General features: G+C 35.7%; 2 protein-coding genes across 2 annotated transcripts; both read left to right on the forward strand.

Moving 5' to 3' along the window:
* The first annotated feature begins 9,446 nt into the window (after positions 1-9,446).
* LAYN (layilin) lies at positions 9,447-33,307 on the forward strand. The gene is given in 8 exon segments (XM_051986958.1): positions 9,447-9,638; positions 17,280-17,580; positions 19,567-19,724; positions 22,384-22,434; positions 23,998-24,081; positions 30,515-30,617; positions 31,545-31,699; positions 31,702-33,307. Coding segments are annotated over 8 exon segments (1,149 nt in total). The 5' UTR covers positions 9,447-9,541; the 3' UTR covers positions 31,902-33,307.
* A 58,371-nt stretch (positions 33,308-91,678) lies between these two features.
* On the forward strand, positions 91,679-234,598 carry SIK2 (salt inducible kinase 2). The gene is made up of 15 exons (XM_051986959.1): positions 91,679-91,946; positions 118,322-118,438; positions 121,412-121,475; positions 189,369-189,530; positions 206,563-206,687; positions 210,459-210,582; positions 211,813-212,033; positions 213,785-213,937; positions 218,583-218,747; positions 225,077-225,305; positions 225,691-225,975; positions 226,144-226,307; positions 227,020-227,130; positions 227,683-227,774; positions 228,530-234,598. The coding sequence occupies exons 1-15, from the start codon at positions 91,812-91,814 to the stop codon at positions 229,143-229,145; spliced, it is 2,763 nt and encodes a 920-aa protein (XP_051842919.1). The 5' UTR covers positions 91,679-91,811; the 3' UTR covers positions 229,146-234,598.
* Positions 234,599-246,594: the final 11,996 nt, after the last annotated feature.

The raw sequence follows: 246,594 nt of genomic DNA on the forward strand, positions 1-246,594 counted from the left end.
TGTAAAATGAGCTGGAGAAGAAAATGGCAAACCACTTTACTATCTTTGCCAAGAAAACCCCAAATAGGGTCACAAAGAGTTGAATACAACTGAACAAGTTTATTTCTAAATGTCCTATACATTATAAATGCTTTCATATTGTAGCCCTTCATATATCCCCATAATGCATGTGAGCTTCTCAGAAAAACTACCCCAGATTTAAGATTTAAGATGAGTCTACATCCACTCAAAACTATAGTTCACAGGACACCATCAATATATTAAATTTTACTATCAAAGGATATAGTTCAAAGCACAAACATTTAGTGAAATAAGTAGCAACAGCCCAAAATCTAAGGTGCTTTTTTTCACAGAGAATGCCTTAAGGGAGCATTCCCTTTCAGGTAAGGCAATAAGGATTTGAAGATGGATAATCGGCAGTAGGAATTAAAAGATGTTTTACAGAGACTTTACTTTCCTATGACAAGATTAGGCATAATTCACTGGTAGTTTTAGTGGTTAGGAATACCCTACCAACTGAGTTGTTTGCTGTATTAGCTAGAAGCTGATGAAAGTAGGAGGGAAGAAAGAACAACCTTGGCCACGTTGTCACTGAAGGCCTATAACCATCTGCTTTTAGATTTTTCCACAAAAGAACACTTGGGGATTTGTGGCCTTTCCATGTTTCACTTCAAATATTTGAGCTAAATCCTCAGATAAAAAGTGCTCAGGAATACAAATAAGGAAAAATATAGTTCTTGCCCTCAAAAATCATATATTCTACAAAGGAAGAAGAATCGGTAAGATGCTCTGATTATTAGATTTTAGGGGTGGGAGAAAGGGGGAAAGAAAAGATTTCCAGATTTGGAGCCTGAATGACTAAAATAAGTATAGTATCTGACAAGTCATTTTACCTAAGTGAGCCTCAGTTTCCTCTTCTGCAATGAGGGGATGATTCATCCAATGAACATTTAAGTGCCTGCAATTAAGCTTCCAAGAAGAGGCAGTTCTTTAGTTCAGTGCATAAACCCCTTGGCCTGCAGTCAGAAAGACCTGAGTTCAAATTTAGCCTCAAATACTTAACTATGTGATCGATCCTGGGCAAGTCAGTTAACCTCCATCCACTGAAGATGAAAATAGTAAATCTTTACTAAGAAAACCCCATGGACAGTTTTGTGGTATTTGGTCCACAGGGTCACAGAGCTGCACATGACTGAACAACTATAGCCATGTAGCAAGAACTTTGATGAGCATTAAGGAACACACACACACTGAGTATTTTTTCCCATGGAAGAAGAGGGACATTTAATGAAATAGAGGAATTCCATCTATTTCTAAGGAAAAAACCAGACTTAAACAAAAAATTTGATCAACAGGAATCAAGAGAAGTAGAAAAAGGTAAAAGGAACTCTTGAGAACTGTATTTCTGTTGTGGATATACATAAAAACCATATGTATAATTTGATTTTACCAATATAACATAAAGGGAAGTAGAAATGGAAAGGGGATAGTGTCAGAAAAAGGGAAGAGGGGAGATAAAAAGAGGGAAACTACATGCGACAATGAGGCAAAGGAAACCTATCTATGAGGGAACTTAGAGAGGGGGAGAATCATTGTGTGAATCCTACTCTCATCAGAGTTGGCTCAAAGAGGAAACAATTGACATATTTTAAAGAAATTCTTCTCTCCATTAAAAAGTGGAAGAGGAAAAGGAAGAAGGAAAAAGTAATAAGGGAAGGGTACAAAAAAGGGGAAGGGATTCAAAGGGAGGAGGGAAGGATACTAAAGAGGGAGAGCTATGTGACACAAATGGGACCAATAAGTTAAATACTTAGGGAAGAAGGGAAGGAGGGCAAGAAAAAAGTATAACCTGGGGATATTAGGATGGCAGGAAATACAGAATAAGTAATTTTAACCATAAATGTGAATGGGATGAACTCTCCCATAAAGCTGAGGCAGATAGCAGACTGGATCAAAAGTCAGAACCCTACAATATGTTGTTTACAGGAAATACATTTAAAACAAGGAGATACATACAGAGTAAAGGTAAAAGGCTGGAGCGGAATCTATTATGCTTCAGGGGAAGTCAAAAAAGCAGGAATAGCCATCCTGATCTCAGATCAAGCAAAAGCAAAAATTGATCTAATTAAAAGAGATAAGGAAGGAAACTATATCTTGCCAATGGGTACTATAGACAATGAAACAATATCAGTATTAAACATGTATGCACTAAGTGGTATAGCATCTAACTTCCTAAAGGAGAAGTTAAGAAAGTTGCAAGAAGTAGTAGACAGCAAAACAATAATAGTGGGAGATCTCAGTCTTGCACTCTCAGATTTAGATAAATCACAAAACAAATAAATAAAAGAGGTAAATAGAATATTAGAAAAATTAGGTATGATAGATCTCTGGAGAAAACTGAATGGTGATAGAAAGGAATATACTTTCTTCTCAGCAGTTCATGGAACCTACACAAAAATTGACCATATATTAGGACATAAAAACCTCAAAATTAAATGCAGGAAGGCAGAAATAGTAAATGCTTTCTTTTCAGATCACAATGCAATAAAAACCACATTCAACAAAAAGTTAGGTGTAAATAGACCAAAAAGTAATTGGAAACTAAATAATCTCATCTTAAAGAATGATTGGGTGAAACAGCAAATTATAGACACAATAATTTCACTCAAGATAATGACAACAGTGAGACATCATATCAAAATTTATGGGGTGCAGCCAAAGCAGTAATAAGGGGAAATCCTTAGAGGCTTACTTGAATAAAATAGAAAAAGAGAAGATCAATGAATTGGTCCTGCAACTTAAAAAGCTAGAAAAATACCAAATTAAAAGCCTTCAATCAATTACTAAACTTGAAATTCTAAAATTAAAAGGAGAAATAATAATAAAGTAAAAAAATTATTGAACTAATAAATAAAACTAAGAGTTGGTTTTATGAAAAAAACAATAAAATTGATAAACTTTTGGTAAATCTGATTAGAAAAAGGAGAGAGGGAAATCAAATTAGCAGTCTTAAAAATGAAAAGGGAAAACTTTCCACTGATGAAGAAGAAATTAAAGAAATAATAAGGGGTTACTTTGCACAACTTTATGCCAATAAATTTGATAACCTAAGCGAAATGGATGACTACCTCCAAAAATATAGGCTTCCCAGATTATCAGAGGAGGAAGTAAATTGCTTAAATTGTCCCATTTCAGAAAAAGAAATAGAACAAGCTATTAATGAAGTCCCTAAGAAAAAATCCCCAGGACCAGATGGATTTACATGTGAATTCTACCAAACATTCAAAGAACAATTAGCCCCAATGCTTTATAAACTATTTAAAAAATAGGGAATGAAGGAGTCCTACCAAATTCTTTTTATGACACAGACATGGTACTGATACCTAAACCAGGTAGGTTGAAAACAGAGAAAGAAAATTATAGATCAATCTCCCTAATGAATATTGATGCTAAAATCTTAAATAAGATATTAGCAAAAAGACTACAGAAAATCATCCCCAGGATAATACACCATGATCAAGTAGGATTTATACCAGGAATGCAGGGCTGGTTCAGTTTTAGGAAAACTATCAGTATAATTTGGCCATATTAATAATCAAATTAACAAAAACCATATGATTATCTCAATAGATACAGAAAAAGCATTTGATAAAATCCAACATCCATTCCTATTAAAAACTCTTGAGAGTATAGAAATAAATGGATTTTTCCTTAAAATAATCAGTAGCATCTATTTAAAACCAGCAGTAAGCATCATATGTAACGGGGACAAACTGCAACCATTCCCAATAAGATCAGGAGTAAAACAAGGTTGCCCACTATCACCGTTACTATTTAATATTGCATTAGAAATGCTAGCTTTGGCAATAAGAGTTGAGAAAGAGATTAAAGGAATAAGAATAGGCAATGAGGAAACCAAATTATCACTCTTTGCTGATGATATGATGGTATACTTAGAGAACCCCAGAGACTCTACTAAAAAGTTATTAGAAACAATCCACACCTTCAGCAAAGTTGCAGGATACAAAATAAACCCACATAAGTCATCAGCATTCTTATATATCACTAACAAAACCCAACAGTTAGAGTTACAAAAAGAAATTCCATTTAAAGTAACTACTGATTGTATAAAATACTTAGGAATCTATCTGCCAAGGGAAAATCAGAAACTTTATGAGCAAAACTACAAAACACTTTCTACACAAATTAAGTCTGATCTAAACAACTGGAAAAATATTAAATGCTCTTGGATTGGGCGAGCAAATATAATAAAGATGACAAGACTACCTAAATTAATCTATTTATTTAGCACTATACCAATCAGACTCCCAAAAAACTACTTTGATGAACTAGAAAAAATAACAACAAAGTTCATATGGAAAAACAAAAGGTCAAGAATTTCAAGGGAATTAATGGGAAAAAAAATCAAATGAAGGTGGCCTAGCTGTACCAGATCTAAAATTATATTATAAAGCAGCAGTTACTAAAACCATCTGGTATTGGCTAAGAAATAGATTAGTTCATCAATGAAATAGATTAGGTTCAAAGGACAAAACAGACAATAACTTTAATAATCTAGTGTTTGACAAACCCAAAGACTCCAGTTTATGGGATAAGAACACAGTATTTGACAAAAATTGCTGGGAAAATTGGAAATTAGTATGGCAGAAACTAGGCATTGACCCACACTTAACATCGTACACCAAGATAAGGTCAAAATGGGTTCATGACCTAGGCATAAAGAATGAGATTATAAATAAATTGGAAGAGCATAGGATAGTTTACCTCTCAGACCTGTGGAAGAGGGAGGAATTTATGACCAAAGAAGAACTAGAGATCACTATTGACCACAAAATAGAAAATTTTGATTATATCAAATTGAAAAGTTTTTGTACAAATAAAACAAATGCAGACAAGATTAGAAGGGAAACAATAAACTGAGAAAACATTTTTACAGTCAAAGGTTCTGATAAAGGCCTCATTTCCAAACTATATAGAGAATTGATGCTAATTTGTAAGAAATCAAACCATTCTCCAATTGATAAATGGTCAAAGGATATGAACAGATAATTCTCAGATGAAGAAATTGAAACTATTTATAGACATATGAAAATATGCTCCAAATCATTATTAATCAGAGAAATGCAAATTAAGACAACTCTGAGATACCACTATACACCTGTCAGATTGGCTAGAGTGACAGGGAAAGATAATGGGGAATGTTGGAGGGGATGTGGGAAAACAGGGACACTGATACATTGTTGGTGGAATTGTGAACACATCCAGCCATTCTGGAGAGCAATTTGGAACTATGCTCAAAAAGTTATCAAACTGTGCATACCCTTTGATCCAGCAGTGTTTCTACTGGGCTTATACCCCAAAGAGATACTAAAGAAGGGAAAGGGACCTGCATGTGCCAAAATGTTTGTGGCAGCCCTGTTTGTAGTGGGGCTAGAAACTGGAAAATGAATGGATGCCCATCAATTGGAGAATGGTTGGGTAAATTGTGGTATATGAATGTTATGGAATATTATTGTTCTGTAAGGAGTGACCAGCGGGATGAATACAGAGAGGACTGGCGAGACTTACATGAACCGATGCTAAGTGAAATGAACAGAACCAGGAGATCATTATATACCTCAACAACGATACTGTTTGAGGATGTATTCTGATGGAAGTGAATCTCTTCGATAAAGAGAGCTAATTCAGTTTCAATTGATCAAGGATGGGCAGAAGCAGCTACACCCAAAGAAAGAACACTGGGAAATGAATATAAACTGCTTGCATTTTTGTTTTTTACACACGTTATTTATACCTTCTGAATCCAATTCTCCCTTTGCAACAAGAGAACTATTTGGTTCTGCACACATATATTGTATCTAGAATATACTGTAACCTATTCAATATGTAAAGGACTGCTTGCCATCTGGGGGAGGGGTTGAAGGGAAGGAGGGGAAAAGTCGGAACAAAAGTGAGTGCAAGGGATAATGCTGTAAAAAATTACCCTGGCATGAGTTCTATCAATAAAAAGTTATTTAAAAAAAAAAAAAAAGGAACACACACACACACACACACACACACACACACACACACACTTGCCCTCAAGGAGCTTACAATCTAATGGAGAGAGAGAAATCCAAAGGATTGCAGCCAAGTGGAAGTGATTAGATCCTTGAGAAACCAGTTCTGTGACAACTAGTGGCAAAAATAATAGAATGTGGAAAATGAGCAGGTTTGGGTGGGGAGTTCCACAGCTAAGTGAGGAGGGAATATAGGGGGGCCACTCCAATAAATTATATTTGAGCAGCCTGACTAAACTTAGTCTGGCAGTTCAGGCACAAGATTGTAACAAAATGAGATATGAAGAGTTAATTTAACCACACTGCCTGGCACATAGTAGGTACTTAATGCTTATTTATTAATAGAAAAGGCACTGGTCCAGGGAAAAACTTCCCTTTGACCTGTTTTACTTTGCAAACTTTAAAATTATTTTATTTATACTTTTCTTTTGTATTTTTATATTTACTGATAACATCTCCTACCCCTCATGTGAGCCATCTCTTATAACCAATAGTTATGTCAGCAAAACAGAGCAACAATTGTGTCTGAGAACATGCCATATTCTGCACCTTTGTCCATCTTTCTGCCAAGAAGTAGAAGGCACATTAGATCATCTATTTTCTGAAGTCATAATTGGCCAATGGGTTGATCAGAATTCTGTAGTCTTTCAAAATTGTTTTCATTATTGTGGTCATGATGTGAATTGTTATGGTTTTACTCATTTTATTGCATCAATTCATACCAATTCCCTACTTTTTAAAAATCTTTTTATATTCATAATTTTTTACATCACCAATTATTCAGCATTCCCAGTTGACAGGAATCTGCTTCACTTTGCTTCAATAAAAAGTATTAGTAAAAATATTTTCTACATGTGAATCTTTTCTGTCTTTGATCTGTTGGGAGTATATACCTAATATGTTATCAGTAGTTCAAAAATATGAATAATCACTTTGAGGATATAATTACAGATTATTTTCCAGAATTATTAAGGCAATTCACAGTACATTTGTGTGCTTGCCTGCCCATAGCCTTCCTGTCCTCAGTTTTTTTTTTTAAATCGATCTGATAGATATGAAATGGAATGTCAGAGTTTTAATTTGTATTCCTTTTCCTCAGAAGATAATCAAAGAATATGAATTGGCCATTTTTCAAAAGATGAAATGAACACTATGAACAACCATATGAAAAAAATGTTCTAAGTCACTATAAGAGAACTGACAGTTAAAACAACTGTAAAGCTCATCTCCACCAGATTAACAAAGATGAGGAAAAAGCGGGAAATGGCAGTTGTTACTAAAAATCTAAGAGCTAACATTGGCTATGTCCCAACAAAGAGCCTTCCTCTAATGAAAGAAATCAGAAGCCTATTCTCCTAAATCCTTAGTTTCTTTTGGTTCAGTCACCAATCCCTTTAGTAAACCTCCCTCCCCCATGCCCTTTCAACATCTCTCTCCATAGGAGCCTAAGGATCAAATAAGAGGCTTATTAAAAAGTCAGAATGTGTATGTATAAATGTATATATAAAATATAAGAAATATGTGACACATATTTATACATATTTACTTTATATTCTATGTAATATTATATATGTGTGGAGATATATATATATAAAACATATATAATATATATTTTTTTCTCCTTCACTTAGCCAAAACACATATACCCAGCACCATAGAAAGTACTTTAATCCAAAGTTTCTTAAGCTGTGGATTGCAACTCCATATGGAGTTGAGTGACAATGTGGGAGTCATTAAAAATTTGGCAACAATAAAAGGTATCAAATATTCCACTAAGATTTAATATTTTATATAAACAAAAGATCTACCTTATTAGTATTCAAATTTGCTTTCATCCTTAATAAATGGTAAAATTATATGTATACCAAAAATTGTTTTAAAATAAATGTCTTTATGATTATCAGTAATTGATTTGTATACCTATTTTACATATACATACCTGGGGTCTGGTAAAAATTTCTTAGGTGAAAAGAGATTGAAGTGGAAAAAGTTTACCAAGCCCTGCTCTAGTCCAACTTCTAAACTTTGTATATATCTTGTCCTTCATTATGTACCTATATATTGTTAGAATGAAGCTACTTGAGAATAAAGACTGTTTTGGGTTTTGTCTACACACACTGACGGGGCACAAAGAGAATATTTTAATAATTTTTTTTGAATTGAATTTTTAGGTGATTTTCATTTCTAAGCATGGTAAGAAACATCTATTTCTTTTAGCTCGCTAGTGGAGAGCAGTACCTTTTCAGACAGCTCTATTATTGAAATAAGTGGCTTTGTCATTTTCTAGGACTTATCCAGCAAATGTGTAAACCTGGGTCACAAATTTTATTAGCTTCTGTTTTCTCATCTGTAAAATGTAGTTACTATTACTTGAGCTACCTACTCACAAGGTTGTGGCAAGGGAAAGAACGATTTATATACCTAGAAGTGATTTTAGACACATTTATGTGAGCTATTCTAATTTAAACATCTTGAGCAAACTTTTTAATTTCAGGGCAAGTTCTACCAATTATATAGTAGGGTTAAAAAACACTTTATAAAACTGAAAGTGCTTTAGAACAACATACATGTATATATTATTCTAATTGATGGATCTTGAGAAAACTTTTTGATTTCGGAGTAAAACTACACCATTAGAAGCCACATCAGTCTTAACTTTTCCTGCATAATTTCTGGGCCCACCCTACTGGGCTCAGCTTTTCCAGTTGTTTTTTAATCTTTAACGATCATCCTTTTCTCAGCTAAGCTAGGTGCCCTTGAAATCCCGTTCATCAAATGAGATATTTGTAAAAAGCTTACTTAGCACAGTGCCTGACACATAGTAGAAGCTTAACACTTGTTTCCTTCCTTTTCCTTAACCCTTCCTCTTCCCGTCCAAAGCATGCCCTGGGTCAGCTTATGCCCCCTTTGTCTGAACTTGCCAGGATTTAGTTATCTCCTCTGAAAGCTCTCCGCCGCAGCGCTCACTAGACAGAAGGAAGGAGCTTGCTTTATTTAGTTCTTTGGGCGGGGGGAAGGGGATGAGGGGAGAGGAGGAAACTAGCGGCAACTGTTTCAGACTGGATTATGGAGAGCAAAGGAAGTTCAGAGAAAAGAAATTGCCTGGCCGGGATGCTGCTACAGTTTTCACAAAGTGACTGGATTCTAACTAAACCGGTTCTCTCTCCGGCCAGGAGATTGCGCCGGCCGAGCCTTGAGCCGTTGGCTGGGAAGGGCCGCATCTTGTGTCTGTCCGCTTAAAGGCGTCCCCGGGCGCGGTGCCCACGGGAGGAGGGCGGCTATGTGGGGGGCGGGACAGCCGGAGGGGCTGCCCTCCCTTGCCGTGACGTTCCCGGCAGGGGCTCTGCCCCTTCCAGGGCGCCCTCGCAGTGGTCGGCTGTGGGTCCCGGGAGATGCTGCTGTTGCTGCTGCAGCTCTGTTGCACTCCGCACAGCTGTTAAGGGCGCCGGGATCCTGGGGCCATGCAGCCCAGGTCTGTGCAGCCCCGAGCGGCGCTCACTGCGCTCCTCACCGCAGTCCTGGCTTGGCCGCGGGAAGGAGGGAGCCGTCTGCTGAGTGGTGAGATCCCGGCTTCTCCTCGTCCCTGGGGTGCACAGCGGCCTGTCCCCGCTAATCCTCCGTCCTGTACAAGCAGCCGAGCTAGGATGGGGCGGTTAGAGGGAAATTGGGGTGTTCCTTGAGGGAACAATCTTAATTCCACGAGATTCCCTTTGGGGTCTACAGAAAGCGGACCTGAGCCCTTGAGTTCCTGTCAAATCCGCTATTTGAGCCGTCAAGCCTACTCAAGCAAGCTCCTGAAAGGCGGGGTGCCTTCTTTAGCATCGCTTAGATCCCCTGCCTGTGTTCCCTAGAATTTTCTTAACTCTTGGGAGGTGTATAAATTAGAGTGGGTGGGCGTAGGATAGGCAGATTGCTTCCACTAAAATATTTGTGCCTTAGAAATCGGAAAAGCTATAGTTACTGGGAACCAAGCCCGCCTGATTCCCAGGGTTTAACTGGCTTTCTTTGCTTCCTTCCTTCTGTCGCTTCATTTTAGCTTCGGACTTGGACCTCAGAGGAGGTACAGAGCTCTGGCTTCTTGCCTTTTCCAATATAATTTTGCATGCCTGCGGAATGAGGGATGGGGGGGGGGGAGGAGGAACATAATTTATTTTATACAGATCTCGTCTAAGGAAGCTGTATCCTCTCTATAAGGCTAAAACGTAACAGCAGAAGAAAAATAGATAGCAATTGCTTTGACTTTCTGTTATTCCCTAGCCAAATAGACTGACCTTTACTCAACTACCCAAATTCAAAATATGTCATAAGTAACCCCAAATCATTTATGTGCTTGGATCCCTATTGCCTTCATGTTTTCAGGAGGGGAAATAGCTAGATGGTTTAGATCTTTTTGTAGTGGTCAATATTACCGGCTGTCCTCTTAGGAGGAAGAGGAAACTAAAGTCAGGAAGCTAGATGATTAAGGTCCAGCTCTGATTCAGATGAATAATTTTTATTCCCAAAATCCACATCAGCAGGCAGCCAAGAAATGTGTCCCAAGGAAATAAAACTGAATTAGAATTTAGAATTTCCATGGATAATTCACAGACGATTGAAAGCTGACTATGACTGTTAAATTTCTGAATTAGACTAAGCTATTTCTGACACTTCTTTCCCCTGATCCACCTGTCCACTTTTGAGAATTGCTGTGTCCAGACTCCCACCCCCTGTATAAACCTGCTCCATAACAACTGGAAGATGTTGTTATCCAGCTTCTAGCTGAACCTCATTTCTTGGCAAAGCATCTCATTTCTTGACGCAGCATGATGTGTTGAAAAGAACATTGGACTGGTAGTCAGACCAACTGGATTCTAGTTTCATCTCTGCTATGCAAGTCACTTACATTCCTGCATGCATCTTTTCATCTTTAAAAACAAGTGTTATTTTAGAAAACCCCTAAACTCTAATATTTAAGATTTAATCTAACTCATTATTACAAAGATCTATTCAGTAATAATGTAGTATCTGAAGGGAATTTGGAAATAAGCAGAACAAAAAGGGACTGGGAGGTGGGGAGGAAGATGGGGAAGATCATGGGAGAGAACTGCACTTAGAAACAGAAAACCTATTTTAAAACTTGGTTTTATTATTTATCACATATGGGATCTTGCTCAAGCTTCTTCATTTCGCTGAGCCTCAGTTTCTTCTCCAGTAAACTAAAGGAATTGGACTAGATTAGAAGTTCTTAACCTTTTATATAATGTGATCCTTTGGAATTCTGGTAAAACCTAAGGACCCCTTCACAGAATAATGTTTTTGTTGTCTATACTTATAATTGACAGCCACTGCGACAAGAATTAGTGGTCTCGACCCCAGATCCAAGTCAAAAAGATCTGACTTTAAATTCTGCTTCAAGCACTTTTTAGCTGGGCACACTTTCTAACAAGTTTTAACATCCTCTGCCTCAGTTTCCCCAACTGTAAAGTGACGATAATAATAGCACTAACTTCCCAGGAATGTTGTAAGGATCAAATAAGGTGATATTTGTAAAGTATCTTGCAAATTTTAAAGTGTTATTCAAGTGTTAGTTATTATAATAGAAGAAAATCTTAAAACTTAGTTCAAGATTAGTGAAAATAAAGATGTAATTTTTCTTCAATTTCATCAACTCCTTGAAATCTATTCATAGATCCAGGATAAGAATCCCTAGAAGACTGAAAGATCTATACTGTCCTTTCCAACACTTGATCTGATGTGACACCTAAATCAGTTATTTGTTTAAAGTGTTTAGTGAGATGTTGGAGGAGAGGAGAGAGTTAGGGAAGAAAAGTTTGAGGTTGCTGGATTACTTCCTGATTTCATCTTTCAATCCTATAAAGATTTACCTATCCTTAGTACAGATCTGGATTTGGCTGCATGTAAACAGCCAAGACAACCAAACCTTGTCCTGGTTTTCTGGTAAAGTAGGTTAATATGACTGAGATAGTACTGTCCCATGCCTGAAGCAGATTAGGGCACCCTCATCTATAAACGACAAATTTCCTAGAGATGAAAAAAAAAAAAAGAAGAAGTTGTGAAACCAAATTTTTTTTCTTCTCTCAGTGGTTACAATTTATGCTCTCACCTTATAAGAGCCTTAGCTCTTTTATTACATGGCCTTGATCTCTTTTAAAAGACTTGTTTTTTCTTCTTTGCATGCTGTTGGAATAAAAATATCAGATACTTTTGTGCTCCATGATGTGGATTTCAAATATGACATTTCAGTGAGGCAGTATGAGACTGAGTGCTCTATTCGAAGTCACATGACTTGAGTTCTAAAGATTCAGTTCCCTCATCTATAAAATGAAAAGGTTGACCCAGGTGGCCTCTAGGGTTGAAATGAATGATCATATTGTTCTTTGATATATATCAGTGAAAGATTAAGCATAATCTTCAGGAGAAGAATCTCTAACACTTAATTTAAAATTTTTTATCATTATCTTTTTATCATTATTTTCATTAAAAAAATTTCCTTCATTGCCAAATACATCTTTTTTTAATTCCCTTACCCATCCTTTATAACATAGAATAAAGAGGAAAGGAAGGGGAGTCGGGGAGGAAGCAGTTTGGAAAACTAATCTATACCTTAACCAAGTCTGATGCAAGCATAACCAAGTATATGCAATATTTCAAACCCATAGCCACCTCACCTCTGCAAAGAGTGCTTTTTGGTCATTATAACTGCACAATATTCAGTCATAAAACCATAGGATCAGAGATTTAGAGCTAAAAGTAACCTTAGAAGTACTAGATCCAACCTTTTCATTTTACATATGAGGAAATTTAGTTGGAACAGCTAAATTACTTTTCCAGGGTCATATGAATAGCAAATGTCCAAGGCAGAATTTGATCTGAATCTTCCTGACTTGTAAGTCCATATTTTATCTCTATCCTCGCTGTCTCTCAGATTTTTTCTTGTTCTTTCTAATTGTATTGCTATACTTATTTTTATATTCAAGCAATAAAGCTATCAAGAAGCACTTATTAAGCACTTACTGTGTGCTAGGCAGGCATTGAGGAATACAAAGAAAGCCAAAACAACAATTCCTCCCTCATTCTGCTTACTTCATGTGTTTCAATATAATAAATAAAATAATATATAATTATAATATATTAATATGTGTAATATATAATACATATATGATATATAAAAATATATATGATAAATAAGCTTCTCTGGATTATCATATTCATTATTTCTAACCGTGCATTAATTTCCATTGCATTCATGTACCACAGTTTATATAGCCATTCCCTAGTTGATAGGCATCTATTTGATTTCCAATTCTTTACAACCACAAATAGTGGTGACATAAATATTTTGATACATATAGGACTGTTGTGTCGTTGACTTCTTAGGTTATGTGCCTTGCACCACCACCTATTTTGGGGAGATGATTTTAGTCATCTCAGGATGTAGTCAGGTGGGATGCATCACATTAGCTCTGGAGCAAATCTGTTTTGTTAGGCCATGTCAGGGGATCAGCCCTCTGTAGCAAAGAACTTTACTAGCTCCTTTCCTTTAACTTCTCCCCTAGAGGGAAGACTCTCTTAATAATAGATTACCAAAAATCGGAACAGAAGCAAGTGCAAGGGATAATGTTGTAAAAAAAATTACCCTGGCATGGATTCTGTCAATATAAAGTTATTATAAAATTAAATTAAATTAAAAATAATAATAATAGATTACCAATCAATAAATATTTATTTATGCAAATCATGTATTTGGTGCAAAAAGAGAGTGGGGAAGGTAAGCTATAAGAACAATGAAATAATCCTTACTTACAAATCTAATGATGACAACAAGAACGTGTATAAATTTAAAATCTACCAATACATGAACTTCCAATCCTGTTTGTAAAATGGAGGACATTGTGTTTGATTTCTCATTGAGCCTCCTGACTCAAGGAATCATCAAGCAGATTCATTAATTTTGATTGTCAGAATCTCCTGAGACTCCATCGTGTCACTAAAGAGAAAATTGCCTCCCTTTGGGTGAGATTGGGAATCTCCTCTGTGCACATTTCGAGGAATAGCCATTCTGCTTTTCAGGAATCTCTAATGGAATGAGGTAATGTTTCAAAAACCAGAGGTAGGGTCCTTACGTAATGGAGCAGGGGACTTTCAGTCACTGCATCCTTAGCCTAGCTATGTAGGCTCAATATATGAGTCAGCAGTGTGATGAGGCTGCCAAAAAAGCTAATGAGATCTGAATCTGTATTCAGCAGATCCAATTCAGCAAGCAATTACTCAGTGCTTACCATGTTCAGGGCACTATGCAAATGTTGAGAATATGGGAAAGAAAAGTGATGTAGTCCCTGAGTGCCATGGACCATCTTACAGCCTAGTTGGAAAATAAAATGTGCACACAAATAACAAGATAAAGATGAATATGTAGCATGTGCACAGTGGAGTGGACAGGTATAATGATGAACATAGCATTTACACTTTGTTATTGTTTGCTTGCATTTTTGTTTTTCTTCAAGGTTATTTTTACCTTCTTTCTAAATCCGATTTTTCTTGTGTAGCAAGACAACTGTATAAATAGGTATACATATATTGTATTTAACATATACTTTAACATATTTAGCATGTATGGGACTACCTGCCATCTAGGAGAGGGGATGGGGGGAAGGAGGGGAAAAGTTGGAACAGAAGTTTTTGCAAGGGTCAATGTTGAAAAATTACCCATGCATATGTTTTGTGAATAAAAAACCTATAATAATCATTTTAAAATAAAAAAAACAGGGGGAGGGGGGAAGAGAGAGATAATGATGAGAAGCAAAAATGCCCAGAAGGGAAGAATAAAGAGTTCTGCATTCTGCTCTCATCAGAGCATCTCCATAAGATTAACTCCTGATACTGTATGCCATATTTTAAAAGATACAGGAGAGTTTGCCCAGATGAACTCCCCAGGATAGTGGGGGAAGGGGAACAGGAAACTATGTCAGGAGAACCAAAGGAACTAGATATGTTTAAACTGAAGAAAAGAAGACTTGGGGAGACATGTTAACTGTTTTTATTTGAAGGGCTATCATACAGAATAGCAATTTAATTTCTGCCAGCTTCAAAAGGCAAAAATATGATCAATAGGTAAACTTCACAAGGAAGAAGAGTTCAGCTCAGGATAAGTAAGACTATCTATCTATCTATCTATCTATATAAATATACACACACACACACACACACATATACATATGTGTTTGTGTGTGCGTATGTGTGTAAGACAATATAAGTAAGACAAGTAAAAGTCATCCAGAATAAGCTATTTCAAGTAGTCTTGAGGTTCTTATTCATTAAGGTTTTTAAGTAGAAGTTCTACCCTTTCTTGATTAGCTCAAGGGTACCCTTGTTTATACATTCTTGTTTATATGTTGTCTTCCCCATTAGACTGAGTGAGAAAGGATCGTCTTTTGCTCTTCTTTGTATTCTCTATTATGTATCTTTTCCTGACACATAGTAGGTACTTAATAAATGCTTGTGTACTGACTAAATGACATCATAAAAATAATAACAGCATTTATAAAATGCTTTAAACATTATCTCAACTAAACCTCAAAACAATCTTGTAAACATTCTAGATGATGTTATTCTAATTTTTTTTTACAGAGAAGAAAACTGAGGCTCTAAGATGTTAATTGATACAGCTGATGTCAAAAGAAGGATTTAAAGCTAGATCTTGACTGACTTCAAGTCTGACACTTTATCTAGGAGGCAGCTAGATGGTGTGGTAGGTAGAGCACTAAGTCTAGAGTCAGGAAGCCCTGAGTGCAAATCCAGCCCCAAAAGCTAGCTGTATCACCTTAGACAAATCATTTAACCTCATTCTGCCTCAGTCTTCTCATCCATAAAATAGGGATAATAATAGCACTTACTTCCCAAGGTTGTTCTGAATTTCAAATGAGATAATAATTGCAAAGTACCTAGCATATAGCAAGTGCTATGAAACTGTAGTTTTTATTATTATTATCCATTAAGTCACATCAAGTAAATAAACATGAAATTATCAAGCAACACAAGAAACTGAATCAGATATTTTGCTATATGCTACTGATAAGAAGAAAGGCAAAAACAGTCTCTGTCCACAACATATAGTTGTTGAATTGTTTCCCTCATATCCAATTTTTCATGACCTATTTGGGGTTTTCTTGTCAAAAATACTGGAGTAGTTCGCCATTTCTTTCAAATACATAAGTTTATATATTTGTACACATGTATATATAGACAGCACATATACAAATACTATGTGTATACATATAATATGTGTGTACATAACATAATATACCTATATGTTTATATATGTGTACATATGTACATAAAGAGACCACATATACATGTAGTGTGTGTGTATGACAAATTGAAGATAATCTTAAAGGGAAGGCAGTAATATTAAGAGGGATTGGAAAAGGCTTCTTATAGAAGATGGTATGTTAGCTGGGACTTGAAGGAAGCCAGAGGACAGAAGTGAGGAGGAAAATTGTCGGTGAAAATGTATGGAGTTAAAAGATATAAGCTAATATAAAAGGAACAGCAATGAGGCTGGAGTCACAAGTTCAGAGAGTAGGTGGGAGGGTTATAAGAGGTAAGAAATCAGATTGTAGGCAAGGGCCAGTTGTGAAAGGCTTTAAAAGCCACTGGAGTTTTTGCAAGGGCCGGGAGGATAATGTGGTCAAACCCACACTTTAGGAAGATCACTTTGACAGCTGAGCGGAGGATGGATTGGGGTGTAGAGAGACTTGAAGTTGGGAGGTCAACCAGAAGACTATTACAGTAGGCCAGATATGGGGCAACAAAGGTCTGTATAAGAGTAGGAGCTGTGTCAAAAGAGAGAACATGATTAATAAAAAGAGGTTGTAAAGGGCAGGAATAGGAACAGATTCCTGCTATCAAAGGAGCAATACCCAGACCAGAAGTGAATGTAGTGGGGACTTTAGGAAGGAAGAAAAATAATCCATGGAGGGAAGAGGGAGAGAGTGGGAGAAAAAGGGTAGATATTAATTCTGAGAAGGCTGCCTAACATTATTACTTGTTTTTCTGCTTTTCATTTAGAATTCCTTGCAAACTCTTTGAGCACCATCTCACCTTCTTCTCCCTGGAGCTACTGAAGTCAGTAGTTTCTAAACTTTTCTTCCCAGGCATATACTTTGAAATGCTGAAACCGGCTGACTTATTTTTCTCTAGGACAGCCAATCTGCAGAGGAGGGACTCAGAGGCCATGCTATAAAGTTGTGTACTTCCATGATGCTTCCAGGAGGGTCAGCTTTGATGAAGCCAGCATGGCCTGCCGCAGGGATGGAGGTCAGCTAGTCAGTGTCGAGTCTGAAGATGAACAGAGGTTGATAGAAAAATTCATTGAAAACCTCCTGGCTTCTGATGGGGACTTCTGGATTGGGCTTCGAAGGCGTGAGGAGAACCAGGGCAACAACAGCACAGCCTGCTCAGATCTGTATATGTGGACAGATGGCAGCACATCGACATTTCGGTAGGAGTCTGGTCTGGGACAAAATATAAACTTCTCCGTGTCCCAGCCCAGGCAACTAATTATTAGCTTCAAAGAAGATGTCAATCTTCCTTAGCTGAGGAAATGAAATTATAGGTCTGGTCAAATTTAATTAGCAGACATACTACTCAATGGCAAAATGTATTATACATCAATAATTATTTTTTTTGAAACCTACTTAGTACTAAAAAATAGGAAAAGAAGATCAATGAAATAGGATAAAGAATTCAAAAAGAGAGATCAGTGATTTGGGCTTTAAAAGCACCGAAGAATAGAATCATTGTTCAATTTTAAAAACTGAGAAATGATAGATTAAAAAAAATTTTTTTGAAGTCATACTTCATACCATTTACCAGAATCAAGCCAAGCTGGATTAGTGATCTAAATACTAAATAACAAATTATGTAAAAGTAAAACAAGCATATTATGACTAACTCAACTTATAGAAGTGAAATAGTTTCATTAATCAGAAGAAAAAGAATTAGAAACAAAAATTAGTGGGTTCAATTATATAAAGTTTTTGCACAACAAAAATAACATCTCAAACTAAAAGAAAAAATTTTAGAGAAAAATATTTGTAGTAAATATATTAAAGATGGTAAATGCATAAAATAGCCAATGACATCAAGAATCTATAAAAAAAAACTGGTACTTATTTATTATACTTACTTTCCACTGAGACAATAATCAAAAGACATAACCAGATACCTCAGAAAGAAGGAAATAGAAAGAGTTAAAAATCCCCTGAATTACTCAAATTTCCTATTTATCAGAGACATACATACCAAGATAGCCTTAAGATTTCATCTTATACCTACTAACATGGAAAAAATAGTACCCTCTCCCAATGAGGATAAAACCCATTGTTTATGAGACTAGGATGGAATATTATATATAAATAACAATATATCAATTAATATTTGTTAATCATCAATTAAAATAATTGTGCATATATTATATATAATATTGTATTATTATATTTCCATATATTATATTTATATAATCATATATATTCTACATAAATATAATAATCACTGTTGATTAATATACTAATATTAATATATTAATGCTATATCCCACTTATTTATTGTTAGTAGAACTGAATATTATTGAAAACTTTGGAAAACAATATGACAATATGCCATTAGTCACAAATATATTCATACCTACAGATCCATCAGCTTTATTGGTAGAACTTTTATCAAAAGAACAAAATAAAAGTTAAAAAAATAATATATTTGTGCAAAAATATTCATAGGTTCTCTCTCTACAATAGCAAAAAAAAAAAAAAATGGAAACAATCTTATTCCAGCAATTGGAGAATGATGAATATAAAATACTTTATATTAATGTGATTAATAGATTATCATGATACAACAAAATGATATGAAATATACCAAGAAATTTAAAAGGATTAGTATAAAGTGAATAAAAACATGAGGAAAAACAAGATCCAGAATTCAGGGAAAGCTTAGAAAGTTTGTTTGTTTTTTTGCTTCTTATTGTTTATTAATTCTTTTGGTTTTACCTTTGTAAAGGCTAAGGGCTTGAGAGTATGATTTTGCCCTTTGTTTGGCCTGTCTATTTGACTGCTTATTTTTGTTGACATTTATTAAATTTACAATTTTAAAAGGCCTTTTCAATTAAAAAAACTAATTAGCAAAAAAGAAAAAAAAACAGGAAATTTTTTAAATCTCTTATTACTCCCAAAGTAAGTAGCCTTGCAGATGGTCTATGATGATGTCAACCTCCTTGAAAAGAGGTTGTGGCAAATGTTCAGTGATTGACTGTGACACATTGAATCTAAAGCCTGTCCATATCATTTATCTCAGCTTATCCCTCATCCTATGGCATGATCTGGAACTGTCTTAATTTTACAGTTCCCTAGAGCTTGATGAGAAAGCACAGGCTGGAGCTTTTGCAGCAGCATCTCCTGTGTGTCTTTATAGTTTATCTTCTTTCCTATAGGAATTGGTATGTGGATGAGCCTTCCTGTGGGAGCGAAGTCTGTGTTGTTATGTACCACCAGCCATCAGCTCCAGTGGGCATTGGAGGCCCCTACATGTCTCAGTGGAATGATGACAGATGTAACATGAAGAACAATTTCATCTGCAAATATTCTGAGGGTAATGATTCACTACATAAGCCATGCTTTAAAGTTTCCAACATCTCCTTGTATTTCAGAGATAATAGGTCTTTGTTAATCAGAATGCTTGTTCCAAAATTTTTCAGTGCTTTGGAATATGAGAGAAAGAAAGACAGAGCCAGAGACAAAAAGTCACAGAGACAGGGAGACACAGGGAGACACAGGGAGATAAGAGACACAGAAAGACAGATAGAGACAGAGGGACAGAGAGAGAGACAGAAAGAAAGTAGCTATTCATCTCAATTGAAAGGCAGATTCAAGAAATGCTAGCATTTAACCAAGAAGGAAGAGGAGGGAAAAAAGGGTGGGGGAAGGACAAAGTGGTCTAGATGGTGATGAAATGCAGTGATGATCTAACATTGAATGATATATGAAGAAGCATAACAATCATGCATATATTGGATTTAATATATATTTTGACATGTTTAACATATATTGAATTACTTGCCATCTAAGGGAGAGGGCAGGGGGAAGAATGGGGAAAATTAGAGCACAAGGTTTTGCAAGGGTTAATGTTGAAAAATTATCCATGCATGTTTTGAAAATTAAAAAGCTTTAATTAAAAAAAACTGAAAGACAAGTTAAAAAAAAAAAAGTATAACAATCATTACATCAATAAGCATTTATTTTAAATGCCAGACATTGAGCCAAAAGGTAGATGGCCACAAACTCCAGCTTGTTTCAGAGGTTAAGTTTTAGGAAAAGATGAATTGTAAGAGGTATATATTCTTCTCTCCTGCAAAGCTTCAAATCAGATATAATAAGAATAGATTGTTTCTTATGTCTATTTTTGGATCCTTTTTTTTTTTTTTTTTTTTTAGAAAATAGGAAAACAAAGCAGGAAGGAAGGAATTGAGACAATCAATGGGTTTATCTCAATTATGTTGGACAGAGATAACAGGCATTTCTACTCTTTAATAAGTATTTTGAATTAGATAGGCATATTGCTTCTAGTTCTGTTTTAGAATTTTACTTCTGAATTAGCTTAAGCTACTTAAGCTCCTCAAACACTCCTATCGTTGCTTACTTAGTACCAAACTGGAGGTGACTTTCAGTCAATCTTTTCCTTGTCTCCAAAGCTGACTGCTTAGCCTCTATTTCACATTATTTCCAGACAGGGCTAGAATCAGTTTTACTGGTTGGATCTAATTTGAGATAAAAATAATACCTTTATTTGAAGTTAATTAGAATTTATCTGCCTTTTGGAGTAAAATTTTGCTGTCAAGTTGTTTTTCTCTTTTTTCTAAATTGCATTTGTCTCTCAAGATGGAGATGACTGTCTAGTAGTCCTTACACTCTACACATCCAATTTGATCCTGTCCTTCATTGCCAGAGAAAAGAGAAGAGCATCTAAATAATACTCATAAGTCCAAATAGGCTTTTCTTGTTTAAAATTTGGTCTGGTTTAAACTTTTGGGGCGAGAGCTCATGTTATTTAGATTTAGATTTAGATTGTTATTTAGATTAGGTTTTTTTGTACTTTGGAATTTGCCTTTTTTTCCTAAATTTTCTCTTTTTTCTTTATTCCATGAGCATGTTTTCATTGCCAGTTTTTCTAAAAAGTATGTTTTCTTTTTTACTCTTGCCTTTAAAATTTTACTTACTTTCCACAAAATCTCTACCTGCTCTTTTTTTTTTCCTCTTCTCTCCTACTTACTTCATAATTTCCAGCTCACTCAAATACAGATTTTTTTCCTGACTTTCTGGGTGAGCTTTAACTTTAAGATGACGAATTTTAGAAAACCTCTTATTCTTTGCAAGCATTGTCTTAAAACTAGGTCTGGAGTCACTTCTTCAGTATTATGATATTGGGTCAATCACTTATCTCAGCCTCCCTTTCATTCTCTGTAAATTGAAACTAATAATACTTTTACTATGTCTTTTTTTTGGGGGGGGGGAAGGGAGAGAGGATTATCTTATGGAAAGTATTCCATCAACCTTAAAGTGCTGTTTAAGTGTGGGTTTACTCTATTATTATTGGGACTTTTCTGGCTAATCTGTACACCCCATCTTCAAGGAAATGGCATGTAATGGTTTCCATCTCCCATTGAGAAAAGATATGTCAGATCTGTATGTCTGTTAATATTCATATATGTTAAGATAGATATAAAAGTCATTTTTGGTTTCCTACCATTTCTCAATAGTATATGAATCTGTGCATAATTATTTTCCTGGTCTTATGGTCTAGTCAAAAGTACGCTGAACTCTTAAATTCAATGTTTGTTATTATTTAAAATGATATCAGATAATAGGATTTAAAGCAGAAAAGTACCATCAGTCCAAACCCTTTGCAGGTGGGGAAAGTGAGTGATGAAATGACCAAAGTCATACAAAGAAGCCCAGTATGGTGGATAGAGAGCTGGATTTCATATCACAAAGAGCTGAGTTCAAATCTCATCTCAGGGACTGCCCAGTTATGTGGCCCTTAGCAAGGGACTTGAATGTCTCTGTTTTCTCATTTGTAAAATGAGGGAGTTTAAGGTTCCTTCTACATCTGTGGTCCTATGATAGCAGAACTAGGACTCTTTCTGCTATCCTGTAAGTAATAAGCAGGAAGAAAATCTTTTTTTGTTTTGTTTTGCTCTGACTTCACCTAAATGATATAGAAAGTGAATCTTGTTCTGCTTTATTTTCTTCAGAGAAACCAATACTGGCAGCTACTTCTATGATATGGAGTCATTTACCTGGAGGTGAGTTAGCAGCCTCATATTTACGATCTGAATTATTGATAGCTAGCATGTATATAGCCCTTTAAGTGTTGCAAAACATTTCTATAAATATAACCTTATGTGATTTTTATAACAAATCCATAAAAAGAGGCATTATGATTATCCCCATTTTACAGGTGAGGACACTGAAGGCAAATGAAGTTAAATAATTTGCCCCAGATTACCCAGATCCTGAGAATCTAGGGCAGGATTTGAATTCAGGTCTTCCTGACTTCAGGATTAGTTGCTCTTGTTCTGTACAGAGCTATGAGCCTTCTTTTATGGGATTCTTTTATGGGATTTTGAGAAAAAGGAAATATGACTGCTATTAACATTTTCATTCTGAAAAAGAATCATGCTACCTGTTGAGGAGGCATTATAATCCTGAGTCCCAGGTTCAAGTTCTGGCTCTTTTACATTCTAGCTGTGTGACTTTGAGAACATCATTCCTCTGGGTTTCTTTATCAATCAAACTTAGCAGTTGATCAAGATCAGAGGTGTCAAGCATAAGACTCACAACACTCCTTATTAAAACCCAAATAGATTGAAATGTAACTGGGAAATGTTTAACAAAATAAGTAGAAAATATAATAAAACATAAATCATATTATATTTTAAAACCAAATCAATATACAACCCAAAGAGATCCTTATATATGGTTCAGAAACCCCTATTTCTATCTGAGTTGGACACCATTGGTATAGATAATCTCTGAGGTCCCTTCCAGCTATAAATCTATGGTACAAAACCAAGCAAACATTAACTTATCTCCTGCTGTTCTTTGAATACTTCTGAAAGTGCTAACAAACCGCTGAAAATATAATTTATGTTGTTCTCAGAAATTTGTGCATAAACTTTGTGAATGGCTCCCTTTAATCCACAAGATAGGAACCAAAATGCCAATTCCAAACCCTCAAAATTATCACTAACCAATGTTAGAATTTTCAGTGTGCGTGCCCACTTACTTCATATGCTATGGTCCAACACATAACACACTCCATAGGTGCTTGATAAATACTTATTGACTTGTTGAGTTTCAAACCTGATCTTGAAAACTCATGAACTCAGGAGCTGCCCATAAAAACCCAGGTATCATGAAGCCTCTGCAGCAGCCTCCAACTTTCCTAAAAACATTTTCTGGAAATGCAAAGGTGAAGGAAAAGCAAGAAAAAGCAAGGAAAAGCAAAAATTGCTAGTGTTCTTTGTATTGACTTTCTCTAGCACTTAGCACACTGCCTTGCTGGTGATCAATAAAGATAATTATGATCATTGTGGAAAAGGGCATCGACTTTGGAGCCAGAGACCTGTATTTGAACACTGGCTACATCCTATAATATGTGATCTTAGACAAGTCCCTTCACTTTTCTAGCTCTAAGCCAGGGCTCCTTTCCAAGTCCCTCATCTATAAATGAAGTTGTTGGACCAGGCAATCACTTCTAGGTTTTGTCCATTTTTAAAATTAAATTTTAAAATTTAAATTTAATTTAATTTTAATTATGATTGATCACTGACATTTTTCATGCTCTTGATTCTATGTCTACTTAGGTGATAAAAGAGAACCGGTAACTCCAACGCTTCCAGAAAGATTCCTGAAAGAAGATGCTAATGGTACAGTTAAAGAAACCAAAGGTACACATAGGACTTTCCTGAAGAAAAACTAATGTCAGGCTTTCCTCTGGTCACAGATCAGAGACAGCTGCATTTTCCCATATTTGCTTCAAAATGAGACAGTAATTTTCTAAAGCCACAAAGTGGCTTGAGAGCTAGGGATTTATTCAAGCAGAGATGTCCTAAGGAAAATCAGACAGACTGGCCTGAAGAGGAAAAGCCAAGATGGCAAATGTATCTTCTGGGAATATGTACATAAAGGAGGTGGATAAAAGTACAGATGCAGAGAAATAAGAATTAGAGGACCCAAGAATGAGGACTTCTCTGGACTTATTTCCTTATCAGTCACATTAAATTATTGGTTCAGAGCAGAGAATGTACCCCACAACACTCTCAAGTAAGGTCCAACCAGCTTAAAAGGTAACTGGGAAAATTTTAACAAAATAAGTAAAAATACAATAAAACATAAATAATTTAAAGAAATGGAGAAGAACTTTTCCTGACATGCTAGGGCACAATTAGTAAGCCTTGGCAACCCCAATATTATTTCTGATAATGCTTCATTTCTTAGCTGCATTATCCATAATTGATCTTCCAGATTCTAATCTTTCTCTGTTTACTGTCTCCCTCAACTTCTTCCACATGCATGACTTCCATCTTCATTTCACTTTGGCAACTTATGGGAGTAGTTACACTTCATACCTCTCCATCATTTACAGCCCCTCCACTTCCAAGATTCTGACCTCTGAAATTCCCCACTGATCACAACTTCATGTCCTCTCATTTCTCCCATAGTTTCATTTTTCCTGTTCCCATCATTGGGACTTCACTGGAATTTGGTCACCACCACCCCCCCTTCCTGTCCAAGGTAGACCTCTAGCTGTTCCCCAGTCTGTTTTTGTCTCTTGCTTCTTTATAATGTGCAAATTACCTCACATTACTGGAGGCATTTCCATTTTTTAAGTTTTTCTTTTACTTTCAGAACCAGTTTAATTGCCATTTCATTACAAAACCCTCTCTGATTCCCTGTATCTCCAACCTTTTATCCCTTTTTGACTAACAGAAGCTTTCCCTTTAATTTCATACAGAACATATCCTAAATTGTACTGTGATATATCTATAAATATGTTATCCCTGTACAATTGTCAACCCCTATACCACACTGTCAATTCCACAAATGTTTATTAATTAGGAAAAAAAAATCAGGAAAGATTTCTCAAATGAGGTGACTCTTGAGCTGATACTTGCAGAAAGACAACAATTCTTAAACATAGAAAAAAGAGGGGGTGCATTGCAGGTACATAGATAGCCTATGTACTGAGGCAGAAGATGAAATATTAAATTTGGAAAACAGGAGTCCACATGCCTAGCATGTGAAGTAGTATGGAATATGATTGCAAAGGTTTTTTGGAACATACTCCACAGCATCTGAAATATCTGGCTAAGGAGTTTGTATTTTAGCTCAGAATCAATAAGAAACAAATGAAGATTTTTAATCCAGAAGCATGGGCTTTAGGGAGATGATTTTGGCGTCTGTGGAGAGGAGAGCTAGGAGAAGAGAGAGATTAGAATCGGGGAGACTAATTAGGAGCCCAATGTAGCAGCCCAACTGAGAGGTAATGAGCTCCTGACCTAGGGAAGTGGCTGTCTGGTGAGGTGGAGAGAAATGGACACAAATGAGAAATGTTATAAAGTCAGATTCAACAAGACTTTGGCAACTGTTCAAATTTAGCCTCTGATCTTTTCAAAAGATTAGGTCTTGGATATGTTACCCCATATAATTCATTTAACTTCTCATTATCCCCAGGCAATTTCCAAAGAATAAAAGCAGTTGTAATATTTTTCCTCATTAGGAATTCCCTATACTAATGAAATGATAGATCTGGTTCACAAATATGCAGACTTGGCAACTAATTAGTTATAAGGAACTGAAGGAGAAGAGCTAATGAAGTTCTCAGTTTACAAACATGGGTGGCTAGGATAATAGTGATACCCTTAATAGAAATAGAAAAAGGTGATACTTTAATAGAAAAATAGAAATAGAAAAGAAAGAAAACTGGAAATAAAAACTAAATATTTAGAGGAGGGATGGGGGAAAGGTATAATCCTTTCCATCTTAAGCATATTGGGACTGAGATATCCAGATAGGGATTTTTTTTTAAACAATCAACAATCATTTTATTATGAAATGCTTGTGTATCATTTTTTTCCTTTTTTATGATAATAGCTTTTTATTTTTTAAAATACATGCAAAGATAGTTTTCAACATTTATACCCTGTTGGGAATTTTTAAGCAGGTATTTGGCAATATGGGAGTAGAGTTGAGGAGAGAGATTAAGACTAGAGATTTAGGAATCATCTGAGTAGCAATGATACTTGAAGTCATGGGCACAGATGAGATAACCAAAGGAGAAAGTTTATAGAGAAAAAAAAAGATTGAGAACTGTAAGAACCACTTGGTATCATTAACTTCCATAATTATCACCCCTAATTCTAATGCCAAACTCTTTGTCTTAGAAATACATAGAAAGGACAAGAATTTAGTTTATGTATCACAGGTTCTCTTCTTTCCAAGTAATAACATCAACATTTCCAGTTTTCTAAAATTTGAGACTTCCTTACAGATGGTTCCCATTTGTATACTTATGAATATCAGCTGATCCTCTCCTCCCCAGAAAACAATTTATTGTGAAACTAACAAAATAGAAAGAAAACTGGAATGCTGTCATTTTGAACAATCCATATAAGTAAAAATGGCATGCAGATAACCCAAAGTCAGCAGAATCAGCTAACATTCTCGATTAGTACAGTACAGACCTAGAAAGGTCTTGATGGAAGACAACATTGGGCAGAATTCAACAAGATAAAAAGTACCAAATATGGCAGCAAAAATAACAGACCGATAAATGTGCCTAAAATCAGAAGACCTGGACTTACATCCAGCACATATTAACTATAGATCTTAGGCAAGTGATTCATACTGTCATTCTCCCAGACTAATTTTCTAAAATTCTAAGTTGCAAAACAGTTGCTTTTCTGCATTAATAGACTAAGTTTCCTCACCAAGACCACTTCCCCCCATCATCAATGGTATCACAGATGTGAAAAAGAAAATATAATTTTCCTCTTTGTAAGGTTGTTATTGTTATTCAATCACATTTGGGGGTTTCTTCTCAAAGATATTGGAGTGGTTTGCCATTTCCTTCTCTAACTCATTTTTCAGATAAGGCAAATGGAGTTAAGTGACTTGCCCAGGATTATACATATAGTAAATGTCTGAGACCACATTTGAACTCAGGAAGATGAATGTCCCTTACTCCTTGCAGTCCTCTCTGCACTATGGCACCATCTAGCTGCCCTTTCCTAAGATCAAACATTCCCAATTCCTTCAGTTTTTATATGACTTATGGTGTCAATCTCAAATAGAAATGCAACCCACTAATCCTATGAGCTGCATATTAATTTAGTTTTAAAATGTCATATTATCTGTAGGTTTTTTGTGTGTTTTTATTTATTTTGTTAAATATTTCCCAATGACATTTTCATCTGGTTCAGGACCTTGTGTTTGACATTCCTGCTCTAGACTATTCACCATGCTGATTGCCACCCTCTCGGTAAGTTCTTCCTCCCATCAAGCCTCAGTTTCTCCCTTTGCTCCTGGTTGTATCACTAGGGCCAAGCAGACTAAATCTAATCCCTATTCTAAACACAACAGCCCCCAAATACCTAAAGAAAGTTCTTAAAGTGTGCTTTCAGGGCTACAGTTTAGTGAAGGACATTTATCAGTTGGAAAAGTTTTTCCAGAGAAGAACAATCAGGGTAATCAAGTAAATAAGCTTTTGTTAAGTACTTACTATATGGCAAGCAGTGAAGAAACAGGGGAAAGTAAAAATATCTTCTATCCTCAAGAAACTCCCATTCTAATAGGGGAGACAATATATAAATAATTATGCACAGATAAGACATATGCAAGGTAAATTGAAATTAAACTCAAGAGAAAGGTACTAGAAGTGCAGGATGGAAAAGAAGGGTATAGTAAAGACCAAGAATTTCAGCTGAATGTTGAAGGAAGCTTGGGGAAAAGCAGACATAAAGAGGGAGATCGTTCATTCTAGGAATGAGAGACAGGGATTTAAAAAAACACTACTTTGAGAAAAAGTATCAGGAGCAGCAAGGGCAATTAGAATCACTGGATTAGAGAATATATGGACAGGAGAATTAATATGTAAGAAAGTTGGAAAGTTAAGAAGGGTGAGGCTGTGAAGGGCTTTAGCAGACAAAGAATTTTTTTTTTATTAGATCTGGAAGCTATAGGGAGCCACTGGAATTTATGGGGGAGGGGAGTAATATAATTAGACATGTTTTTGAAAGATCACCTTGATAACTAAATAAAGGATGGATTGGAGTAGGATTAAAACAGGATTTGAGATAGACCAAGCAGAAGACTATAATAGTCTAGATATGAAGGGATAAGGTTCTTCACTAGGGTATTGTCTATATGATATTTTGGGATAGGTGTAACAGATAAAAATTAAAGAACTGGGCAACAGATTGAATAGGGGGGTGGGGTAAGTGAGAGAGAGACATAAAGAATGAGATCAAAGTTGCAAGACTAGATAGCTGGAAGGATAGAGGTAATAAATAAATAAGGTTTGGGAGAAAGGTAAATGAAATTTAATATTACTTCTAAAAATTCAATTCAGGATGAAAACTGTACATCAGGAGAAGATAAACCTATCTAAGAATCATCTACATAAAGATAATCTTGACTCTATAAAAGTGGATGAGTTCATTAAGTAAAATAGTCTAGGAGAAGAAGAGAAAAAAGGCTCCAAAATGTCCAAAGACATTTGGAGAATGTCTATGGTTAGTAAGTGTGGTCTGGATAAAAATCCAGTAAATTAAACTAAAGGGGCAGCTAGAGGATAGAGAACCAGCCCTAGAGTCAGGAAAACTTGAGTTCAAATGCAATCTCAGACACTCACTAGCTTACTCTGAACAAGTCATTTAACCCCAATTGCCTCTCAAAAATAAATAAATTAAAGGAATGGTCAGCCAATTAAGAGAGAAACTAAAAGAAAGTAGTTTTACTAAAACTCATAGAGGAGAGAGTATTCAGAAGAGGGTGATTAACATCATCAAAGGTTATAGAGAGAAGGTAAAGAAGGATGAGCCTTGAGAAAAAAGGTCTGACTTGGCAATTAAGAGATCACTGATAACTTTTAAAACAGCAGTACTGGCTAAGTAATGAGGTTGGCAGCTAGAGAACTTAGAAAAGAATAAAAGGAGAGAAAACAGGCACACAAATTACAGATAGCCTTCTAGATATCTGTATGATCGCTATTGGGGATGGTCAGATCAAGTGAGAGGGTTTTTTGTTTTTTGTTTTTTTCTTAATGAGAAAGACATGAGCTTGTTTGCAGTCCATAGAGAAGCAACTAGCGAACAGGGAGAAATTAAGGTTGGTAAAAGAGGGATGGTAGAGGGATCAATCTGGGGGAAAAGATGGAATAGAATGTAGTTTTTTGTGCATGTAGAGGGTTTCACATCAACAAAGGTAAGGGACACTTCTCATGTGAGGCAGAGATGAAGGAGATGAAATGAAGAGGAAAGGGGAGAGCAAAGGAGAAAGGAACAAGCATTTATTAAGTGTTTACAATGTGCCAAGCACTGTACTAAATGTTTTACACATATTATACCCCTTTGAAGAAGGAGTTCTTGTGGAATGGTCTTAATTTTTTCTGTGAAGTATGAAGCAAGGTTCTCAACTGAGAGTTTGGTTGGGATGGAGTGCCATGGGAGATTTGAAAGGGGATGGAGAGGTTTGGAACAAGTGACAAGTGAAAGAGTGAACTGAAATGAAGCCCATGTTAGATATAAATAGAATGAAGGGGCCAAGGATTTTAACCTGAAGAAGAGAGGACTTCGGGTATTTGGATGACCTTCATGTAAGACTCAAATAACATGAGTTGTTATGTTTGAGCCCAGAGGGTAGAACAAAGAGGAATAAATAGAAATTGCAAAGAGGCTAATTTAGGCTTGATGGAAAGAAAAACTTCCTAATATATGTGTTTGGATATATATGTGTGGATATATATGTGTGTATAGTTTAATATTTATGGAATTACTGTATATACTGCATATTATGCATGCAATATGTACATATTATGTATACCTATGTACACACGTATGTATACTGTGTATATGTGTGCACACATGTACATATTTATATGGAATTGGCTCCCTCGGGAAGTGGTGGACCCCATTCTTATTGGAAGTCTTCAGGCTGGATGAAATGTCAGGTATGTTTTAGAGAGGATTCTTTTTCAGACATGATTTAAAGTAAATGGCAACTAAGACCCTTCCAACTCTGAAATTTTGTAAAAGACCTTTGTTTTCCCTTAAAGAACATACAAAATTTACAAATAGTGTTAATGTGTATTTATCTCTCTAGGAGGTGATTTGAATCTTGCCTACATCCTTATTCCCAGCATTCCCCTCTTCCTGCTTCTGGTGGTCACTACCGTCATATGTTGGTTATGGATCTGTGGAAGGAGGCAAGTTAAATCATCATTCTTTTTTTTTTAATAACTTTTTATTGATAGAACTCATGCCAGGGTAATTTTTTACAACATTATCCCTTGCATTCACTTCTGTTCCGATTTTTCCCCTCTCTCCCTCCACCCCCTCCCCCAGATGGCAAGCAGTCCTATATATGTTGAATAGGTTACAGTATCCTGGATACAATATACGTGTGCAGAACCAAACAGTTTTCTTGTTGCACAGGGAGAATTGAATTCAGAAGGTATAAATAATCCGGGAAGAAAAACAAAAATGCAAGCAGTTTATATTCATCTCCCAGTGTTCTTTCTTTGGGTGTAGCTGCTTCTGCCCATCTTTTAAATCATCATTCTTGATGGAAGTGTGTATGTGTATGTGTGTATGTGTGTATCACTGTTTATTTAATAAAAAACTAGGGAAGAATAACTCCAGAAGACACATTTGAAATTCGAAAGTAAATCCCTAAGTGTACACCAAGAAGTCAAATGAGCTAAGAATTGTTTTCATTAACTGGTATCATACCACTTCTCTCTTTTTTCCTCCTTGTATTAAGTTTTATCTCCCTAATGAGATTATATGTTCCTTAAAAGCAATTACGGGGGCAGCTCGGTGGCACAGTGGGTAGAGCATCAGCCCAGAAGTCAGGAGGACCTGAGTTCAAATCTGGTCTCAGACACTTAACACTTCCCAGCTGTGTGACCCTGGGCAAGTCACTTAACCCCAATTGCCTGGGGGGGAGAGGAGGGGAAGCAATTACAGAGGAATAAACTTTCTTATATTTAAATCTTGGGTTCATCTTCAAAATCACAATTCTGCTCCCATATACCCCCATACCACTCTTCTGCCCAAGCGACCTTTGGTAGAAGAATACAGCAGCATCTCCTAAAAGGCTGGAAATAATACGCTGTTTACTTTATTTACAGGAAACGAGAGCAGACAGAAAGCACAAAGGAACCAAACATTTGGCCACCTCCCCATAGAAGAAATAGTCCTGATCTGGAAGTTTATAATGTCATAAGAAAACAAAGTGAAGCAGACTTAACCGAACCTCGGCCAGACCTGAAGAACATTTCATTCCGGCCCGGTCTGGAGGAGTCACTCCCAATGACTTGTCTTGTGACTATGATAACATAGTAGTGAACGCCTCTGAGAGTGGTTTTGTGACTTTGGCAAGCATGGAAAGTGGATTTGTGGCCAATGATATCTATGAACTATCCCCTGAGAGGATGGGCAGGAATAAGGAGTCTGGCTGGGTAGAAAATGAAATCTACGGTTATTAGATAATGTGGGAAAGTTTGAACTGACAACAAAGTAGAAAAGAAAGAGAAAAAAACATTTCTACTTTGAATAAAACTGGCAGGACTGGAATAAGGCTGCCTGAACATTTGGATGGACCTGTGGTCTCATCAGTATGGAGATTCCCTCCAGCCCTGAAGATCTCAACTTGGCTGTGCTTGCCCATCCTGTGCAGTATTACTTATGTCCCCACTTAAATCTGCTAGAGGGGATCCACTCCACTCTCTGGTTCTGTTGGTTTTATAATGATAGCAGCAGAGCATGCAAACCGTGCATCAGTTACATAGCTCTTACTATGTGACTGGCCCATTTTTTCCCAGTCATACATTTTTGTTTTAACATCTTTTGCACTGTTTCTCCAGCACAATTGCCTATGTCCTATGTTGCAGCCTGCTCATGCCCACACTATGTACTTCACTACCCTTTTGGGTGATCTGCAATTTCAGTTTTTTGAAGCTACAGCATTTCATAACTCACACTATACAATACCACCAGAAGAATGTTGATGTTAAAAAGATGGGCCTTTGTGTCAGGGAAAAGCTCGGGGTCATTAAAAAAAAATAGTATAATTTTCCAAAGGCAATCCAACCTAGTCACCATCCCTCTTGGACCTAGCTTATTTTCCAGTTGCATTGTCTGTCTAAGATACATCGACTTATGGCTGTCTTCTACAGATTGTCCATCTAACAACTCACCATAATTCCAACAAAAGGCATTTTTATCTACTAGATTTTCTTGTATGGGTGGTTAAGTCAAAGACTTAACATTCCAGACCTTGATGAAATCAGCAGAATGGCCCCCATAAATACAAGCATTTGGATACCTTCTAAAAGAAAGCTCTTTTTTGACATGTATTCTATACTAAACATCCTCCATATTGGTGGCAAATACTTTTGGCAAGCATAAACTTCCTGGTTCATGCTTTGCTTGATAAAAATTAGAATCAACGAACAAAGTTATTTCTCTTATTAAAAAATTTCAAGGAATCTTGTAGGAATTTGACAAATGCATGGTGCCTGGCATGAGAAAAATAAGTTCAGATATGGAAACAATGAAGAGATTTTTTTTTTCCTGGTTGTCAAAATTTTGTTAGTTCCTTTTATTCCAGTATCCTCTACCAGGGTAGGTCCCAACCTTGTCTTAATCAAAGGGCAACAATGGTGGTGCTGGATAGTGAAGGTTGGGCAATTTCCTTCTGGGTTCTAATTTTGTGGCCCTTGGCCATGGCACAAAAATTAATTGCACGTATACAATCATGAAAATACATTAGCTTGCTGTCTTCTGTTTCCCAGGGCACATGTGGGAGAACCTGACTGTATGAAAGAATATTCTCTTATCTGTATGTCCCACAGAACAAGAATGAAATAAAAGGTGAAAGGATAACAAATCAGCCATTTTTTCTCTCTAGGTTTTTCTCAATCTTTGTCCTTAAAGGTTTTCTTTTTTTTAATAGTATTTTATTTTTCCGAATACAGGCAAAAATAGTTTTCATCAACATTCACATTTGTAAAACTTTATGTTCCAAATTTTTCTCCCTCTCTCACCCCTTCCACCTCCCTAAGACAGCAAGCAATCTTTTATAGGTTAAACAAGTGCAGTTTTTCTAAAAATATGTTCATATTCATCATGCTATACAAGAAAAATCAGATTAAAAGGGTAAAAAACAAGAAGAAAGAAACAAGCAAACAAAGATGACTATGCTTTGAGCGACATTCAGTGTCCATAGTTCTCTCTCTAGATGTGTTGGAATTGCCCTCAAATATTTTCTTTTTCCCTCTTACTATATTAGAAATGTTCCAGTATTCTGGAAACTAAAAGAAATCTAATCCATGGTTCAAGGCCTTTCAGTTCTTCTGCTAAGCCCGGTTCTTTTTTCAATATGAGCACTTATATAGAAGTTAAAAACTTTTATCTTAGAATTTTTGTTTGGCCTAAGATCCAGAGGATAAACCCTTGGTCTATTATAAATCCATCTCCAATTCATAAACTTAAAAAACATCAAGTTGTCCTAAAACCTGCAGGTAGGTGGTAAAATGGAGAGAACACTGGACACAGAGTTAGAAAGACTGAGGTCAAATAAAACTTCAGACATTTAGTAGCTGTGTGATCCTGGGCAAATCCCTTAACCTCTGCTTTTGCCAGTTCCCTTATCTATAAAATGGCAATGATAATAATAGTATCCATATTACAGGGTTATTATAAGGATCAAATGAGAAAATATTTGTAAAGGCCTTTGCAAACCTTAAAACAACTCATAAATACTATCTATCATTCTAGTCGGGTGTTTAGCTTTAAAACTTTTATGGGCCTATAGAAGTATGGAAACATAGGTGAATGTTTTAACAAATCACTTTTATAACCCATATTAATGAATTAAATCAATAAGATTTAATAGCATTCTTTCTCCCTACGCCTTGCAGAGATGATGGCAAAATTCAAAGTTTATTCCTATAGTCCTACCCCTTCCACAGGCAATTTATTAAATACAATAACTCCTAGATCTCTTTCTGATACATTTGCATATTTCTGTCTTATAGGTTTACAATTTCCTTTACCTCTTCAGAGGAACTACCATTAAATAATTCTAATTAAGCACCATTCTCTCTTTAATCCACTTTAGTCAAATTAAATTTGGATTTTATTTTCCAAATCACTTTCTATCTCTTTTCCCTATCCACACTGTAATTGGAAAGTTTTAAGTCTTTTCTCTTTTTATTTATTTAAGTCATAGTTATAGAATTTTAGAATAGGCAGTAGCTAAAATAAAAATATAAAGGGCTCTAATCCTACATTTTCATTATTCCATTATAAGCATCTTATGAGTGGGCCCCTCCAGCCAATAGGCCATACATACACCATACATATATCTTATTCCTTCTTCTTATTTCCCTCCAAAAGTTGCATAATCTAAATCAGTCTTCTTAAATGAAAACTACACATCTGTCTTAAGTTCATAAAGCTAGGCTATTCACATGTCTACAAAAATATATTTAGTTTGTTAGATAAGTCTGAGCAAAAAGACACCAAGTAACATTCAATCCATTGTGGGCTGTGGGGTTGAGAATCCTGATTTATGTTGTTCTGTATCCTAAGACATTTTCCCCTAATTTGTTGATAAGTGCTTCTAGTAAGTCTAGTAAGTCCATAGTCTTATTAAAGTGAAGGTAGATTCTATCTATGATAAATATAACTTGAAGACATAAAAATGTTTTTCCATAATGAAAAGCAAAAAAAAAAAAAAAAAGCATCATTAATAAGATTTTAAAAGCCACTCTGTTATAGTTCCATTTTTACTCATTCAGAGCAGTAATGCTAATTAATTACTCATTTTAAATTATGATTGCATCCTGATCATTAATTATATAGCAGAATTATAACTAAAATTGATTATCAGGATTAAATGAATACAAACAGGACAGAATCAATTAGTGAAATGAATTTACTGACTCAAATCGACTGACTCAAATATCTACATAGACATATATAGACATACATATACTATGCTTATATGTTTAAATTTTGTACATACACACACACAACATGTATACACACCAAAAATTTAATTTTCAAAAAGAAATTCAGAGATCATCAAATCCTATCTGTGACTGAGTAAGGTCTCCCCCCCACAAGATCAATAATTAATCAATAATACAACTACGAAGAATGAAAATAATTCCTTCTTTCAAATTATTTCATTCTTTATAGTTGTATTTTTGTATGAGTTTACATTCTAATGGAGAAGATGAGTATTTAAATATATGTAGTATAAACTTGATAAATACATATATATATGTATATATATATATATACATATATATATGCAGAATATTTTAAAAGTTAGTCTACTTCTAAGCCATTAAAGCTTGGGACACCCTGTATACATGCATGTACATGTACATGTGTGTGATTTCAGATGTATTTATATATGATATATGTATAATATAAATACAAAGAGATTATCTACAAAGTAATTTGGGAGGGAGGGCATTCACATTTGGGGAGCAGGAATCAGGAAAAGCAGGAGATAATGACTGAGCTATATCTTAAAAGAAGAGAGGGAGAATCAAGAAGGGAGAAAAATCCATCTAGGCTCTGATTTAAGATCTTTCATAAGATATGATAGTTTCCAGTTCTCTCTAATCATCGTGGTTCTAATCTTCTGTATACATTCCAGCCTCTCAATGTCCTTCCTAAAATGCAACACTCAGAAACGAACACAATAGCCCAGATGTGAGCTAATGAGGACAAAGTGCACCGGAACTATGAACTCCCTTAGTCTGGATGCCGTGTCTCTATTAATGCTTGTCATGTCACACTGTTGACTCATGTTGAGATTAAAGTCCACAAAAACATTCCGTTCTTTCTCATGTTATCTAGTCATGTTTCTCCCATCCTGTATTTGTAAAGCTGATTTTTTAACCCTAGTGTAATTCATATTGATCCCTAATGTGTTTCATCTTAATAGATTCAGCATATAATTCTATTTTGTCAAGAACTTCTGGAATTCCAGTTTTGTCTTAGAAAGTATCATTCATCCCTCCCAGCTTTGTGTCATTCATAAATTTGATAATCTGTCACCTAGGCCACCATCTAAAGCAATGATAAAATTGCAGAACAGAAAAGAGTCAGAAAATTCTTATTCTCTACTAGAAACTTCCTTCCAGGTTAACATCAAATCTATTAATCAGTATTCTCGGGATCCTGCCATTCAACAAACTCAAATCGGTTTTGTAGTGTTATGATACAGTGTACATCTCTCCATCTTATCAAGCAATCAACAAGAATTTATTAAGTACCTGGAAGTGCTGGGAATGCAAAGACAAAAGCAAAATAGACCCTGGCTTCAAGGGGCTTATATTCTACCAGGGAAGACAAACATATACATATGTAATGCTACCTTCTTCTTGCAAAATATAGAGGTATAAAAATACCCATGAGGCAATTTTTGAGGTGGAATGCACTAACTAACAGTTGAGCTTCATATAGAAGCTTAAGTAGCTGAGACCAGGAAGCACTGGAGGTGGAGGTAAGAAGAAAGTACATTCTAGACTATTGAAAATGTCAATACAAAGTGTGGAGATGGGGAAGAGTGTGGGAGATGTTTCATGTATAAGAAATAGTAAGAAGGCTAAAATAACTAAGTCATAGACATGAAAGACAACAATGTGTAAATAGTATATGGAAAGGTAAATTGGAGGCAGATTGTAAAGAAGTTTTAATTCCCAATAGAAGTGATTATAGGTGAGCTTAGAGGGTAACAAACTGGCACAGTTAAGAGCACTTGAGTTCAAGTCCAGCCTCAGGCATTTATGAGCTGTGTGACCCTGGGCAAATCACTTAACCCTTTTTGCCTCAATTCCTAATCTGTAAAATGAGCTGGTAAAGGAAATGGCAAATCCCTCCAGTATCTCTGCCAAGAAAACCCCCAGTGGGATCACAAAGAATCTGAAATAAGTGAACAATAAAAAGAGGTGATAGGAAGTTATTGGAGTTTTTTTGAGTAAGACACTAATTCCCTAACCAAGATTGTTATCTTAAATCTAGTAATATTTTATCTATGAGTGTACCAATTCTACTTTTTTTTAAAAAAATAAAAATGACGTTAGTCTGGAATGATCTCTTAGAATGGATTGATTTCTTAATAATCAAAATTTCACTAAGTATTCACAGATGATTTAATGAGTTATTCTAGAATTTATGAAGCAATATCAAATCCTCCATTCTATTTTTAAAATCCTTCTCTTTTAACTTTTTGAAAATTGGAACCACCTTTACCCATCTCTCATTCTGGGGCATCATTCCTATTGTCAACGATTTTTAAAAAGTCATTAGACTGAGCAATGGCATTTTCAGGTTCCTTCAGTGTCCTAGGATACATTTCATACACTCCTGATAATATCAAAGTTAGCTAGGCAATATATTACTTATCTTGGGTTTCAATCCCCTCTCATTTATTTTTGTGCTAAACTTTGCACCTGATAATCATTTTCCTTGGTAAAGAAAACTATCCTCAATTATTATTATCCTATCCTGGCCAAACTTGAATCCTGACATTATTCTTATGGGATTACCACTTGTGCAAAGGTAGAAGTGAAAAATGTGATATCCTGTTCCGAAGACAGGTACCAAAAAATTTGATCAGAATGGAGATTATAGGAAAGGGAAATTAATAAGAGTGAAAAGGTAAGTGGGACATAACTGGTAAAGGTCTTTAACTGCCCATTTAAAATTTAGAATTTGTTTTTCTAAAGGCAAAAGGGAAACACTGAAAATTTTTGAATAAGAGTGTGACATGGACATTCAACATAGAATATCAATGTAGTAGCTAAATGGAGAAAGAATTGGAAAGGGAAGAGTCTGAATGATGGAGAAGTTGTTGCACTAATTCATGTAGAGATTGAGTGTTGAATACTCTGGCTATTCTATCCATCATCTCTTATTATTGCTACGAGAACAATACATCCTCTCTTCATGTCATACATTCCTTGAGAATGTTCTTTACTCATTTTTATACTCTTCCTCAGTCATTCAGTTGCCTTCTGCCCTCTCTCTTCCTTCCTCCATTTGGGAAGTGGCTTTACTCCTTAACAATACTTTCTCTTCTACTTATTCAAGTGATCCCATTCCATCCCAACTCCTCCAACACACTCCCTTCTGACATTCCCACTCTGTCACTGATTTTTCAGCCTTTCCTTCTCTATTGATTCATTTCCTATAATCTACAAACATGCTATTTCCCTTGAAAAAATCCTTACTTGAGCCTTTCTTCCTTGCTAAATTTTTTTTTGCTCTTTGTAGCTAAACTCCTTGCAAAGCTACAAGAGGTGCCTCCACTTTCTCTCTCTCAATCTGTCCTTAATCCCTTATAATCCAGTTTCTGATTTTATCCTTCCACTGAAACTACTCTCTCTGAAATTACTAATGACTTCTTCTTAGTTGCCAAATCCCATGGCCTTTTCTCAACCTTCATTCTCCTTGACTTCTCTGCAGCCTTTGAAAGTATGGATCACTCTCCCCTCTCTGATACTCTCTTCTCCCTAGGTTTTCAGAACACCACTCTCTCCTAGCTCTCCTGTCAATGTGACTGTGCCTTTTCAGTTTCCTTGGTTGGATTCTCCTCCAGACTACGTCCTTTAACTTTAAGTGCCCCTCAGGATTCTATTCTAGCTCCTCTTCCCTTCTTCTATACCACTTTACTTGATGATCTCATCAGCTTCCATGGGTTTAATTACCATCTTTATGCTGATTCTCAACTCTACCTCCTGGTTCAATCTCCTGTCTCCAAATGTCTTTCAAACACATCATACTGAATGTCCAGTAGATACAAAACAGAACTCATTATCTTTCCTTATTCCCTCCTCCTTTCCCTATTACTCTACAGGATAGCATTATCCTCTTGATCCCCTACACTCCTCACTTTCAGATATCCTCTCCATATACACACCTTATAACCAATATGTTGCCAATTTCACCTTGCCACATCTCTTGTATTCTTTCCCTTCTGTCCTCTGAACCTTCTTTTATAGATCCTTATCATCTCACCTTGGACTATTACAATAGCCTGCTGAGGGTCTTCCCACCTCAAGTCTTTCTACATTTCTCCTATTTCCCTATTCTCCACTGAGGCCATTAAAAAAATTTTCTTAAAATGCAAGTCTGATCATATCACCCGCCCATGCTCTATTCAACAAACTCCAGAAGGTTTCTATTGCCTTCAGGATCAAATACAAAATTCTCTTTTGGGGCATCCAAATCCCTGTTTTAACTTGGCTCCCTCCTACTTTTCCAATCTTCTTACACCTTACTCCCTGTCATGTAATCTTTGATTTAGTAACAATGGCCTTTTGGCTTTTAAACAAATATTACACTTCATCTCTCAGCTCCAAGCATTTTCTGAGTCGCATGCTCAGGATATTCTCTCTCCACTCAGACTACTGCTTCGATAACTTCCTTTAAATTTCAATTAAAATCCTGCATTCTAAAGGAAGCCTTTCCCAATCCATCTTAATTCTAGTATCCATTAATTATTTCCTATTTATCTTCTATATAATTTATACATTTATATATATGAACTCCTGGAGGACAAATATCATCTTTTCTCTCTTTTTGTATCCATGGTATTTAGCATAGTGCCTAGTACACAGTAAAAAAAAAATTTAATAAATGTTTCTAAATTTATAGATACCTGTATATATCCACACACATATGTATTTCTACAATAGGAATATACCCTTATCAGGTGTGTCTTTTCTTTAGAAAATCCTTGTTGTTATTGTTGCTATTGTTACTCAATCATTTCAATTGTGTCCAACTTTTCATGACTTCATTTGGGTTTTTCTTGGCAAAAATACTAGAGTGGTTTGCCATTTCATTCTCCAGGTCATTTTACAAAGGAAGAAAATGAGGCAAATAGAGTGAAGTGACTTGCCCAGAGTCACACTAGATAGGTTTAAAGGGTTAAAATATATTCTTTGGGATGGAGTCACAAGCAAGATCAAGCAGGGCTGTTGGAACTACGATCATTATATTGGAGGAAATTTTGTCTTCACCAACAGGTGGCAATGTTAAGACACAAAATTAATCTCACCACTTGTTTTCATTAACACTTCTTTCACTAGAGTACAGAAGCAAATAGCTAATTGGCCAGAGTATTGTGCCTGAAAATAGAGAAATCTTTAAGATATAAAGCCTTTATTGTCCTGAGCCCTTGGGAAGTTGTCATTCTATTTGGAGAGATGAAACATAATACACAAAACAGCTTTGTTGAATTGTAAGTAGAAGTATATGTTCTACTCGCACAGAGTCATGGAACTGCAAATATCATCTTGAAGGCTCTCTGACCTTAGAATATTCTGTTTGTTTTCAGCAAGTATAACCCAGGCCAATAAGTGGAGGCCAATTTCAGATCAATCTAAGCTTCTTTAAAACAAATCTATTTAAAATGGAATTGACCACTTGCTGAGGTCATGTGTCCAGAGTCTTTAACAGGGGATGGATGTCCATTTACCTATCAAGTACCTATCAAGTTGAAGAGAGGATTATTGTATTAGACGGTAGCTGAGACTAGATAAGAGGTGTCAAGCCCCCAGCCCCCAGGACACATGCCCTTGTAACACTCCTAAAAGTAAGCCAGATTAAAATGTCATGGGTAAATATTTCACAATTTTTTTAAATAATGCAAGAGAACATAGATAATTTTACCAATGATTTTCTTAGTTAATATGTGGCCTGTAGGGATACTTATGAATTATTTTTAGTGACCCCTTTTCCTATCTGAATTTGACACCATTGACCTGGATGACTTTAAAAATCCTTCCAATTCTTCTCAATGGAAGTCAAATCAATAAACATCTATTATTCATTTACTATGTGTCAGATGAACTCTGGGGATGCTAAAATTCTGTTATTCTATAATAGCTAATCTCATATTAAGAACAATGAGTATAAGTTAGTTTCCTTTTGAGGAACTTTTGAGAGTATGAAGGAAAATCAGAAAGTGAAGAGAAAAGAGAAACTAATTGTAGGGTTGTCATTGCTAGATGAATAACTGGGTAATTAGTTACCACTGGTCAGCCAAGATCATCCAGATAGGATTAAAATTGAATAAACTTGCATTTTAAGACCAAAGACTGGAAAAGATTTCAGAAGCTGTATAGTTCAATGCTTTCATTTTACAGAGGAAGAAACTGAGACTCACAGAGTTTAAATAACTGGTCTGTGAATATACAGAGAGTAAGTAACAAGTCTGTGATTTTAAAAGTTCCACATAAATGAACTGAAAATGGTTTAGCCATAAAGGGCAATACTTGTATAAGCAATTCTCCTCAAACCCTCCAATCTCCACAGACACAGAAAACACCATGCCAGAGAAAGTGGGAAGACAAAAAGGAGCCAGCAGGAAGCTGGGGTAGTATGTAAGATTGCTTAGCTGTGTATATAAAAATAAAGGTCACCTACAAAGTGGAGTGACCCAGTGACAGCTACTGCTGGAAGCCAAGGCAAATATTAGCCTCAGATTGGATTAGAATCAGAGATAAGAAGGTACAGATAATCTAATTCTGTCCAGGTAGAAAATTTCCTTGTGACCTGGTGATTAGAAAAGACAGACAGCAGTTTATACCCTTATGTTCTCTTCTTGAAGAAAAATTATGAAAATTTAGGATTATAAGACAATTCCAAAAGACTCAGGATGGAAAATGTCATCTGTATCCAGTGAAAAAATTATAGAGACTGGATGTGGATCAAAGTATAGTATTTTCACCTTTTTTTGTTATTGTTTGAATCTTTGCTTTTTCTTTCTCATGGTTTTCGTTCCCTTTTTGGTCTGATTTTTTTTTTTGCACAACATAACTAATATGGAAAATGTTTAAAAGGATTGCACATATTTAACCTATATCAGATTACTTGCTGTGTTGGAGAGGAAGGAGGTAAGGGAGAGAGGGAGAGAGAAAAATTGGAACACAAAATCTTACAAAAATGAATGTTGAAAACTTTTTTTACATATATTTGAAAAAATAAAATACTATTGAGAAAATTAAAGGGTATTTGCTGTTTTTAGACAAATATATCTCATTTGTTTGCTTTTTCCATTTTAAAAATGGAATATCTGTCCTATTTTTTCCTATATAAAATGAGGCTTAAATGATTTAATATTAAAAAACATAAAATATAAGTACCATTATAAATTATTCTATATACATAAGGACACCGGGCAAATGAAAAATAAATATCAAAACATATCAAGTCTAAAACTCCTCATTCTAATATTAAGGCACCACAATAACTATCTCTATGACTGGTGCGCTGAGGGCCCCTTTTCTAAAAATGGTTCCTGCTCTGAACTTCCACTGAGCACAAATTTATCTTGATGGCAGTCTGACCCTAAAGCAAGAGGATCACACTTTTCCAGCTCTGTGTTTATTATACCTCCACCCCAGAAAAGAATTCCAAAGAAAATAACATTAATATATGCTCCATGTTTAGAATTTCCTCAAAAAAGATGAACAGGGTAGCTTTTAGAAAAGGTTATCTAATATATCAATCAATCAATCAAAAAACACATATTAGTTGTCTATATGCCTGGCCTGGTACTAAATACTAAAAGGACAAAAATAGGCAACAAATAGCCTATTAGAATAAATAAAAATAAAAAAATAAAAATAGCCATTTAGAAGCTAACAATCTAAAAGAGTAAATAACAAACCTTACATATAAACTTCCCCCCGCCCCACACACACACACACAGAGTTGCTGACCTTCATTCTTGAAGAAGACCAAAATGACATTACTGTTAGAGCCAAGGAAGCTGATCAAACTAATATGAGTTCAAATTGCTCTGCCACAGGTCAGATAAAAATAGTCCACATGAACATTTGGGATAGACTCTCCACTTTTGTGCATCTCACATTTCTTCTGAGCTAATTCAATTGTCCTTTGCTCAGAGAGTACACAGCACCTTCTCTGATGAGTGTACCCTATGCCGGGCAGTCCTGTGCCAGTGTCTCCCATGTCATACAATCAATTCTAAAGTTCTTAAGAGAGACCTTGAGAGTGTCTTTATATCACTTTTTCTGACTACCTTGCGAGACTATATACATATACATGCACATATACACATATATACATACATACATATACATATATATTTATGTACACACACACATAAGTTGCATATAGGGTAAATAGAAAATAATTAACAGAAAGAAGGAAAGCACTAGAATTAAGACAAGTTGGGAAAGGCTTCCTAGAGAAAATTAGATTTTAGTTGGAACTTGAAGGAAGTCAGGAAAGTCAATAGGCAGAAATGAAGAGAAAAAGCCTTCTAGGCATGGGGAACAGGCACAGAAAATGCCTGGAGCCAAGAAATAGAGTGATGGAGTGTTTTATTCATCAAACAGTCAGGAGGTCAGTGACCCTGGATCAGGAGAACATGGCAGGGACTGAGATTCTAAAAGACTGGAAAAATAAGAGGGGAGTTAGGTTGTAAAAGGGCTTTGAATGCCCCAAAGAATATTTTGTATTTTACCCAAAGGCAAGAAGCTACTAAAAGTTGACATGAATGGACCTGTGCTTTAGGAAAATGACTGGTGGCGAAATGGAAAATCGATTATAGGGGAGACTTGAGAAAGGCAGACCCACTAACAACCCATTGCAATAATGCAGCCATGAGGTGATAAAGACTAGCCACTGAGGGATGGCAGTGCCAGAAGAGAGAAAGGAGTGAATACAAGAGATGGTGCAAGATGAAACTGATAGGTTTTGGCCACAGACTGTTTTTGGGGGTTTTTTTGGTGGGGGAAGGGAAGAGTAAGAGTGATCAACAAAGGATAACATCTAAATTTCCAGCCTAAAGAACTAGGAGATGATGTTGCCTTCTATAGTAATAGGAAAAATAGGAGGTAAAGATTTGGGGCAGGGGGGAAATAATGAATTCTGTTTTGTACCTACTGAGTTTAAGATGTCTACTAGACATCTTAATTTAATTTTGAGATATTTGAAAGGCAGCTAGAGATGGGAGTTTGGAGAGCAGGAGAGAGGTTGAAATCAAAGTAAATTGATTTGTGAATCACCAGCCTAGAGGTGGTAATTAAATCATGGCATCACCAAGTGAAGTAACATAGAAGGAGAAGAGCAGAGAAATGAGGGCAGGACCCTGAGAGATACTTATGGTTAGAGGGCATGATCTAGGGGAAAATCCAGAAAAGGAAACTGAAGTGCCCTGACAGCTCTGGTCAAATAAATAAGAAGAGAACCAGGAAAGAGTACTGTCCCTAAAACCTAGAGAAAACAGAATACCAAAGAAGAGACAGTATTCATCACTGCCAAAGGCTGCAATGGGGTCAAGAAGAATGAGAATTGAGAAAAGGTCATGGATTTGGCAATTAAAATATCATTGGTAATTTTGGAGAGAGCAGTTTTCTCAGAATGATAAGGTCAGACAATGGTTTGCAAGGGTTAAGAAAAGAGTCAGAGAAGAGAAAATGGAGGCACTGATTATGAATGACTTTTTCAAGTAATTTAGTTACAAATGGCAGAAGATATATAGGACACTAATTAGTGAAGAATCAAGTGAGTATTTTGGGATTGTTGGGTTTTTTCCAGAATGGGGAAGTTATGGACACATATCTGTTGGAAGTATGGGATGAACCAATAGGCAAGGATAGATTGAAAATAAAAGATAAAGTAGGAATAACAAAGGGGTCAATCTGCTGGAGGAGACAGGGATGGAGTAGGATCCTTTGAGCAGACAGAGTAGTTAATCTTGGTAAGAAGTAAGATCATTTCATCATATGGTAAAATGGTGAAAAAGAAATTGTGGCTGAAGGCATGAATGGTACAAAATGAGTAATAGGGGAGAAGAGAATGTTCCCAGTAAATTAACTCAATTTTTTTTCTGTAAAATATGAAGTAAGGTTCTCTCTCAGCTGAGAAGATAAGGGGGAGAAAAAGTAATGGAAGGTTTGAGAAGGGATGAAAAGATCTGGAACAGCCGTTGTAGAGAGTGGGATAATGAGTTGATTAGGGAGATAAAATAGGATTGCCTAACAATAGTACAGGCCCAGTTGAGATTGTATAGCACAAATTTGTAATAGGCCCAGTGACTTTCTGCATCTTTGTTGAACAGTACGTATATAAGAGAAAAGTAGGCAAATGGTGAGAATGAGCAAAGGTTTGGCGTTGGCAGGGTGTAAAGGAGAAATGAAGTTGTTGTTTGCCCTTCATTCTCAAAGACCAATCACATCAGGAAGGTAATGTCATGACTAGCAAATAAATTGGATTTAAGTGAGGTAGGGATCTTCAACGCCAGAAGCCTTACTTTCTCTTCCTGATAGGTGGGCTAAGTAACCAAGAGAGGAAAACAGCATAGAATTGGATTTGTTCACCAAAAGGTCAAGATAAGAAAAAAAGGAAAGATTAATTAGTGTAGGAGAGATATCCTAGTATAGGAGAAAAATGAGGGGTTCAAAAATTGGAAGTTATGATTCATATGAAGAGTAGGGCTTTATAAGAGAAAGAAAAGGAAGCAGAGAAAAACCAACACATTATAATCAGATAAGGGGATATGAGAATTTTTGAATGTGGATGTGGTATATTTGTGAGTAATGTCATGATCAAGGGTATGAGGGTCTTTCTGTGTGATTTAGGTAGAGTGGAGGAATAGGTCATAGGAAGTGAATAGGTTGAGGAGCTGAGAGATTAGGGTATTTGAAGGAGAATTAATAAGTATATTGAGTTCCTCTTGCATAGGAGTTTAAGAGGAGAGAAAAATTGAAAGCCATCTACTGAACTCATTGAGGAAGAAGAGTGCCTTAGAGGCTTGTAGACCACAACCTCCAGGATTTTGATTGGATGGTAGATATAATTAACATGAATTTCAAAGGGGAAAATACTGAATGATGGTGGTAGAAAGAGAAATTAGAAGCAGTAGTGGGGAACAATTCTTTCTCTCAACCAGTGGACCAAAAGGAAAGTAGGGAGGATGAGCTACAGCTGGTATTAGAAAAGATGGTTGGGAAATAACTTTCAGCTACAGGTTAGTGATTTATTTTCTCCACCAAAAATAAATGCTTAAAATACAAAAGATTCATGAGCATCCATGTAAATAAGTAAGTTTTGAGGGAATGGTCAACAAGGACATACTTTTTTAGAGCCAGTGTAGATATATCCCTTTTCTAATGAGTTATGCAAAATATAAACATTCTCATTTTGCTGCTAATGCAAGACAAAAAATAAGGGGAGCTGGTTTCTGGCTATTTGTGACCGAGTCACCATGAATTACTACGGGGAAAGTCTTTTGGTTGACCGAGAAAGTAAAAGTTAATGACTCAGAAGTTGAGCTGCAGATAAGTGTGCATATGAAAGGTTAGATCACAAGATCTCTTACTCTCTTTTGGGCTGCTTCCTAATGAAGATGACCTCTTCTGTGAGCTGCTCAAACCACCTAGCTGCATATAACTGGAATTTTTTGGTCTATTGTGTTTATTCTTTCCTGATTTTAGATAAGTGAATATTGGAGATGGCAAAATTCAGTTTACAACTTTATGAGCTTTGAAAGGAACTGAAATTAACAATAGCAGCAGCTGAATGGTGAGAAACCAGCCTATACAGTAACCTGTTTGACCCACCCTTGAAGTTAACTCAGATGTTTAGTTCAATAAATCAATAAGAAAGTATTAAGTGACTATATGTGTCAGACACTGTGCTACACTAGGGATACAAAGGCAAACATAGACTCTTACCTCAAGAAATTCATATTCCAAATCAATATATGAGCAACAGTGTACTTAAAAGATACTAAGTATTTTGAGGTAATCTCAGAGGGCAGGCACTAGTATGAGAGGGACTAGAAAAGACTTTCCAGAAGATGGAATTTGAGGTAAAATTTAAAGGAAGTCAGAAAGCAGAAATGAGGAGGAAGGACATTCTAGTTATTGGGGGATAAAAAGTAAAAAGTCCTGGAGCCAAGGAATGAAAAGTCTACCTAGCACAGTGTCTGGCATATAACAGGCATTTAATGTTTGCTGAATTGAATTATTTAATTTAGCACTTTATTACGGACTCTTTTGTGTTATTCTTTGTTTCCCATGTGTAGGTCTTATCTTAACATCAATGTAAGATTTTTGGAGGAGAGAATCAGGTCTTTAGAATTTTTTTTTTTTTGGTCTGGATCCGATGGCCCCTAGCACAATGCTTGATACATAGTACATGTGTAACTGGATATCAGACTTTACTAGGAAGCATGGAATGACTTTGGAGTCCAACTGTGTAAATTCTGGGAATTAGCGTCCTAGACAGACGATGTTTTTTCCTTTGCTCTTGGAAAGAGATTCTTATGGAAATTTGTACATGGTCACACAGGACTGGGAGCAGTCAGAGCCAAAGTGGCTACATGTGAAGTTCAGCTGGAGTTTGGGTTTGGAAAGGAACAAGCACAATGGAAGGGATGAAATGGTGGTTGGAGAGAAAAAGAACCTCTTATTTTGTAGGACGCGCTCAAAGACTAGAGTTGGGTATCGCAGGCTTGGCTCTAGAAACCAAAGCTTTGGTTCATTAGGAGAAAAAAACAAAACAAAACAGAAAGTTAGAATGGACTGGGCTATTAGCTATGTTAGTTTTTGTCATTATGGTAAAAACAGTAAAGATTTAACCAGCTTATGCATCTTGTCCTATGCCTGCAATTGGCAAGCATTTTCTATGTAATTTTCTCTGTAATTTTAAAGTATTTCTAATTTCTGGTTTCATTTCCTAGAAACTCTTGAGTGCTCTACAACTATGTATATTAATTAAATGTATATAAGGTGGGGATGTTGGCAGGGAATGTTGCACTGGAGGATGACAGTGAATTGCTTGGAATGTGAAAAACTAAATAGGATAGAGATTAGAACTTTAATCCAAAATACTAGAGGGTTGAGTCAGTGAAAGAGAATAGTGTGGCTCTGGCTATATAAAAATATTCTAATTTTTAAAAATAAATTTTTTTAAAATTCTTTTTTAAAAAATCTTCTAAATCTCACAGGTAAACCACATAACTTGGTTTTAATCCTAGGATGTTGACTAATAGATAAACAAAATTCAGAGAACCTAGAATGGCTGATGTTTCTGTGAAGATTCTGATCTCTGGATGAGAGGCAAAGTAGAGGTATAGAACAAGGAAAGACTACAGGAATCCCAATCCTTTCCCCTAGAGCTATCAGGAGGAAGATATGATCTAAGAAAAGTGACAATCCTAGGGCAACCCCCCAAAAAAATTTCAAAGCGGCATAGGTGGCACAACAAATAGAGTGCTAGATGGGGAATCAGGAAAGTTTGAGTTCAAATCTTCAAAAACTTTCTAGCTCTTTGACCCTTGGCAAATCTGTTTTCCCATCTGAAAAATAATAATAGCACTTACCTTCCAGGGTTGTTGTGAGAATAAAATGAATCTTCACAATCCTTAAAATACTATATAAAATTCTTAAAGTATGATACAAATATTAGTATCCAAAGAATAGGGGTTACTCCCTCACCCATATACAGCAACATCTGCTAATTAGCTAGCAAGCTAGATATACTTAATAAGTATTAAATTTTGTTTTTTTTCTCCTGAATTTACATCTTATATTAAATTCTTTTTTAATTAAAGCTTTTTATTTTCAATATATATATGGATAATTTTCAATATTTATTAAATTTGAATGGACATTTCAATATTAATCTTTCAACTTTACTTTCAACTTTGTGTTAGATACAGGATTTATTTTATATGTAGTAACATTCTTTAGGTATTGAATGCACTGTTCTTCAAAGATAACAAAGATGGCTCATGCCAGAGAACTACAAATTTTTAGGAAACTTTTTGAGGTCTGAACCAAGGCACACAGTCTTATTCCTGCTTTCATAGGCTTTTGAGATTGCAGAACCTGGTTTGAATCTAGACAAAAAAGCTACAAAATTTCTCCAAGTGAAGTTCCAATAGCCAGCCACTATCTCAATTTCTGTCAGCTAGTTTACCATATTACCTCTGTTCGGAGCCAGGTTGAATCTAAGATTCTTTTTTAGGGTCAGGGTTACAAGCTACTAGCCGAGCCCAATGCCAAGGCCATGGGTCTGCAGATCTTCCTTTGGGTTTACCACAATAGCCCTAAAGCCTAATTTTAAACCCAAGGGTTGAGTCCACAATCCCAATTCAACCTTGTTTCATAGGTCCTACTCTGCTCACTTGCCTGTAGATTTTTTTTCCCCTAAACTTCTCCATTACTACTTAGTTTGTTGTTTTCCTTAGATATTTTAAGGAGCAGCTGTGGGAGAAACTTGATTGTATTGCTACCTCCAATTCCAGAATCTTTCCTGGTTTCAGTGTTTGTCATTCTTTTCTGAGAATTCCCATGCCTAGGACCTATTTTAGCTCTTTTGCTAATCAGCTATATCCAGTTGGCACAGTATAAAGTTTTTCAAATCAATTGTCTTTCTTTTTGATAATCTTGAATTCCCCCTATGGAAAAGACCACAGAATGACTTAATATTTGGATTGAGATGAGTAAATTCCTTTCAGTTTCCATCATGCCCCTGGCAACTAGCACCCAGGGTCATTCAAATTTTCTTGGAACTGCAGCTGGCAACATTGGAAGGGAGTACAAAGGATGTGTCCTATATTTGTAGGATCATAGATTTAGAATGTTCAGAGATCTTAGATTCCAGCCTTGTAATTTTACAGATGAATAAACTGAGATCCATGGAAGTTATATAACGTGTCACTAGTATCCTGGGACTGCTACAGCAACAATCAGACCACTGCCTTCTTTGTATCTGCTTTTTTGAAAGACTAGCTAACTTTCATTCTAGAAAGAAAATGTCTTTATTAAAAGGAAACGCCCTTTTAACAGGTACTTAATACATTTTAGCTACACTGAATTGGGTTGAACTGAACTTTTTTCTTTTATTTCTACAAAGAAAGTTGCTTAGATTTGTTGATTCAAGATAATTTGAAATTTAGCAACTAACTCTTAAGATATGTTACACCAAGTCCTTTTCTCATGGGTGAAAGAGGATATTCTTTCTGTGGAAGAGCTCTTTTTGTCTCCTTGTTTTCACCATACAATAGGTGTCCAATATCTATCAACCCTCAATTCTTTATTATGAAAAATTGTTCTTATATTTTTGTTCATAGAAGTGCTTTCATTCTGTCTTTGGCTTTTGGGGGATATGTGTCAAGTAGTTGTATCACTGGGTCGAAGGTTATGCACAGTTTAATGACACTTTGGGGTATAGTTCCAAATTGCTTTCCAGTATTTGAAGATACTTCATTTCATCCATACTAGATGTCAAAAAAAAAAAAAAAAAGTGTTTGCATACAAAAGGTCAAGATGAGATTTCAGTTATTTGGATTAACTGGCAGGAAATTATAGGAGAGTAAAATAAAATCTAGGAGTGTTAGCTACTGCTCTTCATCTCTTATGAAGAACTGACTGAATAAGAACAAATCATGCATATAGCACAGCATAAATATTTAGATTAGACTTTCAGAAGAACTTTCTGACATTGACAATTGTTAGATCTTGGACTAGAAAATCCAAGGAATCTATGGAAATCTTCTCTGGAAAAATTACAAAAAGGGCAAGGGATAGGACTAGAGTCTAATCTAAATGTAAATAATAAAGTGGAATGAGCAAAAAGACCTTTCATTGACCTTTCTAATGCTGTTACTTTCAAATAAACAAAATAAAACAGAAAGCGCAGGAAAATTTTGCTTTCTGGAATGGTTGTACCAAGTGTATTAGTGTGTCTGTCCTCCCACAGACATTCCAATAATCTCCATTTTCAACTTTTGTTATTTCTTAATTTATGGGTGTGTAGTAGAACTTCAGAGTTTTGAATCAATTTCTGTTGTTAGTTATTTGAAGCTTCTAAAAAAAATGGATGTTGATAGCTTGCATTTATTCATTTGAAATTTGACTTTCTATTCTTTGACCATTTCTCTACTAGTAAATAGCTCTTGTTCTTACATATCTTTACCAATTCCCTACAAAATTAAGATAACAGAGAGTTCTGTCACATAGATTTTTCCCAAGGACTACACGTGCAAAAATGTTTGTGGCAGTCCTTTTTTGTAGTAGCAAGGAACTGGAAACTGAGTAGATGCCCCATCAGTTGGGGAATGAATGAATAAGTTATAGTATATGAATGTTACAGAATATTATTTTTCTATCAGAAGCAATCAGCAAGATGATTTCGGAAAGGCCTGGAGAGACTTACACGAACTGATGAAGTGAAATGAGTAGAACCAAGAATCTTGTTACCAACAACAAGAAACTCTGATGGACATAATTTTTTTCAACAATGAGATAATTGAGGATAGTTCCAGTAGACTTATGATATAGAGAGCCATCTGCATCCAAAAAGAGTACTGGGAACTGAATATGGATCACAACATAGTATTTTCACCTTTTTTGTTGTTTGTTTGCTTTTTTTCTTTTTCATTTTTTCCCTTCTTAATATAATTTTTCTTGGGTGACATAGTAAATGTGGAAATATGTATAGAAAAATTGTACATGAACAAGAGAACTGTATGGTTCTGCACATATATATTGCATCTAGGATATACTATAACATATTTAACATGTATAAGACTGCCTTCCAGCTAAGGGAGGGGAGGGAGGGAGGGAAGGGAAAGTCGGAACAGAAGTGAGTGCAAGGGATAATGTTGTAAAAAATTATCTATGCATATGTTCTGTCAATAAAAAAGTTATAATAAAAAAAAAAGAAAAATTGCACATTTATAACATATATTGGATTAGTTGCTGTCTAGGGAAGGGGGATGAGAGGAAGAAAGGGAAAAAATTTGGAACACAAGGTTTTGCAAGGGTGAATGTTGAAAACTATCTTTGCATGTATTTTCAAAACAAAAGGCTATTTTAAAAAATCTTTTTTGGTTTGATTCTTTCCCTTCTGATTCTAACTACATTAATTTTGCTTGTGCAAAAGCTTTTCAATTTTATATAATCAAAATTGAACATTTTTTCTTTTGTGGTCATTTCTGTTTGATTAGTTAAAAATTCTTCCTTCCACTCAACATAGTTGTGAAAAGTATCTTCCTCCCTTCTCCCATTAATTTTTATGGTATGATATTTAATACAATCATGTATATATTGGAAACTCATTGTAATGTATGGTGCAAACCATTGATCTAACATTTAATTTTTGTCAAATAGTGGAATGAATTAGACTCTTCTTATTAAATTGCTGTAATTTAAATCCCCACATCTAGAACAGGGAGTAGATAGAAGCAGGGCTAATCTTAGAGTATATGGACAACTGGGCAATTTTGCAGGGTAGAGAGTGGGGATTGTCTACATAAATAATTTGGTTAGAAAAGTAATGAGTTTATGTGAGATAAACTCATTTATCAATAAAGATTAAAAATAATAATCTTATGATATTCATCTTTTCACAAGATGTATTGAGATTTAAAATGCTAAAGTATATAGAGACAAAATGATTATCTAAATTTAGATTTCTATTGTAGTTCAGTAGATCAAATGCATTACAATATCATGCAGCTTACTTTAAATCCACCCCACCCAATCTCCTAGCTATTTGAAATAGGAATGGTTCCAGGAAAAGTTTACACCCATAACAACTCCCCTCACTATTAAGCTACTACAATTAGCTTTAACATGTCACAAATATCTACATACCACCATTTCAATATTCTACAAATATCCTTATCAACATAAAGTGTTTATAATACCATTTGCAATTGATTCCTCAAAGTTATATTACCTTGAATAGCTCGTATCACTCCCCAATAATGTACATTCCAAGAAAAACTGAAAATATTACCCTACTTGCATGTATCAAAGAATAAAACGCATTGAATAAAAACATTTTTGTACATCAGAACTCTGTTTTGGTGCGTTTCAAATGAAAAAATAAATAAAAGGCTTTATAGAAGAACCTAAAAGTAATATTCATTTTTAGGAAATAGATAACTCAAAAGAATTTTTTTTGTTATTGTACCTCACACTAAAGTTTACATTGTTATTTTAAAATATTATTTGTTCTGTTATCAGTAGAAACAAACTAGATAGAGAATAAAATGCTGACCTTGTCTTTATATTTCATAGCGCCCTGTTTTTTAATTATTAGCTATAATGCTATATTTCTTGAAATTAAAATAATAATCACTTTGTATTAAGCGTGCAATATTAAAATAATAACTTGAGAAAATTAAATCCAGTGGAACTTAAGTTTTAATTGTTGATACAAGCTTATAACACTATTTTCATATTTAAAATAGTATTATACCTTGTTTTGTTTGTGTTAAATACACATGCAAATATGAAAAGTATAAAATTAAAATATTCTTTTTGTTGTTCAGTCTTTTCAGTCCTGTCACTTTGCATAGCCCTCCCTCAATTAAATCCAATTTATTTGCAAGTTATGGCATTGCCTTTATGGTTCTCTTCCAGAATGAAGGACAAACCCATTTTAGAAAAAGAAATTGAACAAGCTATTAATCAACAACCTAAGAAAAAATCTTCAGGGCCAGATGTATTTGCATGTGAATTCTACCAAACATTTAAAGAACAATTGATTCCAATACTATGCAGAATGAAGGATAAACAACAATAATATTCTGATTCTTCATGACCTCATTTGGAGTTTTCTTGATAAAGATGCTGGAGTGATTTGCTATTTCCTTTTCTAACTCACTTCACAGATGAGGAAACTGAGGCAAACAGGGGTAAGTGACTTACTTGCTCAGGGTCAGACAGCCAATAAGTTCTGAAACCAGATTTGAATTCAGGAAGATAAATCTTCCTGCCTTTAGATTCTGTACAAACTCTCCAAAATGCTACTTCTGTTACAAAATCAACATCCTATCCAATATGATGAACTAGCTCATATGCATGTTTTGTTGGCATCCATCAATCTGCCCCTTCTTTAAATAGGAAAAATTTAAAATTTAAATTTATTGCAGTTATATTCATAATATTAATGATTATAATATATTTTAAAGCAAATTGAATAGTAATAGTTTTTTTAGTGAATTACTAAGCATTTAGGTAAAGCATTCAAAATTCTGAAGCAGCCCATGTGGGATGCATTAGAAATTCTAGGAAGCAAATATAGTTAAGGGAACAGGGACTTTCAAAGGATATGAACAGACAATTTTCAGATGATGAAATTGAAACTATTTCCATTCATATGAAAGTGTTCCAAATCACTACTGATCAGAGAAATGCAAATTAAGATAACTCTGAGATACCACTATACACCTGTCAGATTGGCTAAGATAACAGGAAAAAAATAATGATGAATGTTGGAGGGGATGCGGGAAAACTGGGACACTGATGCATTGTTGGTGGAGTTGTGAAAGAATCCAACCATTCTGGAGAGCAATCTGGAATTATGCCCAAAAAGTTATCAAACTGTGCATACCCTTTGATACAGCAGTGTTTCTACTGGGCTTTATACCCCAAAGAGAAATTAAAGAAGGGAAAGGGCCTACATGTGTCAAAATGTTTGTGGCAGCTCTCTTTATAGTGGTTAGAAACTGGAAAATGAATGGATGCCCATCAATTGGAGAATGGTTGGGTAAATTGTGGTATATGAATGTCATGGAATTATTGTTCTGCAAGAAATGACCAGCAGGATGAATACAGAGAGGCTTGGAGAGACTTACATGAACTGATGCTGAGTGAAATGAGCAGAACCAGGAGGTCATTATATACTTCAACAACGATACTGTATGAGGATGTATTCTGATGTAAGTGGATTTCTTTGACAAAGAGAAGATCTAACTCCGTTTCAATTGATCAATGATGGACAGAAGCAGCTATACCCAAAGAAAGAACACTGGGAAATGAATGTAAACTGTTTGCATTTTTATTTTTCTTCCTGGGTTACTTTTACCTTCTGAATCCAATTCTTCCTGTGCAACAAGAGAACTGTTCAGTTCTGCACACATATATTGTATCTAGGATATACTGTGACATATTTAACATGTATAAGACTGCTTGCCATCTGGGGGAGAGGGTAGAGAGAGGGAGAGGAAAAGTCAGAATAGAAGTAAGTGCAAGGGATAATGTTGTAAAAAATTACCCAGGCATGGGTTCTGTCAATAAAAAGTTATAATTATTAAAATTTTTTTTAAAAGGGAGGGGGGGAATAGGGACCTTATGATATATTTTGCTAGATTTTCTGCATGTCTCACTGTGCTAAACAATTGGTAATCAAATGTGAAGACTGAGTTAGCACCCTGGATACCTTAGAATCAGCCAGAATCAGGATAAGCATAAGTCCTTGGTCTTTATTCTTGATCTCTAGGGGTAGAAGTGAACAGGATGGACGCGAGATCTCCACGACCTTCCTTCTCTTCTTCTACTGCCGAAGTGACTCTAGCTTGTCTTTCTCCACCCCCTAATCCTTTTCACAATTCTCTGTATACTCTAAAAGATTGAACCAGCACAGAATAGTGAGACGGGCCATTTTCCAAGCATATCCTAATAGAGTATTGTCCAATTGGTAATTAGCCTTAAGTGTTTGGTTGTCCAACCTCAGCGTATCAACTCAAAGTTTACACCCAGTAAATCTCTCCCATTTAATAAATTATTAAATACTCTCTAATCTCTATCTTGCCTCAATTTCTCCAGCATTACAAAGAATCCTTTCCTAAATCTCCCAGTGGTTAGCAAAAATTCCAAATCACTGAGTATTTACTCTGTATATAACATGTATTTACTTATCTGTGATTTTATTGCCTTCCCCTAATAAAATGTCATCTGCTCCTTGAGGATAAGGATTGTTCATTTTTGTATTAATATGTCCAGAACCTAGCACAATATGTGACACATAGAAAGCCTCAAAGATCAAGATACAATCCCTGTCCTCATGGAGTATACAAGTATGACATATAATGGATGAGTTAGAGCAATTTCCAATGGCCGTGAGAGATAATCACTAAAATTTTAGTATGAATATTCCTCAGAAATCATCAAACAGCTGTATCTACACATTTCTTTATCGGTTCCCAGAATGAATTACAAAGGGGGACTCAAATCAGAATAAAATGTAATTGGAAAATGTTTAGCAAAATAAAAATACAATAAAACATAATTTTAATTTGTGGTTTTCTAAATTAATATGCAACCCAGAGGGATCAGTTTCTATTTGAGTCTGATACCATTGATCTGGAAAGTGATGGAGAAAACATCAATACTGCAGATTGAACTTGGTTGTTAAACATTTACCAGCACAGCCTTGCAAGTACAGAGATAACTATAATGTAGGGTAGGTTTAGACAAATGCAAAATGGAAATACAAAGAGCTCAATAAAAACTTAGATGGGAAAGAATGTATAGCTCTGAGGATCAGGGAAGAGGTGGCTCCTAAGCTACACTTTGGGGGAATAGGAAGTTTCTGATGGGCTTGAGATGAAGAGGAAGTGAATGCATTATAGACTAGAGGACAGTCTACACAAATGCCCAGAGACAGGAAATATCTCTTAGCATAGCTAACCAGTCCAATCTGGTTAGAATATAATAATTGTATAAAACTAGCTATGTAAACAAAATGTAATAAAATACAATTTCAAATAAAATATGGAATGAAACAGCAACATCAAAGAAATTATATAAAAAGTTGCAAAAATTAGGAGGCAGTTGTGGCAAAATAAATACAAGATTGACTTCTACCCAGGATAAGTCTTTGGGAACATCAGAATTTGGTTCAGGTCTCTCAAAAGTTCTGTTCAGCTTCAAGCTCTGAAGCTAAGAAAACATTAGACCCAGAACAGATTAAAAACAGTAAAAACACAAAAAAGCACAGTTAAAAAAAAAATGTCCTTTTCTAGTAAGTTCCTTTCCTTTCTGAAGTAGTGTTTTGCCTCCTGCCTGTTTAGGTCTATCCCATCCCCTTTCACTGCAGTTCTACAGTTCTATCAGTTCTTGGCTGATCATTCTAGCTGCAGTCTCTCAGCCTGGCCCCTACCAGTAGACTTGCCTCTTTGTTTTTAAGAGGTCCTGATTCCATTGAAGCTTCTTCCCTACTTGGTAGCATGGACACTTTCCCTACTTGACCAGGTTGCATGAATCCTTGCCGACTTAGCTGTCAGTCTGACTCCTTCAGGCTACTTCCTGTACATATCTTCACGAGGCCCATTTGCGCCTTACATTGTCAATCCTTCCACTACAAACAAATAGTCTGGAGTGTTTCAAGATATATTAGACTGGCCATTGAAATTTGTAAGAAGCAATTTTCATTAAACTTGGAAATGGAAAGACTAGGTTCAAATTCAACCTTAGACATTTAGTAGTTGTATGAGCCTAGGTAACTCATTCTTTTTCAACCTCAAATGTAAAATAGGACTAACAATAATGTCTACAGCCCATGGTTTTTGTGAGAATCAAATATACTTTATATATATATTGGCTGAGGCAATTGGGGTTAAGTGACTTGCTCAGAGTCACACACTAGGAAGCTTTAAGTTTCTGAGGTCAGATTTGAACTCAGATCCTCCTGATTTCAGGGCCTATGTTCCATCCACTGCCCCTTATAGTATTTTGCAAGTATTCTACACACATCAGTTAGTGACATTAATATTATTAAAGATGAATACTGGTCATTGTTCACTCCCCAGTTCTGGTGAGTCCTTCAAATATTTGCCCCACCAGTTCACACTCACTGTCCTTTGCTGGCTTATCTAAATTGTGATCATTTTCTGTATACATGGGTGGGCATATGTGCCAGAAATAAGTACAAACCGAGCAGCTTGGATTTTAGGCAATTTGGACTCTATCCGAAGAAGATCTAGTAGCAAAAGGTAGAAGTAGTAGTAATATAAATGTTCTTTTTTTTTTCTTTATGCCTTTCCAGGGAAACTATAATAAATAATCATGATATCCAAGCCAAACACATCCAAAAGAACCACCAGGAATCCCAAATGTGCAAATGGGCCAATGTTCTTTTGCAGAACATGTCCATATGGGAGGAAGAAAACAACAGAAGTGGTTACAGGACTTTCCTATGAATGGGAGCCGCCAATTTAGGCTCTGGAGAAGTCATCCCAAGAGCCAAATATCATCATTTGTTTTCCACACATTGATTAAAACAAATATTTTTTTAGTTACCATAGCTTTTTGATCTATTTTTGCATGGCTTTTTCATGCCTGCTGGCATTCAGAATTCTACCTTCTCTGCCTGGTACTAAGGGAAAATTATCATAAGACTCTTTCTTGATCTGAGATTTATGGGCTGATGAAGAATAATTGAGTCTCTGGAGCAACCCCATCCCAAAGAGCCCCTCCAAGAGTAGTCATTATTTATAATGCTATTTGAAAAGTAAAATGGAATGTATGTTGGGTCCTCTCTTAGTCACCAAAGGACAACTGTCCCTTTTTCACTTATCCTCTGTATATGACCCAACATCTGCTCAGCTTTGGGATTTGTTGAATTATTTTTTTTTTAACTTTGACCAATGTCACATACTTATATACTTAATGCATCTTTAAAATAACCTTCAGGTTTTAAAAGATTAAGTAAGCCAGAAATCCAACATGCCAGAAATATTAGACATGATTCCCAAATATAGCCAACCAAGTTAAAATATAGATGGAAGATATTTAACAAAAACAAATAAAAAACAATAGAACATGGGTAATGTTAAGATGTGATTTTCTAAGTAATAAGCAGTCCATAGGGATCCTTATGTATGACCCTTTTTAAATTTGAGTTTGATATCACTGGCCAGTTTAGCCCTAGAAAGAGGAAGGATGATTTAGGAGACTGAGCACTTTGATTTGAATTTCAACTGGGCTGATAGATACCCATTGGATTTAGGACAAATCATTTACCCTTTCTGCACTTTCAACTGTTAAATGAGAAGATTGCATAGCCTTTAATGTCCTATCCAACTTTAAAACTATGATTTGGGTCTCAATTTTCTCATCTTGAAAAATGTGGTTAAACTAGATAACTTCTAATGTCCCTTCTAGCATTTGAGTCTCTGATTTTATATTTATGAGATTACCCTACATCAAGGTTGTTGGTAACCAAATTATGACTTAAAAAAAAAAATTCTAGGGAATTATGTGAAGTTCTTATTTACCCAAAGTGATTGAGCTGGTAAATAATCCTTGTAGGATTTGAACTTTTGTCTTCCTGGCTTGAAGTCCAACTGTGTACTATGCCTGAAACAGGTTGGGGTCCCTTTAAGAAACTGTATTTCCTATTAATCTGTGATTCCTTTCAGATTCCCAGCCCCTCCTGGCTGAGGCATATGCTCCCCAGACAAGTTGTCTTTTCCAGAATGCCAGAGCCTTTGATTCAATTACAAATCCTGGCCAAAAACCATCCCTTTGAATTCAAATAGGAGATCCGGGATTGTCCCAGCCCTCAATCTGACTTGCTTGGGTTGCCCAGCCCCCACTGGTTCTGATCTGCTCAGGCTTCCCCACTAAGATACCCAATATAATGAGCTTCCATCAATTAAAGTCTTTGCAGATGGACTTCGGTAGCTTATTCAGTTGCCAGGACTTTCTGTCCACTGAGAACTGCATTTTCAGTGTAAAACTCCATTTTCCCATAGATCTGCCACTATAGAAGTCAGTCTCTTGGTAAACTGATTTCTATCTAATAATAAACTTTCATTTTGCAACTAACATTCGGGAATGAGTGAATTCTTTCACTCGTAGAACCTGCGGCTGATTTAATGGGGATTCTTGATAACTCTCTTATAGCCACTAACCTCTAGACCATCAGGAATCTAGACCACTCTAAACCTCATCATGCCCCCATTGCTTCTTGTAAGGCAGGATAATAATGTTTTACATAATTTCTTTCTCTAGAGGGATTCAATTGCCCTTTTATTAATTTTAACCTAATCTATGAGAGTTAATTAGCAAGTATTTGTTAAATATTTGTTTATAGAACACACTTCAAAGACTTCAAAAATCTCTTTTTATCTTCTAATAATGTAGGTTACAATCCCTTTTAAAGCTTAGTAGGTATTTTATAAGTTGTTGTGACCAAAAATATTTATCACCTGTTGGCCCACCCTCCAGACTTTAATAGGCATTCTTGAATGTTGTTGTTTTTCCTTCATTCTAGAAAAGGATCAATAACATCCCAAGGGGGAGATTTGGATTTATGAAATGGATTTGAATAATAGCAGGGCTGAACAAAATGTTAGCCTCACTTTCTCCTTCAGAGTCTTCAGAGTCCAATCGCAAGACAAAAATCAAGATAACTGGTGACTATCAAAGAAACAATGGACAAAAGATCCACTGCTGTGCCCACATTGAAAATCTGACAGAACTTTCCATAGTTTGTACTTCCCCAAAATAATCTTCGAGATCCCAGAATTACCACCATGGTATAATAAGGCATTGAAGGACATTTTTTTAAACAAGAAATTAACTAATGAGAGACACAAAGGAAAGAGAAAAATTAATGGGAAAGTATAAAGAAACCATAGAAAGTTAGAGCTGGAAAGGGCCTCAGGTCACAATCCAATTCTTTCATTTTGCAGAAGAATAAACAAAGAACTAAGGATTAATTTCATTCAAGATCACTCAGAACTAATTAATAAAGTCAAAACTATAATTCTGATTCCTGGACTCCCAGAAAAATGCATGGATTCAGTGCTTTCCAGAAAGGCTTCTTCTAGGGTCCAAACTGTTATGTATCCAGGTGACCAGGAAACTGTATCAATGGTCCATGCCTTAGTCCAGGGGTTCTCAAACTTTTTAAATAGGGGGCCAGTTCACTGTCCCTCAGACTGTTAGAGGGCCGGACTACAGTAAAAACAAAAACTATGAACAAATTCCTATGCACACCACATATATCTTATTTTGACGTGAAGAAACAAAACGGGAATAAATACGATATTTAAAATGAAGTAAAGTTAAATCAACAAACTTACCAGTATTTCAATGGGAACTATGGGCCTGCTTTTGGCTAATGAGATGGTCAATGTCTGGTTCCATATTTGTCACTGCTAGACGTAACAAGTGATGCAAGTGTGCCTCCGTTAGTCTTGATCTGGTTGGAGATTTCAAATGTTTCATTCTAGAAAAAGTCTCTTCACAGGCATAAGTGCTGCCAAACATGGTTGCCATTTTGAGTGCATGGTTCCTGAGATGAGGATATGTCTCAGAGAGGAGAGATGCATGGAAATTATGAAGGCTGCTTGACTTCTTTCAGAAAGTCACAATTCTGCAGTTCAGTCAGTTCCATTTGATAAATTGTGTCCACATTTTCAATGTCAATAGAAAATGGGTTACAGAAAAGCTTTATGTTCTGTTCATGGAGAGGAAGCTCTTTAAATCTAAATTGGAACTCCTTTTGCAATTTTTCCAGTGAATCCACACATGTTTTGTTTCGGAATGCAATCAGCGGTTTTTCCGCTAACAGATTTTGAGTTGTGGGAAGATGGCAGAAGTTTTCCTCCTTCACTTGTTTGATGAGGAGGCTGAATTTTACTTCAAATGCTTTGACATGTGATTGCATATAACAGATGAGCTTCCCCTTTCCTTGAAGTTGCATATTGAAATTGTTGAGTAGCTCGGTTACATCTGTCAGAAAGGCAAGGTGCCATTTCCATTCCATTGAGCTCTGGTACTTCTTTGTTTTTTGAAAGCAGAAAAGTTGTAATCTGTGGAAGTGAGTCATAGAAACATTTCAAAACTCTCTCTCGACTCAGCCAATGGACTTCTGTGTGATATAGAACATCTTCATACTCAACATTTAGCTCAGACAGAAATTCCTGAAATTGTCTGTGATTTAGCTCTAATGAAGTTAACACAAGATTTTCATAACAGAGTCCCACTTCAGTGATTTACTACACAGCGCTTGTTGGTGGATGAGGCAGTGTATGGCTATTGGATGAGAATGGTTATGTTTGTCCATCTCTTGGTTAATGCGAGCAATTAGTCCTTTCTTAGACCCCATCATGCTAGGAGCACCATCAGTTGTCACGCTGGCTAGTTTAACCCAGTCCAGCTCCAAACCATTCATAGTTTGGCAAACCTTTTCATAGATATCCTCTCCTGTAGTTGTTCCTTTGATGCTTTGCAGTGCAGCAAGCTCTTCTATGACTTCAAAATAATCATTCATCTCACGAATAAAAATTAGAAGTTGTGCAGAATCACAAACATCATTGCTTTCGTAGAGTGCCAAGGAAAAATATGAAATTTTTTAAATGGAATTTTGCAAATGCTGATGCAGATTGTCTCCCATTTCTTCAATCCTCCGTGTAATTGTAGGTCCTGAAAGACTCACTGTACTAAATAAATCGGCCTTCTCTGGACACATATCTTTGGCAATAGAAAGAAGGCATTCTTTAACAAATTCCCCCTCCACAAATGGTCTGCCAGTGCGTGCTATTAGCTTGGCAACTTGAAAACTTGCTTGCAGTGATGAAATATTTAGCTGCTTCTGCTTCACAAAAGTATTTTGCTGAGTTGTCAATGTATTTTTCAGTTTTAATATTTTATCTTTTCTCATTTCTCCAACCAAACAATCATATTTATCTTTATGTTGCGTTTCATAGTGTCCTTGCAAATTATATTCTTTGAACACAGAATATAGTGTCTGGCATATCAGACATACAGCTCTTTCCTTGTACTGCTTGGAAAAGTAATCATAAGTCCACTGTTCTTTGAATATCCTACACTCTGAGTCCATTTTTCTTTTTCTTGACATCATTATTTCCTAGGGATTCCAAATTGCTATTAGTAAAATACCAATATATATACACAGCACTACAAAAACAATATACCAGCAGTAACTTTGCCCACACAGAGACATACCAATGCCCAGCTTCCTCCAAGCTGCCTCTGCGCTGTGATGCCTCCGTTTCCCGCACTCTCTCTCCCGCTCTTCACGCTCCCGCTTCCGCCCTTCACTGCTGCAGTGCATTCCCTCTGCAGTGGCCATGACATGCAGAGCACACACTGTACATCCCCGGCGCCTGTGGCTGCCGTTACTGCACAAGGCCACGGGCCATCAATTCTCCGTCTTCTACATCTCTCTCCCTTCCCCACAACACACACCCCGGCCTGGGAACTCACCTCACCTTGGTGCCGCCTCACACTGTGTCCGATGCCTCAGCCCAGGGCTGGAAGTGTGTGTTCCTAACGGGAGTTTAGTTCCAACGTCACTTCCGGTCTGGTTTTGCATAGTCCAGCAAGCCGCATAAACATCCTCAGCGGGAACATCTGGGCCGCAGGTCGTAGTTTGAGGACCCCTGCCTTAGTGCCTTGAGTTAATCAAATGTCAATCAGTCTGTCAAAAAGCATGCATGAACAGCTCACTTTGTTGCAGGCTCTATGCTAAGTGCTGAGGATATAAGAAAAAGCAAAAAACAGTTCCAAGTAAAGAAGGACTGTTCCCTCTAATGTAGCATTTAAATAACTAAGTACATATAAGAAATATTCAGAGTTGCTGAAAATAATATGAAAGAAGAAGGGATTAGCTGCCGGGGGGCGGGGGGGGGGTCAGAAAGGGCCTCCTTCAGAAGCTAGAATTTGAGCTGAGTCTTAGGGGTAGCCAGGGAAACTGAGAGACAGAGGTGAGGAGACAGAAAATTCCATGCATAGGAGACAATCAGTTCAAAGGCATGGAGAGAGGAGGGGTGGTGTTATGTTGCAGGAACACCACAGGTTAGTGTGACTGGATCACAGTGAATGGAGAAAAAGCAAGATGTAAGAGGTCAGAGGAGGTAGGAGGAAGTCAGTTATGGAGAGCTTTAAAGGTCAAACAGGATATTTATTTGATGCTGGAAGTAAAGAGAGTCGCTAGAGCTCACTGAAGAGTTACAAGGTCAGATGTTTGCCTTAGAAAAATAACTTTGGCAGCTTAATGGAGAGTGGTTTGTAGTGGAGAGAGATTGGGGCAAGGATATCAGTGAGGAATCTACTGCAGTATTGTAGGTGAGAGGTGATAGCATCTGAACTAGAGTAGAAAGAAGGGGTTGTGTGACAGGAGATGTGAAGGTAGAAATTATAAGATTTAGTTGTGAATTGGATATGTGGCTAAGAGGGAGGAATCAAGGATGACAATGAGATTGGGAGTCTTGGGTGATGGGGAGGAGAGTGGAGCCCTCAAAAATAATAGGGAAATTCAGACATGGAATGGATTTGGGATGGATAATGAGCTCTGTTTTGGACAGATTTGTGACAAATTGTGACAGGTTGAGATGCCTAAAGGACATCCGTCTGCAGGCAGGTGGAGATACATGGCCAGAACTCAGCACAGGGACAAGTGCTAGATATCTACATAAGGGAATTGTTTGTATAGAGATGATAACCGAACCCATATGAGCTGATGAGATCACCAATTTGGTATAGAGTAAGAAAAAATTTAGTATAGTATGTTTACAAAACTGGTGGGCCAAACAAACAATTTTCAGAGGGTAACATTAAAGCCATCTATAGTCATATGAAAAAATGCTCTAATTCATTATTGATTAGAGAAATGCAAATTAAAACAACTCTGGGGTACTACTTCATACCTCTCAGATTGGCTAAGATGACAGGAAAAGATAATGATAAATGTTGGAGGGAATAGGGGAAAACTGGGAGACAAATGCATTGGAGTTGTGAAATGTTCCAACCATTCCAGAGAGCAATTTGGAACTATGCCCAAAGGGCTATAAAATTGTGCATACCTTTGACTCAGCAGTGCCGCCCCTGAGTCCATATCCCAAGGAAATCATAAAGGAGAGAAAAGGAACCACATGTGCAAAACTGTTTGCAGCAGCTCTTTTTGTGGTGGCAAAGAATTGACAAATGAGTAAATGCCCCATCAGTTGAATAATGGCCGAATAAGCTGTGGTATATGAAGGTAATGGAATATTATTGTTACATAAAAAATGATGAACTAGTTGATTTTAGAAAGACCTAGAAAGATTTACACAAACTGATGCTGAGTAAAACAAGCAGAATAGGAATACTTTGTACACAATAACAGGAAGAATGTGTGACGATCAACTCTGAAAGACTTGGTTCTTCTCAGTGGTTCAGTGATTCAAAGCAATCCCAATAGGTTTTGGACAGAAAATGCCATCTGCATCCAGAAAAAAAAACTAAGGAGATAGAATGTAAATCAAAAATGCTATGTTCACTTCTTTTTTCTGTTTTTTCCTCTCCCATGGTTTTTCCAAAAAAAAACTGTCCCATAAAGAGCACCAATTATGAAAGAAAAAAGGACTCAAGATCAATAATACTGATTTTAGTCTGGGCTGCTGGAAGTTGAGGAGGAGGAAAAGTGAAATAAATAAAAGAACAAATACTTAGTTCTGCCAAAAAAAAAAAATTATGAAATGATATACTTTCAAATTTTTCATTTAAATGTAATAAATTGGGGTGGGACAATATTAAAGTTTAAATATGTTAAAAACAAAGACAAAAACTTGTGGGCCTGACATAAATGAAGACCCAACAAAAGAGATTAACAAGGGACAGTTTGAGAGATAAGAGAAAAACCAGGAGATGACAGTGTTATGAAAATTTATTAAGGAGAAAGTATTCCCAAGAAGTGAGTAATAGTGCCACATGTTGCAGACATTAAAGATTAGAACTGAGAAAAGGCCAAGAGTTTTGGCAATGGAGATCATTGGTAACTTTGCAGAGAGCAATTTCAGTTGAATGATGAGGTTGGAAGCCAAATTTCAGAGGGTTTGGAAGAGAATTTAGAAGAAGTGAAAACATAGATTGTGGATAGCTTTCTCAAGGAGTTTAGCCACACAAGGATGGAAAGATATATAGTACAACAGCAACAACTATATATACCTCAGAGGAGATAGGTCTAGAAAGTGACAATGTAGAGAAAAGAATATTCTGACTGCTCTACTGAAACTATTAAAGAAGTTTGAGGATATGAAAGAAAACATACCCAGACATAGAAAAGAATGAGGGAAATAGTATCATTGGGAGGAAGCCAAGTTTCAATGAAGACCAGAAAAATGGAGTGATAAAGATATTTAAAGAGAGGTATATTAGTAATGGACTAGACATTTCAGAGAAGTCCTTCAGTGGAAGAGGCAAATAAATCTGGAGCTGGACATTGTAAGGAGACAGAGAATAACAAGTTGAGGCTTTAGAATCAGTTATACCAATTTCTTAAACTATGGATCATGATCCCTTATGAAGTCACCTAACTGAATGTGGGGGTTGAGAAAAATTTGGCAAAAGTAAAAAGTATCAAATAATCCAAGATTTAATTATGTAAAAATAAACATCTGATTAGTATGCAAATTTGTTTTATCTTTAATAAATGCCAAAATTAATATATATATGTAGGTATGTAGATATGCCCAAGAATTGTTTCCAAAAAAATTTGAGTTATCGGTAAATATTTGATTTGTATAAGTATTTTATATACCTACTTACTTGGGGTAGAATAAAAATTTCAAGGGCAAAAAAGGATCAGGAGTAGAAAAAGTTTAAGAAGCTTGGATTATACAATGTCAGTCAGGGATTCAGTCACTAGGAAGGAGGGGATGGGGTAGGGGTAAGTATAGGGGAAGAATGCTAATGATTAAGCAGATAATATCAGTAGTTGGGGAGACATGCAATGAGTGAAGGCCTAAATTAAATGTTCAAGATCAACCCTTGAGGTTCAGTACCTTAACAGCTGAAGATATTATTTCCTAGGTCCAAAAAACACCCAGGAAGCATAAGCAGAGTTTTAGTAATTCTATCAGGATTTGTCTCTACAAGCAGGAAATAGACCTTTTCTCAAAGACAGCCAGGAGATGTTACTGTGGAGGAGGTCCTCTGAAAAAGAAGTACCCTGCTCCCACCCTATGCACATATACAAGGCCCAGGAAAGAAAAAGGGATACAGGAGTTTCTCCCTTTCTTCCCAATTCTCTGTGGAAAATGAGCGGCCTCCAGGTCTGGCATTCTATCCATTGAACTATTTAGCTGCCTTCTAATAAGGAAAGCTAAGAATAAAAAGTTCTTTGGGATGTAGTTTTCTTTTTTGGCTAAATAGGAAAAAAGAGGATGAGGAAAAAAGAATCAAAGACTGCCAAAAATTTCAAATTGAAAGGAATCTTACCTATTTAGTTCCATACCAGATGCAAAAAAAAAAAAAAAAATTCCCTTTGCTTGAAAATATCTACTGAAAGGGAGAAAACTACCACCAAAGGCAGCCTATTCCACTCTGATGTCACTCTAATTGTTGAGAAATTTTCTTTAATTCAAGCCATATTTGGAAAGAAAATATGACCAATACAATATCTTTCATGGCTTTGTGTCATACTCCTGGTGCTAATTTAATTATCTCTCAGAACTACTCCCAATTTCCCTGCAAGATTTATAAAGATAAATAGTAACTGAATCAAAAATGGAAGTATAATCTAGGATTCAAAATCATTTGCATAAAGCTGTCTTTTTTAGTGGAAACTGATTACTCGATGTTCCATGTCTTGATGAAAGCTGAAGTTGAGAATTTGGAGATAGATATGGCTTCTAGCTTCAAGAAGAAAGGCATGAAGCTCTAGTTCTCTTCAGGCCTAGTGGATTGAAAGACTCTAGAAAGAAGTTTCTATATAGAGGGGTAGGCATCTCAATCATGTCCTTATTCTTGGCTTGCTACAGTAGACACTTGAAAGAATTTACCTTTAAATATAAAGTGGGATAGTCTCTCTTCGCTGAGTTAAGATATCACTCTCATGGGAAAGGCTCATTGACTCTATGTATTGCTTTTTATATCTCATCTGTATAACTTCTCTAATTATTATTAGCCTGGATAAATGGATTTATTTCTTATTTACTATATGTATTCTTTGTGAAACAGGCATTTGATAGGAAGGGGTTCACGCCTTGGATATACAGCTTGGAGTACTTCTTCCCCCCATAACAATCAGGACCCCAGTCTGGGCCAACAAATTGTTTCCTCCATGCTAATTATATTTATGAGGGCAGATAGCTACAATTCTAGCCTTGTACTAAAGAGAACTTTGGCTCCCATTTCCTGTTCTCTAAAAGGCAAAAATCAAAATCTTCTTTGAAGAAAAGCAGCTCACTCTGAGACACTACTTCACATCTTTCAGATTGGCTAAAATGACAGGAAAGATGATAATATTGCAGAGAATGTGGGAAAACTGGAACATTAATGCTTTGTTGGTGTTGTGGTGAAATGATCCAACCATTCTGAAGAGCAGTTTGGAACTATGCCCAAAAGGCTATATATAAACTGTGCATACCCTTTGATGTAGCAGTGTCTCTATTAGATCTGTATCCTAGAGAGATCATAAAAGAGGGAAAAGGACCTGTATGTGCATAAATGTTTGCAGTAGCCCTTTTTATAGTGGCAAGGAACTAGAAATTGAGTGGATGCCCATCAGTCAGAGAATGGCTGAATTAAGTTATGATATATGAATATAATGGAATATTATTGTTCTATAAGAAACAATCAGTAGGATATTTCAGAAAAGCCTGGAAAGATTTACATGAACTGATGCTAGGTGAAATGAACAGAAGCAAGAGAACACTGTACACATTAACAATAAGATTATATGATGATCAACTGTGATGGACTTTGTTCTTTTCAACAATGAAGTGAATCAAGACAATTCCAATAGACTTATGATGGAAAGTGCCATCTGCATGCAGAAAGAGAGCGCTATGGAAACTGAATATAGATCAAAGTATATTATTTTCACCTTTTTATTGTTGTGGTTTGCTAATTTTAATTTGCATTTTTCCCTTTTTGATCTGATTTTTGTTGTGTATCATGAGGAATATGGAAATATGTTTAGAAGAATCGCACATATTTAACCTATATCAGATTGCTTGCTGTTTTGGGGAGAAGGATAGTGGGAAGAGAAGGAGAAAGTTTTGGAACACAAGGTTATGCAAAGATGAATGTTTAAAACTCTTTGTATGTATTTGGGAAAATAAAATACTATTTTTTAAAATATTTTATTTTATTTTATAATAACTTTATATTGACAGAATCCACGCCAGGGTAATTTTTTTACAGCATTATCCCTTGCACTCGCTTCTGTTCCGATTTTTCCCCTCCCTCCCTCCACCCCCTCCCCTAGATGGCAAGCAGTCCTATATATGTTAAATATGTTGCAGTATATCCTAGATACAACATATGTTTGCAGAACCGAGCAGTTCTCTTATTACACAGGGAGAATTGGATTCAGAAGGTAAAAACAACTTGGAAAGAAAAACAAAAATGCAAATAGTTCACATTCGTTTCCCAGTGTTCTTTCTTTGGGTGTAGCTGCTTCTGTCCATCATTTATCAATTGAAATTGAGTCTTTGTCAAAGAAATCTACTTCCATCAGAATATATAAAATACTATTTTTTAAAAAAGAAAGAAAAATGTCCCTAGAGATATCTATTCATACCTCTGTGAATCACATCTGGACAGATGTAACTTATATAGGCCATATAACTCACACTATGCTCTTAAATAGAAAAATAAGTATTAATAGTTATTCTATGCACGAGGGTTAGGGATTGGTAATATCATGGCAGAAAGAAAGGGTTTTGCTATCCCATTATAATTCTGTGACAATGTTTCCTATATCTAATTATCAAATTCTTCAAAAACATGGAATCAACTTGATCTAATTTTTCCCTCTGTAGAAAATATTTCTGTGAGAGCTGTGAGAGCCTCAAAAACCTTGAATATAGTTCTCTAGTAGTGATATTGATACTTGCTTTGGATTCCTTTGGGCTACTGGGTGGTAATATTTCTGTTTCCAAGTAGCTGATTGAGATGGTTGACTAAATAGTATAATTAGTATTTACTATTTGTTGTGTACTACCATTTGGGCAATTGGGGCTTTATGCATCAAAGTTAGATGTAATCTCCAGTCTCTAGACTCATAATTTAACTTTGATAGATTAGTGAGATACCTAAATACAGATTAAGGGAGGGAACAGCTTCAGGTTTTAAGGATACAATGCCTAGCTGGAAAATATATGCTTAATAGGTACTATGTAATGATGGTTGGAACTGATTTTGTGGATTTATATTCTATCTCTGGAGTTGAAACCCTCTAAATTTTTCCCCCGAAAAGTTCAGCTATATGGCACCTAATGCTCAGTCACAAGTGGTAGACATACTTAAATTTCAGAATCTTGACAACTCCAAGTTAAACACAGATTTGACCATATCACTCTCTATCTAAAAGTATTAATGACTTCTAAAATAAAATATAAAGTTGCCAGCTTAGCATTTAAATATAAGCTCCTACTTACCTTTCCTGTTTTATTACTCCATTTAATATACCTGCTAATACAGTCAAAATAACTAGCCAGATGTTCTCGATACATGATATTACATCTCCTTCTCCCAGGCTTCTGCACAGATGTCAGTAACATCCTCCATCACCCCCACTTCTTAGAATTTATGATTCCCTCTAATTCTAAGTATAGTGATATCTCTGACAAAAGCCCTTATGTTGATTCTTCTAGTTCTCTCTCTCCCTCTACAAATTATTTTGCAATACTTTGTACATTTTTTTATATTTTCTTTATCTGTATACTAGACCTTTACCTAAAACAAATGTAAACTCGAGGGTAAGGACAGCTTGATTTTTGACAAAGGCACAATATTTTTTTAAAGTAGATATTTAATAAATATTTGTTGAATTATATTGCACTGTGTTGTTTTCATTCTTTGTCTTTCCAAGATGTTTATACAGAGAGACCTTTAGATCATTCAGAGGCTTGAACATCAAAATCAAGGCATCTTCATTTCCAAATTGATAAATGGTCAAAGGATATGAACAGACAATTTTCAGATGATGAAATTGAAACTATTTCCTCTCATATGAAAGAGTGTTTCAAATCACTATTGATCAGAGAAATGCAAATTAAGACAACTCTGAGATACCACTACCCACCTGTCAGATTGGCTAAGATGACAGGAAAAAATAATGAATGTTGGAGGGGATGCAGGAAAACTGGGACACTGATGCATTGTTGGTGAAGTTGTGAACGAATCCAACCATTCTGGAATCATGCCCAAAAAGTTATCAAACTGTGCATACCCTTTGATCCAGCAGTGTTACTTCTGGGCTTATATCCCAAAGAGATACTAAAGAAGGGAAAGGGACCTGTATGTGCCAAAATGTTTGTGCAGCCCTTTTTGTAGTGGCAAGAAACTGGAAAATGAATGGATGCCCATCAATTGGAGAATGGCTGGGTAAATCGTGGTATATGAATGTTATGGAATATTATTATTCTGTAAGAAATGACCAACAGGAAGAATACAGAGAGGCTTGGAAAGACTTACATGAACTGATGCTAAGTGAAATGAGCAGAACCAGGAGATTATATACTTCAACAACAATATTGTATGAGGATGTATTCTGATGGAAGTGGATAGCTTCAACAAAGAAAAGATCTAATTCAGTTCCAATTGATCAATGATGTACAGAATCAGCTACACCCAGAGAAGGAACACTGAGAAATTAGTGTAAACTGTTTTCGTTTTTGTTTTTCTTCCTAGGTTATTTCTACCTTCTGAATCCAATTCTTCCTATGCAACAAGAGAACTGTTCGGTTCTGCACACATATATTGTATCCAGGATATACTATAACATGTTTAACGTAAGACTGCCTGCCATCTAGGGGAGGAGGTGGAGAGAGAGAAGGGAAAAGTTAGAACAGAAGTGAGTACTAGGGATAATGTTGTAAAAAATTACCCAGGCATATGTTCTGTTAATAAAAAGTTATTTTAAAAAATCAAGGCATCTTGACTTATTGCAACATTAAAAATCTCATCCTCTGCCATTCTGGCTTTAAGAATATATCTATAGTAGAAGTGTCCTTGACCAGTAGAGGGAGCATTAGTCTTATAATCAGAAATAAAAATGGCTTTAAATGGAGGCTGAAAATTTAGGAACAAAATAATATATAATAAATTAAGCATTTGGTAAAAATACTTTTAAAATGAAAATTTTATGTTGTGTAATAAGGATTATACTCATATATATAATGTGAGGTGCCACTGTATGGCTTAAAGGGAAGCAGAATAGATAGACATCTAGCCTCTTCTTCCCTTCCATCCCATTTTTTTTCCCCCTGGAGACTTTATTTTCTGCTAACAGAGGAAACAGGAGATTTGAGTCAGAAATTTCATCACTTTACTCTCTCCAGATAGAGGGAGTACTGAAATAGAATTATGTTTATCTTCTTTAAATATTATTAGTCTAGAATATGGCTTTTAGGTTCAAACTAACTTCTAATCATTTCTCAATTAATTGGTGGGAGCAAGACCCCAAAGTTCATATTTAAGGCTTGACTCCCCACCAAATATCACTTCCACAAGGACAGACACAGAAAATAGTAAAGAAACTCATGTATTCAAATCATATCAAAACAGAAATCAAAGAATGGATATGCAAGAGATTATGTACCAGACAACACAAAGTGAAGAAGCTCTTCCATTAAGAGGGAGGTAACTTGGCTCAAAAGAGTGTCCTGGCAAGTGTGAATAGGGACCTGATAGAGAATACTAGTTCCGACTACCAGCTCCTCTCATCTCAGCTTCTGCCCAGTGTTTTCCTTCAGCAATCTAAAGTAGGGTTGATGTCTTCCATCTTCTTTCTTGAAGGGAATAAGGGATATAACTACAGAAAAGAAAACCCAAACAAGACTAAAGAGACTAACTCTCCCTCCAGTAAACTCTGTCCTGCTCTTCATGTAGACACAGGACACTGATCTCTACCAAGTAAGAGTCCCATACTAGTGAGCTTTAGGACTGGAATTACAATGTTTCTTTTTTTCTTCCTCATAGCTATATGCACTTGAATGTTTACATTTAATATAGACCATGGTGCTAAGGAAGAATCTCACATTCTCAATTTTAAACTATTAGAGAACTCTTAAAGCTACTTATATCAAAATTCCATACAAATATATTAATAATAATCTTTGGTAAAAACTGACATTTATATAATACTTTGAATAGTTTATCTCATTTGATCTTCTTTAAGCACCTTCTGTGAGTTAGGTACTTAAGTTATTATCTTATTTTCTCTAGATAAGAAAACCTAAGTTTCCTTAGAGGTGGTAAATGACTTTCCCAAGATCATCTAGCTACTAAGTATTAGCTATATGTTTTAAACTCAGATCCCTTTTAATCCAGATGAGGCAATCTTTCTAAATAAACTTGGGTTCTAAGTAAACTCAGACAGCCCATTTAAATTTCCTTCAGATAAGGACATTGAAGTTTAGAGCTAAGTAACTTGCTCAAAGTCACACAATTATTAAATTTTAGAGGCAGGAGTTAATTAAAATCAGGTTTTATTACACTGCCTCTTGGAGGTTGGGTACACAAACTTTACCGGTACCACTATGCAAAGTCTTCCATTCGCAAAGAGATCTCTATACCTCTATACCTCTGTACCCACAACTTGACAATTTAAATATATGAGCTTTCATTCAGGGATCCATCTGACCTCATCAAAGTCACTCTTTTTTTGTTGTTCAACTTCTCACAGTATAAAATAAGGCTCCTAAACTGCCCTAGTTCAAACTCTACTACAGAGAACACAACCCCCTTGGACTGGCCACATTGTTCAGATGCCAAATATATGCTTGCCCAATAAAAGACGATTTTATGGAAAATTCAAATAAGGAAGCACTCATGTGGTAGTCAGAAAAAGCAATACAAGGACACTCTCAAGGTCTCTCAATTTTAGAATTGATAGCATGACATGGGAAATGGTTGCAAAGGACTACTCAGCCCACATCAGAGTTAAGTTCTGTGTTCTATGAGCAAAGCAGAATTAAAGTAGCACAGAAAAAATGTGAGATGCACAAAGTTAGATCATCGACCCAAAATGTTCATATGGATTATTTGTGCCTGACATGTGGCAGAACATGCTGAGCTCCTATTAGTTTGATCAGCCATAGTTGGACACACAGAAACTTGACTAGCATAGTGATGTCACTTTGGTCCTCTGTGAGAACAAAGGATAACAACCAACCAATTATAAAATGAGAACAAAGATGCCTACTTACAGTTAGTGAAAAATAATAAAAGTAAAATCATTTTGCAAATAAAGTGCTTATGAAATTAGCCTTCCTATACTTAACATGTCATTTCTTACATGAATCTCCCCACCACTTCTCAGCCACATGGGCTTTCTTTCCCACCCTAATTCATAATTAATTGTAACTTCATGCTTTTCTTTTTGAATCATTTTCACATTCTACCTTAAATAAGAGGTATATGTGCTTGTGTAGCTCATTTTCCATACTACATTGTAAGTTACATGTAGGTCAAGACTGTCTTATTCGTTCTATCTTCCCTAGTGTCTTCCTGGTAATTAGCAAATAACTGTAATGCAGTGAATTGTTATTGCTAACATATGAAAAACCATATCACTCACTGAGATAATACTTGGCTTCACTTGGATGTTTCTCAAGTTTTAAATGATTCAGGTCATTTGATAAATCTACATTTTATTTGTTTTGTTTTGTTTTGTTTTTTTCAGAACAAGTTCCCCTAAATCCTGGAATAAATAGTACTAATATTACAGTTATTAATATTATTATTATTTAAAACAATTACAATAAGCTCAAGTCCTTAAGAAGTTAGGGTGGCATAAATACATATTGAGAAGTTTTCCATTGGTTAATGTGGAGATAAGGAGAGAATAAATAGTTTAGAAAAAGAGGTACAAAACTCACCTAAGAAAATAACTCCCTGAAAATTAGAATTGACCAAATAAAAGTTAATGACTCTATGAGATATCAAGAAAAATTAAAATAAATTCAAAAGACTGAAAAGTAGAAGAAAATGTGAGGCATCTCAGCGAAAACAACTGATTTGGAAAACAGGTCCAGAAGAAATAATTAGAGAATCAATGGACTACCTAATAATCATGATATAAGAGAGAGAAAGAGCATCTAAATATCATATTTCAAGAAATCATAAGATAAAACTGCTCAGATTTCTTAAAATTAGAGGGCAATTTTTGTTTTTCTCACCAGGTTATTTTTACCTTCTGAATCCAATTCTTCCTGTGCAACAAGAGAACTGTTTGATTCTGCACACATATATTGTATCTAGGATATATTATGACATATTTAACATGTATAGCACTGCTTGCTATCTGGGGGAGGGGGTTGAAGGAGGGAGGGGAAAAATCGGAACAGAAGTGAGCTCAAGGGATAATGTTGTAAAAAAATTATCCAGGCATGAGTTCTGTGAATAAAAAGTTACAGTAAAAATAAAAATAAAAATAAAAGAACTAAATCTATAATGGTTGATCATCAAAAAAAAAAAAAAAATAGAGGGCAAAGTAGAAATTGAAAGAATTTTATTGGTCACCTCCTGAAAGAAACCCTAAATGAAACTTAAGAATATTATATCCAAAAACCAGAGTTCCCAGAGTAAATTTAAAAGTAGTACAAAAAGCTAAAAAGAAAAAATTCAACTACCAAGAATCCACTAGATGAGGGCTAGGAATATAATATTTTACAAGGCAAAAGATCTAAGTATACAAACAAAAATAATTTACAACTACTACCCAGAAAACCCAACTACATGTAATCCTACAAGGGAAGATGAATCTTTTATGAAGCCTTTCAAGTATTCCTAATGATAATAACAAAGCTAAGTAGAATATTTGACATATAAATATGGAAATCAAGAGAAGCATAATCTCTTCTCGGGACAAAAAAATTGGAAATTGAGGGGATGCCCATCAATTGGGAAATGGCTGAATAAATTGTGGTATGTGATTATGATGGAATGTTATTGTTCTTTGGGAAATGATGAGCAGGATGCTCTCAGAAAAAAACCTGGAAATGCCTCAAGCAAAGTGAATTGTACTGTGTACTAAGTAATAACGATGTTCCAGAATGATCAGCTGTAAATGACTGCTATTTTCAGCAGTACCCTGATCCACAAATCCTCTGAAGGATTTACAGTGAAAAATTCTATCCATACCCAGAGAAGGAACTGGTTGTGTCTGAATGCAGATTGAAGTATTCTCTCTTGTTCTCTCTTTATTTTTACTTTATTTTTTTTGAGAGTTTTTCTTTCAGAAGGAGATTTATGTTTTCTTTTACAACATGACTTTTATAGAAATGTGTTGCATAACTTCACATGTAGTTTCTTATTGGAGACTAAGGGTGGAGATAAGGGAAAGAATCTGAAATTCAAAAGTTTTAATTTAAAAACAAATGTGAAAATTGTTTTAAATGTACCTGGGGGGAAAATAATTTTTAAAAGAAGAAAAAAGAGAAGTATAAAAAAGTAAAGATAAACAAGTAATCATAAGGGACTAAACAAAGTTAAATTGTTTACATTACATCTGCATCAGAAATCAGAATTCAAAAAATTGTTATTTATAAGAAACACCCAGAAATAAAAAGATACTCTCAAGCGAGTTTAAAAAAAAAAAAGAGGGGAGGAGGTTTGAAATAAAATCTATTATGCTTCAGCTGAAGAAGAAAAGGCAGGAGTAGCAATCATGATCACAGACAAATTATAAGTATAAATAGACCTAATTAAAAGAGATAAACAGTGAAACTACATTTTGCTAAAAGGTATTATGAATAATGAAGTAATATCAATATTAATATGTATATATACCAAACAGCATAACATCTAAATTTTTTAAAGTTAAATGAATTTTAAAGAGAAATAGAGAATAAAACTATAAGAATGAGGAATTCAATCTGACCCTCAAGTTAAAAAAAAGATCAAGTTAAATATAACCAAAAATAAACCAAAAAATTAAAAAGCTGAATAAAATTTTACAAAAGTTACATAAGATAGACCTCTGAAGTTAAAAAAGGAATATGCCTATTCTCAGTTATGTATGGGTCCTCCACAGAATTGATTTTATATTAGAGCATTAAAAACTTTACCAACAAATACAGAAAAACAAGTATTAAATGCCTTTTTACAAATCACAATGCAATAAACTTATATTCAATAAAAGGTCTATGAAGCAAAGATTAAAAATTAATTGGAAACTAAATAATTTAATCCTAAAGAATGAGTAAAAGAACCTGAAGAAAGAACAAATCATAAAAACAACAATTTCATTAAAAATAATAACATTGAGACATGACAAATTTGGCAGAATACAGACATGAAAACAATTTATATTTCATAACACTTTCATCAATAAAAGAGAAAAAGAGCAGAACAATAAATTTGCATCCAACTGTTTGGAAAAAAAAGTAGTTTTCTGCCACAAACTAGGTATAGATTAATATCTCATATTAAATACCAAGATAAGTTCCAAAAAGGTACAAGATTTAGACATAAAGGAAAATATTATAAACAGATTAGAGAAACGTGGAAGGAATTACTTTTCATGTCTTTCGATAGGGGAAGAATTCATAACCAAATAAGAGGTTAAAAAGGCAAAATAGACAATTTTGATTATGTAAAATTTTTAAACAAAACTAATGAAAAATTATAAGAGAAACAGAAAATTGAGGGGGGGGAGGGGGCCTGGTTGCCACAAATTTTTGATTGTGAGAAATAATTCCTTTGACTCCCTACTCTGTTTCAATCAGAAATAAATTTGACAGAACCATATCAAAGTTTTGTATATTAGGCCTAGGGCATGAGCTGAAGATCTAACTTCACTTGCTTAATTATATGAAGTTAACTAAAGGTCTTCCACCCTTGCATTCCTTGTTTTAGTGACCAAGCCCAGTGTAGGAGAGGTGACCCAACTACATGGAAATTCCCTTCATTTATTTTTGTACCTCTGGACCATTTTGTCATCCAACAGGAGCAGGTGACCATCTTATGACCATCTATTGATTACCTAGTCAATGGAGATATTCCTTGCTTCATCCAACTCATGGCTCTGGAATTTTAGATTGTGAGGAAAATCTGAGACCACTTCATTAGAGGGAACCATGGACCATTTAATAAAGTGCCATTGGTTTAGATTTTTGCCTCAGTCTCTTTTATTGTGAATGGGATAAATTTAATTTCCAAATGATAAATATTTCATTTGAAAGATATATAGGATCTTAGTCAGAAATATAAGAAGAGTCTTTTTCCAAGTGATAAATGATCAAAGGATAAAGTTGTTTTTAGAGGAAGCAATCCGAGCTATCAATAGCCATATACAAAATGCTCAAAATCACTAATAATTAGGGAAATACAAGTTAAAACAATTATGAAAAATTTTGGGACTTCCGGTTAAGATGGCGGAGAGGAGGCTCACAGTTGCATAAGCTCCGCGCTTTCTCTCACTATCCACTTCATTACAAGCCTCTGAATCAATGCTTGACTGAAAAAAACCCACATATAGTTACCAAGAGAAGCCATCCTTGAGATCCGCCAAGAAAGGTCTGTCTTTACTGGAGGGCTGGGGCGGTTTTAGATCGGGCGCAGGCTGAGGGCAGCGGCAGTGAGAGCACGGGAGCAGACTGGAGAGGGGGTGGGGAGTGATCGTAGCCGTCTCTGCGGGGAGAGCTTCGCTACAGGTTTGGAACCTGCAGCAAGTCAACAGCCCAGCAGAGAAGCTAAAAACACCGGGGCTGAAGAATACAACTGCAAACAGCTGGAGTCTCTCAGGACCTGGCCGCTCCCCCTTTCCCCCCCCTCAGTGACTCAGCACGCTTTGGGATCTCAGAGCGCAGGCGCAGCACAGTCCTGCTAGTGCCTCACTGCTGCCCCCTGCAGTCTGTAGAGGAAGCTCGATAACACACCCAGCCCCCCCCCCCAAAGAAAGACTCCAGTTTTTTCTGTTTTTCTTTGGTAGTTTGTCTCTGATTAATAGACAGAATGAGCAAGAAGCTGAAGAGGACTTTAACCCTTGACAGCTTCTATACAGATAGAGAGCAGACTCTAAATCCTGAGGAGACTAAAAACAGGCAGTCCCCAGGTGATTCCCCAAAGGAGGAGATCGTCTGTTCCTCAGCACAGATGAACCTCATAGAAGTGATTAAAAAGGCTCTCACAAGGGAGCTAGAAGAAAAATGGGGAAAGCAGAGTGAGGCTTGGCAAAAGGAGAGGGAGGCTTGGGAAAAGGAGAGGGAGGCTTGGCAAAAGAGCCTGGAGAAAGTTAAAGAGAGAGTGGATAAAGAAGTAAAATCCTTGAAAAATAGGATTAGTGAACTGGAAACAGAAAACAGCTCTCTAAAAAACAAAATTGGCGAAATGGAAAAAAATTCCACAGAACAAAAGAACTCAATTGGACAATTAGAAAAAGATTTTTAAAAAGTGAGTGAAGAGAATACTTCACTGAAAATCAGAATTGAACAAGTGGAATTGAATGACTCGAGGAGACAAGAAGAATCAGTCAAGCAAATCCAAAAAAATCAAACAATGGAGAAAAATGTGAAATACCTTCTGGGAAGACAACAGACCTGGAAAACAGATCCAGGAGAGACAATCTGAGAATCATTGGACTCCCAGAAAAACATGATGAAAAAAAGAGCCTGGACACTGTCTTCCAGGAAATTATCAAAGAGAACTGCCCAGAAGTCATAGGAACAGAGGAAAAAATAAACATTGAAAGGATTCATCGATCACCCACTGAAAGGGATCCTAAAATCAAAACACCAAGGAATATAGTGGCCAAATGCCAGAACCCTCAGGTGAAAGAAAAAATATTGCAAGCGGCTAGAAAAACCCAATTCAAGTATCAAGGAGCCACAATAAGGATCACCCAGGATCTGGCAGCATCCACATTAAAAGATCGAAGGGCCTGGAATATGATATTCCGAAAGGCTAAGGAACTTGGTATGCAACCAAAAATAACTTACCCAGCGAGAATGAGCATCTTTTTCCAGGGAAGAAGATGGACATTCAACGAAGTAAGCGAATTTCATCTATTTCTGATGAAAAAACCAGAACTTAACAAAAAGTTTGATCTACAAATATAGAACTCAAGAGAAATCTAAAAAGGTAAAGATTAATCTTGGGAACTATATTTTGACTATATAGATGTATAAAGAATACATGTATACCTTGTTCTAGAAATTGATGTGGAAAGGACATTGTACCAGAAAAAGGGTAAAGTGGGGGTAGTACATCTCATGAAGAGGCATAGGAAACCTATTATATCTGAGAGAAAGAATGGAGGGGGATGAATATAGTGGGTATCTTACTGCCTTCAGAATTGGCTTTAAGTGAAAAATCTTAAGACATATTCAATCTATGGTGAAACTTCTCCCATCTCATTGAAAAGTGAGAAGGGAAAAGTGGAAAGGGAAGGAATAAGCTAAGCGGAAGGGAATACGGGAACTGGGAGGGAAAGGGGTAAGATAGGGGGAGGAACTCTAAGGCGGGGGGAGGGACACTAAAAAGGGAGGGCTGTGAGAAGCAAGGGGTGCTCACAAGCTTAATACTTGGAAGGGGGGGAAAGGGGAAAGAAGGGAGGAAAGCATAAACCGGGGTTAACAAGATGGCAAGTAATACAGAATTGGTCATTCTAACCATAAACGTGAACGGGGTAAACTCCCCCATAAAGAGGAAGCGGTTAGCAGAATGGATTAAAAGCCAGAATCCTACAATATGTTGTTTACAGGAAACACACCTGAAGCGGGGAGATACATGCAGGTTAAAGGTAAAAGGTTGGAGCAAAATCTACTATGCTTCAGGTGAAGTCAAAAAAGCAGGGGTAGCCATCCTGATCTCAGATCAAGCTAAAGCAAAAATTGACCTAATTAAAAGAGATAAGGAAGGACACTATATCTTGCTAAAGGGTAGCATGGATAATGAAGCACTATCTATATTAAACATATATGCACCAAGTGGGGTAGCATCTAAATTCTTAAAAGAGAAACTAAGAGAGCTGCAAGAAGAAATAGACAGTAAAACTATAATAGTGGGAGATCTTAACCTTGCACTCTCAGAATTAGATAAATCAAACCAGAAAATAAATAAGAAAGAAGTCAAAGAGGTAAACAGAATACTAGAAAAGCTAGATATGATAGATCTCTGGAGAAAATGTAATGGAGACAGAAAGGAATACACTTTCTTTTCAGCAGTTCATGGAACCTATACAAAAATTGACCATATATTAGGACATAAAAACCTCAAACTCAAATGTAGTAAGGCAGAAATAGTAAATGCATCCTTTTCAGACACGATGCAATGAAAATTACATTCAACAAAAAAGCAGGGGGAAGTAGACCAAAAAATAATTGGAAACTAAATAATCTCATACTAAAGAATGATTGGGTAAAACAGCAAATCATAGACATAATTAATAACTTCACCCAAGAAAACGATAATAATGAGACATCATACCAAAATGTATGGGATGCAGCCAAAGCGGTAATAAGGGGAAATTTCATATCTCTAGAGGCCTATTTGTATAAAATAGAGAAAGAGAAGGTCAATGAATTGGGTTTGCAATTAAAAATGCTAGAAAAGGAACAAATTAAAAACCCCCAGTCAAACACTAAACTTGAAATTCTAAAAGTAAAAGGTGAGATCAATAAAATTGAAAGCAAAAAAACTATTGAATTGATTAATATAAACTAAGAGTTGGTTCTATGAAAAAACCAACAAAATAGACAAACCCTTAGTAAATCTGATTAAAAAAAGGAAAGAGGAAAATTAAATTGTTAGTTTAAAAATGAAAAGGGAGAACTCACCACTAACGAAGAGGAAATTAGAGCAATAATTAGGAGTTACTTTGCCCAACTTTATGCCAATAAATTCGACAACTTAAATGAAATAGAAAAATACCTCCAAAAATACAGCTTGCCCAAACTAACAGAGGAAGAAGTAAATATCCTAAACAGTCCCATCTCAGAAAAAGAAATAGAACAAACTATCAATCAACTCCCTAAGAAAAAATCCCCAGGACCAGATGGATTTACATGTGAATTCTACCAAACATTTAAAGAACAATTAACTTCAATGTTATATAAACTATTTGAAAAAATAGGGATTGAAGGAGTCCTACCAAACTCCTTTTATGACACAGATATGGTACTGATACCTAAACCAGGTAGGCTGAAAACAGAGAAAGAAAATTATAGACCAATCTCCTTAATGAATATTGATGCTAAAATCTTAAATAAAATATTAGCAAAAAGATTACAGAAAATTGTCACCAGGATAATACACTATGACCAAGTAGGATTTATACCAGGAATGCAGGGCTGGTTCAATATTAGGAAAACTATTAGCATAATTGACTATATCAATAACCAAACAAACAAAAACCACATGATCATCTCAATAGATGCAGAAAAAGCATTTGATAAAATCCAACATCCATTCCTAATAAAAACACTTGAGAGCATAGGAATAAATGGACTTTTCCTTAAAATAGTCAGGAGCATATATTTAAAACCATCAGTAAGCATCATATGCAATGGGGAAAAACTGGAACCTTTCCCAGTAAGATCTGGAGTGAAGCAAGGTTGCCCACTATCACCATTATTATTTAATATCGTATTAGAAACACTAGCCTCGGCAATAAGAGTCGAGAAAGATATAAAAGGAATTAGAGTAGGCAATGAGGAAACCAAACTATCACTCTTTGCAGATGATATGATGGTATACCTAGAGAACCCCAGAGATTCTACCAAAAAGCTATTGGAAATAATTCATAATTTTAGCAAAGTAGCTGGCTACAAAATAAATCCCCATAAATCCTCAGCATTTTTATACATCACCAACAAAACCCAACAGCAAGAGATACAAAGAGAAATTCCATTCAGAATAACTGTTGATACCATAAAATATTTGGGAATCTATCTACCAAAGGAAAGTCAGGAATTATATGAGCAAAATTATAAAAAAGTCTCCACACAAATAAAGTCAGACTTAAATAATTGGAAAAATATTAAGTGCTCTTGGATCGGCCGAGCGAACATAATAAAGATGACAATACTCCCTAAACTAATCTATTTATTTAGTGCTATACCAATCAGACTTCCAAGAAAATATTTTATTGATCTAGAAAAAATAACAACAAAATTCATATGGAACAATAAAAAGTCGAGAATCTCAAGGGAATTAATGAAAAAAAAATCAAATGAAGGTGGCCTAGCTGTACCTGATCTAAAATTATATTATAAAGCAGCAGTCACCAAAACCATTTGGTATTGGCTAAGAAATAGATTAGTGGATCAGTGGAAAAGGCTAGGCTCACAAGACAGAATAGTCAACTATAGCAATCTAGTGTTTGACAAACCCAAAGCCCCTAACTTCTGGGAAAAGAATTCATTATTTGATAAAAACTGCTGGGATAATTGGAAATTAGTATGGCAGAAATTAGGCATGGACCCACACTTAACACCATATACCAAGATAAGATCAAAATGGGTCTATGACCTAGGCATAAAGAACGAGATTATAAATAAATTAGAGGAACATAGAATAGTTTATCTCTCAGACTTGTGGAGGAGAAAGAAATTTGTGACCAAAGATGAACTAGAGACCATTACTGATCACAGAATAGAAAATTTCGATTACATCAAATTAAAAAGCCTTTGTACAAATAAAACTAATGCAAACAAGATTAGAAGGGAAGCAACAAACTGGGAAAACATTTTCACAGTTAAAGGTTCTGATAAAGGCCTCATTTCCAAAATATATAGAGAACTGACTCAAATTTATAAGAAATCAAGCCATTCTCCAATTGATAAATGCTCAAAGGATATGAACAGACAATTTTCAGAGGATGAGATTGAAACTATTACCACTCATATGAAAGAGTGTTCCAAATCATTATTGATCAGAGAAATGCAAATTAAGACAACTCTGAGATACCACTACACACCTGTCAGATTGGCTAAGATGACAGGAAAAAATAATGATGAATGTTGGAGGGGATGCGGGAAAACTGGGACACTAATGCATTGTTGGTGGAGTTGTGAACGAATCCAACCATTCTGGAGAGCAATCTGGAATTATGCCCAAAAAATTATCAAAATGTGCATATCCTTTGATCCAGCAGTGTTTCTATTGGGCTTATATCCCAAAGAAATACTAAAGAAGGGAAAGGGACCTGTATGTGCCAAAATGTTTGTAGCAGCCCTGTTTGTAGTGGCTAGAAACTGGAAAATGAATGGATGCCCATCAATTGGAGAATGGCTGGGTAAATTGTGGTATATGAATGTTATGGAATATTATTGTTCTGTAAGAAATGACCAGCAGGATGAATACAGAGAGGCTTGGAGAGACCTACATGAACTGATGCTAAGTGAAATGAGCAGAACCAGGAGATCATTATACACTTCGACAACGATATTGTATGAGGACATATTTTGATGGAAGTGGATTTCTTTGACAAAGAGACCTGAGTTTCAATTGATAAATGACGGACAAAAGCAGCTACACCCAAAGAAAGAACACTGGGAAACGAATGTGAACTATCTGCATTTTTGTTTTTCTTCCCGGATTATTTATACCTTCTGAATCCAATTCTCCCTACGCAACAAGAGAACTGTTCGGTTCTGCAAACATATATTGTATCTAGGATATACTGCAACATATCCAACATATAAAGGACTGCTTGCCATCTAGGGGAGGGGGTGGAGGGAGGGAGGGGAAAAAAAAATCGGAACAGAAATGAGTGTAAATATAATGTAATTATTAAATAAAAAAATTTAAAAAAAAAAAAAAAAAAAAGAAAAATTTTATACCCAGTTGATTGGCAAAATTGAAAAAAAAGGAAAATGACAAATGCAAAGTGACAAAGAACTGGAAACTTAGGAGTGCCTATCACTGAACAAGTCAATATGATGGATGGAATGCTAATGTGCTATAAGAAATGAAGGATATAGTTTCAAACAAATCTGGGAAGATTTCTATGAATTGAGACAAAACAAAGTGAGCAAGATCAGAACAATTTATATAATAACGATAATATTGTAAAGAAAACTTTGAAAGACTTCAGAACTCTGATTAACACAATGACCAACCACAATTTCAGATGATCCATAATGAAACCATTTACTTCCAGATAAAAAGGTGATAGACTTAAGAATGCAGATTGATAATTTTTATTTCCACAAGGCTAATGCAGGAATTTGTTTTGCTTCACTGTACATATTTGTAATGGGTATTGTTTTTCTTGCTTTTTCAAGGGGAAGGAAGTATGAAAGGAGAAATGGAAGTGAGAAAATTCAGAACTGACTACAAAAAATTTTTTTAATAGATAAAATGTTTTAAAAGAGAGGTCTGAACTCAACTTCTATTTTGCTTTCATTTTTTCTAGGGAAGAAATGTAATAGAACAAGAATCATCAAAAGCAATAATATCCAAGATAAAAGGAATCCTAGTCAAGTATCTAGCCTAAATAAAATAAAACTCCAGATACTGTAAAAAACAAAAACAAAACTTAGACAAATGCAGTGGAAAAAACACTAAATATGTGATTAAAAGATCTGGATTCAAATCCTGACCCTGCTTCTTACTACCTCTATGATTAAGTAATTTAACCTCTCTGAGGTTCATCTATAAAATGAGTAGTGTGGAGTAGATGATTTCTAAGGTCCTTCTTACAGTTTCAAAACTATGATCCCACAGTCCTGTGATCTCTGAGAAATTATGGAAAAATGAAGAAGGGCTAAATATCTGGAAATGTAGCGATATACATTTTTTTAAGAAGAGGAAAAAATAGGTTTCAGAAACCATTGAATGATAAAAATAGATGTTTCATGTTGGTTTTTTAAGCAAATGATTTGTGGAATCTTGGGAAAGAGATTAATGCCATGAAGTGGCATAATAAGTTCATTAAGAACAAGTCATGCTAAACTAATTTCATTTCCTTTAATCTTACCCAAAGAGTGATGATTAATGGATTAATGTCAACCTGGAATGAGGTATCTAGAGATATATCAGAGTTCTTTAGCTTTGGTCCTGTCCTGTTTATCATTTCTATCAATGAGTTGGATAAAAGCCATGTTAATCATATTTATGAAGGATACAAAGATGAGAGGTATAGTTAATGCAATGGACATTAGAATTAAGATTTAAAATTACCTTGATAGGCTGGAACTTGAACAGAACCAACAAGACATAGTTTAATAGAGATAAATACAAATTTGAGCAATATAAGCCAAAGAATAGGATAAGATTTGTACTTTGATAATAATTCATATGAAAAAGACTGGGGTAGGAGAGTAATGGGCATAGGGGAAAAATTTGACTATAAACTCAACACAAGTATGCCTTGTTCCAGAAAATGCTAAGGTAAACCTAGTATACAAAAATAGCATCTAAATAAAAGGAGATATCTGTTTCTTTATATTTGTGCACTGATTAGGTCACATCTGAAGCAGTTTGGGGTGCCACATTTAAGAAAAAAATGTTTATGGAGCAGTCTAGGTGGCACAGTGGATAGAGCACCAGCCCTAAAGTCAGGAGGACCTGAGTTCAAATATGATCTCAGACACTTAACACTTCCTAGCTGTGTGACTCTGGGCAAGTCATTTAACCCCAATCACCTTAGCAAAAAAGAAAAGATATATAAATCATAATGCATTTCAGAAAAGGGAAAAGTCATAGTGAGACATCCAAGAATGATCTTATATAATGACCACTGGAAAGAGCTGGAAGTATTAATTCTCTTTTAAAGTAATAAAAGGCAAAAATCCAAACAAGATTTATGAATAAATAAACAAAATAGCAATGTTTGTTGTCTGGGTTCAAAGGCATCTAGTCTCAAAAGAAAAATATACATACATATGTCATTATGACTCAGAAGATTTCTCTTTCTCACATTTTTTCTCCATTTAAAAAATTTTTTTCTTCTTTCTTCCATTGTTCTAAATGAACAGTTTTTTTTTTTTTAGTTTCCTTATCTTTGTTTTTTTTTTTTTTTTTGAATTTTGAAATGCATTTTCTTTTTTTTAATTATAACTTTATATTAACAGTACATATGCATGGGTAATTTTTTACAACATTATCCCTTGTACTCACTTCTGTTCCAATTTTTCCCTTCCCTCCCTCCACCCCCAACCTTAGATGGCAGTCAGTCTTATTAATGTTAAATATGTTATAGTATATCCTAGATACAATATATGTGTGCAGAACCGTACAGTTCTCTTATGGCACAGGAAGAATTGGATTCAGAAGGTAAAAATAACCTGGGAAGAAAAACAAAAAATGCAAACAGTTTACACTCAATTTCCCAGTGTTCTTTCTCTGGGTGTATCTGATTCTGTCCATCATTAATCAGTTGGAACTGAATTAGATTTTCTCTTTGTTGAAGATATCCACTTCCATCAGAATACATCCTCATACAATATTGTTGTTGAAGTATATGATGATCTCCTGGTTCTGCTCACTAAATGAACAGTTTAAATTTTTGATCTACTATAAGGTCTATGCCTAGGTTAAGTAATTTGCCTAGGATTACACAGCTAGTAAGTGTGTGAGGCCAGATTTGAACTCAGAAAGATAAATTTTCTTGATTCCAAGGAATGGGACTCTGTCCACTGCACTGCCCAGTGGCCAACTATTTGTTTACATTAGTATAATTTAACTTTCCAGAGTGCTGGAGAGGAAACAGAGAGCACTTACAAGTTAATTAAGTGGATTATTTATTATTAACCCTTTAGAAATGAATGAGACAGGTACTATAAAACTTTGACTTCAATTCCTGGAAAAGTATTAGCATGGCTCACTGATGCAATGAACATCTTAAAAGGTGATTATAAAGAGCAAAAATGGTTTCATCCAGAGCAGTTCATACCAAGTTAACCTCATTTTCTTTTCTGACAAGATTACTGAACTAGAGGATGAGGAAGATACTGTGAATAAACCAGTTTTTAGCAAAAGCCTTTCTATAAAACACACCATATAATTCTTTTTGAGAAGATGGAGAGATACAGATAAAGAATTAGACTTGCAATTTCAGTGATATAGGTACCTCCTAGAGAAGGGAACTCCATGGTATTAAGACAAGTAATTTAATATCACAGTCAAGAAGGACAATGGTAAGTTGCAGATACTTTCTCTGTAACTTATAGAATTACCTAAAACACTTAGGTTAAGAGACTTGCCCAGGATCACAGTCAATATATGTCAGAACCAGTCCTTTTTGGATTCAAGGTCAGCTCTTTATGCATCACTCCATGACTGCTAAACAATAACACAATCAAATGAATTCAGAATTGATTGTATGGATGAATTCAAAGAATTTAATAGTTTGTTGTAAGGTAGAGGTTTCCAGGGAAGTATTCTAGGGATCTGTGCTTGTCCTGTGCTAATTACTATTTTTATCAAAGACTTGAATTAAGGCATAAATGGTATATTTATCACATTTGAAGATGACACAGAGCTGGGAGGGATGATATACTGGATGATAGAGACAGGATGCAAAAAAATATTGATTGGCTAGAGCGTTAAGCTGCAAGAGGGATAAATGTTACCTGGGGATATAAGTCATTTTACAAGTTGTGACTTTTCAGTTGTTCTGAAAAAGATCTGGGTGTTTAAGTGGAATGCAAGTCCATTATGAGTTATATGGCAGCTACGAAAGCTACTAAAGAAAGGCAGAGCTTCCTGGAATAGGATAGTGATGATCTCATGGTACTCTGTTTTCTTTAGACCTCATTTAGAGTGTTGTCTTCATTTCTGGACACTACTGTTTAAAAACAGTGATAAACTGCAGAGAATCCAAAGTTAGCCAGGAGAATCTTGAGTTCATACCAGATAGAGAGATCAGTTAAAGCAGGCAGCATATATTTGGCCTAGAGTGGGGGCATAATAGGTGTCTTCAAATGTTTGAAGGCCTATCATGTGGAGAAGGAATTAGATTTGTTCTGTTTGATCCTTAAGGACAAAATCAAGAATGATAGAGGTTGCAAAGAAACAAATTCAGACTTGAAACAAGGAAAAGCTTCCTATCAAGTTGTATAATACTAAGAAATGATGGGTTCCCCTTCCTTGGAGCTCTTCATATAATTCAACAATTGGCTGGTTCCTCAGTTATTGGGTAAACTATCCTGGGGAATTCCTTCATATATAGGTCAGACTAGAGGGCCACTGAGGTCCCTTACAACTTTTCAAACTCTATGAAGTGATGAGTCTCTTTCTTGCCAACTAGGAATCAGTGCCATCTATCCTCTTTTCCAAAAGAAACCCTGAGTAATTTGACTAATTCAGACCATCTGCCTAGGAGGATAAAAGATGGAAAAAAATACAAGACAGAAAGACCAACAAGCAGAAAGTAGAGGAGTTTCTCTGAATTTCAGGAGCCTAGTGTAAGATGCTTACGTGAGCTGAAGATGCACAGCCTTGTGAAGGAGGAAATAGTAAAAGGTAAATAAGTACCATGTCTACATGGGATTTTAAGACAAAGACTCATTTTAGAGATTCCTATGACTATGCTCTCCTTATTCCATCATTAAGCCTATTATATGAGATGTGCTATGTACAAAAGAAGATTTAAAGATAAATGGAATGTATGAGTTTGAAATATAAAAAAAATGCCCTGAGACTTATTTTATACAGGCCAGGTGACCAATTTGTTTCTCTGGGAAAGGAACAAACGCTATTTGTGAAGGAAAGCCTAATTGCAGGGATTAGTGAGAAGTGAGTGACAGGAAGCAAGGGCTACAAAAGACATTAATGATAGTGAGAGAATTGTCATTTGCTGGAGATTAATAGAGAGCCATTGAAGAATACTGGAAATCAACAAGTACGAATAATAATGGGGAACAGTAATCAATAATACCTTTTAAGAGGAGTAGAGATGCAAGAGGCAAACCACAGATAAACCTAAAGGGAAGCATTGATTTGGGGGGAGGGAAATCGCAATTCCCACTGTCTGGAGCCTTCTAGGTCATAATTATGTCATTGTACAATTCTCTGAGAAGATATTACTTATGGGGAGTGTATTGCTGCATCTATGAGCTCAAATACAAATCCTATCTCTTTCCATTAACTAATAAATAATACTATTCATAGTTTGAGCCTTTAGAGCCCATATGTCTGTAGAGGAGACCTAGACAATAATTCAGATGAATGCCAAATGCTAAAAAGTTCCTGGATCTTCTCAAAGGGGCAAAAAAAAAAAAAAAAAAAACCCAAAATAAAACAGAGAAAAATAACATCTCCAAAGGATACTTGGGCCTTGCCTATCAGGAAGGAATTTCGTTACCACGGGTTACACCAGGAAATGTAAAGCACATCAGAATCAAAGCATTTTCAGCAGACACATTTTGAAGGTCCTATAATAATGAAAGGGAATGAGCTGTGCAAAGAGCTTCATAGCTAGTTCCTCATTCTTTCCTTCTTCCCTTTTTTTCTTTTTTTGGCGGTGATGGATTGGAAGAGAAAACGCTGCCTTGAGAAAGGAAGAAAATTTGACTATCATAAATTGAGATTGGGTTGAATTTAAATTGCTTTTCAAAATTAGTTCTTATATTTTAATTGAAGCATTGGCACCCTACTCAAGGATTTTCAGCATTACATCACGGGCCACTATAAAGTTTTTCTATGATAATCTTCCCAGTTCTCTGAGTCCTTTTCCTCCCCTTCTTCCCCCCCCCCTTTTTTTGCCTTCTCTCTCCTACCTACTCTCTGCACGCCCCTGCCCAGTATGCTAATACAGCCCTCTGTCCAACACTCCACCTCCCAACCGAAATGTGGCTTGCGCTGGCAACAGTAATCAAATCACCGATACTTTTGCTTCAGTATCATACTTAATCATTCAGTACATATCACTGTAGCCCTGGGTCTACAATCACTATCTCTGGGATTCTATCCCTCACCCCGAGCTATACTTCTATATGCTATATGTTAACTTGTGTAAGTTCCATGAAGGGAGGGACCAGTCTTGCTTCCCTACTGTATGGTATAATATAGATTTAAGCACAGTCAGCTTAATCCTAAAACTCTGGGGCATCGCATCCTTCCAATCTGGGAGAGCTGCGCTCTACCTAAGCAGTTTTAAGACTGCTTCGATCCCTTCGAGGGCGGGGGAAGTCTCAGAGGGAGCGACCCCGTAGGACGTTAGAAAAAGGTTGACAGACAGTCGCTGCACCCTTCGCTTCCGTCCGCCAGAGTTCGCTCTTTCTCTTCTCGGCGGAGAGCAACTGCAAGAGTCCCGAGCTCACCGCTCCTCCCGCCCAGCCGAGACGGGAGGCGGGGGCGGGAGCAAAAAGTCCTGGCCCCGCGCGCCCCTCCCCATCCCTTACTCCCTCCTTGTCCCAGCGCCAGTGCCGACGTCGGCGTGGCTCCAGTCGCCATGGTGACAGATCGAGTATCGGACCCGCCCCCCTCTTTGCTTCCCTCCCCAACCCCCATCCCGGCCTCCCTGACGTCGGCGAACGTCAGCGGCGGCGCGCGCCTGGCTGGGCCCCGCAGAGCGGGAGGGAAAAGGGGCGAAGGAGCGAGCGGAGCCGCCGCCGCCGCCGCCGTAGCCGCCGCTGTCGAGCCCGAGCCGGAGCCGTGTCTGCGCCCGCGTCTGCCCGCCCGCCCGCTTGTCCTCGAGTCCGCCCGTGTCCAGCAGCGGGGCCCAGCATGGTCATGGCGGATGGCCCGAGGCACTTGCAGCGCGGGCCGGTTCGGGTGGGGTTCTACGACATCGAGGGCACGCTGGGCAAGGGCAACTTCGCCGTGGTGAAGCTGGGGCGCCACCGCATCACCAAGACCGAGGTGAGGCCCGGGGACCCAGGCACCGGGGAGGTAGGAAGGAACAGTCGAGCGGACCGAGGGGCCGGATCCCCGAAGCCGAGGCCAGCGCGGCCTGGGAGAAAGTCCGGGGCGCGGGTCCGACCCGAGGGCACCGGGACCGGGCGAGGTGGCTACGGGCACGGAAACCCGACTGCCCCCAAGTCCGCACCCTGGTCCGGGAACCGTCGTCTTCGTCCTTCTCAGCACCTGGCCTTCAGGGCAGGGTTTCTTCGGTCCCCGTAACGTTGGGTGGCATCCCCCCTATTTGTAGGAAACGGACCCTACCTCGGTCTTCCCTCCCCTTCGGGACTCGGTCGTCAGGGTTTTGCTAAAGGGACTGACGGCGTGAGATTCTTCGGGGCCGAGGTGTCGAGGCTTGCCCCTCGGGGGACCATAAAGGGAGGGTCTTCTCTTCGCCCTATACGGAGAGAAGCTCCCTTGTCCCTGGGCATGTCTGTCAGCCACTGCCCCTTGCGCCCCTCCTGCGAGACGCTTTACGTTCTCTGGGTTCGGGGAGTAGAAGTCTCTCACCTCGGTGGTTTTTGCATTTCACTTCCCAGACAATAGAACTGGCTCAAGTATTTGGTGCATTTGAAGATGTCAGTGGTTAGTTACCTCTGGGTCAGCCTAGCTAGAAATCTGCGCTTTAATCTAGGGGTTGTGCCTTTGCCGCCGGCGCTTGGGAGTTGTGAACCGATGCCTTTAAACCTTGAAAGATTTTGACTCTTTACTGAAAAACCCGCTTCGTTACTAACAGAAGGTAGACGTTCTTCCATGTATTGCACATGCTGATGCCACTCGTAAATCTCACCACCTTCCTTCTCTAGTCAAACTCATTCTTCTGCAAGTTTTGCCTATTTACTCCAAACTGTTTTCATCTTTTTGTGTTTTAAGTTTTTCAAATTAAAAAAAAAAAACAAAAAAAAAACAAAAACAAAAAAAAACCTTTGAAAAACCGTGGAAACAAAAGCCACATCTCTTGGAGAGTGAAACCCTGTATTTTTTTTGAGGTAGTCTGTTGTGTCTTAGTTGCTAATAGAATCTTTTCCTTGGTCATCTTTTCCAATTTGTACTAATGACCATCCTAGTTTGAATGTGGGGTAAAGTTAATATACTTTTCCTTTGTAAGGGGTTGTTTTCAAAATGCTAAGAGGCCTGGAAGCGCAATTATTATTTTTTACTCTTTTTTTTTTCCTCCCCGGTTGGTTTTCAGAATGATTTTTCTCCAAAATTCCTTCTTTATCTGACCTGATGGGCTCATTTTTTTAGGAGAAAAGAGCTTTATTGTTGTGTCATCTTCTATCTTTGGCCTCTCTGCTGATACTAAAGCATCCCAAATGTGAGATACCTCCTTGTTTCTTTAGCAACTGGACCAAGGTCACAAGGTTGTTCTCTCTTGTTCACCAAACTTACCATATTAGCTATCTCTATCAAGTTTGTGCTTACAGCCAGGAAGTAAACATAATGAAATTATCAGTTTTCTGTTCCATATGATCTCAACTTTTATTTAATTTAAAACAAAACATGTCAAATTACAAACTACAAATTTCTAATTCCCTCAAAAATTAACAATTAACAGTGAATTAAATAGACGGAAATTGTATTTTAATATCTTTTTGGTTAATGGCTATCTTAAATATAAAGAACAATGTTTCTGAGCAAAAATTTCAAGTATTTAATTATTAAAATCTGTATATTTCATAGATTGTGCTTCATTCTAAATAGTTCAGATTGGCAATATTTTTTAAATGAGTTCTGATACTATTAGAAGAATTTAAATAAGTCATGTCACTTTGTCTGGGCCAACCTAGGTGCTATATGACTTCTTGAAGATGGCAACTCAAATCCTCTTTGTGTTTCCTTTTGAACTGGTATTAAATTAATACATTATTATGGAGCTAGGTGTGTCAATCTGTAGGTCCCATCTTTTGATAGAAGTATGAAAGTGAAAGATCTAAGAACTATGTATGTGTTAGCTATATTGAGACTTTGTAATAGTATGATAGGGTTGAGGGAGGACTGAGTATACCAGAAACTAGATTCCTAATCTACAGAGAACTGGATATAGCTTTTAAAATGAGTTTATATTAGTAAGTAAAAAGAAATTTGAAGCAGATTTGGAAGAGGAAAGAAATTTTTTCCTCCTATATTACCCCTCCTTCACCCAGTTCTTCTGCTTGTGTGTAGTGGTTTGCTGAGTGACCTAATAGCATTGGTTTATGTTTGAAAAAAGAAATGAAGTGAAAGGAGTAGAAGGGCAATAGCCAGTCAAAGGAGCAGTGAAGAGCTAGGTTCTCTTTATTTGAAGCTTTAATTTTTATGGTGGCTTTTAAATAAGAATTTCTCTACAAGTAGTACAGATTCAGGTATGGTACCTTACAGAGTTATTGTGAGCATCAAATGAGAACAAATAAAGCACATTGAAAATCTTAAAGATACACACACACACACACTATCTTTCTCTCTCTCTCTCTCTCTTTCTATTTTTTAATAGAGAATGACTTACTTGGATAGGACCTAAAGAAAATATTTGTCCTAAGTTGTGTGAGGTTTGAAATTATTTATAACTAATTCAGCAAATCTGTGGAACTAGTAATTTCATTTTACTTCCTAATATGTTTATTGTGAGGGAATTTTATCTTATGTGTTAAAATTTTCTTATGTATTCTTGGATGATTTAAAAAAAATAAATTTAATAATAATTCTGTCAAAGCTTAGTAAAGCCTAGATAAATGTCAGCCATAAATTCAACCTACAAAACTAGGCTGCTGGTAGAATTGTTTCCTAATTTTATTTTTAATCATTTTAAGTTATAATGTTATTGAATGAATTATGGAATTATAATGAGAATATTTAAATAGAAATAAGCAACAAATTTTAAAGCTTACTTCTGTTTGTTTTCTAAATTTGTATGCATAGTATTAAAAGTATGTATCAACAATATATTCTTATATTTACATTGTAGTTACAGGGGTTTGGGGGGAAATTTTTGTTTTGATTTTAATAGAATGGAATTGAATATTCAGTATAATATATGCATCATAAGTTAGAGATGATATCTTGTTCTCAGGATTAAGGATAAATCTTAAGCTTGTTTGAAAATCATAAACAATGAAACTCTTTCTGTTTTTTATTGATTCCCCCTTTCCTCCTATGTATAATTTTTTTTTATAGAGCATGTGAAGTGTCCATAGGAAAGACACTTATCCTCCCAGAATATCAAGCAGTTCCCAATTCTCTAAAACGAAGTTGCACTGAAGGTGCCCTCCTGCATTGGTAGAAAGAAGATATTTGCAAAAAAGGGAGTATCCCTACTTAGGAGTTAACTTTATTCACTAAAATCATAGGTCCAGTTGCTATATGCATTGTGTGACCCTTAAGGAATTCAAGTTTACTTCTCCAATTGTTGCAATCCAATGCTGGATTTTCAGGCTCAAGACTCTTAGATTCAAATTTTGCTCTGCTACTTTTTTCCTTTCTTCCTCAGGCAAAATAGCTCAGTTTGTTCATCTGTAATGAATGCTTTGGTGTTGAAGATCTAAGGTCCTTTCTAGTCTTAAATCATGTAGGTGTACTGCATTTTGGTCTAATCCAGGGGTCTGAAACTATTGAACAACATATGACTCTTTGAGTATATGCTTGCTTCTTTTTAAGCCAAAATAAAGAAATCAGTCTGTACCTGTGTGACTTATCTGCACCAACTTGTCCTGGATTAGGAATAATGAATCATGAAGGCTTAGAGTGCATTAAAGCTCAAAGCTATTAAGCTTCTCTTTTCCCCACTCTTCACGCCTAAACTGCTTCCCTCATTCTCATGTACCCACCCATCTCCCTTTGGGGTACTCTCCTTTGGTTTTTTTCTTCTTTGGGAGTTAATTTAATAAACATTTATTAAAAAACTCTTATATGTGGAACACTCTGCCATTATAAGGAAGATAAACAATTTGACCTCATGGAACTTTAGGTTTGTAAGAGATGTATATACACCAAGAGTCGTAATACTTAATTTCAAGAGATATCATATATATAGTACATAGTAGGATAACTGAATAAATTAAATTAGACTTGGATTCAAATTGTACCTCTAACATTTATTAGCTCTGGAATTTTTGGCAAATCACAAGCTTTCTAAGTTTCACTGTATTCAGCTGTAAACAAATAAACAAAAATGGAACAGCACCTAAAGTACCTCTTGAAATTAAATAAAGTAACAGATGTGTAGAAATCAAAACAGATGGGATTAAAGTAACATCCGCCACATCATTTGAATGTATGTGTATATGTGTATATATATGCATATATTATATGCATACAAAATAGTATATTTTAACAACTATATCCAAAGTGTTAAAATAAATAGCTCTTGTCCCTTAAAATAGCTGTTGACCCCATCCTAGTTTTTCAGATCACTTCATGCTAGTTAACCAAGTTATTTCTGAGATTCATGTATCTCCTTTTTTAAATTTAATTTTACATAAAAGAAGAAGCTGGACAATAGGAGAATTGAGCTTATTTTTCTTATAGTTCCAATAAATCTTTCTATTTGTTGATATCTTCTTTCAATCTGTATCAGAGAAATAAGCTTTCATATGTTACAGAATATGTGTGACTTGTTTCTCCTCTTGCAAATTGTATACTTCCATATCTTATCTTATATGACTCTTGTCTAAGTTTTCCCAAACAAATCATCTTTCCCCCTAAATCCATCCTTCCTCACATTTCTAATTTTTTACTACACCCACTGTTCTTGTAGCTGAAAACAATCAGTACTCTGCTCTTTTGTCCCCTAGATGGCCCTATCTAATTAGTCGCCAAGTCTTCCATGGCCACACCATCTTCTACATCTGTCCTCTTCCTTCTATTTTAGATGACCACGACCTCAATTTGGTGTTTCATCACTATTCTAACTAAATCTTTCTGCTTTTAGTCTTCCTTCTTTCTAATCCATCCTTCATGAATTTGTCAAAATAATATTCCTAAAACACTGATTTGACCATGCCATTCCAGTAGCATCCTTTTGCCTGTAGGAAAAAATACAGATCCAATCATTCTGGAGAGCGATTGGGACTATGCTCAGAAAGTTATTAAACTATACATACTCTTTGACCCAGCAGTGCTACTACTGGGCTTATATCCCAAAGTGATCTTAAAGGAAGGAAAGGGACCCACATGTGCAAAACTGTTTGTAGCAGTCCTCTTTGTAGTAGCAAGAAACTGGAAACTGAGTGGATGCCCATCAATTAGAGAATGGCTGAATAAATTATAATGTATGAATGTTATGGAATATTATTGTTCTGTAAGAAATGACCAGCAGGATGATTTCAGAGAGGTCTGGAGAAACTTACATGAACTAATGGTAAGTGAAATGAGCAAAACCAGGAAATCATTATACATGGCAACAAGACTATACGATGATAGATTCTGATGGACATGGCTCTCTTCAACAATGAGAAGATTCAAACCAGTTCCAGTTGTTCAGTGATTAAGAAAGGCATCTACACAGAGAGAGAGGCCTGTGGGAACTGAGTGTGGATCACAACATAGCATTTTCACTCTTTCTCTTATTATTTGCTTACATTTTATTTTCCGTCTCAGGTTTTTTTTTTTTTTTTTTTTTTTTTCCCTAGATCTGATTTTTCTTGTGCAGCAAGATAACTGTATAAATATGTATACATGTACTGTATTTAACATATTTAACATGTATTGGACTACCTGCCATCTAGGGAAGGGGGTAGGGGGATGGAGGAAAAATTTTGGAACAGAAAGTTTTGCAAAGGTTAGTGTAGAAAAATTACCCATGCATATGTTTTGTAAATAAAAAGCTTTAATAAAAAAAAAAAATACAAACTCCTCTGTTTGGTATTTAACATATCTTGGCTGTTACCTACCTTCCCAGATTTAGTACACATTATTCCCCTTCACAGTCTGCATTCTAACCAAACTTCATTTTTTCTCTTTCCTTGCACATTATAATGCATTGCTCATCTCTGTGTCTTCATAGAGGCCGCCACTGATGTATGGATTGAATTTCCTCCTTACTTCTGCCTCTTAGAATTCCTACAAATCAGAGCACAACTCAGGTGCTACATCCAGCATGAGACCTTTCACTCTCCTTTCCCCAACTTTGTTCCCCCCGAAGTGCATGCATGTGGGCGCACACACACACACACACACACACACACACATATACACTAGGATACTTTGTACATACTTTGTTTCCACTTGTCTGTATACATATTGTTTCCTCAGCTATGATGGAAACTTTTTGAAGGCGAGGACTATTTATCCATAGCATAGTGCCTAATACATTTTAGATCCTTGATAAGGGATATTCTTCAGTAAGTTGAGTGATCCTTAAACAATTAAGAATCATTCTTTTTCTTTTATTGTCTCAAGAATATCACTATACCAGTGTTTTTTCTCTTCATTCTTAATTTCGTTGCTTAGTTAGTTTTTAGTCATGTCTGATTCTTCATAACACCAGTTGGCATTTTCTTGCCAAAGATACTGGAGTGTTTTGCAGATTTTTTCTCTAGTTGATTTTACAGATGAGGAAGCTAAGGCAAAAAAAAGGGTTAAGCAACTTGCTCATGGTCACACAGCTAGTGTCTGATTCTTAATTAATCAACCTATTTTTCCAGGCTTGGAAGTTCTCAATCAAATCTTTTATGCTATTTTTCAAAGGGAAGTTATCACGGGTAACTTACAGCAGCCTGTTTACACCTTTTAGCCTCCTTTGGATAACATGTAATTTATTCTTTTCACATTATGATGTTAAGTGATTCTAAGTCATGTTGCATTACTAGGAAAGTATTGCTATTAAAAGAGATGAGCAGGTTGGGATCATTGAAAGCACTACATAACTTCCAAGCTGTAATTCAGCCTGATAACCTTTTCCAGCTCCAATTCTGGGCTTAGCTTATTGTTCATATGAGGTACTAGTTGAAATTATACATATTGCTGGACTAATTTGGTGAGTTGCTCATCTACCTGCATCTTACAGCTAATTGACATGCAGTATGAGTCAAGACTCACAAACCCTAAGTAAATTCCCTCAGACAAAAGTAATGGTTTATATGCTATCCTATCTATGTAGTTGGTTAATGTCTTTTTTGGGGGAAGAGGGGTAAATTTTTTTTTTTTTTGTGGTCCTTACCTATGACTTCATCAGTATGAGGAACTTTCCTTAATTTAGATGGGCAACTTAAATGCTACTTAGCTGTAATTTAACTGTAGTCTTAGATCATAAGTTCTTAACCTACTATCCATGATAATTGTATTTCTTTATAATTGATTTTCTTTATAATCCTGTGTATTTTATTTTATCCTCAAAAGGGGTTCATAGGTCTCACCAGACTTCCACAGAGGTCTGTGACAGAAAAAAAAAAAAAAAGTTAAGACCTATGACTAGAGAATTTTCTGGAGCACTGAGAAGGTTGCAAAGCCAGAGCCAGTGAGAGGGACTCATACCAAGCTCCATGACTTCAAGGCCAGCTCTCTATATTATATCATGATGTCTTTCTATTTGCTAGTACTATACAAAAATTTAAAAGTTTGTCTTAGCTATGGCCAGAGATTTAAGGCAAAGATCTTGTATTATTCTGTCCATGTCTTAGACACCTTATCTGGAGCCAGAGACATTTGAGCCATAGCCAGAGACCATTGCTAGTGAGTCTGGATCTCTGATATAAGATTGAATAAAAGAAGAACTAGATACTAGGGGACCATACACCAAGTGTATGATCTAGGTATAGGATAGGATGTGTCTTCTGGGTGTGCCTTATTTGTATGTTACAAGTGTGAGATATACCTCCTGAATGTGCCTCATTTCCTACTATCCTGGTAGGTGCAAACCCTAAGCTAATGCCACAAAGGAGTCCAGTCCAGTCTTGGAAGACCTTCTTCTTAATCCTTCTCTCTCTATTCATCAGTTCTTCTTTGTATCATAAAACCCTGAGAAATGGAGGCCACAATCATTACATCATCATTTAATCTCAGTGATTTGTAGTGGACATGTTCTCCTGAGATCAAAGGACCTTTCTTCTACTACTACTCCCTGTATCCTTGTCTGTGTCTGATTCAGTCCTTTAGTTCTTTTCTTCTTCGGTTCTCCTTTTCCTTGGGGTCCTCCAGAACCCTGGTTTAATTACTAGCAAACTTCTCTTAGTCCTGCAGATCTGCTTTTCACTTTCTTGGTTTCATAGAAACCTGACTTTCCTCAAAATGGCAGTTTATCACTAGCCAGTCAGAGATGCCATTGTTGTTACATCCTTGGAACACTAGAAGAGTTGGCTTCCCCATACCATTTCTGTCTCTCAGCATCATTTAGCAGGGATGCTCCTTTCTTCGTGGTTTACTCATCCATATTCTTGCTACTGTGATCTACTAGATCATCTTCAGGACCTTGCTCACAGTCTTTATTTTCAGCCCAAACCATGAAGTTTTACTTGGGGAATGCACTGGGCCTGAGGACCTGCCCTCATACATATGGGACTTAGCCTCCTAATTCCCCTGACCTGCAGCTTTCCTGCATCCAGACAATCCACAAGGATGGGCTCAGCTTAGCCACACCACTATCCAGAAACATGCTTGATTTTTGAATTCTGAATTTCCGTTTTCTTGTCACTATTTCCTGACCTACCTCCTCATGATGTTCTCACTTACTTGTTTCACATTTCTCGCCCCCCCCCCTTTCCCCGAGTCTGTTGCTTTTATCCTCACTTTTCTCCCTTCTTAATCTTGGACAGGTCCACTACTTTCTCGCTTTCTGCTCCCTGGTCTTCTTGCTCTACTATGATTAACAGTTTTCTGAATCAAGCAGACCTTCTCCCTTATCCTTTTGTGCTCTCAAGTTGCTGAAGGCTATTGAAAGAAATCACACCACTTTACTATATCTATATCTAATTAGATCTATTCTCTACTTTATATCTAATCTCTACTTTCTTTCCTTGCTGAACAACAAAACTTTTGTTGTTTGTTGATTTATGCTTCTACTATCTTCAGTGTCTTTCTCCAAATGTCTCTTTTCTCTTCAGCCTCCAGTGCCTTCTCTGCTCTTCTCTAGCCAATTCAGCCATTGTTTATAAGGGCTCCTCAGAGTCTGGATTGGGAATACAAAGATAGAAATGAAATACTTCACCTTCTATTGGAAGAAAAAGAATGTATGCTGATAGTTACCCAGTAGTGTGAGAGCAATCTTTAGTGGAATATTACTGGCATGTAGGTTGGGCTCTTTTCTATTTAACTTTTTTTTTTTTAATCAGTCTTTGATAAAGACTGGCTGGTCCATTCTCCAAATTTACTCGTGATATAAAGCTGGGATGGTTAGTTACTAACCCACTGGATGATAGAATCATAGAATCCAAATGGAGAGACTGGTGCGTTAAGCTGAATTTCATAAAGAGAAATTCATTAAGGTTGAATATAAAGACTTACTCTTAAATTTAAAAAAATTTAGCTTCACACAGATATAACATAGGGAGGCCTAATTAGACAGCAGTTGTTCTGAAAACTCTTGGCGGAGGGAGAGGGTTAGTGGATTGCAAGCTCAACATGTGACAGCCAAGAAAGTAAAGCAATTGGGATTGTATTAGGAGAGCCATAGCTTCCCAGAAATGGGAGGTGATAAGTCACACTGTATTCTGCTCTTTTTAGACCTCATCTGGGGTCTTTAGATTTGGTTGCTGCCATTTAAAACTATTGGTAAGCTGAGAGGGCATCTAGAGGAGGAGGGGCAGCCAGAATGATGAAGAGCCTTGAGTTAGTATCACAGGAACATCACTTGAAGAAACTAGGCATATTTGCCCTGAAGAAGAGAGAATTCAGTCAGAGCTTAAATGACCACTTGTTAACAATGTTATAATAGGGATTTCTTTGTGCATATGTTAGACCAGATAGCCACTGACATCTCTTTCTACTCTCAGTTCTGGGATACAAAGCAGTTATGAGAAGGGCCACCAGCTACAGAGAGAAGCAGGATGGGCAAAAATGTTGGAGATATCATTTAGGCTGGATCTTGAAGGAAGCTAAAATTTCTAAGATCTCCTCACTTTGTACTTTACTGAGAAAATACAAATCATCTGCTCTTGACTCTGTTCTTACTCACTATTGTCCCTCTAATTTTTCATCCTTCTTCTCCTTTGCTCCTTGAGGAAAAGGTGCCTCTACTTTCCAAAGTCAACTTTTCTATCTTGTTCTAAATTCAGTCTTTTTTCTGCAGAAGCTTGTCTCATTAGTTTTTCACTCTTGTTATTCAATCTTAGATCTTTCCTTGGTATCTAGAAACATATTCAAGCACACCCAAACCTTCAAAAGAAAAACCAAATAACAACAACAAAACACTTCACTGGACCCTGACATTCATTTCTGTTATCAAACTATTATATGTTTCTTCCCTTTTAACTCCTTGAAAAAATCGTCTGTATTTGTATTTTGCCTATACCTCCTCACCTCCTCATTACTGTTATAATTCAGCTTCCAGCCCCAACTGTTGATATTATCAGAGAGAACAATTATAGTCACTTAATTCCTAAGTCCAGTGTGGTCTTTTCAACTTTCCTAATCTTTCCTAACTTCTTTGTGCAGATTTTGATACTATTGATCACGCCTTCCTCCAGGACACATAATCACATATTTGAAATAGGTGGAGACCAGCCATCTAGTCCAACTGAAATCTCTATGACATGCCTTTGATGTGATCATCCAGCTTCTGCTTGAAAACCTGTAGTGATAGGAGAACTCTGGTTGACCATATTAATGAGGTAGCCTGTTCCTGTTTTATGTAAGTCCAGTGATGAGGGAACTTTTTTTCAAATCAAACTAAAATTTCTTTCTTTGCAGTTTCCATTTTGCTTCTAGATTGTTGTCTGCAGCCAAACATAAAAGTTCTAATCTCTCTGCATGTTTGTGATAGCCTTTCAAATACTTGAAGACAGCAATCATATACCTTTTAACCTTCTCTTCATGTTCTTTAACCTATTTTCATGTAATAAGCCTTTCACCATCCTGTTTGATAAGTATGAAGAAGGACCTTAGAATTGTTTTAATCAGTGATTTGAAGAATTTTTATACAGATGTTGATAGCTTCTATTTCTTTTTTAGAGAACAGCTAGTTATTATCCTTTGACACATATAATTATTGAGAAATGGTTCATGTTCTGCTACATTTGCATCAGTTTCCTGAATATCCTGGTTGTCAGACCTTTCAGTCAGAAGTTTGGCGCAAAGATTTATTTCTCAATTAACTGTTTCCCTTCTCCTAATTGGATTAATTTTGTTTATGCAGGAGCTTTTAAATTTGATATAATAAAAATTTTCTGTTTTTATCTTTTAAGATCATTTCTATTCCCTGTTTGGCCAATAACTCTTCATAATTGTTAAAGGTTATCTCCTTCCATTCCTCTCTAGTTTGTTTGTGATATGACCTATGTCATTTTGACAAATCATCCATTGGAACATAAGATATATGGTGTAAAATGTTGGTCTAAACTTAATTTCTGTCATTGATTTTTCTTGACATTTTATGGATACCAATGGAGTACTCAAATTCTCTGTCTCTTAACCTTCACATTGCAAATGTGACGAGCTTGTTTTTTTTTCCTTTTTTTTTCCCAGGTACTACATTTCTCTGACACATATTCTACCTTATTTCTTCTTTGTAATTCCTCATTTGTAATGTATTGTAATGTAATGTAAAATATTCGTCTGCTATGTGTCTTGCCTTTTCCTACTGAATGATCTTCAATTTCAGTTCTTAAGTGGAAGAGTTTATGATTTGTAGCTATGCAATATTATTAAAAGAATATAAGTTCTGAAAACATGGCTCTTTGTTTCAGGGGAAAACTTGAGGTCATTAAAAAAAGTGAGCTTTTTCCCAAAAGCAATCTTACCTGCTCTACTCCAGAATAGTACTCTATTCTGAAGTTTTTTAGATTTTCAGAAGCAGTTGTGCTTTGTCATAACATTTTATGCAGTTAACAGACTTTTTTAAATGTCACATTTCCTTTACTTAGCTTTTCCTGGTTATCTTCTTTCCCCCAAACCAGAAGTAAGTTCTCTATTTCAAATTCCTACAGAACTTGTACCTCTTGATCTCTTGTACTCTTTTATTTTGTACTTTATTATGGCTCTTTTATGTATGTCACAGAGGTAACCCAGAAGCTGACTCCACTCTGATCTGCTAATTACTCCCTTCCCAAGAATTGTTGACTGGAGACATGACCACTCTTATTACTTGGATGAATAAGGAGTTTATAGCTCTAATATCTGTGATAAGGTGATGTTCCACTGTTCCTTATCATCTGCCCTACCACTATGCCTTCCAGATCAATAGGCATTTTTTTATCCATCTGCCATTATACCGTAAAGATTCCTGGAATTCGTTAAATATCTTACCCACTGAACCCCAGGAAACACCAAACCTTTCTTGCTGCCCCAAAGCCTAATTGTACATAGGTGTTATCTCCTTTCAGTTAGAGTATGAGCTTTTTGAGAAAAAGAAGTCTTACTTTCTGTGTCCCTAACACTTAGTATCATTCTTGGCATATTTCCATTCTGTGTCTTGAGAGGAAATCTGGTATAGTAGAAAATGTGTGGGATTTGAAATCAAGACAACTTCAGTTCCAATCAGTTTTGTCATTACCTGACTATATGACCTTGGACAAGTCACTTCTCTGTGGTTGTTTCCTCATTTGTAAATTGAGAGTGTTGGGCCAAATCAGAGGTGTCAAACTCATTCTTTTTTTTTTTTTTTTCTTGCTGAGGCAATTGGGGTTAAGTGACTTGCCCAGGGTCACACAGCTAGGAAGTGTTAAATGTCTGATATCAGATTTGAACTCAGGTCCTCCTGACTTCAGGGCTGGTGCTCTATCCACTGTGCCACCTAGCTGCCCTTGTCAAACTCATTCTTGACCCAGATTAAGATATAATTGGAAAATGTTTTACAAAATAAATAAAAATATTATTCAACACAAGTCATGTTAATTTGAAGTTTTCTATACCTAAATTAATATGTAATAAGGAAGTGCTTATCAAAAATAAAAACATAATACAACATAGATAATATTAACTTATGATTTTCTAAGTCAATATGCAACCTATAGGAATCCTTTGTGTTTCCTGTAGGTCCCTTTTATCTCTAAATCTATGAATTTGTGGTCTTTTCTCTGCCACTAGCTGCTTACTTGAAGAATTATTTATACTCTTTGTTTTATTCCTTAGTAACCAAATTATCTTGCTCTGAATGAGCATCAAATAAAAATTTAATATTTTAAATAGTAATAGTAAAATCCACAAATCAACAAATTAACAAGTTTTTAGTTGTGATATATATGATACTGAAGCAAATAAGTGGCACAGTGAATAAAGCAACAACCCTGGATCTAATTTCAAATCTGCCCTCAAACATTTATTAACTCTGTGATCCCTAGGCAAGTCACTTAACCTCTTTTGGTTTGCTTCAGTTTGCTCATCTGTAAAACAGAGATTATTAATTGAATCCACCTCCCAATGTGGTTGTGAGTATCAAATGGTATGTTAATCATAAAGTGTATAGTACAGTACCTGGAAGACAGTATGTAAATGTCAGCTACCATTATTATTAATATTCAGGGATTAATTTTGTAAAGAATAAATCAAATAATCCATGCTTTAGCCATATGGTAAAAATGGTATACTAAGATTTTGTAATTGCTTTGTATATAATGTTATGTTACCAATTTTCAGTAGTAAAGTCTATGGAAAATTGTTTGAATTATTTTTCCCCCTTTTTTGTGGGGGGAAGGGCAAGGCAGTCAGGATTAAGTGACTTCCCAGCTAATCAGTGTCAAATATCTGAGGTCACATTTGAACTCAGATCTTCCTGATTTAGGATTAGTGCTTTATCTACTGCACTAGCTAACTGCCTCTGATTTTTTTGTTTTGTTTTGTTTTTTAAGTGGAAAAGTACTATGAAAATGCAAAATAACTATTGTGTAAAACTTTGATATTCTGTAGAAATTTTGAACTCTAGCAAAGTTTCAAATATTTCTGATGTAAAACTTCCTCCTGGGAAATTCACTTTCTTAATCTAAAGCACGTAAGAAAACATGTATTTGGAAATAACTGAAACTAGGTCTCTTATTCTGAGTCGCATGAAGATGTTTGATTAATGATCTATTGTAAATTATTAGCACATTGATTTCTTTGAAATTAAATGGATTTCAGAAGTTTGACATTTTTTTCAGTTTATCTCTTTCCCATGTTTTTTAATATAAACCTTTCTTTTGTAAAGGATATTACTGAAAAATGGTTTTTGTTCTATCAAAGAAGACATAACTCATGGGTAATTCTAACTCAGTAATCAAAGCCATAGGGTTAATCAGAAAAACTCATAACATTAAAATTAAATTAATTAATGGTAGATTAGAATGGAGCAAATTGGAAATCCATACTGATATATAAGTTGTTAAAATAGTAAATTATTGACATATATATGTGTATAGTCCAATAAGTTGCTTTTTATATAATTCTGAAAAGCCTAAGTATGTTACATTTTATTGATATTAAAATATTACTTTGAATTACTTTGAATATTTCTCCAATTCAAGAAAAGTCATCCTAACCACCATTTAATCAAGTTAAGACTTTGCCATTTGTTTTTATTATTGAATTCTCTTGTATTTGAAGTACAAATTTGAAAGGAAAAGATTCCAGTTTTCTCAAAAGTTTAAAGATATTCATTCAGTCAAGTAAATTTTACTCCAGATGTAAAATTTTAATACTTCTTTCACTGAAATTTTTTAACTATGCTTATTAACACATTATGATGGGATTTAGAATCTGATATTATATCCTTGATCCCATTCAGTGCTACATTTTTGAGCCTGAAAAAGTACATTCCTGTCTTGGTACTTCCCGTTGTGTAATGGGGATAGTAATGCCTGATGCCTTGAAATGCCATTGAACAATTAAGATATTATTAACTAAATTATAATAAAATATTACCTCAAAAAGCAAATGTATGTTAATCCTTTCTGATATGGTGGTTAGAAAAGTATTTATAACTATGTAACTTCCTTGCAAACCCCCAATGCCATTTTTTTGCATCTTTCTTTTTTTGTATAGGTTGATGAATCCTCTGTAGAATTGTTTTTTTAACACTTTTTATGTATGTATTTTAATTTAAGGGCCTTTCATTTTTCATATGAGAAGGAAATTAATCTTTTAAATGTTCTTTAGTAATAAACAGTGTTGCTTTTTGTTTTAATGTGGCTTTCAGACTGAGACAGAGAGAAAAGTAATAATGCTAAACTTTAGTAAAAACTAATCTTGCCATAATTTCTTGAAATAACAAAATTGAATTTGGTTTCATATAGTCAGGAATTTATTAGCTCAAATTCTAATATTAAAGCACAGTCAATAGTTATATACAAACATAAGGAAAAATAATTTTGAATATATCCAGGATTATAAACATAGCCTATTTAATGAGCATGTAAAAACTAGTTCATCCACTTATAAGACAGTAATACAGTGAAACACTTATTGTTAATGTTGGTGTTAAGATTATCACTTATAAGCAAATCCTTGTTTATCAGATTTTTACTATATGTAATCTATGGCATACAGTATCAAAATTTATTACAATTCTGCTTTTTATTTTCTCAAGTTATACTAGTCACAGAATTTAATAATTGGAAGGGCCCTCATCAGTCATCCCATGAAACTTATTTCTGGAAAGGAATTACTCATACAACATGTCCATAGTATCACTCCAACCTTTGCTTGAAAAGTAATCCAATACTTATAAAGGAGTTTATTCTACTTATAGATAGCTCCAGGTGTTTAGGAAGTTCTGATCTCCAGCCTAAATTTTGTTATAATTTCTACTAGTTGTCTTTCTCTTTAGAGCCACATCAGTCAAGTTTAATCCCATTTTCATAGGATAGCCCCTTTAAGATAGCTATCATGTTTCTCCTGACTCTTTTTTTCCAGCTTAAATGTTTATAATTCCTTCCATTGATTATCATGTAACATGTACTCGAGCTCTATCAACCAATCTGGTTGCTCTTTTGATACTCTCAGGGTCAGCAGTGCCTTTTCTAAACTTGTTCCTTGAAGTGAATCACTTATACCAATTCTGGTATAAAATTGGAGGGTTGGGAAACAGCAGGACTAACAGATTCTTCTTGTTGAATTTATGCTGCTTTTAATGCAGCCCAAGGTGACATGAGCATTTTGGGTTATCACATCACAATATTAATTGGTGTTGGCAAAACTATTAAAACTTCTACTAAGTTCTTTTTTTTTCCAGAAAAACGATTATCCAACCATCCCCCTCCCCTTGTATTTGTGAGATTGAGTTATTGAATCCAAGAGTAATACTTTATATTGTCCTTATTAACTGTCAATTTTGCTTCAGTTCTAGTCTGTTAAGATATTTTTGGATCCTGACTCAGTTAGTCATTGTGTTAGTTATCCCTGCCAGATTGGAGCCATTTAAAAACTTGGCACATGTTATCTATGTTTTTTATCCAAGTCATTAACAAAAATATTAAATAGCACTATGCAGAGTATCCTGGGTCACTTGATTGGTGAATTCCTATCAAGGTGAAATAAAAAATGATGACTGTTCTTTGGAGTGGCCATTCAGCCATTTCCAAATCTGGCTGTAATAGCCTTCCATGTTTTCAACAAAGACTCAGAGATTGCCAAATCTAATGAACTTTTCTCAGTCTTGATCTATCTTGACCTAGATAGTATTTGATACTAGTTACCATCCCCCACCTTCCTGATAGTCTTTGGTCCAATGACAATAGCCTTTTTGCTGTTCCTAGAAGATAATGTTCCATCTTCTAACACTGAATGGGTTAGATGGGACAACACGGTTGTCCCTCATGCATGGAATGCTTTGCTTCCTAATCTCTGCCTCCTGACTTTCCTGGCTCACTTCAAAACTCAACTGAAATGCTACTTTCTGCAGAAATACTTTTCTTGTCCCTTCAGCTGCTAAAGCCTTCCCTGCTAAGGTAACCTTGAATCTATGTTCTATATACCTCCAATATATCTACATACACAATGAAAGTACAGTCTTTGAGAACAGGGACTGTTTTTGCTTTTTCTTTGTAGCCTCAGTACTCTTATTTAGCATTGGCAGGTAGTAAGCCTTTAATAAGTACTTATTGGTTGATTGAGATGTTTTAGCAAATCTTTTAGTAAAATTTAATAAAGCAGTATCAGCAGCATTTCTCTGCTCTATCAGGTTGGTAACCAAGTCAGAAGAAAAAATAAGGTTAGCCTGGCATTATGTCTTTGATAAAAAACCATGGTAATTCTTTATGATCACCACTTTCTTTTCCATACATTATTAATCATCTCTTAATAATTTGTACTAAGTGTGTTCTATAAATCCAGGTCAAGGTCACTGGCCTAGTTTGCAGACTTTCTTTTCCTTTTTTTGACCCTTACTCTTCCAGTCCTACAGAACCTCTCCTGTTTTTTCACTCTTCATGCATGACTGACAATGTTTCAATATTTAGCTACTTAATTAGCAAACATTTTTAAGAACCAAGTATGTGTCAGGCATAGGAAATGTAGAAACAAAGAATGAAAAAGTCCCTACTGTCAAGGAACTTATATTCTATGAGTAAGACAACATATAGATCTATAAATATATGTAGAATACATACAAAATAAGTAAATTCAAGGAGCTCATCAGGAAAAACTTCATGTAAATGTTTATTTTTAAAATTCTGAACTTAAAAAAAATAACAAAATGAGCCTTTCTATATATAATGTAGAACAGAAGAAAGAACTTGTACAAGAACTGAATATTGTGTAGATCTTGCTCTTCTTAAAGGTGGCACATGAACTGTGTCTTGAAGGAAGAGAGGGAATTTATGAACAGAGGTCATATCTCACAAAAATTGGGGGGTTTTGAGAAGGTTAGTTTTTTTTTCTCTTCCCTTTTATTCTATCATTATTTTATTCTCTCATTTTTTTAAAAACAGGGACACTTAACTCTTTTGTCCCATGTAATTTCATTGATGATTTCTTGAAACAGAGTTCTGGAAAACCGGACTTTGATTCTATTGGAACTATTTGACCATGCCTTAAATTCAAATCATTCTGCTGTCATTAATTGGCTAATAATATATCCCAGCCCAAGCCTTATTTGGTCATTGTTTGGATTTTGATGGTTCATGTGAATTGTAAATTTTTCTGTTCCCCTCCCACAAGATTTTTTTTTTTAATTTTTTTTTTTTTGAGTAGGCAAGCCATCTCTTGCCTCATTTCTTACCTGGCTTTAAAATGGTATTGCCTCAGACAAACTTAGACTTGTTAAAGATCTTAGTTTAAAAAGGACAAGATCTCCCACTACATCTAGGGTCTTCTCCATTCATGCTGATCTATGTCTTGCCCACTGGACTTAGGTGACTTTGGAGGAGAGAGTGAAGCTGATGACTTAGCCAGCCTCACTTGCAAGTCAAGACATCACCCTCCTGATGTTATTTATCTTCCAAAACCAGAGATGAGCAACAATAACAACTTGCTGTGTCTTGAAAGAGGAGAAGGATTCTCTGAGTCAAGATCATATCTATCTCTACTTTTAAGTGTAGTTCATTTAAGCCAGGTGATTTGAATTTATCATGGTCAGTAAGGTACTTTCTTATTGTTTCCTTACTTATATTGGTTATTAACTCCACTCTAGCCAATTTATTCTCTTTTATAATACAAAAATCCCTCTTTTAATAAAGAAAACAGAAACAAATTTAAGAATTGAACAATTTATTTCTCTTTTCCCTCCCTCTTATTCCACCTGTCCCAAATTTGGCCTCTTACTTTTGGAACTCTTCTTTATTCCAGAATAGCTTTTAAAAAAAAAAAAAAAAAAAAAAAAAAAAAACCTTTTTATTATTTTTAGCTTCCTTACTGACCTTAACTTATTCTGAATTTCCACACTTTGGCTAATATTCTTATAACTTTGCTTTTGTATTCATCTTCTGTTACTTCATTTCATCTTCTATGTATGTCTTTTTAAAAACTTAAAAACTTAAGTTGGTTGGTAAATTCTGTGTTCATCTACATGCATCTCTTTACAAGGTTCCTGTTTGTGCCTATAGAATTGAATTCTTGATAATTTTCCATCTCTGTGGGACTGATTTTTCCTGTAGAATTTTGAAATATGAAATTTTACCTGCTTTTTTTTAATAAACCCTTTGAAATCTAGTCTTCCAAAATCTAAGGTTCATGTCAGACTGTGCCAGGGTTTCCTTTCTTTTATCACAAATTATAAGAGGGAGTGGTCACTTCTCCCTCAGGATCCCCATCATTTCCTGTTAGTGAAATTAAGATCTAGAATTCAACTTCTTTTGTTGGTTTCTTCACCTTTTAAAAAATGAGATTACCATTGAAACTGCCTTGCTTTTGACACAAAGAAACCTATAACAGATGTTTGAATATTTAAAGTCCCTTTATATTATATGTTACTATTATATGTTTGTTTGTGCCTAGCTTAAATTCAGTTTTCCAAACTCCTCATATATTTCTTCTTTTTTTCCAAGTGATACATTTCTATGACACAACTTCTTTTATCTTCCCATTGATCTTCACCCAAATATTCTCTACCACACTTAGCCCCTTCTGTTCTTAGATTTTCTCACATTAATATGTCTATATATATGTGTGTATATATATATATCACATATATTATATGTTATTACATATTACATACGATATTACATACGATAACTTCATAGTCAAACTTTCTAGAGAAAGTCAATCCAAGAAAGATGACAACTTCTCAAGAATAGGCCGATGAGTCCTTCGATGAAGAGTTAGTACACAAGCCTTTATTAAAATGCTTACTATTTCCTAAGTGCTAGAAATACAAAGGCAAAAAAAAAAAAAAAAGCCTCTGCCTTCAAGGATAATATGTTCTAAAGTTAGAAGATAGGATGTAAATAACTAGGTACTCACAAAATATGTACAGAGTTGAAGGTAATCTGAAAAGGTAAGGCATTAGAAGTGAGGAGATCATGAAGGGTCTATTGCAAGAAAATGGGATTTGAATTGAGTCTCCAAAGAAGACTATCAAAACTAAAAGGCAGAGGTGAGAAGGAGAGAATTCAGACATGGGGTACAGTCAATGCAAAATCATGGAGACAGGGAATGGAGTACTGTGTTCAAGTTACTTCAAGTAGGCAGTGTAGCAGGATCAGGGAGGAGAGAAAGGCATCGAAGATTGGAAAAGTAGTTAAGGACCAGGTAATAAAGAGCTTTAAATACCAAACAGACAACTTTATATTTGATCCTGAGTGGAATAGGAAAGCCATCAAAGCTCATTTGGAAGGTTGGTCATGGTAATACCTGCTCTTGGCAATTTATGGAGAATGGTATTGAATGGGGGTAGATTTGAGGTTAGAAGATCAGTTAGAAGGCTATTGTAGTAATCTAACTAAGATGAGATGAGGTCGTCAACTAGGGTTGTGGCCATGAGTAGAGGGAATGGAACATATATGAGAAATGTTGTGAAGGCAGAAATGACACTTATTTGGTCATGCATTAGAAAATGAGTGAGAGTGAAGTGACAAGAATAGGTGAGGTGAGAATGAGGAAGGTGGAGCCAAGATGGCAGAGTAAAGGCAGGAAGCTGCCCAATCTCTCCCCCAAACTACTCCAAATTCCTTTAAATAATGATTCTAAACAAAATTTTAGAGCATTAGAACAAAAAATTGTTTTAAGTGTAATTGGAGAAAAATATTGAATAAATAATTTTTTAAAAATAACTCTGAGTTCATTAAGTAATTGAAAGGATGATGGTACCTTGGAAGGAGAGAGGGCAGGTAATAAAATTTGTTTTGGACATACTGAGTTTGAGACTCATGGATGGGACAACCAGTTCTTGATATTCAAAAAGCAGTTGGAGATGCATAGCTGTAGCTGAGCAGATATCTCAGCCCTTTATATAGAGATCTGGAGATCATCTGCATAAAAATCATTGAACCATAATGATGAGAGGAACCTTGCCTTTCCACAATTTTTCAGTGTGCTATTTCTTTTGAAAAAGGTATATTTATTCAGAGGCATATTCTAGATATGGGTCTCATCAAACTCTTAGTGATACTTAGGTCAAATTTCTCTTTTTATTTTAGGATCTCTAGTTCATATTGCTTGTTGCCTAAACTTTGTGTTTAGGTTTTTGTGCCATAGGTTTTATTTTTGGATCCTTTTGTGGGTTTGTCTCCTATAAACTTCTGAATGTTTCAACTGATATTTTTCTTACATTTTAGTTACTTGATATGGGATCTAACTTGGGGGAATTTACATAAGCAATTTTCTCCTTCCTACCTCCCTTTTAGGTTAAAGCTCTTTTAATTAGATTTGCAAGATTGAAGACAAAAACATTTTTAAAAATTAAATTAATTTTTTTCCTTAACAAAAATTGATTTTCTTTCTTCCCTCTTTCCTGCCTTTGTTAGTTACACTCTGTTCTTGGCCAGGAGTTTGTAATGCTTACTTGTTAAGCTATGTTACAGAACTCTAAATTATGTTCTCAAATAAAAATTTAACATTAAGGTCACTATCTAAATTGTTTTTTTTCTATGCACCTCTTGCTTTCAGAGGACAGTAGTCAGGTAAATGTCATTTGTATCTATATTGTTCAAGACAAAATTATCTTTGACAGTGCTTTCCAGGTTCCTTCTGGCAGTATAATTTGTGCCACAGTGAGTCATCAGACATAGATAGTTATCCTTTGCTTTGGCACAACTTGAGAGGTTTTCTGTTATGTCTTGTTCATGGCCTAGAAAGACGGTAGACCTCTATATTATTGTTTTTAGGTTAACAGTTGCCACAGCACCTCATGAGCATGGAGTCAACATCCACCACTGTTCTCTTCTTTCTTCCTTTGATACGTACTGGATGGATGATCTCTTATTTGAGAGCTCCTGTGGTTCTATTTTTGTTCCTTAGAGCATAAGCAGCTGCTTCTTCAAAGCATTCTGATAGCTCTTCAAAAAGAGTTTCAGTTTTTTTTTTTAATTTGTAGTTGTACACATATTTAACATATATAGGACTGCTTGCCATTTTGGGGGGGGGGAAGAGGGAGGGAGGGGAAAAAACGAAACATAAGTGATTGCAAGGGATAATGTTGTGTAAAAATTATCCTGGCATGGATTCTGTCAATACAAAGTTATTATTAAATAAAATTAAATTAAAAATATATATATATTAATTTATAGTTGTACAGTGTCTTTTTTTCTTCTGTATATGACATTTTTCTATTCTCCAATCTCTTATTTCTCAGTGTGTCTTAATGAAGTTTTATTCTTGGTTTGCTGGGAGTGTGTGTGTGTGTGTGTGTGTGTGTGTGTGTGTGTGTGTGTGTTTAAAGAACAGTTTATTAATCTGGATAACATGTAAGATAGTAAGGTATTCCTTGAGACTCCTTAACCTTCTCTAAGCAAGAAATCAGCCCATACTTTAAGCAAAGGGAGCAATTGCTTGCAGCAAACGTGCAAACATCAGTATTGGTCATTCCAAATTCCTCTCTGCTTTTGGTATTAATTGACATCATGAGTCCCACTTTTCATACTTTTAGTGGTTTTTGTGACTCTCCTGCTCATTTAGTCCAGATCTCTCTCGACTTGTCACCAAGACAACTTTATGGCTCCACCTAATTTCCTCTTCTTTCTTTCTAAAACTTTGTTTTTTCTACTTATCCTTGCCTTAGCATCTACCTTCTCTTTTAGTAGTCTAAATTCTTACTTGCAGAAAGACAATTTACCTCTATCAGGAGGTAAAAAGATAAATCTAAGTTAACCAAGAAGGGGAAAATCAAGGGATTTTTCATATTTTCAGTATGTCCAAAACAAGGAGGCTGACTATTAGTAATGAAGGACTGGCAACTTCCAAGGGAAGGGTTTTTTGTTTTGTTTTGTTTTTTTTAATGTATATTTTCAGTATCATGTGGCATACTTAGTATTTGCAGGTATAGTAGAGAAGTCAAATGTAGAAAGGTATAAATAATAGACATTTATTTTACAGACCATAATAAAACAAAAATGGTAAATGGATAATAATCTAAATTCACAAATTTCTCTGAATTCCTTATGTTCATTATTTCTTCCAACCTGTCTATTCATAGACATTACATATAGTACATATGTTCTACCAGTCTTTAATGGATGATCTTTTATATTATAAGGTATCAATTTAATGAGTATTACTAGTTTCTCACTCAAAACATGCTAGGCATTGTGCTGAGTGCTGGATGTGCAAAAACAAGAAGGCAGCATGTTACAAGGGAAAGAATGGAATCTGCAAGCAGAGAAACTGGCTTAAGTTCTACTTTTGCCATTTACGGCCTGTGTATCTTCAGGCAAGCCACTTTACCTTTCTGGGTATCAATTTCCTCTGTAAAATAAAGGGGTTGGACTATATGGCCCTTGACATCTTTTAAAGCTCTAAGGCCTGTTATCCTGGGATTCTAAAGATTAAGAATGAAGTAAATGTGGACTAAATAAATGCTCCAAACAAAAAGTTGGTTAGGAAAATAATCATAGAAACAGATTATTATATTTGAGTGATAACAGTGAGATTGGCCTATCAAAATTTACCAGAAGCAGCTAAAGCAATTAAAAGAATTTTCTAACTTTTAAAACATTAACAAGATTAATGAACTTATCGTACAATTTAAAAAGTCTAAAATGTTAGCAAGTTAGTCCCAAAAGAAATTCAAAAGTAAATAGAATTCAAATTTCAAAAAAAAATATTGACCTAATCAGCAAGCTATTATGAAAGAGGACCAAAATGACATCATTATATTAGAGTCAAATTACAGTGTGTTTGACTATAGCTGATCAGATCAATTTGAGCTCAGAAGGCTTTGTCATAGGTCAGACACAGTCTATATAAACATTTGGAATGGAGATGTCTCAAAATTTGCTCATTTCACATTTCTTTTGAACAACTGCAATTCTAGTTTGTTCATAGAGCACAATACCTTCTTTGATGAAGGCATATGGCATGCTGGACAGTCCTGTGCTGGTATCTTCCATGTCTTCACAATCTATTCCAGAATTCTTCCGAGAGGCCTTCAGAGTGTCTTTGTATCACTTTTTCTGACTTCCATGTGAGCACTTACTTTGTGTGAATTCTCTGTAAAACTGTCTTTTAGGCAAACATACATTTATCAGACAGTGTATCCAGAAAAAGAGAAAAACATATATTGCCAAAACTTTTTAGTATTAAAACAGAAAAGATTAGTGGAATTGTTGAGGCAAAGATTTAGGAAAAAATACAATCTCATATTAAATAAACTGAGAACACAAAGTACTTGGGAAAGGACTTGTTATTCAATAAGAACTATTTGGAAAACTGGAGCACTAACTGTTTGGCAGTTATTAACACTAAATGCAACCTCATTATGGGTGTGGTCTAAATTTGACAAATTCTTAAAAAGGCATCTACAGATAGATGCCTTTAAGAAGTATAGTTAGAGATAGGTTTCAAAATAAGTAATAGAGAAAAATCACAAAAGGCAATATAAACCGTGTATATTAGGTAAGAACTAGTAAAGCTTTTGTATAAACAAAAGTTGTGCAAGTAGTCTAAAAGAGTAGGGCAAAAGAAAACATCAGATATAGAATAAGAAATCTAACATATATATATATATATATAGACATATATATATACATATATACACATACATCTAACATATACATATATACACACACACACAGAGACACATATATGGAATTGACATAAATATAGAAGATCAAGAACCATTTTTCAATAGATTTGGAAGCTGGGTAATACAGTGGAGTACTGGGACTAGATTCAGGAAGATTTGAGTTCAAAATCTAGCTTTCGACACTTAATAGCTATGTGATTCTGGGCAAGTCACATAATCTATATTTTCCTCAGTTTTCTTAACTTGAAATAGAGCTAATAATAATAATCTACCTTTTAAAGTTATTATGAGTATCAAATGAGCTTATCTTATAAAGTGCTTACTTAACACATGGTGGAAACTATATAAGCACAATGTTATTCCTAGTGTTAAAAGGATCTGAGGGATGAATAAAAATTTTGAAATGAGAATTGCATGAGATCAACATTTATATTTTTAAATGCTCCAAATCGTTGATAACAAAAAAAAATCTAAAGCAAAACAGCCCCAAAGTTTTACTTTATATCTGTCAAGTTGGCAAAGATGAAAAAAGATGAAAAACCATATTGGAGGGGTTAATAGGAAGATGGATATACTGATACACTATAGGAATTCTGAATTTGTCTAATAATTCTGGAAAACAGATAAAAATTATATGAATTAAAGATTCCAAACTCTTCATGCCTTTAATGTAGCTATCCTTCTACTTGGCGTGTAGTACAAGGTGGGATCAAATATAGTCTCTTTCTTCCCCCACCCCCCACCCCTGGAAAGTGAGAACAATTGGAGAATGTTCAAAGAAATTTCATTATGTGAATTTAATAGAACATCATTATATTGTAAGATATGGCTAATGAAGAATTTAGAAGCAGAACAGTGACTATAATAATAAGAATGATATTAGCAGTCAGCTGAACAAAAATATGAAACTAAATGTACTATAGAATATGAGTTATTTTTTTTCTATAGAGTGGATAGAAGTAATCAAAAGACAAGTTGTTCAAACTATTACACACTTAGTCACTTTATAGGTTCTGTTGGTGAGTCTATAGTTCAGACAACCCATTTAAAAAATAAACTCTTGGAACACAATACATTTTTGTGTTATTACTATTTCTATTTTCTTATAATTTATAACTTTACCTAGAAACATTAGTTTTCCTGTTTTCATTTTTACTCAGTTTTCAGAAATGTATCTTCATTTCATTAAGAAATTATCCTTGACTAGCATATGTACTCAGTATTATTTTTAGAAAAAAATTTACATTACAGCAGTCCCAAAGGTTGGAGGGTAGAAGGGTTTCCAAAACCAAAGTCTTTGAGGACTTAGTATCTTTAAAATTCCATGCTGGATTCACCTTGGTCATAAATTGGCCCTTATTTTATTTATAGTGGCAGTTGTTTGTGTAAAGCATTGAGAAATTTATTTTTGCTGTGTTTGTAACTGTAGTAAATAAATGTTAAATTTTGTGAACTTAATGGTATTAGAAGAGAAACTCTTGGAATTAGCAGAGTAAAGCAATGGCATTCCCAAACCAAAACTAGATATGTTATGTTTGTTAAACGAATAAATTCATCAATAAGTACATCAAACTAAAATAGCTAATAAAATTCATGATACTCAGTGAAATTTCAGACATCCTCTTTGTAATAATCTAAAGCTTAATCTCTATAAACTAACTCTGTTTTTTGTTTTGTGATGCAGGTGGCAATAAAAATCATAGATAAATCTCAGCTGGATGCAGTGAATCTAGAGAAAATCTACAGAGAAGTACAGATAATGAAAATGTTAGATCACCCTCACATAATAAAACTCTACCAGGTATGATTTAAGCTTTGCAGTTTCAGCTCTGCATTTTATTACAAAATTAATCATTAATTTTCCCAAATGTAAAAGACATATAATTTAAACTTTGCTGTTCAGCTGAGTGGCTTTGATATTGGACATTACTAGGATTTTTTCCTAAATGTAAAATGTTAAGAGAGTAAAAAATACTGGTATTTTTATATGTCCTGATTGGACTTCAGGGTGTTTTTATAAATTGGACTTGAAGATATTTTTGGTAAACATGTCTAACCATGTCTAATTAAAGGCCAAAATGTGGTAGCCTCACAAAACATTTTGGTAACAACATCCATTATGTGAATGTTTATTTTGTCAGCATCATAGAGCCTTGATAAAATTTAAAATTTATACAGCTTATGACATATATTATGTATTAAGACATTATTTTATGTAAAATCCAGAAGTGGATAAAGCTTACATTCTAGTTTAAATGATGCTATCAGATGTACTTACTAGGATGTGTTTTTATAAAGAAAAAAAATCTAATTTTTTAAAAAATAAAATATATACTTTTTGTGAAAAGATGATGTTACAATGTATCACACTTTCAAGTTTTTGGTTGTTTATATTTGGACTTTTTTGTTTTTTACCTGTGTATGACAAGGTGTTGATATTGAGGATAAAAGAGAAAGTATAAACCTCAAAATAGTGTATATTCTACATCTATGAAAATATATCATAAAAATCATATAGTATCAGAGCTGAAAAGACCTAAAAGATCATGTAGTTCAATTCTATTGTTTTATAGATGAGAAAACTGAGATTTAGTAATATAAACATGACTTGCCAAAGGTCTCACTGTTTACTAGTAAGTGGAGGAACTAAGATTCTAAGCCCTTACATGAAAGTTGTGATAACAGATGATATCCAATTTATGTAAGCCCAAAGTAAAATAAAAGTCTAAGTTCATGGCTACCAGGGAACTCCTGCTGTGTTCAAGCAGTTACATAAGCTTTCCTCATTCAATTCCAGGAGATTCCAAGAAAGTCAGTGTTCCCCTTCGAGTTGTAAGTGAGGCTCATTTTAGTTCTTTAAGTCAGAAAGATCTACTCTTGTTGCTTATTTCTATTTTTCTTATCATCCACTATTGATAAGCTGGAGAATGTCCAAAGAATGGCTACTATAATGATGAAGGGCTACAATTCATGCTAAGTGAGACTTGGGTGAAGGAAATGTACAGCATTTTATGGCCTGAAGAAGGGAAGACCCAAGGTGTACATAAAATATGACATCACTTGAAGATAAAGATATCTTTAAGTACTTGAAGGGATATTGTATGAAGGGGAAATAGACTGACTTTGACTCAGAAGAGTCAGAATTAACTGCAATGGGTAGAAAATGCAAAAAGGAAAATTTGTACTTGATATCTAGAAGAATTTCCTAAAAGCTATTCAGAAATGGAATGGACTGCCTTAATTAGGAAGTGGTGAGTTTTCTTTCTTTTGTGAAACTGGATAATTACTTGTTGGATATAATGTAATCAAGATTCCTTTTCAGATATGGATTGGGTTGGCTGGCTTTCTGAGGTCTTTCCAGCCCTGAAATTCTTTGATTCTTTTTATCTATTAAGAAATAGATGCAGGAAAATAAAGAAGGATTAAGGGAGAAAGAGTCTTTTTAACCTTGTATTTTTATATTTTTCTATCTGTAAAAACTCTCAGGATCATTAAAAGGATTATGCTTTAGGAGCAAGAAGACCTAGGAAGAAAAACTATTGTTTTTCTCTTTGAGCCAAGGGAGGAGAAGAAACTTGGTCAGAAACAGTTGGTCCAACTTCAGGCCTTCAAAAAAAAATTTTTTTTGAAAGGGAATCCATCCCAAGTGAAAAGTATATAAAAAGGGCACTTTATACCAAGTGGAGACCAGTTTCTCTGCATGGTTCCTTATCTTTGCCTACTACCTCTCATCATCCTTTTTGTTCTTTCCTCTGCTCATGTCCTTGTTCCTGCCTGAAATCATGAAAATCATGATTTAAGTGAAACTTGATGAAAATTTTGAAAGTAGCAATTTTTTTTGATTTTTAGTATAGGGCACTGTAGTTGGTTTCCTGACATTTCAAGTTGGTACTCTGAATGTATTTCTTCCTGTAAATTTTATTATGTGTAGCGTGAAGATTTTATAGCGCACACAGTCCTATACAAATATGTTATTTTTGTGGGATGACCTGGAATCTAATGATTCTTTATGGCATTATTCCTCAGGGAGAATATGTTCCAAGAACCAATCAACCAACTTATGAATGAATTTTTAGAATACAATCCTTTCAAAAATTGAAATGGTCTGTATTACTGTCCTGCAGAGTCTTGTTTTTCTTAGGCTATATTTAAAGATGATAATTACAAGCAACTATTCAAATACTTTCAAGATTGTGGTGAAACTAAAGGCCAAAGTAAGGACAGACATTACTTGTGAGTCACATATATAATTTACTAGAGAAGTTACAGTCTCATTAATGTCTCTCTTGTTTAGGCCCAAATTGTACATAGCTCTTATGTTGTTGCAGTCCAATTCATGGAGAACTAGATAAAAGTGATTTACATTTTACAGGAAAAATTATTTTCTGTATTTTAGCAGATAGCAACAAAATTGTAATCTTTTATAATAAGCATAATAAAAGAATTTGAAATGGCAAGCAACATGTATTTTACATCATAAATACAAACAAATCATCTTTCTAAATAGGTGTAGCACCAGAAGCCAAATTTTTATAATATTAACTTTTCTAAATGAAGGCAAAATAATTATTATAAAAATATAAGCAGCAAAAAAAAGACATTTAGAACTGGCTTATGGATTCTTCATAATACTGTAACATCAAAATGATCACATGCTTCATCATAGTTAACTTTTTTATTTAAAAAGTAGTTTTAATTTAGAAAGTCACATAAACTTTCATGTGGTTTTTTTATTCTTTCCTATTAAATTAATATGGAATTCTTTATTAAATAGGTGATGGAGACCAAAAGTATGCTGTACCTTGTCACTGAATATGCCAAAAATGGAGAGATTTTTGGTAAGTGCCTTTCCTTTTATTTTTTGTATGAAAAGTGTTCAGACCTATATTCTTTGATTAGAATACTATTTATTAGATGCTTTGATGAATGGTTATCTTATACACCATGCAGATGCATAGATTTCAAAGAATTGGAATGCAATGAAATTTATCAATCTTTCTTTAAGAATATAAAATACATTTTATCTGCCAAATTCTTTGACCTGTGTTGCAGAAATTGTATCATTGCATACTGAAAATATTCTTTGAATGTAGTTTAAATGAAGTGGGGAGATCCCCACCTCACTCCCAACCTAAAGGAGTGAAAGAAAAAAGTCAGGGCTTCAGGTTTATATTTCTAGTTCTTAAAGTGAAAAGTGGACAGTTAAATTGTATGTATTTTGTTCCAGAGATTAAATAAATTTAAAAGTCTAATCTTTTGATTAAAAAAAAAAGCTCAGATATGTAATTATGATTCTTCTAAGTTTTACAAAGCATTTGCATGCATTTTATAGCGTGGAGCCTGGGGTTCAAAGGAGTAGAAGTGATTTGTGGAGGTCATATATCTAAAAAGCAGACTTACACTATTCCCTCTGACTCAGAGTTCAGCATTGCCCACTTTATTCTCTCAACTTATCTACACTTGTGTATTTTTTATAATTTGTTTTTTAAAGGTTAGTGACAAATTTTCATTTCTGGCTGTGAGCCTATCACCTGACTTTCAGGAAATCTAATCTATTTGGCCTTCATCCTTCCTTTATTTCTTTTATTAGAAGCACTTCTTTTTTAATGTTAATTTTCTTGGGGCTTTTAAGCAGTTTTTCTTTCAGTAAACAATTACTATATATTTATTATATCTGGGGCTCTGTTACATTGATATTGTTCTCTTTGATACTAATAAGACAATAATGTGATGTTATTGTCTTATTAACAGTTATTGTTTCAGATTTGTTCTGGAATGGAAGAATTTCTTATACTAAATTCTTATGAAATGCTCAAATAAGTTCTGACATTTAATAGGGTAGTTTGAATTTTATGTTCTTACGAACTTTTGACCACTGGGAAGGATTCAATAAAGATGTCCTTTTGCGGTATTTTAAAGTTTTGAGATTATAATCTTCCAAATTTTATATTTAGCTTATATTAACACAGAGACTTTTTTGAATTTCTTTATCTCAAAACTCACCAAAAAGAAATAAATATCTCAGGTAAGATGTAATACATTGCAAATAGGGTGCTAAAGATTGATGTTTCTTGAAATGACCTTTTGGTGTAGTTTTGAATTACATTCTTTTATATGACCCAAATTACAATTTGGGCATTAATGTATGAAATTGATTATTTCATGTAAATTTTTAGTATGACAGTGAGGCTTAAATACTAAAAGAAAGGTATAATTTATAAAAGGAAAACTTGAAGCATTAAACAAGTTACATGAACCTAATTAGTAAAAAAAATTTTCTTGTTTTCAGTTTTTTGTTGACATAATTAAATCAAATAAGATGTTGAATACCATTCATACCTCTTTACTTTTACTTCTCAGTGAAGCATGCCGCTTAAAGAATAGGTGTTTGTTTTTTGTTTTATCCCCAGATATTTAGTTATCTTCTTCAGTCCAGGAACGATATAAACTTTTTTTTTTATTCTTTCAGCTATACTTGTTTCTTTTTTAAAGTAATGTCACATTTTTATAATTATTTCCAGTTTATAAAGTACTTTTTTCATAACACTGAAAAATAGGTAATATTGAACTGTTATATGTAAGGTATTGTGATAGGAGAGATGAATAAATCACAGTAATGTTGTTAAACAACTTAAAATATATTAGGGGATTTAAGACTATACATACAGTAGGATGTAGGGAGTCCAACTTTAGAGGGGTATATATTGCTCTCTAGAGATCTATTTAAGGTCAGGGATGGGGAAAAGCCATAAAAGAGGTTGGTATTTGATCCAGGAATTGAAGAATGAATAGGATTTTGATAAATAGACATGGTCCAGTGCCATCAGGTAAGGCTGATGCTTGGAAAGTCATTTTTTTTATTTTGACACAATCTGTATTTACTAAACAAGTTCTTTGTCTCCCCTTTTTATAATTCCTTCCTTCAAAAACCAGCTAAATCAAATTGTCTAATAATGATTACTTCTTACAGTTAACATTTTTTAACAGAAAGGAAATATGTTTTCATGTTAGCTATATGGAACCAGCATTAATCTTTGTATTTTATCTAAATTCTATTCTATTTTAATGTTGTATTCATTTTCATTGTTGAAATAATTGTGTAAACTCTTATCCTGGTTCTGCTCATCTCACTTTTCATCAGTTCAAAAAAATCTTCTCATATTTCTATCAGTTCTTCATATTCTCTGTTACTTATTTTATTATTATTTGTTCTCTGTTACTTATGATGCAATAATATTCCATGACATTTATGTATCACAATTTTTGTTCAGTCATTCTGTAGGTGATGAGCACAAACTTTATATCTTGTTTTTTCTTACTACAAATTATGTCATTTTGCATTTTGTGAACATTTTGCTATATAAGTACCCTTTTTTCTGACTTACTTTTATGGGATATAAATCACTGTTATTACATAATTCTAAATTATTTTGTAGGGTGATTGGATCAATTCATAAGCTTCATCACTGATTTACTAAGGTGCCTACCTTCCTACACTACTTCCAACATTTTACTGTTTTTCCCTTTTATCCTTTTTGACAATCTGATAGTTTAAAGTAATATCTTAGTGATTTGAAACATATTTTCATAAGGTCATTTAGAGCTTGCTATTCTTCAAATCACTAATAAGAGAAATGAATAAATGCAGATAAAAGCAACTCCTAAAGTCTTCCTCTGGAAGAATAAGCAGAGGAGAACAATTTATTCCAGTGGCCTTCGTGGCCAGCTGGACCAGGTGCTATGGAATATCTGGAGTATGAACAGATATTAAAGAAACCAAGGTCATCCACAACATCCCAGGTCATTGCCAGTCATCCTCATTCTGATTTTTGTCTTGCCACTGGACTTTGATAACTCTAGAAGAGAGAGTGAGCTGACTGCTTTGAGCAACTCCATCTCATAAATATCACCCCATGTTATTGTTGGTCCTCTTTGAAAATGAAGGACAAACAATATAATTTGAAATTTAGTAATACTAGGTAATATTATGAGGAAATTACTATTATCATCCCAATTTTATAGTTGAAGAAATTGAGGCAAACGGGCTAAATGACTTTTCCAAGGTCACATAGACATTAAGTGTCTGAAGCCAGATTTGAACTTTGATCTAACTGATTCCAGGCCTAGTCCTTTATTCGATGTGCTGCTTAACTGTTTGGCTTCCCATAAAGCCATACAATTCTCATTCCCTTGTCATCTTTGCTAATCTTGTTAGAATCCTTACAAGCTGTTAAGTCATTAGAATTGATAGAGACAGTAATTATCTAATTTAGCATGGTTCAGTATGATTGCTCTGATCTTACAAGGAGATGTTAGGGGCCAGAACTTGAAACAAGGTACTAAGTGGAACTGATAGAAACAATGCTTGTGTTCACACCTTTAGAGAGCTCATATAAGCAAGAAGGTCTTAGGGTCAAAGAGCACTCTGGGAGATATAGAAGCCCACAAGCCCACTCTCAGAGGCAGAGGCAGATTCATTCCATCTTCCACTTTTGTGCTGCCTGGAGGCTGAAGAAAGCAGAGGCAAAGGACAAGCTGCAAGAGCTCTTGGAACCAAGCAGAGAGATAGGCCTCTCAGAAAGCTAACCAGGCCCAAGGAAAGAGATAAGAAATAAACGTTTGGATTTTATCAGCTGGCAGTATTTGAAGTGATTATTACTCTGAACCGAAACTAAGGTTCAAACCAGAAAACCTCCCCAAGAAACTTGGTGTCACAGAGAACCATTATATTATATAAAAGAGAAGAACACCACAAATCTGATGTAGCTTCAGAGTTGTTTTAAGTTCCATGTCTAATAGTGATTTGGAGTATTTTTTCATAAGATAATTGATAACTTGTCTTTTTTGAGAATCATATGTTTATTTGCCCAAAGGACTATAAAACTGTGCATATCCTTTGATCCAGCAGTCTCACTACTGGTTCTGTGTCTCAAAGAGATATTTAAAAAGGCAAAAGGATCTATATGTGCAAATGTGTTTGTAGCAGCTCTTTTTGTAGTGGCAAGGAACTGGAAATTGAGTGGAAGCCCATCAGTTGGGGAATGGCTGAATAAATTATGGTATATGATTGTTATGGAATATTTTTATTTTGTAAGAAATGATGAGCAGCCTTTTTCAGAAAAGCTTGGAAAGACTATATGAACTGATGCTAAGTAAAAAGCAAAAGCTCTCCTGCTTTGTACACAGTAACAAGATTATGTGATGATGGACTATGACAGACTTATCTCTTCTCAATGATATGGTGATTTAAGTCAATTTCAATTAGACTTAAAATGGAAAATGCCAGTCACACCCAAAGAGAGATCTCTGTTGACTAAAGTGTATTGAAGCCTAGTACTTTCACCCGTTTGTTTGGATTTTTTTTCTTTTGTACAATATGACAAATACAGAAATATGTTTAAAAGGATTCCACATCTTTAACCTTTATCAGATTACTTCCTTTTTTGAGAGAAGGAGGCAAGAGAGGGAGAGAGAAAAATTTAGAATACAGTTTTACAAAAATATATTTGGAAAAATAAAATATTATTTTAAAAAAGAGAATTGTATGTTCATATCCTTTATATTCTATGTTCTCTGCTAGAAACTACAATTCAGAGATAAGTTACAAGTTACTGCTTGTACAGTTACAAGTTATAAGTAAAGTGCTATGAAGAAGGAAGAAGAAACCATTTTGGAAGGAGGTTGAAGTCTGGAAAGGTTCTAGAGAAAAGAGAGAATTTGAACTAGACTTCAAAGAATGAATGGTATTTTAGTAGTTGTGGTAATATGTTAATCAAGGCAAAAAGGCTAGAAAGAATATAATTGAAGAACAGTAAGTGGTGGATTTTGGTTTTGGGGTTTGTTTTGTTTGTTTTGTTTTTTGGCATGCAGTCCCATCATGGCATAGAGGTAGCATTGGAAAAGCTTTGAGTGTGGACCTGGTGACATACTACATATATATTTTCCAAGGAGAACTAAGCTAAATTCAGCTGGAATTTTCCAGCCTTTCTTGAAGATTCTTTACTAAATTTTTTAACTTTGTCAGTGGGGAGAATTGTTGACTCATTAACAGAAACAGGGAAATAAAATCTAAGGGAAAAGTGGATTAGAGATGGGATGTTAAATTTGAGGTGCCAGTGAGATAGATAGCCAGGTAAAAATATCCAATAATGAACTAGAAATGTAAAACAGAAACTTAAGAGAATTTTGTGCTAGAAATACATATTTGGTAGCCAAAATATAGTAGAACATTAGACATGGCTGTCAAAGTGATTTTCCTAACGCACAGATCTAACCAGGTTGGCTATTCCTCCCCCAATTCAGTAAATTTTAATGTTCCCTGTTTTATTTCCAGGTTCAAATTTAAAGCCCTTTTATAATCCAGCTCCTCCAGAACTCTGTGATTCAGCTTCACTGGACTGCTTGCATCTATCCCTCCATTTCCCACATTCTTTGCCTTATACCTTTTTCACTAGCTGTTCCTCAGGAAGTTCTTCCTTCATCTTGCTTCCTGGAAATCTCACTTTCTGGCAGGTCTCAAAAATTTCATATTCCTTGTGCTTTTGTCCCTTCCTTCTGAGATTACCTTCCATTTACACTGTACATAGTACAGTGTACATAATTATGTACACTTATATGTACACAGTTATTTGCCTAATATCTCCCTCATTAGAATATGGGCAGGTGGGGCAGCTAGGTGGTGCAGTGGATAGAGCGCACCAGCCCAGAAGTCAGGAGGACCTGAGTTCAAATCTGGTCTCAGATACTTAACACTTCCTGACTGTGTGACCCTGGGCAAGTCACTTAACCCCAACTACCTTAGCAAAAAAGAAAGAAGAAGAATATGGGCAGGCTCTTAGAGAGTAGGGACTTTTTATCTCTATTGCTTGTCTGCAGGTATTCTTACTTAGAAGCTGCTAGGTGGTACAATGGATAGAGCACCAGGCCTTGGGGTAGGAAGACTTGAGTTCAAATTCAGCCTTAGATACTTGCTAGATATATAATCATGGATAAGTCCCTTCACCTCTATTTACCTCAGTTTCCTCATCTATGATAAGGGTATATAACAATAGCATCTACCTCACATTAGGTATCAATAGATACTTAATCTATTGAGAATCAAATGAGATAATAGTTGTAAAGCTCATAGGACAGTGTCTGCTGCATAGTAAGTACTATGTAATTGTTAATTGATACCATTTCTACCTCAGTGACTTAGTAAGTATTTTGTAAATTCTTATTAATTGACTACATTTTGAGTTCCAGTGATGCCACTGGCTCCATGATTATGAGCAGAGTCAGCTCTTTCCAGAGCACTGGGACCTCCTAGAGAGGCTGGCTCCGAACCTCTGACCCATTCCTCAGAATATTCTGACTTTCCCAGGATCCCTGACACTTCCTTGTGTGACCTCCTCAGATCTTGTGGAGAAGAGAAAGTTTAGTGGGGGACAGGATGGTGTTTTCAGATACCTGAAGTCTGGTCACATGGAAGAGGATTGGATTCACTTTGTTTGACCCAGAGGACTGCACTGTGATCACTGAAAGGAAATTCCAGGAGTAGAATTAGGTATAATTTAAGAGTAATTTCTAACTATTAGAGCTATTTCTTCAAACAAGAGTAGGCTGTCTAGGGAAGCAGCAGGATCTTCATTACCAGAAGTCTTTAGGCACAAATTGGATTACATTAAGAGTATTGCAGAGGAAATTATTTTTTTGTCTTTGATTTGGACTGATTGGATTCTAAGAACCCCCTTATGAAGTCTCCCTTTAGATTTTGTGATTCATTATTCTTTCTAAGGTTCAGTTTCTTTGATTGTAAAATGATGGCAATAATACTAGCATTATCTACCTTATTGGATTATTTTTAAAAAGCATTTTGTAAATCATTACATATTATGTAAGCATAAATTATTATTAATTGTTCTATGAAAATGATTGTTTGAAATGTGGGAGAAAATATTTCAGCAAGACATTCTAAAACGGAGATAAATAGTTTTCTTTACACCAGCTTCTGTCCTCACCCTGCTCATTCTCACCTCTGTGCCTCTAGATAAACTTTTTCCTCATCCTGAAATACCAGTCCAAATATTTTTTCTTTAGGATCTGATTTAAGATTGATCCAGAAAACATTGTTTTCTTTGTTTTGTATTTTCTCAACATGTATTCCCTTAATTTTTTATATACCTTGCTTGTTAATTTTGTAATAACAGACATTGTCTTTTATTTTTTGTGTTTAAAAAAAAACAAAAAACAATTCTACACTTGTTGCTTACTCTTACATATTTCTCGATGTCTTACAGTCTAGCTTCTGACCTCATTACTCAAATAAAATAGCCCTCTCCAAAGTTACCAGTGATATCTTAATTACCTAATATGATAGCATTTTCCTCAATATTTATCCCTGATTTTTCTGCGGTATTTAGCAGAAATGGACAACTTTTTCTTCTGGATACTCTCTGTTCTTTAGGGTTTTATGACTGTTTTTTCCTCTTCTCCTTTGCTGGGTCACTTTTCGTGTCTTGTCCCTTAACTTTTAAGTTTATCCCCAAACTCTGTCCTTACTTTTCTTTGTTTCTCTACACATTCTCACTACGTGGCCTTATTATCTCCCATAGGAATAATGATCACATCTGTACAGATTACTGCCAGGTCTAAATAACCATCTGTAGTCTCTTTCGTTCTAGTACTGTGTCATTAGCTACCTATTGGACATTTCAAACTAGGCTACCATAAACAGATCAAATTTAATGTGTCCCAAAACAGAACTCCTTGTGTCTTGCCCTCCCCCAAATTAAATTTATTCTAAATTTTGTGAGAGCACCTTAGCCCTCTAGTTGGGTAGGCTTACAATCTCAGTCTTCACTTAGAAGTGGCTAAGCCTTGTTGATGTTTTTAGCAACACACCTTTCACATCTGTCCTCTTCTCTCACCTATCCACCATTGTAAGTCAAGTTGCTATCCTCTTTTGCTATACTGCTAAAGTGGTTTTCCTGTCTCTACTTTCTTCCCATTCAAATATATTCTCCACACTAATGTCAAAATAATATTTCTAGCCCATAGGTATGACTGTGAATCTCCTACTCAATAAATGCAAATAATTTCATATTAGCTCTAATATTTACAAATTTTCCTTCTTCACATTTAATACCCTTCACAACCTGACCAGCCTTTCTTTTTAAGCTTATGTATTACTCCCACTTACACTAACTAACCTTCCCTTCTGGTTGTTTGTTACCTGCTATACTTGCAATTCTAGTCTCTTTTAAAAAAGGCTGTTCTCCATGTCTTTCCTCACCTGTACTTCTTTGAATCCCTTATTTCCTTCAAATCTCAATTAAATACCACATCCTCTGTGAGGTTTTTTCTGACCCTATTTTCCCCATGCCCCTTAGCTACTAATACTTCCCTCTTCACCATATCTGTTTAATTTGTATGTGTTCCATAACTCAGAGCTGTACAAAAACACCAGTAGAACATGGTACAAAATGTTTGTCTGTTTCTAGGAGAAGCTTGAGAACATTAAAGGAGCTTTACAATTCCTGAAAATAGTCCACTCTTTTCTCCTTTCTACCGAGTTCTTAGTCCATCTCATCTATTTGAATTGTCTGCCCCAGATATACATAGTAATAAAAACGTTCAGTATTCTTGTCAAGTGTTTCTCAAGTAAGTTCCTTCTTGAATTCTTTTGGGTTTTTTTTTTAATTAAAGCTTTTTATTTTTCAAAATATAAGCATAGATAATTCTGCAACATTAGCCTTTACAAAATCTTGTGTTCTAGTTCCCCCCCTTCTCCCATTTCCCCTCCTCTAGATGGCAAGTAGTTTTTTTAATATACATCAAACATGGTAGAAATATGTCAAATTCAATATATGCATACATATTTATACAACTGTTTTGCTGTACAAGAAAAATCAAATCAAACCAGAAAAATGAAAAAAATAAACTGCAACCAAACAACAACAAAAAAAGTGAAAATGCTATATTGTGAACCACACTCAGTTCCTACAACCCTCTCTCTGGATATAGATGGCTGTTTTGATTATAAGACCATTGGAACTAGTCTGAATCATTTCATTGTTGAAGAGAGCCACGTACATTAGAATTGATCATCATATGATATTGCTGTTGCCATGTACAATAATCTCCTGGTTCTGCTCGTTTCACTTAGAATCATTTCATGCAAGTCTCTCCAGAGGCCTGCCTCTCTGAAATCATTCTGCTTATCATTTCTTATATAACAATAATATTCCATAACATTTATATTTGATCTCCTTTTTAATGGAATTTGACTTACATCTTTTAGGCTGTATAAATTAATATAACTGTTTTCAGTATTTTTTCTGTTGCCTATTATCCATTTTCATTACTGTTTCCTTAAATAGTTTAAGATTCAGTTGATTCAATTGTATCCCATATAATTTTCTAACTCTCCTGCTGACTCTTTACTAATTCTTATCTTTATCCGATCAATGAATGATTCCCATATCAATAAAGAACTTTTTCCTCTCTTTTAAAATATAATTAGTTTAATTTTTGTGTGATTTTTATTTGGCTGTCATGATACCTGAAACCTGCAGATTCTTTTCTCAGAAAAGATTTTCATAAAGTAAAGCCATAAATTTTTGTTATAGTCTAATTCTTCATTTTTCTCATTCTCTCTTTTTGTTTTCTGTTTCCTGATAAATTTTCATGATTTTCACTCATCTGTATCTTTGCATTGTATCAAAGTGTATATTAATTTGGAGAGTCTTACTGAACTCTTTTTAGAAATTTACTACTTTATCTTCTGCAACTAATGTTGAAGCATAACTGCAATTATTTTCATGGTGCTATTTTTGTAAGTACACTGAAGCACTGATATACAAGGTGCCCATATATCTTATGAAATAAATGTGCTCTTTGGGGAATATGCTAAAATCAATTCCCTCAAATCTCAATATCTCTGTGTGTGTGTGTGTGTCTCTCTCTCTTTTTCTCTGTCTCTTTCTCACACACAAGGAACATGATTTAACTGAAACTTTCTTCTTTTTTCAGATTTTTCTCATAGTGACAATCTAAGATTGTTATAATTTAGCTCTTCCAGTATTAGATTTGTTTGTTAATTTATTGGTCACCAGACAATAATCTTACTTTTAGAGTGCCCAAGAACCAAGTTTAAAAATGTTGAGATATCAAAACTATGCTATTTTTATCAACCTCTCTCTTTCTTATTTTTTGTCACATTGCTACCATTATTACAGAAACAGAAGGGAGCCCTATAAGAACAAGGACCATTTTGTATTTTTCTTTGTTGCATGAATTTCTGTGGCCAAATAATTCATTACCAAATGTCGAGTCTACTAGTGAGGAGTTTCTCCATATTTAGCGAGGATAAGCAAACTCAGTCTGTTGCTATATTTAAAAGCCTTTCTCCAGCATGATAGGCAGCCAGTCAGCTAGCATTTATTAACTGTGTGCCAAGCATTGTGTAAGTGCTGGGTGTAACAAAGAAAGGTAAAGGACAATCCCTCTTCTCAAAGAGCTCACAGACAACATGCAAACAGTTCTGGGCAAAGAAGATTTATTCAGAATAAATTGTAGATGAGAGAAAGAGGGATAAGGAAAAACTTTTTGCAAAAGGTTGAATGTTAGCAAGAATAGAAGGAAGCCAGAGAAGTTCAACAATGGAGATGAGGAAGAGAATTCCAGATATGGAATTCTTTAGACAGTGAAAATGTTCAGTATTGTAGGAGATGAATGTTATGTGTGAGCAAGAGTAAGGAGGCCAGTGTACAAGGTCTCCTTGATGAAATCGTACAAGGGACACAGGGCCAATGGTGAATATACAAGAATATACAAGATAGGATAAGAGGGAGCTAGGTTTTGAAGAGCTACATACACCAAACAGGGTTTTATATTTGTTCCCGGAGGCAGAAGGGAATCACTGGGGTTGATTAAATGGGTAATCAGAAGGTAACACGATCAGAGTTGCCCTTTAGGAAGATCACTTTGATGGCTAAGTGGAAGATGGATTGGAGTAGGGAGAGACTTGAGGCAGTCTACTGCAGTGGTCCAGGCATGAGGTGATGAGAGCCTTCACCGCTGGTGGCGATGTCAGAGGAGAGATGTTACAAAGTGGGCAATATCGAACTGGCTGATTTGGACATGTGAGGTGAGAATTAGAGCGTGACATTTGAGTTGTGAGCCTGTGTGACTGGGAAGATTGAGAGTAAAAGGAAAGTTAGGAAGGAAGGAGGGTTTTAGGGGGGAAATAATGGGTTCAGTTTGGATATAATGATGTTTTTGGACATTAAGCTGTCTGTGGGGCATCCAGTTTTAGATGTCTCATAGGCAACTGGAGATGCAAGACTGTAGAGCCGGAGAAAGGTTAGGATGAGTACTGTCTGGGATGACACATTCAGCAGAGATGACTAAGAAGAAACAATCACACAAGAAAAGGGAAAACCAGGGCAGAGCAGAAAATCTACACAGAACAGACTACCAAGGAGAAGAGCAAAACATCAACCAAAGTCACTTAAATATAATCATGAATATAATTTGATTTACTATTTTACAGTGATTTGATACTGAAACCTAAAAAATACTCTTTTCCCCTGGATGTCTATAGCATCCTAATAGAAAATGAATTTTTACTAATAAAATCTTGTACAACTTATAAATATTAGATACTTTGATCTTTTAAATTTTCTTAGTCATAAAAACAATGGAAGGTACCCCAAGACTTCATGAAATAATTGCCTACTTTCCAATATTTGTCCCTGTGCTTATGTAATGTGAATGGTGGTCTCTTGGTTGAGATAATTTGGGCAATTCAACCATTGGGACAGTCAGCAGATTCCAGGCCATAATTAAATTACCCTGGCATTTTGTTTTCAGATCTTTGCTCCTTGATATAACTATCTCTCCAGGCCAAGCATGTGCCTGAGGTTTGTTGATTCATTTCCTGTCATTCCTTCAGTGGTAACATACTAAGCTGCTGGCACTGGAAACTTTAGAAGGGCCTTGTTTGATCCTAAAATACCTTTGGGTACTTGGCTGCTTAGTAATAAGACCTGCCAGGCAGTAAAATTACATTAGGCTACTAATTTACAGCTTAAAGATTTTTTTTCCTAGTTATCTTCGTCCATCATCTCTAGAATGATTTCATTTTTAACTATTAAAGCAATAATAATTTAGCTTACTTTAGATAACCAATATAAATGTATTGTAGATTTTAATACCTTCACATTATCCAAGTACCTAATTTTCAATTCTAGATGTTATTTTTTGAGTACTTCTCTATGTAAACAGTGGTATAATATTTGTGGCTTAGTCTGGATTAGATATGACCTCAGCTTTCAATAATTATGGAAACTAGTAGACTTATTTACTTGTATGGGTCCTTTTTTGATTATGATTGGCCAGATTAATTAGTTTGAAATATAAATTTTATACACCTTTTAGGTCAGTATAATGCTTTAATAACAAGAGTTCTAGGGAACTGTTGTCAATATCAGAACGTACAGGCAGAACTTGTGATCCTAATTAAATTCAACAAATATTTATTAAATTTCTATTTTGTGCTAGGTTCTAGAGGTATGAGACAAAAGCAAAATAGTCCTGTCCACAAGAAGCTGACATTTTACTGTGGATAACATTTTTAGAGATAAGCAAAAAGGAATAGAGATAGGGACTGGATTGTGATTTTTTTTTTTTTTTTTTGATATGGGAAAATTCCTGGTGAAAACAATCTCTCTTTACCAGTGTAAGTCAGCACCTTCTTTGCAACTTACAGTCTTAAGAGTATTGTTTAGAGCCCTGTGTAGTTAAGTCATTTGCTCAGGATTATTGAATTTCAGCAGGGAATGAGGAATGACAACTGGAAGGATTAGGAAAGGTCCCATGTGTGTTATACTTTAAAACAGTGGAGTCAAGCTCAGATAGAAATTCGGACTACTAAATCATATTTAAGGATCCTTCCTGGCCATATTGCCTTAGAAAACTACATTAACATTATCCATGTTGTATCTTTTTTATTTTACTATTTCCCAATTGCATTTTAATCTGATTAGGCCATTCTGGAGTGTTGCCCCAATGCATGGCTTTGGCATTTCTGCTTGATTCTTTGAGGTAGAATTGAGAAAGGAGTATTCCAGATCTTCCCCCCCCCCCAAAAAAAGACCACTTTTCTGAAGCAGAATATGGAATGTAGTATTAGAAGAAAGATATGGAAAAAATTGTATAAAGAATAAGTTGACAACTACTTTGGATTTGGAGAGCAAGGTAATAGGAGGTATTAATGAGATTGTGGACCAGGAACAAAAGCAAATAGGAAAGTTTGGAGGAAGGATGGGTTTTTAAGAAAATAAAATGGAAAAAAATGTTTAGAAGAATTGCATGTGTTTAATCTATATTGAATTCCTTGATGTCTAGGATTGGGTGGAGGGAGGGAGAGGAAGCTGCTAGACAAAGGGAGAGAGAAAAATATTGGAACACCAAGTTTTGCAAGGGTGAATGCTGAAAACTATCTTTGCATGTATTTGGAAAAATAAAAAGCTATTATAAAGAAAATATAATAGATTCTAATTTGCGCTGCTGGGGTTAAGATTAAGCTCATGGGACATCCAGATGGAAGTGTCTAGCAGATAAATGATTTTTTAAAAATTTTATTGAATGTTTACTATGTATGAAACACTGTATAGATACAAATAAAAAAACCAAGACACTCCCTGTTCTAAAGGAGCTTATATTCAAATAGAAAGAGAAAACTTATATAAGAGGTTTCAGCTGCAAGTCAGAAGAAAAAACCCTGTAGTCCTTAGAGTAAAAGTGCCAAAGTTAATGGTATGTGTGTTGTTCTGAGGGCTCTTGAGCTTACCTGCTTATTAATATCATTTGGTCAGCATTTGATGTTGGTGGCAGCAGGGATGGTTTCTTCTCCACAAGGAGAATCCCCTCGATGATTCCTGAGGTGCTGAGCTGGAATGAACACCATCAGTGTGGAGATCTGGTTTCAAACTCTTGGGCTCAGGATCCTGACCTGTCTATCAGAGTATGAGGTGAGATGGTAGGTGAAATAGTTTGACCTGTCTGGCATGTGCTACTTCCTCTCTCCTTCCTTTTTCTCTTCAGGATGCCTTTCTATTTTAGCTAGATTGGGGGTTGGTTAGCAGATGATTGGGTGGGTGGGTGGGGGCAGTGTCAGACCTTTCTCAACAAAGTTTACTCTCCCAGTGATGGCTGCTGGGAGTTAGGTTCATACAAACTCTGGAGATTACTGCTGATCCTGTGGCTCTTGGATTTACCTCTTATCTGTGGCAGATGGTTACTAAGATGAGACTCAAGTTCTAAAGAGGTAATAGCACTGAATATACAATTTTGGAAGTTACCTGCATAAAGATCATAATGGAGCCAGTAAAATCACGAGAGAAAAGGCTACAAAAAGAGGAGCGATATTCATATCAACTATCCTATCTCCTTGGCCCCTGGATCTTCTTTAGGTTAAACCTTCCCAGTTCTTTAATCTTCATATGACATAGACTCAAGACAACTCACTATTCTGGTTACTCTATTTTAGATATTCCATATTTAATCAGTGGAGGCCATCAAGAATGGTATGGATAGGCAACCATATTTTTTTTCAGGACTTGAATTCTGGGTCATTAGTGTCTCCAGTTATAGAGAAATCAAGTAGAATGAAGATTTTTTAAAGGCCATTGGCTTCAGCAGTTAAGAGGTTGTGCGTAACTTTAGAGGGAGCAGGTTTTGTCAAATACTGCAGTCAGAAGCTAGATTGCTAAGAATTAAGGAGAGTAAGGAAATGGAGATTTAAAATATGGATAACTTTTTCTAGGACTTTGACTATGAAATAAAGAAAAAAATAAAGGGCAATAGATTGAGGGGCTGGCAGGATCAATGGCAGTTCTTTCAACAACAGGAAAGACCTAGATACAAGTATAGTTGGTAAAGGTGCTAAATAACAAAGAGAAACGACTAAGGGAATGAAATGAAATGAAAAGCTATTTTTTGAGGAAGATGGAAGAGTGAAATAAACTTTTTTGAAAGGAAGCATGGCATAGCAGATAGGGAACTTAGCTTTGCAGTCAGCAAGACTTGGGTTTTAGTCTTGCCTTTGGCACCTACTGTCACCATGAACAAGTTACTTAAGCTCTTGGTATTCGGATACTTTTTAAGCGTTACAGATTGCTGATGATTTGCAATTCTGTATCAGTGGAGGAAATTTCCATTTTAATAATTCTCTACAAAGATGAAATTACAGTTTGTATATGTATCTATATGCATATATATTTCCTAGATGTTATAAATATATAATTTAATTGAAATTCTTTTTGATATCTTCGGTTGACCCTCAAAACTAGTGATTTTGAATTTAAAGTTCCAGTATCTCCTGACTTTAATTTCTTAGAACACAGGCAGAATAGGATTGTGGAATTATGTAGATTGTAATCAGAGATAGCATTCCTAATCAAAGATAGCATTCCTGCTTTGCAAATCCTAATCATGGTTGAGGAAAGTCATAAATTTGAAGAATAGATTAGACCTTATCATTGATGATTTAAACGTTGGCTAATGATCAAGAATTTATATAAAGTTAATCCAATGTATAGAACTAAGTAGATAAAAATAACAAATCTTCAGCAATATAGTGAGAAAGCATTTTTTGTACACATGAACTCTTGTATTGGTTATAGGAAGAGGGAATATTTACCCTAGCAAAGAGATGATTCAAAGCAGACATGATAGCTTTATTCAGTTATTTGAAGTTGGGATACAGAGGAGAAATTATCCTTGTTCTGTTTGTCTCTTACAATAGAACTACTGTGCAGTGGATGTAAAAATTTCCTAACAATTCTAGCTATCCAAAAATGGAAAAGATTAACTTAAAGAAGCCTTTCTTGAGGGCTTCATTTGGGCTGTTTATTGAATTGGTTATAATGGGAATTCCTTTCTTGTATGGATAGGATTCGATGGTCATGCTGTTTTCTACCACAAACCTTGGATGGGTCCCTAAATCTTTCTGGATCTCATCTGCCTCATTTGGAAAATGAGATAATCATTCTTGCCCCATACAACTAACAAATTGTGAAATTTTGTTATATCTATCTCTATTAGCATCACATATCCGATTTTGTCCATCCCTACAGTCACCACTCTGGTACAGATCCTTATTACCTCTTACTCAGACTATTGCAGTTCCCTCCTAGTTGGTCTCCTATCTCAAGGCTCTTTCCACTCCAGTCCATCATCGATCAAAGGGAAGCATGTAAGATGGTAGAGGAAGGTAAAAGAGGAAGCTAGCAATAGTGATCTCAAGCTTGGTTAAGTATGAGGTGGAGTCCTTAGTGTAGAGGATAACTGGAAGGGGTATCAAAGAGAAAAGGTTTAGAACTTATGCTGTAGTAAATAGAATGGGAAGTCATCTAGGATTAGTAGGATTTCCTTACTATAATGAGGGCCTAGTTGAGATAGATTAGTATAAATTTATAGTGGACCCTGTCCTCATAGTTTTGTCATTTTTGTCAGTTCCTTTCAGTAACATGTGAGTAGAAGCAGAGAGAGTGATTAGTAAGAATAATACAGAGGTGGGTTCTGTCAAGGTATCATTAGCAGAAGAATAAAGGAACAAAAATGTTCAGAGGTAGAGGATAGAATAAAGTAGGATTCTTAACCTGGAGTTTGTATGAATTTTTTTTAATATTATGATAACTTTCATTGACTTCCTTTGTAATCCTGTGTATTATGATGTGTTTAAAAACTTTATTCTGGGAAGTTGTGTCTAGGACTTTGTCAGCTTACCAAGGGGATAGATGACACAAAAAAGGGTAAGAATTTCTCATGTAGAGTTTGGATTTGATAGTTACATTTTAGGCAACTATTAATTATTAAACTGAAGTATTATAGATAAGAGCTAGACATGGAATTGGGAGTTTGGATTACCAAATCCTACTTTGAATGCTTTTGCTCCCATACAGTTCTCTGAGATTAAAAGCTACAATATACTTTGGCCTCAGAAATTCCCTGTATCTGCAAAATCAGGTCTGTCTAGAACAGAAACCTATAGTCTTTTGAAAACAAAAAATTAATTCATGGAACTTTCTTTTTTCTTGTAAAACATCGCTACAAATGTAAAAATGTTTCTCAGGATTAGATTTGACTGCTGGCATTTTGGTGGGTTTAAGTAAGGTAATGATCATTGCCAAAAATGGAATATTTGTGTTTCTACAACTGTATGTGAATAGGAATACCTCTTCTGGGCAGGAATATATGTGATTACATTCAGAACAGCAAGAGATCAGAATGTTTGCTATGTTTCTTTGGTAATAGATATTTCTGGACTAAGAAATCAGATCTGGACTAAGAAAACTTGATGATTTGGGAACATGATTTTCTAGTGCAGTGTTTTTAAATCAAAATATAATCTTATGAAAATGAATTGGTAAACATCACCTAAAATAAAGTAAAATGACCAAATGTTCATGAGGAATGATGTTTTAAAGTCTGAAAACTCTTCAGAAATTGGAAGGTATATATTCTGGACCTATGGGTAAGAAATTAAACCTTTCAATAAAATGGAATATCTGATTATTTCTTTTGTGAAACCTTAGTTAATCTTAGGTAGCAAATTATGTAAATGATCCTAGTTTTGTAAGACATCGCTTCTGTTTTGGGTCATAATTTTTTGTTTTGTTGTTTAAATAACAGCTTGCTTTTATAATCAGTTTACAATTTGTAATACATTTTCCTTATAATAACATTGGAGTTATTAGTACCAGGTAGAGAACAGCAACATGTGATTGGACAAATTATTATCACTTTAAAGCATGATAGAATATAATAGAACATTTTGAACCATTGTAAGGAGACCTGGACTGCAAACACCAGTATCTGTGATATTGGGCAAATCATTTAATCTCTTTGGACCTTAGTTTTCCTAACTGTAAAAACAAAGGACATGGACTTCTGATATCCTTTCCAAAAAATCCCATAGTTCTGCAAAAATCTTAGGAAAGAATCACTGTGTGAATAAATCTTTAGAAATCTGTGGTATAAAGAAAAAGAAGAAAGTATTGGATCTAGAGTCAGAAAACTTTATTTAAAATTTTACCTTTATCACTTATGTCATTTATGACTTTAGGCAAGTCATTTAATCTTTCTGTGCCTCCAGCACAGAGTGTATTCTTACAAATACTCTTCAGGATGGTTACTCACGTCATCATCTCTGCATATGCATTCCATTTTATATCCTGATATCATTGGTATAGACTTAAAAAGAATCTTAAAAGTCATATACTCAAAAGTCTGCATTTTGCAAATGAGGAAACTGAGGCACAGAAAGATTAAGTCCCCTCTTCTCAATTAACTTACACTGTAGTAAGGGATATAACATGCACAGTGATTTGGGTCACGGAATTTTAAATCATTGTCTTTACTATAAACATGATCTGTCCTAGGTGCTGGGAATACAAAGAGATGACTGAAACAATTCTGACTCCTAAGGAACTGAACTCAATTATGTAGCTATAACAGCATAATCTAATAGGATTGCTAATAAATATGATTTTGAAAAAAATTAAGTATAATAGGAAAAATGAAGGATTGAGAATATTCTAAGAATATTTAGGGATCATAATTTTCTTCTTAAAAATCATTTTATTGTTGCCTTTTTTTATGCCACAGTTATTTCCTTTTGACTTGCCCACATATGGAACCCTGGTGCCTATCAAAGAAATAAAACAGAAGAAAACAAATAGTTTGATAAACCATGTCTTATTTACATATACAATGTTCTACATCCTTAGACTTCTAGATCATACTAAATGGAGAGTTTTAATATCATGATCTATATTGTCATGTTATGAGGGGTCCTCAAACTTTTTAAATAGGGGGTCAGTTCACTGTCCCTCAGATTGTTGGCGGTCCGGACTATAGTAAAAACAAAAACTTTGTTTTGTGGGCCTTTAAATAAACTTCATAGCCCTGGGTGAGGATAAAGGTCCTCAGCTGCTACATCTGGCCCACAGGCCGTAGTTTGAGGACCCCTGATCTATAAGTGTAGGACTGGTCATTAGCTAGGTCAACATTCTCATTTTACAGTTGAGAAAACCAAGACTTGGAGAGGTTAATGGATTTGACAAAGGTAATGCAGGTAATTTAGAGTCAAGTTTGAACCCAAATCCTTTCACTAACAAAAGTGTATATTATTAGCTTTCTGTAAAGGAAATGAAAGAAAGAAGGAAAACTAGCTAGGTATCAGGAATGCAAATGAGACATTCTCTGTATTCAAGGAACTTACTCAACTTTTTCATCATAATTCATAAGATTTGGACTTTGACATTATTTTAATCATTGTATTTGTTTCCTGGTTCTGCCTTTTTCACTTCATATGTCTTCTGTATTTCTTTATAAGAGGGTCACTTCAGCCTAGGGAATGGGGAAGGCTTCATGGAGAGGATAGTATTTTAGTAGGTTTTTAAAGGAAGAACAGGATTTCTATTGGCCAAGTTAAGGAGAAAGTGGTTCCAAGCCTGAAGAGATGGGACAACACAAAACAAGATTTGGGGACCAGCTACCTTAGTCATGTGATGAGGGCCATAACAGAAATATAATTGCTGTGCTTAGAAAGTTGCAGAAAACTTTTTTCTAATTGTAGAATTTTTTGATCATGATAGCATTTCAGCTTGTTCTTTAAGGGATGGTTTTGATAGTTGGAGATAACCAAGTTAGATGCTTTAAACCAGTATCAGATTCAGATCAGGCAGTAGCAAAGAATTTTGAACATGAGTAAATCCTGAGTCAGGTCTTCAAATGTGACCTCCATGTTTTGTTTGAGATTTTTGAGAAGAGAATGGCAGCTAGAACATTTTGACTTAGAATCAGAGACTCTGAAAAGGATTTTCAAATTGTCTGGATAGTAAATCTGTTATCTTCCTTTTGTGGGGGAATTGGATTTTACTTAGCTTTAGACAAACTAGAAGTTCTTTGATAACTTTTAAAACACCAAAATTGAAATTATAGGATAAACTATAAATAACTTTATAGTTTACACAATCAACTAACTGTAAGTAAAATAAAATAAACAGAAATGCATTTTTTTTTTTTTACAAAAGGAATCCATTATTAGCGCTTATCTCCTGGAGGTGGGAGGCTTAAAATATGTACCAAAACCTCTCTTCCATCTTCTTTAAGGTAGATATCAGGGTTTTGTTTTACTTTTCTTTTTTAGAAGTAAAATCTGTTTTAAATTAACACCATTTTTCAGAATGAATATAATGTTTTATTTGTAATACTAAAGAGAAAATTACCTTCAATTTTAGTCACTTTTTAATTTTGTGTTGAGAGATATTTTCTTAATACATTATTTTCCTCCAGATAAAACTCAGCTTTGTGTCTCCCTGTTTTTCAGTTTGTCAGTATCAGCAGCCAAGTACCTTTGTGATTTGAATCACAATATTTCATTAAATATTTATACTGCATTTTTAAGCTGTGCTTCCATAGAAATAAGGAGATTTGCCTCTCATAATATCCACTTGAAATTACTCATGTCAATTCAACATGGCTTTTGTCCTGTGTTTCACCAAAATCTCTATGGAATTGTAATACAAGATGTTGTGTATAACACATTTGAAATGATTTCAAACCAGACCTTTAACTGTGTTAGAACCATCAAATTAATTTCCATTAATATTATTATGTGCCTTAGTTTTCATGATGTAAGTAGATTCTTTATAGATATTTAATGAATAGATTTCCTGGTAATTCATATAAATAGAGACAAATGTCTTTATAAGCATTTAACTGCTTGGTATTACTAAAAACCAAGTAAAAAAGTAATTCCAGTGAGAACCTTCTCCATGCTGTACTCATAAACAAAACAGGAGCCTGCTCCTGTAAAGGCCAGCATTCATTTTAACTTTATTTTCACTTTTTCACATTTGTTTCTCTTGTTTTAGCTCTTCCTCTTTCAAGATGAGCATTTTCCTATTTGGTTTCAATCCTAGGGAACTTCTTAAATTTCAAGGGAAGTCATCAGACTCCTTCTTTTCCCTAGTTTGTTTTTTTCTTCTTTGGATTGTAAAGTCTTTGAGGAGTTTATGTCAACACTGAACACAATGTCTGGCACATAGTAGGCACTTAGTTAATGTTCATTTATTTGACATTACTTTGACTTTTTTTTACTCCTAGTTCTCCTCTTTCTCTTCCTTTTGGAGAAGTTAAAGTTAATGAGGGAGAGAAAAGAATTCATTTAGGCACTCTTATTGTTATGTGAAATATAAGTTGCTATAATCTACTTTTTTAAAAAATCTCCTAAGCCATTATTGAAATTTTCTTGGAGTTAGGGTGCTGAAAACTGGAGTCAGGAAGACTTGGTTATCCTCAGCAAGTCACTTAACTTCTTCCAATCTCGATTTATTTATTTGAAAATTAGAGGACTATATTTAATGAGATCTCAAGACCCCTTCCATCTCTGACTCTATGATCCTAGTTAATTCTTTTCTCAAATTGCCTTTTTAAAAATCATGTTCCTTCCTTGATCTCTCTGAAGCACTAGGTACTATTGATTGTCTTCTTCTTAAAGCTTTTTGTTTTGTGATGTCCTTTGGTATACCACCATCCTGGTTCTCTTTCTAACTATTTTATTCAGTGTTTAAGACTATTTATTTTATCTTCCTTTTCAAGTTTGTTCCCCAAATTGTATGCCATTGTCAGAGTCTTTTATTCATATTTTCTTTTTACGCTCTTTCCCTTTATCCACTCCCATGGCTTCAGCTTATCATCTTTTTGAGAATGACTCCCAAATCTTTATCCATCCACAGCTTCTCTTAAAGCACCTATTGTATGTTCTCAGTTGTTAATCTTAGTGCCTCCTACAGGGAGAAGAGAATGAGCACACACACACACACACACACACACACACACACTCTTTCTCTCACACACATTCATCACAGACACTTATACACTCACACTCTCACACATTCTCTCACACTGTCTCACACATACATAGACTTTAACACACTCACACATACACATACTCTAACACACATTCACACACACTCACATACACACACACTCTAACATTCACACACACTCTCACACATTCTCTCACACACTTTAACACACTCACATACACATACTCTAACACACACTCTCACGAACACACACACGCTCTCATACATACACACACTCTCACTAACTCTCACACACTCACATACACACACACTCTAACACTCATACACACACTCTCTCACACACATTCTCTCACACACTCTCACACATACACACACTTTAACACACTCACATACACATACTCTTAACACACACTCGCACACACTCTCATACATACACACACACTAACACACACTCACATACACACACACTCTAACACACACACATACTCTTACATACACACTCTCATACGCACCAATGCCTATTTATAACAACTCTGGGAAGCAGGTGATATTATTACTGTTATTTTACCATTGCGGAAATTGAGGTAAACAGGCTTAGAGAGCTTAGGTTTTCCCTATTCTCAAGCCCCATCAGTCTATCTGCTATGTCACTACCTGCCTTGACAGTATCAAGCAGCAAAAAAAAAAAAAAAAAAAAAAAGCTCATTTTCAGAACAAGGAAAGAAAAAGATTGAATTTAATTCACTTTTAGCTACATAAATCTTTGTCTAGTTAGTCTTAGTTTTTAAACTATCACTAGTAACAATTTTGCATCTTCTGCTTGTTTGTTCATTTTTATCATCCCAAAATTGAAGCTTTTTTTGAATTGAGATGACCTTAAGTCATTCAAATTTATTTTATGATTTTGCATTTTTCAATTTGTATGCACATATATAAATCTTAGATATTGAACAAGATTGTAAAGCACTTAATATAGTACCTGGCACATAGTAAATGCTATATAAAAGATATTTATTATTATTAACATTTGTTTTCATATGCTGTAGAATATATTAAAAACCTAAATTAGGAGAGAACTAAGAAGAACTGTAGGTTGTATGGTATGCAGTCCTTTCCACATTGGAGGAGGGATAGATACTTGCAGAATTCCAAATTTAATACTTGAATAACATTCTCTACTTTGCAACTTTGGCGAATAACTTTCCAGCATCAAAACTTAAAACTTGTTAACTTAGTCATATGAAATAGGACTACCAATATCATATATTTGCTTTTAAATCTTGGGTCTGCAATATTTGCATCGGCATTAATTGTCTTACAACACAAGTCTTCTAATTTTCTATTCTTTTATCTTAATATCTCCAGTATTTAAATAGAATAAACATTGAGCCTCAAAAACTTTTTATCTCTTCCTGGCTATTTGAAAGAAAATATTGATAAAAGAAATATTTGGGGAAAAAAACAAATAATACCATCTCATTCAGATGAAGTGATTGCTGAAGAATATGTAATCTTTGGAGAATGCTTCAATATTGTTGATGTTTTTGGTCTTTATAATTTTTCCTGAATATTGTCTCTCCTCTTCCACCCCGCAGAATTCAATAATAACAAAACCCAGTTAAGTAAAAATAGTAATATGATGACTTCATCTAATACTATGAGAAGCATTCCATCCATATATTCTCACCTCTTGCTGAGAAAAGGACAACATAATTAGTTCAGTTTCTCTATTGTTCGGCTTGGTTATTGGTTACTTGATAATAGAGAAATGAACTAACTATATTGTGTTAAATATTCTTCTGGCTCTTATTTCCTTTTTTTTCAGTCATTACAGAACCTTACTATGATTCTCTGGATTCCATATATTCCCTATTTCTTGCTGCACAGTGATAGTCCATTGTATTCCTATACTCTAGTTTTTATAGTTATTACCTAATCAATGGGCACTAACTTTCTTTACAATGCTTTGATTCTTCAGAAAGTGAAGCGGGTTGTTTTTTTTTTTTTTTTAATTCATTGCTAAAGGAGAACATTTTTATGACAATATGGTAAAAACAAACAAAAAAAAACTTTGGAAAAACTCTGATCAGTGTATTGACCAACCTTGATTCTAAAGGACTGATAATGAAACATGCTCTCTGTTTCCTGGAAGAGAAGTAAAGGACTCAGAGTAGAGAAAGAAACATTGTAATTTTTTTGAACATGGCCATAGTAGAAATTTTGTTGTTTGATTATGCATGTATGTAAAAGAATTTTTTATCAGTTGATAGGATAAGGGGAATTTTGGCTGATTGACAAGTATATTGTTATTTACATTTGACCACAGAGCTTATTTCACTGTTTTATTTACATTTCCTTTAAAAGAAGGCAACTATAAATATAATTCAAGTAACTTTGGAAGTTAGTTGAATTATATGGAGGCAAACAAGTGACATCCAGACCTGGAATCAGGAGGACCTGAGTTCAAATTTGACATCAGACACCAACGATGTAATCCTAGGCAAGTCACTTCACCCAGTTTGCTGTAGTTTTCTCATCTGTAAAATGAGCTAGAGAAAGAAATGGCAAATCTCTCCAGTATCTCTGCTAAGAAAACTCCAAATGGGGTCGTGAAGAGTTGGACATGTCTGAAATGACTGACCAACTGTGAAAGGAAATTAATTAATTGCTTGTCTTCTTCCATGGATCTCTGTTGAGTTACGATATATATGTAGTTATTAGATGGCATCATGGATAAAACTGTGGACTGAGAATCAGAAAGACCCAATAAGAGCAACTCCTCCTTCAAACACTTAACTAGTTGTGGTTAAAAAAGTCATTAAACCTTGTAATGTTCTTCTCTAAATTATAATGTTCTCTGGGAGCAGGTTTCTTGAGGGGCTTCTGAAGGCAGCCTTCCTTTCTCTTCTGAGTAATAACCCCAAATGTAGCCTGGAGTTAAGGTCCAAATTCTTTATTGTCTCTTCCAACATCTTATCTCCTTCACTTGGGGCTCGGCTAGTTTTCTGGAGGCCTTCCGGATCTTGGCTTCAGTGTTCTCCACAGGTAGCCTGCCACTTCTTCTCTGTCTTCCTTCGTTCTGCCCGACTGCGGTCTCTGACTTGTGAATCTCCTCGACTGAATCCTGGCTTATGAATCTCCTGAAGTCCTTTCTGGTTGAGGCTCCTAGCTTATATGTGCTTTCTTAAAGGTATGAATTTTGTGGAACTGTAGTAAGTACTAAGTACATCTAGACAACTGTTAAGCACCCTGCTAAACAACCACTGTCTCTATCAATTCCACTGACTTAGCACTTTGTAAGAATTCTAACAAAACCTCTCTCAGCTTTGATTATTTCATCTGTAAAATGTCTTATAAGATCACTCCTTTCAGAAAATGGGTCTTAAGATGGAGGGAAGCCTCTTGTACCTATAATAATTCTTATTCTTCTGCTCTGAATAGCTGAGGGGGTAGCAGGCTAGGATGAGGAAGCCCAATGTATTTACAAGCCAATTACTCTACATTACCAGGCTTTCTTTTAAAATGTATCCTCTGGAAGGATTTAAGCCTATCATTTATGTGTAACATTAATTATTTTAATTATATTGTGTGATAATAATAATGAAAAGCAGTCAATAAAGTGAATAGAGAGCTGGTCTCAGTCAGTAACACCTGCATTCAGATTCAAGCTTTTTCATACACTGCCCCAGAGACTCAAAGCTGAGTTTTAACTAAACTCCAGATTGTGTGAGGAGGAACACAATAATTTAGGAGCACGAGATCTTTCCTGAATATATTCTGTTTTGCTCCAAGTATGTCAAGCCTTTCTCCTCAAATCTGGTTTTTACAAAACTCAAGTGTGAAGGCTAGTTGTTGCACTAAGGAAGATGCTGTATTTGGAGTTAAGAATAACTGAATTCCAATCTTGACTCAAATACTAGCTGTGTGACCTTGGGAGGATGTTTTCTCATTTCCAAAACAATGTTACCTGGAATGTAATACCTATGATGGGCACTTAGAGTCATCTTGAACAATGTAAAATACAACCTCTGTCTTTAACAAATTTACAACAGTAGACAGTATCTAGCATAGAAAAAAAAATTCTACATAGCTAGCGGTCAGTAACAAGTTTAATATCTATGCTTTTTTCTATGAGTGTCTATATCTATGCTTTTTTCTATGAGTGTCTATGAGAGTCTTAAGAATCTGATGAAAAAGAGATCATTTCGTAAGCTCTATGAGAGAACAAATGGAAAAGTCAACACAAGTCAATTAAAACACTCATAGAAAAAAGCATAGATATTAAACTTGTTGCTGACAGCTAGCTATGTAGAATTTTTTTTTCTATGCTAGATACTGTCTACTGTTGTAAATTTGTTAAATTGACTTGTGTTGACTTTTCCATTTGTTCTCTCATAGAGCTTACGAAATGATCTCTTTTTCATCAGATTCTTAAGTTTCTTATTGCAAACATACTTGTACTATAGTACAAGACATCAGTCATTATCAGTATTGTTCAAACAGTACTTGGACATGGCACACAGTTCAGTCAAAATAAACATACCTTTTAATCCATGCCCACTTTTCTTGAAAGCATCTTTCATACTTATACCATGTGCCTCTGTCATTCAGTACTTTTCTGATTAGGTTTCCATCAATACTGATATTAAATGAAGATTTCAAATGGAAGGTAAATTATTTAATATTGTGCTCTGTATAATTAGTAAAAATGACTTTTTATAAGTGTTATTTTAGACATCTAAGACAGAACCATTTGAGTAACGTTTTAATTAATCCCCCACACCTAAGTAAGACAAGTGAGAATTATACATTTTCTTACTTGTCATCAGCTACCTCCTCTCCTTAGTGTTAACCATGTCGTAGAAACTATGTCCATCTGTTACATCTGATTAAGAATCTGTACAGTCATCAATTCATTGCTTCTGGGGAATGTGCTACAGTTACTTGAGAAGTTGATTTTTGTCTCTTAGATGAGTTAAAATGTTTTTTCTTTCCCAATAGGGATCCTTTTCATTGCTTACGAGAGACACAGAAACTTTGAAGATTAGTAACAGATATGAAATCTGATCTTGTAACACATTTGGAAGAGTTACTTGAAAGCCTAATAAAAAATTTTAAAGTATGCAGATAGGAATGAGAATGACTTGTTCCAGGGAAAATGAGAAGATCAGTTTAACTGCAATGGGGAAAAATGACAAGTGAAATTGAATGTATAATATAGGGCCAGTTTGTAGAAGGCCTAAAATCCAAAAAAAAAGATTTGGACTTGATCCTTTAGAATGAAGATCATTAACCTGTTAGTACTAAATTGCTGAATTGTTTATACCTGTTCTTTTGTTCTTCATAAATTAAAAGAAATAAAAAAGGGATTGCTAACCTGAAATATGTCAGAGGAAGGCACCCTACTTAAAAAATTTTGCCCCATGTGACATCAAATGGAGATGCATTTGTGATAATTAGTACAGTTTTTTAAATGAAAATAAAACTTGAGATGGTTAAAGCATATTGGTCATTCATAATCTTAGTGTAAATAGTCAGATTGCTTTATTCAGAACTAAAATTAGCCACATTGAAGAATGGGAGATTAGTGAGAGAGAAGGAAAGATGAAACCCAAAGACAGAAAATGTTGGAGTATGAGGTACTTATGGTAGTAAATAGATACAGGATTCAGCCCACGTCCTCTGATTCTAATTCCAGTATGCTTTCTGCTACATTGAAGTCAAGAAGTTTTTGGAGGAGTGCCCATAGTAGGAGAGTTCTCAGATGTGACTTAGAAATTTCAAGGAAGGAACAAAGCCAAAAGCTACAAGTAGGGGATGGGGCAGGCGGTAGTTGGAGGGAAGGGAATAAACATTTATTAAGTGCCAGGCACTGTACTTAAAATCTTAACAGATATTATCTCATTTAATCCTCAAAAAAGCCTAGGAAGTAGGTAGAATTATAATTTCCTTTTTACAGTTGAAGAAACTGAGGCAGATAGTTTATGTGGCTGGTTTGCCCACAGTCACACAACCCAGTAAGTGTGTAAGGCTGAACTTGAACACAGGGCCTTCTGACTCTATACCCAGTGCTCTGTTTATTGTACCATTTAGTTTCTGATCACTGATTGAATCGGCTAACTGGTATTTGAATACAAAAGATGTGACATCATGAGAAGACTGTATTCATTGTCCTTGGGAAAAAAGATATCTTTTTTGGTGATTGATAGAAGTGACTAGGAGTGTGACTGAAGCCAAAAGAGGATAGGATTACTTAGAACTAAAAGTTGATTTAAAAAAGGCATTAATTGTTTCAGGTATTCCTAGGTCCAGGGTTACTACAAATACAACACATGCTTGGAATTTCAGATAGCTCCAAGTGGAGCAGGTCAGAAGCTTTGTGTCAGAAGACTGATTTTTTTGTATATATACATCTTGAAGTGTGTTGAAGTTTGTATAGCTTCCTTCTCCCATTTTAGATGAAATTTTCATTAGAGTTATGTTGAGTGGAGTAATAGTAGCAGTAGCAGCATTTTCTATGGTCATGGGGGTTCGGGAAATAGCATTTTGGATGCACCACAAACACATGCTATTTAGTCTCCACTGGGCCTATTCATTTTACCAAGGCATCTACTTAGTCTTTCCTATTTGATTCTCTCTAGTCTAGCCCCTTAAACTGTGGATTATAATCCCATATGGGGTGTCATAATTGATTGGGGAAATTGCAAAATTATAAATTGCTATCAGTAAATGTTTGGTTTGTATACTTACTTTATATAGATATATATATATGAAGTCACATAAAAATGTCTTGGGTGAAAAGGAGTTAGATGCAAGTAGAAAAAATTTTAGAACTCCTGCTCTATAGCACTGTGCTAAATATTCTCTTCTTTCCTTAAGCCTTTTACACTACCTGTTATCCTTAACTTCTCAGAAAAGCACCTTGCATCCTACTTTATGGAAAAAAATAGAGGCAACAGTGAGTTGTCTCTTTTTCTCTTATTCTATGCCTCAGAATCCCTTAATAACATCCATTCTTTCTATCTTCTCCAGCATATTGTCCCCATAATCATATCCTTTCTTTTTTTCCCTGTTTGGATAATTTCCCTGCTGACTATTAGCTATGTCTTTGCCTCTCACATCCATAATAAGACCCACTACCCCCCTCACCTTTTTATCCTGTATCTGTCCTTTTCACAGTCAGACTCCTAAGGAAAGCTATGTGAGTACATTACCTCCACTTTCTCTACTTTTACTTAGTTCTTGAGCCCTTATTATCTAGCTTCCAGCATCCTTATTCAAATGAACCTGTTTCCTCTAGAATAATCAGTGGTTTTTTTAATCATCAAACCTAATGACCTCTTAAGAGTGTTCATCCTTCTGGACCTGTTTACATCAGCAGACACCAGTGGATAAAATGCTAGGTCAGGAATTAGGAAGACATGTCCAATTCATTTGCCAAATCTTGTCTACTCTTATCACTTCAACAGCTCTCAATTTGTCATCTTTCTATTTCTGTGGATATCAGGCCCTGATTACCTCTTGTCTTGGGCTTTGCGATAATTTTCCAAGTGGTCTTTGTCTCAAATCTCTCTCCATTCCAAATCATTATCCACACAGTTGCCATTTTCTTAAAGCATATATGAAAAGCTCAGGGGTTTTTTCTTAGCTCTAAGATAAAATACAAACTCCTCTATTGGGCTTTTAAAGCCCTTTATAACATTGCTTCAACCTACTTTCTCAGTCTTTTCCAACTTTATTGTCTTTTACACACTATGATGAGACACAGTTCACCTTACTATTCTTCACATGTAATAGTAAGTACATCTTCTATCTTCTTGCCTTTGTAGTGGTTCTCCCTATGCCTGGGACTCATTCCCTTCTCACTCTTTTTCTTAAAATCCTTAATTTAATTTAAAGCTCAATTTAATTGCCACCTTTTACACGAGACCTTTTCTCATTCCCCTAGCTGCTGCCTTCATGTCATTCTCCAAAATTACCTTTTACTTTTTGTTTACTCATATACATTTGTGAATATATGTATATTTTATGTACATGTTTACCAATGTATGTTTTGTACATATTGTCTGTTCTATATATATATATATGTATGTATGTATGTATATATGTATTTGTGTTGTCCCTTCTTATAGAATGTTAATTCTTAAATGAGGAGGTAGTTTTAATTTTGTCTTTGTATCTCTAGCATTTGGTACATTGTGCTATTATTAAGTAGCTACCTAATAAATGGTTTTTTGTGATCAACTAATATTTAATATTTAGGTCTTCTGTGATCTCTTGAAGGCATGCTGTTGATATTTCAACAACTTATATAGTCACCTTATAGATTAAGCTGTAATTTGTAAGTTAAAGCTCTGGAAAAGAAGACAGTTTAACAACAGTAGATTTTGGAGAAGTTTAGGCAGTTTTCATTTTTCCTAATGCATAGTTTTTACAATCTTCAACTTCTCTCTGATTTTATCTCCTGAATTATTTTCCTTGCATTTATTTACCTTACCAATTTCAAGGTGCCATCTAGTGGTAAAAGCGGGGTAACCACAAGCTATATAATGGCTATAGAGTTGGCAAGAAAAAATTCTGATTTTTTTATTCTTCTGCTATCTTGATATGTTTTTCAGGACTGTGTTATGGTAAAAATCAGAAACTTCTTGATTGTGTGTGGATTTTGAGCTATACTATGAATAAACTATATATATAAAATAGTTATGGTTTAGAAGGAATCTTAGAGATGTTCATTCTTGGAGGAGAGAAAAAGGGAGTCCGAGAGAATGGCATAGATAGATGAGAAAAAGTTAAGTTTCTGTTGTTCTTAAAGGAAAGCTTGAAGAACTTTTGATGCTAAGCTAACTGACATTCCTGAGTGATGTATTAGCTCCAAGAGGCATAGTTCCAACTTTCACAAACAGTAGATCCTTAGCCAAGGAAGTTGTCTATGAAACTATCTTTTGGTCAACTCATAAACTTTCTTGTAATATATTTTTTTTAGATATGGCCTTAGAATGTGGTTTTTTGTTTGTTTGTTTGTTTTTCCAATTTTAGTTTCATCTACCTGTTTCTCTTTTATTCCCTCAAGTCACAGTCTGGATCAAGTGTAGGATTGTCTCTCTAGCCTTGATTATGTTCCTTATTTACTGTCTTCTCTTAATCCTAGTCATCCTCTCCTTCCTGTGATGATACCCACAAGATGTTTTATATATATATATATGAATTAGGATTCAAGATGAGTTAGCATTCTAATTAGTGAATGAAGAGCATGAGTAGGACTAGATTAATAGTTTATAAGGATTTGTGAGAAAAGTACCCAAAAATATTTGTGTATTTATTTTTTTAAATTTTATTAAATGTGTTATGTTTCTCTCTGATTTGTGTTTATGCAAAACTTTAATAATATCTAGTCTTATTTTTATAAGGACTTTGATGTTTCAAGGATCTGATTTTATCCATTTGGGTATTCTGTCAGTGCAACATGTCTTATTCTTTATTGAATAGTTGTTGTCAAAAACATTCATCGTTCAGTGGCCAATCTTCTTGTGATGAGTCTCTCTAAACCAGCCAGTTAAACTGGTCCTTCTCTTTCTGGGACAGGACTCAAAGGCTTTCTGGCTTGTTGGGACTTGCCAAAACTTGCAATCTCCTGGCACAGCTTTCTATAACTCATAATTCAGGGTTACCTCTACACCATGTTGAGATATTAGAGTAGGGCTAAATATTGAAAAGAAAATTTGTGACTGTGCTCTAGATGTCTAGAGGTTAAATAAAATGTGAGCCTTAGAGTTTGAATCATGTAAACTGAAGACCTTACTGCCATGTAATAGCAGTGTGTCCTAATATCAGAAGAAATGCTTAGGGAGAAAAACAGCTTTGGTACTTTGGATTTATAATAAAATTTAACATACGCTTATAAATACTGAATTACTTCTGAGATAATGTTCGGGGATGTAGTACATCTAAAAGATAGACAAAGAGGGTATTACATATGAGATAAGGCAATTATAACTGGTGAGAATGGGAAGATTGGACGTGTGTGTGTGCATAGTGCAACACACATACACACACACATAAATCATAATATAGTAGAGAGATACAGGCAAGGTTCTGTTAAGAAAAATGCCATCATTCATCTGTGGCAGGTTTGTGTAGGAAAAAGAGAAGAGGAAGAAAAGGATTCATCGCTTAAGAATTACTGTGAATTGGTAGAGTGAGGTAAGAGATGGATGAGATGGAGTGAGATGAACATGGGAGGTTTTTATTCAAAGCTCAGGAGATGTTATGACCAAAGGCACAGAGATCAGCAGGAGCAAAATGAGAACATGGAACAGAAAGCATTTTGACCAGAACAGAGAGTACTTGTAGGAAGTCATACAAAAGAGAACTGGCATAATCTGAAAGATTACTCAAGTCACTGTGTGAAGAGGGGATTTGAGAGAGAGCAGAATGCAATGAGAAAAAACTAGTATGAGGGAGGCTTATTCAAAAGCCTTACTTAATTTTTAAATATCTGTGCAACCTTAAGTTTTAAAAGATGGCATTTAACATGATGCATTCATGGTAAGTTGGTAGAAAAGACTGGTTATTGAAGATTATTCAAGATGACAAGAAGAATAATTATTTCAGAAATGGTAAAAACAGGAAGGGAAAATATTTCAGGCTAGTGTATTCAGAGAGAATGATTTACATGATTTCAGTTATAGATATGTTGAGTCACAGTTTGAAGCAACTCTGGGCTATCCAAGTGGAAATGTCTGTACACAGATGGAAATATGGAACTAGAGAGGAGCACATGCTGCTGTTTGATGAAATTGAGGTCAGCACAGATTTTTTCTTGTCCTCATAAGCCCTCACAATATGGTCCCCAGCTGGATTTTAATAAGGGAAAATTTAGAACCAGCTATGTACATGGCATCATTGCCACTCTACTACCTCATTGTTTCATGCTGTAGCAACCACAAAATGATGGTTCCAGTTGCAGGGTCTCTTTGTAGTGTTCTTAAAATATTTTTCACTTCAACACGTTTTCAAGTAGCTGCTTAAGACTGTTCATAGAGTGAAGTTGGGCTGCTGTCAGTGGTAGCATTTTCACTTAGAAGCAAATCACATCAGATTTGTAGCAAGAAGCAATGAAATATTCTGGGTTGCTAACATAATTTTATAAATGTATTGATAGTGATTTTGTAATTAATTTACACAGAGATTATATCTCTTAAACTTTCTGTTTTAACTTTTGGCCCAATAGCACACGGGTATCATTTAGATATCACAGTGTTTTCTGTGAACCTGTACCCTTTTAAAAAAAAAATAACTTAATAAACATTTATTAAACATTTCCTCAGTGTCCTGTACTATACAAAGCCCTGGGGATATAAAGAAAAAAAGAAAATCAGTTTCCGTCTTTAAGGAGCTTACATTCTAAAGAGGAAGATAGAAGAAACATAAATAGGTATATGCATAATACTTCCAGGGTTTAGATAGAAGGTATACATATATTAATGCTTTGAGGGAGTATCTTGTTCCTGAGGCCTTCCTAGGATGTGGTTTGAAGGCTAAGAAAAATTAAATTCAATCAGACAATTATTATATCCTTACTAAACACTTACTATGTGCCAGGCACTGGGATAAATTCTAGCATTACAAAATTAAGTTTAAAAAATTTCCTTCCCTCCAAGGAACTTACATTCTAATGAAATAGACGTTGTGTAAATAATTAGTTACGAATTAAATATATACAGAACAAATGGAAGAAGACTTGAGAAGGGAAAGTATTCGTATCTGGAGCAACCAGGAAGGACCTCCAATAGAAAGTTGGATTTGAACTGTGTCTGAAAGGAAGCCAATGAAAATAATAGGGGGAGGTGAGGCTGCATGGTAGGTAGGTTACACAGTGAATAGAGTGCCAGGCTCTTGTCAAGAAGATAAGTCTTCCTAATTTCAAACCTGTACTTGACATTTTGTAGCTATGTGACCCTAGACAAATCATTTAACCCTATTTGCCTTGCTTTCCTCATCTATAAAATAAACTTGAGAAGGAAATGGCAAACCATTATCTTTGCCAAGAAAATGTCCGATGAGGTCATGAAGAGTCAGACATGACTGAAAAACGATGAACAACAGCAATTGAGGAAGCAGGGCATTTCAGATGCATGGAGACAGCCAGGAAAAGACATTGCAATAGGGAATAGGCTATTACACATGAAACATGACAATTATGACTGTTACATAAAATTTCATGGAGGGGAATAATATGTAAGAATCCTAGAAATATAGAAAGGCTCCTGGATATGAAAAGCTTTAAATACGAAATGAAAAGACATATATATATATTTTTCAATTATTTAAACATTCTTATTAATTTTGAATTCTAAATTCTCTCTCCTTTCAATTTTTTCTCCACTCATTAAGAAGAAAAACAATGATATTCATTATATTTATTAATTCATACAAAACATATTTCTTTATTAACCATGTTTTTTAAAAAGCAAGAAAAAAAGTAGATATATATACACATATATAGATCTGTACTTTTCTCTCTAGGAAATAGATTGCATTTTTCATCATGAGTACTTTGGAATTGTTGTGAAGGGTAACTAAATCTTTCAGTATTGTGTAAAATGTTCTCTTGGTTCTGCTCACTTCACTTTATATATCTTTTATATGTCTTCTCAGGTGTTTCTAAAACCATCTCCCTCATCATTTCTTATAATACAAGAGTAATTTCATCACAATATTTGTTTCTTGCTAATTCCCTCCCTTCTTCTCTTTCTCTCTCTCTCTCTCTCTCTCTTTCTCTCTCTCGCTGTATTTCTCTCCCTCTCTTCCTTTTCATTAACTGGTGATGTGAGACTGTAGCTCTGGAAAGAAATTAGGACTGGGTATATAGATAAGAAAAGATCTGCATAGAGTTGATAATTACAATTATGGGAGTTGAGATTACTGATCAAGATAATATAAAAGAAGAGGGCCCAAGTTAGAGCTTTGCAAAATACCCATGAATAGTACATGTGACTTGGAGGACAATTTGTCAAAAGCAACTCAGTAAGGCAAGCCGGAGAACCAGGAGGGAACAAGTGTCACAAAAAGACCAGACACCTGTCAGTGTCAAAGGTTACAAAGAAATCCAAGAAGGTTGAGACTTGAGAAAAGGCCTTTAGATTTAGTATATAACCAGCTACCTATTGTATTATTCAAATTGGATGTCCTAGTAATGTTTTAAACCCAATACAACCAAAAACGGCTCACTAGTTCGAACACTACCCGTCCCCATCCCCAATTCAAAGGATAAAAGTTGAGAAATTGTCAATGGATCTGGCAAATAAATGAGAAGTCACCTATATTCACAACTTTTGGATCCTTTGACTTAGCATTCTCTTTTACCTTGTCAACTGCCAAGTCTTTAAGTCTAAAATCACAGCATCTCTAGTATATCCTTTTCTCTGAAGTTACATGACTATTGCTCTCATTCAGGCCCTTGTCACATCTTATTTGACATTTGTAATAGCTCTTGATTGCTTCCCTTTGCCTCATATCTCTCCCTACTTTAGTCCACTCTTACATGGTTATTAAAATGTTTTTTTTTTTTTTTCTGAATTTTGGTTGGATCATGTTATCTCCCTGCTCTTAAAGCTCCATCCTATTTCTCTAGGCTCATATCTCCATTCATTTAGTCTAGCCAAAATTACCTTTTTGTTCTTCTTTATTCATAGCTGTAAAGTTGCATAAAGCATGCACTGGGCTCCTGATCCAGTCTCCCATACAGTTCATGCTCTATGTGTATCTATATCCATACCATTATACCTCCTCTTTCTGAAGTTCCTTCACACTTGAGGTGCATTCTTTTTACACCTCTGCCAGTTAAAATCCCTAGTTGTTGTTCTTTCAAAGCTTAGTTCTAGGCCACCCTCTACATCCTGTCTTCCCTGATCCTTCCATTTTTTTAGTGCCCATCAAAATTACATTGTATTTACTTTTTAGGTATTTTGTATCTACTAATATTTACATGTAGTTTTCTCTTATTAGGATGTAATCTCCATCTGGCACATAAAAGGAGCTTAAGTTCTTTTTTGATCAACGGTTCCTAGTTACAAAAATTAGCAAAACTTATTTGAGTTAACTGAATTAGTATTCTTTAGATACCAATTTTGGACAAGTGTGTAAAAATTTTTGAAAGTGATCAAACTCAGAGAACATGTTTTAAGAGAGATAAGCAAAATTTTAATAGGACATAACTGTGAAGTTAGTCCCTGGAATGTACTCCTAAAGATATTGACTTGCCATCTAATAATAGCCTTGGGAGGGAGTAAAGGAAAAAAAAGAAAATTATATGATAAAATTTATTATTTATTTTAAAAGGAATAGCAAGCTGTACATAATGGATTTGCAGTTTCATGTGCATCATCTTTTTTATTATACTGTTGTGGAAATGCTTGTTTTAACCAATAAATTAAAAATTAAATTTAAAAATAAAATACTGAATTTTTTTTAAAAATATAAATGAAATATCATTGACTTTATTCATGGATTTAAATAGTTTCTCATTCAGAAGCAATAGGAGTAGACCAAATGACATAGCTTTAAGATATTTATATTACTGCATATGGAGTATTACATTTGTAAATAGTTTTTAAATGAGATGATTTTTATACAACAATATCTAGCCCATTGATGTTGTTGATTATTGCTATTCCTAAGAATCTTAGGGAATATAAGTAAAAAGTGAAAGTTCTGAAATGAAACTTTTGATGTTAAATAAATTTGTTAAATTTAATTGTTATAAAAATTAAATTATTACCTAAAGATCATATTAAATGTCATTTGCAGTGATTTGCAAAATGCAAAAAACATATATAATAACTCAGATTGATATTGCACTTTACCTATATTACCTCATTTAACCCTCACTACAGTCTTGTACGTTGTTTTTTTATTTATATTTTATTGATAAAGAAATAGGCTTTAACAAATTATGTGATTTAGGATCATGGATTGTGAATTGGAAAGGACCTCAGAAGTCCTTTAGTGTGACCACAGTTTCTTAAACTTTTTCTCCTTTCAGTCCCTTTTTGTCTAAGATATTTGTATTTGATCTCCAGGCATATAGGTATACAAGTCAAACATTTACTATAATAAATCATAATTTCATAACTCCCACAGTTATGAGACCCCATGGCGGGGTTAGGACATAGAATTTTAAGAATCTGGGCTCCACTCTATCCCTCTTATTTTATCGGTTCAAATAACTGATAGAGAGAAAGTGACTTGTTCAAGGCCACACAGCAAATTGTATCTGACCCAGTTTGATCTCAGCACTCTTTCTGCCACACTACCTTTGTGCTTCTCCTCTTTCAAAGGAGGAGAAGCTGAGTAGCTCTCATCACTTGAGGCCAATTTAGTTTTTCTTCTCTATTTTTTAAATTTTTCTCATGCATTATCCAGCTGGACACATAGCAGGTACTTAGACTGTTAGGCTTTCACTGATCATCTCCTTGTCTCCTCTTCTACTATGGTTATTCTGTAGCCCCTTACAAACAAGTTTTGTTCAGGACTAGGATATTCTCAGTAGCTTCCTCATTCCCATGGTCATGAACTTTGCATATATTCCTCCATTTGATAGGCATGAAGCATATTTTAGGGAGAAACCAATCCAATGATTCATAATACCTGGGGCATTATCTCTGTCTTAGCTGATTAAAATCTTCCCAAGAGAGAAGTAATTTCTTCCTCAGATATCCTAAGGCAGTGTTTAATTAGAAATTATACAAGCAACAAAAAAGCAAAAATGAGATGGCATTTTCTCTCTTTTTTTAAAATTTCTTTTTTTATTAAGGTTTTTTATTTTCCAAACATATGCACGAATAATTTTTCAACATTGACTCTTGCAAAATCTTGTGTTCCAGTTTTCCCTTCCTTCCCCCACTCCCTTCCCTAAATGGCAAGTAATCCAATATATTTTAAATGTTCAATTCTTCTACGCATATTTCTACAGTTACCATGCTGCAATCAGATCAAAAAGGAAAAAACTGAGAAAGAAAATAAAATGCAAGCAAATAACAACAAAAAGAGTGAAAATATCATTTGTGAGCCACAGTCAGTTCCTATAGTCCTCTCTCTGGGTTTAGATGGCTCTCGCCATCACAAGACTATTGAAACTGGCCTGAATCATCTCATTGTTGAAGAGAACCACATCCATCAGAATTGATCATTGTATAGTCTTTTTGTTGCCATGTACAATAATCTCCTGGTTCTGCTCACTTCATTTAGAATCAATTCATGTAAGAGGAGATGGCATTTTCATAGCCTATGTACCTTATTTGACATATTCATTCCTAATCTAACAAAAATGGAAAAAGGGACAAAGAAAATGCAGGCATTTTTTCAAAAGTAGTTTGAGCATAGAATGAGACAGAAGGATTGAAGACTACTTTTTAATCTTGGATTTAATTGTGAAATTGTGACCTAATCTTAGGGTCTTAGTATCTTTTCCTATAAAATTAATATATCACTGATTTACTGAGTGATGTCTTTGTTTTTATTGATTTTTATTTTTTAAAAAACCCTCAAGCAAATAAAATCATTTAGGTCTTTTTTTTATAATTTGCTTTTATTTTTCTTTCTATCTCTAGCATAGTGCCTGGCCTCTTCATAATCCCTTTTTAGAAGGGCTGGAGACAGAGCAGTCTTTCTTACCTGCCTGACCACAGTATTATAGTGGTGTCAGGCATAACTGGGGAAAACACAAAGGACTGAGAAATTATCTACTACAAGGAGAGCGGGAGAGAGAGAATATAAAAATGTATCTACTTATATTTATTACAGATATAACTACAGATAGTTTCTTTGAAGTGTTTTTAGACTGTTTCTCATATTAGATATAGCCATCCAGGATCATAGCTAGAAATAGCAGCTGAATCTTGGGTTACACAGCTTGAGTGTCAGGAGCAGGATTCACATCAAGGTTTTCCTAATTTCAAATTTAGTACTCTATTTATTATATTACACTATCTGCAATCTTTCTATCTCACTATCTCAGTCTTTCTGTGCCAAGATACACACACACACACACACACACACACACACACACACACCCCTCTTATCTTTACATCTCAACTGAAAACTGATCTCCACAAAGTTTTATTTGATGCCCACTCCATGTCATTGTTACTGTCTTCTAATAGCATTGATTTACCTGGTTTGTGCTTTAATTTTTGCTTATTTACAAAAAAATTTTTGTTAGTGTTTTTATGTGTTCTCTGAATCTCTCATTAGACTCTGAGCTCTTTGAGAAAGGCAATCTCTGGTCCTTCCTCATTTCTGTCTTATAGAATCTTCTCATATCCTTGGCAGATAACAGCTCTTTACCAAGCCTTTCCTAATTTCTTTTACTCCCATACACCATGAGCATTCTCATTTTCCTAAAAATCTATTATATTTGCTTACATATTTATATTCCCTCTCTCCTACTAGTACAATACATTGCTTTCAGTGGTCAGGAACTATTTTTTTTAATACCCAGCACCTAGAAGAAGTGTATAGTAGGACTTATTAAATGTTTAAGGAATTCAAGTCCCATAACTCATTCATCATCATTCCTTTAGCTTTAGCTTCCTATAGGGATGGTCACATCTTAGAACTCATAAGATCTTGAGATTCCCTTTTGTAACTATAACCTTTTCTTCTTCTTCTCCTTCAGTCCTAAACCTATTTCTCAACTTCTCCATTACTCCCAGTCCCTCTGTTCCTCCTATTCTTCCAGTTTATCATCTTTGCTCCAATTTTGCTCCTTTTTGACCGGTCCAGTTGTTCATTGTTTTTTGTTCTTGGATCCCTTGTCTCTTCATAACTGTTGTCATTCTCTCATTTCCAGGCTTTGATCTTAGGCTGTCATTACAGTCTAGTTCCTAGAGAAGTTCACACACAATTATGTTAACTGGGTCTGTTACAAATATATCTAATTTAAACTCCTCACTGCTACATGTCATATATCCTTCAATGACATTCCAAACTTTGTCTTGTTTCCCTCTGCACTACTCTTTACCTTCCTTTCAGTAGGGTACAGGAAAAAAATGAGAACATCTGCCATAATTGTCCCCTTTAGTTATAGGAACAGAGACAGAGATTATATTAGTAATTCCCAGGTGAAAAAACTCCCTCGATCAATATTGATCAGCACCTTTTCTACAATGTATAATCTTAGGAAGTTGCCTAGATAATTGAGTTAAGTGACCTGTCCAGGACCACACTGTCAGTGTCAGAATTGGGATTTACATACTAGTCTTGCCTTGGAGTCAGAATTTCTGTTCACTGCACTACACTGCCTTTGCCTATGTCTCTTTCCTAATATATCCTTCAAAAACCCTCTACTTTCCATTCTTTCTTCTCCATGTAAGAAGGGGTCATTTTTTAATGTTATTTTCTCCTTGTCAGTATTATTCTCTCATTTTGTACCTTTGATCCTATGTCCTCAAGGAACTTACATGGAAAAATCATTCCCCCTCCCCCCCCCCCCGCCCCATCTGTCTTTTTACCTTCAATCTCTCTTTATCTATTGCTTTCTTTTCTAATTACAAAGTTGACCATATCTCTGCTATACTTAGAAAATCTACCATTCCTTCAAGTTCTCATCAGTTAAGTAATTCTATGTCTCTTGTTTTCATAGCCAGACTCATAGAATAAATTAGCTTTTTGTATCCATTTCCACACCTCAAGTAGTGTAAATGTTCCTCATACTCCAATTTTTAAAGTTACCACTTGACTGAAGTAGAGTTTCCCATGCTTCTCTCTCTCTCTCTCTCTCTCTCTCTCTCTCTCTCGCTCTCGCTCTCTCGCTCTCTCGCTCTCTCTCTCTCTCTCTCTCTCTCTCTCTCTCTTTGTCTCTCACTCTCTCTCCCCTTCCCGCTCCATTTCCTCCTATACTATTCCATTACATTCACATATTTATTGTTCTCCAATAAATATTTACCCACTTTGTTTCTAATTTTTGCTACTAGAGTACTGCTACAAAAATTTTGTTATATATTGGACCTTTATGACTTTCTTGGATTATATGCCCAGTTGTGGTCATAAGGTGAGGCAGTTTGCATAATTTCAGATTGTTTTGCATAATTTCAAATTGTTTTCTGAAACAGATGAATCAGTTCACAGCTTTGCCTGTCTTTGTGTTAGTATGCTTGCCTTCCCACAGTTCTTCCAACATGAACTGTTTCCATGCTTTGTTATCTTTGCCAATTTACTAGGTATGAGATGAAACCTCATAGTTGTGTTAGTTTCTGTTTCTTTAATGATTACTTGTTTTGTAGCATTTTTTCACATGATTGTTGATGGTCTTTTGAAAACTTTGACAACTTATTGGAAAGATCATTTTCACTGAGATATTACCTTAGCACTTATAGTTTATGAAATGTACAGTTGTTCCTGATACCCTGACAGCTAAGTCTTTGACAGATTAGCATCTTGGTGCTGATGGAACAGTAATATAAGGGCTTTCAAGTAGGCTCTATAGTGATAGTGTACTTCCAGAATAACCCCCTTTTCAGAATGCATGGTTGAGTGGATCTGAATTGCTTTGTCATTACAGACTTTGTCTTGTGATAAATTTGCTTTCTACTAAGAACTAAAGAGTACTATGCTAGCTGTAACACTTGGGTGAGAAGAACATAAACATTCTTTTCCCCTCTGCTAACTTTCCTAAGAGTCAACACATCAGTAGAATATTTAAGAAATGCCTAAACAAGAAGATACTGCCTGCAGGACCATATTACTAAAGCTTCAGTCTCTCTCTCTCTCTCTCTCTCTCTCTCTCTCTCTCTCTCTCTCTCTCTCTCTCTCGACATTTAAACTCTTATTGTTCATTTTACAGAATATCTTTCCAGTGATTTTACATTACATCTTTTTCAAGTCTGAAAGACTTACTCAGGTTATTTCTTTTCCTGTTTCTGTAAACTTATTTTGCCCAAAAGCATTTCTTAAGTTCCCTTTATGTACTGGATACAGTGATAGATGAGAAGGTACAAAAATAAAAATAAGAAATGGAAGTCAAACATTTCAAGGAAGAATGAAACTGGATTAGTCACACTGAAAGCCATAGGAAGGTATGCTGGAAAACTGAAAACAGTGCCAGGGACTTACAAACATTTGATGCAAAATAGCCTAATTAATCCTCAGAAAACAAGCAAAGATGTTCTGAGAGACCTGGCAGTGAGAGTAAGGATTTCAGTTTCTACATTAGAGGTGTAGACAGTACAGGATACACTGGGCTGGGGCCAGGTCAGATTAGAATGTAATTGGGAATTGTGTAACAAAACAACTAAGTCAATATGTCACTAACAAGGCTCTATTTCTATTTAAATTTGTCCACACTATTGTTATATTATATAACATAGACTTCTAGAAATTAAAATAATAATAATAATAACATCTATATAATATCCACTATCTATCAGGCACTATCTATCAGGTAAGTATCTTACACATATTCTTTAAATGATTCTTATAACTACTATGGTTTGAAATAGATGTTATATTCTCCATTTTATAGTTGAGGAAATCCAAGCAAATAGAAATTAAGTGACTTGCTAAGAGTCACAGATCTAGCTTTTATTTGAAGTTGAATTGAATTCACCTTTTTGACTTCAGGTCCAGAACTTTCTATTACATCATTTAGTTACCTCTAAGAATAGTTTAATAACAAAGAACAGTGGGAAGATCTATTCAGAAACAAGTAGCTGCTATGGAAGATTGCACTGTGTTAGGATCAAGAGCAGTCCAGATCCCACAAAACATCACAGTGAAACTGTAAGGTACACTAAGAATCACTGGAAAGATAAGATAGTCTGAAAAATGAATGATAAGAATTTAAATATCAAAAAAAGAGACTGAAGCTGTAGTAGCATTGTCCTGCAGGTAGCATCTTCTTGTATATTCCATTAATGTGTTGACTTTTAGAAAAGTTAGCAGAGGGGAAAAGTATCTATATCCTTCCCACACATGTGCTATAGTTAGCACTTTTTAATTCTCAATAGTAATTCAAAAAAGAATAAGAAGAATCATCCTTTACTTCATCTAGCAATGCATTAAAAGACAAAGGAAATTCTGCAGAAACAAGCTGGGATAAATCTAAAGAAATAAAGAATTGTACAAAACAGCTACTAGCCATGGCTACAAAGGAAAAATTCTTATCATAGGCAAGATAGTGTAAAGAAATATTTGATAGCTTAGAGATATAAGAATAAATAGAAATTGGAGATAAGTAGTTTTCAACAATGGCCACAGCAAAAGGACAAAATAATGTATATTAAAAGTTTTTTAAGAGATGTAAAAAGTTGTTAGGCTTTTTATAAGCCAAGAAATTTAATTATTTTACTTTATTTTATTTTGTCCTGTAATGCTGGAGAAACTGAGGCAAGATAGAGATTAGAGTATTTAATAATTTATTTAAAAGGGAGAGATTTCCTGGGACCATGGTTTGGTCCCAGGGCTGAATGAAACTATCGTCTCCAAGAATCCAGCAAACAATGTGAGTTCTCAATGACCTATGTACACATGGCTCAGACTCAAGGGGCAGACTGAGGCAAAGACGAAGTCAGGGTGCTGAGAGCAGGAACGGAACTCTGACAGGGTGGGGTGAGCCATTGGAGATGGGGAGAGACATCTTGATAAGATGGTATCTGATATTCTGATAAGCTTGGGATAGGGAGAGGTATTCTGATATTCTAAAACATAAGATCTTTTATCCTTCTCAAATATTCTGATTAAGAGAGAGGGGTGGTTTCACAGGACTGAGCAGACAATTATAAACTAGAAGCTGAACACTTAGGGAAACTGAGGCAGGACTGGATCAGGATAATTAGAGAAACTGAGTCAGGACAATAAAAGAGAACTGTGGCATAACAGTCCCAGTTAGTTTTCCATCTTTTCCAAATTGTGCTTTTCTTTTCCTTCTTTGTTTCATTGTTTTCTTTTTCTCCCTAATATTTCTTGGCTTTTTTGTACTAGTGTTTGAAGAAGGGTGGTTTTTCTAACTATCACTAGCTTAGATTTTTTTTTCTCTTCTGAATTATCACATTATATCAGTTATATTACTATAATGTGAACTTATTACATTAATTCATTCAATATTAATTACATATCAACTCTTTGCATAGGGAAAAACAAAATTTGGATTAAGTCACGATCTTTGTTTACATGAAATTTTAAGTAGGGAGTAGGAAGATAGACAAAACATAACATTTCTTATGTTAAAAAGAATTGACATGTTTACCCTATATTGGATTGGTGGTTATCTGTGGGAGGAGAGAAGGAGAAAAAGTTGGAACACAAGGTTTTGCAAAGGTAAATGCTGGAAACTTTTTTGCATGTATTTGGAAAAATTAAAAGCTATTTAAATAAAATACCACCATATATTTCTTTGAACTCAAAGGCCTTTTCATTTCCTTTTTAAAATTTTTTTGCCATATAGTATTCCTAATTTTTACAATGTTAACTGATTTTCTTTTGTGTGTACATATGAAAAAGGATCAGCTTTGTGAAGGAAAATGTAATTTAATACATATATATCTATATGTATCTATATATCTATATATGTGTATATATAGATATATATATAAGTACTAAAGATTTCATCTGTCTGTATATACAAATTCATATACCTTAAAATGTGAACATTTCTGTAACACTTCCACATATTTTATGCATCCAAATATGGGTTTTATTACTGAAACTAGTACAGGAAACCACCTCATTTCCAAGCATAAGACATGTTTCTTCCACCTATTGTTCTATAGTTGAGTCCAAGGTAGTTTCCAGTTTCTTCTGAATTACCATATTAAAAAAAAACTAAAATAAATAAGGGAAAGCTCATGATAATTGCCTGCAGCTTAAGACATACTTTGTAGACCTGTATAGATGTTGCATAATTATTTTAAGGAAAATTTCTGGCAAGTTCTGATTGCTTTATCTGTGAAGAAGTAGAAAAAAGGAGTTAGAACTTGAAATACATTTTGATTCATACATTGTAGAACATAAGACTTACAGCTAGGAGAAACCTTAGAGAGTATCTTGTCCACTTATTCTATAGATGAGGAATTTGAGGTTTTATAAGATAACTTGCTTAAGGCCACACAATAAACAATAGAGCCAGGAGTGGAATTTATTAAATCTTCTAAATCAGTATCATCAGTGTCTTGTATCTTTGGTAGGATAATTAAAGAACCTCCTTCATAACAATATTTCTTAAGGAAACTTTTTTTTTAATTCATTATGAGAATTGTTTGATTACCCCTGTTATCAGTGCCCCAGTTTTATATTTACTTATGTGGACATACTGTAGAACACAAGTAGAACACAAGCTCTTTGAAGACAAGAAACTTTCATTTTTGTCTTTGTATGTATGTCTCCTAACTACCAAGTGTAGTTCCTTGTATATACTAAATATATAACTTGCTTATTGAATTAAATACAAACTTTGTGGATTTTCTGTCATATTTTTATCACACAAGGAGTCAAAGTTATCATAGAAGGCTGAGCTGAGACATTAAATAAAATGTATGTGCCAGCATACGTAACACTGTTTTGGAATTAAAAGGACTTGGCTTCAAATCCTAACCTCTTTTGGCCTGTTTCCTCATCTGTAAAATGGGGGTCAAGTTTTTGCTTTCCTTTTTATCCCTAGTGTTTAGCACAGTTTCTAATACATAGTAAGTACATAATAATGCTTCTTGGCTGATTACTCACACACACAGAGACACATATATTTGGGGAAGGTATCCAGATTTGTCATTTCATCAATGTGGCAAAATCCCAATGCTCACTAATGGAGATCACAATTGCTACTTTGGTTAGGTCACTTTCAAGGTTACATTATTAGTTGTTATGGGCCAGAATTCTTGTACTTGAAACAAGGATTCTTACAAGGTGCTCTAACTCAGTGGAATTGATGAGACAGTGGTTATCTAGTTTAGCATGGTGATTAATAGTTCTCTAGTTCAGTATGACTGATTTAATCATAATAAATAACGGTTCTCTAGTGAGGTAATGATTGGTTTATACTCAATATGATGAATGGATTTAACTGTAATAGAGCATATAAGGATATACTGTAAATGATCTAATTATACTAGAGCATATAAATTTGGACAAACTCAGCCAGAGTGGGATGCAGAGACAAATTCATTCCAACATCCACCTTTGTAGTGGTTGAGGGCTGAAGCAAAAGCTCCCAGACTCATTTCCATCTTCATCAGCCTTGTGCTGGCTGGCCTGTCCTCCTGCTCCCCACACTGAGACCAAGGCCAGTCTAAAAGGCTCTCTAGAAAGCTGCCTAGCCCCAGACAAGGAGACAATAAAGAATTTGGGCTTTAACACCTGGCTATTCTTCTGGTGCTTACTCAACTGAAATGAAGGCTGCTCCAAGACCTCCAGAAAACCAACAAGAACATTGTTGTCAGAGATGGAATTGGAAACTAGATTTTCCTGACTCCATCCTTACACCACTGTATGTCTATGCATACCTTATGGGATTGTTGTGAAGATTCAGTGTAATAATGTAGATAAAAATAAACGTCTTTTGCAAATTTTGAAGATTGACAAAAATGCTAATTATTGAGAGAGAACCTAGATGAATAGATAGAATATTGAACTAGCAGTTATGAATGAATGAAAATGTATTTATTAAGTATTTGCTAAGTACAAACAAAATAAATATAAAGATAAGTCAGCCCCCACTCTAAAGGAACTTATATGTTCTTATATGTGAAAAATAACACTTAATCAACAGCATTCATCATGGAGATTGCTACAACTTTGGTACCTCACATCTCATCTTTCCCCTTAGCATTGCCTCTTCTCCTCTGGTTGGAAGACTAAAGAAAGGAACAAAAAACATTTGCTAACTCTTTCTTTAAAGAAGCCCAGAAGCCCAGCTATCTCTTCATTTCCCATTAGCTGCATTGCTTGCTTTTGACTCTATGATCATCATACTTGATCCCCAGGTATCCTTTACATACCCTTCTCATTCAGCTTCCTTTATACCCCTTTTGATCGAAAGCTCCTTGAGGGCAAGAACTGCCTTAATTATTTTTAGTTGTATCCCTTTTATTTAGCACCATGCCTGACACATAGTAAGTACTTAAGAAGTGAATGGGGAAGGGGGTTTTAAGAGTGAGCAGTCACAGAAATGGTAAGCAACAAAGCATTTACTTATCATGCCCTTTCCAAAAGCAACAGTAGCTTTAATTAATTATTGTTTCCAAAGCAGTAGATAGAGATATGGGGAATAGAAGGTGGCTATTCATAAATTGTAAATTCTTTCAAAAATTCTTTGGGGTAAATGAATGTGAAGCATGGTTTCATAGGTGGATCTGAGTTCAAATCCTCCTTCTAGCATTTGTTATTGTGACCTTAAATAAATTATTAACTTCAGCATCTCTTAGTCAGTTTCCTAGGCCTTATCTACCAAGTCATAATTCATTGGCACTGACGGAGGGGTCCTAGATCAGTAGTATCTACTCTGATAAAACATGGATCTCTATTCATGTTATTGTCATACTTATTTCTTGTGATTGGTACTTAGTTGAACTTGCTAGTTTGGGTGAAAGTAGCCACTAATAATAACTTTTTATATAATGCTTCAGAATGAAGAATTGGGGATAGTAGAGGGTTGACCAACTCTGTGGCATTCCAATATATCCAGATATCTTTACAATCTTCACTTTATAGTCTCTTTGTCCTCTCTCCCTGTTTTAAAGCCCCAGATCTCTCAGGCTGCATTACTTTACCCATTCTGGAATCTTTCGTTTCTTATTGACTCCCCTACTCCCAACACACACACACACACACACACACACACCTTCCTTCTCTGTAGACAGCTAGAAAGTTTTCTTATGCTCTAGTTTCATATAATTCCCAGAAATCTTCTTTAGCTTCTCTGTTTACATTTTTAATATATCTGAATTGGAAGAGGAGGATGGTGATAATGATGATCATTATAGCAGTTAACTTTTATATAACACCTTAAGATTGGAAAAATGATTTACATATAATCCTCACAACAATTTTAACAAGCAAGTGCTGTCATTACCACCATTTTAGGTAGGTAGGGAGAAGTTGTGACTTACCCAGTTTTACAACTTGTAAATATCTGCAATAATATTTGAACTCCGGTATTCCATATTCCCAGTCCAGAAGTCTATCCACCAGGCCATCTGGCTGCCTTCAATATCAAGTTGGCCAAATAGGTACTGCCACTGTGAGGTCGATAAAGAACAATGGAATCATTATCAAGAGGGAACAGAATTTGAATCCTGTGGTCTAAGACCTATTAACTTATTACATTTATTAACATGGGCAAGTCAGTTAAGCTCTCTGAGGCTGGTTTTCTTACTCCCAAGATAGGTGTAATTATCACTGTAGTGCCTATCTTCCAAGATTGTTGTAAGGATAATTCACAAATAAATGTGAGTTGATTTGTAAGCTTAAAAAATTTTATGTGTCAGTTGTTATTAATGTGTGCTTAAAATTACTTAAATTTAAAGCTTTATATAATCATGAAATTATAGTTTTAGATCCAGAAAGGACTTTTACAAGTCATTTAGGCCAATGGTGTCAAACAGTGCCACTAAACTATATGTAAGGATCCCTGCTGGCCACATATTGACTAAGAAAATTACATATTAACATTCTCAATGTTCTATTGTATTTTCATTTATTTTGTCTAGTATTTTCCAATTACATTTTAATATAGTTCCCACAATACTCCAGCCCGTTGTTTTTGTGGACACCTAAAGACAAAATATGACTTGTCTGAGTTCATAGATAGGAAATGAGAGAGCTTTAAGTTTCAAACCTAGGTTATGTTACTTTAATTGTTTATCTATGGCAAAATCAAATGGTTAAAAATCTAAATTAGAAAAGCTTCTAAAATCCTGTGATTCTGTTATATACCATATCCTTATAGATTGCCTCGCAACTATTCGTGTTATAAAAGGTTCCCCTATATAAAGCTAGATGGCACAGTGGATAGAGTGCTGGACCTGGAGTCAGGAAGGTCTGAATTCAAATCCAGCCCCAGACACTTACTGGCAGTGTAACCTTGGGCAAGTCATTTAACAGTTGCCAGCCTCAGTTTCAAACCTCAATTGTAAAGTGGGGATAATAAAATATCAACCTCCCAGGATGGTTGTAAGGATCAAATGACATAATATTTGTAAAGTACTTTGTACAATAATTGGCTCATAGTAGGTGCTATATAATGCTTTTATTATCTTCTCAGTCCTGGAAAACTTGAAATATTTTTAAGTTTAGACTAAAGTGAGCTGAAGTATATTATTTGAAGTCTGAATAAACTCTCTGTAATGTCAGTGAATACTGCAATACCTCTGACTTTTGAAAATGAAAATTATTCATGTAAGCTTTTTAAAAATTATAACTTTTTATTTACAAAACATACGCATGGGTAATTTTTCATCATTGACCCTTGCAAAACCTTCTGTTCCAATTTTTCTCCTCCTTCCTCCCACCCCCTCCCCTAGATGGCAGGCAGTCCAATACATGTTAAATATGTTAAAGTATAGGTTAACTACAATATATGTATACATATAATCTTGCTGCACAAGAGAAATCAGATTTAGAAAAAATGTGAAAATAACCTGAGAAGGAAAATAAAAATGTAAGCAGACAGTAACAGATAGAGTGGAAATGCTATGTTGTGGTCCACCCTCATTTCCCATAGTATTTTCGCTGGGTGTAGTGTGGTTCTCTTCATTACTTAACAATTGGAATGGATTTGGATTGTGTCATTGTATTCATGTAAGCTTGAGGATAGGGATTCTTACATCTTCATCTTTGTATTGTCAGTGTGTAGCATAGTTCCTGAAAATTAGTTTATGATTGCTGATTGTTTTTTGTTATAATTTGCTAGTCTTTCCTAATTTTTATGCAATAGAGCTAATCAGCTTTATTTAAAGAAAAATCAAGTCAAGGTATATTTATTAAGTTTATTAGCACAGCCACTGTACTGTGCTAAGCTCTGGAGTTTCAAAAAGAGGCAAAAAATAGTTCCTATTCTTAAGCCACTCACAGTCTAATGGGGAGATAATATGTAAACAATTGTCTACAAATAAGAAATATAGCAGATTAATTGGAGATGATCAACCAGGGGGAGGTTAATGATCCATGAATAATTGCAATATAGTTGAACTGTTTGAATTTATTCCTAATTACAAGTACTCAGTGAGTTCTGAGATCAAAATAAGGCAAATTTAAAATTCTTTTAGATAAAAGTTCCAGCCCCTTCTGGAAGGAAATGTTATGACCTTTGTGTGATGAAATGTGCTAGACATATTAACTATGTCTGTTTAACTATGATAAAATAATACCTGGGTCTTTTTATAAAGCCAAAATCAATGTTAGAATTTTTAGAATTGCATAATCAAAATAATAAAGAATGTTTAAGATTATACTTCATTTTTATAGACATTATTAAATGACTGTTTAATTATACTAAATTTATCTTGTTTCCATATGAATTCTAACAAAACTACTTTAAAATTTCTTGTTTTCAAACTTCATAAAAGCTTCATTTTATAATGCTATAATATATGTGTGTGTATACATACCCAGAGAAAGAGACATAGAGATATATTTAATTTTTAAATGGAAGCAGTATTTTTAAAAACATTATTTTAAAGGTTGCTGATGACTAAGAATAACTTCATTTCCTAGGAAAATTTGTATATAAATTTTGGGCAACACTTAATGAATTAAATTTTTTTCAATAGTATTTTATTTTCCCAAATATATGTAAAGATAGTTTTCAACATTCGTTTTTGCAAAACTTTCTGTTCCAAATTTTTTTTCTTCCCCTCCCCTTCCCCAAGAGATCAAGCAATCTGATATAAATTAAATATGTGCAGTTCTTCAAATAACAATTATAATACTACATAATTTAAACTTAGAAGGCACACACTTACAATCTCTTCTTATGGCAAAAATGACCTGAGAGAAAGAAAACAAAATATATTTCTCTAGTGAACATTGAAGCAAGAATTGTAAGTAAAATGTTACAAAGTAGCCAATGACATATTAGATTTTATATTACATTTATTTAAATATATTATATATTTATATATGTTTTATATATATTATTTATATATTTTATATATAATATATTATTAACATATTAAATGTATTATATTTATATTATGACCATGTTGAGCTTTTGCCAAGAATGCAGGATTAATATAACAAACCACATTAAGGTTATAAACCATAAAAATCACATCATATTACTGGGTGCTTTAAAAATAATTTTTTTTAAAGAAGCCAGTATTTATTTCTGTTAAAGACTCTAGAAATCTGAGGAATAAATTGATCTTTATTTAATATCGTGAATTCTAAACCTTAGTACTGTTGTGCCACAGTTCTCTTTTATTGTCCTGACTCGGTTTCCCTAGTTGTTCTGCCTCAGTTTCCCTGAATTGTTCTGCCTCAGTTCCTAATTGTTCTAGTCAATTCTGCAACACCACCTCTCCCTGCTAATCATGATGATCCAGATAACGAGAAAGACCTTCTATCTTAGACATCATCAGAATGTTGGATGTCTCTTCCCATTCCAACTTATCAGAATATTGGATGCCTCTCCTCATTCTGTAATCCCAATTTATCAGATGTCCCCCATGCCCCACTCACCCTGTCAGTACTGGGTCCATAGTCCTGTTCCTGCTCTCAGCACTCTGACTCTGCCCCTGCCTCAGTCTACCCCTATAGCTGAACCATGTGTGTATATGTGTCATTGAGAACTCACATTGTTTGTTGGATTCTTGGAGACGATAGTCTCATTTAGCCCTGGGACCAAATCATGGATCCATTTGGTCCCTATAAATCTTTCCTTTTCAAATAAAATATTAAAAACTCTCTAATCTCTATCTTGCCCAGTTTCTCTAGCATTACAGTACAAACATTATATTTAACATAGAAGAGTTAGAAATACTCCCATTATGATGTGACAATAAATATCAGAAAGACTATGAGAAAACAGATAAAATAAGGATACCTGTTATTACCCCTATTATTTAATAGTATGCTAGAAATCCTAGCTGCAGCATTCATAAAAGAAAAAGAAATTTATGGAATAATCATAGGCAGAAAAGAAAAAATTATCAATTTTGCAGATAATATGATGGTTAACTTAGAGAATTCTAGATAGATTTCAACCAAAAAACAAATTAAAACAATAACTTCAGCAAAGTTTCAGGATCAGCATTCTGGCACAGTGCAAACAAAACCTAGCAAACAGAACTAGAAAAATAATTCCATTCAAAATCATTACAGAAGCTTGGGTATCTTTCTAAAGGTGTACCCAGAAACTATGTAAATCCATTTGTAAAATATTCTTTGAAAAATTAAAGGCAGATCTTAATAATGAGAGAAATGTTAATTGCGCATGGGTGGGTTGAGCCAATATAATAAATACTACCTAAATAAATTTACTTATTCTTTGTCTTGCCAATCAGGCTTTCAAAGGAATGTTTTATAGCTCTAGGAAACAATAAAAATGAAATTCATATGGAGTAACAAAAGGTCAAGAATCTCAAGGAAGCTAATGAAAAAAATTGGGAAAGAAGGGGCATAATCAGTACCAGACCTAAAATTGTACTACAAACCAGTAATAATTAAAATATTTGATGTTGATGTTTGTTAAAATAAAAAGAAAAAGGTTATTCAATGGAACTGATTAGGTACTCAACTTAAAGAAATAAATAAACCCAATAAATAAAAAACCTAATAAAAATAAATAAATAGATGAATAGATAAATAAATAAATAAATAAACTTAATGAAAATTTTAAAAGATCTCAATTACTAGGGGAAGGACTTACTATTTGACATCAACTGATGTGAAAACCAGGTAGTAGTCTGAAAAAAAATTTTGTGACCCCCCACATTCAATCACATGACTCTGTAAGTGAAAAGGTAAAATTGGTACCAGAAGTGGTAAAGAAATAGATTTGGGAGAGCAATAGATTATAAAAAGAAAATCATATTTTAAAAAATAGCATAAAAGAGACACATAAAAGAGAAATTATGTCATAGACATCCATCACAGACTACAGAATTTTGCTATTTTTTTCATGTGAACAGCAAATAAGGAGTTAGCAAGGAAAGGGGTTCTAATAATTAGCTAGGGAAAAGACAAGTTCCATGTGGAACTCACAGTTAATCAGAGGAAGAAGTTATTAAAGGGAAGATGCTATAAAGTGAGAAAGAGTATCTATTTCACAGCAGACTTAGTCTGAAAGGGAATTAGTGAAGGTTTATACTACAAGCAGATCTTTTATAGGAGAAATATAAGCTGGGAGTGGGGGGTGGACATTGACATCATAACTTGGAAAATCTCACTTCGAGTGAGTGAATTTGAGTGAACTCAATTTGAGTTCACACCTCTAAAGGAGCATATAAAAAGCCAAGCCCACTGGAAGCTCCGAGAGATTCAGAGCCAGGATTCAGTTGGGAGATTCACAAGTCAAAAGGACAAGCCCACTAGAGGAGGAGCCCACTCTTGGAGGCAAGACAGATTCATTCCATATTCCACCTTTGTGCTGGCTGGAGGCTTTGGATTCAAAGAGATCTAAAGGCTGAAGCTGGAAGAGACAAAGGACTAGCAGCAAGAGCTCTGAGAACCAAGGAGAAGGATAGGCCTCTAAGAAAGCTAACTGGGCTATTTTGAAGGAAACATTAAAGGATCTGGACTTTAACTCGTGGCTGCATTTAAGGTGATTATTACTTTGAACTGAAACTAAGGCTGCCTCCAGAAGCTCCCCCGCTCCTCTTCCCCGAGAAACCTGCTCCCAGAGAACATTATATTTTAGAGAGAACATTATAGCTAAATGAGAAGAGTTTTGGCTAAACAGGATTTTCTAAGAGAATTGACCTGATTCTGATTCTCATTTTAACAATTTTTGAGAATAGAATGATGAAAAGTTTACATCATATGGAGTTGCAACTCACTGTTTAAGAAGCTTTGATCTATATACTACTGAACCATTCTTTCATTTTTCTTAGTTAACTCCTTCAAGACCCTTCTTTTATTGGAATCTTAACATTACATTATTGTACGATTTTTCCAATTACTCAAATAAATTACCTTCCTATATTTCTTTTGATTCCTGTTTTTACATTTCAGAGCTCATAATTAGCTTCAGTCTTTTTCTCAATGATTAAAAGTCCTCTATTCCATTAAAGAACCATTTTTTCCCTTTTTGAATTATACTGAGCTTTGAAGGCTGTTATTCTTGATTATAAACATATAGCTTTTACTTTTCATGATATTGTTTAACAAGATTTCCTCTTTTTATTTTTATTTAGCTGCCAGATCTTGTGTGATTCTATCTGGCTCTGTGGCCTTTCTTCTTGCTTGCAGTATTTTTTTTTTTTTAAGTGGGAGTAATATTAACATATTTAACATGTATTGGTCAACCTGCCATCTGGGGGAAGGGGTGGGAGGAAGGAGGGAAAAAGTTGGAACAAAAGGATTTGCAACTGTCAATGCTGAAAAATTACCTATGCATATATCTTGTAAATAAAAAGCTATAAATAAACAAACAAACAAACAAATAAGATGGGGGAGGGGGAGGAATAAATAAATAAAGTGGGAGAGCGAGATTTTATCAGTGATATTCCTGAGAATCTAACTTTGCATTTCCTTTCAGGAAGAAATCAGTGGATTCTATCTGTCTTCACTTTGTCCTCTGGTTCCAATAGACCTAGGTGCTTTTCATTCATGATTGAAATAGAGTATAGAGTCTTTTTAAAGTTGAAATATAATCTATAAAAAAAAAAAAAAATTAGGCTCAAAACTTTGAGGTAGTCCAGCAATTCTTAAAATTTTTGTCATTAACTATTCTCCTGGTCAGTTGTTTCCACTGCATATATGTTTTCTTCTGTTTTCTCCCCCACATTTTGTTTTATTCTTTTTTGTTTGTTTGTTTCTTCATGGAATCATTGTTCACTTTTTGATCCAAATTTCAGGGAGTTCAGGACTTGATTGAGATTTACTACTACTTTCTATAAATCACTTATCCTCTTTCCAACTCTTTCTTATATTGCATTAATTTCATTTTAGCTCTCTTGTGCCATTTCTTTTAGAAATTTATATAGTCTTTGTGGAATATCTTTTTTTCCCTTTACATCTCAAGTTATGGAGTTATTTTCCTCAGTTGGACTTTTACATATCTCTCTATCCATCATAATATTGTACAGTGTCTTTTCTAATTTACCCATCTCTTCAATCTTAGTTCCTGAATTTGGACTTTGTGCCAGTATGAGATTCAGCCTCCTTTTATACTTTATTTGGTCTTGGGATTTTGGATTCTTGAACTGATAGCTATCTCTCAGATTAGTTCATCAAACTAATTAGTTCACCAAAAATTCTCTCTCACCCACTTCCTGTATCATTTTTATTCAGAGTGATATTTCTTCAGAAATCCATTTATAAGTACCTCAAGGCAAAAGATTTTGGATTACTGAATCCAAGTCCTGAGTTGTCCTAGTCTGAATAGTACAACAACAGTGCTCTAATCACTTTGTAAGTCCATGAGATAGATTTCTTTTGTTCCTGGGCCTTTCTCAGGAAAGTTTTCCAGTTTTGCTGCTTCTAGATCCAGAGCCTGGCAGGCTCTCCATGTCTTTGCTGGAAGATTGCTAACTTATTTTCCTGAACTAGTACTGATTTTGTTATTGGTCCCCTGTTCCTGTTGCCTATGGGCTTCTAACTTTTATCTAAAGTAATTTCTTAAAATTCTTGATCATTATTAAATAGGTATGTTAAAACTACCATTGAGACAGACATCTTGACTGGAAGTCTAGACTATAACTATATCAAAAAAGCTATCTGGATACATTTGTACAAAAAATGTGTTAAGAGTGTGACCATATTGCATTATAAATATTGTTGTAACACCATAATAAGATGCATAAATAATACACATTGGTAGTTAAGCATGGAATGACTCATTTATCAGTCCATTCATCTGCATTGCTTAGATAAGAATTCACAGTATTCTGTAAAAACCTAAAGAGTTTAGATAGATAGAGTGAAGATACTATTTGAGGATTTGCCTGAGGCCATGAATATTTAACATTTAATCACAATCATGGCATCTCTTATAACTCTAAATTTCAATTAGCATTTAGTAAGGATCTGCTAGATAATGTAGTAGAAACTAGTAATACAGAGATAAAAATTAAATTGTCCCTATCCTCAAAAGATTCACATTCTGTTTGAGGGAAATAAAATAGACAGATAAGTAAACACAACATATATAGGAAGGGGGAAAGGTTTTTGTTAAGCATTTACAATGTGCTAGACACAGTGCTAAGTATTTCACAAATATAACCTCTATTGACCATCATTCCCATTTTGAGGTTAAGTGACTTGCTATGGCTAGTAAGTATTTGAAGCCACTTGGGTCTTCCTGGCTCCAAGGTCTGCACTCCATTCCCTCAGCCACTGACTTGGAGTACAGGGGAGCAAGATATCACACTGGCAAATGGTGATCTTGTCAGGAAAGATTCTGAGGAGGAAGCAGAAGGGGGGCTGAATCTTGAAGAAAGCAAAGGGATTGTAGAAGATAAAGTTGAAGAGAAAGTATATTGGAGGCCTTGGGGAGACAGGAGATGTGATAGTGTTGTGGGGCTTAGGGACTTGATACAGAAGTCAGCTTCAGGAACAGCCCAGTCCTGTGACTCCAGATCCATTAGTATTTCCCTATTCTACCACGTCCCTTCCCAGGCTGATTCCATTCTATTAGGCAACTCATATTTTTAGGGGCACCTCAGTGACTCATCAGATGATCATAGGCCTAAAGTCAAGAAGACCTGAGTTCAAATCCAGCCTCGGATACTAGCTGTGGGACCCTCCTTCAGTTCCCTTATCTCTTAAGAGACATACTAGCACCTAAGTCCCAAAGAAGTTGTGAGTATGAAACAAAATAATGTTTGTAAATCACTTAGCACAGTGCCTCGTAGTAGGAACGATATAAAAGCTAGCTATTACTATTTTTTTTTTTCAGAAACTGAGAGGAAGAAAGAAAATGAGAAATTATCATGGGATGCTGAAGAATTTATTGTTTGTGGCAGAAGCTCATCTTAAATCTTTTAGGCCATTTGTAGATTTTACCTTTTATTATGTGATACTTTGTCACTTTCTTTCTTTCTTGACTTTTATTAAATATTTTCTGTTTAATTGACTCCACATTTTGTTTTTGTTTCAATTAAACACAATGATAACAGAGATTCTTCTGCTGCTCTACATCTTTCTAGCAAAATAACCAAAATATTTATTAGCAATATCTTAAATTAAATCTCATTTGGCTCTGTCAAAGTAGGACAAATATCTTTGAAACTAGTATGAACATCTTCAGAAAATAAGATAGAAACAAGTATTATTACTTGTCTATTATATTGGACTTGCAGAGACAAGAAAAAGTTGTGTAACATGAGTTCCATTGTTGTCACCAAGGTAGTGGTACTTCATGACTGCTACTTAAGGTCATTGTTAAGGTAAGGTTATTTTAGGCAAGTTTTAGGCTTTATTTCATTATTTCCTTGTTTAATATTTTATCACCTAGCAACAGTATTTCCAAACAATGATGTTCTAACTTAAGAACTTGAAATTGTGACACCAGAAATGGGTTTTCCAAATCAACAGACTTTAGTTTGGCTAAACAGTTCTTGTACCTTGAAAAATCTGTGTGAAGTCTAATGGATACAAACAGTCTTTTGCAATGATATTGCTGAAAGTGCAATAAAATTGTCAGAATACATAGGAAGGCAATAATTTCCTCTTAATTTTTGTCAAATACACAATTTGAAAATGATTGTGTGGTTTTAAAAAGCTCCGTTTGCATTTGTTGCATTCATAGGCACTCCTCAGGCTTGAAAGGTTATCATTAATGTTTGAGCAAAGTGTCCTAGCTGTGGTACTGAATGTACACGTAAGCCAGTTTTCACTTTGTCCAGGAAAGTTTTTATGTAAGGTAGAATGAGTCACATACAGCATGTGTCAGTGTGCTTGTAATCAATCATCTAGTGCTTTGTAATGTTTCTTAATATTAGTTGTGTTCTGTTCGAGTGTCAAGTAAAATTGTATATTCTCTTTCAGGGACAAGCCTTCCAGAAACAGTTTTTTAAATTTATTTATGATTATTCTGATCTAGAATTTTATTTATGACTATCTAGAAATTTTATTTATGACTATTCTAATCTAGAATTTTTATACTTAGAAATCTCAAAATGAGAATTCCCTTCAGATATTTAATTTAAAAAAATTTTGAAGTCACAGGTTATAGGATATTTGAAGGAAAAATATTTTTCAATTAAGATTGAGCAAGGGTTCAGAGTTGAGGTTACAGTAAACAGTTTCATGAGGAAAAAAAACCAATTATAACTAACTTTCTACACAATCCTAGAGAATTATTTTTCTAAAACCATTCAATCCCTTTGACTACTGCTTTTAAGGTTTGTCCTATATAGCCTGTCAGAGTGAATAAAAGAAATAATTCCACCTGAAGTATCAAAGAAATTTCTTCCTTCTTTTCCTTTTCAATCTGATTACTACAAAGAAGAGTCCTTGAGCAGATCCACAGAATGGAGAATAAGTTTTTTTTTTGGAATTGATCATTAAAGACTGAAAGTGTCTCATCCAGATTAGTCCAAAAGTTTCAGATTTAAGATTAACATGCTTTTGTAATGTTTTCTTGGGAGAGTTGGGGAGAGAAAACTCAATATTTTACTTCCCCACTAATTTTTCTCTTCTTCTCTTTGCCCCAACTCTGATATGATATGGAGGAGAAGGCATTTGGAATTTATGGTTTGTTTTTTGAAAATCTTTTTGACCAGTTGAAGTATAGATGAATAGATGAGGAACATATCAGTGAAATAAGCATATAGGTGTATATAGTTGTTGATGAGAAGCAATAGGTTCAATATTTGTTAACCCAGAATTTTATGAACCTTGAAAATAATAAAACTTGAAAATACCCAAGGAGTAAGGGATAATATTGGGTGACTAATAATTAAAAAGTACAACTGCTAATGACATTTACATAATGTTTTTAAATTCACAAAGCATTTTTCAAGCATTATCTCATTTGAACCTCAAAATAACCCTGTAAGCTAGGTTATTCAGTCTTTCTTTTTTTTTTTTTCCAATTGTCCTCATTTGGAATTTTCTTAGCAGGAACTGGAATGGTTTGTCATTTCCTTCTCCAGTTCATTTTACAGATGAAGAAACTGAGGCAAAGAGGGTTAAATGACTTGCCCAGGGTCACATAGCTACTAAGAGTCTGAGGCTGGATTTGAACACAAAAAGAATGAGTCTCCCTGACTCCAGTCTGGTATTTTTGTCTGTTGACCAAAAATTGCCCTGTGAAAGGTACTTCAATTATTGACCCCATTTTAAAGATGAAAAAACTTCTCCCTCAGAAAGGCTAAGTGATTTGCTTAAAATCACATAGTTAGTCTCAGAAGCAGAATTAAAATCCAACTCTTCCTGGTGAAGTAAATGGACTCCAGCAAAAGACCATGTTCCCTGGCAGCAACCCAATATTTGTGTAGTCCCCATTGAGGAGCAAACTGACCCTGTGGGCTTATCTTCTACAGACAGAGCTATCCTGTACTGACGCCCCAGTTAACGTATACAATTTGAAAGTTAAGCTATGGATGTCAACTTCTTATATAAACAGGACCAGCCACCAGTTGTTTACTGAAATTACACATTTGAACAAATACACATTTAGCATAATTAGTACACCTAGCTTTGGGTCCTTTCCTATAAAAGGTCCCACCCCTTTCTTTGTTAATTATATGTTCATTAGCAACTTTGTTCACCTTAAGACATTAAAATAAAGCATTGCCCCTTGACTGGAGATGGTTTGAGCAGATTTCAGATATATAAATCAAAGCTATCTATAATTACATTAAAAATGCTCTTAATCACTATTGACTAGAGAAGTGCAGATTAAAGCAACGACTTGGCTAATATGACAGAAAAGGAAAATGAAAAATATTGGAAAAGATAATAGGAAAACTGAGATACTAATGCATTGTTAAATTGATTGTAAATTGTAAATTGATCCAACCATTCTGGAAGCAATTGAAACTATACCCAAAGGATTATAAAACTATGTATACCCTTTGATCCAGCAATACCTTTACTAAGTCTGCATTTAAAAGAGATTAACAAAAAAAAAAAAAAAAAAGGAAAAGGACCTACTTGTACATAAGTATATATAGCAGCACTTTTTCTGGTGGCAAAGAATTAAAAATGTTCATGAATTGGGGAATGGCTGAACAAATTATGGTATATAAATTAATAGGATATTATGGTGTTATAAGAAATAACAAGCAGATAGATTCCAGAAAGACTTGGGAAGATTTAACATGAACTGATAGAAAGTGAAGTGAGCAGAATCAATAGAACATCATATACAGTAATAGCAACATTGTATGATGATCAACCATGAATGACTTAGCTGTTCTCAACAATACAGTAAATCAAGATAGTTCCAAAGGACTCATGATGAAAAATGTTTTTCTCATCCAGAGAAAGAACTAGTAGATTGTGAATGTGAATGGTATTTTCACTTTCTCATTTTTTCATCTTTTTTTTTTTTTTTGGGGGGGGGGGGTCCATTTCTTTTTTATACAATATGACTAATGTGGAAATGTTTTACATTATATGTTTTGCATTTATATAACCTATATCAAATTGCTTACTGTCTTAGGGAGAGAGGAACTGAGGAAAGGAGGAAGAAAATTTAGAACTTAGAATTTTTTAAAAATTAAAATGTATCTACATGTAAATATTTTAAAATATCGATTCATCTTATTTCATATTTTAAAAATAAGTATATAATATTTTAACAAACTATGCAACTTTATTAAAACCTTTCCCCCTTCATAAATTATATCTTTAATGCAATTAGAAATTAATCTTTTTTTTATTTAATAATTACTTTATATTGACAAAATCCATGCCAGGGTAATTTTTTTTTACAACATTATCCCTTGCATTCGTTTCTGTTCCGATTTTTTTCCTCTCCCTCCCTCCACCCCCTCCCCTAGATGGCAAGCAGTCCTTTATATGTTGGATATGTTGCAGTATATCCTAGATACAATATATGTTTGCAGAACCGAACAGTTCTCTTGTTGCATAGGGAGAATTGGATTCAGAAGGTATAAATAACCTGGGAAGAAAAACAAAAATGCAGATAGTTCACATTCGTTTCCCAGTGTTCTTTCTTTGGGTGTAGCTGCTTTTGTCCGTCATTTATCAAAGAAACTCAGTTAGGTCTCTTTGTCAAAGAAATCCACTTCCATCAAAATATGTCCTCATACAATATCGTTGTCGAAGTGTATAATGATCTCCTGGTTCTGCTCATTTCACTTAGCATCAGTTCATGTAAGTCTCGCCAGTCCTCTCTGTATTCATCCTGCTGGTCATTTCTTACAGAACAATAATATTCCATAACATTCATATACCACAATTTACCCAGCCATTCTCCAATTGATGGGCATCCATTCATTTTCCAGTTTCTAGCCACTACAAATAGGGCTGCTACAAACATTTTGGCACATACAGGTCCCTTTTCCCTTCTTTAGTATTTCTTTGGGATTTAAGCCCAGTAGAAACACTGCTGGATCAAAGGGTATGCACAATTTGATAATTTTTTGGGCATAATTCCAGATTGCTCTCCAGAATGGTTGGATTCGTTCACAACTCCACCAACAATGCATTAGTGTCCCAGTTTTCCCGCATCCCCTCCAACATTCATCATTATTTTTTCCTGTCATCTTAGCCAATCTGACAGGTGTGTAGTGGTATCTCAGAGTTGTCTTAATTTGCATTTCTCTGATCAATAATGATTTGGAACACTTTCATATGAGTGGTAATAGTTTCAATTTCATCCTCTGAAAATTGTCTGTTCATATCCTTTGACCATTTATCAATCGGAGAATGGCTTGAAGAAATTAATCTTTTTATATCCATAAGTAAAATAAATTTTTATCATCTAATAGATTATTTTTATACTTGTTTTCTTACTATATGCTAGCAGAAAGAGAAAGACTTGAATAACTTTGAACAACACATGTGGCTTGATTTCCCCTTTATCTCTGTCAAGAGTACTAGAAAATATTTTCTTCTCCCTTTTCCCTTCACCCAAAAAAAAATAAAAAAATCAAAATCTGTCTCAAGGAAGAATAGAGAAGAACTGGAGCTGCCCAAAGCCTTCTATTTCAATTTATTTTTTTAGCCTAGGACTTTCTCTTGTTCCTTTTCCCTTCTCACACATTTTACTAGCTATCCACTGATTGCTGAATCCTATGAGTTAATGAGCTCCCATTTAACACTACAGATATCCTCTGGGGAGGATGGCCTTTTCGGGGTTTTTTTTTCCCCCGTGTATTTAATTTATCAAATGAATTCTCTCTGGATCTGGCAGTCTTTTCTCTGTTTCTGTCTCTGCCTGTCTCTTTCACTGGCAATCTCCATTTCTGCTTCTTTGCCATCTCTTTCTCTCTCCCCTTATCCCCATGAAGGATACAGACAGAGATCAATGATAGAAGCTTACAATTACCTAACACCATATGATTACAAAAAAGCTTTATATGCTTAATTTCATTCAATTCACAACCATCCTATAAAATAAGTAATCCAAGTATTATCCCTGCTTCACAAGTAAGGAAACAGGTCTAGAGAGGTTTAGTGATTTATCTGTGATCACAGAACTTGTAGCAGAAGTCTATTATTCTAAGTAGAGCTAGATGAAAAGTAAATGTAGTATTTTTATTATCCACTTATTCACTCCCTCATTCTGAAATACTTTAAATAAGCAAATTACTATCCATAGAAATTGAAATTCTAATTGGGGGGTGGGGAGAAAATCCTTGATATGTAACTTGAAGAAGAAAGTCTTGGGAAGTAGAGGAAGAATATTCCAATATCTTTTTAAGGGGCTGTCTAGGGGAAATAGATTTGTTTAGACTGGGCTCAGGTAACAAAATTATCAATTTCTAGATATCATGGAGAAGCAGATTTTGGCTAGATGGAGGAACACACTTAACAACAATTAAAAGTATCTAAAACTAGAATGGAATTCATCAGGGAATATAGTCTTCCTCCTCAGTAGAGGCCCTTAAGAAAAAGGTGAATTAACAGTTGTGGTGAGATTTTCATGCAGGCATGGGTTGGACTAGACAACCTCTGAAGACTCTTGCAACTGACACTTTTCTGATTCTGTTTGAGAATGTAAAAGTAGATGATTATAGTCTGAAGCTTAAGTAATTGGGTCACAGTGCTTTCCATGGTGATTAGAAAGATGGTCTGTGGGGAAAATTAAAAGAATAAATGTGGCCTTACCATATTGTTTTAGGCAGTGAGGAAATATTCAATTTTATCAGAAAGATGTAATATTCAAGAATTGGATGGCTAGTAAGAGGTCCTGGTTATAAGGGTAAATCTGGGGGTCATGTCCATAGACACTGTAAGCAAGTATGTCAAATGGAAGCGATCCTGCACATGGATGTAGAAATTACCAAAGATAGTCTACACTGGAATTGTAGGAGATGTCTGTTAGCTGAAAAGTATGAAGAACCATAAAAAGATTATATCTTGAGAATTATATCATAAGAAATCAGAGATTTCTACATGTAGATGAATAAGGATGGAAAAAATGTCAAGTAATCTACATTTAAGAGAGAGACTAGATGAAAAAGGCATGTGTGTATTAGAAAAAGCATTGCATTTGGGTTACAGATCCATGTGCCAATCTCAGCTCTGCTACTCGCTACCTTTGGGACCTTAAGCAAGTCATCTAAGCTTTCCATGCCTCAGTTTCCTCAAATATGAAATGAAGGAATTAAACTAGTTTGTCCTTCTGGCTCCAGATGGTCTGATAAAATTTATGATCATTTATTCTGATTCTGTTGGTTCTATTCACTTTGCTTAGCATCAGTTCATGTAAGTCTCTCCAAGCCTTTCTGAAATCATCCTCCTGATCATTTCTTTTTTTTTTCTTTTTTTGCTGAGGCAATTGGGGATAAGTGACTTGTCCAATGTCACATAGCTAGGATGTGTTAAGTGTCTGAGGCCAGATTTGAACTCAGATCCTCCTGACTTCAGGACTGGTGCTTTATCCACTGTGCTATCTCGCTGCCCCCTCCTGATCTTTTCTTACAGAACAATAATATTTCATAACATTTATATACCATAACTTATACAGCCATTCTCCAGCCAATGGAGATCCATTCAGTTTCCAATTCCTTGCCACTACAAAAAAGGGCTGCTACAAACATTTTTGCACACTTCTTACTTGATTTTTAAAGTTTTTTTTGGAGTTTTTCTATAAATTTTTTCTGGGCAACTCTTTGGGGTAGAAGAAGCTTTTTTTTTACTTTACTGTCCTCTGAAGATAAACCCTGGTCTTCCCTACTCCCATAGTAAGTTTCTATGGTTAGGTTCTTTTTTTGTCAGTTCATTTTTTTTTTAATGGGAAGTATTAGTGTAAGCATTTCTAATCACAGGATGGGGAAGGTGGTGCTTGTAACTTCATTTCAACTCTCCACTCTGACCTGGCACCCCAGACCAAAAGCTTCCCACTCCTGCAAATGCCTACAGCCAGCAGTTTCCCTGCCCCACTGCCTTTGCACTCACCAGGTACTGGTTCCTTCTCACCCAGGCCAGGTTATCTTCAGCACAAGTGGGCTTGGCCTTCCTAATCAGCTGTGGTTCCTGCTAAGGCTTCTGCTAAACACAGCTTGCCCCACTTGGTGTTCCTGGGGAGTTGGCCTGGGGATGTTTGCATTTAATCCAGCCTGAAGTCTTTTTTCAGAACTTCTTGGGTTATACCTGGAAGATTCCTGCTCTGTCCCAAGTCTTCTTGGTTTTTCACCAGTCTATGTTCACCCTGAGGTGCATATCTGTTCTGTTTGTGAAGGAAATCTGAAGAGCTTGAAATTTATTGACCAGTTCTGCCAGCTTCCCAGAATCCTCCTGTACTTATTTGACTAAAAAGGTACGAAAAATTATGTACTAAAAATAGGGAACCTTCAAGAATGAAGGACAAACAAACAAACAAAAAAAAAGCTGTTCATAGTATCAAAAGACAAACAACAGGGAAACCTGACAGACATATAGCATAGAATAACCTTAGCTCCCATTTTCTAAGAAATGTCTTACATGTTGGCATTCTGTTTCTTTCACTATTTATTGTCTTAATCTCCAAGACTCAAAGTTAATTGCTTATCTTTTCTGTTTCTAATATAGAAACTAAGGACAAAGTAGTTATACCAACCATAATTTACAGTGACCACCTATCAGAAATAATAGTAGAGGGAATTTTCCTACATTAAATGAAAGATGGACTCTATCCTCTAATACCCCTCATGTTTTTAGCATCATAGATTCATAGTTTAGGAAGTTTTTAGAGTTCATATCAATGGGTCTCAGTTATTTCAGGAGGAAAAAGTAATATTATGAGACTATAAAGGGGGAAAGGTGTTGGAAGCTTGGAAAAAAAAAAGGAAGTTTTAGAACAGCCATTGTGGAGAGTACAGTAGAAGCAATAAACTAAATAATGAGACATGTAACAGTAAAGGTTCAGTTGTGGTTAATTCACAGAATGTACTCACTGCATTTTTGTGCATTATTTTAGCAATATTCATCAACTCAGGAGTGTAGAGGCAAAGAGAGTAAATTATAGTCATTGTTTGGGCCTATAATAATAGGATGGGAACTGCTGGCGTGGAAGAGAGTAAGGATTGAAGGGGGTTATTGAAATTACAGATTAGATGGGGAAAGAAATGATGCCAGGATAGAGTTGATAGACTAGGTAAATGAAAACAACTCAAGAGACTGAAGATCTTAAGAGCAAGGCTGGGAGAGATGATAGTAGATAGCAAGAAATTTTTTTAAATTAAATTTTCTTTTTTTACTCCTATGAGCTTGACAGATATCAAGAAACACAGACATTTCCTAATACAATAGGTAAAAAAAAATTTAATAGCATCATTTTTAAGTGGTTTTTTGGTTTTGTTTCTTTAAAAAGTCTTTTCTTATTTTTTGTAATGTTTTACATACACACACACATATACATACAAAGAGAAAGAGAGAGACTCTTAAAGCAAATTAGTCAAGTAAAACAAGTGTACACATTGACTGTGTCTGTGTTTCATTCTGCAACTCTAATTCATCATCTCTCTGCCAAAAAGTGCGAAGCATGATTCATCATCTCTTTTCTGAAGTCATGATTTGTCATTGCATTGTTCATAGTTCTTAAATCTTTCTCTGTTGCTTTCTTTTGTAATGCTAAGAGTTCTGTATGCATTGTTTTTCTGGTTCTCTTAAATTCATTGAGCTTTAGGAGATTGTGATTAGAAAAATCAGTTTCACAGGTCTTAGATACAGAACAGTTTCAAGGGAAGATGTATTCTGAGATATGATTATCCTGATGAATAACTACAGTAGAGGTAGAAATGTTTGGAGTTGGAATTTAAGAATCTACAAGAACAGAATGTTAGAATGGTCATTGACATGAGTGCTAAGATCTTAGTTTGATGGTAAGGGAAAGGGTTGAGAGAAAGCATAATATGATACCAGGTAGGTGATATTGCATGAATTTCAAAGACGAGATGAAAGAACTTGAGGTTGCTTGTAGAGCCCAAAGATCAGAAAGTAGGAATATGGAGCAAGAAGTGTAATGATGACAGCTCTGTTCTATATGAGAGAAGGGGAATGAGAAAAGGAATTGCCATCTTTATGGGGGAAACTAGACATGTGCCATACTCAAGAGGAACTTTTAGTTAATACAAAGGTTGAAGCAATATTAAAAAAAAAAAAAATAGGATGAAGTAAAGTTTAACATTGAAATAGGGGTGTTAGTAATAAGGAAGGATAGGGACTGGGAGGGATAGAACTGAGATGAGATAGAAATGGATAACACTTTTAGAAGAGGTTAAGCTTAATTGATTTTGCTTTTATGGAGTCCATGTCACACAATGAGTTCATATTGAGGGTATAGTCCTTTGAAATATCCAAATATTTTTTCTCACAAATGTTCTGATTATCCTTTCCTATATCTTTCCTGTTCAGAGCTTTCTAGTAATATCTTTTAAATTTTATCTTATTAGATATGGTCCACTGTTTCAGACTGTTAAGCTATGTTATGATTTAATTTTTTTTCTTCCAGCAACTTATGTATTCTTCTTAGCTTTATATTGTCTGCACATTTGATAAGCATTCTGTCTATACCACCATATAAGTCATTGACTTAAAAACATGTACCACCATGTAAATCATTAATAAAAAAAATTATTTCTGCCTTTTGTCTTCTTTTTCTTAGTTTCTTGTCTGATAAAAGTCTTTTCTGTGGTGATTCATTTTTTTTAATGTTTTTAGCATGGAACATTATGGAAGGTCTTTAGAAAATCCAAATAAGTATCTTTTACTCTCTATCCACATAGTTGGTTGAATTCCCTGCCATGAATGTCTCCCCATTCCAGTCCATCCTTCACTTGGTTGTCATAGTTATCTCCCTGAAGGTCAAGTCTGACTTTTTCTAGAAGACTATATGGCTTACCTTTGTCTGGTTTCACCAAACAGTTGGACTCAAAAGAATTTTGATTGACATTTCCAAAAGGGCAAAGGATTAGGAAAAGAAAAATGTAATTGAATACATCTGTATTGAAATAATGCAGAGCTTTCTAAGGGGAAGAAACCTGAATATCCAAGTATTATATATAGGACACATATAATAGTAATATAGAATATTATTTTGACTAATAGCTAAAAAAATTTTCTCTTCTACAGATTACCTTGCAAATCATGGCCGTTTGAATGAGTCTGAGGCAAGGCGAAAATTTTGGCAAATTCTTTCTGCAGTAGATTATTGTCATAGTCGGAAGATTGTGCACCGTGACCTCAAGGCTGAAAATCTGCTGCTAGATAACAACATGAACATCAAAATAGCAGGTAATTGAGATTTCTCTAAACAGTTCAAAATTCTGCCCACAATAGTTCATATTTGCTGTGATAGATCAGCATTTATAGAGGAAAGTAGTTCTGGTTTATGACCAAAGACAGTAAGCAAACAGACTCTAAGCATATTTTCCTTATTCATACTTGGCATTTTGTATAATTAAAGGCCAAGAGAACATGATTTGTCGTTAACATAAATGATAGTGTCCTAGAGGCATGAGCTTGTGTAATCTACTTCCCATTGTGGGTATATTCTTGAGAGAGACAGTTTTTTCTGTATGTGTTGAATGTTGAAGGAGATGGAAGCAGTCCTGAAAAATCTCTATCATCAATACTTTTAGTTGTGTGAAAACCATAGCTTGGTTGAATACAGGAAAGATATGTCAGATGAAAAGTGAAGGTGGAAGAATGAGATGAGAAGAACAGCTTTAGATATATCTCATTTTGCTTCTATCTCTAATAATGTTCTGCTTTTTATGATATTATTATAATATATTTGAACTAAATGATTTCTTAAAGTTTCCTTTTATCATTAATATTCTAGAATTCTAAGAATCTCTGCTTTTGTGAAATAGTCTAATGAGAAGAAAAGATTACAGTTGAAAAATACTTAAAATTTGACATAAGTATGGATTATGACCACAGGCAAATCACTTAACAAGGCATAATTATCTTGAATATAAAACAGGGATAATGCGTGAAGTATTCATCTCACAGAATTGTTATATGAGACAATCTATATAAAGTGCATGGTCAACCTAGATGTTAGAAGAATTATGAAGATAATTTCTAAGGTTCTTTCCATTTCTAAATGCATTTCTATCAAGAACAAATTAGTTTTATGCAATGTTATCTTTTTAATTTCCCCCAGAATCTAACACAGTTTTTTGCAAATGGGAGAGGTAGGGTTCTTAATTCTAAGAGTGAATGCATTCAAACCAATTATGTAAGCTGAAGTGATAAGACAAAAGAGGAATCAGCTAGGTTGGGGTTAATCAGGAATGACTTTCTGGAAGAGGTCTTTTTTGGGTTTGGTTTTGAACCAAATTTACAACAGAAATGAGGTAATAAATGTAAAAGCTTATAAAATTATAAGGAATTGTGATCATATGGAGGTATCAGAGAGGAGCAGAGGAAAACATCCTGACAAAAGAGGAAGATAAAGGGCAAGTAGATTAATACCTATTGTGGAAAACCACTAGATTCATTGGATGAATGTAACAAAACAAAACAAAAAAAATTATATTAGATAGCTGTATTAATTTACATTTGTTCATCAAATGTTTTTGGAATGTCTACTGTGAACATTGGGAGATGTGCTAGGCCCTATGGGAAATACAAAAAAAAATCAATAATTTTAGAATCTCAATTTGGAAGAGAATTCTAGTCAAGCCCATACTTTTACTAGTTGTCTTCTAGTCTTTATTTGAAGACCTCCAATAAAGATAAACACCCCCTTCTTCCCACTCAAGAAAACAAATTTTCTTTGCTTTATCTTTGCAGTCCTCCTGCTACTTTCATTGTTTTTAGTTCTGCCATCTGAGGCCAGATGACAAAACAGGTCTAATCACTATCAGCCCTTCAAATTCTTAAGGGCATATAGTATAATCTTCATAAGTCTTCTAGAACTTCTCTGTGGTGTTCTCTTCTTTTGTAAAATATATATGATGGTTCTCTATGGGAACAGGTTTCTTCAGGAGGTTTCTGAAGGCAGCCTTAATTTCAGTTCAGAGTAATAATTACCTCAGATGCATCCAGGTGTTAAAGTAGTTCTTTATTGTTTCTTCCAAAATAGCCCAGTTATCTTTCTTTGGTTCCAAGAGCTCTTGTTGCTAGCTTCAGCCTCTCTCTGAATCTTGGTTCTGCCCAACTGCAGATTAGCTTCTCAATCTCCCGAACTGAACTCTCACTCTGTCAATCTTCCGAAGTGACTTCTGGCTCTAGCTCAACTCCAACTCATGGCTTCTTCTGAACTGACTGTCCTCCACTCTGAATCTTTTCAACTGACTCTTCTGACTGGAGCTCAGCTGTTTTTATGCTCTCTCAAAGGTTGACTCCTCCTCTGAGAGTGGGATTATGGGAGGTGTGGATCCACAAAGTTACAAAGCTAACTTTGTGTATCTCCCATACTTGTGAACACTTGTGAATCTTCCAAACTTGTGAACTAATGTGTGTGAGTAATGTGTGAACTCTCAAAGGTGTTAACTTAAACACACAAGCATTGCTTCTATCAATTCCATTGAGTTATCACCTTATTTCAAGTTCTGGCTCATAACATCTCCCTGTAGGATCAGATCAATCATACTGAACCCTTCTCCAAATCATATTTTCCAGTTCCTTCAAATGATTTTCATGAAATAGTCTCCAGTCCCTTCACTATCTTGGTCACCATTCTCTGGAAGCACATCAATTTGGTAACATCCTTCCCAAAGTACAGCCCCTAGAACTGGACATATTATTCCAGATACAAGCTGATAATAGGCAGAATACAGTGGAATTTCATGTCTTCTTCCTTCTAAATACTATTACTCTGTTAATTTAGCCTAAGGTCAAGTTAGCTTTTGTGACTGCCATATCAATCATATTATTGATTCATTGTGAACTTTTGGTCCTCAAACTCTTAGGAAACTATGCCTCCCCATTATGAACTTAGGTAATAGATTTTTTTTGGCCTAAGTATAGCGCAACATTTATTCTTATTACCATGTAGCTAATCCATTGTTCCAGCCTAATGAGATCCTTGAAGATCTTAATTCTTTGTTATCCAATGTTAACTACCCCTCTAAGTTTTATTACCTGCATATTTTATGAGTATTATATCTATCCTTTTATCCTAGTTCTTAATTTTGGCATAGGGCCAAAAATTTATCTCTGGGATACTCCACTAGAGATTTCCCTCTGGATTCATCTGTAACTACTTCTCTTTAAATCTTACTAGTCAACTGGTCCCAAATCCATCTAAGCATATCATCAGGCTCTTACTTCTTCACGAGGATAGATGAGACTTTGTCAATACTTTATTGAAGTCTGGGTATACTAAATTAGTACTATTTTTCTTATCTACCAATCTGATAAGTCTGTCCAAAAAAATACATATATGTGGGGGGGGGGGGTGTATGTGTACATATATATATAGAGAGAGAGAGAGAGAAAGAGAGAGAGAGTTAGGTTTGACCTATTTCTGACAAAAGCCTTTCTCATTAGGCTTTGGTCTCTACTTTCATGGAGTTTTCCATCTATTAGGAAAAATAAAACATGTACAACAATCACTTTAATACCTGGTGTAACCTAAAGTAAGTGTCTGAGACCAGATTTGAACTTGGGTCCTCCTGACTTCAGAGCTGGTGCGCTATCCACTGCACCACCTAGCTGCCCTGACTTACTGTATTTTAAGAACCTGCTGTACTAGGCTTTGGGCAGAATGCCAAAGATCTTGTTCTCAAATACCTTATAAACTATAGACTTATAGACTAAAAAGTTGGACTTTAAAGGAAGATGGAGGAATACAGTCTAAGCGTGAAAATGAAAGAAAAGAATAAAAATGGAAAATGGAGGACAGAGAGCTATATTGGAGCTAGGCTGTAGAGAGTCTTGAATGCTAGCATCCAAAGTTTATATGTAATTCAGAATCATTTATGATAAAAAAGACATCACCAAAGTCAGGTCAAGCTACATAGTATGTGCAACTGTGGCTGATCACAGCAATATGAGCTTAGAAGGGTCTACCACAAACTGAGTTCAAGTAGTCCATATGAACATTTGGAATGAAGGTGTCTAAATTTGCACCTCTCACATTTCTCTTGAGCTAGTAAAATTCTGCCTTGCTTATAGAGAAGGCACCTTCTTTGAGATGGGCACATCATACTGTGTAGTATGTATGTCCTGGTACTTAGGTCTTTTCTCAAGCTGAACTGCCAAGCATTTATATTCTTAATCCAGAAGACAACAGAAAGGCACTCTGAAAGAAGATTGATGTGATCAGAATTAGGAAGAATTCTTAGACAAGGGGTTTGAAAGATAAGATTGGACAGGAGCTAGCCTGAAAGAAGTTAAGAAACTTGTAATCTAATCAAGCATAGATGAAGGCCTATACAAGGATAGTTGGAGAAGTAAAAAAGAAGGGAAAAATGTGGTAAAAAACAAAAATGTGGATGTTAAAGAGACTTTAAGAAGATGCTGTGAATTGTGTGAGTTGGTTTTACTATTATAGAAAATATTTTAGGAATTATACTGAAAGGACAGAACTTTTGACCCATTGATATTATAATTATACATATAATCCCAGTGAGTTCAGAGCAAGACGGAAAGTTCTTCTATGTGTAAAGATATTCATAATATCACTTTTTGTTTTGGGATTCTGAAGGAAAATACATTCCTATCATTTGGGGAATGACTGAATAAATTGTGGTATATGAATGTGATAGAATATTAAAATGACATAGAATTCTGAGAAAATTGGGGACACTTCTATGAACTGATGCAGAGCAAAATAAGTAGAACTAGGAGAACAAGTTACACAATGACTACAGGCAACATGAATGTAAAGGCACACATGATGAAAGCCTTGGAAACTGATCAATTCAGTATTTAATTGTGATTTCACAAAATTGACAATGAGGATGCCTTCTGCCTCTCAGATGAGTAGTATGATTAACTTTAGGGTGTTAAGGCCTCAAACTTAGTTCCCATCATAGACATTTCCTAGCTTGGTAATCACTCATGGACAAAATCATTTTCCCCTTCCTTATTCTTCACATGCAAAATGAGAGTCATAATACATTGCCTTCTTCAGAGGGCTTTTATGAATCAGGTACTAAGGAAACCTTAAGGCATTATATAAATATAATTTATTTAAACTTTAATGCCTCCTCCTTCAATTGAAGATTTGGGATATAGCTATACTTTATTTACACAAATCTTGAAGGAACTGAGAAATGTTTCAGAAATTTGTATTATGAAATTGCATATATTTAAAGCAAATAGTTTTGTTGTTGTTGTTGTTGTTTTTTTGGGGGGGGAGATTGTAAATCCATTTAGTAAGATACAGCTCACATAATTACATTGATCTATGAATCAGGAGTCTCCTGTCATAAATCTAAGAAAAGTCTTGGTGAGAGATGGGAAAAATGATTCCTTATAAGAAGGAACAGACAAATTTTCCCTGTTAAAAAGCTTCAAGTGGTACCTTGTATCATTCAAAACCACAGAGGGAGTAAAGGCCAGAATATTTCACACAAAGCATATAATTTTAATGGCAAGCTGATTTAAAAAGGACTGCCACATAGCTGATACTCCTTGTGAAAATTGATTTCTCTTGACAGCATAGAATGTGAACCAGTCTTAAGTAAAATGTTCTTAGGTGTCATCTGAACCCAAAGTCATTTTATTGACCTCTTGCTATGGTGTTTTAATCAAATGCAGCATGAACTTAAGAATCAGCAAATATTGAAATGTATTATCTTCCTCTCCGAAACTTCTACAGTGCCAGCAGCACATGTTTTTTGCATTTTACATGTTTAGAAAACTTTTTTTTGCTGTTGCCAAGCTGTGCTTCTTTTCTTTAATTTGAGAAAAGTGATCATTTATTTCAAAATATAATGAATTTGCTGATCCATGAAAGGAGTCATCCTGTAGTAATTATTAGGATCTTATTCTATCTTGACTAGGACTTTTTCCTTTCATCTCCTATTAGGTAAAAAATGACTGATATTTTAAAGTAGACTTGTATCTGATTTTTTCTTATTGGTGATCATCAAAATATGTATTGAGATAAGCAGGACAATTTCAAAAAAATCTGGGAAGACTTATATGAACCTGATGCCTAGTAAAGTGACTAAGAACCAGGAGAAAACGTACATAGCAACAGCAATATTGTTTAATGAAGAACTGTGAGTGACTTAGCTTTCTTAGCAATATAATGATCCACAACAATCCCAAAGGACTAATGATGAAGCATACTATCTGCCTCTAGACAAAGAACTGATATTGATTGAATATGTTATTTTTCACTTTTTTTCATTCTTTTTTTTATTTGAGTCTTCTTGTACAAAATTACTAAGAGGAAAATGTTTTACATAATTGCACATATATAACATATCTGATTGCTTACCATCTCAGGGAAAGTGGAGGGATAGAATTTGAAACTCACACTTTAAATAAAAATGTTAAAAAAAATTTTTAAAATACATGTCAGTATTGGCCAAGCAGTTTTCAGTCCATGAAATGAAGCCAGTTTTGTCTCTATCACTCTTCCAACTTTCATTTATCATCCTTTGTTTCTTCCTAATTGTCTCCCTTGTTCCTCTTACCATAATAATAAAAGATGAATGAATTTTGTTGAACCAGACTAGCTAAATATTAGTTGAGAGGATGAATTAATCCTAAAGACTGTTCTGTAGGAGAATTTTTAAACCTATATAATAAAAACTATATCATATTGTTAAATATACATTTAAAAAAATCTATTGTCTGGGGGCAGCTAGGTAGCACAGTGGATAGAGCACCAACCCTGAAATCAGAAGGACCTGAATTCAAATCTAGCCTCAAACACTTAACACTAGCTGTGTGACCCTGGGCAAGTCACTTATCCCTAATTGCCTCAGCAAAAAAATAATAATTCTGTTGGTTATGTTGATTCTTAGAAATAGTTTATAATCCTCACTTTGAAAACTGATTTGTGAACTTATTTTTTTTTAAATAGTATGAGTCCACTAATTTGGGCTTTTTCAGATTTTGTCTTGCAAATATGAATTTTCAAAGAATTATCTTAGAATATAAATTATCTTTGCATATAAACCTCATAAGAATTATTCAGTAGCCTTTTCACAGGCAGCCTTCAATGAAAAATTCTTGATCTGTTAGCAAGTATTTGAACACACATTATTAAAACAATATCTTCATGCCTACATAAGGATCTTACATCAGGAATCTTGGATTATTTAAATATTATGATAATAACATCTTTGGTTCCTCAAAAGGAGGAAGGACAGTCATATCGCTTTTCAAAATGCAGAACACCAAAATAACAGTGATCAAACATTATGTTCTAATAATATCTATTATGGTTAAATATGATATTTGTAGAAAGTGTTTAGTACACTTTGTATACAGTACACTGTAATGGCCACTACATAAATGTTTATTTCCTTCCCTTCCTGAATACTTCATATTTCCATTAATGTGGTAGCTTATGTTTACTAGTTAACATCACAAAGTGTTAGACATGTGTTGTCTCCTTGGATTCTCACAGCAGTTCTAAGAGGGAGAAAATAAAGGTTGACATTTATATATCACTTCACAGTTTTTAAAAGTGATATTCTCATAATAATCTTACAACGTAGTTAGTAGGTCTTACTTTTGCCATTATACATATGAGAAGACTCACACCTTAGAAAGGTTAGTTAATTTGCTAGTATGTAGCATAATCAAGACTTGCTCTGCTTTTCTTATTCCATGTCCCATTCCAACATGTGAGGCGGCTGCTTTTTTTAAATTTAATTTAATTTTTTTAATAGCTTTTTATTTACAAGATATATGCATAGGTAATTTTTCAGCATTGACAATTGCAAAACCTTTCGTTCCAACTTTTCCCCTCCTTTCCCCCACCCCTTCCCCCAGATGGCAGGCTGACCAATACATGTTAAATATGTTAAAGTATAAGTTAAATACAATATATGCATATGTGTCTAAACAGTTAATTTGTTGTATAAAAAGAGTCGGACTTTGAAATTGTACAATTAGCTTATGAAGGAAATCAAAAATGCAGACAGACAAAAATAGAGGGATTGGGAATTCTATATAGTGATTCACAGTCATCTCCCAGAGTTCTTTCCCTGAGTGTAGAGGCTGCCTCTTTTAACATACATACTGCATGATTCCTTGGTTCACTTATTTAGAGAATTAAGCAGATGAGACCAGGATCATGTATTTAATCTTCACATAGTCCAGCATGATTCTCTTCTGTTGTAATAGATTGCAACTCTGACCCTGTCTTCTTGAGGTTACCCAAGGGAAAACCAAAGAGTGTAGATTGATCATGGTATATTCATAATTATTATTAGGGGGAGAAGTGTGGATATTACCTATGGAAACTTGTACTTCCAAGTATATAATGGTCTTTACAAAATAAGTATGGCTATATATTACTTAGGGCAATTAGGTGGCACAGTGGATAGAATGTCTGACCAGGAAGCAGGAAGACTCATCTTCCTGAGTTCAAATCTGGCCTGGGACACTTATTGTGTGAGCCTGGACAAGTCACTTAACCATATTTGCCTTACTCTTTTCATTTGTAAAATGAGCTGGAAAAGGAACTGGCAACCACTCCAGTATCTTTGCCAAGAAAAACTGAAATGAGGTTACAGAGAGGTAAACACAACTGAAAAACAGTCATACCACAACATATATTAGTGATCTCTGATTTTATTTTTTTTAATTATTTTTATTCTGAACTTAAACCAAAAAGAGCACTTCCATATTCACAACAGAACCCACAGAATTATATATGAAATCATAAATCTCCACTTCATCACACTTGCTTTTTAAATATATATACATACATATGTATATATAATCTGCTTATTACTTTCAAAACTGCTATTTATCTGTGATTCCTTCTGCTTTTTCCTGTGCATTCTTAAAAAATGTTTAACAATGCCCCATTTGTTTTGGTATTACTGTTTGCTAACTCTTTCTGGCATTCCCCCTCCCCATTTAGAAACCAAAAGAAAAAAAAAAGATTTAAAAAAAAAAAAACTCAGGATAACATAGCAAAGCAAAACAAATCTACCCTATTTGTATGGACACACTCAAGCATTTTCTCTTTCCCCTTTGTCAGGAGATATTGGTCTCTGGAGACATGGTTGCCCATTTCATTCATCAGAATTCTTAAGTATATTCAAAGTTATTTATCATTACAGTGTTGCTATCCTTGTGTAAATTGTTCTTTTGGTTCTATTTACTTAATTATGTAGATGCTACCCAGGAACTTTGTAATTATCTTTTTCCAAATTTCTTGTAGCACATTATTAGTATTCTGTGACATTTATATATCACTATTTGTTCAGCCATTCTTCAGTTGTCTAAGATGCAACATAATATAACCCCTTGGTTTCTTGTTTGTTTTTCCCTTCTCTCCTCTCCTTTTTAATTCTGAATTTAGGGTGAGGAAGTTTGTTTCCCCGCTCATTTTCTCCTTCATAGTGGACCCCCTCCTCATTCTTACTTATCTTCCCATTGAGTTAAATATATTTCTCCACCAAACCTCTGTGTGTGTGTTCCATCCTTTTTTGTCTGGTTCCAAAACAAATATCCATATTAGCCATTTTCTCTGCCCCACCCCACCCCCCAAAAAAGAAGGAATAGAAAATATACTTCTACCTAAACAGTTCTTTATCTGGATTCAGATAACATGTTTCATCATAAGTCTTTGGAAATTGTGATTGATCATTATGGTGATCAGAGTTCCTAAATCTTTCAGATGATTATCTTTACAATATTGCTGCATAAATTTTCTCCTTATTCTGTTCTCTTTACTTCACTTTGCATCAATTCATACAAACCTGCCCATGTTTTTCTATCCCTGTCATTCTTTCTTATAATGTACAACCTCAGTACTTTTTGAAAACATTAAGGTTCTGAATAGATACTTGTTTTGTTTTTTTTCTTATCCATTTGAATGTTAGCATCACATCATATGGCTCCTACCATTTTCTCAAATAAATTGACTATTGTAGATTTTCTCTGGACTGTTAGATTTCTTTTTTAAAGATACTAGTCAGATCTGATCTTTAAAAAAAAAAAAGCCTAAAAGGCATTCCATTAAAAGTCTGTATTTGTTATAAGCTTATTTCTTTTGAATATTGTATTCCAATATTTTCTTTTATTTATAATAGCTGGTTTTAGTTCCTTAGTTCTTTCTGGTCATTGGAGTGAAAAGAGGCTTGAGGCAACAATAGTCCAGGCGTCTGCACCAGCATGGAAACAGTGTCAGGAGAGAGAAGGGGCATAGTCCAGAGATGTTGCAAATGTAAAATTGAAGGGCTTTGGTAGCACATTGGGTGGGGGTCGGGTGGGGAGTCCTAGGATTATTCCTAATTTGCAAGCTGGGGTATTAGAAAGATGGTATTGCTCTTTACAGTCAAAGGGAAGGTTTAAAAGGAAAAGTGATCGTTCTCTTTTGGACACACAGAGCTTAAGGTATCCTTAAGATATTGGAAAATTTGAGATTGGAGATCAGCAGAGAAGCTGGGGCAATACTGGTATATTTGAAAATCATCCACTTAAATACAGCTGATGAGATCCCCATTATAGAGGGAGAAAAGAAAAGGGCCCAGACAAAAGCCTGAGGGTTCTGTAATTAGAAGACTTGATCTAAATGAGCATCCAACAAAGGAGACTGAGACAGTGGCCTGATGCTCCAGTTAACTAGAACCAGGAGAGAATGGTGTCCCAAAAACTTATCAAGGAGAGAGTGATTGTCAGGTTCATAGCTTCAGGGAGGTTGATGACAATAAGAAAAAGTCACTGGATTTGGCAATTTAAAAAACATTAGTAATTCCAGAGAGAGCAGTTTCAGTGTAATGATAAAATCAGAAGCCAGACTGTAAAGAGTAAGAGAGAGAGAGAGAGAGAGAGAGAGAGAGAGAGAGAGAGAGAGAGAGAGAGAGAGAGAGAGAAGAAAGTGAAGGTACCTCTCATAGATGGCCTTTTCTAAGAGTTTAATATGGAGTGCACCAGAGATATCGGACAAAAGTAAGAATGGAAAGATCAAGTGAGGGTTTATTTTTTTTTTTCAGAATAGGAAAAAGATATATATATATATAGGCAGTAGACATTATATCAAAGTTAATTGAAAATTCTGTGGTACAAATTTTGTGACATAGATACAGGATGGGAAAAATAATTGAGGGATTTGTTATAGTTCATCTGAGAACTTCAGTGGATACATGTGCTATGCATGAAGTTGGAGAAACTGAGTTCAAATTTGGCTTTAGTCAATTACTGTTTGCTTGACCTGGAGCAGGTCACTTAACCTCAGTCTGTCTCAGTTTACTTAACTCTAAAATGGAGATGATAATAGTACTTTTTCTGTCTCTCCCCCTTGTTGTGAGGATAAAATGAGCTAATATTTATAAAGTGCTTAGCACATAAGAATTACTTAATTAAAATGTTGGTTTGAAGAAAAAAGACACTCTTTCCTCAGAATAAGTTACAGGGTAAACTACAGGTGTTACATCCCAGTTTCACTTAGGTAGGAACTGTGGGTTTTGTCTCAGCTCCTTTTATTGGAAGTTGTATGGCACAGGGTATAGAGTATTAGACTTGGCATCCAACAAATCCTGCTTCAGACACTTTAATAGTTGGATGAGTTTGGGCACTTGAACTTATTGGCTTTGATTTTCTCATCTGTAAAATGGGGATAATAATAGTACCTACCTCATAGGGTTGTTGTGAGGCTTAAATGGGATACATACATACACACATATGTCAAGGGCTTTACAAGTCTTAAAAGGCTCTGCAAATGCTGGCAATTTTTATTGTCCTTATTGTTGTTGTCCTCATCTTTTCCCCACAAACTATTCTTTGTTTCTGCTATGCAAGATTTCATCTTTCTCCATTCTAAGCCAAATGTTGAACCCTTAGGGCTCATTTATAACCTAAAATAACAGCTACCCATAGCCACAAAAGGGCAGGTATAGGCAAAATTCCATTTTTTTACTCCCTTGGCCCCAGATCACCTTGTAACCAGGCTGAAGGTGCTAAGGGGGAGTCTCCACTATTTTTTGTTTTAGAACAGCGTGAGTCACACAGGATGAACTGACATGGATCAGTTGAGTTCTGAATCACAAATATTACATTATTCCCACCCACTCCCTCCCCTCCAAAAAACCACACCCATACTCCAAATGACCCTATTATTCTCAAGAACCTCACCAGCCTTCCAGCATGGTGTCATCTTCTCCTGAATCTTCCCTGCCCTACCCCTCAGTCTAATCAGTTACCAAATCTTGTCCATATTATCTTCACATCTCATGTCTGTCTTCACATCTAAGATATAAAAGCAATATTATCATCCCAAACCCTCAGGCTCACAACTTGTGTATCATCCTCGACTCTTCCCTACCTGTAACCAGTCTTTTGCCACCATCTGTTGATTTCACCTTTATTTCATCTTTAGAATGCTCCTCCTTCTCTTCTCTGACACTGACTACTGCTCTAGTATAGACCTTCATCACCTCATACCTGTATTACAACAATAACCTACAGGTACATCTGCTTGCCTCGAGTCTTCCCCCACTCCACTCTATCCTCCATTTAGTCACCAGAGTGATTTTCTTAAAGTACATATCTGATTCTCATTCTCTATATCTGTCTTCTCTCACACATACATACACATTCTCACACAGGTGCGTGTGCTTCCCACCCCCACTTCCAATGACTTTCTGTTATCTCCAGGATCAAACCCAAAGCCCTTCATAAACAAGTTCCTTTCTGCCTTTCCAGTTTTTTTGTTTTGTTTTGTTTTGTTTTTTTACACCTTATAGCCTGATGCAATTCAGTGGCCTTTGCCTGTAATGCTCTTCCTCCTCATCTGTACTACTAACTTCCTTCAAGGCCCAGTGAAAATTCCATCTTCTAATTCCTCTTAATTCTAATGGCTTCCTTCTTTTAATTATTTTCTGTTTGTCCTATATAGAGTTTGTTTATCCATTTTTGTTTGCATGTTTTCTCCTCCATTGGATTGTGAACTTACTGTGGGCAGGGACTTTGCCTCTTTTTATATTACTAATACTTAGCAACTTACCACAGAGATGGTAAGTAACTAGATGAATTTGATTATATGGATGTCTCTGATTACTTTTCAATAGCCAAGTGCTATTTTGAGGAATTGTCCGATAAGTAACTGACTGGTATTAAAGCAACTTCATGGCTATTTCATGATCATCATTTAACTTTAGGAATAAAGTATTCTTCATAAATAAACAAATTAACTAGTTTTGAATTAGAAAATGAAATATTTCTTAGCCATTCTATCCATCAAAGCTTCCTGAATCTTAAGAGATAGATTGTTTAGGAAAACTGCTTCTAAGGAATGTTCCGACATATCTGTCCTAGAATGCAAGCTTAATACATAGAAGCCCCACTACAAAAAAACACAGTATGGGAATTTCCATGTAGTGAAGCAAATGTTCTTCTCTATATACTTGAATCTCCCTATTTTTTCCCTCACTCACTTAAAGAAACACAGGATGTGGGCCATAGCTTGGTATCAAGGCTCTCCTCAAGGGAGCCAGTTTTGAGCTATGTCCTTCCTGTGAAGTGCCTGGACCAAAACCAGGCTGTTCCCACTGTAAGTTCTTCCCTCACTATTCCCTTACTTCTTTTGCTCATGAAGTATTTTTATAAAAGCCTACTGAGATGAAAGAATCAATCTTCCATTCCTAGAGGAACCTTCCCCATACAGTCTTTATTTAAAGTCGTTTGTCACTCAAGTCAAGGTAGGCCTCTCAGACTGGCAAACACCTCTCCATTGTTAGAAGGATAGAACACAAGGTAACTGTTTGAAATGGAACCATCTGTGCCTATAAGAGAGAGACTCTCTTTTCCTTTTGGTGGGGGAGGAGAATGTTAAAAATAAGACCTTCATTGTGCTATGTACTTATGCAGGAAGTTTAACTGATTAACCTTGGCTTTCAGGCATTCAAGTCAATGGTTTAGTCCCTTTGAAGAGCCTTTCAAATATGTTTGGCCAGGATCCTCAACTTAATGAGTGTGTAAGGACTCATCTTGTGATTGAGCTGTGGAATAAGAGCCAACTTGGAAGGTCCTGACTCACGATCTCTTCTCGGTACTTTCCTTTCAAGTGATTTGCCACTCTAATGCTAGTTGTGTCAGTGCTACAAGTACACATATCCCAAGTTTACTTGTTTTGCTATACTGACATTGAATGAAATTAAAACAGTGTTCCTTTAAAACTACTTTGGATATCTTGTCCTTGATCCTTATGGTTCCTGATAATTTACACTTTAGTTAGCTGTTAATCTTTGTAACTTGGATTGTACCATGACTAGAAGAGGTAGTCAGTCAGCCATCTGAACAGGTTTTTCAAGTGTGATATAGATAAGGTTTTTGTAATAACTTTAGAAATCTATATGTTGAGCTTGCCCAAACTTCTAAATAATAATAATAATAAATTCTGGGTTTTTTTAATTGTGGTGCCCCTTCTTCCTTTTCTCTTCCCAATACATTCAGTGATTATAATGCATCTGACTGCCCAGGACCAGACATGAGTGGTTTGCATTTTTTGTCTTTTTCTTCTCTCTTCATTCTTTCCCATTTCCTGTTTCTCTCCTGTGTCCTATTTAATCAGGGGCTTGATCTTGTCAAGGTTATAGAAGGTAATAATGAATTAATTAGAGAACCTAACCAGTGTTAAACCCTTAATTTTTTTTTTAATTCATTGCAGATATACCAGTCTCTAGAAGGCTCTTGGGCAGCAAATCTAATAACAGAAATATCAGACACTGAGGATATGCTTAGACTGGCATCTACTAAAGCAGTGGTCTCTAAACTCTTTAATTACTTGGGGAAATTCAGGAGGTAGCATGAGCATGCAAGTCAGACCACCACCACCACCCTTACCCTAGGAACTTTGGAAATAGTAGTGCTTCCAGCCCACTGCACTCAGCTGTCACCCTGGGAACCCTTGTAGGGATGCAGCCTAGCATTTCTTTGGGGGAGGGTAGGAGAGCTGTAGCCACAACTTCTGAAGACCCAGCAAAGAAAGTTCTTGCTTACACAGTCCTTGGCACTGGCAGGTGATTCAAAATCAGAAACTGGTAATCATTTTAGCAAGGGAAATGTCATGAAAAAGAGGTCTTATCATATACTTTATCTTTGTACCCACAGAACCTTGAGACTTCTGGTTAGACTATGAGCTTGGAAAGCTTCAGGGCTCCCACTCTGGAGAATGCAGTCTTAAACTACCTTATGTAGATAGCATCTATTTAGTCCTTATGGAAGTCTTCTTCATACCACACATTCTACCCTCAGCCCCCAAAATTTTCATGAAATTGACTTTGCAATGTTATTGTAGGAATTATATTGAGAAATAAATTCGCCTCCCTGTATATGTGCTTTGTTAAAAGGTTTAGAATTCTAATTAAACTATAGGTCTATGATGATATGATTCCATGTTCAAATCTACAAAATAAGACTCACTGATCAAGGAAACTGGATAGGCTTTTCTATCTATTGAATAGTCCATTTATCCCTGGCATGACTTAGGCTAATTGAATGCTCATACTCTACCCAAGATTAACGTTTATTGAGAACAATTTTAGAAAGTTTGCAAAAAAAGAACCATTTGAAATTATAATGAGGTTCTGTAATGAGGACACTAATGTCAGATGCAGGATCACCAACAAAAAGATAAAAGCACTATTACTAGGAACAAGTTAGATTTAAAGGTTGTCTTCCCCATTCTTGTATATTAAAAGTATCTGAATATGATTGTATGGTAACCTTCTCCATGTAACAGAACTGTCAGGTCAAAGTGAATCTATTTGAGTAAGTGAATTTTTTATTGGTGCAATGGAAACTTAAACAATTTGACTTCTTATCTGTAATGTTATTTGCTTTTAAGTAACTCCTCACTGAGCTCTTGGTCCTTGACATGTAGTAATGCTGTTAAAGACAAAAATGATAGTTAGGTACACTGACTCATCATACAGAAGATTAAATTATCTGACTTTTTGTTATTGAAAAGAAATTAAACTTGTATAACAAAAAATAGTTTGGAAAGATATTAAAATAAATTTCCCCAGAAAAAATTTACATGTAACCAGGGACTAATCGTTCTGCTTTGTTGTGATAATCTAGGGCAGAGAGCAAGGAAAGGATATCAGATCTCTCAAGAAGAAATTAAAATAATTTATTTCTTTGTTTTTAATAACATAATAGGAACAGATTATTTTTACTTTTATATCGCTTTTAAAATTCATTTTAGATTATGTCATGGCTTCATAGTGTAGTTTAATCAATTTAATTTAATTGTATAATAGACCTCAGACTTAAGGTTGTTCTTTTGCCATATGATTATATTTCAAATATGGTTAAACACTTAGTACTGATGTATCTATGGATGGCCATTATGTTTCTGGATCATATGCCTAGGAAGTACCTGCAGAGTAGCACTGGAAATACTCTTATATAGTAAAGAATAGTCAAGGAACTGTAAGGAAAAGTTAGATTGGACTTTGACAACCTGCTGTTCTGTCTGAGGGAAAACATTCATTACTTGAGCTTAAAATGGTATGTGAGTGGGCATGTTTTAGTATGGGATATTGGATAAAACATTAGATTTGGAGTGAGACATACTCCAGGAGTTCAAATTCTGCCTCTGATATTCACTAGTTATGTGATTATGAACAAATGACTTATTCACCCTGAGCCTCAGTTTGCTTCTCTGATAGATGGGAAAAGTAGCTGCCTTTCAGGGATTCCTCCCTCTCAGGCTTGTTGTGCAGATCCATAGGATGATTGATGAAATATTCGGCAAACTTTAAAGTATCAGTGTCAGTTTTCCTTTGTGTGTGACTTACTTTTCATTCTTAAGTCTTCTCTTACTGATCCTACTAATAAAATTAATAGATAAACCTCGTTTCAACCAGTTAGTGTTTTATGAGGCCTACAATTATTTTTTTAAAATCAAAAAAAATAAGCCACATGGAGAAATTCCCACTCCATTGTATCTATCAGACTTCAGTATTTTTCTTTAAGTGAAGACCTGAGTATGTCATCTTTGTTACTCTGTTAAGTCCAGTGGCCCCTCTTCCCACTAGCATCAAAAATAAGCCATATTTAACTTTGAGAGGGGAAAAATTATTCAAAAAGTGGTCTGGCATCTCTGGTTTTCCTTTAGACAAAGTCCTTTGTTGATATTGGCTAATATAGACCTTCTTGCAGTAATTCAGTTTCATCTCATAGATTTAGATGAAAGTAACATGTATTTCTATCTCAACAGATTTTGGCTTTGGAAATTTCTTTAAGAGTGGTGAACCACTGGCTACATGGTGTGGCAGCCCTCCTTATGCAGCCCCAGAAGTTTTTGAAGGACAACAGTATGAAGGACCACAACTGGACATTTGGGTATTTTCTTTCTTTCTATATTAAATACATTTTGTGGGTATACCCCTGTGTGCTATCCTGTGCCCTCTCTTCCCCTTATATTATATCCTAATGACTTTATCTGTTCCTGTGAATTTATATTATTCCTGTGGAGATGACTTCCAGATTTATATAGCAAATCTCAGTTTCTCCCCCAAGTTTGAGCTCCCCAGTACAGTACCAGTTACCTATTGCACATTTCAAAAGGGATGTCCTGTACACATCTAAAAGAGAACTCAGCTTTCTCCATAAATCCATTTGTCTTGCAAACTTTCCTATTCTCTTGTAGATACTAACATACCTCTACTCTCCCAAGGCTCATGATCTTATTGTTATCCTTGATTACTTACTATACCTCATCACAAACATGTGGTGTACCAGGTACCCTACCAGACACCAGAGATACAGAATAAAGCAGAAATAATCCCTGTCCCTGAGGAGCTTACATTCTGAGGAGATACACAGGAATCAGTAGCTACATGAGAAATATATGCTTTCTACCTTCACATTTCCTGCATCAGACTCCTTCTTTCTATTGCCCCAGTAGCCACTCACCTGTCATCAAGATTATTTCCCCCAGCCTCCTAATTAGTCTCCCTGCCCCAAGTGTCTCCCCACTCCATTGTTATCTATCAGATTTCAGTATTTTTCTTTAAGTGAAGATCTGAGTATGTCACCTTTGTTACTCTGTTAAGTCCAGTGGCCCCCTCTTCCCACTAGGATCAAATATAGCTCCATTTATTTAGCTTTTAAAATCCTTCATAATCTGATCTTAATCTCTTTCTGAACCATTCAGTCCCTCTCCCTTACCAAACTGTCCTTTTCTTTGATTGTTAACATACAGTACTCCATCTCACATTTCTGTACCTCCCTCTCTTCCCTTTTAAAACCTTACTCTTCATCCACTGTGACCTCCAATCCCTTGACCTTTCAATCTCCCCAAACACACACTAACCATTCTCTCCTCTTATCCCCATCTTAACACCTTCTTGAACCAGTTCAACTCTGTCCTGCTTTCCTTTCTTGAATCCCTTATCATGTTCTTATCATATTCCTGATTACATACAGTTAAGCCTCAGCCTTGGATCCTTCCCATCATTTGCCACTTTCATTTCTACATACATGCTACAGAATGAAGATGGAGAAAATCACACAATTGGATCTGCCACAAATTTTTGTTGAGACAACCTCATCTTGGCCCTCACTGCTGCTAGACAGTCCTATTGTACTTCCCTTATTAACTCCCCTTTTACTCTCCTGAGCAGCTCTTCCAGACTCTTTAATTCTTCCTCAACCCTCCCTTTGTTTTCCTTTTCCCCTTCCAGCTGCAATCTTCACCACCTAGTTTATCGAAAAAATTGAAGCTATTTGTCATGAGTTCCCTCTTCTCCCCTCAATTATTCGGGTGCCTTTTCCCTTTCTCTTCCACTCCTATCTCACATAATGATGTGGCCTTACTCCTTACCTTCTACTTATTCAAGTAATCCAATTCCATCCTGACTCCTCCAGTAGATTGCTCTCTCTCTCATCCCCTGTCTATCACTTATTTTCATTCTCTCTGAGTCATTTCCTATTGTCTATAACCATTCCTTTCTCTCCCCCATTCTGAAAAAAAAACTTTATTCTTCCATTCTCCTCACTATCATCCCATTTCTCATCTGTCCTTTGTAGCTAAACTCCTCAAAAAGGCTATCTACAATAGGTGCCTCCACTTCTCTTACCCTCTTCTCAACCCTGTATCTAATCCAACTTTTGGCCTTATCATTCCACTGAAACTGCTCTCTCCAAGTTACTAATGATCTCTTAGTTGCCAAATTCAGTGACTTTTTCTCTTATTTTCCCTGGTCTCTCCACAGCTTTTGACCATATGGAGCACTCTCTGCTCCTTGATAATAATCCCTATAGGACTTTAGGACACCATTCTTTCCTTGGTCTCCTGCTCCCTATTTGACCACTCTTCTATTTCTTTCCTTGGATCTTCCTCCCAATCATACCCTCTAATTATAGGTGTCTCTCAGGGTTCTGTCCTATGTCCTCTTCCCTTCTCCCTCTTTACTATTTCACTTAGAGATCTCATCAGTTCCTGTGCATTTTATTTTCATTTCTTTGCTGATGATTCTCAAATCTACTCATCCATCCTCAGCTCTCTGCTGACTTCTGATCTCAAATCTTGAATTGGATATACAATAGCCATCTTAAATTCAATATGTCCAAAATAGAACTCATTATCTTTCCCCAAAAAACCTTGTCCCCCTTCCTCTTTTCTATTACTATAGCAGGCAGTAGCATTCTCGCAGACTTTCAAGGTCACAGCCTAGGAGTCATTCTGCATTCCTCACTCCTCCTCTGTCTAATCTAATGCCCAGGCCTTTGATTTCACCTTTGCAGTATCTCTCATATACTCCCCCTTGTTTTTTCTTATACTGCCAACAACTCTAGTGCAGTGCCTAATAGTATATATCTGCCTCAAGTCTTTCTTCTCTCCAATGTGTCCTACACTCAGATACTAAAGTGGTTTTTCTAAAGCACAGGTTTGACTGTATGTGTTATTTCCCCCTCCAACATACCCAGAAACATATTCTATAAACTCTTTTGATTCCCTATTTCCTCTATTATCAAAAAACACAATGTTCTGTTTGACCTTCAAAGCCCGTTATAATACAACCCTTTCCTACCTTTTCAGTCTTTTTATACTTTATTTCTATCATCTTTGATCCAGAGACACTGACTTCCTGGCTGTTCCATAAACAAGCTACTCTAACTCAGCTTTGAACATTTTCTGTCAGCCCCCCATGGCTGGAATGTTCTCCTTTCTTCACTTTGACTATTGACCCCCTGCCTTCTTTTAAGTTCCAACTAAACTTCTCCCTCTTATAGGAAGCTGGCCTTAACCCTTCTTAATTCCAATGCTTTCTCTCTGTTAATTGTTTCTGATTTAACCTGAATAAAACTTACTTTTTCTACATTTGTTTGCATATTGTATCCTCTATTAGCTTGTAAACTGTTTAAGGGCAGGGATTGTCCACAGTGTCTAGTGCACAAGTAGTTACTTACTATCTCTGTATTGACTAACTGCTTAGAACATATTCTCTCCCAATCTGTACCTTATAAAATTCTGTTCTTCCTTCAAGCTGAAGCTCCAGCATCACCTTCTCAAAGTTAGGCCTTATTTCTTCCATGTGCTAAAGTTTTCTGTCTCTCCCTTTTATATTTTGCCATTTTGTATTGATTTTTATCTATTCTGTATATAATTGTTATATAGATTTGTCTTCCTAGAATCTAGATGCATTGAAAATAGGTTTTTTCATTTATTGTATTCATATCCCTAATACCTAGTCTAGTGCCTATTAAATGTTGATTGATGGATTAATAATACTCAATCCTTTGGCCTATTCCCAAGGTTCCCTTCACTGGGCTTGTAGATATTTTTTTTCATGGACTTTGTGTGATAAGAACTTAGGAAAGGAATTCTGGTATTAAATGTGTGAACCTTCCCTAGATCTGCAGTAATTAAAATTCATTATTTATCAATGTGATCAATCTTTTGTTATTGGGGGGAAGGGGGAGGGGAGAGACACATCTCAGGCTTTCAGATATCTTTCAGTCCTGAGATTCTGTTTCTGAAAAATTCAAGCCAGAATTTTGCTTCCTTCAGTCAATGAGACTTAAATAGTAACTGAAGATACTTAACAAAATAAAATGCATTTGAAATATTAGGTAGTACAATGGATGCCTTATTATGTTCTGTTTCAGAGTATGGGAGTAGTTCTTTATGTCCTTGTCTGTGGAGCTCTGCCTTTTGATGGACCAACTCTCCCTATCCTGAGGCAAAGAGTTCTGGAAGGAAGATTCCGGATTCCATATTTCATGTCAGAAGGTTAGCTATTTGTCTTGCTGATAGTGCCTTACAGATTTTAAGCCCTGAATAAAATGACTTCCTAAAAGTCTCCATGTTTTCCAAAAGTTGTAGGTAGGGGAAAAAAAGGGCGGGGAGGGGGGAGAACTGAGTCATTTCAGAAGCTATGGAAATGAGAAAAAAAATCCCTGTGTAGTTAAGACAAAGTTCCAGCCTTACTTGTGACTGAAAACAGAAACAGTTTAATAGATAAAAAGCAGCGAGTCTTTTCAGTCCCATTCACCTTGAGTCTATAAATGTCTCAGGTTTATTTTAGACATCTGATTTAGAATCTGAAGTACAGATTCACAACCTTTTTTTTTTTTCTGAAAATAAAATGGATTTTCCAATTTCCTTTGACCGGAAGTCACAAACTAATAACAACTAATTGGCAGTTATTCATTGAATTGATGACTTCCTAGTCCCTTCCAGTCTCTTTTAGATTGTTATATATGAGAAAGTTATTTATATCTTTTAATTGACTAAATTTTAAATTGTCACCCTTGCTGTTGTATCTCAAATACCTTACAGGATTACTAATTTTAATTCTGTTAATAATTAAGGTCAACTGGCTATTTTTCCCAAATTTAGTATTGATTACACAACTTTCAGTGAAGAAATTATTCAGGGATATCTGCGTAAGTTACTGTAAAATTCACCATAAAGTCTATGTAACTGCTAAATGACATATGCATGATAGATATCCTAATCTTCCTTCAACTTTCTTACTTAAAAATACCTTGTCTGATTTCTAAATTATATTTAACATTATCAAAGAAGCCCAGTCTCTTAAAAGAGATACTGTGGAATCCATTGAAAAACTGTGCATTTACTTACTGAAAAGGCTGAATAGAAGTTTTTTCAATTTATAAGTTGTTACTTTTCTCACTTAAATTCTTTTAACAGATATGAATTAGCCATGGAAGCTACTTAAGAACAAGTTGTTAATTCCTTACTTCAAATTTGGTTTTGTTTTTAGGAGAAAACTTAAGTTCATGACTAGAGGTTTGTTTTCTGTTGGTGAGGACATTTATTTAATGTAAAACTTGGACAGATCCAGCTGTGACCACTGTTTTTAACTTTATATGTGTTGCCAGAATACATTTCAACAACATTCACCAGTACATGGACCTATATGACAAATGAGACAAAGAGTCATATTTGCTAAGTGCTTTGTTTGACTATTTCTTTTTAACTTTTTATTTCCCCTAGAGTGTGAGCATCTCATCCGAAGAATGTTGGTCTTAGATCCATCTAAGAGACTGACAATAGCCCAAATAAAAGAACACAAGTGGATGCTGGTGGAAGTTCCTGTACAGAGACCTGTTCTTTATCCACAAGAGCAGGAAAATGAGCCATCTCTTGGGGAGTATAATGAGCAAGTCCTGCGGCTAATGCATAGCCTTGGAATAGATCAGCAGAAAACCATGGAGGTAAAGAATCCGAAGCTATTTCCTGATTTGATTATACTTGGCATCATTTAACATAATGTGATCTATGCTGGTGAGTATAAGTAAGGTAGCAGAAAAAGGCATCATCCTCAAGTAAGTAGCTTGGAAGAAAAGGCAAGTCAGCCATCTGAAGAGAGCAATAGATAGTACCTGAGAAAACTAAGCCAGAATAAGATCTAGATTCTTGGGCACATCATCTATGGAAGGCTTGGATGAAGCTGGTGGGAACCAGCAGAGGATCTATGATCAGAACTAACATCATGAAGTAGTGAAATGGTTATGCCTTTGCATAGTGCCTGGCATGTACGTGCTTAATAAATGCTTATTCTCCTTTCTTTGTCCCCACCCCATCAGGATTGTCACCAGAATAAATATTACTTAGTGTTCCTTTCAGTTTACATCAATCTCCTACTATCTGTTTAATTATATTATATTCATGTATCAGTCTCTTTCCTTTAAACCTTCTATCAAAAAGTGAGAAGTGTTAGAGATAAGGACCTATACTTTACCATTCAGAAAAGAAAAAGGTGAAAAATAGCAAGTGAGTCATGGGAAGATAATTCCTAGAAGTTGGATGAAGTTATGTCTGTATATCGAAAATGGTTGAAAATGAATGAGAAATGGGATAGGAGGGCTTTAGGCAAGAAAAGGAAGAAAAGGACAAAGAAAGCCAAAAAAAGAGAGAGAGAGAAATGAGAGGGAAAATAGAGTAAACAAGTGAGCATATGAAACAGAAGATATTAGTTTGATTTGGAAGTTTTAGAAATCGTAGAACTGAGAATTCATAAAATGTTTACAAATTGTTTTGTTCCTTCCAGAAAAGACGTTATTTTGGTAGGCTGCATACGTTCAGAAAGCTTTTGACTACAAATTAGTGAACCAGGCCTAAGTTATTTTTTGGAAGATGAGAACAAGAAGGAACTGAAAAGTATTATGTGGTTATTTTGGAGATGGCGGCCTCCCAGCCTTTCTTTCTCCACTGGAACTTCAGGGGAAAAATATACTTGACTAGATATTTTTCTTTGCTTATTCTTATAAGACATCGAGAATGGTGGCTTGGAGGGCAAGAGGGTCCTACAGGGTTACTCTGGCTCTGCTAAAAATTCAATCTAGCAGTCATGCTTCCCTGTCTGATGGAGCCATGAGCCAAAGGAATAGTCACTCTCTCTCTGCTCTGTAAGGATTGGGAAAATGGGCAGGCCAGGAAATAAAAAATTGTAAAGGAGATCCATTCTCAAAGTACCAAAAAAGTAGGACCATAAAAAACAAGAGGAAAAAATTACCTACGAACAGCAAGAGTATCTCTTTAGATCTTATCTTTAAATCAAATAAATTCCAGTATGTTTCCCCAAAAATTTCATTATTCTTGATCTAAAATTATGAGTGGTTTGGTCCTATGTTAAAGCTACAAAACTAGTACTGCCCAGCTCAGATTGCTAACTAGCCTGATAGGCATCAAGGTTGCGACTATAGAATGATTGGGTCGAGGTTCCTGCATGAGGCTGGAAACCTTTTGTATGAAGAGTAGCAGGTTACCATTGATTACTTTTCATTTAAAGAAGCTAGTCAAATCTAGATAACTGCTATTTTTTTTTTGTACCCTACATGCTTGGACTTCATTTTAAGGCATAACTCACTATGTCTCCATTTCCAAAAGTATATGATTTTTCCTGATTTTTGAGGAAAGTGTAGAAGCATGAACTTGATTATGATATTTGGCTTTTCCTTTTCAGTCTTTGCAGAACAAGAGTTATAACCACTTTGCTGCTATCTATTACTTGTTGGTGGAAAGGCTGAAGTCTCACCGCAGCAGCTTCCCTGTGGAGCAGAGAGTTGATGCCCGCCAGCGTCGGCCCAGCACTGTCGCTGAACAAACAGTTGCCAAGGTAATTCATCCAGCGGGTGGTCTTGTCTGGTACACATGCAATTATTTTGGACACATTTTTCATTGATGAAAAAGTTGAAATTTGACTATTTACATTTTTATTATTTACTATAATACTTTTATATTATTTACTTTTATAGTTATATCATTGACTATAATACCTTTACATAATTCCTTTGATTGGTATTTTAGAAGTTTCTCTTCCCTATCCTTTTATAGAAAGATTAATTGATTTCATAAATCCAAAAGTTTTTTTCCCCTTTCAGGCATTTCTAATCTTTTGGCTTTTTTGGTTTGTTTAAAATTGATTGACTTAAGAACATGATTTAGTCATAGAGCCCTGATTTGAAGTGAAATCTGCACTTTTTTCCCAAATTTGTCACTTATTAGCTATGTCACTAGCTAGCATCCTTGCATTTACCGTGAGGAAAGGCTGTTGGTCACTGAAGCACCAAGTAAATTTGAACTCTTTTTACATTTGATATTTGGCTCTTCATATCCCTTCCTCCTGCTAATAATAATACATTACATTTGTAGAGCTTTTTTTTTTTTTAAATAAACCATTTCCATTATATTGTCTCCTTTAATCCTCACAACAATCCTGTGAGGTCAATAATACTAGAATTAGATGTGGTAACTGAGACTCAGTATTAAATGACACCTTGCCAAGGTCCCACAAACAAACAGTAGCAGAGCTGAGACTAGCACACATATCTTCTGAGTTCCTTATCCAGTACTCTTTCCATTTCTTATCTCATTTGGTTCTCATAATTGCCCTATGAGTCAGAGGAAGCATATATTTCCATTAAAGGGAAAAGGAATGCTAAGGTTCAAAGTGACTTGCCCTTACTGTGCTGTCTCTCTAAGCCCAGTGGTTGTAGGTTTTTTTGTCTTGTGCTTATTTTTCGTAATGTTCCAGTTGGTATTGGTCCTTTCACAATATATAAAAAGAAATTAATACTGAAATATTCAGATCCATAATCTCATCAGCATAGATATTATTTCCAGGGATGGTAATAAGCATGGCTCATTCATGCCTACTCTTCTGAGAAACTGTTATCTTATCCTTCCATAAGTTTGCCACAAGGAGAATTACTCTGCTTGGAAAAGCAGCCCCTCCTTTCATGATAGGGGGGGCAGAGAGAAGGGTCTAAGAATCAAGACTCCTAATATGAATAATAGTATCTTGAGCAAGTCACTGTCTCTAAACCTCTCTGAATCTTAGCTTACTTGCTTTCTTTCTCTGGTAGCTACTAATACATAAAATGTTTGAAAGCTAATGTTAAAATTTTTTAAAAGGTCATGATATATAACTTTAGAAGAATCTCTTTAGGGAGTAATGAGCTATGAAAAGCCAAATTTCTATATAAACATTCTCAATTAATAAGGATTTGTTTTCTTTCTCTGTCGTCTTCTCTGCACCCCTCTGTCCATGAGAATGGGAGAGGATGAAGAACTCTTGTCACATATACATAGTCAAACAAAATAAATTCCCACTTTAACCATGTCTCATTCTGCATCTTGAGTCCCTCTCTTCTCTGTCAAGAAGTAGGTAAACTATTTCATCATCTCTCTTCTGAAATCATCCTTAATCATTGCATTTGATCAGAATTCTTATTGTTGTTAAATATTCTTTTTTTGTTGCATAAGTTTTCTTCTGGCTGTGCTTATGTTCTGCATCAGTTTATACAAGTCTTTCCAAGTTTTTCTGAAACCATCCTTTTTGTCATTTCTTTTAATGTAATAATATTTCAGTTCATCTGTATACAGCAGTTTGTTCAACCATTTCCCAATTGATGGACTCCCTGTTTTGTTTCCAGTTTTTCACTGCAACAGAAAGAGCTATTATAAAACATTTGTATCTATGTATGTCCCTTTTCTCTCTCTTTGGACATATGCTTAATGGTGATATCATTTTTTTGGCATAGTTCCAGATTGTTTTCCATAACAGATAGGCCAATTAATAGTTCTACCAGCAGTATGTTAAAGTGCCTCTTTTCCCATACCCACTCCAACATTTGTCTGATGTGGAACCTCACTTGTTTTGATTGGCAATACGTGGAGCATTTTTTTATATAGCTGTTGATCACTTGATTTCTTCCCTTGACAATTGATTGTTCATGTCCTAAAACCATTAATCAATTAGAGAATGAGAACCATCTTTTCTTTAAAGGGAGGTTTTTACAAATTTTATATTTCACTTCTATATTCTATAATATGTAAAATACTAGTGTATTCTTACCCTTTTGCATCTGTGATCAGGATGTCATGATACTTGTTTGACAACTATTTCAAGGAACCAAATATAATTTGGTTATTTTTTCCTAATTTCATTATTCCTGATCCTTGAAAAATATCACCTTAGAATTTCATGAGACTTATAAGGAATTCAATGAAATTTAAATAATTAAGATTCATCCATTCGAAATTTAAAATCAAGTACCCCGAAACATTTGAATCAGCTTAGGAAAATTCTGAAGATCACCTGACAAGATAAGATATCAGACATAGTACCATATGTATAACCTATTATCAAATTGCTTAACATTTTAGGAAGAGGGAAGGGGAGGGAGGGAAAAAATTTGGAACTGAAAATCTTTGTCTTGATATATAATTTTCGGGGATGGGGAATAAGATACTATTTAAAATAAAAGAAATATGACTTTGCCAAGCAGGTAGACGCTTTTGCATCCTTGTGGTGACTTTTGAACACAAAGTAGTTCTTTGGTTGTTCCTCACATCAGGCAGAAGGAAAAACCATTTAAAAGATGTTTTTACTGCTTTATAAAAGGACTACATTAAAGAAATCCAATAAAATTTAGGGAGAAGTTTCTGTTTTGGCCAGAACTTCATAGAAATTCAGTAGGTCTGGATTCATCTAAAATTTTTCCTTCATCTTACTAATGAGAGATACTTAGGGAGATAGTAGAACCAGCACATAACTAATATGACCATATTGCCTGAAAAGGAACTTGTGTTTCAAGGAGAAATAAATCCTTCTAGAGACTGATTATTGTTCCCTTTCATTCCCTTAATATAAAATGTATTGGTCATACTTCTTTAAGTACTGGCTGTCCTGGCAATCCTTCCCTGCTATTCCAAAGTGTCCAGTATCAGTGAATATTCCCCCAGGTTGTTTTATGTATTCATATGATGATATAGTTTAAAGAGGCCCAAAAGACATCACTATGTTAGAGTCAAGTTAAGTATATCTGACTATGGCTGATTAGACCAATCCAAGCTCAGAACACTCTGCTACCGGTTGGACTCCTATGAACTTGAGGGGGGTTTCTCTAACTTCATGTTTCTTCTGAATTAATTCACTTCTGCTGTGCTCACGGAGCACAGTACTTTCTCTGGTGAGGGCACACCATGCTGCGGTCCTGTGCTGGTGTCTTTCATGTCATATGATCAATTCTAAAGTCCTTGAGAGTGTCCTCGTATTGCTTTTTCTGACCACCTTGTGCATGCTTGCTCTGTGTGAGCTCTCCATAAAATAGTCTTTTTGGCAAGCATACATTTGGCATTCAAATCATGTGGCCATGCCAACAGAGTTGTGCTCTTTGCAGCAGAGTTTGAATATTTGGGCAGTTTAGTTCAAGACTTCAGTGTCTATTATCTTGCCAGGTGATAGTTGAGAGTTTTCCTAAGACAATTCAAATAGAAGTGACTAAATTTCCTGACATGGCACTGCTATATGGTCCATACAGTGGACAAATAATAGGAGACCTAGAAACCTGTTCATTCTTTTTGGCTGAGGCAATTGGGGTTAAATGACTTGGCCAAGGTCACACAGCTAGGAAGTAGTGACTGTCTGAGGCCAAATTTCAACTCAGGTCCTCCTGACTTCAGGGTTGGCCCTCTACTGTTCATTTTTTAAAATACCTTTTTCAGGTTCATTATGGAACCCCTAGTCATATCATAAAGAATAAATACTCTCTTTCATACTTTCTCCTCTCTCATTCTTTTATTTTCTTTTCCCTCTTCCCCTCCCTTTCAATTCCTCCTCCTGTTTTGAAATTATTATTTCTCATGCCACTCAGCCTAGAAAGGCTAGCAGAAAGAAGCAGTCAGAATCACAGGAAGCATTCTAAAGCAGATTCATTTTTCCCAAGTATAAACTCAATACCATATACTATTACTTGGGTATAATAAACATAGAGGAGATAAATCTCATTCTCTCATGGGAGATTAAATAGTCTGTGAATGATTTTTTTTTTCCTACCTCTACTTTCTACTGTCTTTTTTTTTTATCTTGCTGACTCCTTCCATGGCCACAGCAATATCTCCTACCACACAAAAAAACAACTATAAAAAACAACATGGGATACTTGTTCATAGGTCTGTTCAAAATGTCTTTTGCCCCCTGCCAAAATTATGCTCCACAACTTGGAATTGTAGCAAAAATCAGAGACCAACATACAGCATTAAGACAATCTAATGTGTCAGATAATTTCAGAACTCATATATGTACCTTATTAATGCTAAACATATGAGACTCTTCATGTTATATATGAGGGAAAACCTACAATTCCAATACTTACCAATATTTGATTATTATTTGTACCCAAAGAATATTATTTTATTGATTTTTTTTGTGATAGATTGTGTTTATTTTACCAAAATATATCCTTCTTGCTCTTTAGGCACAAACTGTTGGTCCCCCAATGACCATACGTTCACAGAACATGAGACTGTTGAGGTCCCCCATCCTTCCTCAAACATCAAATGTGGAGGCCTTTTCATTTCCAAATTCTGGATGCCAGGCCGAGGCAACATTTATGGAGGAAGAACGAGTTGATACACCAAAGGTACAGTGTGCTCCTATGTAGTTCAGAGCTGAATTGTGGTTCTCTCACAGCATTCAGCAGTGGTAGTTTTTCACTGATACAGATGAGGGGCACTACAAAAAGAGTCATCAGAAAATACCAGTGGTAGACCTCTGCACTAATCAATGACATATTTTCCTAGTTTGGAACTTTCTTTTGTGCCCTAAAACTGAGTAAGGTACTCAATGTTATATCCCATGTTACAGATAAGAACACTGAGACTATTTGCCCTTGGTCCTATTGTCAATCATTGTTGGAGGCAGGATTCAGACTGGGAGTTTCCTGACTTTATATTCAACATTCTATCCACTAAGCAGGTCTTCTTCAACTTTTTATATTCCCTTTTAAAGCAAGAAAATTTTACATTACCCCAGATAGATAGATTATAAAATAGGTATACAAATCAAACATTTACTGAAGATAAATCATAGTTTTATGGCCCCCACATTCAGTTATGAGACCCCATATGAATCACAGTTTAAGAAGCTGGCCACCGGAGCATATTGTCTCTGAAAAGCTGTTCCTCAAGGATCCAGGTCTCTTCTCATTTTCCTCTTAGTGGGTTGGAGGCTTCTTATATTTGGGGGAATTTTTTGAGGGAAGCAAGAAGCAAAAGGTACTTCTGAAAACTTGTGAAATAATTGTTTCAAAGGACAAAGTTTGACCTTCTTCGTTGTTCCCACTATTCCCTGATCATCCTATGGCTATTTCCTATCATCCTATCCATGAAACTGTCTTCTTGTTACTTAAATACCTGGAGTTTGGATCATGCTTGAAGGAGATGAGTTTTTGCACATGTACAGATGACATCGCATTTCAGATGGAGAGCAAACAAATTTGGTGGTAGGATGTGAACCAGAAATTCAGTGCTTTGGATAAGATGTGAGACTGAGCTGCTGCCCCCTATTAGAGGTAGAAATGATTGCCATTTGGGTGATAGACTTTTCTTTCCCTAGTATTTCATACCTAGGAGGTTTGTATGTCTGCTTAGAATCCTGTTAAATATACCCTATGAGCTACCTCCCTTCCCACTTGGTTGGGAAGCCATCTTATTCTATTTCTTTGCATGCTCAAAATCTGGACATAAATTCGGAGGGAAAAGAAAAGAAAGGACTCCCTCCCCTCCCAAAAAAAATACCCAGCAACTCACCTCTTTTGAAATCCTGAGAAAAGACAAGCATAGAGTATTAAAGTTTCATCTATGAGGGCACCAGGCCCCAAACATATAAATAGGACATTGTCTGCATTAAAGTGTGCTATTTTAAAAGCACGTGTGTTTTATTATAACTAGGGAACAAATTGAAAATGATTAGGGGGAAGATTTAGAATGCTACTTAATGCTTTTGTATAAAGTGAACAATTCTAGAATCTTGGTATAACTCTGTCATGCAAACTAGCTAGGCTCATTTTTTATCTGTTATATTTCTGTTAGCTTATTCTCCTCCCTACTACTACCTCCTTTGGGATCTATAAATCACTACACATAGAAACTTTTAGAGCCTTAGAAAACTGGAATGAACTGACTTAGCCAATGGCACACTCTTTTCTTCTCTCAGTATTTAAGAAGAAGTTGGATAACCACTTCTTGGGGATGGTAGAAAGGGGATTTGAATAGAAGTTGAAATAGATAATTTCTGAAATCTCTTCCATTCCTTCAACTCTGTGACTCTGGGGTATTGTCTAATATGACTACAACTTATCTTTCTGTTCATTTTGTTTGGTGTGCATTTGATTATAGCAGTTTCCACCTATGATATTTTTTAGGAAGCATTTTGTAACCTTGTATATTCAGAAATTTCATTTCTGTCCTCAGTAACTGACATTTATACTAAATTTCAATGGGACTACATCTCCCTATGATTGTTATTGAGACCTGTGATCTTCAAAGGCATGAGAACTTTCAGGTTCCAATCCCAGAGGAATCAAGATAGACTTTAAGGAGGCTCTCTGGCTTGACAGAGCTCTCTTAACTTGGAATTTGAGGACATGAGGTAAATAGTGGTCCAGTTTTACATGTATGTCTTTAGAGAAGTTACTTCACCTCTGCAAGCCTCAGTTTTATTATTTGTGAAATAGGGTTAGACTAGATGTCTCTGTGCTCCAAATCCTATGATCCCTTTTCATCCAACCTCTTGATTATTTACAGCTGTCTAAAACATGCTAGAGAGAGTACATTCAAGCCTGAGGCCCTTAGTAAATTATATTGTTTTTAGTATCCTGCATCTGTATCTATAAAAGTTATAATGATTATTGTGATAGCAGATTACAGCTGATAAAACACAGGTTTTATAAAGGTTTTAATGTTTGCAATGCCCTTATACATTGCTTCTTCTAAAGCTCACAGTACCCCTAGGATGGAAATATTTAAAAGATATTATTATCCTTGTTTATAGATGAGAAAACAGAGTCTCAGAGAATCAAGTGACTTGTTCATGTGTTTACCCAGCCATTAAAGGTGCCATTAAAGATGGTAGTAAAATCCACAGGTTCCTTTCCTCAGATTTAGTGTTCTTTCTGCTGAGCTACCTTCATTCAGCTAATCAGTCCCAATACTTTGACTAGCATCAGCTTAGGGTCATGGAAAAGTAGTACTTAGTAGTCTCATTTTGAGTTTGTAGAATCAATTTTTGCTTGTATTTGTTGTTTTGAGGATGGTAAGTTCTACAAAGAAGTGTTTCTACATATTTCATAATCCATTTTTGTTTTCATTTTGAGGGGACCATAGGGAACAATAATAAGATTTTCCAAATCACCATTTCTCTTCTGCCAGCCAAAAGGAGGAAAATTGAGCCATGAAAAAAATGTGGATAGTGATGAATTTTCATAGACATTAACATTTGTTTCAAGATATTGTTGTATAATGTAGCTTTTGGTTTTGCTCTTTTGTTTCTGCTATTTTTGCTATAAATGATACTATTCTTTGGTGCAAGAACTTCTTATTTCTCAAGCATCTTTTTCTATGAAAGAACTAAAAGTTATGTCCCTTGTTGATAGGATCATTGACTGTTGTGAGTTGTGAGTCCTGTTTGTGACCTAAACATTTTAGTGACTTGTGAACTGGGTTCAGGGAGAAGGAAAAATGAGTAACTTTCAAAGAAATCTCTCCAGGTCCTGTTACATTTCAGAAACCCTCTGATTTGCATGCCTCGAGCAACAGAGATTTTTTTCTAGAACAAAATATCTTATTTCTAATAAGAGATATCATGCAAAAACTGCCAGCCATTTTTGCCACAGAATGTCCAAAATGTTAAAAGTGTTGAGAAGAAGAAAATCCCAAACTGCTGTTGAAAGCATTATTATACCCCACTTCTCTGCTTGCTAATCAGTCCAACTGCCAAGGGAAGATGCCTTTTGTTCCCAGTATTACACAGGCACTTTTTATTGTTGCTGCAAAGGCTTACAATGTATGATAATGGTACCTTTGCCCATTTTAATGCCAGAATAAGATTGTCTCTGCCAAACATAGTAACTTGGTTCTTTTGCCAATCTGGCAAAGGAGGGAAGGAGAGAGAAGAGCACCGTCCACGTCTTGGATGATATATTTAGAATTCATGATGCTACTCCCCTCTATAATAGCATGAAATAATGGAAAGAAAGCATACAGTGCTTGGAGTGAGGAAACTAGTCCAGATTTCAATCTTGACATTTATAAAATAGATAATCACATTCAAGTCATTTAACATCCTTGAGCCTTGCTTTCTCCATCTGTAAAACAGGACTGATATTTTCACTGCCTACTTCAGTGTTGTTTTTTTTTTTTTTTTTTTTTTTTTGAGGGGGGGAGTGGGGAGGAGGAGGGGAAGTAAGCTTTACAACTCTATCCATATAAATGGGAATTGTTATAGCCAGATTGAAGACAGACTGAGGAGGATAGAAACTTCCTGTGACAAGAGCAGCTGAGCCATAACCAGAGACTGATTGCTACTTTTTAACACATTTTTAAACTTCATCAAGCCATGGGGCATCAGAGAATTTCTTCTCCTGATCAAACTACCTTGCCATTTAAGCAGTTGTTACTGAAAGGAGAAGGATACTGTGTAAGAAAGAGCAGATTCTGAAGTGCTGATGAGAACAAGAGTTTCTTCTGGCTAATCTCTCCACCATTACCTGATTGTTTTTGGCAAACTGGTAGTTATTGTTCATTTCTTGCTTTCAAAGAGGACCAATGACAGCATGAGGGTAATGGTCTTGACTTGCACACTAATTAAGATTTAAGTAAAGCAGAGCTGCAACCGATAGTAGTGCCTGTCAAACTTTCTATCTCTATCATCCAAGAAGCAAAAATTTGATATTGCTTTTTTCCAGGAGTCACTTCATTGGTAGCAATTTTTTTGAGTGTACTAGTAGTTGTAACAGATCCACTAAGATCCACATCAGTCTCTGCTCACTAGTAAGATTTTAATAAAAGTTACAAATTCAAAATTGTTAAATAGCAAAATACTTAGTCCTTTCTCCATTCTCTGGGCTTTGCAGTGAGATCTTATTTGCTCTATTCTCTTTGCGTCCTTGAAGCCCCTCAGACAAAGTAGAGGCTCAGTAAAATGAATTGTTACCTGCTTGGCCAGTGTCCAAAGACTGAATGAGTTGAATTACACTGGTCTCAGAAGCCAAAGTGGGAGTTAAAAAATGCTTCCTGAGCAGCCACTTAGTTTTGAAAATTTTAGCCACCCAAGAAAGAGAGAAACCAGGGCAAGTCCAAGCTGGGAATAGAAGTAGCTAGAAGGGTGAGAGTTCTGGAATACCAAGGGCCTGGGTAGGCCCTGAAGAAACATTCCCTTTGAGACCTCACTTGACTTCTTCTCTAAGTGCTCTTTCTTTAAAATGTAGCAGCAACCTCCCTATTCCCAAGGATGGCACAACCCCAAAGCTATTTTCATGGCATAACCTCTGCACAGGCAAACAAAGGTCTGAGTCACCCAAGTCTTCCTCTCCAAATAAAGAGCCTAAAATTCCTCCAAGATGATTGGCTACAAGGAAAGGGCAGTTTCTGGCACAGAAAGGTTCCACGTCACCTCACATATGGGTCTATCCTGTTTCCAAAGGAAATAATTATTCTACACCATCTTCCAGGTGAAAGTGTTTCTTAGAGCTGAGTGCCCCTCTGGCTGGCTGTTCTAAGAAGCTGTTCACAGGGTATACATGATTACACAAAGGGGGAACAGTAACAAAACAAAGATTTGCTTTTTCTTGGAGCTTTTACTATCCAGGAGAGAGCCAGACTGCAGCTTCCTTCTGGATATGTCTGTCCACCCTGTATTAGATCTTTCAAGTGTAAGTGGGCTTTCTTGGCAATAGCTTCTAAAGGCTTGGCTTCACTATGCTAAATTCTACTCTCTGAGCAGGACTGAGCTAAGCTCTCCTGGAGGTTAGATGTAGATTACTGCATATGTTATCTGTGGAGAGTGAATTCAGTACTCTGGCATTCATTAACTTCTCCTGGATTTGGGGCTATGTAAGTCATTTATTATCCTATAATAGGAGACCCTGAATATTTAGAGTATTTCAGGTCTTTGTTGTGTTTCTCACCTCAAAAGAAAATGTTCACACTTATGTACTACAGGTGCATAGGGCCAATAAAAGCTAAATTCAATGGGAAAGAACTATGATTGTGAGCACAAAAGTATGCTGGGAATGCTTATAGAGTAATTCAGAACATAAGAATATTGGACGTTCTTCCTTCCTGAATAGTACAACAAATGTACTCTTTGTTCCTCACTATTACTTTGTTTCTTCTCCTCCTTTTCGCCTCTCAAAAAATGAAAACAAAAACCTAGCTAATTTGAATATGGAGTGTGCCTGAGAATCAGAACCACAGAAAGAATGTCAATGAAGATGTCAGTTTGTGGTAGAGCAGGTCTTTATCTTGTAGAGAGCACACAATGGTCTTGTCGGAATCTTTGGTCCACAAAATGCCATGTGAGATTTCCATATCTCAATCTGTTTACAACTGGCTTCCATGTTTGTACTTTATTAGAGCAGCTAAAAGCCATAGTGGGTAAAGTTGTAGGCCTTGTGGTTAGAAAAACTTAATTTTCTGAGTTCAAATCCAGCCTCAGACATTTATTAGCTGTGTGACCCTGGGTAAGTCACTTAATCCTGTCTATCTCAGTTTCTTCTTTTGTAACATGAACTAGAGAAGGAAATGACCAACTATGCCAGTGTCTTTGCCCAAAAAAACCAAATGGAGTCACAGAGAATCTGACACGACTGAAAATTGACTAAACAACAGCTGTACCATCTTTTTTACAGAAACATCTAGTGTTTCAGCAGAGCAGTGGCTGATGATTTTCGCTCTTATACTCATATTGTAGGTGAATGGTTGTCTGCTGGACCCAGTGCCCCCCATAATGATGAGAAAAGGATGCCAATCTCTGCCAAGTAATATGATGGAGACATCTATCGATGAAGGAATAGAGACAGAAGGGGAGTCGGAGGAAGACCCCAGCCATACATTTGATGCTTTCCAATCAACACGCTGTGGGCAGCGACGTCACACACTAGCAGAAGTGACCAATCAGCTAGTCATGATGCCCGGAACAGGTATATGCTGGAATAGGCGTCAGGCCTACCTTCACTATTTAAATTGTACTCTTACCACCTGAGAGTTATTGGTTACATTTAAGAATCAACTCCTAAGTTTTAGTCTGTGTTTCGTTTCTTATTTAGACCAGATAGCAACAAGATAAAATCCTAGAACCCAGTATATCTGGACTTTTTAAGGAGTTCTCATCTGCTGATGCTTTCCCCATATTCTGAAAATTTGGGAGTTGGAAAAATAGTTCATTTCATCCCTAGAAGATTTAGCCTAGGAATGTGAAAAGTTTACAAAATTACTGGTTCATTAGACATCTGGCTGTGCTATGCAGCATATGCCCAGAGAAAGATTTACTGTTGTTGCTTATATGTGCTTTGTTGGTTCTTGAAGGAAAAGTCTTTTCTGTGAACGACCACCCTTCCTTGGGCAGTGTGGATTCTGAGTATGACATGGGATCCATTCAGAGGGATCTGAACTTTCTAGAGGACAATCCATCCCTGAAGGACATCATGTTGGCCAATCAGCCCGCTCATCGCCTGACCCCTCCTTTCATAAGCATACGGCCGGCCAACCCAGCCATGCAGGTGCTGAGCTCCCAGAAACGAGAGGCCCACAACAGGTCCCCAGTGAGCTTCAGAGAAGGCCGGCGGGCATCAGATACCTCTCTAACACAAGGTATCTCTCCTGTACTTTTCTACCAGTTCTCAATAAGTGGGGCTTTGTAATCACATTTGGTGTTTGTGATGGGTTTGTATTTGTATTGGTTATTTGCTATATAAGGCCATGGGTATTCATCTGGGTTATTGTGTTTGTGTGTGTGTGTGTGTTTGTTTGTTTGTTTAGGACTTGTAGCATTTAGACAGCACCTTCAGAACCTGGCTCGAACCAAAGGAATTCTTGAACTGAACAAAGTCCAGTTGCTTTATGAACAGATGGGGTCAGATGCAGAACCTAGCTTAGCATCAGCAGCTCCTCAGCTCCAAGATCTTGTTAGCAGTGCCTCACAGGTGGGTATTCTTGGCCCTTTAGATAATGAGTGTGAATACAAGGCACACAATAGTTCTGGAAAGACACTCCTCCTTTCCTGGAACATATGGGATCTTTTATAAAAACATGTAACTATAAATAATTTCCCTTTCTGTCCAGAATCTTTAGGTGAGCATCTGAAGGTTAATCAGACCTCCTTCTTACAGTTAGCTCCACATCACTAAAACCACCACAGAACTAAGCATTCCTAACTAAGTACCAGAATTTAAGTCTCTAGAGCCATAAATTTTTCATACAAAAGATACCATGTCTTCATACCATCCACATACTATTTTATCTACTAAAGGTTCTTTAGTTGCAAATAAGGAACTATAGTCTCCAAAGAATCAAGACTGTAAATAACCCAAAGTGCCATAGAAAGGCCATATAGAAGCATGCATAGACTTTTAGCATGTTACCAGTAGTGAATTGGGTATTAAAGATGGCATAAAATGTGTCAAATCAGCTAAAGAGAAATTGGGCTAGTAAAAGTCGTAGGTGATCAGCCTTTGTGCTGCATTGTACCTATGGTAGTCAGAAGCCTTCAAGAAGACTTTCCTCTATTCTTTCCATACTACATGATGGACCACATACTACAGTTGAGATTCTTCTTGATAACCCTTATAATTACTAAAACTGAAACTTTTGCAGGGAATTTAAAGTTGCTTTTCTTTCTCTTCTTCCCCTCCTCAGGAGGAAGCCACTCAGCCACAGGAAAACACCTCTGTTTTTTCTAATAGTGTGCATCCACAACTGTCTAGACGGCAAAGCCTAGAGACTCAATACCTGCAACATAGACTCCAGGTGGGATGCTTCCCCTTCATTCTCTGCCAGGATTATCTGTGAGCAAAACAAACATTTGCTCTGGGTGGTGGTTATTTAGAGCTTCTGCAATCCTTATCATCATATATTCTTTGTGAATTTGGGGAATGTAATTAGACCCATGCTCTGATCAAAATCTGTCATCAAGCCCTAGGAAAATAAATGTCCTTTGCACATTGATTGTTCAGTGTCAACCTGGCCATCTGGGTTCTCCAACTGAACCGAATTTGAAAAAGTAAATAACTTGTTTTTCAAATCTGGTGAATCCTTATTGTTCTTGTACAAATTATAGAAATGCTTAACTAAGGAACAAGAAGGGTCAGAGCTGAAAATGGCTGTCAGTTCTCATATTCCATCTTTATATATAAAGCTCTGTTGCTTTCTTGTTAGCGACTTAGTGAAATATTAGTCTTGTATCCTGCAAAGATTATGGCTAATTCTTTTTCAAGATTATCCTATAGGCCCAAGAAATCTTAATTGACATATCTTGGTAAGCTCATTTTTTGGAGTTCTCTTATTCTAATATTATTTCAGAAACCTAGTCTCCTGTCCAAAGCACAGAATACCTGCCAACTTTACTGTAAGGATCCTCCCCGAAGCCTGGAGCAGCAGCTGCAGGAGCACAGGTGAGGGACTCTGACCACAGGAGTCACTGCTCCTGGCGTAGCTCACTGAAGAATATATTTTCTGTGAGAGTCTCTATAATTAGGAGAGCTACTGGTCCTACAGTACGTTTACTGAAGCATTTACCCAGCTAGGAATAACAGGCATCATTTGTGTTCCTTCATCCTGTAGAGTTTTTTTCTGTACTCTGTTGTGGTCAGCTACTGGAGGGGTCATTGTAAACCAAACAAGGTGCTCAGTGTCCCAAAGAGGGAGCTAATCAGGCACACCTTCAAGGCCCATTCTCAGCCCCTCTGGAAACTAAGGAATGCATTTTGGTCAGGATTGATTCCCTCAGTCTCTAGCTTCAGAAACAACACTCACAGCTTTGAGGAAGACCAGGGACATATCCCTGCTCAAACACTGGCTGGCTCCCTGGGACATTTTTTGTCTTGCTAGCAGGTGGTTATTATTTGGCAATTGGGCACAAACCTGGCCCTGCATGAGCTGGAGCCTCTGGCTACCCATAGGAAGTTCTAAGTCTGAGAAGCTGAGAATTGGAGCATAGCTTTATGTCAAGGGGAAAAACTTGGGGGAACCCTCCACTTTGGCAGGAAGGGGGAGAACCAAACATTGGTTTTAGAAGTGAGGGAAAGTTGATATTACTGCTTTTTTCCTGGGAAGAAAGGAGGTTGGGGAACTTGGGCTGGGTCTTCATTTTCATTAAAGACAGAGTTCCTTGAGGTATTCATTCATTCCTTTTACCCTCCTGATTCAGGCTCCATCAGAAGCGCCTCTTCCTCCAGAAGCAGTCCCAGCTGCAGGCGTACTTTAACCAGATGCAAATAGCAGAGAATTCCTACCCCAGGCCAAACCAGCAGCTGCCACTTCCCCATCAGGAGCAGCTCTCCAGTCCTCCGCCTCAACCCACCCAGCCGTCCCAGTTCAGCTTGGCCCAGTCGCTGAGCCCAGTCCTGGAGCCTTCCTCCGAGCAGATGCAATATGACCCCTTCCTCAGCCAGTACCATAAACTGCAGCTACAGCCCTTGCCCTCCTCCCAGGTTCCCAGCTCCCCACCTCCGCTGTCCTCCCCGCTGCAGCAGCAGCCGCCACAGCCGCCAGCAGCGCCTCCCCCCTTAGCATTCTCTTATCAGACTCGTGAGCTGGCAGGTGCTGCCCCCCCTGAGCCAGACTATCCGACCCCCTGTCAGTATTCCATGGACCCAGCTCAGCAAAGCAATGTAGCGCCTCCAGACTCTCCCAGGAGCTCTGGGCCAACGGAGTCCCCCTCCAGCTATGATCCGTTAGCACTCTCTGAGCTGCCTGGACTCTTTGATTGTGAAATGATGGAGGCTGTGGACCCCCAGCCCAGTGGCTATGTCCTTGTGAATTAGCCCCAGCACGCACAGTGTTCATGTCAGGAAGCGGGGCAAAGGAAAAGAGTGTGAATTTTTGTTTTTATTCCAACCTTGAAATTCACAGCTTATTTTCCTGCATTTCCCCCGGTGGGGAAATGTCAAGTTGCCCAACTGGAACCATCGGGGCCTGGCTGAGGCTGGGTGGTTAAGTTCAGCTGGCTTGTCCACAGGAGCTTCAGAGCAGGTACTGAACGTAGTTGTTAGGCTGAAGATCGTGCCCTTTGGGCAGATGGAGCGAACTGGAAGGAGTCTCAGCAAACATTTTTGTGGGAAGAAAGGAATTCACGACTTCATTTTATACCAGGCTATACCAGTCAGTTATCAAGGGAAACCTGGCAAAAGCAAGAATGTGGCATGGCCTATTTCCTGGCAATAAAAGCAATATATTTTTCTCTGAAATAAAGCAACAAAGTGTTAGGCGCTAAAAGGAAAATCAAGAATGCTTGTGGATTGTGGGTACACAGGTGATTTTTAAAGAAAGTGGTATTGTGGCATTGAATTGTGGTGTGATGAGCTTTGTTCTTTGACTAATAAGTAATAATAGTATTTCACCAATGTTGGGAGAAGCTAGAGATGAACCCCAAGGTGGGCAACTCACCTCCCCGTAGCCGGAAGTGGCACATCTCAGAGGCGGCGACCCCGCAGAGAGGGACCGGGCCTGCCGGGCTCGGGCCTTAAGGACTGCTGTGCTGTCAGAGCCCTGTTCTCCAGAGGCATCCTCTATTTCACAGAAAAGAGAAGCACCCGCAACATCACGAAGGCCAGCCCTGCGCTGCAGGAAGGGCGATTCTCGCACAGCCCCTTTGGGAGGCTCCTGGGTCTCTTAGAAAGTAATAGCTGTACTTTAAATTTACACTCTCCATCACTAGTGGTTTATTAAGCTTTGTTTGTCGGACAGCGGTGTGGGGTTTTAGCACACATTAAGGACAGGCCAAGTTGGCGCAGCCGCCCCGTGGAGCGGTGGCGGCCCCACGCTTTCCAGCTTCTTCCGTGGACAGCAGCGCCCCATCATATCCATGCTGAATCCAAAGTCATGTCGGGGGGGTGTTCCACCATGTGGGATACAGAGGCTCACCTCCTCTGCCGCTCTGACTTGCTTATTGGCTTGAAATGTTGAACGTATGACAGCAATATTCAAAGAACTCTGGATGTGGTAACCTTTTCACAGCAGACCATCTGCCAGTCACTTGACATTCATTAGTAGAACTTAACCTCACCTCAGACCTTAGAATTTATCAAAAATGAGTCAAAAGCAGCTGCGATTGCAAGTTTCCTGTATACCTAGAATTAGCCATTACTCATGTGGACAGTGTCATCCAAGTGTTAGAAATTCAGTATTAATTATGAGGAGTAATTAGCCCTGTCCTCAGAGTGGCTGCTCCCAAACAGAGCACATGAGCCCCCCAACACAAAGATTAGGGATTCTGCTATAATACATCGAGAGGCCTTTTTTCTTTGTCACAAAGTCCCACAAGAGGAACAAATAAGGGATGGAAATCGAGGATACCATTTAGACCGCCCCAGCCTACTTCCCCCTCCACAGTGGTTGGCTCAGTAGGGTCAGCTCATCTATCATCGTGTGCTTAACCTTCTGGGCCAGGTGGACAAAGATAAGTGGCCCTGACAGAAAAAAGGATAGAAGCAATTAGAATAATCTTGTCATAACTAGAAAAAACAACTAGTCTTCATTTCTCTAGAAAATGTGTGCAGGGAGGCAGGGTCTTTACACTCAAGGCTTGCATATGTCCATAGAATTGGCAAAGGTGATCAGAGGTGCTTCTGGATAGGACTACCTAGAGGTTGTCACATTTTAAGATTCCACAGAACTTAAGCCAGAAGGAAGAAAAATTTGACGTAAATAGCAACAGTTGCCTTACATTGCTTCCTGATTTGCTAGATGACATTCATTTATTTTATTCATTGTGTTCTAAGATATTGATCTCTAATTGCTTCAAGTCTGCAAACAGTTGTGGATCCTAAATGGCTTGATATGTTTAGATTGAAGGATGGATGTGTTTTCAAAGATGTACTAGTGTTGTTCTCTGGTGTTTATGAAATTGAAATACTTTCCATTTTGAACATAGGAACCATTTCAAAAGCATAGCAATTCTGTTGATTACAGAATTATATCTGTTCTTTCTCCATATCCTTTTCACTCTGACTAAATCTCTCCAGAGGCCATTTGAGTAGCTGACTGTCCCAAAGAATCAACATGGGATCACAGGGCACTAAAGACACCCATTCAATGGAAAAAGAAGTGGAGAAGTTATTCTGAGATTTAAAGATCCGAGAGACAGGGGAGAGACAGTGCAACATTCAACAATATGGGGCCTGAGAGTATTACCAAATAACTGAACTTGGCAGCAGAGCCTTTCCTACCTAGCTGGTCTTTGTAAACCAAATACCAGTGTTTCAGGGAGAGATCAATAAATTCCTATAACAATCTGTATTTACCGATGTTTCAGCTGATAAGCAGGGAAGATTCTTCCTACTGTTGGTTAGCTCTACATGATTTAGGTCATTTGCTCTGTTCCTTAATCAGTGACCTGTAAACTCCATATAGTTTTCTTTAAACAAATACTAAAATAACACTAAAAGGACATAGTACCACTGTATATTGATGCTACTTTGAAATAGCTGCTTCTGTTTGCATCTGTTTGACATTAGCAGAGTGTACACTACTGTATAGTAATTTTTAGCTTCATTATCTTGTAATAAGAGATGCCTCTGAAGAAACTTTGGTGAGATGTATATGGGGTAAAAATTTCACATGGAGGAAAGTGCAATATGTGTGTGGTACATTCTTTTAAGTTTTTTTTCTTTTAGATCTTGGGGATTAGTCTTTTGCTTTGGGGAAAAAAATGGCACCACTATTGAGGTGCATTTGTCTTTAGTATTTACTAAATATGATATGCTAGACCCTGTAAAGCAATTACAGTGTATTTCTAAATAAAGAAAGAGGACAGATCTACTTTTAATTCGGTGGTGGCTCAGCTGCACACCAGCAGGCCCAGAGTCGGCGCCCGCTCTGCCCCCTCCTTTCAAGCATTACTTTCCTGCCATTTATGACTTTAAAAGATGGACAGAGGACAAAATGGATGTCTTCCCTGGTAGCCTTCCTTATCTAAGTAACAGAAAACACTTGGACTATCACCAAGAGAGATATGATTCAGTATAAACCATTTTACACCCAGGACCTCTGCCTCATACCTTACCCCCAACTTGATGGGGATGAAGGAGGAGAGAAATTGAAACCATCCCTTTTGGTACCTTTTCCCCCTTGGAAACAATTGACAGAATCAAGTAAGTGTTGGAGAGGGAGGATGCTTTTTAGACTATACATCAAAACATTATTTAGGGGATTGAGCGGATCCAAGGCTACGATTAAAACATGGACTTTTTTCCCTTTTAGCTTCATGATTAGTAGGTAATTCCCCTCCTGAAATCAGTTACTGAGAAAGCAGCCTGGAGCACAACATGGCTGATTTGGAACAACCTACTGAATACTAGTATTATATGGACCCATCGATTAGTTATAATAATATTGGCCTCGGAAGAAATCACCATTCAGAATGAGGTAGTAACCCTCTTTTTTGGTGGTTAAGAACCTGTACTAGAAGTTACCTTTGTACTACTGCAAATTACCTTAGAATCATAAGATTTTTGGTTTTTGGCACTAAATATGGCTCATCCCTAAATCTTAATTTAATCCCTAAAATTAAAGAAAAAATACTTAATATTACTTAGATTCTGGGATAAAGATAATGGTATATTATTCCCAACATTTCCAGTTTAGTCCTGCTGCAATTGGTTAAACTCATTTATAGATAGACTCATTGACACATCCCTCAGGTAGGTGTAGAATTATGGAAAATATTATTTCCTTGATGCAATTTTCTTTAGATGTCATCAGAGCATCACAATCAAACTACCTACATTTTAGGCTCCTAATGCTTTCTGCATGCTGTTCAGAAGTCATTGTCAAACTCTTCTACTTTAGCTCACTGTTTAAAATAAGTTCATGCTCTGAATAACTTACATTCCAAACCTGATGAGTCATTAACTTTTAAAAAGCAACACTGATGTAATTTACCAATATTGGTTTTACAAGTCTAGTACAATTTGGAAAGCTTAGTTCCCAATTTTAATCTTTCTTGTTCTCTACTTCTCACTTACTTATACGTCAGAGGTGGGGAAAGAGATAAATATTAGGATGGAATAATGCTGTCTGCAGAATTCATTGCTCCCTCTCTACTTTGGGGACTATCATCTCATTTCAAAAAACTAACTCAGAGGCAGATAATATCTCTTCTGAGACATTCAGTGATATTAAGCAGATGATCATCCATGATGAATGAGTATATAGCATGATTTTAAAGAGGTGATTCATTTATTTATTACATCATTAAGATTCCCTGGTTTGGCCTATGTGATCCTGTCTGAAGTCAGAGGGGTGGATTCAACACTTCTCAACCCCTCCCAATTCTGGATACCATGTCTTCACCCTCCTGTATGTCATCCCGTATTCTTGTTCTGCTACATTTTCTCCTAAGACAACGTTCCTGTAACTTGACTGTCTTTAAAATTGTCCTGTTAAAGTTTTAGAGATTTTAACTGAGGAATTTTAAACTTCAGCTAAAAAAGGTTTCAAACCCACACTTCTTCAGACAAGATTCCCCACTACTGATAAGATGTTTTGGGGAATAAAAAAAAAAAATAAATTGCTTTGATTGGACTAAAATGTCACATCTTTTGCAGAAAAGGATGTTTTAAAACAGGTAAAAATACATGGTATCATCTAGAAAATGGTCCTAAATAACAGTATTAAATTGACTAAAGTCATTCAAAGGGTTTACCACTATATTTAAACATGGTCTGATATCTAGATAACATTCAAACTATATCTAAATTGAATTGATTTTTCACCTAATCTAAGGCAGTTTTAGTAGAAACAATACACAATTGTTGGCAAAATATGAAGTCATATGATGGAAAAGGAAGAATCCAGCAAGAATTATATGCTACTTTCTCTACTGCAATAAAAAATAAAAAAGTTTCTCTTTATGGAAAAGGACAAAATAAGCAGCTTTTATTTCTGAAGGTGATGATTGATTATTTTTAGAGCTGGTTTGTGAAATTTTGATTGATTAAATATTGTCTAATCATGAGTTTTCCTTTCTTCAGTTTAGGTTTTTAAATTTTTTGATGAGTATTGATTTGAGATCTTGAAAGCAAATCACAACTCTAATGTAAAAAAAAAAAAAATTAAAATGTATTCCTCATCACCACTCAGTGTTAGGAAATTGTTGAAAATGCAGTGATCTTTGTACCAAAAGGTAATTTAATGGGGTTATTTCCTGCAAGGAAAATGTTTTTTTGTGTAATCCCTATTGAATTAACAGAAAATAAAGGCAACAGTGTTTTTATTAGCATTTGAGTGAGCTGCATTTCAAGGCCTTTAGACTGATTGGTATCTGTTGCACTGGCTTAACTCCTTTGCAGTGAAGACCCTACATGGCATTGTAAATGTGTTGGGGGGAGGGGGTTGTCCTATGAGCTCCAGAGCTTATTTCAGGCAGCAAAGTAGAATGGATAATGTGCTCTCATTGACGTCAACAGGGTAAATAATACCTCGCATGTGTTACTCTTTAAAGCAGATTGCTAACCACAGCACAAGCAGCACTACCCCACCCCCAAGGCCCCTGTCTCAACTCCACTGTACAGAGCCTTGACTGGAATCTGGATACCAAGGTGGGGCAGTCCCTCCATCCCTTCATCAAGATGGAATCTGGAGAAATCCTATCAATCTTCAGAGTAGAACTTGTTAGCCAACAATGAGTTACAGAACAACCCTCACCCACACACACAGAAACAGGACTCCTAAGGAAACCTAAATGACACAAGGGTAGAATAAACTATCGCTGAGCCTACTTGCAACCCTTGGGTCGTGTGGGTTGGCTCTCAGATTCAGGTATCAGTATCAGTGGGAAGCCACTGACCATGACCAATGAGATGGTCTTATTCTGAAGACCAGTTATCTTGCCAGATAATACTCATGGTACACGGTACAGACTTTTTTTTTTTTTTTTTTTTTTTTTTTGCACCTAACATGGCGCTTTGCATTCTGCGGGCACTCACTCAAATGTTTTTGGATGAATGATTTTGCCACATTGCTAATGACTGACTCACTGGATGTGTGTAGGCAGTAGAAACTACAGAGAATCCTAGGGATAGAAGGGCCTGGCCAAGAAGCTCCTTCCCCACAGTCAGCCCATTAGTCTTTTTGACTAGAAACCAAGTAGACAGGGGAGCAGGTAAGTCAAATTACCTGCTGACCGCCCCCAACATGGCAACAGGATATTTTAATCATGCTTCAATAATTCTCCATCAAAATTCTATGCCATTTAAAAACTTTTTAGTTGCAGCCAAAAACGCCAGAAGCAAAACAAGTTTGCTGTGACTTTAAGCAGCCCCCAATTGTTCTCCTGATTCCCCAGAACTCACTCTGCTCAGCCAAAAGAATTCTACAAAGCAAATGCACAATCTCAGAATTCTATTTGATTTGAAAGTGAAGGTTTTAACAGCTTCCCTCTTTATGATCAATTTTGGATAATTAGTATTGGTCATCTCACATTTGCTGTTTTCTTTTCATGTTTACCATTTCTGTTATGTCTATCCTAGTATCTGAAAAAATTATTTTTCAATTTGATTACCTGGCAGCATCGGGGATAGGGAGCTGCAGCTCCAGTTCTACCCAACCTCACAGATTGTTGCCCTCTGTAGCTCCTAAGGCATTCATACCATAAGTTCGGTCACTGCCAGTTCCATTGGGGTCAACGAAGTTTTGGAGTCAGTCAGGTTGGAGTACAGCCTTTAGGGTTGAAAGGAGCCAGCCCATGATTTAGACATAAAAAGTGGTATTATAAGCAAATTAGCAGAACAAAGAATAGCTTACCTCTCAGATCTATGGAGAAGAAAAGAATTTGTGATTGAAGAAGGAGTCCATTACTGAATACAAAGTGGGTAATTTTGATTATATTAAGTTAAAAAGTTTTTGTACAAACAAAACCAATGCAGACAGGCTTAGAAGGGAAGCAATAAACTGGGGGGGGGGGGGGAAGAAGGGGGGAAGGAGGGATTTTACATTCAAGGGTTTTAATAAAGGCTTCATTTCTAAAACATAATTGACTCAAATTTATAAGGATTCAATTTATAAGAACTCTGATTAACCATCTTTGTTAGTCTTTTCAGCTTCCTTATGACAAACTGAGGGCAGATGGGTGGGATAGAGGATAGAGTGCCAAATCTAGAATCAGAACTCCAGTCCAAATCTAGCCTCAAGACAATAGTTGTGTGACCCTGGTTAAGTCACTTAACCCTATTCACCCTAGTTTCTTCTTGATAAATGGTTAAAAGACATGAACAGACAATTTATAGATGAAAAAATTAAAACCACTTCGTCATATGAAAAAATGCTCTAAATTACTATTGGTCAGAGAAATACAAATGAAGACAACTCTGAGGTACCACTACTCACCTCTCAGATGTTGGGAGAGATGTGGGAAAACTGGGACACTAAAACATTGTTGGTGGAGCTGTGAACTGATCCAACCATTCTGGAGAGCAATTTGGTACTATGTCCAAAAAGTTATCAAACTGTGTACCCTTTGATCCAGCAGTGTCTCTACTGGGCTTATACCCCAAAGAGATCTTAAAGAAGGGAAAGGGACCTGTATGTGCCAAAATGTTTGTGGCAGCCCTGTTTGTAGTGGCTAGAAGCTGGAAAATGAGTGGATGCCCATCAATGGTGAATGGCTGGGTAAATTGTGGTATATGAATGTTATGGAATATTATTGTTCTGTAAGAAATGACCAGCAGGATGAATACAGAGAGGACTGGCGAGACTGACATGAACTGATGCTGAGTGAAATGAGCAGAACCAGGAGATCATTGTACACAGCAACAACAAGGTTATTTGGAGATCAGTTCTGATGCACGTGGCTCTCTTCAACAATGAGTTGATTCAGACCAGTTCCAATGATCTTGTGATGAAGAGAGCCATCTACACCCAGAGAGAGGACTGTGGGAACTAAGGTGAATCACAACATAGCATTTTCACTCTTTTTGTTGTTGTTTGCTTGCATTTTGTTTTCTTTCTCATTTTTGATCTGATTTTTCTTGTGCAGCATGATATTTGTGGAAATATGTACAAAAGAACTGCACATGTTTAACATATATTGGATTTCTTGCTGTCTAGGGGAGCGGTAGGGAGAAGGGAGGGAAAAAATTTGGAACACAAGGTTTTGCAAGGGTGCAATTTAAAAATTTAAATTGCAATTTGCAATTTTAAAATTATTCATGCATATATTTTGAAAATATAGGAGCCAGTCTATATTCTAAAACATAGGGCATCTTGTCCAACCTTAAGGTGCATAGCTGGGATACAGAAAACTCCACTCTGCCAACTCCCATTAAATTTTAAAAACTATGCAGCACAATTCACTGAAATTACCTCTTATTCCAACGTCCCTCCATAATGAGAGTAAAAGATACTTTATAAGTTCCTTTTCTTAAGACTAGTCCACTTCAACTCATTCAATGTAATATTTATGGAAGTATATTACAAAGTAGAACTCTGTTTAAGCCATCTTTGTTAGCCTTTTCAGCTTCCTTATGACAAACTGAGGGCAGCTAGGTGGGGTAGTGGATAGAGTTCCAAATCTAGAATCAGGATTCCTTCCAAATCCAGCCTCAAGACAATAGCTATGTGGCCCTATCACTTATCCCTATTTGCCCTAATTTCTTCATATGTAAAATGACCTGAAGAAGCAAAGGCAAACCACTCCACTATTTTTGCCAAGAAAACCCCAAACAAGGTCACAAAGAGTCAGACACAACAGAAAACTAAACAAAAATGACAAACTGAAGAATTCTGTGCTTTTCTAATGAAGTACTCAAGTTAGAATCTCCCAACTCCCACAAGCAAGGACAGTTTCAAGAGTGTAGATAGATCTGGGGCAGCTAGTTGGTGCAATGGACAAAGCACCAGCCCTGAAGTCAGGAGGACCTGAGTTCAAATTTGGATCAGACATTTAACACTTCTGGCTGTGTGACTCTAGGCAAGTCACTTAACTCCAAATGTCTCAGCAAAAAAAAAGCGTAGACCTGTTTTCTGTTCTCCCTCTAGGTGAAAAGCTGGTTTCGCTTATTTGCTATTAACATCTAAAATGAGCAGCTCAGCCTTTGCAGATGTGATGGGGGCTCTCTGCCCACAATGACAGAATCCTTCCCCAACACCATACTAGTGTTGTTATAAACCCCCCCTAGTAAGGCACTGGCCCTCGAAACCAAGCCGGAGAAAACCATACCTTCTGCGTGGAGACCACCTGCCAATCCCAATGACCGCTCTAGCCGATGAAAGACAAGGGAAGGAGGCTGAATGTTGCAAGGTTGCTGTCTTACTGAGTGTTGGCCTCCTTCCAGCTGCTCCTGGCCTTCATTGGGAGTTCTTTTATTATTCAAGTCCTGGAAAAATGGGTACTGGGGCACAAACCATAACATGTTCAGATCTATCCTGTGTAGCCAAGCCGCTGGCTCTTGGGGAGGTTTCTTGAATAATCTTTGACAAATCAACTATCACCAGCCTGGCAAGAAACTATCCTCAAGAGATGTGGGAAAACTGGGACACTGATACATTGTTGGTGGAATTGTGAACACATCCAGCCATTCTGGAGAGCAATTTGGTTGCTCAAAAAGTTATCAAACTGCATACACTTTGATCCAGCAGTGTTACTACTGGGCTTATACCCCAAAGAGATACTAAAGAAGGGAAAGGGACCTGTATGTGCCAAAATGTTTGTGGCAGCCCTGTTTGTAGTGGCTAGAAACTGGAAAATGAATGGATGCCCATCAATTGGAGAATGGTTGAGTAAATTGTGGTATATGAATGTTATGGAATATTATTGTTCTGTAAGGAATGACCAGCAGGATGAATATAGAGAGGACTGGCGAGACTTACATGAACTGATGCTAAGTGAAATGAGCAGAACCAGGAGATCATTATATACGGCAACAACGATACTGTTTGAGGATGTATTCTGATGGAAGTGGATCTCTTCGATAAAGAGAGCCTTAATTGATCAAAGATGACAGAAGACCCAGAGAAAGAACACTGGGAAATGAATATAAACTGCTTGCATTTCTGTTTTTCTTCCCAGATTATTTATACCTTCTGAATTCAATTCTCCCTGTGCAACAAGAGAACTGTTTGGTTCTGCACACATATATTGTATCTAGGATATACTGCGACATATGTAACATATATAGGACTGCTTGCCATCTGGGGGAGGGGGTGAAGGGAGGGAGGGGAAAAATCTGAACAGAAGTGAATGCAAGGGATAATGCTGTAAAAAATTGCCCTGGCATGCGTTCTATCAATAAAAAGTTATTTAAAAAAAAAAAAAAGAAAGAAAGAAACTATCCTCAAAGAGGGCCAATAGAGTAAAGCTGTCCCTAGATGAGGCAGAAGAAATAACCACCAACATTGTCTCATTTGAAGGATGTCAGGGAAGTCTCTATTCTCTTTCAAATGACCTGCCAATGATTATCGTTTTTTTGTTGGAGATTCTTACCTTTAGGTGCAAGACAAAACTCTTAAAACATAAGTAGACCCAGAGTGGTAACACCTTAATCTGTTAGGGCTAAATCATTCTGAAATGTTAATGATCTCTCTGTTTCTTGTTCAATGGCAAGCTAGATAGCTCAAGATTTGAGGGGAAAATGGTAAGAGTTCAAAGCCTCTCCCGGCAGGGTGGGATTCATTCCCTGGGACTACAAGGTAGAGGCTGGGAGGAGAGGGAAGCTCATCGTTGGAGGTAGTGCAAGGAGAGGTAGAAAGGCCCCAAGACAAACCCCTTTCTTCAAAGAGGTGACTTAGTGGTAGAACGATGTAATCGGCTGAACCTCAAGTCACAAAGAGTTAAGTTCACATCCTAATTCAGACCTACCTCTGTGGTCCTCCATTGGGTCACTCACAGCATCTTTCTATTCCAGTTTTCTATTTACAAAAATTCGGGGTAATATCCCATAACTCACAAGATCCTGAGGATGAAATGAGATAAAGTGCTTTTGCTCACTTTAAAATGCTATGTAAGTATTAGCTAATATTTTAGCTGTTATAATAGGAAGAACTGTGAACTCTCGAGTGTCTGAGGCAATTCCTGAAGGGAGATGGGACACTAAGAATTCTTCCAGTCCAAAAGAACAATTAAGTTCCATTACATTTACTACCAGATCCTCTCAGGAAGCACTTCAAGGTATATCACCTCTTACAGAAGAGAAATTTATATCTTTGCAGTATGGGGGACAAAGGAGAATCAGAGGAGAAAGGCATTAGTCCCAGGCCCCCAAGGCCAGCGGCCACTCTCCATCTCAGGATACTCCATTCCCTGTACTGGGGGAAGATGTCTAGGACAGGCAGGAGTGAACAGAGGAAAAAAAAATTCACATCCATTAACATTACTCTAGGAATAAAGTCAAATGCCACAGACCTCACACATGGACATCTGAAAGGGTACAAGGGTTAGCACATAGCAGGGTTAAGGTCACCACTACTTCAGAGGTGCTACCAGAGCAGCACAACAAAGGCCCCCCTCTCTCCAGACGGAAAGAACATTGCATTTCCTGTATTGTTCTTTTAAGTTAAAAGGAATGTATTCCCATGATACTCATCAAGCTGGCCTGATGTGACAGATCAGCTTGGAATAGTAAATGAAAAAGTGGGAGATCACATTCTGGAGTTCTTTTGACATGTTGGAAGACTTAGTTTAGAATCTCTGGAGTTTTTCTGTCTGCTTTCCTTCCTCCCCTCCCTGTTCCAATCATAATGATCAACTGGAAAGTACCTTGGGAGGAAAATCTGGGTTCTAGTCGTGACCATGTCACGGACAAGCTGTAAGAACTTAAGCAAATCAGTCTCCATGCTTCAGTGGTTGTGTTTGTTTCCTCGGAGAGGCTAATACTTAGCAGGATGATTGTGGGGGTCCAGAGTATTTCACAATCATAAAATGCTATGCAAACTGAAGTTATTTTCTTTTGAATCTCCTAAATTGACTCCCACAAGCCCTCCCTCATAACCTATTCCTGTTTTTCATTTTGTTTTATCTTCTTAATAGAAAGTTAGCACTCACTGTTCACTTGCAAAAATGTAAGGCCCTTTACCCCTTTGTCCTCAGTGCAGTTAGTTGCTCCAACATAGACATGGGGAATTAGCCTTTCTTCCTGATTTTCTGAAAAATACGAGTTTTAGATAATATCAGGTTTGGGTTTCTGGTAGGAGAGACCAGAAAAAGCTTTACCAGAAATGATCATTAACCCTGTCTAGATAGCTCTTTGCCCAATCCCAGTGAAAAGATGCAGCTTTCAGGTAATGGACAAATTTTCCAGGGTGAACAGAAAAACTGGAAGAATCTAAAATATTACTACCAAAGAGGAAAAATTAAATATTCGAGTACCTGGCCCTGCTCCTATGATTCCTAATATTCTACCTACTATTTCTAAACTCCCAAATTTTCACTAGTGTGAAGTGCCCATAGGCCAAATTAAACCAGCTAGGGTTACTGCAACTCTCAGGAATCACATTGAGAGTGGTTGCCTCTAAATATAAGAAGGAAAACAGTCTCCCCAGCTGGACTTGACAGACTTCCCTAATTGTCTTGTTTGATTCAAGGAAGCTGGTTTTCTTGACAAGATTTGGCCCTTCGAAGTTTCAAATGCCAGGCATCTACCAGTGTATGGTTAAGCTCCTTAGAACAGCCATGTACAGTGCGGGATGCTGAACAAAATGTCCATGACAGCACTGCCCCAAGCATGGGTGTCTATCCAATTTCCTATAAATAGGACTTTCGGTGACAACCGGTCATATTCCATCCCTACTGTGATAACCGAATTAGAACCTCAGACAGGCCGGTAAGAAAAATCAACTCCTGGATCACAGGTATAGGCCAAATGTTTTGAACCTCTCTCGGTAAAGAAAATGGATTGTAGATATACAAAAAGTAACAAACAGAAGCATCAGAATTACAAAAAAAAATTTTTAAATCTTGAAAACTTAAAAGTGTGAAGAGGTCAGGGCAGAGGGATGAAGGGAACAGAAGCAAAATAAGACCTTCTCCCTTGATTCCCTCCTTGGATACTGAAAGATGCAGGCTCCCAGTCTGGTCATTATCTTTGCCCAGGACAGATTGTCCTAGCTTAGAGAGAAAAGAGGAAGAGGGGGAGCAGGGATTCAGTGACCCAGTGAGTTTTGTAACCACTATTTATTGATGTTTCACTTGACTTCGGTCTCCAACTCCAGCTCAGCATGGAGACTGAATGTCCCTCACAGCTGCTCCTTCCTACAATAACAAGACTGACATCACCCGTTGTCAGGGAAATGGTGTTTTGATTAAAATCATGTGACAGCTACTTCATGATTCAATAAACAAATCTCCATTAACCCTTGCCTAGTAACACATCATCCATCAGGAAGCAATCAACCACAGCTCCATCCAAGGGAAGGCGCATACTCACCTGAGGTGGTTTGTGGGCTTTCACAGCTCAGCTTGGGGACAAAGTAGAGAACAGCTGACAGCAGGAAGTCAGCCCGTAGGCAGGGTGAAGTGGAGAGAAAAGTGGGCCTGGAATCAGTACTTGTCTGGTTTGAACACGGCCTCACCATGTGGGAGCCTACGCAAGTCATTTCAATCTCTCTGAAGCTGCTTTCTCAACAGCGTGAAGGGGCTAATAGCACCAACCTCACAAAGCAGCGATAATGCATAAAATGCTTCATCAGGTACATTAAAATTAGGTTTAGAAGAAAGGAACTAACCACTTAGCTGCCTGACCAGATCTGGCAGATTCCTCCAACTCTCCTCCAGCAGTCACTATGGTGATTTAAAACTTAACATTCACCTTTAAGGGTTGAAATTAAAAAAACAAAACTTTTAAAAACCGTTCAACCAGCCCATGAGAGAAACCTTGAAATAGCCTGAGACTTTTGGGTTAGCAAAATACTTACAAGACATGCTCTCATTTTACCCTCAAAATCACAGCATGAGGAGCTACTATCCCCATTTTACAGATAAGGAAACCTGAACTTTGGGAGACTGACTTTCCCAGGGATACATAGTGACAAAGTATCTGAGGAAGATTTTAACTTGGGTCTTCCCAGTTCCAGATCCTGTACTGATCACTGCACCAGCTGGCTGCCTGACATGCAGAGCTTTTCTGGCATAATGACAATGCCCAGTTTTTATTTTTGCATCACACCCCAGTTATACTTTCCTTATGTGAAACAAATGTAGGGAAAATCCCAGCATCATGTACCATGAAATTTTACAGGTTTGAATGGATAATCCCCTTTTCATTTTGGTTATAAGACTCCCCCAGAAATGAAAATACAGGAAGACAGATTCAAGAATTAGAATTTCAAGAACAGGAATACATTATTTCTCCAGGGAATACTACTATCACTGAAGTGATCTCAGCTCTCACAATCCTATCTTCATTTCAGGTTTATAAAGACTTTTATTTAAAGTTGTGAGGGGATACTGAAATTTGTAGTTGTCATGTTTCTGATTAACCAGTGAAGTTAACTCAACTTTAACTACTATTGAAGACTCATCTACTTTACATCTTCCCCCAATAAAGCTCTACAAGATACAATACTAAGGAGGAGTCCAAAATGCATACTCATTTACAACAGGAAACTAAGCAGCCTGGACATCTCACCCCAGTGAGATGTAAATGACCCCCATCCTATAACATATTCCCATATCAAAGTTACATCAGATCTCAATCCAGATCTCTGAACACCGATCTGTACTGATGATCATTCAAATACAGATTAAGATATGCCTACCATTGACAACCTGTTTCCTTAGCTGTTCTCAGACTGTTTTAACTCTCAGGCTGCAGGGTTCTGAGCCAGACAATTGGCAGTCTTAAGTTCCATGGAATACATCTCCAGAAAACAAACTGTACAGCATCTCATGTTGGAGAGTTCCAAGATAAACGGCCACAATATTAGGGCGTTGAACTAAGGAACACCAGGTTTCATGACCTCACCTTTGGTTCAAATGCAAGAGAAGGAAAAGCCAAGGGGATTTCTAAGACAAACATTTTTTTCCCCCTGACATTTCCTCCAAGCAAACACTTCACTGCCACAAGGGGAAAAAAAAAAATCTCCTTGTCAAGAATTCTTGCCCTTCATGAAGTGTTCAATGTTATGATAAATTACTCCAAATAAACCAAACCCAAGTTGGTCAGCTTCACTTCCTCCCTAGTTTCTAAACTTTTCATGTAAACTGAATTTTTAAAAAACTTTATTTTTCAGAAGTCTGAGCACATCATCACTGAAAGAAACTTTTTCCAAATGTGTTAAATGTCAATTCTAAATGATTCTGTAATTTGCAGCCCTGGGGCTGAGGTCAGCCCCAGCTCTATTTGCCCTGCCTATAACTTTGACATGTGTCTGTTTCCTAAAGGTACTTCTCTGCGCAATGAACAACAGTGTCCAATGAGGCATGCAGAACATTTGGAATATCAAACAGTGAGCTCAGCAAATGCTTTTGTTTGAGTGGAAATTACTACCTAGGAAAAATTTCAGCAAATATTAACTTTCTAAAATACCAAGAGTTGGAACACAAAATTCTCCACAGCAACTTCTCACCAAACTACTCTGCTTTACCAAAATCTTGTGCTTGAGCTTTTTGGATTAATCTGTATATGGCTTCAACAGGGAGCTTTTCCAACACATTTTGAAAAACAGGAGTTTCAAGGATCCGGAATAAAATCCTCTGGTCTTTGCTGTTCTAACACTGCCCAAGAGTTAGAGATTGTGCTCAATGCTTTCTACTACAATCTTATTTAATGCTCAAAATTCCATATTCTTAAGTGTCAATTTTACAACTGAAAGAAAAGTCTAACTCAGAGGCTAAGTAATTTGTTTAAGATCAAGTCACAAACCTAGGACTTCTAATTTGTAGTCAATTTTTATTGGACCATACTACTTCTCCTTAAAGGAGGCCTCCTCATACTCACTGGGCTACCATCAAGTTTGCACTTTGGGCTTCTGTTGCACTTATCTTCCTTATACTCTATCTGACCTGTGGGTACCAAGTGACTCCTGTCAGCCCCAAATGCCTCCAGTTTCTTAGGCAAACTTAGCCTCCCAAGTTTCTATACCACTTCTATCCCTGGCCTAATGCCTAATCCTTACCATAAGCATCTGTGCTTCCAAGACTGCAATCACAATACATAGCAGGCACAATAGCTTCAATATGATGCTGAATGATGTTATGTCTTAAGATCTTATGGAAGGTCTAGATAGACAAAGAAAACTAAGTTTCTTTTCTCAGGATTGTCAGCCATCAATCTGAGTGGTCCTAAATACTACCCACTGGGTTACACACAAGTTATGATAACCTACAGAGCCTCCTAATTAGAGACCTAACCTTTAAAGGGACTACAGCCACCTCATTATTAGGTATACAACCTGAGTCTCCCCACTTTTTTCTACTTTACACTTAGCTTAATTCCTTGCAATTTCAAGATGAGGATGTCTATCCCTCCCCAATAATATGACAGTTCTAGAAATTAGCAGGATTGAGGAGAGATTGCTAGCTTAGAAGGAATATAAATATTTCAGGTAGAAACAGGGCAAAGGATGTGATTTTAAAAGGGGCAATTAGTAAGATAAAAAATGGGAAAAATCAAAATATCTACATGCCTTGTAATATAAAGGACAGCTAAGAATTAATAAAATATAATGTGGGGATGACAGAAGTTTAAAAAAAGATTTAATAAAGATGATTCAAACATACTAAAGAAAAAAAAGAAAAATGAAAAGTCACTGAGTAACATATTCTACTAATTTATCTAAGCAACTTTGGATAAGCATTACTCTTCCATTAATAAAGAATGCTTCTATACAACCCTGCAAATCACAGACCTCTCTTTTAGAATATTAGTATGTCACAAGCAACATGCTTATTTCACACAGAAGTAAAAGAAGTATAGCTAAAGGGAACAATGACATAAGTGCTCAATAATTGCGTCAGGAATAATGTCTGAGATCAGAAAGTGGTTCTTAGGAATTTTCTAAAATTTTTTTCTCATACTCCTTGCATGATCAAGATGTCCACAGCTTCACCTTGAAGATCCTATCACATAATTAACATCAGATGACTTTTTTAGGGGTGACTATCATTAATTATTTCAACACAGCTTTACCAGAAACAATTAATTTGCTTATTCTATACATTAAGAGGCCAGTCTGATCATTATTATCTGCTTGGCAATAGAGTAGAAATAAGAAAATGCTGCTTTAATAATTCTGAACTGAGCTAAACTCAACCTTTTAAGGGAAAAAACATCCATGTGAGTT

The sequence above is a fragment of the Antechinus flavipes genome, chromosome 3, assembly GCF_016432865.1.
Source record: "Antechinus flavipes isolate AdamAnt ecotype Samford, QLD, Australia chromosome 3, AdamAnt_v2, whole genome shotgun sequence".
In the NCBI taxonomy this organism is placed as follows: Eukaryota; Metazoa; Chordata; class Mammalia; order Dasyuromorphia; family Dasyuridae; genus Antechinus; species Antechinus flavipes.

What these genes read in the sequence shown, in the direction of transcription:
- SIK2 (XM_051986959.1), top strand. Translation starts at nt 91,812, where the DNA reads ATGGTCATGGCGGATGGCCCGAGGCACTTGCAGCGCGGGCCGGTTCGG. An exon ending in AACGAGTTGATACACCAAAG is followed by an intron (nt 218,748 to 225,076) that starts GTACAGTGTGCT and finishes CTCATATTGTAG; the next exon opens with GTGAATGGTTGTCTGCTGGA. An exon ending in ACCTGCAACATAGACTCCAG is followed by an intron (nt 227,131 to 227,682) that starts GTGGGATGCTTC and finishes ATATTATTTCAG; the next exon opens with AAACCTAGTCTCCTGTCCAA.